The 288,358-nt window shown below is 35.4% G+C and overlaps 2 protein-coding genes, 1 long non-coding RNA gene and 1 pseudogene across 4 annotated transcripts; 2 read left to right on the forward strand and 2 right to left on the reverse strand.

Annotated features, from left to right (window-relative positions):
- Positions 1 to 35,097: 35,097 nt before the first annotated feature.
- Positions 35,098 to 229,608, reverse strand: WASF3 (WASP family member 3). 2 transcript variants are annotated; one of them, XM_074216172.1, is made up of 10 exons: positions 229,528 to 229,608; positions 130,513 to 130,607; positions 88,017 to 88,159; positions 58,199 to 58,333; positions 55,467 to 55,620; positions 51,585 to 51,702; positions 41,853 to 42,019; positions 40,723 to 40,989; positions 39,137 to 39,507; positions 35,098 to 36,819 (listed from the first exon to the last, which is right to left on the reverse strand). In XM_074216172.1, the coding sequence occupies exons 3-10, from the start codon at positions 88,147 to 88,149 to the stop codon at positions 36,662 to 36,664; spliced, it is 1,503 nt and encodes a 500-aa protein (XP_074072273.1). In that variant the 5' UTR covers positions 88,150 to 88,159; positions 130,513 to 130,607; positions 229,528 to 229,608; the 3' UTR covers positions 35,098 to 36,661. The 2 variants fall into 2 exon arrangements, with proteins under 2 accessions (XP_074072273.1, XP_074072272.1); XM_074216171.1 differs by lacking the exon at positions 41,853 to 42,019 and adding an exon at positions 47,513 to 47,688.
- LOC141507965 (phosphatidylinositol N-acetylglucosaminyltransferase subunit P-like) lies at positions 108,763 to 109,365 on the forward strand. The gene has a single exon (XM_074216170.1). It carries the CDS (start codon positions 108,779 to 108,781, stop codon positions 109,181 to 109,183), a length of 405 nt encoding a protein of 134 aa, XP_074072271.1. The 5' UTR covers positions 108,763 to 108,778; the 3' UTR covers positions 109,184 to 109,365.
- LOC141510579 (U6 spliceosomal RNA) lies at positions 151,056 to 151,154 on the forward strand (annotated as a pseudogene).
- LOC141507966 (uncharacterized) lies at positions 177,933 to 220,453 on the reverse strand. Its single transcript, XR_012474310.1, has 2 exons — positions 220,251 to 220,453; positions 177,933 to 216,010 (listed from the first exon to the last, which is right to left on the reverse strand). It is a non-coding gene; the product is annotated as an uncharacterized LOC141507966 (long non-coding RNA).
- Positions 229,609 to 288,358: the final 58,750 nt, after the last annotated feature.

Here is a 288,358-nt window from a genome sequence, read left to right on the forward strand (position 1 = left end):
ATGTATTTTTTTACTCAAGCATTTTATATTCCTGCCATTTACTGGGTAAGGACTTGAGTCCTTCTTCCTCCATTATTCCCCTTGAGAATGTTGCAAAGATAAAGAAATTGTACAGATCAGTCCTCAGCCTATTTTCAGAGAAAATTAACTAGAAATTTTCCCAGTGGTGGAAGTATTTTTCTGCCTATTACTCTTGTAATTATAAACAAAGACAAACCTTGGTGAGAACCTTCCTAGTGTCTAAGGATAGAAAGGCTACTGATGCACAGGGAGGCTTGAAGATAGATTAATGGGACTGCTTAGGAGCTATCAGTAGGGGCTGATGCTTTAGACAGCATTGTTCCTAGGACTCAGTCCTACCCACTGACAAAAGTTCCATATATAAATAAGTACACATAGGTAAAGCAATTTGGAAGCTTTAAAACACTACATAAGTCCTGGTTAATCATAACATTAATATAATAGCTACAACAATAGATAGAAAAGACTTGGTTCTAGCTATAATGAATGACTCTTGTAGAGGGAATAGTGAGAGATGAAAAATGTATGTGGGTCTAGGTTGTAGTGGGGCTGGATAGTGAAGCCAAAGAGTTAGGATTTTATAGTCACATATATAGTTATAGTTTCATGGAAGTTCAGGACTGGAAAGGCCTTCTGAGGACCACTAGACCCTGTAAGAGGCAATGAAGTGGTGCTATGGATGGAACTTGGCACTTGAGTTCAAATCCTATTCAGGCACGTAGAAGCTGAGTGACTTTGGAAAAGTCACTTAAACTCTTTCTATTTGTTTCTTCAATTTTGGATTGAGAATGATGATGATACCACCTAAATTATAGGGCTGTTGTGAGAATCAAATGAGTTGCTATGTGAAAAGTGCTTTTCAAGCCTTAAAACTGTTAAACCCTGAAAACTAAACTAAACTAAACAAAAAGCTCATAGAGATTTTAGACTAAATAAAAACTCTAATTCATTGGGAGAGGGAAACAAAACACACACATCCCAGGGTCTCCTCTTGGGGGAGACCCAAGACATCGAAGGTAAATCCTGATACATATAGTTTTGTATGTATATAGACAATCAAGTAGTGAGATGCAGCTAGGTTAATAAGGGTCACAGCAACAATGAGGTAAGTTTGGTTCACAGAAGCATGACTAGAACCTGTTTCCTGCAAGTGCTTGTCTGACCTCAGGGACCACATGGTGTTGGGGTGAACCAATTCTGTGTTTTAGTTATAGAAGTTGCTCATCCAGAGGAAGGACACAAAGGATTGTTGTGATGGCAAGCTCAGGAAATAGCTTGCTTGGTGTGTCTTAGCTCTGAAAAACAGGGTGTCTGCTAATAGTAAAAAGAAAGTAGTGAAAAGAGAGGGGTGGTCTCGTCGTGGTATCCTGGCAAAGCTCTATATGAATGTACCTATTATTACTATATATTATGACTGAAAAGAAATTGTATCTCTAATGACTTTTCCAAGTTGTCAAGCAGCTAGTGCTTAAAGTCCTCTGAGTTTTAAGTTGGACTGTGCTCATTGTTTAGAATTTTTTTCCCCTTTAGTTAGTCTGAAATCTGCCCTTTCTACCCATTATTTCTACTGTAGCTCTACTCTGTTCTCATAGAAACCTTGCAAGTTCCCTATACTTTTAACTCTCATTACTGCTGAAGGACCACCTCCCATTTTTCTATCCTTTCCTTCCTCCTCACTCTCCATTTCTACTGTCCCAGGAGAAAGTCATTGTCAAGGAATATTCACAGATAAGAAACAAAGTGTACAGGGGAAAAAAGCCTGGAATGCTCACTTCTCATTTTTATCTCTTAGATCCTTCAACTCCCTTAAGGCCTGGAGCTCCTCATTAGAGCTCCTAATTAGAGAACTTGCAACTGAAATTCCATGAGTTGTACCTGGGCCTGGGAAATTTTATCATGCATCTAGAGGACAAGTAGGAGAAAGAAGCCAACTTAGTTGGGGAAGCCATGGAGCACTGTTATGGGAGAGTCATGGCTTGTTTCTGAGCTGTCAAGGACAGAGAGTCAAACTAGAGAATCCAGATGTCTTCAGATACAGTATTCTGAGCAAAAATGACTGCTTTGCAAAAACACTTTTGAGAATGAACACAGTGAAAAGAAAGAAAAGGGGTGTAGTCTAAATGGGGGGGGGGGAATAAAATGGAGGAAAATGCATAGTGTTCATCATGGTGAAAAAAATTTACTAAGATATCATTCTCAAATATATAGAATCAAATTTATAGAAATAAGAACCAGTCCTCAATTGATCATTGGTTAAAATGTGAACAGTCAGTTTTCAGATAACCTTTAAACTTATCTATCATCATATTAAAAATGCTCTAAATAACAACTGAATAGAGAAATACAAATTAAAACAATTCTGAGTTACCACCTCATCTGTCAGGCTGGTTAATATGGCAGAAAAGAAAAATAATTAATTTCAAAGGAGATGTGGAAAATTAAAACACATGCACTGTTGGTGAAGTTGGTGAAGTTGCATACTGATTGAACCATTCTCGAGAACAATTTGGAACTATGCCCTAAGGGCTACAAAAGTGATAAGCAACAAAAAAGGAAAAGACCTATTTGTACAAAACTATTTAAAGAAGCTCTTTTAGTGATGGCAAAGAATTGGAAATTGAATGTCTATCTATTGAGGAATGGTTGAACAAGTTGTTATATATGATTGTGATGGTATACTATTGTGCTCTAAATAATGATAAGCAGGATGATCACAGGAAAAACCTAGAAAGACTCATGTGAACTGATCCAATGTTAAATGAGCAGAACCAGGAGAACAATAATATTGTATGATGATCTACTGTACATAACTTAGCTATTTTCAGGAAGCAATAGTTCAAAACAATTCTAAATGGTTTATGGTAAAAGATATTGTTCATCTCCATTGAAAGAACTGGTGGGACTTGAATGCAAATTCAAGATACATTTCTTTTACTTTATTTTTCTTAGGATGTTTTGGTCTGTATTTTCTTTCACAGCATAATTTATATGAAAATGTGTTTTGCATGACTTATCATGCATAACCTTTATCAAATTACTTGCCATCTCAATGAGGTGGGGGAGGAGGAAAAGAGGGAGAGAGTTTGGAAATCAAAATTGTTTAAAAAAGATACAAACATTATTTTTACATGTAATTGGGGGAAAATAAAAATATTTATTAAAAATAAAATAAAATATTGATGGGAAATAAAGGAAATGTCAACTTTGCAGACTACCCATCCACCTGTCCTCAGCATTTCAGAGACTAGAAAGGAAAGGAACCGCGGAGCCCCCTATACATAGAGGAAGCAAGTGGAGTCTATTTTTAATAGAGTAAAGTCCTTTTGTGCTGTAGTTTTCCTGCTGGCTACTAAAACCAAGCAGAGGAACAGAAAGGGATTGTTCCTTGCTGAAATGATATGGTGAAAAGTGGTGAATGCTTCATGATCAAAATTTTTCCAGTGTTCCACCCAACCTCATTTTGTGGCATCAATTGTCAGGGGTTCTTTTCCTTTTCCTGTTTGCTAGAAGATGAAACCCTAATCACACCAGTGTCCTGTGAAATTTCTTTGCTAATTGTATTCATCCAAATTAAATGCTTTGCTTTTAAAATGCATAGTCCAAGGGGCAACTAGGTGGTATAATGGATAGAGCATCAGCTCTGGAGTCAGGAGGATCTGAGTTTAAATCCAGTCTCAGACACTTAATAATTATATAGCTGTGTGACCTTGAGTAAGTCACTTAACCAATTGATGCAGAGAACCATGGGCATGGGAAATATTGAAATCAACTGGAAACAAATTTTGTAAATCTTTTGTTTGCATTGTAAAAAAAAAATCTTCCTTCTTCCTTTAGCCCTCTGTTAAAATATTTCCCTCCTGACCTTCAGTCTAATCTTGACTACATCCTCTTTTGGTAAGGGGCAGCTGGATTGCATCTGAGACCACCCATACCAGAATCCAGACCCTTTGACTCCTCCCCAAAAGGCAAATTCTCCAATGTTGGGCCACTCCCAGGTACCACCTCTTCCCATGGACCCTGAGGGGGAATTTAAGGAGATTTTGTGAGGGACTCTCTCTTTTTTTTCTGGACTTCTGCTGAACCTTGGCTTTTTAACTTTCCAATTACTTTTTGTGTTGTAACTTCTTTTATAAATCTCTATTTTCTTTTTACACCTGCATTCCCAGGTCAAAGAGTAATTTTTCACAGGTAGATAATAGAATGCAAGGCAACACCCTTGCCTTGCAAAAAAACAAAAATAAAAAATAAAAATAAAAAAAGCATAGAACCTGACAAGATCTACCAATAAGGTAGTAAGACTCAGTATACAAATGATCTTAGAAATTCCCAATATATCTGAAATAGAAACTTGAACCTGTTGAGGTTCATATTATCAACATTATCCTGCTGTTGAACCCAGTAATCCTTGGTAAATCCAGAATAGATAGAAAACAGATTTCATTCGTCCATGACTGGTCAGTGAGGCTAGCAACCAGGAGATGGTAGCGAGAACTTTTATGGTAGCCAAGTCATGTTACACAATAAAATTCTAGTTACATAATTTAGTCTACTGGAGTCATCATAAAAGTTAATTTGTTATAGTAGCAAGAATTGTTCCTTTAGCCTTAATAGGAGTCCCCGTTACATAAATTCTTTATTAAAATCTTCTCATCTATAATGATTACTAGACCAGAAACATTTTGGTATAGCTAAAACAAGGAGCAATAACAGGAGAGCACATGTAATGTAGCTCCTTCTGAAATATGGTAAGAGCAGTTCTTAGTAAACACCAGAATTATGAAATGAAGGTACAAGCTCAGTTGATTAAAGAGTGGGATATGGTTTGCAGATAATAGAGGAAAACTCAACAAGCAGCTTTGTGCTAAGGAATGTTCTTTAGGACAAAGAATCCCAAATTATAACTCCAATTCAGCTTTTGCTATACATCCCCATATGAACTATTGCTATGTGTCCTTGCAATTAAAAAATAACCAAAATCTATCTAATTCTTTATGGTTTGCAAAAATGTATTCTTTGCAATTGCCTGGTGAAGATGAGGGCAATGGAATAAGCATTTATATAGCACTGTGCTAAATGCTTTTTACAATTATTACCTCATTTAATCCTCAAAAAAATCCTGGGACATAGGTGCTTTTATAATCACCATTTTACAGATAAGGAAGTTGAGACAGAGCTTAAGTGACTTACCCAGGATCACAAAGTTAGCAAAAGTCTGAGATTAGATTTGAACTCCAGAGTTCTTGATTTAAGGAGTAACCAGATGGCTCAGTGACCCAGAGCACTGGGTCTAGAATCAGAAAGATCTAAGTTAAAATCTGGCCTCTTACTAGCTTACTTATTAGCTGTGAGTCCCTGGGCAAGTCTTCCATTTGCCTTAATCCACTGGAGAAGGAAATGGCAAACCACTCTAGTATCCTTGCCAAGAAAACCCCATGGGGTCATGAAGAGTTGGATAGGACTAAAAAATAACTTCTTGATTTCAGGCCTGTATGGTATCCCCTAAGTCACCCCTGTCATATTTATCTCAAATTGGATAACCAAGGCTCTGAAAGTTCACAAATAGCCAGGAAGTATCAAAGGCAGGGTTTGAACCCAGGACATTTTACCTAATCTGTAAAGCATGAATCATGATTCTGACTGATTTTACAATGCACTTGGGAGAAATCTTCCAATCCATGCTTCAAAAGACCGTGACTTCCTCAGTATTAGTACCAGTAGAAATTGAAGTCAGGGTGCAGCAGAGAGTGCCAGACTGAGAATCACAAAAGAGGCCCAGGTCAAATCTACACTCCAGTACTTACTGGCTGGGGGACCTATGGGAAGTGATTTCACCTCAGGACATGAGCTTCCTTTTGCGGCAAAATGAGGAGTTTGGACTAGAAATCCTCTGAGGCTCTTTTCAGTTCTCAGTCTAGGATCCTGGTATTCTTCCTTGTCTTATAAAACCATTTCACAAGAATAGCTTTAATTAAATCTGTTAAATCTTTCAGCAGGTTACCTTGGTCTACTTATTTCTTAACACATTAGAAGAGATTGTCCTTTACCTCTTTTTTTTTTTGTAGCCCCAGAACTTAGCACACTGCCTAGCATAAACTAGATACTTAAAAAATCGATTGACATAGCAGGTGCTTAATAAATGCTTGGTTGCTTTCTCATCTCTGTCTCCTGGCTTTTCTAGTTTCCTTCAAGTCCCAGCTGAAATTTTGTCTTCTGGTAAACATTTTCCACTCTCCCTTAATTCTAGTACCTTCCCTCTGCTGATCATTTCCAATTTATTTTGGATATAAAATATTTGTGCAAAGTTGTTTGCATGTCTTCCTCATTAGACTGTGAACTCCTTGAGGGCAACAACAATCTTTTACTTTGTACCACTAAAACTTAACATAGTGCTGGTACATAGTAGGTACTTAATAAATGTTTATTGACTGACTGGCTGTTTGAGTCAGTAAATAGCTGAATATCTGAATAGCCTAATTTTTACAGATTCCCTGAATGAAGAAAACCTGTTGTTAAGTTGAAGGTAGGTTAGCATTTTACTTTAAATAAAACTTCATAGTCAAAAAATATAAGACAACCCATCATTGCATTCGTTTTGCTTTTTGTCTAAAGGAGACATGATTGAGTCTTTTCTCTGATATTTTCTCTATGGGTCTCTTGCATTATTACTATCACCACCGTGACATTACTATCACTATCACGACTACTACCACAACTACTACCTCTACCACAACTACTATCACTATTACTTCTATGACTACTCCTGCTAGTACTCCTGCTACTCCTACTCCTACTCTTACTCCTCCTCCTCCTCCTCTTCCTACTTCTACTACTACTACTACTACTACTACTACTACTACTATTACTACTACTACTTACTACAACTTCCACTATTACCCCAGACCTGTCAATTCGTCAGCATTCAAAGAAACTCCCTGTGTGGAAAGGTGGAAAGTCTCTCACAGTTTGAGAGAGTTGCCCAGTGATCCATGACAATTTAGATGGCTTCATTAAAGAGAAATAATATGTTTCAAGAGTGTGACTCGAACCAGTTCTTTTTGACTCTGAGGCATTAATTCTTAATCCCCTTTGCCACGTTATGTTTCATTTCCTGGATTTTAACAGGTATTAAAAATCCTAAACTATCATATGTCTTCCTCTAAGATTTGGCAGTCAAGACTCCTATGGCATCTGGCCTCCTCTCTGAACAATGGTGTGTTAAGATCCTGTAGAGGTGATTGGTAAAATTTTGGAATAAGTAAGATTTGATTTCTTTTCTTGAAAACACAAGCCCAATGCTGGCCCCAGGGTAGGAGACTGGTTGAGCAGTGATTGATTAACTTTGCTTGCTTAAGCAGTTCTCTAGAAAATGGGAGGGGGAGGAGAAGGAAAGGGGGCAGCTTCTAATGATTGGTGTTTGAAGCAGCTTATTTGTCCACAATAGAGCCCAGAGCAGGGCCTTGGGGACCAGTGAATCACTGTATAGTACAACAAAAGGATAAAATTTGATTCTGGAGGCCGAAGACAAAGCCATTTTAATTTGCCGAGAAAGCATCTCTGGGACATAAGTCATTATGGATTTCCCAGGTTGTCTCAGGGTACGTGTAACCCTCCCAGGGTTTACTGTGTTATTTTTGTTCAATTATTTCGACTATATCTGACTCTTTGTGATCCCATTTGGGGTTTTCTTGGCAAAAATACTGGAATGGTTTGCTATTTCCTTCTCCAACTCATTTGACAGATGAGGCAAACAGGATGAAGTGACTTGCCCAGGGTCACTCAGCTAGTAAGGGTCTGAGACTGGATTTGAGCTCAGGAAGATGAGTCTTCCTGACTGCAGGCCCAGCACTCAATCCACTAGCTATTTAGGGTTCATTGAATTTGGTTCAAAAATAGGACTTTGTAAGACTATAGCTTTAGATCTGGAAAGGACCTCAGAGATCCTTCAATCCAACTTCCTCGTTTTAATACGTTAGGAAATCGATGCCCAGAGATATAGAATAACTTGCCCCAAATTACTCATTTAATAAGCAAAAAAATTAAATTCAGATTGTCTGACCTGGTGCCCATTCCCTACCATCATACTGCAATACTTTTGTCTAAACTAATCTTTCTCATAGCTATATCCCACTTTAATCTCACATGTGGTCAGTCAGGTGTTACAAACCACTGTTCTACTGTATAGGAGAAAGGGGAAGAGGAAATTGCACCCTGGGAGGTGAAGAGCCAAGACAAAAATGTAGATCTCTTGAGAACCCTTCTCATTCTACCATATTCTTTCTTCTGAGGGAAACATCTTTCCCTACAATCAAGTCAGACAAGTGGCATTGGCACTCTTCCTGGGAAAGGCCAACTGTGGCAGGTAGCAGTGTCAGCAGCATCTGTTATCAAGATGTATAATACATAACCTCAGTTATCTCTTAAGTGATCACTTTTGAAATGCTCATCTAAAACTTGACAACATTTAATAAAAAGATTTCTCAACTATCAATGTGATTAATATTATGAAAAATTCTTTAGAAATCCATAGATGATCAGAGTAATTCTAAAGTTTGACCAGGAGGAAAAAATTAAGATCATAGCTTTAGAAATGGAAAGGAAGGCTTTCAAATCCAACCCATTGTTTATGTTTGTTTGAGTTTTTTAGGTAACAGTATTCTGTTGATTCCATTATATGTAAAGATAATTTTAGTATTCATTTTTACAAGATTTTTGAATTATGTACTTTTCTCTCTTCCTCCCTTCCACCCTTCTTCCTAAAATGGTAAACAATTATATATATATATATATATATATATATATGTATATATATATATATATGCAAGCATATAGAACACATCTTGTGCCTTTTTAAAACTGTATTTTCTATCCAAAGAAGCCTCAGAAACCAATATTGATCCACTGCCCTCCACAGCAATCTATAGTTGGTTTTATTTCTATGCAAATGGAAGGTTTCCGTTCTACATATAGATTAGGTGTCATTCAGGTGCTCAGTTGTTATGGAAAGGCTAATCAATCCTCCTAGATTTGTTGGAATAAGTCTGATCAGTAGAGAGAGAAGAGACAATAATAATGATAATAATAACAATTGATGTTCATTTAGGATTGTAAGGCTTACAAAACATTTTCTTCACAACTTTCAGTATTAGGTGATAAAATTCTTATTATTTTCTCTATTTTAGGGATAAGAAGCTGAAGTTCAGAGAAGGTCAAGTGATTTGCCCAAGTCCATAAAAGTAATGACTCTCAGAGCTGAGATTAAAATTTATCAAGTCTTTGTACCATCCTGCCCTAAAAGGATTATGAATATTATTACAATGACTATAATTTCCAAAATGAAATAAAAATAAATAGTTCAATAAAATATGAATTTTGTAGAACTTTTGTAAAAAGTAAATAGATGGTTTAAAAGTTTTAAAGATGATTTTAACATGTAGTTGGGGAAAATTAAATATTATATATATATGTGTGTGTGTGTGTGTGTGTGTGTGTGTGTGTGTGTGTGTGTGTGTAAAGTAGCTAGATGATTCAGTGGATAAAAGTGTTGGACTTGAAGTTAGAGAGACTTCAAATCTCTCCTCAAACACTTATTAGATATAGGGACCTGGGCAAATTGCTTAATATCTCTGTCTCAATTTCATCATCTGTTAAATAGGGATAATAATATCATCTGCTTCCCAGGATTGTTGTGAGGATAAAATGAGATGATATTTGTAACATACTTTGTAAATCTTAAAATGATATATAAAGTCAGTTATTATTATTAAAGGCATACTTTCTTCTCTGGTAATTGGAATAGTCCCAGAGAGGTCCAGATTATTTCCTCCTAAATACATGAGAGCATCCAGAAGAAGGAATGAGAAAATTTGGCACAGGGAGCAATTTGGAGAAGGGTAGAGTTTAAAAGAGGTGGAGCAGTGGCAGAGTTTTAGTCAGCCAAGAGTGGTTCATGAAGATACTTGAGGAGCTACCAGGAAGGGGAGAAGAGGGTAGAAAAGGAAATGGGAGGCAACTAGATGGCGCAGTGCATAGAGCACTGCCCTGAGTTCAAATGCAGCCTCAGATCCTTAATAATTGCCCAGTTGTATAACCGTGGGCAAGTTACTTAACCCCATTGCTTTGCAAAAGCCAAAAAAAAAAAAAAAAAAAAACCCAAGAAAAGGAAATGGAATGGCATCTGTTAACTGAACTGAACTGGCCTATAACTTGTAGATGGACAAACAGACGGAATCAAACAAAAGTTTAATTTCAAAGTGAGGGAAAGACTTGCAATGAAGTCCTCATTTCTAAGAAGGAGAGTTCATTCACTTAGGGGTACCCCAACTCAGTTATTCTTGAGTCATGAGTAAATGGTCTTCAAGTCCACAGCTGGACTACAAGAAACAGTTTCCAACTTAAAGGCATTGAACCATGTGGTTGTTCAGTGGGGCACAAAACCAGGGTTCTTGGGGCACTTGGTTTGGTTCACTTGATGGTTTCAAGTGTGGTGGGGGTTGATGGCAGTTACTAATGTGGGGGGATTGTTGCTGAGCCAAGCTCAGGGCAACAGCTTGCGTGCTGGGACTTAGCTCTGGAAAATAGAGTTTCTCCTAATAGAGTCTTTAAACACCTAACTGTAATTTTACTAATTTTGTAGATTTTTAAATAAACTGAAAGCTCCTGAAGCACAGATTATTTACTTTATTTAAACTTTTTTGGTGAAGCAGAGAAGGTGCAGTAGCTAGAGAAAGGACTAGGCCTAAAGTCAGGAAGACTTGAGTTCAAATATGACCTCAGACACTTCCTAGTTGTGTGACCCTGGACAAGTCACTTAACCTATTTGCTTCAGTTTCCTCATTTGTAAAATGAGTTAGAGAAGGAAATGACAGAGCATTCCAGTATCTTAGCCAAAGGAAAAAAATCCCAAATGGAGTCATGAAGAGTTAGACATGATGAAATGACTGAATAACAACACATGAAGCAAATAGGTGGCACAATGGGTTGAAGGGTTGGGCTTGGAGCCAGGAAACCCCAAGTCACACAAACAGTTGTGTGACACAGAGCAAGTCACATAGCCCTCTCAGTCTCAATTTCTTCATCTATAACATGGAATAATAAATGAGATAGCAGATGTACAATGCTTTGCAAACTTTAAAGTGCTATATAAATGCAAGTTATTATTACTACTGTTGTTACTGTTTCTATCATTCTTATTAGTCTCCCCTAGAGTTTACTTAACAGTATTTTCTGTATATGGCAGACAATTAAATTACATGTATTTTCTGTGTATGATAGACAATTAAATATATATTTATTGAGTTGAATCATGGAGGGTCCTAATATTTAGCGACCACTCCTTAAGAATTCTGAAAATCATCTCATTTCCATTATGGCAGAATCTAGCCCTAAAACATTGTCTCTCTGAACAAGGATACTCGTAAAAGAAGAGAGAATTTGAGAACCAGAAGTCTTGGGTTTGAAACCCAACTCTGGCTAAGTAAATTGATTTCTCTGACCCTCAGTTTCCCCATATATAAAATGTGAGGGTTGGGACTAAATAATCTAAGGGCCCTTCCAGTTCTATATTCTAAGATCTTCCTGTGATTTATGACCTAAGGAGAATTTCCAAAACTCAAGTTATGATTAGGCCACAATAGAAATATCTAGGTTACTCAGAGGTATGTTGCTGCCACCCTGTGGAAGTCTAGCAACTTCCATTTTAATAAAGTTCTCAACAAATCATCTTAATAAAAATAACAAAAAGAATAATCATAATTAGCATTTATATAGAGCATTGAGGTTTACAAAGTTCTTTTCAAGAATGCACTCATTTTATCCTTACAATGACTTAAGAAGTAGATGATAATTGATAGTCTCAATTTTGTTGTTCTTGTGTTGTTCTGCTGTGTCTCCATCTGGGGGAATTTCTTTACAAAGATAGCTGAATCATTTGTCATTTCCTTCTCCAGTTTGTTTCACAGATGAGGAATTGAGACAAACAGGGTTAAGTGACTTAGCCAAGGTCACCCAGCTAGTAAGAATCTGAGGTCATTTTTGAACTCAGGTCTTACCTGGCTTCATGTCTAGTCTTCTATCCATCACACCAACTAGCTAACTCAATAGCATGAAACCCTAAGATGGAAAGCTTGGGGAGCAGACATCTTAGTTCTTACACTCACTATGATAGTTCTACAGACCATTAATCTGCTTTCTGTCTATTAGGGTCTTCTGAGATATATATATATATATATATATATATATATATATATATATATATGTATATATACGTATATATACATATATACATATATATGTATATATGTGTGTATATACATATATGTATATATATATATGGAAAAGAATAGAAAATACACACATATGGAAAAGAATAGAAAACACACACATGCACCTTCTTTCCATATAGGTTCTCAGTTGAACAGCATATCTTGAGAATATCGTGTCCTCTTCTCTCACAGTACCTGACTTCTCACTGCTACCATGGCCATTGGAATGAGGTAAAACACAAAGAGGATGGCAATTTTGTCAGTAAAAGGCAAATAGCTAGGATAATGAATGAGGAGAGATTGCTTCATGTTATAGTAGATTTGGAACTGGATAGACTTTGTTTAGAGCAGCTGGGAGGCCTGTAGTACATAAAACACCAGACCTGGAGTCAGAAAGATTCATTATTTTAAGTTCAAAACCTGCTGCAGACACTTCCTAGATGTGTGACCTTGGGAAGTCACATAACCCTGTTTGTCTCAGTTCCTCATCTATAAAATGAGCTGGAGAAGGAAATAGGAAACTTATCCAGAATCTTTGCCAAGAAAAACCTATTCATACAGAGGAGGACATGACTGAACAACAACAACAACAAAAGAATCTTAGAGATAATCTAGGATATCCTTCTCATTTTCTAAACGAGGACACTGAGACCCAGATATATTAAGGGACTTGTCCAGGGACACATAGGAAACATATGGCAGAATTGAGATTTGAAATAGATCCTCTGAGTCCAAAGATAGTGTTTGTTCTCCTGTAGCCAGCATTGCTTGCATATCTCTAAAAAGAAAGGAATTGAAATAATTCCTTTATAGAAGTTTACAAATGTAAAAAGTGGTTTTCCTCTTTGGTTAATTTAATTTTTTTAATTTAAGCCTAAAAAAAGAATATTTCCATATATACAAATGATTGAATATGGAATTCTTTTCATACCACTTTATTTTAATATGTGTATGTAATACATATATTTTAATGTCTCTTTTTCTGTTCTTTTTTGTTCTCTTCTGTGCATTAAAAATATTTTAATTGCCTTAATTTTTTGCATTACTACTGCTTAACTGCCTTGATTAGAAACCAAGAAGAAGAAAGGGAAGAAAAAAAGTGAAATAAAACTTGGCCATGTCCAAAATATCTCTCTTTCTGCACCTTGCATTCATCAGCTCTCTGTCATGGGGTGGGTAATGAGCATTGGTTGGTCATTGATCAGAGTTCCTAAATTCAAGAAACATTTGTTAAGTACCTACCATGTGCCAAGCACTAGAAATACAAAAAGGAGGGAAAAGCTAATCCTTACCTTCAGGGAGCTTGCAATCTAATGGGGAAAACACATCCAAAAAAATCCATATATACTAGCTAATTAGGAAATAATAAAGGGAAGGCACTGGAATTAAGAGCAGTTGGGGATAGCTTCCTGTAGAAGATGGGATTTTAGTTGGGAATTCAAAGAAGCTAGGGAGATGAGTAGGCAGATGAGGAGGCACAGAGAAAATGCCTAGAAGAGCCAGGAATGTGGAAGAGCCAGGAGGCCAGTATCACTGGATCAAAGACCATGAGTTAGAGAGTAAGTTGTAAGAAGCCTGGAAAGGTAGGAGGGGACTTGGTTATCAAAGACTTTGAATGCCAAACTGAGAATTTTCATTTTGATCCTATAGGCAATAGGCTACACCTGGAGTTTATTGAGTAGGTGTGTGTGTGTGTGTGTGTGTGTGTGTGTGTGTGTGTGTGTGTGTGTGACATGATCAGACTTGTGTTTTAGGAAAATCACTTTAAAGACTGAATGGAAGATAGATTGGAATAGGGAGATATGGGGACAGGTAGACTGGTGAGTAGACTATTAGAATAATCCAGGCTTGGGGTGATGAGTGCCTACACTAGCATGATGACAAGGACAGAGAAGAGAAGGGGATGCATTCAAGAGATATTGCAAAGGTAAAATCAATAGACCTTGGCAGGAACTTGGATATGGAGGTGGTGAGAGATAATGAAGGTTCCAGGATGACTCCTAGGTTTCCAACACAAAGGACAAGGAGGATGATGTTGCCTTTGACCATTATTACTTTTTTCAGTAATGGGGTAAGAAAAGTTTAGGTGGAGAAAGCTATTGGATATAGTTATATTAATTATATTAATTATATATTAATAATATTAATTTTAAGATGTCTACTGATCTCTACTCCAAGAAGTCTGAAAGGCAATAGGAGATGTGAGAATGGAGATTGGAGAATTATCAACATGGAGACAGGAATTAACTCTATGGGAACTGATAAGATTGCCAAATAAAGTAGTATAGAGGGAAAAGAGAAGGAAAGCCCAGGATAAAACCCTGAGACATTTATACTTGGAAGAGAATTCAGCAAAGCAAACAGAGAAGAAGTGGTCAAATAGGTAGGAAGAGAACCAGGAGAGAGTTGTGTCCTGAAAACCTAGAGAAAGGAGAGTATCAAGGAGAAGATCACAATCAATAGTGTAAAAGATTGAAGTGAGATCAAGAGAGATGAGGACTGAGAGAAATTCATTGAATTTGGCAACTACAAGATCATTAGAAACTTTGAAGAGAGTAGTTTCAATGGAATAATAAGACTGTAAGGGGTTGAAAAAAGAATGAGAGGGGCAAAAGTGGAGACAACTATTGTGGATGGCCTTTTTGAGATGTTTAGCTAAAAAAGAGAAGGAAAGAAAGATAATAGTAGCAATAAGAATAATCAAACGAATTTTTTTCAAGATGGGAGAGGCATGTGAAATGTTTGTAGACATTAAGCAATGAATTGACAGAGAGAATTTGAAAATAAATGAGACATGTATAGTTGATGTCCCACTTCTTGTCTTCTGTGTGAGTGGGGAGGGGCAGGAGGAAGAGAATTCAGAACTCAAAAATGTTTTTAGATGAATGTTAAAAATAAATAATAAAATTTTAAAGAGAAAATGAAAGAATGAAATGACTGAAAAATAAATCTTAAAAAGAAGACAGGATGAAATGGAATCACTTGAAAAGATAGAGGAGCTAGCTTTGAATAAGGGCACTAAATCTTGTGAAATAGAGGTAAAGGAGGAAAGAAGTAGAAGAAAGCATATGTGCGCTAGTAGATAGGGAAAGGGAGAAGAGGAAGCTCATCTCTCAATTTTTTTTTCCTGTAAAATAGAAGATAAGGTTCTCAGTTGAGAGAGAGAGGAGGTAGGGAGAGTCATGGGAGATTTGAGAAGGCATGATGATTCAGACAAGCCTTTATGGAGAATGAGTTAATGAATTGATAAGGGGAATATAATAGGATTGCCTAGCAGCTGGGAGGGCCAATTAAATTTATATAACATTAAATTGTAGTGCATTTAGTCAGAACAATCAAATTATTTTCTCTACCTTTGTTCAGAAGTTGTTTTTCTTTACAGTATTGTTGATCTTTTATATAAAAATTTCTCTTGGTTCTGTTCACTTCATTCTGTATCAATTCATACTACCCAGGATTTTCTGAAATCATCTCTAGATATTTCTTTCAAATTTACTTTCACTCATGTTTGAATTTCAAAGTTTCTACTCAACTGATCTTTTTTTGTCAGAAATGTCTAAAAATCCTGTATTTTATTAAATGTTACTTATGTTTCTTGTAGTATTATATTTAGCTTTATAGGATAAGCTATTCTTAATTGTAAAGACTTTGGTTACTTTTCCTGTATTGCAAGACCACTTGTTTCTTATGCTGACTTGTAATATATTTAATCTAAAATGGGGAAAATCAGTGTGGAAGTGATAGCTGTACTGGTTTTGTTGGTAGTCCTCTTATGTATTTTTCATAGGTTTCATATTTCAGTTCTGAGGTGGAAAAAATTCCTGAGTATAGTTTCTAATCAAAATTATTGATCACTAATTATTTGGGTAGGTGTTTCAAAATTTTACTTGAATGGGTGCATGGGCAGGGGGCAGCCTGCTTCCATTTGAGCAGCCAGCTTGGCCTGAAGTGTTTTTTTTTTCCTTTTTGAAAATCATGTTATTGATCTACCATTCTTTTGGTGGAAAATTTGCTTTGTCTAATAGTGGTGATGGATTTGTGCCCAAGCTCCCTCTACTTCATTTTGATACATAAATAAACCCACAGATAAGGTTCCAAACCTTTAAAATGACAAACTAAAGACTGAGTATTGGTACCATTATACTTAAAATAGTTGTATGATCCAGGCCAAGTCCCTTAACCTGTGAGGGCTCCAGACAACTCCTTAAGACTTTAAGCTTCAGAGAAGGTGCCAACTTGCATTAGTAAAGGGAGTTAGCTGACTTTAGAGCTGCCTATACCAATGAAATAATAGATCCAGACTCTATAGCTATCCCCACTGACATTAAAAAGGACAAGGAAGTGGGAGATTTCCCTATATTTTCCTTTCCCTATATTTTCTCCTGTGCCTAAATGTAGAATTCTGCCCAAAAGATATGCAAGAGGATTAAAGCATAGAAAATTTAGGGTGGGAAGGGATCTTACAAGACATCAAGACCCAATGAATTATTTTTGTAGAAGCATATATATATATATATATATATATATATATATATATATATATATATATATATAGAGAGAGAGAGATAGTGCTTTAAGATAGCAAAACATTTCATAGAACTTTCTCATTTAATCCTCATAAAAAATTCTTTGTGGTACTTACTATTATTATCCCCATTTTATAGATAAGGAAACTGAGACTAAGAGAGGTTGAGTTATTTGCTCAGGATCATATAGATAATAAACCTAAGGCTGATTTTTGGATTTAAGGTTTCTTGACAACAGGTTCTGTATTGGGAGGGAAAGCACTAGCAGCTAGTGATGATTAAATTGTCTTTAAGGAAATTAAGGCTTCTCTGAGAGGGAAGAAAGCATTGAAGAAATAGGGACCAGCTTGTACAAAGGTGTAGGGATGTGGTTAACGTGCTGTCTCTGACAGAATTTTGCAGGACCCTTGAGTACAACAAAGGAAGACTGGAAGGATAGATTGGGGCCAAGTTTTGAAGTGTAATAAAAATCAAACAGAAGCATTTACAGTATACCCTAGAGGCAATAAGAAGCTTATTGAGAATGATTTAATCTGCCCTTAGGGAATATCATTTTAGTAACTGAGTGGAGGATTGATTGGAAGAAAGAAATCTGAAGCAAAAAGACCAATGAGGTCGATGCAATAATCTAGGTGAGAGATGATGAGATTATAGGGGTCTTCACTAGGATGGTAGCTAAGTGGATTGAGGAAATGAAATAAATTTGAAAGCTATTATTGAAGCACAATTTACAAGATTTGATAGCTTTTTGGATATATGAGTTGAGGAATGTAAATAATCCAGAATCATGTCAATATTACAAACTTGGGAGTGGGAAGAATTGTGGAAAACACAGTAAAGATGGGGAAGACCCAGGAATGCTTGAAGGCATAAGAGAAGAAATAAGTCCATCTATGGAAGTTAAAGATTAAAAAGAGAGGAAATGACTGAAGAGGCAATCTATTGAAGAAGACAGGAAGACAACGGGGGGAGGGATTAAGGACATATGTAGAAGACTTAACCTTGGCAAGAAAGACCACCTCACTATCAGTAACTAGAGGAAAGGAAGAAAAAGCATGGGAATGATGATAAGGAGTTTGAAGATGAAGGGAAGAAAGAAGAAGAGCATGATAGCAAATGTTTTCAGTTTTGTTGGATTCCAGTGATGATTTGTGCTTAATAAGTCATAAAAAAAGACACCAAGGACATGTATGATGAGAAGACTATTCTGTGTGAGGATCAGAAAAGTCTCCTGGAAGTGAAGAATTAGAGATGGACAACTGTTTTCCACTAGTGTCCATGAGACATTCAAAGAGCCATTTATACTCATGGGTCTTGCATGGAGATTTGCAGAAAAATTAATTTAAGCATCACTCAGAATGAGAGAGTAAAAATGGATGGTATCTTAGGCCAGTAGAAGTAGGTTCTCAGAGTCAGAAGGATCTTTAGCATCCACTTGATCCAACTTGTACCTGAACGTCTGTAGTATCCTAGAGAAGTATTCATCAGCTTTTTTGTGAAGATCTACAGTGAAAACCCTCAAGACAGTCTATTCTACTTTAAGAGTTCTCTAACTGTTGGGCAGCTAGGGGATACAGTAGATAGTGTGCTGGGCTTGGAATTAAGAAAACTCATCTTCCTGAGTTCAAATCTGACCTCAGACATGTACTAGCTATGTGACACTGAGCAAGTCACTTATCCCTATTTACCTCCATTTCTTCATCTGTAAATGAGCTGGAGAATGAAGTGGCAAAGCACTGTGGTATCTTGGCCAAGAAAACCCCAGAAGGAGTAGTTTTCAACTGGCACATAAATGAACTGAAATGGGCAACAGTTATTAAGAAGTATTTCCTTATATCAACTATAAATCTGCCTCTTTGCAATTTGTACCCACTGCTCCTACTTCCATATTTTGTGACATATAGAATCAATCTATTTCTATTCTAATCTAAATCTAATCTGTTTTTTTTCCCACGTAACAGCCCATTGAAGGTTACTATAATGTTGCCCCTGAGTCTTTCTTCTCCAGGGTCCCTTCAATTGATAGTCACACAACAAGAAGGTCAGGCCCTGGTTCCTCTCCTTCGAATGCTCTGCAGCTCATCCATGTCCTTTCTCAAATGGAGCCCTCAGAACTGAACCGAAACACTCCAGACACACTCTCCACACCATCAACTAGAGTAAGGCTCAAAGTCACCGATTAGAAAACGCTAGACACGCTGACAACATTTATAAATCTAACCACTAGAGGCCAGTATTTTCCAAGAGAAAAACCGACATTTCAAGAATGTTAATATTTTATTTTTACCGCATTAACATTATGGTCAGATTCTCTCCACCCTTTAGACTTTTCTTAAAAATAATAGCCCTGAAAGGCTTTACAAGACTGCGAAATGTAATATTCCACTCTCCTTCCATTTTATCTTTTACTTTTTATCTTTTTAGCTTCTCTGTTCCTTTTATTTAGTGCATCTACCTCCATTCCTCTGATGTATACACAGATGCACACACACACACACACACACACACACACACACACACACACACACACACACACACCATTCTGAATCATTGCCCCAGAAGGTTTTGGGCAGAAGCTTTACTAAGGCAGCTTGTCCAGGCTATTGAATTTTTATGTTTATAAATGCTTGTCCTGGACACAGCCCCATCAGAATGCAAAATTTTGCCCTAGGGACAGAGCTGGAACCTCCTCCCAAAGCAGCCTGTTTTCCATGAGCTGCTCTTTGGATATTTCCATTCCAATATCACTGCCCTAATTCCTCTGTTCAGCCTCCCGGATTTCCTCTTCTTTTTATCCTTGGTTCATTTCCTAGGATTAGCTCTAAAGCAGCTTGCCTCTAGATTGCTTTGCTTTACAGTTCTCCCAAAAGTCCAGTGTACAAACGAGTTCCTTTATTCATCGTTAAGCCATCAAAACAGTCCCCCTTAGTAGCATCAGGCCCTGCAGCAAGAGTCAGTCATTCTGTCTTCTCCCAAGGGCTCTAGTCTAAACATTTCAAAATTCAAAAGAATTTGGACAACTGTGGTAGGGTTAACCTTACTAAGTGCCCTGAAGAGTTTTTTCCTTCTTATCTTTTGTTAGATAGCCCCCACCTCTCACTCTGCTTGTCCCTTGGGTGAACTTTGTTTCTAGAAGTCACCATCATGTACTCCCAGCTCCATAAAATGAAATTACTTTCTGTCCCTCAACCAACCTTGTACTCTCCCTCCTCTGTCTCTTGGCTTCCACCATTCCTTGGTGCCTGCAATGTCCTCTCTGCCCTATCTTTGGCTGGATTCCCATTCATTCTTTAAAACTCATCTCAAGTATTGAGGATCTTTTCCAGGAAACTTTCTTTGATCTTACTGATAATTTTTTTTCTTTCTAGACCTCCTATAGACCTTCAAATACATTTCTATATTCTTGTACAGTGGGTTCATTTGTGTAATTTCAATCAGTAAATTAATAAGCTTTTATTAGCAGCCTATTATGGGATCAGGAACTCTATGAAGCATCAGGATGCAAATGATGCTCTCTCGAGGAGCTCCCAATCTATTAAATCTAATAATGAATAATATTTGTAAAGCCCTTGCTTTTTGCTAGGCATTGTATTAAGTGCTTTGCAATAAACTCATTTGATTCTTTCAATAATACTGGAAGGTAGTTGCAATCGTTATTCTAATTTTACGACTGAGGAAATAAGTTCACCTAATTCGAAAATTTCTGAGGTCGTGTTTGAACTTGGGTCTTCCTGACTCTGAGCATTCTGTCCACTGTATCATCTATCTAACAATGTCCTATTTCCCTTCTAGTCCTTAAACTTACATAAGAGGAGGTAGCTGGATTATACTTTTTTATCTAAACTTTGTACCTTTTCCAAGGTCTAACATGGGTCTTTGCTCATAATATGCACTTAATAAATATTTGTGTATGAGTCAGACTAGATGGCTTCCAACTCTGAAATTCTCTGATAAATACTCTTAAATTGATTTAAATTTAATGTTCTAGATTAGTCTTGGATCAGTAGACTTGGAGAATGCCTATTTAACCTGTCTATAGTCTTCTTGATCACAAAACGTCCTCATTTCTCACCTGGCTGCACTCTCTCTAACTGACTCCAACATGCCCCAGGAAACTCATTACTGGTATAACCTCATCATCCTGTAAGATCTCATCACCTCCCTTTGCCCTTCAGAATGGAGGATGGGACCATGAACTTCAAACCTTCATCTAAAGAGAAAGCTCAGCTCAAACATTTCTTCATTTCTCATCTGGCCATGACTTCTCCATTAATACTCCTTTTTTTCCTGTCCCATCCCTCACCACTCTTTAACTTCCTTTTGTGTTCTGTCTTCCCCTATTAGATTTTTAAACTCATTGGGGAGTTTGAGGGTAGAGACTCTTTTTCTTAATAAATATATGTTGACTATTCTGGAATTATACATTAAAAGCAACTCAACTCTGGAAAATGTTCTCTCTCCCCTCTCTCTTCTCCTTAGCATGTCTATGGAATTATTAGATTCTAGAATACTAAACAGATTCAGGGAGAATCTTTTCCTGCCTTGTTGCATCTGGGCAGTGACAAGTCATAGAATTTAGAGTTGAAAGTGGTCTTGGAGATCACCTTGTCTTCATTTCACAGATGAGAAAACTGAAACCTAAAGCCACAAAGAGAATAAGAAACAGCCTCCCCAAATTCAAGACAATTACCCTCCCCCCCCCAAAAAAAGGAATTCAAGAAAGTAAGAAACAGAGTTGGGATCTGAATCCAGGTTTTCTGATTGAATCCTGTAATCTTTCTTTGCCACCAATCATTCCCCACTTATGACAAACCTGCCTCAGCCTGAATGTTTGTAATTCCGCCCATCGCTCTCAGTTCTACAGTTTCATTTTCAAATCCTTCAGAGAAGAGCAGCAAGTGAATGATAAATGAGCAGTCATTGCTCCACCAATTCCTGAGCTTTGTCCAGGGTGCTTCTATTTACACAAACCCACATCTACTCCTAGAAGAAAGGTTCAGAGAACAAGAATCAGCCAGTCCAGAGGTTAGATTTCAATCTGTGAAACTCCAACTTGGGCAATCACAGACATACTCTAATTCAGCCCATGCCATGGGGCCTATAGCCTCCATAAAGCAGAACCTAGTGAGTATACAGCTGTCCTAAGGCCAGTAGAGACTTGGTCACAAGAAGAATAATTCTCACTTAGATAGCACTTCTCAATTTATAAGCTCTGTGAAGTCAGTAGAGGAAGTTTTCAGCTTCTGCCTAAAGGACAAATGTATGCTGTAGATGGTGATTTGGAGTATGAAGGGGGCAGGGGAATAGTCGCAGCATCAGAGATCTAGGACTGGAGGCTCATTGAAGTTACATCAGGCAGTCAAAAACCATTTATTAATCATCTATTTACTATGTACCTATCTACTATGCTGAGCTGAGAATAGAAAGGGAGGCTGAAGGAGAGGGAATAAGCATTTTTATATTGAGTGCCTACTTGTAAAGCACTCTGGTAAATGCTTTACAAATATTATGTCATTCAAAAAGCAAAGAAAGGCAGTAGACAGTCCAGGCTTTCAAGAAACTCATGTAAGAACTATGTAAAAACAAGATATATAGGGGATAAATCAACAGAAAGAAGGCACTAGAATTCAGGGTGATTGAGAACGACTTTTATTGGAAGGGATTTGACCATGGTCATACAAGCAGAAGGTAGCAGAGCCTGGAACTGAACCAAAATCCTATTCCTCTGATTTTTAGCACAATGGTCTTTGAATAGTGCCAGGATGCCTCTTATAATCATAACCTAACAGGGTTAGGTGGCTCCTCTTCCCCTAGAGTCTATAAAACCTGACTTCAAATCTAACCTTAGATGCTTCCTAACTCTAGGACCTTGAGAAAGTTACTTGACTCCTGCTCAGTTTCCCTAGCCATAAAATGGGGATCAGAATAACACCTATCGGGCAGCTAGGTGGTGCAGTGGATAAAGCATCGGCCCTGGAGTCAGGAGTACCTGGGTTCAAATCTGGTCTCAGACACTTAATAATTACCTAGCCATGTGGCCTTGGGCAAGCCACTTAACCCCATTGCCTTGCAAAAACCTAAAAAAAAATAACACCTATCTTCCTGGGTTGTCATGAGGATCAATTGAGACAGTACTTGTATCACACTTAGCTTATGAGATGGAGCAGTGGAAAGAGAACTGGAGTTAGGAGGAACTGAGTACACATCCAGCCTCAGACACTTGACTAGCTGTGTGACTTTGGGCAAGTCACTTAACACAGGTTGTCTCACATCCAGGACCATCTCCAGTTGTCCAGATTCATATTTGGCTCCTGGATCCATATGGCTCTGGAGGAAAAGTCAGAGTGGTGACAGCACAGCACTACCTCACCCAAATTCAATTCATGTGCTTGTCATGGCATCACCTCCCTAAGGTCATGACCTTCAAGAATGAAAGACAAACATCATCATCATCATCATCACCATCATCATCACTGCCTAGCACCAAGTTAGTGCTATATGAATTTAGTTATTATTATCATCATCATTATTATTATCCTCATTATTGTAGTACCTAAAGATTGTTTTGGCAGTCTTATGAAAGACAGAAAGGAGTCAGGAAGACTGGTTAAGAGAGTTATTATAATAGTTGAAGCAGGTGGTGGTGGAAGTGCAAAGGAGAAAGAGAGAGATCAGCAATAACAGTAGATATGATAGGAAAGTCACAACCCAAAAGAATGTAATGGTGGCTTCTGAGGTTTGGGTAATTTTCAGACATTTTCATGTCCCTGAAAGCTACAGTGGCAATCACTGCACCTGCTGAAATTGCAGGGGGGCCTATTCACTGTACTGTAGTTAACATTTACAAAGAGCTTTGAATGAGGAATACTCTATAGATCTCACTCTCCCTATTACAAAAAAGACATTTATGCTAACCTACTTTCAAAATCTCTTTTTCCCAAGGACCTGCAAGAATAACCAGTGACTCCCGCCCTCCTTAAGAGAAGATTGACTATGGACTCATGGAGCATCTGGCTGGGGGATCAACAGGGTCTCAGCTCTCAGCCTGGCTCAGAAAGTCTCACTGGCTTATCCTGAGCACGTCTTTAACCTCCCTGTGCCTCCATGTGGAAAATAGAAACTGTGCTTTCTGTCAATCTTCAGGGAGATTCTGAGAACACACTAAGCCTTAAGTCAGACTCTCAGATCTGCTCTTTCAGAAAAAAAAAATTGAGAAAAAAAAACCTATTTCATTAATAGAAGACTGACCTAGGAGAGGTGGGATAAGGAAAAGACACAATGTTTTTATTTTATTCTACATTCTCACCCATGTAATTATTATATGAATTCAAGTGAGCTTCTTGTAAGCATTTCCCTGGAATGACCAGCTCTAAGCTGCCCCCACAAAGGGGATCACATTTACAAGTTTCCAAAGAAAAATTTGAATTTTTTTCTCTAACTCTTCAGATTTAGGCTTTATAAAAAGTGAGCATTTTATTTTCTATTCTCTTAATACACTAAATGTGAGAGAGATCATAGACTGAAAGCGTTTTAGAAATTGTTTAGAATTCTGGAACCAAATAAAAATATTTTTAGATGCCATTTTCTAAGCTGCATGTAGTAGGGAGAAATAGCAGTATTTCTACCATTGCTCAGGTTCCCTGATACCTTTCAATGGACCGAGGAAGGATTTAACAATACAAAGAAGCAGAAAGCTGGATAGAGAGCCAAGGCAAAGAAAAGGCAGGGTATCAGAGAAGATGGGGTAAAATGTGGAAAAATGAAAGAATTCAGGAAAGGAATTCTAGGGGGGATGATTTAAGGTTTAAATCAACAGTGAAAATTTAGTCTATATTATATATTCTGAAGACACTGGAGTCATAAAGGATAGATGGAAAAGTTTTGTTCTCAGGGAGCTTCCATTCTATTGTAATTTGAGAAGAAAAATAGGACTAATTCTAAATCTGGTATCAAAGTTAGAACTAAAAGGGGCAGTGGATCATCTAGTCAAACCCATTCTTTTCATAGATGAGGAAGCTGAGATCCAGTAGAGGATCTCTTTAACTTTAAGGAAATCTAAGGATTCTGAGAGACAAAAGCAATGAAATAGTGCACTTTGAATATGGTGGGAGAGCTATACAAAAACATGAAAGGTGGAGACTGAGTGTCAGGTTCAAGGAGCAATATTCCAGTTTGACAGAAATGAAGACTACATTGTGATATGTAAAAAGTTTAAGAGGTATAATTTCTTGGTAATTAATCATTTTATTAATAGTGCTTACCATTTTATTAATAAAACAGGTTAGAGGGGACAGCTAGGTGGCACAGTAAATAGAGTATTGGCCCTGGAGTCAGGAGGATCTGAGCCCAAATTGGACCTCACTTAAATTCTTACTTAGCTATGTGACCTTGGGCAAGTCACTTAACTCCATTGCTTTGCAAAAACCAAACAAAATTTTAAAAAAGAGGTTAGTGGCACTTTCAAATACCAAAGACAATCTTGGCAGTGCGCTATGGCTCATGTCTTCTTGGGTGGCAATTGTCCAAAGGGTGGCAATCAGTTCTGATTGGCTAACAGTTGATAAAAGAATGAATATTTCAAAGAGAAGTGACTCACTCCAGTGACGTTGATGTCACTCTTGGACAAAAAAAAAAAAAAAAAAACTATCTCTATAAGCAGGCCTCTATCCAACCTTGCTTGAATTAAGATTCCTGGTAAGGTTGAGTAACATCTGACCATGATTGAAAAGTTGGTTCAATCCTCAAAGAATGAACCTTTGAAATAAGGACTTTAGAAAACCAATCATTGGTTATTATATATAATTTCTCTCAACACTAAGGGAAGCAGGAACAAATCAGTCAGGAAAAGGAGTTTAGAGATTGTTCAGGGCTTTAAATAAAGCTAAACTGAAGAGTTGGCATTTTGTCCAGGAGTCAAAAGGGAGCCACTGAAGATCCCTGGACAAGAAATTAACATAAACCCATGCTTTTGGAGGTACAGGTGGCTCAATGGATATAACACTGGATCTGGAGTCAGGAAGAATTGGGTTCAAATTTGAACTCAGACACTTACTGGCATGCTCAGGAAACAACCTGGGCAAGTTGCTTGACCTCTGTTTGCTTTAATACACTGGAGAAGGGAAATGCAAACCACCAAGCTATGGTGCCAAGAAAGTGCCATGAACAATATTGGCAAGCTATGCTACATGGAGTCATGAAGAGTCAGGCACAACTCCACCACAGCATTGCCTTTGGAGGATTTTTTTTGACAGCAGAATAATATGAAAAATGAAATGGAGAAAATGGAGAATCAAGACTACTTCAATAGACTGACCAAGAGGTAATGAGGGCCTGATTTAGGATCTTTATAATTCACCTTAAGAGAATTAGAGAATATAGATGTGAGAGAAGTTGCTAACATTTGGCAACTGATTAGATACAGACAGTAAATGAGAGTGGAAAGTTAAGGATGACTAGGTCATAGATCTAGTCCTGGGGCGACTTCAGATTTCATCTAGTACAACTCCTCTCAATTGTTTATACTTGAGGAAACTTAAGCCCAGGGAGTTCTACTTGATCAAGGTAATATAGATTATTAGATATAAGAGGCAGAATTTGAAATCAGGTCCTCTGACTTGTAAGGTTGACTTACCAAGATTGCTTATGAGAAGTAACCAGGATACTGTCATAGTGGTCCCCTGATTAGAAATAAGAGGAAGGACAGGTTTAGGAAAGAAGATAATTAATTCCATTTGGGAATTTATTTAGCTTGAAATGTTAGTGGAACATCCTGGGGAAGTTGTTCAGAAGAAAGTTGGTAATACAGAACTGTAACTTGGGAGTGAGATAAGGATCAATGGACAAAGAAATCATAACCAGATCCATGGGACCTGATGAGATCACTGAGGGAGCATAGAAAAAGAAGGAGGTCAAGAACAAAGCTTTAAGGGATACCACAATCAAGAGCCAAAGGAGGAGGAGTCAGATAAAGAATCAAAAGAAAACAGCGTCACAAAAATCAGGGAGAAGATAGTATGAAGTAATGAATGATCACCTGTGTCAAAAGTTGAATGAAGAAGGTCAAGGAAATGAGAAGAGACCTTCATTACTAGTTGAAATTAAGAGATCCTTAGTAATTATTGCAATTCAAGATGCTAGTAGACTTCGGGCAAGCTTAGTTTACCCTCACTTCTATCTCTACCCTGTCAGAAAAGGTTATTGTGAGCCAGGACAGTAGGGGCATCTACTAGTATAGAATAATTTGCATTAACTTTACCCCTACGTGAACTGACCGCTCTGGATTCTTTGATCAAGGAGTACATAAAACCCAATAGCCACAGAGACTTCCCATGGACCCTTCTTGTGGATTCTTTTTAATCTCCTTGTGGACAGTTTTATCCAAAACTCACTCAGTGTATTTTTGCTAAATTAATTTCTTTTTCTTTTTTTATTTTATTTTATTTTTTTTAGGTTTTTGCAAGGCAAATGGGGTTAAGTGGCTTGCCCAAGGCCACACAGCTAGGTAATTATTAAGTGTCTGAGACCAGATTTGAACCCAGGTACTCCTGACTCCAAGGCCGGTGCTTTATCCACTATGCCACCTAGCCACCCCTAAATTAATTTCTTAACTGAACATTCAAACTCTGAATAATCTGTTGCACAAAATGTAGGAACTATAGCTGGGAGAGTAATTTTGGAGAGAGAGCAATGTTGGGGTTGGAAATCATACTACAGGTAACTAAATGGAAAGGTCAAGAATTAGAGAAATAATACATCTGAATGGTTTTTTAATAGTATAACTATAAATAGGAGGATAGATTTAACTTTTAAAGAGAGAGAAACAGTAAGGAGTATCCCATGTTTACTTTATTACCCATCACATCCACATAGGAGAAATGTGTCAGATATTTCAGAGAATAACAATTAAAGTGGGGACACCAAAACGAAAAGAGCATTGGACAAAGTAATTAAAGTTTCTGGTTCTATTCTCATCTTTTCTATTAACTAGTTGTATCATGTGACATTGGGCAAAGTCTTTTGATTCTCAAATACAGTGTTTTTTAAAACTTCTTACTTCTTTCATAACCATGCCATATGAATGAAAGTAGAGCATTCTTGGGATAAATGTGGTCATTTCTGTATTCATTTCCTGTGTACTTACGTGGCCTGGTGTTTGTTGATGTTGTCATTTCAATTAAATTTGTTATTGTGACTCCATCTGGGTTTTTTGTTTTTGTTTTGGCAAAGACACTGGAATGGTCTGCCATTTCCTTCTTCAACTAATTTTACAGATGAGGAAACTGAGTCAAATAGTATGAAGTGACTTGCCCAGGATCACACAGCTAGCAAGTGTTTGAGATAAGATTTGAACTCAAGAATAGTGTATTTTTTCTAATTTCTAATTCTAAATTAAATTTCTCATTTTCTAAATTTCTAAAGTCATGAGATGATTCTTTAAGTGAGAAAGAATAGTCTATAAGATTTATTCAATGGGCACTCACTCTGGCAAGGTAAATGCCAACTTGTGGGAGGTCATGGAAGATTGAGTAGATGTTTAGTGATTCCGTGTCAATCAGAGCATTTATTATTTTTCTTTTATTATTATTCTGGCTTTATGCCAGAGGAAAACAGTAAGTCATCGTGATATGATTTCACCCAGATGCCTTCTAAACATCTGCCAGTCATAGCTTCTACCCATTCTTATTTGTTTCCACTTTAGGTAACTGAGGGTAGAGACAAAAATGAATAGTTGGATTTTAAATAACTGATCTCCTACTTAAATTATTTCAATCATATGCTGTTTCTTATATCACATCCCTAAATCTAGCCTGTTGAAACTCATATACCTGAAAAAAATCAGATTCATTATTAAATCTTTGAAATATTTGAAATGACTTGAGTGTTGATCCAAGAACTTAAAGCTAAAAATCTTAAAGTCCTGATTTCAAAATACAGAAAGTACATTTCAAGTGAGCATCACACAGAAGGAAGCATCTTCTAAGACTAAATGTCAAGCTATACTTAGATTTTCAGGAAGTCTGGGGCTATAAAATTCTAATTTATTTGAATTCTATTTAAATTACTTTTTAGGATAGAAAAGTCAAATCATTGCTTAGAGTATGAAATGTTTTTTAGATGTCACTTACATGGCAAGTACCACCTAGTATGTTTTTTTTAAATTACTCTCCAAATCAGAATTTCCTTTTCTTCCCCCCCCCCCACCATGGTAATTTATTCAGCAATTCACCAACTCTCACTAATCATGATGATGTATTTGAAGCTAATTACCCAGTCATAAATGCAGTAGGTGAAGACAGATAAGGTTTTTTAGATATATCATATATGCAAATGTTTGACACAGATATCTATTGTATTTTTTGCAAACAGATGGCCAGGTGACAGCTCTGTGAAGAGGTGTACTTTGCAGACAAATTTCTTCATAATCTAATTATTCATCGAGTTCAGTCTACAGGCTACCCCACACTGTCAAATAGGTTTTCAAAATCTTTGGATACATTTCAACATTGCAATAACCAGACAAGCTCTGAACTTTTAATAAATAGTCAGGTTAGGATTGCTTGTTTTTAGAACATCATGCATGGGAAAGTCATCAGAGCCATAGCATGAAGGTCAGCTAGTCTCAGTTCTCCTGTTAACTTCCTCTTCATTCTCAGGCACATATCTCTAGTTAGAAAAATCCATGAGAGATTGGTCATTCTTTCAAACAGAATACATATAAAGATGCACAGATAAGGAGTTAGGTTAGCATTTAAACCCAGGTTAATGGGATTTAAAGTCAGAAGGGAACATGGAGATTATGTCATTCAATCTCCACAAGCTATACATGTGGAAAAGGAGGCCCAGGGAACTTAACCCACTTGCCTAGAGTCACAGAGTCAAGATTTGTATCCACCTTCTCATTCTAAATCATATTTGTTCCTTTAGAAGTTGCAGAATAAAGTAGTTTGCTTATCCGAAGGTCTCTGGACTTCCTAATGTCATTGTAAAAAAAAAAAAGGCTGACCTCAGTTCTCAATATTGTCTTGGAAACAGAACTGCCTACCACCAGCATTTCCTGATGACCATGACCAACATTGTTGTACTAAAGGAACTGGAAGAGCTTTGCAGCTATTCTAGTTCAGGGTTTTTTGTTTGTTTTGGTGTTTTTTGTTGTTGTTTTTTTTTTGGTAAGGCAATGAGGTTAAGTGGCTTGCCCAAGACCACATGGTTACATAATTATTAAGTGTCTGAGGCCGGATTTGAACTCAGCTACTCCTGGCTTCAGGGCCAGTGCTCTATCCACTGAGCCACCTAGCTGTCCCCCCAGTTCAGGTTTTAATAGTAGAGTGTGTGTGTGTGTGTGTGTGTGTGTGTGTGTGTGTGTGTGCCTTGAATTCTTTGCAAGTTCTTTTTGTCAACCTGATAAGACCCATGAGGGCAGACAGGTGGTACAGCAGCAGATAGAGCCCTGGACCTGGAGTCAGGAAGACCTGAGTTCAAATCCAGCCTCAGATATTTACTAACTATATTACCCTGGGCAAAATCACTTAACCTTGTTTGCTTCAGTTCCTTGTCTGTAAAATGAACTGGGGAAGGAAATGTCAAATCACTATACCACTTCTGCCAAGAAAATCCCAAATAAGGTCATGAAGAGTCAAACACAATTGAAAACAACTGAACAACAAAATCCTGGGACTAACCTTTGGAGGTGGATACATAGGATCTCCTTTCTGATTCTTCTCCATTTAACAATGGCACCCAGGGAAGTCTCCTCATCATTACCTTCCTCCCTTCTCCCCAAACTTCACACATACAAATTTTCTCACCTCCAGAAACTCATCCTTCTGCATAATTAAATCAATTCAGAGTCCATTTCCTCACATCATTTCCCATTCTGGTTTCAGAACTTTATCATGCTCCAGGTTGAGTGAACTTCCCACACTTCTCAGTTTCCTTTTGTGTGTGTCATCCATTAAATTGTAGTCACTTTGAGGGTTGGTATTCCTAGTTCTTAATATAGTGCCTGTCACATGGCAAGCACTTAATAAATGTTTATTGACTCAGACTAATTAACCAATAGATAGATTATAGAACAGACTTTATCAGAAAAGTAAAATTATCCCGAAATCCTTGAAATTCACTGTTTACAATTTTAAAGACTGTTCTATTCTAGACTGACAATTCTTAGATAAGAATTTGGGTAAAAGGTTTTCATTATATAACCTGACAATGTATTTGTGTGTGCACACATATACATATATACAATATCTGTGTATATTGATTTATGAAGACAAATTTGAATTGAGCAGAAAGGGTGTAGTCATTTGAATGATTACAGAATCCTCTTCCTAGTTGCCTTCTTTAATACTACTCTCTTATCTCTACATAATTTCCCAGAGAATCAATAAAATTATCTGTTATTCTCAGCTTCTATTTTCATTTCTCTGTGCCCTCCTTCCTGGGTTGTACTACTACCAACTTTACCTGCTAAAATACTTCCCTTCAAGACCCAACTTTTATGTAATCTCTTCTAGAAAGCCTTACCTAGTTTTCCTAGTTCAGAGTTTTCAGATATAGATATAGATGTAGATATTAGAGATAGATATTAGATATAAATATAGACATAGGTATAGGTATAGATAGATTAGATATAGATATAGATATAGATATAGATATAGATATAGATATAGATATAGATGATATAGATATAGATATAGATATAGATATAGATATAGATATAGATATAGATATAGATATAGATATAGATATAGATATAGATATAGATATAGATATATATACATATACCTGTTGCATTAATTTAAATTTCTTATGGACTTATACCTTTGTGCTTATCTTTTGGCTTATATGATAGTATTTGGTGTACCTGTCTTTTTTTCCATTTTTAGATTATATAAGTGTCTTGTGCATAGATAGGTTCCATAATATTATCTTTAAATTTTATTTACTTTATTCTGAATTTAAGAAATGGAACAAGTCCTTCATAATAGTGAATAGAAAAAAGATAATTGTACATGAAACTGCACATCTAAAATGTAAAACTTGCTATTCCTTTCAAATATATAATCGTGTAAAACCATTCTATACATATTACTATTTATGAAGTCTTTCTTTAAATGCAGATATGCAGAATATGACTCCTTTCATATGTCCTTTATAGTTAATTTGAGTAAATAATAAAAATGACTTAGTTGTTCAAAATTTCTGAAAAAACAATTTTGCTGTTACTATATACAATGTTCTCTTGGTTCTGTTTGTTTTGTCCACAGTATCTTCAGTGCCATTTTTTGTTGTTGCTGTTGTTCAGTCACTTAAATCATGTCCAACTCTTCATGCTCCCATTTGGAGTTCTCTTAGCAAAGATAGTGGAGTGAGTTGCTATTCCCTTCTTTAGCTTATTTGAAAGATGAAGAAACTAAAGTAGATGGGGTTAAATGAATTTGCTGGAGTTGCACAGCTATTAAGTGTCTGAGGCTGGATTTGAATTCATGAAGATTAGTTTTCCTGATTATACACTCTACCCATTGCTCTCCTGAGTTGTCCAACACAAAGTAGATACTTAATAAGTTTGTATTGAGTTTGAATATTTTTAGTTTTCCTATATCCTCCAGGATCTAATTGAAACTCTTTTCGACAGTTTTTAGGGATTCTATAATCTATAATCTTATAAAGGCTCTATAAAATTTATATTAACTTGATTTTTTTTCTTTTTTTCCCCTCAGCCCCCAAACAGGTCCTCTTCTGCATTAGGCAGGCTGGTTACCTCACTCCCTCTGTGAACATGATATGTTCACTTTTGTCTTCTGCACTTTTACTTAGACTTCTTCTCTTGCCTAAAATGTCCTTTCCTTTCTTCTCCTACCTCCCCTACTATAATATTGTTCACCTTTCTTTGAGGCTAAGTGTAAGTATTGTAGTAGAGTAAAAGTGGATTGGGAGTTAGATTCTGGATTTTATAGCCTGGCTCTGCTGCTTCCTACCCATGACCCTGGATCTTATCCTCTGTGAAGTTGGACAAGATGCCTTCTAAGATCTTTGCTAACTCTAAATCTTGGGACCTTGTGATGTGCCAGCTCTTCCATGAAGATTTTTGAACCTTGTTTGGATATTCTCATAATTTAAAGATATTCAAATTGATTCATGATGGAATCTCCTATTATCTAATAAAGCAAAATTTGAATTATATTTTTCTCCTTACTAGTCACTGTAAACATACAACTTTACTATGAAAAAAACAAAAACCTAAAGGGTCAAAAGTGGAATTTTATTTGGATTTTTTTGCTTATACATAATCTTTATTAAGATATACAAACAGATAAAAATGGTCTAATAAGAGTGTCTGTTTATACCACTTTAATTCAATTTACAATAATTGTGGCAAAATACTGAAAGGAGATGACAAAATACTCCAATTTTAAGGAAAAAAAGTCTTGGCTACTCTGGTTTACATCCCACTAGTCGTTAACGGGTTACAATATACCACTTATTTTCAGTTTATCATTAACAATGGATGCAAATAAGTACAAAACTTTCACAACACATCAGTGAGGTGCTCAAAAAAGTTTCTGGTATTATAAATTCCACTGAAATAAAAAGTAACTACTAGAATGTTTCACTTAAAAAGTATGGAATTTTCTAGCACGATCTTTTCTTAGAAAATGTTAATAACAATATGTGCCAAACCTTTCTATTCATGAATTGCCTTGGGATGATACTGCAAAGTCAGTCACTTTCTTACTACTTGACTTATTTAACTAAATATCTGTGGTGACTTTTCACACTATATTATAAAATAATTTCATCCCTTTTATCTAAAACTAATACTATCCAATATACAATTACTACAAGTTAATGACTTTATAACAACTTAAGTAATTAAGGGCAAATAAAAAGTTAATGATTTGAGATACTGATTAAAAACAATTTTTTGTCCAGTGATCTAAGTTACTAACCATTGATTAACTGTGATAAAGTTAAAATATTAGAAATGAAATTTACTTTTCATGAGCTCCTTCTCCATGTCCTCCCTCTTTTTATATTTAATTTGGATAAAAGAAATGAAAAAAAAATTTTAAACTTCCTTCTTCATGTATTAGCATAAAGTTGAGATTGCAATCTAGAATGAGATTTTAGAATAAACTTATTTGTGGAGAAAATACTCAACCTTGCTTATGGAATTAAAGCACCTAACAATATCCTTTTAAAGGCAGCATACATATATCAGAGAAAAACCTTTTTTTTAAATACTATAGTAACAAATCCAGGAGGATGAAAATAACTTTTGGCTTATACTATAAGTAGACAACTAATAATTAAGCATGTGGATAATTATGGGGGAACAATTTTAATTTTTTCTAGTGATAAGATATAAATAGAAAGAGGAGAAAAACCATGAATGGGCAAGGGAGAAGGGGAGGTATTTTAATGTGCTCTTTTTTTTTTTCTCTTGAGAACAGACAGTTCTTAGGAAACAAGGAAGATTCACCAGATATTAGGTCTAGAATTATGAAGATTTCTTCTGGTACAAAGATTATAATTTTAATCAGATAAGAAAGATTCCCTCTCCCACCCCCACCCCCACCCCTAAAATGCTCCAGGAAATAATATAGCTGAAGAGACTTCAACAAAAAGAGAATTTTAAAATTCATTAATAAACAACCAGGAGACCTGGGAAAGGAAATAATAAAAACTAAGACTCTGCACTATTTAAAATAAGCTCTAAGTATAGAAAGCCAGGGAGTTAACATCTAATTAAGTATTGTTAAGGAGACCCAAATGAACAGGTGTAAGGGTCCATTATAATCTTATAAAGGAGAGAGACACCAGAATGTTCAGTTTGAATGTTTGTGCTAATCAAAACCCAATGTAATGGAATTATGAGACTATGCCCATGACTCCAAAGTAACTGTTATTTTCCTATATTGCATACTTTAGGCCAGAGGGCTAATATCGCTAGACTGAAAAAGAATCAGATTCATTAATTAATGTTCCTGTTTTCAATTCTATTGTGAACTGTGTGTGTTTCTGAATTTCAAAGTCTCCTTCCATTCATTACAATTATCAGTAGTAGTCATATGACTCAAAAGTTCATTTTAAATGTTCTAAGTATTTTAGAGGCAGCATGAAATATTAGATTGAAAGATGGCCTTAGGTCAGGAAGACTTGGACTCAAGTCCCATTTCTGACACATATTGTATCTGGGACCTCAGGAAAGTCACTTAACTTCTAAGTGCCCCAAATAACTCTCTAAGCCACAAATTGCACAATAGTTGACTGATCTAAATTGATAGAGGTAATTTCCTTAGCAAAAAAAAAAATCCCCTATCCTACTAAAAACACAATTCTAGATCCAACAAAATATATATAGGATTAGTCTGGTATAAGATATTTTATAAATACATAAGTATGTATGTATGTATATATATATATATATATATATACATAGACTAACATGTATATATCTGGTTACAACTTAAAATGTTATACTCTTTTTTTTAATATGAGCAGAGTGTGAGCCAGTAGTCTCATTAAACTATAATCAGCACATGGGAAATTGACTTAGGTTAAATAAGTGGTTATTGTTCACCCAGAATTTAAAAAAAAGAACCAGAAGCTCTAATGTATGAATTTCCTAAGGAATATTCCAAGGTGAAATCTTGGTCTCTGTGGATCACCTAAACATATATGAACAATAGCCAGAAGGAGAGAAAAGTAAATGGGGTGCTGGGGTGCGAAGGTTGGTGAGATGCTCTCTATCTATGAATATGATCAAGAAAACAGTGAGGTACATTTCAGCTCTATGTGCCCAATTCTAATTGTATTAGTAATTGTGTGCTTCCAGGATACTAAAAGTGTGGTTTCTCTCTGCTTCTAGACAGAACCATTAAAAGTGGGAATATACTGATGGCAAGCTTTATATAAACTCTGGCTTCTTAGAGCTGTCTTTTTGTGGTTCATTCACTGAAAACTTAAGATTTCCAAATGATCTTAGACAATCTCTGAAAAGTTAATTAACCATTGTCAAAAATCAACAGACATCTATTGGCAACCCCTCCTGGCAGAAATACCCCCTCTTTCACAGTATTATCAGGATCAAGGACCTGGAGTCCTTTGTGCAGATTCTGGATTATATTTACTGAGTGCCCATAGGATAGGGGAAAAATCATTGTGAAATCCTTCCTAATGATGGACTTTTTGCAGTTTTACAGTCCCTGGTGAGTTCTGAGGATAGCCAAAGAGTAAGCAAAAGGAAATGAGAACACATTCAAGTTCACACACAAACTACCAAAACCAAGAAATAAAGCACACGAACAAGTTAAGATATTTTGTTTCTGTTCACTTGGTAATTTTTCACCACTTGTGCCAAATTCAGAAGCATATACTAAGAGCAAAGCAATAAATTGTCTTACTGATCTAAAGACAATCACACTGACACAAAGCTGTAAATTTTGCAATGATCTCACAATCAGGCAGCTTCACAAATAGAATTCAAGTCAACAGAGACATACTGAACAATGAATGTGAAATAAAACTCCTTCCCTGGCCAGGAGGGAAACAAAAGACTAGCTCCATAATAGTGCAACAACAATAGCACATTTTCTTGTGTGAAGCACATGATTTGCTATATTTAGTGGCACTTAAGTGTTACACAGTAAATATGAAAAAAAACCAAACCCAGAATTTTTGGATGTGCAGAAAGCATAATCACATTATTAATACAAAAGTTGCTAAGCTACGGTGTATCATCACATAAGTACTGAGGCTACTACAAATTTTCAACACAATGCCTTCCTAATTGGTCAACAGTGTCATCGATTTCAATGAGCTGCCCTCTATGGTGTGCTAATGAAGAAAACCTCAGTCTGACCAGTCATTATCATCAAACTCTGAGTCATCATCAGAATCACTGTACTCTACAGCTATGCGTCTGGAGAGGATTGTTGCCACATCATTTCCCACAGGCTCTCGTTTCGCTTCTTGTTCCCGTTGTTCTTGCACCTTTTTCAGTTGAATTCCTGTGGGCAAAACACGACCCAAATGAAAAAAATCAAAGTCATTATTAGAATAGTGATACCAGAACTGGGAAGGGAAAAGGGGATTTAAAAGAACTATTGTGTGAAAAATGTTAACATTTCTTTAAGTATAAAAAAATGAATGAAAACTTTATCCAGTAAACAATCAGAAGTTGTCTTTTTTCGTAAAAGAAATGAACTTAAACTAATAAGAACAAATTTCCTACATGGAATCCTACCTTATATCCTGAGTGGGAAAGTTGGGTAGATGGGATACCTAGAGTGCTGACCCTGGAGTCAGTTAAGACTACACTTCCTGAATTCAAATTGGCCCTCAGAACTAATTGTGACCCTGGACAAGTCACTATTTGCCTCAGTTTCTTCATCTGTAAAAAGTGCTAGAGAAGGAAATCATAAAATCATTCCAGCATCATTACCAAGAAAATCTCATGAAGAGTTGGACATACCTGAACAACAACAAAATACATGTCATTACATACTGCCCTTTTTAAAAGAGAAGCTCTAACTTCATTCTCCAATGAAGTGAAAATTTGATCAGAAAGTTCTGCCTATTTCACTCCTATTATTGGAAATACTTCTCAAATGTAATCTCCTTTTCTGCCTTAGTGAAGTATGGCACACATGAACATTTCAAGGGTTCAATGACATAGGTCTTTGCTCTGCCAGTCAAGACCACAACTACTCAAAAATCAATAAGTATTTATTATACCTAGATACTAGGCACAGTGCTAGTTACTGGGATATAAAGGGAAAACAAATACAGCCATCCCTGCCTTCAACTAGCCTACATTCTTTCAGGAAAGACAATATGTATGCACACACACTAACATGCAAACACACACACATTCTCTAAATAATATTATCAAGTAATTCAGAGAAGGAAGGGGAATCAGGAAAAAGGTTTCATGTAAGAGATAGTATCTGAGTTGATAAATTAAAGATTCTAGAGAATGAGGGAATGGGGATCTGGGAAAAAGCACGGGGATAATATTAAGAATGTCTGTATGAACTATAGAATGCTCAAGGAAATTAAAATGATGGGTCTTATAATGACAGACTGGAAACAGGTTATGAAGTGATTTAACTGCCAAACAAGGGAGTTGATACCAGAGGCAATTAGGAGTCATTGAAACTTACTGAGAATCTGAATGAAACAGTCATATCTTTGACAAAAATGTGATATTCCAATTCAATGTCAACTGGAAATGAAAAAAATAAGCTATTCCAAGTATAATAGTGATTAAGGAAGGAAGTAAATATGGAGGGAAGGAAGTATGGAAGGAAAGAAACAAGGAAGGAAGTATAGAGGAGAGAAAGGAAGGAAAGAAGGAAAAAGGGAAGGAGAGAGGGAAGGACAAAGGATGGAGAAAAGGAAGGGGAAAAAGGAAGGAAGGAGGAAAGGAAGGAAGGAGGAAAGGAAAGAAAGAAGAAAGGAAGGGAAGAAAGGAAGAAAAGAAGGAGGAAAGAAAAAAGAAAGAGAAAGAAGGAAAAAAGGAAGGGGAAAAGGAAGGAAGGAGGAAAGGAAAGAAGAAAGGAAAGGAAGAAAAGAAGGAGGAAAGAAAAAGAAAGGGAAAGAAGAAAAAAGGAAGGAGAGAAGGAAGGAAAAAGGAAGGAGAAAAGGAAGGGAGAGAACGGACTGAAGGAGGAAAGGAAAGAAAGAATGGAAGAAAGGAAGAAAGGCGCGAAGGAAGGAAGCGATGGAAGAAAGGATTATTAAACACTATGGCACTCTGATAAGTACTTAACAAATATTTCTCATTTAATTTTTCATTTAATCCAATAACAACCTGGGTGCTATTACAATATTCCTACTTTACAATTAAGAAAACTGAGACTGACAAAGGTTAAGCAATTTGTCCAGGGTCAGATAGCTAGGAAGAGTCAGGGTAAATTTGAATCGAGGAGTTCTGGACTACAGGTTCAATACTCTATCCATTGTATGTCCTAGTTAGTTATAAACCTAAAACCAATATAAAATTTGTGTGTTGAGACCACTGCCTTAGTAATATCTTATTTTACAGCTAAGTCTAAATTTGTGTTTTTCTTATTATTTATATCTTCCTCCTAAAAGTACAATGTGGGGGGAGGGGGAAGGGGTGGAGGAAGGGTTAGGGGAGAAAAGGAAGAAACCAGTTAACTAAGGGTTGACTAATTAAGGAATAACTGGACAATAGTCATTGCAAATAATCATTATTGACACTAATTATTCCCAAAAGGTAAAAATATAACTAGAACAAAGAATCAAAAATTCACTTTTTATATCTAAAAGGGAAATATCTTGCAGCATGCTTGTACTTACCCATCCGAATAGCAGCAAGAAGATCACTCCTAGCATCACTGATTGTTGGCTGAGCTGGTTCTTGTCTCTTTGCTTCAGCCCCTGGGGGGCCATGCATGGGGGAGGATGAAAGGGAAGGCCCTGCTACAGGGGGGCCAGGTGGGGGAGGTGGTGGGCCTGGAGGAGGAGGGGCTGTAACCACAAGCCCAGTAGAGGGTGGATGAGGAGTAGCAGTGTATGTGGAACTAGTTGCTAATGGAGGGTAGGAAGAAGGTGTAGGAATCTGAAGAGGGCTAACAAAAGCAGTTTGTGCTGAAGGGATCATGGGAGGCGGTGGAGGTGGTGGTGGTCCCGATGGGTTGTAATATTCAATTATTTGTGCTGGGAGCATCCTAAGAAAAAGAGGAAATACATCAAGACATCAAAATGCCAGCAGAAAATAAAATTTTCTGAGGCTCTGAAATCTATGTCAGGTTAGACACTCCTGGCCACATCATATATTGTGAGTCTAACTAGAACTATGGCATTCAAGTACATACATTTTCTGGGAATAGTTTCAAAGGTCTTGCTTAATTCATTACAACAGGATATCATATCATTGCTTAACTCATCTCAGACATAAAACTGTTCCCCAAAGTAAAAGAATATTTGTGGGAGAAAGGAATATCATTCCCCCACTGAAGAAATAATCTATGAAGGCAGGAAGACCGTTATTAATGCATACTCTATGGTAACAAGTAGCAGAGAAAGACATAGTTAATCAGAAGGAAAATTACTGTGAATACTGTAGGATAGAAGTGGGACAATTGAATTTGCTGAAAAATAAGTGTATTAAAGCAAGCAGAGATTGCCTTGCCCCTTATAGCACTTGTTATAAGGTAATGTTTTAGAGAATATTATTTAAGTCAAGAGAGGAATAATAATAAAAGCAGCATATTTGACCAAATGAGAGCATTCAAGAACTATGGAATTCATTTTAAAGAGAGGAAGAAGAACCTGAATGAGAGAAAATTAGGGGTCCTGGTGAGAAGGCATTATCATGCTACTAGATGATGTTAGGTCAAGTTATGCAAGGTCAAGGAGGGGAGATGACTGAGCACAGAAACAGTAAGGGTTTGGATGTCCCCGATTTTCTTCTGTCAAATATTTCACTTTGTGCACTCATTTTCTAATAAAATTTGTGAATTGGAGTTAAGTTCTATAATTACCTTAATAAACATCTACTAAAAATCCACTATGTAAAATGGATTTGAGCTAGGTGCTAAGAGAGATATAAAGATAAGGAGCTTATGATCTAATTAGATTTTTTTAAAAAATTGATTATCCTTGGTTAGCTTATGGGTTTAAAAATACCTCATGAAACAATTCATTCAAATTTCCTATAAAATGTGGCTGCTGTTGTTTTTAAACATAATGTAACTAAAAAAGAGGATCATACTAGTGTGCCACTATACCATTTTCTTTACCAGCAATTTGGCATTCATAATAGAATTATCAATCAGACAAGTTGAGTTTTCTCTGGAAGACATTTTAGTCCATGAATTATTAAAAACAAAATCAAACTACCAACTATACTTTCAAAGAGTTCATACATGAGGAATATTTACCCATAGTCAGAGGGAGCCAAAGGTGCAGAGGCCTGCGAGCCATCTGAGGCCTGTGGTGGAGGTGGGGGTGGCTGCTGGGGTCTGTTCAAAGTCATGTGTCTGACAGGGGCCGAAGGTGGTCTATTATATTCATGCTCCAGAGTTTGGTTTGCAGCCCCATACTGCTGTGCTTCCCCTGCTCCATAAGAAGGAGTCACTGGTTGCTGATGGAGAGAGTGATTTGGAGTGGCAGGATAAGAATAATCAGTCACATCAGATGCATGGGACCTATAATTAAAGGAGGAGAAATGGAAAGGAGTAAAATGACTTTGAATTTTTTTCCTTCTAATATGCATACAACATCTGCTTTTTTGGTTATCAATTCATAAATTACAAATTCCCTATTCCCTTTTCTATTTTGTCATGAAAACTACAGAGCAATAATTGGATTACTATCTCAGCCAGAAAATGCAAGTATTGTTGGAAATTAAATTCACAGCTTCAAAATGAATATATCAGATAGATCTGGCAAGCAGTAAGTAAATACCAATACCTCACTTTTTCAATACTTTAGGAATGTTTTTCTCAATCATAGGATAATATAGAACAAATTAAATTAACAAACAGTATTTAAAGCAGACATAGCATTCTAGTTACATTGAAATATCAACAGCATATAATTAGAAATTTATGTAACAGTAGGTGAATTGGATAAACATTAACAGTAAGAGAAGTAAAAGAAATTAAGAATGCAATGCAGTGAATAATTTTTTTGCATAAACAGAGGAAATGTATTTAACCAAAGCAGAGTATAATGATTTAATAAGTTTAATATTTAAAAGCTTTGTTTCCTTTGCATAAACAGCCAAGTATAACAAGCTAAAAGAAAGGCAAATATTTTATTAGTTGAGCAAAGAGTTCACAAAGATGCAGAGACTGTTGTGGTCCAGGGTCAGCTAAGCCCAAGGGAGGGGAGTGAGTAAAAGGATGTGTTTGTCCCACAGCTGCATTAGTAAGAGACAATCATGCCATTTTGGCACTCTGTTAAAGGACACTCTGAGTCAGTAAATTGAATGCATATCATCGTAGGAAGACTGAAGCAGGGCAGGCAACAAAAAGCCATGGCTCTGAATAAAGCAAAAAAGACCAACCCTCTGGGCACTCTGTTCTCTTTCACGCTCCCTGCCTGTTCCAGTTTCTTGGCGTCACTCATGAACTCAATACCCATTTTCCTTCGCTCCCACTCTTCTTTTCTTGTTCTGACTTTCCTCACATTTATTTGCTGGTTTCTGTTGGAATTCATCTTGTGTTTCTCCCTCTGAAGCAAAACAGGCAAAGAGATATTGGTGGAAAAGCCACAGGCTGGATATCAAGCTCTGGGATTTCATGCAGTGCAGTCCAGGAAGGCAACGAAGTGGCGTTTTTTTTGGAACACAGAGGAGCTGTTCTTGTCACAGAATCCTCCACAGTTGTCCTTGTCCCTAACTGTGTGGCACAAACTCCAGAAGGTGGTGCAAATATGCATGCAACGAGGTCATGGGTATGATGCTAGTTAAGGAGTAAAAATTTTAATGAAACAAAGTGTAGGGAGCACCTAGTCTGTCCTGAGACTTGGTGCGTTTTCTAGATGTGTCCGTATTTAGAAGTGAACACCATTATGGAGGGCAGTGGTCAAAGAAAACACCTTGAAGGCAAAGCAAAATGGGCAAGAGAGAAGAGAGCTACTGATTGCTTTTGAAAATAATAAGAAGAATTATTTAATAAAATTGTCTAAAAAAACCAAGAACTTGAGACTGGGCTGCTTTGGTAACCTTTTAAAATGGTATTGTGCTGTAGGGATAAAAAGGACTAGGCGAGACAAAATAAGAAGAGTGAACAGGGCAATAATGGTGAATGGATGAAGGTAGGAAATTGGTATTTCAGAGTTAGAATTATAAAGTGACAATATGGCAGTATAGGACACTGGACCTGAAGTCAGGAGCAAATGAATTCAAATTCAGCTGCAAACACTTTCTAAATGTGTGACTCTGGACAAGTCACTTAATCTCTACCTGACTCAGTTTCTTCATCTATAAAATGGAAATAATATCACCTACCTCCTAGAGCTGTTGAGAAGATAAAATGAGCTATTTGTAAAGTTTTAATATGATTATTATTTATTATTATAATTATTATGATTATTAGAATAATCATTATAATTCTTATAATTATGGCTGGTAAGAGGATAGGTTCTTAGGAAAGATGTGGGAAAGATCAGGTAGGAGCCACAGGACTAGGAAGTCAGAGTAGGTTAAATATCATACCATTATATCTCTATAATCTTTCAGTTACCCGGAAGCATAGGGTAGGTACATGGGGTATCTTTAGGGAGATAAAAGGCCACTGAAGAACAGAAAAAGATCAGAGGGCAGATGGGAACCAATAATAAAATGGATCATTCTAGAATAGGCATTAGGAAGTTCTCTTCCTATAGATGCAGGTAAAGAATCCCTGGACTCAGTTGAGACCTAACATGTTCAAAATGCCTCAGTAGCCAGAAAGAAACAGAAATAATTCTAGAGTTGTCCTAGTCAGTCTAACAATTCTATACCAGTATGCAATGTGAGACAGAGTTAAAGATAAGGATTTTGGAATTAGAAAACCATGGCTTACATCCTAACCATGACACTAACTACCTAGGTAATCCTGAGGAAGTGACTTCATGGCCTCTGAATTTCTTTATAGTTCTAAATCTATCAATAAATAAGCATTGTTTAGATTTCAAGTACTGTTACAGAAATACAAAAATTTCCCTATTTTCAAGGAGTTTATATAAACACAGAAAGACAAGAACATCTTATTAAAAATTAATAAATAACAAGTAATTAAAAATAAATTGGATAAAAATTAAAATAATTACAAATAAATTAACTAAGGAGGCAGCATACTAGCAATTTATGGGGACATCAGGAAAGGCTTCATGTGCAAGATGTTTTTAAACTGCATTTTGAATAAAATGTAATTCTATGAGGAGGTGAGGCAGGAGTACACAATTGGATTAGGAGGCATCCAGTACAAAATCACAAAGATGGTAGAAAGATCGTCATGTATAAGAAATAGAGGCAAAATATCCAGATCACAGCACAGATGAGGGGGAATAATGTCCAACAACATTAGAAAGATAGTTGTCCAGGGCTTGAAAAACTAAATAGAGAAGTTTTTATTTGATTTTAGAAGCAATGGGGAACATACTACAGTTTATTGAATAGAGATGTGATATGATTGGATCTGTGCTTAAGGAAGGTCATTTTGACAACAGTAGATCACATAGACTGTGAAGAGAGAACTTAAGAAAACAAACAAAAAACAATTAGGAATATATTGCAGTAATCTAGGTGAAAAGTGATGAGGGCTGACTAAGGTGTTCATTGCACGAGTAGAGAAAAGGAGACAGAGTAAGTAGAAATGGCAAGATCTGGCAACTGTCTAGATGTGTGAGGTGAGGGAAAGTCAAGTCAAGGAGCTAAGATTATTTGAGGGCTTCAAATCTAAGAAACTAATAGGATGGTGGTACTTAGAAGAGAAATAGGGAAGTTTAGAAAAAGGGAGGAGCTGAGGAGAAATATGAATACTTTTTTTTTCAGATGAGACATCTATCAGGGAATGATACTGAAGGAATGATGCACAGGGTAGAGAAGAGGACTGAAGGTTCTGTGTCTATGTGTGTTAGTCATTTTCATAATTTCATGGGAATTAATGAGGTAATCCAAAGAAAAATTGTGGAAATAAAGGAAAAGCAGGCCCATGACAGAACCTTGGAGAATACCCATAGTTGGGAGAATGAAATGAAATGATGGATTGTCAAAGGAAACTGAGGAGTGGTCAAACAAGAAGGACAAATACAAAAATAAAAGATAACTTATGAAAACCTAGGGAGAATATCTGGAAGGACAAGGTGGTCTTTAACCTAGCAATACCATTACTAACTCTGTTTCACAACATGGTTAGGGAAGATGGTAAAGAACCAATAATTTCTAAAATATTTATAGCAACTCTATCTTCAAGTAGCAAAGAATCGGCAATTCCAGGGATGTCCATCAATTGGAAAAAGTGATCAACAGTTTCAAATACAGGAGAGAGGTCATGACTAAACATGAGAACTGAGAAAAGAACATCAAATTTGCCAATTAATATTGCATTAATAACTTTAGATGCTTTAGTGAAGAAAGGGTGAAGATGGATTACAAAAATTTTTAGAGTAAGAGGTGAAGAAGTAGAGGTTGAAGGTATAGACAACTTGAAATCAAGGAATTTGGTTGAGAAAGGAAAAAGGAAAGAGTGATTAAAATGATAACTTAAGGAGATAGTATGGTCAAGAGGGGTGTGTGTGTGTGTGTGTGTGTGTGTGTGTGTGCGCGCTTGGGTATGTTTGAAGGCAGTAAGGAAGAAACCAGGAAATGGGAAAAGTTGGAAGTAAGAGAAGGACCAAAGAAGCAATTTTCTGGAGATCACTTTCAGGCATCAAATTTAAAATTCCAGTAGAAAGGGGTTGGCTATCAGACTGGGGAGGAGAGAGTAGCAGATGAAGACAAGGGGAGAAACAGGAGCTTAAACTGAATAACCCCCTATTGTTTTTCTTGCAAAATAAGAGTTAAGGTCTTCAGCTGAAAGGGGAGAGATAGGATTATGTGCAGAAAGTATAAGAAAGGAGGAGAGGGTTTTGGAACAGCTTCTTTAGGTAGTGAGAAGGGGGAACAATTGAAAATCAAAAAAAAAAATTGCCTTGTGGCAATGAGGGGACTATCAGTCTATGACCCTATGTTCCTAATTGTTACTTGATAATATGAAGGCTACATCACCTCCATGTGTGCATTTTAATTTACATGCAAGCTTAAGGTTTGATATCTGGCAAGTGAAAACCTGATAAAAGAAGACAATAATAATTACATTGTATACAGTTGTAGAAAATATTGTATGATGGATAGCTAAGTGTCATAGGAGCCAATCTTAGAAAAATGTAAATGCAAATAACAATACTGTTACTGCTGCTAATAATAATAGCAGTACTTACATAGTGTATACAATATGGCACCCATATTCACCATACCCTATGCTAAATGTTTTATAAATATTATAACATTTTAATCTAGTAATAACTCTGGGAGGTAGATACTATTATTATACCTATTTTATAGTTGAGGAAACTGATGCTGGGGGAATTTAAATGACTTGTCCCAAGGGTTAATTTTCTGAGTTCAGATTTAAACTGGGGTTTTCCTGACCTCAAGTCTACTGCTCAATCCACTATGCCACCTGACTGCCTACATGGAATTTATAAATTCAGAAAAAGTACAGCTTATACAACAAAACTAAGAAAGACAAATTAATATTTAAAACATAATTATATGTGTAAAAAGGTTGGCCAGCCTGAATCACCTATTTTGTGGTCATCTAGGATCAATTTGATTTTAAAATCCAGGATGCATGCAAAGACTTTTCACCACATAAAAAAGAATATTCATTTTCTTTCATTAGGGTTTCTGGAGAATATTACCTGAAATAAGGTGTTGGAATACAAAGTTCAGACCCATAATATTCATATTATTTTTATACAAGAAGATTAGTAATGAAATTAAATGATTAATTAATCCACTGATTCAAATGAGAAAGATAAAATGCTTCTGAGGAATTGACCTTTCATGATGTATTCTAATACCTGTTTTGCAGAAAAACTACATAGTCATTAAAATTCCAAAGTTAAAAGGTAAAATTAACTAGAAATTCTTGTATTGTAGATGAACAAAATTTAACTTAGTATTTTCTTCATATAATGTTAGTAATAATCAAAATTTTTTGAGGGGGAAATGGTGGTAATGGGATGGTAAAATTAACAAAATTAGAATGAATGTAAACCCAAGACTAAATGATATTTTATACTATTTGTTTTAAACCTACAAAACCCACCACCATGAGGAAATCTGGAAGAACAATCTTGAAAACTAAATAAGCCCTAAGATTTAAAGGAGACATCTTTTCTTATTTTATATGCTAATAAAAGATTTTGCATAAAGTCTCTTTTTTCCCTAATAAAAGGCCTTAAGTTAGAAAGCAGAAAAATAATATAAGCAAAATGAAACATGTTCAAGTTAGCTCCTCTGGACTCACTGTATACATTGAATTGAAATTGCCACCCAGTGATTTTGCCATTTAGACCTGTATGAAGGAACATTTTTATTGAGCAGCTAACAGTCTCTTAGTAATCTCCAATGATGATCTTTTCCTGCAAATTAGAGTACATGACTGGTTATTTGAAGGGCAGAGACAGACACACTTTTTCTTCTATCACTCTTAGGGAGAGTTTCAAGCAGAACAATGGAGTAGTTCTATTAATTATTCTATTTATAGTAGATACCAATCATTTTCACATATCAATGGCAATTCAGCATGCCAAGCAAAAATTGAAAGTATCACTATAGTTAATTAAATTGAATTTTTAAATACTTCTAAATTAACAGTGCTAAATTCAAAATCAGTTGCTCAATTATTAAATAATAAATTCAAGTCAGAGGGATTTTAAAGTATACAAAGAAAAACAAAAATTCTTGTGACATCCACAAAATACTTTCACTACATAGCTTAAGAAAGTTCTAAGAAACATTCCAGACTTTTTCAAGAACTAAAATTATTGCTTCATTTCCAAATAAAAATAATAAGAACAATGATAAGAAATGCCTAATATTGTCTAAATTGTTTTAAAAAAACACGCAAGCACCAAGAAATGCCTCATGCATAACCATTACATGAGAATAAGGGAGCTTTAATACACACAGACCTAGTATCTGGGGACAGGGATCCCTCGGAAGATGCTCCATGGTACACACTTTGAGACAACCTGTTGTCAGGTCTAAGCTCTTTGTCATATGCCATCATATTCCACTCCTGGCGCCTGTTCCTGGCTTTTCTAACCTTTTTCACCTCACGAGTTGTGCCATCTATACGCTTTTGCTCCTGATGTCCAAGAAAAGAAAGGAAGCATGCCAAGACAGAAGGGAAAGGGAAAACAGCAGGTTAAATGCAATTAAAATGCATAGAAATATAAACCTGATATGCAAATGGAAACCATACCCTAAATGTAAAGGAAATTCTAAAGAAATCTAACCATCATTCATGAACCCAAGAGAAAGCATCTATATTTTTCAACTCATGTTGTTATCTATTGATAAGGAAAGCTGCTCTTTAGCTGCTCTCCACTGCCTACATAAAAACATCTAACAAGGTAAGATCAGGACACAGTTTTCTGCTACTGTACATTTTTTTAAAGTATTGATTTAGAATATCTGCATAATAAAATATTTTTCTTCCAAAATGAAATTAAATAACCTTTATTTTCAGTTTTCAAGCAGTATTTCAGCCAGTGTTGTTAAAAGTTAAGTAGTAAAACAGAAAACTTACCTGCCCCATTAGTGAAGTGCTTATTTTTGCTCCAACCCTTTGGCCCATACAAAAATCAAGAATATGGTCCCACTACTGTCAGGCACAATAGTACAACCTCATCAATAAACACTTAGGACTTATATGGATTTCTCTAGAGAATAGTAGCTTTTTCTTTCTGTTACTTTCATATTCATACATAACCCATAAAATACTACATCCCTTCAAGGTAAGGCCTGAATTTTCTACTTCTGTGTGACTCAAATTTTCAACTGTATCATTTTGACTGTGTAGCATTCAACTTATTTTCAACTTATTTAAACTGATCAGCCATAGGGATAACATGTATAAGTACCTCAAGCAAAGCCAAGCAATAATAACAACTCTATTGAAAATTAAAGTAAGACTTATAAAGGACTTTCAGTCAGAAAGACAGGTAGATTATACAGGTATTCTATCTCCATTGTGCAAATGGGGAACATCAGGCTGGAGAGACAGGATTTGATCACAGGTTTTTTAAATCCAGCGATCTTTTCAATGTCATCTTATTCTCTCCTCAAAATTACTTTGAAGATGCAGAAAAAGCAGCATCCAAGACCAATGGTTCCCAAAACTGATTTGGAGACATTCCTGAATGTCTCCTATTATCTCAGATAGGACCATAATTTCTCCAAAAAGTTATAAGAAAATATCAACTTACTTGCATTTACCTTATTTTGGAACTAGCTGTGTCACGGTATACTTTCAGGTAGGATAAAGTACTAAAGAGCCAAGCTAATAGCAATTAAATGCTGTGTCAGCAGTAGAGTTGGAAATCACTATCCTAAAGATCCTGTGCTATGTCTACTTTTCCAGATGGCTGATAGTGAGTTATATGGTTAATTTAAGACATTGTGAAATTACTAAGCTAAAGAATAGAGGTATTAGCCAGCTAAGATAAGTGGATAGAGTACTGGACCTGGAGATAAGAACACAAGTTCAAATCTGGCCTCAGACAATTACTAACTATATGGCCCTGAGCAAGTCACTTATCCCTGTTTGTCTCAGTTTCCTCATATGTAAAGGGAAATGGAGAAGAAAATGGCAAACTACTCCAGTATCTTTGCCAAAAAAAGCATAAAGATTCAGACACCCCTGAAATAACTCAACAACAACAATAATAGAGGTATTAGGGCTTGAAGACTATTTCAATTATAAATCTAAATTTTTGGTTTTCTGTTCACATTTCTCTTAAGGTATTAAATGATATTATGGGCACTTTCTCCAACACAGACTACAGTATCTCTACAGTTTGATAGATTGTTTTTGAGAGTTGTATGCCTCCCTCAACTATAGTAAAGCTGGGCAGATGCAAATTCTACAATCAAAACTTTCTTAGCTTAGTAAGATCTGTTCAAATTTATGCTAACTTTTGGGAAATTAAGGTCTTCCCATGTCATAGTCATTGAAGGAGGACTTCAGTGGAGGCACTATTGTATCACAATGGAAAACACATGGCTTTTTTTATATTTTAATAAGTTGTTGAGGAAGAAAAAACAGGGATACATTAAGATCTACACAGATGGATTTTTATACAAAGGAAAAAAAACAGGTGAAAATAAAGTCATTCTGTGTGTGTGTGTGTGTGTGTGTGTGTGTGTGTGTGTGTGTTTAACATTGGATTGGGAATCACAAGACTCACATTCAAATCCTAGCTCCTGTCACATGCTATTTATGTGACCTTAGAGAAAAGTTACTTCACTGCTTAGGAAATGTAAATCTGTAAAATGAAGGGATAAAACTAGATAAACTCTAAGATCAGCTCTAATGACTAAGTTTTCCAAAGATAGGACAACTCTCAGAATCAAACAGTAACTATTGTGACTTTTTTTTTTTAAAAAAAAATCTCTATTTAACCTAAAGTCAGTGGGATAACAGCAACCACCACAATTACAAGTATTTGAGGAATTCAGAATGAAATCAAAGATCTAGAAGGAGCTACTAGTTTTGTAGACATGATAATCACAGATTAATACACTTTATGTGAAGGCATACAAAAATAATTATATATGTATTTATGCCAAAAGCATCATTTTTGGATCATCCCTAAGAGGCATTTGTTAGGTCATTGAAAGGTAAATTATATATTTAATGAAGAGCACTCATTTAAGTCTCAATGAGCTTTTATATTTCGTAAGAAATGTATAGGGAGGTATTACAAGCATGTCAATCAAATATTTCCTTGACTCTTTCTTTTCAAGAGAATAATATCCATCTTTCCTTCACACAGACAATGCCTACAGAATCGTATAACTCTCCCATGATATTCTGGATTTTAATAAATTCCCAAAATCCAGTCACACACACACACACACACACACACACACACACACACACACACACACGGAAATAATTTAAATTTTTATGTCCTTTTAAACTCCTTTCTCTTTGAGGTTCTTTGAGGTTCTTTGAGGTTTATATTATTTAAATTATAAAAATCACTGAAAAATCCTTTGGGCTTTCCAAAGTCAAACATTTCTCTAAGTTAGAGGTTCATAAACTTTTTGTGTCATATATAGCCCTTTGATAGTCTGGTAATGCTTGTGAACCCTTCTCAAAATGTTTTTAAATGCATAAAAAATACATAAAATCACAAAGGAAACTAAGTATCAGAGAAAATAAAGATATAACTTTTTTTCCCCATCCAAGTACACAGACCCTCTCCCCTCTGAAATCTGCTCATAGACAAGAACCTCTGCTCTAAGTCAAAACTTTTAGTTATTGCCATACAAAGTGAATTGTCCTTCCTGGGAAGTCTGCACAATAGACCATCTTCCAATGGAAAAAATAAATTTCTGGGATCGCAAGGAAAACTTTCAGGGAGTGTTCCTTAACTCTTCTTAATCATAAATATATCTCTAACAGAGGAGGCAACCCTCTGCAGATTGTCTAGGCCATATCTATTCCACCTATACTCTCTCCTTTCCCCTCCTCAATCCCCCTAAAAAAGAACAATTTATAATATATAATCACACCTAATTATAAATAAATCAAACTGACTTTTCATTATAATATATACAATATACCATTAAAAGGTAGAGGTAATGGGTAAATGTTCATATCACTAACAACATTAAAAAATTAAAATTGATCATCTTCCTCTGCAAAGGGGGTAACAGGAATTTTTCTTAGATGTAAGTAAAAGCATAGGCAAAGAATTTTAATCACAAACTTATAAACAAAACTTGAGTTATGAGCATCTTTTACTGTCAAAATGAAGCAGATTAATTGAAAATGAGAAGAAAATAAGATGAAAATATTTTTTTTGAAAAATTATGGTCACTTTGTGATTCTCAATTATCTCCATATTAAAAATATAACCTATAAAAAAATTTCAGCCCCATCTCTGACAAATTCATAATTTCAATAAAGGGAAAGATTCAGCAATTTAGCTTGGATATTATATCCAAATTAACTCAGGAATATGTATTTACCTTTTGTCTTCTTTTCTCTTTCCTCTTGTCTTCTGTATCCTGTAGCATTTTCTCTTTCCAGAGATCAAAGAAATAGGAAGGATCAGTATAGAACTTCAATCCATCTTTCTTATCATCTCTAGAAAAATGAAATGGAAATAAAGAAAAGGAAGATTAAGTACATTTCAAGCTTAAAGGTGCTAACTCTGACTCTAATTTGCTAAACCACAATATTTAGCAAATTGATAACCAGAAACATTATTGAATGTGTTATTTCAATAACAACCTCAATAAATCTGTGGAATTGTAACTTTTATATGTAATTTTAGCAACATATGCTAAAATTTGCTAACAAAGGCATTTCAAAACTCTCTTGGCACCACAATTACATGCAGAAAATTGTTGAAAATAAATAAAAAAAAATTTCTTCAAAACAAGGAAACTGGAAAATATTTTTAAATATTACTGGGGAAGGTTTATGTTGATATCTCCCATCCTCAGTTTCCCTGTTTTCTTCCTAAACCCTGCCAATTCCTCAAGCCTGGAATTGTGACTACTGTGTAGAATGTAAACACATGCCTACTTTTATGCTATAACTCCAACCCATCTAAAATTTCCAACAAAGAGTGATCCTCAGAATTTTTTTCTGACTTTTTCTAGCAGTACAAATTTAATTCAACAGGAACTTATTCAATGTCTGTTAGGCACTGGATTAACAAAGACAGAAAGAAGATTGTTTCTCCCCAAAAGGGGATAATATTCTAGTGGAAGGTGAGGAAAAAAGAATATGAACTCAGATAAGTATATATATATATATATACATATATATATGTATATATATATATACATATATATTCTAAATAAATAGAAGGTGATTATGACAGATGACTGAGAAGTGGGATACTAACAACTGAAGGCATCAGGAAAGACTTCATGTGGAAAGTAGCAACTGAGCTATGTTCTGAAACAAGGCAGGGTTTACACAAGGCAAAGTGAGTTAACAGTTCAAGCATGAGGATTGGTCTATGTAAAGACATGGGGAAAAAAGACAAAACTTTGAGTAAGGAGAACAGCAAATAGTCCATTTTGATTGTAATACAGTTTGTAGGAGAAGTGATTAGTCTAGGAAAGTAGTGGAGTAACACTCTAAAGGACGTTAAAGGTCAAATAGAGAATTTTGTCTCCTATCCTAATAACATGAGAAAGATAAGAAAATTCTTAAGAAGGGAGTGACTCAGACCTGTTTGAATTGTAGGAGTTGTCCATTTGTCAGCTATGTGGGAAATGTACAGCAGAGAGAAGAAACTGGAGTCAAGGAAACCAACTAATATGTGATCGCTGTAAGCTGGGCAAAATGTGATGAGGGTCTCAGGTCATTATGTATGTAGTGAAAAGGGTAAGAGAAATATGGCAATGGACTCAATAGGATTTAATAACTGATCCAATATAAGTAATGAAGGAGAATTAAAAAAATGGAGGATACTCTGAGATTATGAAATAATGAAGGTTAAGAGGAAGAAAGAATTGGAAGATTAAAATGGCATATTCTGGAAACAAATATTCAATGGGATAGCGAGTAAAAATTTCTGTTAGACAAGATGTGTATGTATGCGTGGTTAAAAGAGGTGGGAATAGTGGAAAGGTGGTAGAATGTGGGTGGAATGAGCTTTGAGAGCTGATGAGAGTGTATATCTAGTATTAGAAAAGAACCCTGACCTATAGTTACAAAACAGGGTGAGCCATGCATGAAAATCCAGGATTAGAGAGTGAAACCAGGAGAGTACAGTGTCACAACAATGCAGAGAGAATACCTAGGGGAGTGATGTGAAGATCAATGTTCAAAGCTACTGAGAAGATAAGAATGAAGACTAAGAAAAGACCATTCAAATTGTTAGGTTTAGTAATATTATTGGTAATAATGAAGAGTGGTGTTAGTTGAATGGTACGGTCAGAAGTCAGATTTCATGAAGGTTCAGAAGAGGAGACAACCAAAGTTTCCCTAGGATTTTGACTGTGAAAAGGAGAAGAGCCAAATGATAAGTTGAGAGAGTAAGAAATGAGAGTAAGAAGCCATAAATTTATTGAAATTTTCCTTTTGGAGTTTGGAAATGAAAGGGAAGAGATATATAGCATGATAACTTGAGGGGACAATAGGATGAACTGAAGATTTTAAGGTGGAGGAAATCTGTTCAGGTATCATGCCTGGTATAGATTAGAGAGAGCACTGGGTTTGAATCTTGGTTCTATTATTTATTACCTTGAATAAGCAATTTCACCTACTTCTTGGTGAATAAAATGGAGATAGACAAAGCATCCCCAATATCCCTTACAGTTTTAAATCCTATTAGTCTATATCAGACTTCTCCTTTCACTCATACTCCCTATTTACAAAGAATGAAGATTCAGTTGTTTCCGACCACTAACAGCAGTTCCAATAAACTAAGGAGGGGGGTTCAGAAGAATTAGGGGATAAAGGAGCAAAACAAAGGAAAGAAGCTGCAAAATGGTTTCTGACTAATTATGCTAACATAAGACAATGGTTATTTATAGGAAGCCTGATTGGTATTGAAATCCTTAAGTCCAAAGAACTAATGATGGGGGTCATATTGTTAAGAAGCTAGGGGAGGCTGGGATCGACCTCCAATTAGTATAAATTACCAGAAGATGCATCTCTACCAGATAGGTTTTCTTTTATACTTAACCACTTTCTTTTATTTAGGCTAGAAGGTTCCATCCATCTCCTAAGTTATTTCCCTTTCCAATATCTTCCCCTATTCATTTTGCCAGGGCTTCTCTTCTTCTCTGGACCTCTTAAAAATATAACACCATCTCCCAGAATTCCTCTGAGGCTCTATTTCTTCCCTCCTTGATTTTTCTATTTTGCCTAGATCTTTCTTTGCTCCAAAACCTTTCATTCATGCCCTTTCTACCTTTCATTATGTTCAATATGTATACATGTCATATTCCCCTTCCATAAAATGTACACTAGTTGGGGACATGAGCAATGCCACTGCTTATTTTTTTGGTCCCGCCACTTACTTATTTTGCATACAGCAGGCACTTAATAAATGCTCATGGCATTGGACTAATAGATTCTTATTTGAATTTTTGTGCCTAACTACTCTATGCACAGTAAGAATTAATTTCCCAGACTCACAAAATGCAGCCATGGTCAAGCTCAGTGAATATCTTATTTTACTGTCCCTCTTAACAATGAAGTGACCCTTATGGCAATTAAATTCAACAAATTCTAATAGATGAGTTAGATTAGCTGGCTGTATTATAGAAGGGAAAATGAGAAGAAAAAGGAAAAGTGTATTTCCAGTGGGTGGTTAGGCAGTATTATTTCTCTTGGGGTTCATTTTGCATTTGGCCTGAATTGTATGCTGCACTACTCTATAATAACAGTGAGTCAACTTGTTGATCAAATTGTTTCCCTATAACCTGTAACACTGTATAATATGCTTGCTGTCTGGAATGATAAATGCTTCTGCATTGAAATGTGGAGACAGATCAATTGTTTGCTGTATGGTAACTGAATCAAATAGTTGCCTTTATATAGTCTTGGAACAGAGTAAGCATAAAGCCCACACACCATCACTGACATATGAACCATTTCTATTTAAGAAACACAGGATTCACTCTTTTGAAAACAAGCATGCTGATTACTAGAAATAATGCGACAATAGGAATTCAAGGCTTTCCAATTCCATCATGTTTTGGTCTTTTTTGCAACAATTCAAGAATGTGGAATTATGTCAAATTGTCACCTAAAAGAATTTCTCCTCAAAGAAGAATTTCTACACAGTCAAATGAGTCTTTTCACAATACTTGTCCATTGCCTAAAACCAGATTTATAATGAAAAAAGTAAAATTAGACCCTATGATTTCATAAATCCATACCTGTAAGGTGTAAGTATATTTAGGGGAGGTGGCTTATCACTCTGATTGTAAATGTCAGAAACTGGATTAGGAATACTGTTCTTGGAAACAACCTGCTGATCTTGTATCGTGGAACTTTTAAATGCTTTCTTCATATTAATATCCTGAAGCGATACTGTTGAAAGACCCAAAAAAATCTAGTTAGCAAAAAATACATTTGTTTTCACTGTGAAGAATCTAAGTTGAGTTCAATTCTTAAACATTTAGACCAATCACAAGACTTTCCAGGACAACTTTCCAACAATTTTTGCAGCATTACTTCAGAGGCACATCTTCATCTTATATCTTCTTTCCTCAAGAATAGCATAACTCTCTTTGTTTGAAGTGCAAACTAACTCAGAGCTACAAAGCAGGCACTTTCACATCTTGTGAGGGAATCGCCTAGTAGACTTCAGGTATATTAAATACCTTTCTTAAAAAATGCATTTTCTCAAAAATGACACATAGGCTGCCATACCCTTGTAATTGTGTTGATAGATTCATCTTTATTGAATATATATGATTGTTTATGTGTATAAAACAGTTTTTAATTAAAAATGGCAATAGAATTCTTTGAATTAAATATTCCTACTAATAACAGCAGAGATTCTATCCAGCAACACACACAAATAGAATCAGTGTACAGCCTATAGATGAACAAGCACCAGATTCAGTTTCTCAGGGAATAAACCTGTTCAAATAGCAAATAATAATCAATATTTACTTAGATAATTGGACTATGGTCCTTCTAGTAACATGTATAGGATTTTTTGGGCTGCAAACACAAAGTAGAAAAGATGGCAGGAGGATGCATACATCAACTATATTAAAATATTAAAGGAAATTATTAGAATCACAAAATGATCAATAAAAGTACTATGATAAAAATACATCTATAAGCTGATTAAAATGAGATTTAAGGATAAGTTCAGTGTTTCATAAATTCCAATCTATATATTTATCTACATATAGTTGTAAGTCTATTACACCTGAAACATTTTAATTATAACAAAGAACTTGAGTCAATATATATGAAATAGCTTGATTTTCAACAATTTAAATAGTTAATTATTTAACTTAATGAGAAGGTCTTAACTCCATTGACATCTGGGGTTCCTTAGTTATTCAACAAATATTTATCTTCTAAAAGAAAATGTAGACATTTTAGAAGGAAAAAAGAAATTTATAACTTTCTAATGTTGAAAGTTACATTTTTCTTAAGGAGAAAAATTAAAACTTCAGTGTACTGACTGTTTTACATTTCTATCAAATTTCATTTTGGCCCACAAAAATAAATTGGATATTGAGAGGGAATTTGTTTTTAGAAAGTACCAATAAAACACATTTTTTCCTCTTTTGTATTCTTTGTAAGAGATGATGACTCTGAAAAAAAGGAATGGAGACATATGTATGGAAAGCAGGTGATATGAAAACAAAAAAACAATTTTTTAAAAATGAGTTCAAAAAATAAAATACAAAAGCTGGAACCCCATGAAAAATGATTTTTTAAAAGTTAAACTTTACTGAGTTTCTTGACAAAAGAGCCAAACAAATGTAATAACAAATAGAAGAGGCAATAGGATATTTTTTAAAGCAACAAGAGCAAGAGATTCCAAAAAGGCACATGTATCAAGAATTTACAAGGATTTCCCAAATTATATACCATTTTAAAAAGTTTTATTTTTAAAACAAAGTTTAGTTTTTTTAATTATATATTTTAGTTTCTTTAATAAAATAATGTCTTCTATAAATGAGTGTTCAATAGCTTAATGTAGACAGTTAAATTCAATCTTACATGAATGAAATGTGCTGTATACAGCACAATATAAAGGCAAAAATTAAATTAGGATAAAAAATTTTAATAAAATTAAATTTGAAGCAATAATACAATCCTTATCCTGATGCTGGGTTTTTTCAATATATTCTTTTATAGCAAATATTCTGATGATGCAATTTTATTTATAAAAAGATAAAAGACATGCTGATTGCTCTAAATTTTGTACCAAGTGCCCTAGTGAACAATTTCAGTAAATGGGGCCCCAACAGAAAAACATTACTAATGGCAGAGGTCTAGCAGGTATTAATATTATTTAAAAACATGAAGTCTAAAAGCTCCCAATATATGTCACTTTAAGAAATTTCAGGAACCCTAAATGACCAAAACACTTATCCCAAAACACTTAGAAGAATTAATGGTAAATGATGACTCAGTAGGAAGCCTTCAATGTGCTCTACTATAATGCACATAATTTTCCTCTCTCAATCTTGCTGTTATTCTTCTCAAAAGAATACTTACTGTCCCTACTGCTGAAGTAAGTAGATAATTTGGACAAGTTTTCAGATGCAACAGTATTTGAAGTTATTACTTATAGCATAAGTAAGATTTCTAGATGGAATGGGAGTTTTACATAAGCTCTTGTACTAAAGACCCTTTAAAAGAGAAATTTTTCATTTAATGAGAATTATTTTTTAAATTGAGTATGATGATGACATAGGTAAGATGCATAGGTGTACATACGTATGTATCTTTTTTCATGACTCCTTTCCTAATTAACTCAATACTGTACATTCCCTCTCTTATCAGAATGTCCTAAGAAAAGACAAAATGAATGATCAACTTACTACCCTGAGGAAAAGCTGTAATTGTGCTGTAATTAATTACTACCATCTTGTCAGCATCACTTCTGGCTCATTGCTTTCATGCAATTACCTACCTTCTTCCACTGTTGAATCCAGCTGGGTAACTTTGACAGCGAGGCGATCAATTCTGTCTTGAAGAGAATTTGCTCTGATGTAAAAGTTGTTGGCCTCATTAAACAACTCACCAAATATGTCTTCAGCATGTTTGCCTATAAGAAGAAAATGGATGGGGAAAGCCATCTGTTGAAGATCTACTGAAGCAACCTTCACATGTTTTCACCACTGCCATACTACTGTCAACACATTATATACATACACACACACACAAACATACACACACACATATGTATATATATATATATTTTCAAAGAACTTCAAAAATGTTTTATTCAAGGGCTTCCAAGATTCTCTAAAAATATATCTAGAACATTCAAATATATATGAAAGGAACCTAGAGATTTAATGTTTTAAAATACTTCAGAGATACTTTGTATTCCATTGCCTCATGTAATATAATTTAGGTATAACTTCCTTGAAATTTCAATCCTTTTTCTACTTATCATGTTATCAAACATGTTTAAAGCTAGAGACCAATTGGTAGTAGCCCACAGCAGAATGTTTAGTAATTGAAATGTTTTAGTGCATTCTCAGGAATTAATCTCTGCTATTTCTAATATTACCAGGTTTGCATACATTGTCTCTATAAAAATCTGGCAGGATAAACCTCAATTGTTTTACTTCTAAGGGAAATAAAAGGAAAAAGTGAGAAACAGCAAGTCACAAAAATCATAACTATCAATTTCTCTAATATTCAATCTAAATATATTTTTCAAATTATATTTTGTTAGGTAACTCATGTTATTTCACAGTATCTGAAATACTATTGTTTTCTCCATGAATTTTTTTACCTTTCAAATATTTAACATATGTCCTAAAATAATTTTCCAACTTTGATCTTCAACATTTCCTTATAACCATTTGTCTTCTTTTCTTTTCTTTTTTTGTAAAATTCTAACTTTGACCTCAGTATTCAAATCAATATTCGAATTAAACTTGCTGTATTGTGATGTGAGTAATAAATTAATATAGCAATAACACTATATTTTTGTATATAGCTTTGCTTTTATATATATATATATATATATATATTTACATATATATGTATATTATCTCACATAAGATTCTCAGCAGCCCTGTGGAGTAAAAAACTTCATAACCCTGTAGAGTAAAAGGGATGGATAAAAACTTCAGCTAGGATTTAATTGAAATGAAAAGCAGGGGAGATATTAATTCTCATTTTGAAGATAAAGAAATTGAGGGAAGCTATAACCCAAGGTCATACAACTAATAACTTGAATCAAAGGCATTTGATTTCTAATCCAAGTATTCTTTCAATGGTTTAGTGGCATTCATATTTCCTCCTGGATTATCATTTTAAATTTCTATCATAAAAATCATTAAGAATTCAGTTCTAATCTGCTAGATTCTAACAACTCCCAGCTTTTGCTCAAAATCCCTGCTTTGAATTATCTTTTGAGTCCAACTGTTTTCCTCCAGAATTCTCATTTTTTTAAGGCACACAACCTCCAAGTTCTTTTGAATACTAGAAGTAACTCCAACATAACAATTAATGAAGTATTAAATAAGGCAGGATGTCAAGTCTAGCTTCCTTTGTAGGATTCCCCCAGCCCCTGCCTTCCCAAAGAGAGACATCTTCATATGTGTCAGTGTGCATTTTCTCTCTATTTATTGATCCAGGACAGGGAAGCACAAAAGTAACTAATTACCAACATTAAGAGTTGGTAAATTCTATTAGATTAATGAAATGGACTGAAAATGTTAAATACTTAAGAGGACTAGAATTAAGTCATTATTGATATAGGAAACACCTATATAAGAAAATTCCCTAATGATGTTCAGTACCATGTCTGTTTCTGTTAGAGCGAGCTTAGTGGTACAGTAAATAGTATTGAGACTAGAATCAGGAACATCCAAATTCAAAGTCCACTTCAGGATCTTACTAGCTGTGTGACCTTGGGCTAGTCATTTAAACTCTGTTTGCTTCAGTTTCCTCTATTCTAAAATGGACATAATAAGAGCACCTACCTCCCAGAGTTGTTGTGAGGATAAAATGATATATATACAGTACCTGGGATATAATACACACTTAATAAATAATTGTTTCCTTCCTATCTACCTCCAATCTTAAGGCAGGAGTTGTTAAAACTGTTTTATATCATGAACCCCTTTGACAGACTGGTGAAACCAAGGTCTCCCTTGTCACAGTGCTTTCAAATGTATGATATAAAATATATGAGTACAAAGGAGACTAATTATATTGAAATATAATAAATGTTATGCATATAAATATAAAAAGGGGGAAGGGAAGAGAATAAGCAATTAAAAAGTACACTGTGCCAAGTGTTTTACAAATATTTTCATTTGATCCTCACAACAACTCTGGGAAATGGATACTATTATTACTTTCATTTTATCATAAAGGAAATTGAAGCAAATAATAGTTAAGTGATATGTCCGGGGTCACACAGCTAATAAAGATTTAAAACTAGTTTTAAACTAGGGTCTTCCTGCCTCCTCCTCCAGGTACAATGTTCTCATCAGTACACAATCAGCTGCCCTCTAAGAACACTTGTAGAATTCTAAAAGAATGTGTAATTTGTCCAAACAATATGTGTTAGAAGTGGGACTGAGACTCCAATCTTCCTGGCTCCAAGGTTAGAGGACACCTCTCTTAGGACATTATAAACTTTGTTATTGTTGTTTTATTTCAGTTATTTGACTCATCATGACCCCATTTTGACATTTTATTGGTAAAGTTCTTGGAATGGTTTGCTATTTCATTCTCAGCTCTTTTTATAGATGAAAAAACTGAGGAAGAGTGAAGTGACTTGCCCATGGTCACACAGCTTTTAAGTGTCTGAATTTGAACTCAGAAAGTTGAGTTTTCCTATCTCCAGGACCATCACTCATACTACTCTGTCATATAGCTGCTCATATTATATAATTAACACTTAAATCTTGGTTCTTTAAGGCTCTGAGTTGGACAAAAGAGCCTCATTGATGTTCTTGGATGGAAACATTTACTTGAAAGGTTGTCTGAAGCAGTGTCACTTCTTGAAATTCATGCATAGTCCAGAAACTATGATTATCTCAGTAAATACATAAACATTAAAACACTACCCTACTTTAATGAACAGATTTTTTCCTTAAAAACACCATATGCAAGCAAAATCTTTTATACTTAAGTGTGATTTGCTTAAATATGCTTTTTACATAAATGTGCTAAGGAAAATTCATGTACAAAGTCTCTACATAAATTAAATGAAGACTTTCCAGTACACATTTTAAATACAGGTAAATTGAGGACCAAGAAGGCTAATAAGTGCCAAAGATAAGATTCAAATATCTCTTAAATCCAAAAACATTCTCACCAAAACTACAAGTCTGTCATTATCAATGAACAAACCATCAGGAAGATTTTTAACATTTTGGAGGAAGACTGCAGAATGAGAAGGGTTCATAAGAAATTGTCTTCATTTTGGTTCATTTGTCAAACATCTGAAGTATGACTCAACCAGCCTCAAAGAATGATTCTTTCTCCAAACTTATCTGTACCCAAAAAAGATTATTAAAACAATGCACCTGAGGCTCCAAGTGGAAAGTAACTTGAAGACTATTCAACAGTCTCCAGAAGCCTGTGTCTGATAATGTTTCTTTCTAGGATGAGGGAACCTAAAACTCAGTGAAACATGGGAAGACCATATGTTCTGATTCAAAGTGTGTTTAACAGAACCAGGAAGCAATCTATATTATGTCTGCAAAAACATACATTGAAAGAACAATAAAAAAAACATTTTGCACTATGAAATTAGAATGATTCTCCGATTTCTGAGAAGAATTGGGAAAAAATATGTGCCTCTTCCTTTTCACTGGAAAGCATGATGGTCTCTGGGTGGCTGTTATTACTAAGTTATCTTTCTTTTTTTTTAAGATTTTTGCAAGGCAAATAGAGTTAAGTGGCTTGCCCAAGGCTACACAGCTAGGTAATTATTAAGTGTCTGAGGCTGGATTTGAACTCAAGTACTCCTGACACCAGGGCTGGTGCTCTAGTCACTGTTCCACCTAGCCTCCCCATCTTTTTTTTTCTTTAAAATCTTTGTTAAAAAAATTAAAAGGCTCACTGAGTAGGAGATGATACATTCAGAAACAATTTTAATAAATAAAGGAAATAAAACTAGGACATTAAGGAAAAGTTTTTAAAGAAAAAAAGAGAAAGGCAATTTGTTCATCTAGATTTTAAATTATACAAGGTCACTTCTATACTTTAGGAAGATCATTTTGGTAGCTGACTGGAAGATGAAGTGGAGGGAATAGTTTTGTGTTAGGAAGACCAATCAGCAAATGATTTCCAATACTCCAAGTATGAGGTGAAGAGGACCTGCACAAAAGAAACAGTGAGAGAGAAAGAGGCATCTTTAAAAGATATTATGAAGATAAAACAGACAGATGACATCAGATTGTATATAAGGGAGAAAGTGGGCATGGAGCTGAGGATGACATCTAGATTTTAAGATTGGGGAATTGAGAGGATTACCTTTGAGAGAAACAGGGAAGTTAGGAAGAGGTACAGGTTAGGGGAAAGAATGAGTTCAATTTTGGAAAAAAGTTAAAAGATATCAGTTTCAAATATCCCATATATGTCACTGTTGTTTCTAGAAGCAGCACCATTTTATGAATGGAGAGCTGGTTCTATATAAGGAAGACCTGGGTTCAAATCTTCCCTGTGACACATTCTGTACTAGGTTATATTACTTTAGATAAGTCACTTAATATCTCAGTGTCTACATCAGTGGGGTCAAATTCAAATAGAAAAAAGGTAAGGATGCCTCCTAATCCACAAATAGGGATCCTTTCAGGTCATGTGTTACACTAGGTTTTAAAAAATGTAATATAAGCTATATCTTGTTGTATTTTATTTATTTCCCAGTTAAAATTTAATCTAATTTGTACCTCCCTTGGAGGTACTTGGAAGGTACTTCCAGGACTTGGAAGTCTTGAGGGCCATGTTTTTGACACCTCTGCTCCAGGAAGTTCTTTAAGCCTATAAATTGCAGAGAAAGTGCTGACTTGTAGGAAGAAGCTTCCTTATCTGATAATTCCCTATATTTCTGAAATTGCAGGGTAAGTCACTATCCTAACAGCCAAGTAGAACTTAGAATAGGACACAGTTCTTTACTTTCTACAGAGGAGAACTAGGACTGTAATGGTGAATCAGATAAGATCCAAGACTTCAGTCAGAATCAGTCCCATTGTAGAGATCATCACTTGCTAAACTGTGATACTCATTTTCCAATTACATCCATCAATCAAAAAAAAAAAAGGGAGGGAAGGAGGGTAGCAAATTTCCAACTTTGCTGATGTTTGTGGGGTAAAGGTGAGGTATGATCTTTGAAGGCTGGGCCCAGGATGAGCAAATTGGCTGTTCTAGGTGGGAAGAAAGAGTCCAGTCAGTTCAGGGCAGATGGTTGAATAACTAGATGCACAGGAAGGTTTTGCTTTCCCGGTGGTAGCTATGTTTTCTCATGTGTTTGACAGAGAGAGGAAAGGGGGATATTGGGAACAGGCTATGGATCTGAGGGAGGTACTTGAGCCCTAACTCCACTGGTAGGAACAGAATCTGATCCTGTGGAAACTCTTTCCTGCAATTCCTCCTGAACCTGGCATCAGTCCCTTCCTTCTTCAAAGGGAGTGGGGAGAGAACAGCAGCAATGTGATACTACTCTCCTCATTCTAGAATTTTCTTGCTCCATTCCACTGAATTATCATGTATACTCCACTTTGGAGACCTCTATTCTAAGAAGAAGGTAGACTCAATAGTAATGCCTTCCTCTTTTATATTCTAATATTTAAAGAGAACTAGTCTTTCAACAAGAAAATTGTTGGATTGGTCAGGGATCTCAAGATTTAGTGTTATAGCATTCACAGTTGTATTTCAGATAAACTATTAGTTTACCAAAAGAATAAGTTTTGTTTATTTGATGTGAGATAGGGTCAACTAGAGTGACCAGGAGACATGTCATATAGATCAAATTCCTGATGTCACCATCAAAGTGGAAAACATTAACTATGAATTTAAACATGCCTGTTGCTATAACCTAGGTACCCTGAAGGCTGAGAATCTTTTGTTTATTAGATTCTCACAGATATCAATGATAGCATGATAAAACTGTTAATCCCTACCGTAACTCTTTATAACTAACTAAGGATTAACAAAGGCCATCTGGCTATCCCTGTGGATGTTGGCCCAGAGATAGGAAAAAATCAGAAATAGGGCAGGTCAACCAAGTTTTCCTGTTCTGAAGCACCAAAGCTTACAGAGTACAAAGAACCCACTTTTCATATTGCTACTATCATGAGGTATATATTTCAATTGAATTTCTCCCAACCTGTGAAAAAGGCAGCCATAACTCAGGGGGCATCTCCTCCTCACACTAAAATTAAGAGAGCTTAAGGGTCACACTGCTATTAAGTATCTAAGACTGAATTCCACTAACTCCAAATCTAACCCTGTATCTACTGTATCAACAAGCTAACCATCATTAACAGATGACATTTGAACAAACCTGAATTCACTTTGAGGTATTACTAGTCTAAAACCCAAACAAAATAAAGAAAAAATACTCAAAACCCTAGAGACTAGATGTTGCAAAAGATAAGGGCAATTTTTTTCTGTTTCAATGGTACTGACTTGGTTAAGTTTTACTGACATCTTATTATAATTTATCGTCTAAATTGTTGTTGGTCATGTTCAGTCATGTCCAACTCTTCATGACCCCATTTGGGGTTTCCATTGCAAAGATAATGGAGTGGCTTGCCGTCTCCTCTTGTACACTTTTTATAGATGAGGAAACTGAGAGAAACAAGATTAAGAGACTTTTCCAGAGTAACACAGCTGATAAATCTCTAAGGTCATATTTGAATTCAGGAAGAGGGTTTTCCTGATTCAAGATCCAGCCCTCTGTCCACTGTACCACCTATTTACTCCCATCATCTATATGAACAGCATGGTAATAAGTATGCCATCAAATATCTCCCACTGTAAAGATTCTATCCTTTCAACTGTGGCTTGAGAGGAAGATTGGTTGTTAAGGCAAAATGACTGTCTTACCCTAGAGTTTCACAACATAATAACTTTCTGGAGACCTTTCTATGGGACCATGTCACAAAAAAATAGGTCAAAAGATAGTTCTTCAAGCACTTCAATTATATACTCCCTTGGGTCCTTTTTTTTCAGGTGTACCTACATTGAATTGAAGACTATAATTGGTTAAAATATAGAATCTAGTCTATTTCCATTGTTTTCCCATCTCCTCCAAACTGTCAAGCTTTTTCAGTATCAATTTATTAATGACTGTCTTAGGGTCTACTGTGCTGTCTTATAAGCTAGTGACTAGAAAAATCACCAAAATAGGAAAAATATATTGCTTCATCACATGTCTAGATAAAATGGATAGAAAAGAAGAGAACTAATAGATCATTTATTCAAATGACCACAGAGTCTTACTTCAAGTGAAATCAGGCCTTAAAGAAGATAGACTCTAGAAAAATAATTTAAATTAAATTGGAATTAAGATATACAGCATTCATAATGCATCATTGATCACTAATGCTTGCGATCACCTTCACATTGCCTTTGTTATTTGTGAAGAGAGAAAGTAAAAGTTTAAGAGACCTTTAAAATTTTGAAAGCTGGAAGGTGTGTGGGTGTAGGCATTTTTAAAGCCTTTCATTGAAGCTTCATTTCTTAGCCCCCCCTATCCTTTTCATAACAGTGGACCTTTTAAAAAAATGGTTGAAAGAAAAGTCATAATAAATTCAAGTACTCTGCCATGAGATTGTGAATTCCTGTAAGAACTGAACTTTAGAAAAATGGCATTTAGTATCATACTAGAAACCCAAAAGATAATGAATATCTAATGAGAATGACAGTGATAAAGAAATAATCTCCATATGCTTTTCAAGGCAATATAATTTATGCAGAAGTTTTCACTATCCAATATACTGATAATACTGAATATTTACATAGATATGATAAAGCCAGATGTTCTTTTCCTTATTTCTACTATCTTAGAAATAATCAAGTATAGTTAGCATCTGTTCTTCATTGTACTTTTATTATAAAAATTCACATGGGGAAAAAGGCACCCAATTCACAAACTTACTTGGGTTTTGTATGTTTCATGTTTTGCCTTGATTCCATCTCAAATGAAAAAATGAGAGTGAGTTAGAGCTGGCAGCAACACCTCTTTGTAATGTTCACCCTCTCCCACTTGTCTCCAAAGTATTTTATTCCAAATCCCACTACTTATGAGATTTCCATCTTCCCTTACTCTAATTAAAAGTTCTGCTCCAATGTCATATTAAGGCATGGAGATCCCCTGAGGGTTCAAAGAGTATGGCAATAGTATAAAAGTTTTGGCAGATCCAACACCAAGCCTGAGGGGTTTCAAGCATAGCTCAGCAATGAAGTTTAATTTTTTTTTTATTCTGAGAACCAGAGACTGGTTTAAGGAGACTTTAAACTACAAAAGGCATGTAAGTCAGTTTAACCATGAGAATAATCATGTTTTTCTGCCAACAACAACTTACACAGACTATCAAATTCATGCAAATATTCAATATCATCAATATATCTAAATGCATAAATAAATAAATATATCTTCTGCATTAATTATATTGCCTTGACAAATATATAAACTTAGCAGGCTTTGGAGATTATTTCTTCACCACTGTTATTTTCATCAAATATTTACTGATTATCTTTTTGGTTCCTGGGAAGATAATAAAAGTTGTCACTTTCTAATGTCCAAGGGTGAAAGGTCAAACAATCTGTGTCAATAGAAGCATCATCCACACTAATGAATTATCACAACTCTTTGAAGAATTGTTCTAATTATACTTGTTGATTTCCCTCTCTAAGACTCTTTGTCATATATTCAGAGTTGAAAGAAAGGAAATGGAAGACATAATAGTTTCATCAACTCATGATTTCTTCAAGATTTCCAGCAATTCTAGTCCATCTACAAAGATACAATTCATCTTTTTGCTACTTCTAGCAATATCCTTCACCACACTAAAACACTTTGGATGAGTTTCTTTGTGCATTTTTTCAAACCTTTCCTTATATATCCTTTCAAAATAACCTTTGAAACTTCCATTTGAGGTAACACACAGAACTAATAAAACATTTAGAATTCTAGCACTTTTTAGATATAGTTAGCACAATGTCTCTAAGGACAATATTTTTGTGATCAGTCTTGCACCCAGCTAGAAGAGAAGTGCCTTGAAAATATATATTAGATTTTTTATAAGACAGATAGACATAAAGCCTAAAGACAGATAGATGATAGAGTGACAGATAAACATGCCAAATGTTGGTGGAGACTTAAAAATCTATAGAGTTTTTGCTGTATTTATTTTCAATTTATTTTAATAAATGAAGGGGAAAGAGATTCTTATGATTAATTTAAAAATTGTTAATAAGGGACTGAAGGAGGGCTTGAAAGACAAACTATAATGGGAAGCCACTCCATTGAAGCAGGAGGAAAAGGAATATGGATAGAATTAACAGTCAATAAAGATTCTCCAATTCAGTCCTTGTGTAATTTTTCACACAAATACCGTTCTTTACATTGTATTTAGTGTCTAAAAATACCTAAATACTCCAGTTTAGTATTGACTGGCATTTACAAGATCTAGAATCTAGTCTTGACCCCCCCCCCAGTAACTTGGTAACATTTGGGCAAATCACCTGAGTTCTCTGGGCTACAGTTATTCATCTATAAAAGGAGATTATATTAAGATGTTACTTTAACTCCATTGGACAGATGTAAAAAAAGCAAAAAGACAATCAAGCATGAAAAAGTATAAGAAGCATGATAAAAATGGTATAATTTACCATTTTAATTCCATTATTTGAAATCACATACTAAGAAACGATAAGGGATTCATGAGTGTCACACCTATTAATAAAAGAAAGCAAAAATGAACTTTAGTCCCTCAAAACTCCAGAATCTGATAGGAAGTATGAGCAGATAGGAGTGGAGAGACAGAGTATGATAAATAAAATATGTATGGCATTGCTTTAACTTACATTAAGATTCTATCTCAATGAAGCAATCTTTTCAAATAAGATTTTCTTTGCACAACTATTCATGATTCAAACTAGCTCCTTAACCTGTGAAATTTTCTCTATATGCCTGTAATTAAAAGTTGTTAGGTTATTTCTATTACAAGTTTCTCAACTTAATTCTAATGCTCAAGGTGTTTCTTACTGGAAAAATAATGATTCCAAAATCTAAGTCCAAAGCAGGAGATTTTCTTTGGAAAAACAAAGTGCATTGGAATTGCATTTAATAATCATCAAGATTTACACCCCATCTGTTTTATTGGTTCTTTTTGTGCTAAAAGAAGGATAGAGAGGAGAATATATAAATTAAAATTTTTATACAGAAATGGAACAAGAAAACAGGGAGAGTTTGATATAAAGAGATAGATAATTTGACTCTTTTATGTTCCAATAATCAGACCATTGGTTTTCAGTGATAAGATCCAGAATACTCCCTCCTACTTTCTGAACAAGTCTTCAATATTTAGGACCTTAAAAAAAGTAAGACTCAACATGTGGTTGGAAAGTAACAAATCTATCCACTGTAGTCCACCTAATGAACTAAAAATGGAGATATAATCAATATGGGAATTTGTTTTTTTTAAATTAGGAATAATTGTTTTTCTGTAGGGGTTTTGGGGGGCACTATAGTAGGAAAAGAGAAAATAAATGCTTATTAATTGAAAAAAAGTTAAATTTTAAAATGTTAGTTGTCATGTAGCCGATTTAAAACTATTTCATCTTCTATGAAGTCAAATCCCTCCATCAGTACACTGTATTGGTAAAATTGTAATCTTGTTCTGAGGTATCTCAAGGAAAAGCAATCAGTTGTAAATACCCCTTCTGAAATTCCTAAAAGTATATGAAGTTCTAAACTAGAAGAATAGAACATTTTGTAGTCCCTGCTCTTGAGGTAGGCAGAGGCAGATGTGAATGTATCTTATCATTTGGGCTCAGAACTCTGTGCTAAAGGAAGACAAAATTCAATCAGATGTCTGCACTAAATTTGGTACCAATATAGTGAGTTCTCAAAAGAGGGGACCTCCAGGTTGCCAACAAAGTACAAAACAACCAAGAGCAGATGGTACTGGGATCTAGCTCACGAGAGGCCCTTATACTTCCAGCTGCCTAAGTATGATGGAGGAAGTCCAGTCTCCCAAAAACCCCAAACATTATATAAGCATGCAAATAAACAAATAAAGAAAAGCAAAAGTGAGGTTCTACTATTTAAGGTTCATAAGACGGAGTTTGTTTTAGTCTCATATGTTTCTACTCAATTAAAAATTCCTCAAAAAATTAAGACCAATTCAATCTCTATTCAGGTATCATGGAAAGAATATAAGAGAGTGATGAGTTCCAGTCTCTACTCTGACAATGGAAGTTGTGTAATTATGGGCAAGTCACTTAATTTTTCTAAGCTGCAATATTCTTCATCAGTAAAAGTGAAAACAATGGAACCAGAAGAAAGGAAGGGAATGTCTATTAGGTGGTAGGTGACTGTGAGCCAGGCTTTATGTTAATCACTTAACAAATAGTATCTCTTTGGTCCTTACAACAACCCTGGAAGGTAGATGATGTTATTATCCTTATTTTACAGTTGGGGAAACTGAGGCGAACAAAGGATGAGTAACTTTTCCAGGGTCACACAGTCAGTAAATGCATGACAGTAGATTTGAATTTAGATCTTCCTAACATCAGACCATGCATTCTGTCTACTGCACCACCTAACTACTTTAACTCATGGGGTCGTGATGAAGATTGGAACTATATATGTAAAGTACTTTGCAAATCTTAAAAAGCTATATAAATGTCACATTATTCTAATTATTTTTGGGAAAATAACAAATATGATCAATACATGGGATGCCAAGAGGTACAAGAAGGACATTTTAAAAATGTTTTTAATTTGAAAAAATTAAGAATTTGTTCAGTCATAAAAATTGCATAGCATAGTATAGCTCTGAATAGATAGGCAACAGATATTTTTTTATTTTATGTAGATTATCACAGAGGACTATGTCAATTTCTACTATAGAAATACTACCTGTGATCAATAAATGACTTTTCCAATCCATTATCAAATCCTGTCATTTTTAACTTCATACCCTTTATATACATCTCCATCTTTCCATTTACTCAGACAACATCCTGATTCAGATATTCATCAATCACCTCTTGCTTAAAGTATTCCAATAACTTCCTTAGTCTACCTTTAGCTAGCTGGCACAGTGGATAGACTAATGGACCTTCAAGCAAGATAGTTGTGAGTTCAAATCTAGTCTCAAACATTTACTAGCTGTATGCTCTTGGGTAGACCACTTAAACTCTAACTCAGTTTTCTTATGCATAAAATAGTGATAATAAGCATCTCCCAATGTTGTTGTAAGGATAAAATGATATATTTGTAAAACATTCAGCATACCTGAACATACTAATATAAAAGCTAGCTATTACTAGTCTCCTTCCTCAGCATTCATCATTAAAAATTGCTTAATCTGATTCATCTACTTTTTCAAACTTATTTCACAATGTTCTGCTTAACACTCTATATTCTAGCCAAACTGCCCTATTCTCTGTTCTCCAAACTCAGTATTCTATCTCCCATGTATCCATTCTTTTCTACTGGTTATTCTTCCCAAGTTTGAAATATAACTAGCTTCACTTCAGGGCTCAGTTAGAAGGCCAGCATCTATGGAAAAGCTTTCTTAATTTCTCTACTTATTAGTATTCTCACTTTCCTCAAATTATTTTCTGTTTATTGAATGTAAACTCCTTGAGGTCAGGGACATTGCCCCTCCTCACCCACAAGTTGCTGTCACTGGCTAGGCAAAATATAAATTCATGTTATCTAATTTTCACTGAGTTTTCATTGCAGGAAAGAAATGTCTTTATTTCTCCCAAATTATCTCTCTCTCAATATCCACAAAAAATTATTTCAATCCTTCTCTTATCTCTTCAAATTTAATATCGCCCCTTCCCATAATTGCTTAGCTGTGGACTTCATCTCTAATTTCATGAGAAAGTTGAAGCTACTTGAGTCTCCCTTTTCTGCATCTCAAAACACTTTACTTCATCCTCTACTTTCTATCCCTTCCCATCTAGTCTCTGATGAGATAAACCTTTTACAAGACAAGGCCAATCATGTATACATGTGTGCTTAATCTTTTTCCCTTCCATCTTCTCCAGCAAATATTCAGTCCTCTTCCCTGTCTTGAACCTTCAACTCACTATTTCTACTAGTTCCCACCCTACTCCTTTCAAACATACCCAAGTCTCCCCAAACTTAAAGTAACTGTTCTATAGCTCTCTTCTCTTTTTCAACTCCTAGGGGGAAAAAATTTACACTTTTACTCCTCAGCCCTATAAAATCAGATGTTTTTTGGTTTTTTTATCAATCCTCATCTCAAGAAGAAACCTAACTATTGCATTTGACATCAGTCACCATCATCTCTCCTCAATGAGGTAGGTTTTCAAAACTCTATTCTTGTCTCTTTCAAGAAAAGGGATTTGACTACTCTATCAGAATCCTTTGTTGGCCCATTATTCATCTCATATTCCCTAACAATGTATGTTTCCCATTTCTTTGTCATGAATCTTTTTCTACTTTCTCTACACTTTCCTCCTTGGTGATGTCTACAACTCCCAGGAACTTATCATCTCTATACAAATGATTCCCAGGTTTAAATGCCCAGCACCAGTCACCAACTGACTATTGAATATCTTAAATTGGATGTCAATAGAGATATCTCACACTCAACAAGTCCAAAACACCTCTTATCCCATCCTCTTCCTCCCCTCAAAATTTCCTAGTCTCTTTCAAAGTTCTCTATTTCTGCCAAAGGCACCAATCCATCCTTCAAAGTCTTCTAGGTTCATAATCTTGGTGTTATTCTCAACTCCTTACTCTACCTCACAACAAATCTAATCCTTGTTCAATTTTGCCATTCTAATTCTATAGCCTCTCTTGTATACAATCCTTTCTCCCTACTCACCAATCACTTAGTTCATGTCCTTATCACCTCTAACCTAGATATTGCAGTAGCCTTTTGGGGGGTTTTCCTTTCTCAAATCTCTCCCTACTCAAATATATTCTTCACACACCTGCCAAAATGAGTTTCCTTAAGCTCAGGTCACGCCACTCCAGAAATTCAATAAACTCCAATAAGTGGCTCATTGCCTATAGGCTCAAATATAAACTTTTCTGTTCAACTTTTAAAATTCTTTACAATTTGGCCCCAACCTGTCTCTCCAGTCTCACTGAACATTACATTACCATTTCACATTCTGCACTCTGTGATCCAGCCAAAATGTCTTTCTTTTCTCCCCGCACACAATAATTGGTCTTCTATGTACATTCCAAGGTACTGTCCATTTCCTAAGCCTGGAATACACTTTCTTCTCACCTATACTTTTTAGAGTCCCTCTTTTTGTTCAAGATTCAACTCAAACACCACCTTCTCCACATAAGCTTTTCAGATGCCACTTCACGCTGGTGCTCCTCTTTATCTTGTACCTTTATACTTTGTACTTATTTTCATATATCCCATACTGAATCTACACAAATGCACTTCTCATCTCACCTATGACAATAAAGCTCCTTAAGAATAGAAATTGTTTTATTCTTTGTATTATATTGTTAGCACCAAGCACAATGCCTCAAACATGGTAGGTACTTAACAAATGCCTATGACTTGATTTATTTTTGTTTATTGTGAGCACAGCACAGTGTCTTGCTTGGAGGGGGGGACATTGTGGGAGTGAAATGAATTATGAATTTGTCATTACTACAACTTGCACTGCAAACATGTTGGACATCTCTAATTGCAACTAGATTCCAAAAACAATCTGTATACAAAAACCAAATAAAAATATTTTTAAGTAGTATCTAAGATTATTTTCTATAAACAAATGATCAGGGATAGTTATTAAGAAAACAAATCAATGAATCAGGTTGTAATGAGGACTGTGGGTATTTTTTTAAACCACCCACTAGACAAATAAAAGCACTTGAGTGTTCAAAGAGAGGAAGATTTCTTCATGCTTGAGGCTACCAGTATGTGTAATTCCATGGAGGATTTTCAACTTATTAAAGAGTTTCTGAAAACTTAACTGTGAAAACCTGTCACCCAAGATGCAATATAAACCATTTAAACTGAAAAGGAGTGGGTTGAAGTGAGAATGCAAAATCAGGGTACAAATATAAAAGTTAGAAAAATAAATCAACTTGAAATCTTTTAAGAAAAAGGCAGCAGAATTTACATTTATGCTTTACACTTCAAAAAAGTAATGTTCTTTTGGGCTTAAATTTAAAGTTGAGAATTCAAACAACAGAAGGGACTTCTCTCCTTCCTTATGCTTGGCTGTTATACAAATCTCTGTGTACATATTATATATAAGCAGAGTGCACATAGAGTACACAGGCACACATACAAACACCAATCTGTTTTTCTCAAATAGAGGCTCCCTGCAAATGGGCAGATGGGACTTACTCAAGTTCAAAGACCTATTTGGAGATATTTAAAACTAAACACTCCTCTGCCTGTCAGATCACTTTGAAGGAGTTCTACATAAAAGAATTCAAAATGAAGGAAGAGATAATCTACTCTTTCCTGGTCAGATGACTTCTAGAGTATTAGGGTCAGCTCTGGACACCACTTTTGTTGAAGGGCATTAACAAATGGGTATATAGAGAGGAAGAGAACAGAAAAGGATTTTGAGTAGATATAAACCCATACCCTATGAAGGGACTTGAAAGAACTGAAAGAAAAGAAGGCAAGAATTAATTAAGGATAAGAATGAAATAATATGATAATTATTATTATTTTAACAACTAGCATTTATATAACCCTTTAAAATTTATAAAACATTTTACAAGTATTATGTCATTTTATTCTCACAATACCTCTGGGAGGCAGGTGCCATCATTATTTCCACCAGTGACTTGCTCAGAGTCACTCTCCAAGCATGAGTCTGAGGTTGTATTTGAATTCTTATAGGTTTGAAGTCTTCAAATCGCTCAAGCATTTTCAAGTTGAAAAGGGATTGATTAATCTTATGTTCCAGTAGAATGTGAACTTCTAAAGGGCAGGAATTGGGTTTTTTTTTCTTTTTCTTTATGTCCCCAGTGATTATTACAGTCTGATGCTTAAGAAGTTAATAAATATTTGGTGACTGGCTAAGAGTTGGGCTCCAAAGATAGAAGCTGGAAAGAAGATATAATAACAAAAAAAAGACTTCCTAATAATTTTTGTTCAGTCATTCTTAGTTGTATCCAATTCTTCAAGAAGCAATTTTTGTTTTTCCTTGGAAAAGATCCTGAAGTGATTTGCTATTTTATTTTCCAACTCATTTTCATTTATGAGGAAACTGATGCAAACAGCATGTACTAAGTGACTCACCAGGGTCACACAGCTTTAATATAGTACCTGCCTGCCAGGTGCTATGAGACAATGCTACATGAGAAAATATTAATAAAATGATTTACAAATCCTCTGAATGCTAGTTGTTATCATCATCATCATCATCATCATCATCATCATCATCATTATCATCACATTATCTCTTGAGGCCAAATTTGAACTCAAGAAAATGAGTCTTCCTGATTCCAGACTGGTTACTCTATCCATTACACAACCTAGCTGCCTAAAATGAAAGGGCTGTCTGTCTCAAGCGGTGTTGAATTCCCTATTATTGGAAATCTTCAATGGAAAAACTAGATGATACCTATTAAGATGTTCTATTGGGGGAATCATTCTTCAAACTGGTGCTGGACAAAAAGACCTCTAAGGGTCCATTTTCCTCTAAGATTTTGTCATTCTAATAAAGATGTTACATTTATCTCTGAATGAGATAAACAGAATTAGCAAATTTTGATCCTATAAGAGCTAGGTTGTTTCTTAAAGGAAAAGTCAGTCTTTCAAGGATGCAACTCTAATAGGATTAATTATTTTTCTTCCACCTGTCTCCATTAAGAATTTGATCTGTGACTTCCGGCCAAGATGGCGGAGAGACGACAGGTACAGTTGTAAAGTCTCCTGATCTCTTCCTCATCTATCACAGGAAACAAACCTCTTAAAAGAAATCTGACCCACAAAACTCAGAAAGAAAAGCCAGGAGAAAGAACATCTACCTCAGGATTTGTCTCCTGCAGCAGCTTTGGCCGAGTACCAGCAGGTGAATCTGGGCTCAGAGGGAGGATCAGCCCCAGATCAGCCAGATTAACAGCTGAATTGGAACCGGGAGTCTGAGGGCCCAAAAGCCGGACCTGCTGGATCAGCAGTGGGGCTGGACGAAAGGGGCTTGGGTCCGAGGAGAAGCAGAGGCACTGGTGTTGGTGCTGTCCCCCTGGAGCTTTGGGACCAGGCTGGGGGGAGAGGTCTGATGCAGGAGAGCTGCGGACACCATCCCTAGGCTCCTGAGTCCACACCTCCATTGCACTGAGGCCTCTTCCCAAACAAATGCAAACTACTTCTGCCTCAGGCCCAGGTGTGTGAGCAAAAAAACCAGCCCAGCTGAGGAATGACCTCAGGCCAGGGTAAAGCCTACCATTGATTGAAGGCAAAAGAATTAAATAGCTCCAACTCCTCCCCTCAAGCAAAGGGAAAAGGCCTCTTAACCAAGGTCACAGACACTCCAGAGAAAGCAACCAACACCTCCTATTGGCCAGACAGAGAAACTTCACTCAGTGAGTAAAGGCTTTAGCGATCCCAAACCCAGGTGAACCATCCCCACCCCCCAACTCAAGGTCGCAGCATAATGAAGAAGGGTCAGCAGAGAGGTGGATCCACAGAAAAATTCTTGGAAGGGAAAGACCCCAACTCAGAGGGACCTGGAACTCTGAGGAGAATACAATCTGGTTTCCAGCACAGAAAGACTTCCTTGAAGAAATAAGGAAGGAGCTTAAAAATTTGGGAGAGACAATTAATACCTTGCAACAAGAAAACAAAACCTTAGAAAGTACAATTGGACAAACACAAAAGGAAAATAAATCTCTCAGATCATCAATTGGACAATTACAAAATGAGAATAATTCTCTCAGATCTTCAAATGAGCAAATGCAAAAAGAAATTAATTCTCTCAAAACCTCAATTGGTCAAGTGGAAAGCTCTTTCAAAATTAGAATTGACCAATTGGAAAAGGAGTTGCAAAAGGTTAATGAAGAAAACTCCTCCCCCCAAAAAAGAATGGAGTCCACAGAAACTAATGACTCCATGAGACACCAAGAGCCAGTTAAACAAAATCAAAAAATAGAAAAAATAGAAGCAAATGTAAAATACCTCATCAACAAAACCAATGACCTTAAGAATAGATCGAGAAGGGGCAACCTGAAAATTATAGGACTTCCTGAAAACATTGAAGAGAAAAAAAGCCTGGACTTAATATTAACAGGATCTAGTGATGGAAAACTGCCCTGATATCATGGAATCAGAGGGCAAAGTAGTAATTGAAAGAGTACATCGATCCCCACCAGAAAAAGATCCTAAAATGAAAACACCAAGGAATGTTGTGGCCAAACTCCAGAACTATCAGATAAAAGAGAAAATCCTGCAAGCAGCCAGAAAGAAACAATTTAAATATCAAGGAGCCACAGTAAGGATCATGCAGGACCTGGATGCATCAACATTAAGGGATCGAAGGGCCTGGAACGAGATATTTCGAAGAGCACGGGAGCTTGGAATGCAGCCAAGAATCTACTTTCCTGCAAAGCTGAGCCTTTTCTTCCAGGGAATGGACATTTAACGAAATGGAAGAACTCCAAAAATTTCTGATGAAAAGACCAGAGCTAAACAGAAAATTTGGACATCAAACAGGAGGTTCAAGAGACACATGAAAAGGTAAAAAAAATTGGGGGGAAGTAAAAGGAAAGAAAAATGCAATCCAGTAAGTTGAAACCTTGACAAATGTAATTCTAACAGAGAGAATACCCCTAGCCAGAAATGATGGACATTCATGACCTATCCATGAGACTGCTATCTAATGGATGTAACTGGCTTTAACCCCACCTGGGAGAAAGACTCAAATAACTCTCAGGAATTTTGACTCTATTCAATAGAATATACTGAACTAGAAGGGACAGACACTCAGAATTTTCTATGACTTAGATAGAATGATCTAAAAAAACACTACCTCCCTAAAAAGGGGGGACAGGAAAGAGATGGGAGGAGGGAGGGGACTGAATGGGGTAAATCTCATTACACTAAGAGGTACAAAAAACCTATTCTAATAGAGGGGAAGAAGGGAGCAGAGGAGAAACACCTGAATGTTTTTTTCCTCATCAGACTTGGCTTAAAGTCAACCTACACATACTCAGTTTCAAGTATTAAAAGGGGAAAAGGGGAGGGGGGACAGAGAAAGGGAAGGGGAATGGGGGAAATGAGAAATAACAAAAGGAAGGGAAGGGAAAAGGGGAAAAGGGAAAAAGGGAAAAAGGGAAAGGGGAAAGAAAGGGGAGGGTGTGATATAGGAGGGCAAACACACTGAAGGGGTGGTATTCAGAAACAATACTGGGGAATATGGATAAAAGGGGGGAAAGGGGGGAAAATACAAACAGAGGGAAGATAGCACAGAGGGCAATAAAGAATTAGTAATCATAACCTTGAATGTGAATAGGATGAATTCTCCCTTACAACATAAGCCAATAGCAGAGTGGATTAAAAACCAGAACCCTACAATATGCTGCTAACAAGAAACTCATTTGAAGCGAAGAGATACATATAGAGTAAAGGTAAAAGGTTGGAGCAAAATATATTTTGCTTCAGCTGAAGTAAAAAAAAACAGGGGTAGCAATCCTTATCTCAGACAAAGCAGCAGCAAAAAGAGATAGCGTTAAAAGAGATAAGGAAAGGTACTATAGACAATAAAGTCATTTCAATATTGAATATATATGCAGCCAGTGGGACAGCACCCAAATTCTTAGAGGAGAAGCTGAAAGAACTACAGGAAGACATAGACAGCAAAACTCTACTAGTGGGAGACCTCAACCTCCTGCTATCAGATCTAGATAAATCAAATCATAAAACAAACAAGAAAGAAATTAGGGAGGTAAATAGATTGTTAGAAAAATTAGATATGATAGACTTATGAAGGAAACTGAATGGGGATAGAAAGGAATGTACCTTTTTCTCTTCAGTACATGGAACGTATACAAAAATTGACCATGTACTCAGACATAAAAACCTAATGATCACCTGCAGAAATAGTGAATACATCTTTCTCAGATCATAATGCAATAAAAGTCATATGCAATACTGGACCAAGGAGATATAGACCCAGAACAAATTGGAAACTGAATAACCTCATTTTAAAAAATGAGTGGACCAAAAATCAAATTATAGAAAGAATTAACCATTTTATCCTAGATAATGATAATAATGAAACAACATACCAAAACCTATGGGATTCATTCAAAGCAACTCTCAGAGGATATATTATAGCTCTAAATGCTTATATGAATAAATTGGAGAAAGAGGAAATCAATGAACTAAACATGAAACTAAAAAAATTAGAGAAAGAACAAATCAAAAAATCCCCAATCAAATACCAAATTAGAAATTCTAAAAATTAAAGGAGAAATTAATAAAATCAAAAGCAAAAATCTATTGAATTAATAAATAAAACCAAAAGTTGGTATTATGAAAAAACCAATAAAATTGATAAACCTCTGGTCAATTTGATTAAAAAAAAAAAGAAAGAAGAAAACCAAATTGCTAGTATTATAAATGAAAAAGGTGAACTCACCACCAATGAGGAGGAAATTAAAGGAATAATTTGAAATTGTTTTGCCCAACTCTATGCCAATAAATTGGATAATCTAAGTGAAATGGATGAATATTTACAAAAATATAAGTTGCCCAGGTTACCTGAAGAAGAGATTAAATACCTAAACAGCCCTATCTCAGAAAAAGAAATTCAACAAGCCATTATTGAACTCCCTAAAAAAAAAATCTCCAGGGCCTGATGGATTCACAAGTGAATTCTACCAAACATTTAAGGAACAATTGGTTCCAATCCTATATAAACTCTTTGGAAAAATAGGGAAAGATGGAACTCTGCCTAACTCTTTCTATGAAACCAATATGGTACTGTTACCTAAACCAGGAAGAGTTAAAACAGAGAAATAAAATTATAGACCTATTTCCCTGATGAATATAGATACAAAAATCCTAAATAAAATCTTAGCAAAATGACTACAACAAGTCATCACTAGGATAATATGTTATGATCAAGTAGGATTTATTCCAGGAATGCAGGGATGGTTCAATATTAGAAAAACTGTTAGTATACTTAATTATATCAACAACAAACCTATCAGAAATCATATGATCATATCAATAGATGCTGAAAAAGCTTTTGACAAAATACAGCATCCATTCCTATTAAAAACACTAGAGAGTGTAGGAATAAATGGACTGTTCCTTAAAATAATTAGCAGTATCTATCTGAAACCATCAACAAGCATTATATTAAATGGGGATAGGCTAGAGACATTCCCAATAAGATCAGAGGTGAAACAAGGGTGCCCATTATCACCACTACTATTCAATATTGTATTAGAAATGTTAGCATCAGCAATTAGAGAAGAAAAAGCAATTGAAGGAATTAGAATTGGGAAGGAAGAGACAAAACTCTCACTCTTTGCAAATGACATGATGTTCTACCTAGAAAATCCCAAGAAATCACCTAAAAAACTACTGGAAAAATTAGCAATTTTAGCAAAGTTGCAGGTTATAAAATAAACCCTCAAATCCTCAACTTTTCTATATATGTCTAGCAAGAAACAGCAGGAAGAGCTAGAAAGAGAAATCCCATTCAAAGTAACCTCAGACAATGTAAAATATTTGGGAGTCTATTTGCTAAGACAGACTTAGAATCTTTTTGAAAACAATTATAAAACACTTCTCACACAAATTAAATTACATTTAAATAACTGGGCAAATATCAACTGCTCATGGATAGGGAGAGCTAATAAAATAAAAATGACAATTCTACCAAAACTAAACTATATGTTTAATGCCCTAGCAATCAAAATTCCAAAAAAATTACTTTAATGAGTTAGAAAAAATTGTAAGTAAATTCATATAGAGAAATAAAAAGTCAAGAATTGCCAGGAACTTAATGAAAAAAGTGCAAATGGAGGTGGCTTAGCCCTACCCGATCTAAAATTATATTATAAAGCATCAGTCATCAAAACTGTTTGGTATTGGCTAAGGAATAGAGTGGTGGAACAGTGGAATAGACTAGGTGTAAAAGCAGGAGATGATTATAGTAATCTGCTGTTTGATACACCCAAAGAATCCAGCCATTGGGATAAAAACTCCCTCTTTGATAAAAATTGCTGGGATAATTGGAAGTTAGTATGGAAGAAACTTAGATTAGACCAACACCTCACACCCTTTACCAAGATAAGATCCAAATGGTTACAGGACATAGACATAAAAATCAATACTATAAGCAAATTAGAAGATCAAGGACTAGTCTACCTGTCAGATCTATGGAAAGGGGAACAGTCTATGACTAAGGAAGAGTTGGAGAACATCACCAAAAACCAATTAGATGATTTCAATTACATTAAATTAAAAAGCTTTTGCACAGATAAAACCAATGTAATCAAGATCAAAAGAAATGTAGTAAATTGGGAAACAACCTTTATAACTAATGATTCTGACAAAAGACTCATTTCTAAAATATACAGAGAACTGAGCCATATTTTTAAAACAAAAAGCCATTCCCCAATTGACAAATGGTCTAAGGATATGCAAAGGCAATTTACAGATGAGGAGATCAAAGTAATCCATAGCCACATGAAAAAATGCTCTAAATCATTGATTATTAGAGAAATGTAAATTAAAGCTTCTCTGAGGTACCACCTCACACCTCTCAGATTGGCCAGTATGACCAGGAAGCATAATGATCATTGTTGGAAGGGCTGTAGGAAATCTGGGACACCATTACACTGTTGGTGGAGCTGTGAACTCATCCAACCCTTCTGGAGGGCTATTTGGAACTATGCCCAAAGGGCAACAAAAATGAGCATACCCTTTAACCCAGCAATACCACTACTGGGTCTATACCCTGAAGAGCTGAGGGAAAAGGGTAAAAACATTACTTGCACAAAAATATTTATAGCAGCCCTGTTTGTGGTGGCAAAGAATTGGAAATCCAGTAAATGTCCTTCAATTGGGGAATGGCTTAACAAACTGTGGTATATGTATGTCATGGAACACTATTGTTCTATTAGAAACCAGGAGGGATGGGATTTCAGGGAAACCTGGAGGGATCCTGAGTGAGATGAGCAGAACCAGAAAAACACTGTACACCCTAACAGCAACATGAGAGTTATATTCAACCTTGAAGGACTTGCTCATTCCATCAGTGCAACAATCGGGAACAATTTTGGGCTGTCTGCAAAGGACAGTACCATCTGTATCCAGATAAGGAGCTGTGGAGTTTGAACAAAGTGCAAGAACTATTCCCTTTAATTTAGAAAAAGACAGGTATCTTATTGTCTGATCTTGTTACCTCTTAGAATTCTCTTCTCTTTAAGGATATGATTTCTCTCTCTCATCACACCCAATTTGGATCAAGGTACAACATGGAAACAAAGTAAAGACTGACAGAGTGCTATCTGGGTGGGGGGAAGCAAGATTGGGGGAAAATTGTAAAATTCAAATAATATCTTTAATAAAAATAATTTTAAAAAAAAAAAGAATTTGATCTGTGTGGGGGTGGCTAGGTGGCATAGTGGATAAAGCACCAGCCTTGGAGTCAGGAGTACCTGGATTCAAATCTAGTCTCACACTTAATAATTACCTAGCTGTGTGGCCTTGGGCAAGGCACTTAACCCCATTTACCTTGCAAAAACCTAAAAAAAAAAAAGAATTTGATCTGTGGGGGCAGCTAGGTAGTGAAGTAGATAGAGCACCAGCCCTAGAGTCAGGAGTACCCGAGTTCAAATTTGACCTCAGACACTTTATAATTTCCCAGCTCTGTGACCTTGAGCAAGTCACTTGACCACATTGCCTTAAATAAATAAAAATTTAAAAACATAATATGATCTGTGATAAATGAGCATACCCTTCAATCCAGGAATACATATATTGGGTTTATATGCTGAAGAGATCATGAAAAAGGGTAAAAACATCACTTGTACCAATATATTCATTGCAGCCCTGTTTATGGTAGCAAAGAATTAGAATTTGAGTGAATGTCCATCAATTCAGAAATGGCTGAAAAAATTGTGGTATATGTATGTAATGGAACACTATTGTCCTATTTGAAACTATGAATGGGATTTCAGAGAAGATTGGAAGGATTTTCATGAACTGATGCTGAATGAGATGAACAGAACCAGAAGAACACTGTGCACCTGAACAACAACAAGGGGGATCAACATTAACCAATCAAGCCATTAAGGCTTTGCTCATTCCATCCAGTGCAACAATCAGGGACAATTTGGGGGTATCTGTGGTGGAGAATACCATCTATGTCCAGAGAAAGAACTGTGGAGTTTAAACAAAGACCAAAGACTATTACCTTCAATTAAAAAAAATGTCTTATGTACTACATAATTTTGCTATCTCTAATATTTTATTTTTTTCCTCAAGGATATGATTTTTCTTTCAACACATTCAATTATGATCAATGAATATAGCATGGAAACAATATAAAGATTATCAGACTGCCTTCTGTGGAGGGGTGGGGAGGGAAGGGAAGGTGGGGGAAATTATAAACTTCAAAACTTTACAGATAAATGATAGTTAGAAACTACTATTGTATGTAATTGGAAAACAAATATTTATTAAGAGAATAAAGAATTTGATCAGTGCACTTTAAATTTTTGTATTCTTATCAACTGAAGCAATATTTTAATAAACTCAATAGGATTTTAATTTAATTTTCCTCAAATTAAAAATTATTTTTAAACCTATGTAGCACTCTCCATATCAATAGGTATTTCCAAGAGCAAATTTCATTGTTTTTAAGCCTTGAATAAATAGAGAGAACAAGTTGATTCTGAAAGTAGGTCAGTTTTTTGCACATAATTTAATACATGTCTTTTCAGAAAAAAAAAGTCAGTAATTATAAGTACATTTCACAATTTATGTAGCAAACAAGTCCTTTGGCTTGCAGATAAGGTTGCTACTTAAACAATCACAAAATCACCAGCATGTTAGAGCTAGAAGAGATCCTAGAGATTATCTAATCCTTATTTTGCATATGAAGACCTTAATGTTACAAAGTGAATCTGTTGAGTCACTGAATAAAATTATCTCATTATAAATCCGACATTCTTTCAAAAAAACTACACCTCTTCCTCCCAGCCACCTCCCCAAGTATAAATGTTTGTCTAATACCTTTTCTCTAAATGAACACTATATAATAAAACCTGATACTTAGATATCATTTATATTTTGCAAAACTTTTATAGAGGATATCTTATTTGATCCTGTGAGGTAGGTGCCATTATTGATTCCCATTTCATAGAAAATGAGACTAAGGTTGAGATTAAATGACTTTCCTAGGGTCAGTTATTTTGCTGAGGCAAGATTCAAATTCAGGACTTCTTTACACTAAGTCCAGAGTTCTCTATCCATGACAATCCTGAATCTCTAATACTATAAATAATAACTAGGCAAAGATTTGATTAATACATTAAAGAATCAAAAGGTCAGAAGGAACTTCAAAATCCATTTGGTTTAATTTTATACCCGAACAAGAATCTATCCTTCAATATATTCCCCAAGTGACCAATAAATAGTCTTTGAAGAAGGGAGTTAACTACCTCCCTATGTGGCTCATTCTACTTTTGGAGAATTCTTCAAATTAGAAAATTTGAAATTGGGGCAGGGGGAGATCAAGGTTAATTGACTTGCTCATGGTCACAGAGCTAGTATCTGAGACCAGGTTTGAACCCAAGGTCAATACTCTATCCACTGCACTACTTAGTTGCCCCTAAATGGTTTCTTAATTGTCCAATTTAATAATCTTTTCTCAATTCTTATCCTTCCCAGCTTCTCTGTAGTCTTTAACACTGTTGATCATACTCTTCTCCTTGATAATCTCTTCTCTCTGTTTTTTCTGTCACCATTTTGTCTATCTGATTACTCCTCAGTCTCTTCTGCTAGATCTTCATCCAAGTCATCCACTTACAATGGGTGTCCCCTAAAGGATCTATTCTGAGTCCTCTTTTCTTCTCCCTCTACTATTTCACTTGGTGCTCTCATCAGTTCCCATAGATTCAATTATCATCTCTATGCTGATGTTTCTTAAATCAACTTATACAGCCCTAATCTTTATGCCCACTTTCAAACTTACACCTACAATTATTAATTATACATCTCAAACTAAATATTTTGAAGACATTTTAAGTTCAATGCATCTAAAAATGAAGTCATTATATTTCCACCAAAAAACATTTTCCTCTTCCTAATTTCTAATTGTAGAAAGTACCATCATCCACGCTCCCTTACCATTCCCCCCCTCCCCTCAACAGTGAACAGTCAGGTAACATTGTATATACATATTTGTGATAAACATGTTTAGAGATTAATCATTTCAGTATGGGGAATTAGAATTAAGGGAAAAGATACATAAGATCCATTTTTCATAAAGTGTTCAACAGATTATGAAGGGCTTTTTGTTTTCTTGAAATTTTTAAAATTTTGTTTTGTTTCATTTTGTTTTTCTTCCTCTGGATGGGGATAGCATTGTCCATAGCTGGTCTAATACAGTTGTCCTAGCTCTCTGAACTTCTGAGAGGAGCCACTTCCATCAAGGTTGAAGGAAACTGTCCTTATTCCCTTATCCTTGGACTCCTACACCAGCCTGCACTGGTCTACCTGTGTCAAGTCTTTCTCCACTCTAGTCCATTCTTTACTCAGCTATCAAAATGATCTCATTGATCATGACACCTCTACTTCCTTTTCCTGCAGTAAGTTATATTATTTCCTTATCACTTCCAGGATCCTCTCTTTATCATTCAAAGCCCATCATAATCTGGCACCCCTGGACAAATACCAATCTTGTTGTTTACCCTTTAAAATTCCTCCCGATCTCCCTCTCCCTCAGTTTCCACTAGCAAATACTTGCTTTTTTCTTATCCTCAAATTTCCAGGCCATAGAACAGAGCCTGGAACATAATAGATGCTTTATAATAAATATTTGACTGATTGATTGATTAATGACTCATTAGAATCTCATGATCATTTAACTATCCCCTTATTGTTGAATATTTAGGATATTTTCTTTCTTTTTGTTTTATAAGTATTTGTTTTGGAAGGGATTTTTGACAATTACATACAATGTTACTATGAAAATTTTGAACATAAAGGACTTTCTTGTTAGAGGGAATATCAAATCCTTGTGTATAACTAAAAACTTTATTCTCTGAATAATTTTAAAGTAAAGATTATAAACACAATCTTTTTATATTTCCAATAAGGAAATTATTGGGTAAAAAAGTATGATTATCTTAGTAACTTTTACTGCATTTTACACTGCTTTATGCTTAACAGATATTATTGCATATTGCCAAAAACCTTGAAACAAGCAAATAATTAAAAAAGAGATATGAGTAGTTGGTTTTTACCCCATAGATGATGTCTTGTCCATATTTTATATAAAGATTAATAATGCAATTTAAATTTAAATCAAGGACTTTGAAAAGCATTTCATGAAATATTCTTTGTGTTTTCTTCTTAAGCCCTCTTGCAGATGCTTTTACTTAACTTAGACTTCACTTCTTATGCCTTCAGCCTTAATACTTGTAGTTGATGATCTTTAAGTCACTTTTTTGGTATTAATAAGTTTTGAAATTTTTCTCTCATGTCTTCTTTATATACTTTGTGAATCAATCTCTCAATAGTGCCACAAATGTGAAGTTCTAGCAAGGATGCTGGAACAACATACACAACACATATAACAATATGAGATTTGCTATGATGACTGGCAGGAAATATGTGGAACCTAGTCTGCAGTGAACTTGTGGTGAATTGGGTGGCAAAAGACAAATAGCTAAACTCTGCACACAGCCTAATCAGGTTAATTCCCCATCTTTTATTCTTTAGTGTCATTTCTACCTTCCATAAACCCAACCATTACAAAGTCCAAGTGTGTTGGTTATCCTATCTTTGATGGTGAAAAATTTGTTATAAAAATGTTTACAAATATTTTACATTTTTATTCTATTTGTTATCCTGTTTTTGTCCTTGGATTCCTGTTCAGTAGAGACTCTCACCAAGTTTTCCTTATGTTGGTTTTACTGCCTCTATTTCACTCTGTTTTAAGGTACTTTAGAAAGGATATTCATGGATCTTATTTTTGATTAAATATTAGTTTAGATGCAACACTGATTATGTAAAATCTTGATCTACATTTTCAATTTCAGGTCAACAAAGAAAAATTTTAGAGAGTAAGAGAATATTTAACTTATAATTATAAAACCACTTAATTATAATAAACTGAATTGCTTTCAGGAAGTTAGTGAATATTTTACTTCCAACCACTTCTCAATAATGTCTTTTTTATAATCCTTTACTCAAAGTATGTAAAATTATATAATGATGTTTGTTTTACTTGTTTGAAAAGAAGGAAAATCTTAAAAACAAGACCCCAAAGAAATTGAAGATCATAAATCTTGTGCTTTTCTAGGTAGGTAGTATAAATGTGATTTCAAATAGGTTCAAAGATTACATATAAGTATTTAGCATCTCAAGAATTTCCACTGAGTTCTTATTAAAAGTAGAAAAGACAGAATTCAGTGTATTTGAAATTTCTGAAAGAAATTAAGAGCATTTATATATTACCCCTTGAAAAGTCAGTTTAAAGTGGCTCAGCCAACATAGCTAAAATCTTTTTAAAAATATTGTCAATCATAAAGAATTCATATTTATTTCATTTACAAGTATTAATGATGAAGGCATAAGAAGCGAAGTCTAAGTTAAGTAAAAGCATCTGCAAGTGAGCTTAAGGAGAGTTTAAAAAACTAACAATATTTCATGAACTTCTTTGCAAAGTCCATGATTTAAATTTAAGTTGCATTATTAATCTTTATATATAATATGGACCAATCATCTAAGGGCTAAAAAAATCAAAACAGCTCATGTCTCTTTTTAATTATTTGCTGCAGAAGTATCTTATCTATTTAAAAAATTAATAAAATTCTAAACATACCTTTTCAAATACTCAGAATTACAGACTGTTACATCTAAAAAAGTGACTCAGAAATTGGCTGACTCAACTAATTCATCTTACAGGTGTTGAAACAGAAAACTTGAGAAGTGAAATAATTTTTTCACATTCCCAGCCAATTAGAGGCAAAATCAAGATTTTACTTATTTCACTTGACTATAATCAAAAAATGACCCCCCCAAAAGATATAAATATTAACATTAATGGGAGTCCTTGATGCATTCATCTGAAGCACTGGTTTTATTTAAACAACTTAATAGAATTCCATGTTCAGAATGATTTACTACTATTTCTGCCTGATGCTAGGGAGATGGAATTTTTAAAATGGCAGAGGGTCATGTCTTTATCTAAACTAAGTAAACTAATGCACTCTCACGGATTTCAAGTAGTTTCACTAATACCAGAGGACGCTCCTCTATCAGAATACATCTTCACATTTTCAAAATACTTTACTAACATCAAAATGAATAGATTATCACTGATCATCAAAAAACCTTTTCAGGAAGGAAACTTACTTAGACTGCTTAACTGTCGTATGATAGCTGCAAGGGTACTATTGGTTACACATTCCAATTCACTGGAAATCCCTTCTGGTAGTGCTCCTCGGCAGAGATGCCTGGGTTCAATGTTCCTCTTGACTAAAGGCATGGTTTACAGTCTGCAATTTAAAAAAAACCATTTATGAATAACATAAACATTCACATCTTAACAATCTAAGAATTATGGTAACACAAGGAAATGATAAACCTTCTAGTACTAGGTGTTATTATATCTTGCCCATAGTGCTAAACCTATATCAATAATCTGATGGTGAGATCCACACCCAGAATAGATTTTAAATAAATACTTATGTAGTACATTATATTATCAAGTAGCACAAATTTAAAAAATTTGATCCTTACAATAACTCTGTGAAGAAATTAGTTACAATAAATATCTTTGCAAGATAGTGGGGTTAAGTGACATGCCCAAGGTCATACAGCTAGGTAATTAGTGTCTGAGGCGGGATTTGAATTCAGGTCCTCTTGACTCCAAGGCCAACACTCTTTCCACTGCACCACCTAGCTGCCCCCACAACAAATATTAATAAATATTCTGTTCAATTCTCTATCTCATGTTTCTGATTACTTCCTGTTGGCTCACTATCTGTTTCTTCTGCACCTAATACCTAAACAGGTGGGAATAATTAATGAAGTTATTGAATACTTGTGGTTCTAACTACTCTTCTAACCCCAGATGAGACAAGTAGTTACAAGAAGATAAAAGGAAATGTCTCATCCATTACTAAGGAATGATGAAGACATTTCATAATTAATGTATATGAAAAGATGATGAAAACAAAAGGGAACAAAAAATTAAAGAAACAGTAAAATATATCATTAAAAATGCTAATGAAAAGGTTTACAGAACAACAAGCTAACATTTTTTTCTTGAAGAGAGTCTACATGGAAAAAATATACTTATAAGATAGATCAGAATTCTACAATTGAAAGTAGAGAAAACAAGCCACTGTTAAATTCTATTGCAAACTGGGAAATACAGGTGAGAAATATACTAAAAGTCCAGAAGGACCAATTCCATGACAACTAGAAAAAGTGTTAAGTGGGATTTAAAAAACTTGAGAACAACAAATGAGAATGATTGCAGAGAAGGACATAAAGTAAATACTAAACATTTATGAGCAGAGGGGGAAAATAGAGCAAAAGATTTCGATGGTTAATGTACACACACACACACACACACATACACACACACACACACACACACACACACACACACACACATATATATATATATATATATATATATATATATATATATATAGTATTTATAATAAATACCATTATAGTATAAACAAAAGGATAGCTAATTGTCTAGAGCTCTGAGCCTGAGGTCAAGAAGACCTGAGTTTAGATCCAGTCACAAATACTAGCTATGCAACCCTGGGCAAGTTCTTTAACCACTGTCTGCTTCAGTTTCCTCATCTGTAAAATGGGAATAATAACAAAGTCTACTTTTCAGGGTAGTTTTGAGGATCAAATGAGAATAATTGTAAAGCACATAACATATTACCTATAGATACATGGTTGGTTACTTGTCCTTCATTCTCAAAGAGGACCAAAATGACATCACTATGTTAGAGTCAAGTTCCAGTGTGTCCAATTGCAGCTGACCAGACATGTGCTGCTACCACAGGTTGGAAATAAATAGTCCATATGAAATGGGTGAGTTCTTTAAATTTTAACATTCAAGTTTCTTTTAAGCTACTATAATTCTACTTTGCTCATCCAGCACTTTCTCTGATGAGGATCCACCATGCTGGCTGATCCCATGCTGTACAATTAATTCTAAAGTTCTTAAGGGGAACCTTGAGAGTGTTCTTGTATCACTTCTCCTGACTCCCTTGTGAGCACTTGTTTTGTGTGAGTTCTCCATAAAATATTCCTTTCAGCAAGCATATGCCTGGTGTTCTATTAACATGACTAGCCCATCTAAGTTGCACTCTCTGTAGTAACATTTGAATACTGGGAAGTATAGCTTGAGAAATGACCACAGGGTCTGGTATCTTCTCCTGCCTGGTGATCTTCAGAATCTTCCCAAGACAATTCAAATAAAAGGGATTCAGTTTCCTGGCATGGTGCTGGTAGGCTGTCCAGGTTTCATAGGCATATGGCAATAAGTTTAGCACAATAACTTTGTAGACCTTGAGTCTGATACCCAGTCTAATGCCTCCTCTCTCCCACACAGTAGGCACTATATAAAAGCTAGCTATTATTGCAAAGAATGAATGGCTGCATTCATCAGCAATCAATGTCATGGTAGTCTTTCAAAATGTGTTTCCCATGAAATATCTTTTATTTTAGAGTTTCTCAAGTGAGATAATATATGGAAAGCACTTTGCAAATCTGTAAGCATAATATGATATAAATCTCAACTGTTAACATTAGAGTCAAAGACTAGATCTGTTATATCATTGTAATAAGGAAGTCCTAGGTGAGAAAGCCCCTTCTGCTAATTCACATAGTCATCTTCTCTGCAACTTATAATTTGAGAAAGTTGCCTACAATACTGAGAGGTCAACTAACATTATCATATTTAGCATTGATTTTCTGTTTCACAAAATATTTGTAAACTTAACAGAACCCACCTTCCTCATTCTACTCTATAAGTCATCTGTCAGTCCTATAAACAATCCATTCAACAAGGATAACTATATTCAATATAAAGTTGTCTCCTGACCAACTGTTCCTTGGCAATATGTAGCTGCCCACTCTTGTTCATTATGACCCTCTTCATTATACTTTTAATAACCTGCAAATTCAGTGTTTAATAAACAGTAGTAAAGTATTATCTAGAGTCTTAAAAATGCTGTTGGAAGACTTATGAGGTTACGAAGATGGGCCATGAACGTGTGTGTGTGTGTGTGTGTTTGTATGTATATGTGTTTATGTAGACTTTGTGTGTGTTTATATAGACAGTCAGAAAAGTGATATAAAAGATATCAGAAAAATGAATGACTGGAAAAGGAAAAGGATTTCTCATGCAGTTATAGCAAAAGATAACTGATGGATGCACCAAATGCTCCATTAGTACTCATGTAACATCAAAAGATGTAAAGATAGATATCTAGCATATTGATGGGAATGAATATGATGGGATGTCTATGGACACAGCCAAGAAACATAGGAAATGAAGACAAGGTTGGGTTATAATCTTCACTAATGAAGCTAGCATGAACATCAATGAACTCTTAGTTTCATACAAGTAACTGGCATATAATGGGAGTCTCATTTAGATGCCTTTACCTGTCACAGAGGTATCTTGAATATACTCAAAGTTATATGGATATAGCACCAGTTCTCCAGGCTCCAGCAATCAGGAAAGTCTCTGAATTGAGGCTATTGATAGACTATTGTAGGTAATATTACCTCCTCTTTCAAAGGTTAGTCTCTGTGTTAAATTTCTCTTTGTTTTCTTTTAAGAGTACAACTGTTGAAAACCATTTACAAAATACTTAATAAGGCAATTGGGTATAAGTTTCATTGATGGGTTGGGGGATCATTACAATAATAAAATCATGGATCCTTGAAGTATGACTCTACTATAGCTCTTCTCTCCTCCTTTATCAGGAGCTAATGCCCAGAATTTTGCCATCTTCTCTATTCCTTGAAATGTTCCTGACAATTTCCAAGCACAAGGAAGTTAAAAGTGTTTATCAATCAAGATATTTTTGACTCTCTTTTCCAATTCTATGAAAGAGGTTTCTAAATTCCTTCTTAAAAGTCTGTAATTAACCTGAATTGTTTTCTCAGCTTTCCAATTGTGTTAAATGCTCTGTTATTTATTGTTTCCCAGTGGACAAAATTTTTTCTGATATTAAGCAGAATTTTGAATTAACTCTGGAAAAAGTTAGAGCCATGCTGGATTAGTCTTTTTTTTCTTTTGAAAAATGCTTCTCTCTGGGAAAAATATAGCATAATTATTAACAAAATACCCACAAGGGTTTCACAGTCAAAATGCCTGTGCTAACTAAAGTAGAGCAAAAAGAAGACATCACCTCAAATTTGATTTTATGAGATGTGAACAATTCAAATTATATATAAAAAGCTTTTAAAATTCTAAAAGAAAGAACAATGCTCTTATAAAATAATTTTAATTAACTTTATTATGCTATGGTTTACTATAGTAGACATTGGTTAATTTATTCTATTCTACTATATGTAATGCTAATTTTTTAAAAAGTAATTCCTGACCTCAATAAACTTGAATTGTACTAAAGCTAAGGGGACAATTTTTATTTATACAAATAAATGCTGGGTATATCATGATAATCTTATCTGGAAGATAGCACCAAACATGAGTTTTGAAACATTTTAATAAAAAGGAGCCAAGTGAGAAGGGAATATATAACAGCAATGGGAGATAGATTGTTTAAAACATGACAAATTTCAATAATAGCAAACAAGTCAGTTTTGCAAGCATATAGAATATATGAAAGGAGGCTGTATGGAATAATTCTGAAGTGGTAAACTAGAGACAAATTGATAAAGTTCTCTAATGAAAAGATGGAAAGTGTGCAATTTATCCTAGATGCAACAATAAACTTCTGTAGATTATTGAACATTTTAATACTATGTTGAATATGATTTAGAAATATCATTTTGACAGTCAAGTGAGGGATTGTTTTGCAAATGTACAGGTAAGAAACTAAGGAGAGCAATTAGTAAACTCATAAAATAGTCCAAGAAAGAGGCTATGAAGAACTGAACTAGGTAGTATACACTTTATATGTAAAGAGAAAGGAATAGTGTGGAGGGAGAAATGATTGAATTGGATAAGGGTTAATGATTGGACAAGGAGAGTGGGGGAAAGTGAAAAGTAAAGGCTGACTCCAAGGCTATAAGGCTGATTGTATGGAGAAATGGTGATGCAGTAGGGTAACAGGATCACAGATTTAAAGTTGGAAGGGACCTCAGAGGTCATCTAATATACATGCACCCTTCAAAGAAGAGAATGAGTAAATGATATCACCAGGAAAACGTATGCCAGGAAGAGAAGATAGCAAGGTCAAGGAATGATAAGGGGAAAATCAGAGAAAGAAGGGAAGATTTAGCAGCATGTTGAGTAGCTTCCAGGTTGTGAACTAATGGGAGTCCATAGACAGTAAATGAAGTATGGACAAACATAAATAAGTTTGTAATCTGCATCAGTGGAAGAAATATTCAAATTGATGAGATGACAGATACATTTGAGTAACATCAAGTTTTTCACAGAAATTTCTCTACCTCTTTATCCTTACAACTGATGAAAGTACATTACTTCTATCTATCTTCATGCTGGTATTTTTGAAAATGTTTCTCATGAGCACTGAAATATCATCATGTCCCATTAAGTGATGGTTTTTATTATCTTTGAAAGAAGCCTAAAACCTACTCCACCAACTCTTTTATTTACTTGCCTTCCTGAGTGAGTTTATGAGCCATCCTTGCATCTAGTAACAATTATCTCTTGTTTTCTGATTTCACTTTCAGAGAGAATGTCAAGATTCATAGAATTCAGCTCCTCTGGCAAGATAGAATTGATATTCAGAGTCTCAGAGAGTCATCACAGACTGTCTAAATTCTGAAATTTTTAATGCCCTCTGCCTCCTTTTTGCTACTCTCCCACCATAACTGTAGAAGTAAGAGACAGACCTAGAGTGAGGGCCATTTTATATCTTTGTTTTATGAGATGCCAGGACTATTAACTTTTAGTCAGATGATGAACAACTCCAAACTTAGCAAGGCTAATTCTCAGGAAGCTGACCTAAATTGACTGTCATTGGGGCTCTGTACTTAAAAGAACAAACTGCCTAATTTGTTATATCTGATGAGATAGTACAGGTAAAGCACTCAGCAGGTAGGTGATGAGAAGGTGGTGCTGGGGTCATTAGGATCTAAATTCAAATGTGATCTTAGGCACTTACGTCCAAGCAAATCATTTAACTCTATTTGCCTCTCAATTGTAAAATGAAGTGGAGATGACAATCTACTCCAGTGTCTTTGCCTAGAAAACACCAAAAGGAATCACAGTAGTTTGGACATGACTAAAAATGGCTATCAAGAACAAAAGCTTAGTATCTGCCTGGCACATGAAAGATGTTAAATAAATGCTTATTCCCTTCCCATTAGTTGCATGCTTAATGCACCGCATAAGAATAACATACAAAAAGGTACTTAAATGTTTATTTACTGATTTGTAAATTAAATAAAATATTATTTGGAAAAATAAAACTGCTAAAACCTATATATTATCTATAAATTTTAGATTATCCTGTAGCATTTTTAATCCATGAAGCCCTGGGGCAAATCATCGACCTGACTTCTCCCTCCAAATTGGGCAGAAAATTTGGAATTAACCACATAATTAATAATAAACATGATTATTATGAACCCCTTTGAGTTTTTCAAAGCATCCTTATGTTCAAGTTCTTTCATTCCCCTCCACAGTCACAGTATTTAGTGTATCCAGGTTGATGTTATAATCATTTTAGACCTGGGGAGATTGAGGCAAAAAGGAGTAAAAGAAATAGCTGAAGGTCAAGAAAATTGTTAGCTGTGGCTCTAGAACTTGAAATATAATTCGATTAAGATAGCACTGTGAGGGGTAGCTAGCCAATCTTTCAGGATCTTGAATCTACTTAGTATGCAGCTTTTGTCTACATTTTATTTGCCCTAGATATAAAAAGCCCCAAGACTAATCTCCATGGTAAAAATTCACTAAGTTTTCCCAGGGGTTAGCACTGCATCTGATCCAATATAACCTTCAAGGTGGCTGTACAATGTCGTATAAACTATAGCTTCAGGGACAGCTAGGTGGTGCAGTGGATAGAGCACTAGCCCTGGAGTCAGGAAGACCAGAGTTCAAATCTGATCTCAGACATTTAATAATTACCTAGCTGTGTGACCTTAGGTAAGTCACTTAATCCCCATTGCCTTAAATAAATAAAATTTTTAAAAAAATAAACTATATCTCCCTAAATTAGTGTTGAGAATGTCATGTAAAGAAAAAAACATTAATAAAATACAGATAGATTATGGTCACTGCATTCACATGGTCTATCTATTATAATCAAAATATTAGTCTGAGTCATTTGTTCTTCAAGAGGGAAGTATTTTTTACTTTAACATTATTTAATGGGGCAGTTAAGTGGAGTCAGGAGGACCTGAGTTCAAATCCAGATTCAGACACTTAGTCATTATCTAGCTGTGTGACAGATCACTTAACCCCATTGCCTTTCAAAAATAAAAAAAAACTAAAATAAACTATTTAATCAACTCATAATTGTTTTCCTTATGCAGGGTCCAATATTTTATCTACTGTGCCATCCACTCGGATGACCAAAGCAATAGTGATACAAAAAAAGGCAACAAAATCATAACTATCTTCAATTAAATAATATTCTAATGACAAGACAAATATGAAAGTAACTAGGCATGTACAGGACATAAGCAGAATAGTTGGAAGATAATCTCAGCAGGGAAGACACTGGCAGCTTGTGGAGAAAGGAAGTACAGGAATAGTCCTGTACAAAGTGAGATTTTAGCTAAGTATTGAAAGATGCTGGGAGACATTCCTTAATATATACAAGGATATGATCAGGTAGCTTACAAAGGAAGAAATACAAACTATCAACAATCTGATGGAAAATATTCTAAATAGCTAGTAATTAATGACAAACATTAAAGCAACTTTGAGAATCCACCTCAGATCTATAAGCCTGACTGAGAAAAAAAAAAGAAAATGATAAATTTTAGAAAGGCTGGGGGAAATTAAGTATACTACTACATTGTTGGGGGAGTTGTGAATTGGTCCAGTCATTCTGGAAAGCAAAATAAAAGTATGCCTTTTGTACATCACTTTTGACCTATCTAGATCAATAATAAGTCTATACTCCAAAGAAATAAAACATGGGAGGGAATCTATATGCAAAACATTATAGCAACTTTTTCTGTGGTAGCCAAAAATTGGAAAATAAAGAGTATACTATTAATGAATAGTTAAATAAAGTTTGATATGTGGATATGATAGAATGTTATTATCATAAAATGATGAAAAGAAACTGAGTGAACTGATACAGAATGAAATAAGCAGAAGAAAACACTTTATACAATAACATTGTACATTAAAAAAGCCAACTTTGAAAGAAGAAATTTGATCACTTCAGTGATAAATCTCATATCTGAAAGAATGAAGGTAAAACATGACACTGACTTATCAGACAAAGGTAATGAACTTAGAGAATAAAAAGTGATACATATTTTCAGACATATCTAATAATGGAGATTTGTTTGCTGACCTATGCAACTCAATATTAAAGGACTTTGTGTGTAGGGAGGTGTGTTTACTGAACTCAGTGGTGGTAAGGGAAGTGAGAGACTAATAAAAACTAAATAAAAATGATATTAATTGAAAAAGGAAAGGAATGTACATGAGAGATGTTGTAAAACTAACAACAAGATTCTACCACAGGTTGGATATGTGAGTTGAGTTGAAGGTGATACCAAGGTTGTAAGTCTAGGAGGATCATAATGTCCTCAATAGTTGATTGATTGAATAACAGAAGTTTCAGAAAATGTAAGGATTTAGAAAGAAAGACAATGAGTCCTGATTTGTACATGTGTTTGCACTACCTTCACCATGAAAATATAAGCTCCTTGAGGGCAAAGATTGTTTCCACCATTTTTTTCTGCTCTTTTTTTCCCTAGAGACTTAGATCACTACCCTACTACATATTAAGCACTTAATAAATGCTTTTGACTGAATTACTGAGGTCTTCATTCAGATATCCTAACCCTTGATTCCCCATGGTTCTTCCAATCAATCACCTCTATTCTGGCTTCACTTAACATCCTTCATAGGTTGACCCTATGGCCCAAGTGCATAGTAAATAAGTACTTAGCCTTGACCCTATGACCCTAAGTAAGGACTTAATAAAACCTTTTGACTGAATTATTGAGGTCTTCCTTCATTAAGATCCCCTAACCCTTGATTCCTCCTAGTTCTCCCAATCAATTACCTCCATTCTAGCTTCATTTCCCATCTTTCATAGTCTCAACCCTGTATTTTAACTAGTTTCAAAGGTCTCATTCACCCTTGAGCCCTTTGTTCCCCTGACCTTTAAGGTTACCACCCTGAGTATCCTCAATCCTGGAAAATTCCTATAAGACATTTATTACTGCCTTTGTTGTTTCTACTCCCCAGCATTAAAGTGCTCCTGGTGGAAGTCTGGAAATTATTCACTATAGTAAACATGTTTCCTAACCTTAACTCAATTCACAAGACTGTAGAACACTCCTTATTAATCAACCAATTCACTATCAAATCTTCCTTAAAATCTTGTCAAAACCTCTCAAGCTTCATCCTACCAATCCCTCAACAGATGACCTTGCTTCTGATTTGGCTAAAGAAACAGGTCAATAAAGGTGAGAATTTACACTTCTTCTAATCTGTAGCTTCAAAAGACTGTCATTAGCCACACTTTGTCCTTTCTTTTCATGTCAGATGAAGTAACATAACTCTTTGCTGACCTTAATCATTCAATCCATGTCCCTAACCCCATCACTTTCAGAGACTATATATAATAACAATAATTGCATTCATGTAATGCATTAAGGTTTGTACAATGTTTTACAAACACAATCTCATTTTATGTTCTTCATAACAACCCTCAGAAGAAGGTGCTATTATCATTCCTAATCTACAGATAAGGAAAATGAAGTAAATAGAATTTAAGTGACTGGCCCAGGATCACACAGCTAATATCTAAGGCTAAAATCAAGGCTTCCTGACTTTAGCTAAAGCACATTCATATACATATATATATATATATATATATATATATATATATATATATATATACATATATATGTGTGTGTGTGTGTGTGTGTGTGTGTGTGTGTGTGTATAACCTTTCCCTCTTCACTGGTTTCTTCTTCTCTGCCTAAAAAATATATACATATTTCACTTCTCAAAAATATCCCTTGAACCTGCCAGGTTCACATCCTTTCTCTCTTCCCTTCATTGCTAACCTACAAGTCTATTTTATGTGTGTGTGTGTGTGCGCACATGTGCATGTGTATGTGTGTACAAATATACATATATACATCTATATTATATATGTATGTATATAGGCACTTCTACTCTCTCATTATTTAATCACTCTCAGAAACATCTCATCTGGCACCTACCATTTTATTCAAATTGTTTCCTCCTAATTGTAGTGACTTCCTAATTGTAAAATCTAATGTAAAATCTAATAGCTTCTTCTCAGTCCCTATTTTACTTGATCTTTTTGAAATATTTGGCATTAACCCCTCTGCTTTTCCTAAATATTCTCCCCCCCCCCCCCCCCTTGCCTTTTGTGGCACTGTTCTGTTCCTCCCACATCTCTGACCATTCTTTGTGAGTTTCCTTATCTGGCTTCCTTGAGTGCAGTCATTATCCAAACCTCTTTCCTTGACCTTCTTTCCCCAGCATTTTCTCCTTAGCAATCTCATCTACTCCCACACTTTCAATTATCAACTAGGCAGATGACTCACAGATCTCTATCTGTAGCTCTGACCTCTTGTCCCACATATTCAACTGCCTCCCTGATACCTCTACTTGGATAACACATCTGATTGATTGAATCAACTCAATCAACTCAAACTCAGTTTTCAAAAGAGAATTGGTCATTATCAAACCTCCAATATCTTCCCCTCCCTCTAATTTCTTTTGTGATGAATTTCACTGTTCCATAGGTCCTTCAAGTTCAAAATCACAGTCTTAATTTGAGCCTCTCACCTCAGTATCTCATTGATTATTAAGTCCTTGAGTCTTTCTCCAAAATATCTTTCAAATCAGTTTTCTTCATAATCTCTTTTTTGGGCTTTATAATTGTTTGATGACTTATTTCCTTATCTCTTGGCTCCTCTCTCTTTGCCAACATAACTTTATGATGGCTCCTAACCTTCATCTCTTGGAATTTCTAATAAGGAAGACAATTAATAAAGTACTTTAAAGTTTACAAAGCACTTTACATATTCTATCTCCTTTGAGATTTGCCTTGCAAAGAAGTTGTAATTGGTTTGATTTTTCAAGACCTTTCAAATCTTGTTTCCCACTGGTCCCCTTTGTATACTCTAAACTCTAGCCAAACTGTTCTAACCGTTATTTCTCAATCTCATGCCATGCTCTTCTCCTGCCTCCATAACTTTGCAAAGTCCATTATTCAGCCTGGAACAGATTTCTCCATTCTTCCACTCCCACCCTCTAACATTCTTCTCTTGCTTTCAGGTCAGATGGGGCCTCCTCCAAGAAACCTAACTTGATCATCCTAGCCAGCAATGATTCTCTCTCTCTCTCTCTCTCTCTCTCTCTCTCTCTCTCTCTCTCTCTCTCTCTCTCTCTCTCTCTCTCTCTCTCTCTCTCTCTGTCTCTCTCTCTCTCTGTCTCTCTCTCTCTCTCTGGATCTTTCAGGTTACTTGGTTTGATCTCTCCTTCACACTACAGTGTTTTCTGATTTGTATTATAGTTATCTGTGCATGTGTCTCCTCTCTACTCCTTGAAAGAAGGGACTAGGTAATTATTTTTTCATCTTTGTATTTCCAGCATTTAGCATATAGCAGGTGCTTGACAAACATTACATCTCATTAGCTGTTCAATTGTAAACATTTGTGCCAGTGTCTTTTCAGAACTTTGCCCATTTGGTTTTGCAGTTATTCTATTTCAGTTCATCATACAGCAGCTGCTTGGGCAGATTGCTTTTAGTCATTCAGTGTTGTTTTCTTCCAGAGTCAGAAAAGGCTGGAATTGATCATTTCAACTATATAAAATCTTGGAAATGTTTAAGACACCTTTTCTAGACCCTTCTCCATGTGGAGTTGGCAATACAGCCCTAAACCACAGACATAAGGTTGTTAGGTGAGATCACCAATCTATTGAGTGTCAGGTTTCTGATTTTAATCAAATGATCCTGCCTCTAAATCTAAAATAATTTCCATTTCATTTTTATGTCTCTCAAATACAAGCATTCTGTACAATGGTAAAATACTTTTAGAACTACTTTTTTCCTTGTTGAAAAAAAGATGAACTGCATTGCTACATCTAGCTAATCTCACACAAGACCTCTATAGAATGATTGACTGGATATAAGGATATAGTAGAAGCCATAGAAGTCTTTCCTCAACAGCAATAACACTATACCTTTTTGATCCCTATATCTGCTGGACAAAGCCCTCAGATCCATCATACAACCACTGTGTTTTTTTTCTGCTCAAACAGTAGCTGAGGCTATGATCCAATTCAAGGGTGATATTGAACATTAATGTCCAACACATGTGTGGCTTATAGTATTAGACCATGAACACTGTCAGTGCCCTAGATATCAAAAGTAACTGAATTTGAGAAAGATTAAAACTATCAGGTCTAATCTCATCAAATATGGCATTCTTACCCAATTAATCAAGCATTTAATTTATTCATTCCATCTCAAGTATTCTTTGAGTTTTTTAAAAAATATTATTTATTTTTATTTTATTTTCAGTTCCAAATTCTCTTCCTACCTTCCTTCCCCTCCCCACCCATTGAGAAAATAAGAAATACAATATTCGTGTACATAATGTACTTTGTAAACTTGGAACAGTTATTATTATTGTTGTTGTTTTCATATCAGCAAACACTATGCTTTTTTTTTGCATTTAGGAAAAATATCACATGAATTCTGATAAAATCTTCCAGTGGTAGAAAGGTTTTTCAAGCTCATTGGTGGATAGACTCATCCCTTTATTTACTAAAGGATAGTAGAAACAGCACTAGAATTAGTAAAGGGCAGCATTGTCAAGACTTTGGCTTAAGCAGCAACATCTGAACAAAGTGAATGAATGATTCCTCTCTTCTCTCCTCCTAAGCAAAGTCATAAAGGCAAGCCCTAGAGACCTGTGGCTTGAGCCTCTCAATGACTGCCCTAGCCAAGTCCTGGCCCTATGGCCAAATCTCTCTTTCTCTCTCTCTCTCTCTCTCTCTCTCTCTCTCTCTCTCTCTCTCTCTCTCTCTCTCTCTCTCTCTCTCTCTCTCCTGCCTTTCCTATAATGGGGGTCTAAATCCTTGCAAGGGATGAGGAGAAAAAATTTCAGAGGTTGATCACTCCTGTGAATGATGGAGGTGGACAGAAAACAAGTCATGAAAATTAAGGGGAATGTTATTTGGGGGAAGAGAGAGAAAATTAGTGATTGGGATGGAAAAATATGTGGCAACTCCTGCATTTATTCAAAAGACATGAAGAATGATCTAGAGACCATAAAAGATAGCAGTAAAAATCTGGAAAGGATGGAGTTATAGTTTCTGAGTGATGGTGGCAGATCTGAAAGTAGCTGCAAGGTACAAGGACTATACCAATAGTTCTACCTGGTACTGGATGTGAGAGAAAGATATGGGAGAAGGCAGCAGACTTGGAATGGGAGTCAAGAGACTCTGAAATCATGAGAATATCAGATTACAAGAGGTGATGGTGGTAGAATAAGCTCATTCATCATTAAACTTGAAATCCTTTTGCCAATGAATTTTTATCAGACTTCACTTGAGTCTTCTCCTACATTCCAAAAAGTAGTGTGAGGAATATGGGGGTATTTGGTTTCCACAAGAATGTGAAGGAAGATCATTAGTTTATATTACAAAGATTGGGGTCTGCCTATATTGGTACCTATGGGTAGGTATGTGAGCGAAAGACAAAAGACTTAGCCTTAACCTGATCAAAATCTGAGATTAGATCAGGTCTTCCCCATCTGGTTCTGTGTCTTTCTCCTTTGTGCCTGCTCAAGGTTATTGTTCATTCCCCTGTGAGGGAAAATATATCAAGGCAAATGTATCAATTAGATTGTGACCCTGGCCAATTATTGGCAGAGAGCAGGGAGGAGCAGGCCTTTAAAACTGCATATAACACCCAGCCTTGCCATGATTTGGGGCCCCTTTCCTTAAAAGAGATGGTCCTTTTATTAAGATGTCTTAATAAAAGCCATTGAACTCACTCTGGAGTGAGTATCTATAATGATGAGCCATTTATAATAGTATTATTTATTGCTTTAACAATAACAGTAAATAAGCAATAAAATTAATTTGTCTTATGCTAAAATTCCTAGTTATGTTCCCTATTTATATTAATGAATTGAACTTTTGAAAGTAAATTCTCATAACATGAAATTCCTCTTATTGCAAGATACCACTCAGGCACCATCCTATCTGTGAAACTGCCTCTGATACTCACAACTGAAAGGTTTTCAGAGATCTAAATATTTTAATTACCTCATTCATGCAAAAAAGAATGTTCACCTTTGGTAGAAATTTTTGATCTGAAATTAAAATTATTTTCCATTTTTACTTGGTGATTTAGCCAAGTGCAAAATGTTTATTCCTCTGCAATATTTGTCTCTGAATGCTCTACTTGGCTAAAGTAATGGCAGAGGAGCTTAATGGCAGAATTGTTTCTATCTCACTACTTCCCACTAGTGAAATATTCAATCCCTCTGAATATTTTTATGGCATTCTGTTTGTGCACAAAGTTTAATGAGTTCATTAGTTACTCCAACCACACCCCACAGGCAAAACAAACCCAACTAAATGCTAATCAAGGGAGGGAGTCAAAGCCAAATTCATTAGACTTTCCATTCCTAAGGGTATCAAGAATCAATTTGATTTGTGAGAGGCTGAATAAAAACAATGGCATCTCTATCAAATGAATATTAACATTTTTCTGGAACAAATTATAATGTAAAGAGAATTGTTGAAGATGGTGTTTTGATAAATTTGCTTAAAGAAATACACTTCTCTATAAAGTTAATCAAAAAGATAAATTCAAAGGCCATAGATTAGGTGTTAATGGAAGACAATGCAGTACAATGAAAAAAGTGTTGCATCTGGGGCATCTAGGTGGCCAGTGAATAGAGCACGGGCCTTGGAGTCAGGAGTACCTGGGTTCAAATCTGACCTCAGACACTTAATAATTACCTAGCCATGTGGCCTTGGGCAAGTCACTTAACCCCATTGCCTTGAAAAATCTAAAAAAAAAAAAAAAGTGTTGAATCTGGCACCAAAGAACTTGGATTCAAATTCTGCCTATCAATTTGCTTTTTATGTGACTTTGGCAAATCACTTAATCTCTCTTGCCTTTAGTTTCTTTAACTATAAAGTGAAAACATTGGATTCGGATTCCAGTTAGTTGTCAATCTAATTCAAAGTGTCTATCTCAAACACTATCAATATTAACAATAATTAGAGTATCCATTGGTATATCAACTTAAGTTTCACAAATTCAATAACTCAGAAGTTCATAGGATCAGAGATTTAGATTTGAAAGGGACCTTAGAAGCCTGGCTGCCCTCCTTATTTCTTTGTTTGGCAGCAAGTGGGGCTAAATGACTACATAACGAGTAAATGGGGCTGGATTTGAACTCAGGGCTCAATCCACTGAGTTACCTAGTTGTCCCTCTCTTCTTCGTTTTACAGATAAGACAACTGAGGTCCACATTAGTTAAGGGACTTACCCAAGGTCATAGAGGTCATAAGGGCAGGGTTAGAATTTGACTCCAGGTCACTCTGACTCCAAATCCAAAGTTCTTTCTATTGTATTTCTACCTCATAATGGCAGCAACATTGGGGTACTCAAATTCAACCCCCTTCCTCAGTCTACATTTCCACTTGTCCATTTTTATTGCTCATATTCTATTCATTCAATCAGCAATAAATAAAAATTAATTAAATACCTGCTATGTGAGGCATTCTGTTAGGTGCTAAAGGCAAAAAACAGCACCTATTTTCTAGAAGTTCACAATCTTCTAAGAGATATAACATGCCAATGACTAGGTATGTCAAAGATATAGACAGGAAAAATTGGAGATGATAATAGTAAATTTTGTGATTCTTACTTCTGTTCAATTGTTTTTTTTAATTTAAAATGTACAATGAAATCTGTATTTTATTTCTATTCTGACTATGAACTTAGAATAGGAAAATGTCATTAGGATCTAAAAAATGATGAAGAACTCATTCTTTTGAGCTAGCCTTCTCTATTAGCATACTTTTAATGTTAAGGGTAATTCACAGAAAGCATCTAAATATATCAATTTATCATCACATAATATGAGAATGTCTAGGAGATCAAGCAAATGTGAGAACTTTTAAGACACTATATACTTTGATCATAACCTTAAACATGATAAAGCCATCTTTCACATCAGATCATTCTAACAAATATGATGTATAACTACCAGCAGCAGAGACTATAGAAAAATGTGGGATAGATAAGACATTGCTCCAAATATTTCAATCAAATGATATTGACATGTTGGAGTGTATGGCGTATTCAAGGACTAGCACCTCTGGATATGATGAGCCCTTTTCAGGGCTGCTCAATCACCTTTGGTGTCTACTAGCTATCCAATTCTCACCTGTGACTCTGAGAAGCTCTAGCATGCACAGGGGTCATACCCTGGTAAAACCATCTCAGCAGACTGGTTAAACCAGGGACACATTACAGGTCTTAAACTCATTGGTGAGTTGGGAAAATGTCTATGCCAAGCATGTAAAGACCTCCCCTAGCAGAATGAGTAAATGAAAACAATTTGTTCCAAAGGCCATGAAGACAGGCGAAGCAGGCATTATAGAACCATTAGAGCTTAATCAGACATCAAAGCATCAAAGATAACACTGCATCCCAGCCATTGTCAGTCTTGGTGTTTTTGTCTTACCACTGGTCTTCAATGGTTCTGGGAGAGAGAGAGAGAGAGAGAGAGAGAGAGAGAGAGAGAGAGAGACTGATGACTTTGTGCAGCTCTGCTTTACTTAAATCTAATTCATGCTCAAGTCAAGATATCACCCTGTAATGTCATGTCCTCTTGGAAAATGAAAGATGAGCACCACTAACTGACATGTTAGCATCAAATATAGCAGACATCAGATAAACAACTATTTTTAATCCTCCATATTAAGATGTTATTTTTATGCAGAAAAAAGGTCCTTGCTAGTTTACAAATCCCGATTATAAGAAAAGTGTCATCTTAATTAACATTAAGAATTACCAAGCACCAAAATGTGCCAAGTATGGAATAGAATAGTCAATGAGCCAGAAGGCCAATTCCTGTCCAAAAAAAGAAGCTTTTACTCACCTAGCCAATGGTCTGTCCTTCTTATCACCCCAAGACCATATTTCTGCTTTTGTTTATTCTTCTATGCCTATAGAAGAGCATTTTTCTATTCATCAAAGGAACATTTCAACAAAGGGAAACATATGTTCCTTTTGTACAGTGAGTGATTCCAACATTAGCTATCTAAGCAAATGTCAACTCAAATAGCAATACCTGGGTCATAACAGTAGTGGGTCATTTAGAATCATGGATTCAGGAAACACAAGAAAATGTCAGAGTCAGAGCAGAGACTGAGAAGCTAGCAAAAATGTAACATATTCAAATACCTTAATAAAGTCTTTAGATAGGAGCGAAGATGGTCATATGGTCAGAGAGTTATAGCTATAGAAACTAATGAGTAATCTAATCTAAACCCAACATTTTAACCAAGAGGAAACTAAAACTCAGAAAAGTTAAATAATTATACAACTTACAGATAGTGAGTGGTAATTGGCAAAAATTTAGAAAATTAAAACTCAATTTTTGAAATAGCTTCCCATTCCAAGATTTTATAGTTCAACTAGAAATACTCTGCTATGAGATACTTCAATATAATTACAATATCAATGGCAGGGGTGCAAGTTCCCAAATTTCACCTAACACTTAAATTACTCATTTTTAAATAAAATTGTATGTGAAAATGTTCCATATATCCATATTGCATTTTTGCCCCTTAGAGATAGTCTCTTCTATCCAGATCCTGCAAACACAACATGAATAAACCATAGTGCACAGAACATTCACACCCAGGGGATTTCAGTTTACTTTGAATTCTCTAGGGCAAATAGTTATCAGATTAAAGTATTAAATAACAAAAGAAGATGCTGACATATTAATCCTGTTTTTTAACTGTGATGGTTATTCATACCAAACACAGGACCTTCTGGATGATTTTGGGCAAATGAGACTGGAAATGGAAAAAAGAGGGTTCTGAGTTTTTTACACTATTTTAAAATCTGTTTGGGAATTCTTGTATAAATTTTTAAAAATAAAACTTATTTTTATTAAAATATGGTACAATAAATCTTTTTTTGAAAATTTTCAAGGTGAAGCATTTGGAATAGAGGGAGAGGAGGGTGGGAAAAAGGAAAGAAAGAAAGAGAGAAAGGGGTAGACTCAGAAAAACTCCACAATTTTGTGATTTTTTTTTATCATAAATTACCATATGGCTTCAATTAAAAACATATTTCCTAAAACAGGGACAAGGTCCTGTTGTATTTACTTTATTCTCACAAACATTTTTTTCCTAAGAAAATGTGACATTTTCTAATTTAAGAAGTACAAAATTCTTTACCCTAACAAAATGAGTTTCACTACAGGATCTCAGAGGTGACATAGGACAAATCAGTAATATACCTTTCCCTAGAATGGGGCATCTAAGTGGTGCAGCAGATAAAGTGCCAGGCCTGGAGTTAGAAAGACTCAGCTTTCTGAATTCAGATCTGGTCTTGGACAGATTTGTGACCATGGGCAAATTATTTCACTCTGCCTCAGTTTCCTCATCTGTAAAATGAGTTGGAGAAGTTTCACACCAGTATCTTTGCCAAGAAAACCCCATAAGAAATCATGAAGAGTCAGACAGGACTGATGACAACTGAAAAACAACAAAAGAATATCCCAGTTTTCAGGCAGGTCTATGGTATTTCTTCAGCGACAGTTCTTCTCTACCTTATGGAAGGGTTCTTCAAGTCATACATTGATATTGCCTCAAAAAATCTAACTCCTTCATTTCTCAATTCCTTCAGTTTCCATACTACTACTGCAATATTTCATCAGTGACAGCTCTTCTCTACCCTTATAGAAGGGTTTTTCAGGTTATATATTGATATTGCTTCAAAAAGTCTAACTCCCTCATTCCTCAATTCCTTCAGCAACCAAACTACTCCTGCAATTCACTCAGTTGTGCAAAGAGATAATCATACCCTTGATCTTGCCAACACCCACAAATATTTCACTTCCATATAAAAATTTATGAAACTCCCTTATATGTTCATAATTTCCTATCTTTCTGTCTCTATGTATTATCACTGCCACACCTATTCTTCCTCCTCACCAGTACTTCCAATTTCCAACAACCCTGAGTTGTTTCTCAGAATTCACCTGTGCTCCTACTGCATTCTCCTCCTTTCCCAATCTCAATCATTAACCAGTTTAGTTCTACACTATCCTCTACTCTCAAACCCCTGGCCTCAGTATCAAATTTCCCCTCATGATTTGCAAAATCCCAACCCTAAATTACTGCCATCATCTGCCTCTTCCACTCCAATTCACATGCAGTTGAATGAAGTTGGAAGAAATGACCCATCTTGATAGATTGACTGCAGACTTACAACTTTTAATTTCAACTAGACCTTCACAGGATCAAACAATCTTTTTCCACCTCCTTAATTTAATCTATTTCAATCATCAGAGCCTGTTTCAAACCTCTTATAAAACTTCAAAACTCTCTTATCAAACCTCCATAACCTATTCTACCACCCCCCCAACAACTTAGTTAGGCATGGTCCTTCATATAAGAAAATATGGGGGGGGAGCAGCTAGGTAGTGCAGTGGATAGAGCACCAGCCCTGGAGTCAGGTGGACCTGAGTCAATCTGACCTCAGACACTTAATAATTATCTAGCTGTGTGGCCTTGGGCAAGTCACTTAACCCCATCGCCTTAAATAAATATTTTTTTTAAAAAAGAGAAAATACAGGCCATTTACATGAGCTCTCTTCTATAACTCTCAAATCAAGAGATAATATTTGTAAAGTGCTTACCACAGTGCTCGTTGTGTAGGTGCTCTATTGAAAGCTTTATTTACTTCCCTTCTCTTCCCTCTCAAAAACCTTGTCAACCTATTCACTCCAACTTTATTTCACTCACTGAGGGCAGCTAGATGATACAGTGAATAGATAGAGCACTGGCCTTGAAGTCAGGAAGATGGGAGTTGGAATCCAACTTCAGACACGGGGTATTCACTAGTTCTGTGACCTTGGGCAAGTCACTTAATCCTGACTGCCTCACATCCAGGATCATCTCCAGTTGTCCTGATTCATATCTGGTCACTGGACTAGATGGCTCTGGAGGAGAAAGTGAGTCTGGAGATCTAGTACAGCATCCCCCTCACTATAAATCCAAATCACTTGCATCACCTCCATGGTGTCATAGTCTTCGAGATTGAAAAATAAACCTCATCATCCTTGAATTGACTGCTTCCAACAATCATCTTTCCCCTCTAATCTTTAACCTCTTCCTTGTTATCCTCAAAGGCACACTATCCTTATATCCTCCCTAGATTTACCATGCTCTTTTTATCCTATATATTATCTTCCATTCATAGCCATGTTCTTTAAAAAGAAAAAGCTATTTCCTCTACATTCACTCACTTCCAAATACTCTGCAATCTGATGTCAAATCTTAGCATTTAACTACATCTGCCCTTTCCAACATTATCACCTGCCAAATAGGACAGTCTTTTTTTTTTTCAGTCCCCATCTTTCTTGATTTCTCTATAGCATTTTCCTCTTAAAAAGTCTCTCTCGGAGCGCCCACCGGGCGCTGCCTGGTGCCCTCCCACACGCGGGTGCCCCGAGCCACCATGGTGGAGAACTCGCCATCGCCGCTGCAGGAAAGAGCCATCTATGCCTTCGTGCTCTTCCTGAGCTCCCAGTGCAGCTTCATACTCTATCTTGTGTGGGCATTTATTCCCAAGACCTGGTTAAACTCCATAGGACTAACATACTGGCCTCAAAAGTACTGGGCAGTGGCTTTGCCAGTCTACCTCTTGATTACCTTAGTAATTACTTACATATTGATATTTGGAATTAATATGGTGAATACTTCTCCACTGGATTCTATTCATACAGTCACAGATAACTATGCCAAAAATCAGCCACAGAAGAAATCTCAAGAAAAAGCTGTCCCAGCCTTAAAGGACATACCTATTAGTGAAGTAAACCAAATGTTCTTTATTGCTGCCAGAGGACTATATACTAAAAGCTGAATCCTAGAGAGAACATCGTAATCACAAACATTCATTTAAAAATTTTTAAAATAGGATTATTTTTAACTAATGATTTTTCTATCTCCCCCAAATACCTTGTGTTCATTGAGAAGGGAAAAGATTCATATTGATTACATGGAGACCTGACCTTGGAGCCAGCAAAACATTGATTCAAGTCTCCCTTCTGAAACCCTAAATTGTAAGATGTTGGGCAAACCACTTCTCAATGTTCTTTTTAACTCTCTAAAACTCTATGTCACAGAGAAGATGTAGAGACAGGGACTTCCCTATATTAGTTTAATAATGGATCTAGTCCCTATCTTGATCAGATTTTTTAGGAAAAAATTCCAAATATCAGTTGATGAATGGAAGAAATAAAATATTATGTGTCATATGTACTAGCAAAGAAGTTCTTATTAAAAATCTGTCTAATTAAACACTATACTTAATGAACAAGAAAAAAAAAGTCTCTCTCCAGAATCCCAGCCAAGCTGACAGAGAGAAATCAAGCCCTGTGCTAAGGTCTCCTGATCTTCCCTCATTGTAAGGGATTGTTGTATGTGGGAGTACTGTAAACTTTCATCACCTGGTGTCCTCGAGCACAAGAGCCTTGTTTTAGTGGTTGATTGTAGAATGCCATGGGAATGGGAGTGGACCAGGGACTGGGGAGGATATTTAAGCACTTATATTTGGTTTAATAAATGGAGATCATGGGGGCGGCTAGGTGGCACAGTGGATAAAGCACTGGCCTTGGAGTCAGGAGTACTTGGATTCAAATCCAGTCTCAGACACTTAATAATTACCTAGCTTTGTGGCCTTGGGCAAGCCACTTAACCCCATTTGCCTTGCAAAAAAAACCCTAAAAAAATAAAAATAAATGGAGATCATGGAGAACTTGGGGAACTAGGAGATCTTAGAGTATTAGGAGAACTAGGAGAACTTGCCATCCTTGTCTCCCACCCCTTCAACATTCACCTGGGTAAGGATAAGCTAGACAGCAGGAACCTAACACTTCCTGAGCACCTAGTCAAACTGGAATATAACAAATGGTGCCTGGACAGGGACACAAAGGCAGAGCTATCTGAGTTGAGTCTGGTATAAGGACCAGCAGATACAAGTAAGAGAAACCAGGAGACATCCCCAGAGCAGAGAACCTTGGAGTGGTAACAGATTGTTACCAGGGGGGTGATTTTAAGGAAGTTGGAACAAGGAGGTGTAAAGGAAAGCAAAAGTAAGAAGAAACAAATAAGTATTCAGCATTGAGGAGTCAGTGAGAAGTAGAGTCTCCAAGGCAGCACCACAGGGGACAGAGATTCTTCCTCAGCAGCAGTCTGTACTAGCACTATGAATGGGATGTGGGGAACCTGCTTGCTGTTCCTTTTGATTGCTGCTGCCTGTCTGGCTGCACTAACTTCGATCCAAATCCCTAAAGTATGACCAACTGCAGAGACTTCTCATCGGTGCCGCAGACCCAGTGCCATAGACCTGGACACCAACCGTGACACCTACAACGAATTCCACTCCCAAAGGAATTTTACTTTCCAGCCTACAACCAAGCATGCCACAATTCTTGCTCTGGCACCAGAAAGCCGTGAAGTACACACTAACTGCACTTCCTCTGTTGAGAGCAAAAATATCACATGCTCTTAGACAGTCTGTAATGGTATTGACTACTGTTCAGAAAATGCAACAACTCCAAATTGTACTGTTGTTAACAACTCGAGTAATTTCAATTGCTCTCTATCATTCTCTGCCACTCTAATCTTCTGCAGAGGGCGGGGGAGGGAGAAGGGAAATCTTCCTTTTTGGAACTTTGAAACTCAAGCCTATGTCTTAAAAAGCTTACTGTAGAAATCAAGGGACCCCCATTCTTTCTTCCTGGTTAGGGAAGGAAGGGGGAGTTGGGCAATGACTACATTTTTCTTAAGCTATTGATTGGGAAGTTTCATGGTCAATTAGTTAAGAAAAAAGGGGAAGAAGACTTTTTTCTTGGACTGGAAAATTCAGATTTCATTTTATGAATGAAGCCTGTGCTTATGGCTAATATTTTGGTATGTTATATATGTGTATCTAATCATAAATAGGACATTTTACACATCTCTTCTGGCCTAGAAAGGTGGGAAAATGTTTCTATATTTTGAGATCTGGTACTAACCAGGGTATCAATCACAACATGGTAAAAGTGATACAAGAGAATTGCTTCTGTGTTTGTATTTGTGTCTAAACTCCTGTGTGTGTGTGTGTGTGTGTGTGTTATTCAGATCTGAAATAGTTACAGTTGCCTGAGTTAAATGTTATTCCTTTGAGTTTGGGCTTTGAATTTGATTGCTTTGAAAGGATTTTTGGTTGGGCAAAAAAAAAATTTGTAATCTTTATCTCATCTCTCATCACACAGTTATGGTAAGGGGAAATATCACAAATTGTGACCCCCTTATGGGATAAAACTGTGGATTCATGCATAATATAATAATGTAAATATTATTTTGTGAAATTTAATAACTCATGTTAATTGACCTGGATGCTTAGTTGCTTTTACTATTGTTTAATTGACATTTGTTCATATTATTTTTAACTTTTGTTTACAACTTATTTGGCATTCATTATGTAATTGAATTAAGGAATTTTGCTTCAAAAAATGGGGGGGGGGATATGTAAAGGACTGTTGTTTGTGGGAGTACTGTAAACTTTCATCATCTGGTGTCCTCAAGCACCAGAACCTTATTTTACTGGTTGATTGTAAAGGAGTTGGAGTGGGAGTGGATCATGGACTGGGGAGGATATTTAAGCACTTATATTTGGGTTAATAAATGGAGATCTAGGAAATATTGGAGTATTTGGAGAACTAGAAAAAATTTCCATCCTTGTCTCCACCCCCTCCAATGTTTGCCTGCATAAGGATAAGCTAGCCAGCAGGAACCTAAGACTCTCTGAGCAGCTAGTCAAATAAGAATGTAACACCTCATATATGATATGAAACAAACCTCATAACAGAAATGATCAACAAAATCCAGAAAAAAGAAACTAGGAGAAGAAAATCTACCAACAAGTTCTGTCTCCAGTGGTGGATGAGCCAGGGGCAGAGAACAGAGAGCCAGTGCAGAGGTGGAATGAGACTCGGAATAACCCAAGGTCATTGGGAAGGCTTTGACTGAGAGCTGAAGTCTGAGAACCAACTAAGCTACGGAGGCTTTGGCTGTGACAGCAGCAGTCTAGAGAGCTCCAGCAAGACTGGAGGGTGAGTTCCAGCACAGAGTGTGGCTGGACATCAATCCACTGGGCTTGGCTGGTCAGGAGGACCATGGACTCCTTATTTTGATTTCAGCAGAGTCCTATTCCCAGAACAAAGGTAGTAACAGTACCCCCCTCCCCCCCCCCCCCCAGGCTCAGGCTTGGGCAGCAGAGCTCCCTTTGCTGAATAGGGAGATTAACATTATCGTCCCCTGGGTCCAGCCCACTTTGTTCAAGGATGAAAGTATCCAGCAGTGCCACCCATCCTTCTAGGCCAAGGAAAAGGGCCTCAAAGCAAGGATGCAAACTCTCCAGGGAAAGCAACCAGAACCCCTTATTGGTGAGCCCACTCAGAGTTACTAAACTCAATGAGGAAAACCTCTAGCATCCCCTACTGGCCAGCCCACATGGAGCAAAGCCTCTGTGAACTTCTGTGAACCAGGCCCTCCCACAACACAAAATATTAGGAAAATGATGAAAGGCCAGTGAAAATAGAGGTCCAAAGAAATCTACCTAGAAAGTAAAGACCCTAACTCAGAGAGATCTAGAACTTCTGAGGAGAACAGGATTTGGTTTCCAGTCCAGAAAATCTTCCTTAAAGAAATCAAGAAGGAATTTAAAAATCAATTGGAAAATTTGGGGGAAAAAACCCAAGAGAAAATTAACAGCTTGCAGCAAGAAAACAAATCTTTGGAAATACAATTGGACCAATGTAAAAAGAAAATAATCCTCTCAAATCCTCAATTGGGGGCAAATGGAAAACTCCTTCAAAAATAGAATTGACAAATTGGAAAAAGAGTTGCAAAAAGGTAAATGAAGAAAATTCTTCTCTAAAAAAAAGAATGAGGGGAGGCTAGGTGGCGTAGTGGATAAAGCACCAGCCCTGGAGTCAGGAGTACCTGGGTTCAAATCCGGTCTCAGACACTTAATAATTACCTAGCTGTGTAGCCTTGGGCAAGCCACTTAACCCCGTTTGTCTTGCAAGAACCTAAAAAAAAGAATGGAGTCTGTGGAAGCAAATGACTTCATGAAACAAGAAGAATCTGTCAAACAAAACTGAAAAAAATGAAAAAATAGAAGAAAATGTAAAAAAAAAAACCCATCAGGAAAATCACTGACTTCAAGAATAGATCCAGGAGAGACAAGTTAATAAGCCTTGGGTTCATTGAAAATATTGGAGAGAAAAAAAGAAGCCTGGACTAATATTATAGGATTTAGGGATGGAAAATTTCCATGATATCATGGAACCAGAGGGCAAAATAGTTATTGAAAGAATATATCAATCCCCTCTAGAAAGGGGATCCCAAAAGTAAAACACCAAGGAATATTGTGGCCAAATCCAGAACTATCAGATAAAAGATAAAATCCTGCAAGCAGCCAGAAATAAACAATTTAGATACCAAGGAGCCACAGTAAGGATTACACTTGACCTATCCACATCAACAATAAGGGATAGAAGGACCTGGAATGAAATATTCCAAAGAGCAAAGGAGCTTGGAATGAAGCCAATAATTCACTATCCAGAAAAACTGAGCCTTCTCTTCCAGGGAAAAAGATGGACATTTAATGAAATAGAAGACTTCCAACTTTTTCTGATGAAAAGACCTGAGCTAAAGAGTAATTTGGACTTCAAAGAGGAGTCACAAGAGATACAAGAAAAGGTAAATAAAAAGGGTAAAGGCGGGGGGGGGGCGGGGAACTGCTATCCAATAAGATGAAACTGGCTATATCCCCACCTGGGAGAAAGATTCTCATAAGTCTCAAGAATTATAACTCTATTAAAGAGTTATACTTAGCCAAAAATAATGGTCACTAGTGACATAACTATAACTCTGACAGAATGATTTAAAATAGCATCTCCTTAAAAAGAGGGACAGTAAAGAGATGGGAGGATGGAGGAGATTGGATGGGGTAAATCGCATTACATAAAGAGATACAAAGGACCTATTGCAATAGAGGGGGGAAATGGAGGAGATGAGAACCACCTGAATCTTACTCTTATCAGATTTGGCTTAAACTGAACATACACTCAGTTAAGTTAGAATACTTCTCTTACCTTTCAAATATTAAAAGGGCAAAGGGGGAGGGGGAGGAAAAGAGGAAATAACAAAAGAAAGGGAAGGAAGAAGGGGCAAAGGGAAAGGGGAAAGAAAAGGGAGGGGGGTATAAGGGGACAAACACACTGAAGGTGGTGGTATTCAGAAACAAAATATTGAAGAAATACAGATAAAGCAAAAAAAAGGGTGAAAAATACAAACAGAGGGATGATAGCATGGAGGGCAATAAAGAGTTACTAATTTTAACTTTGAATGTGAATGGAATGACCTCTCCCATGAAATATAAGTGAATAGCACAGTGGATTAAAATAGTTATTGAGGGTGGATAGGTGGCGCAGTGGATAAGAGCACCAGCCCTGGAGTCAGGAGTACCTGAGTTCAAATCTGGCCTCAGACACTTAATAATTACCTAGCTGTGTGGCCTTGGGCAAGCTACTTAACCCCACTGCCTTGCAATAAAATAAATAAAATAAAATAAATAACATAAAATAAAATAAAATAGTTATTGAAAGAATAGTTATACAGAATCCTATAATATGCTGCTTACAAGAAACTCATTTGAAACAGAGAGATACATATGGAGTAAAAGTAAAAGGAAGCAAAATATATTTTGCTTCAGCTGAAGTGAAAAAAGCAGAGGTAGCAATCCTTATCTCAGAAAAAGAAGCTGCAAAAATAGAACTCATTAAAAGAGAAGATAAGGAAGGAAACTATAACCTCCTGAAAGGTACCAGAGACAATGAAGCAATTTCAATACTATATATATGCACCAAGTGGTATGGCATCCAAATTCTTAGAGAAGTTAAATGAGTTACAGGAAGACACAGCAAAACTCTACTGGTAGGAGACTTCAAATTCCCGCTCTCAGGTTTAGATAAATCTAACTATAAAATAAATAAGGGAGTTAAGGAGGTAAATAGATTGCTAGAAAACCTAGGCATGATAGACCTTTGGAGAAAACTGAATGGGTTTAGAAAGGAATATACTTTTTTTCTGCAGTACATGGCACAAACACAAAAATTGACCACGTACTAGAGCATTAAAATCTAATGATCAACTGCAGAAAGGCAGAAATAGTGAATATATCCTTCTCAGATCATAATGCAATAAAAATCATGTGCAAATTGGGCCAGGGAGATATAGACCCAGAACTAATTGGAAACTAAATAACCTCATTTAAAGAATGAATGGATCAAGCAACAAATTGAAGAAAGAATTAATGATTTCATCTGAGATAATGACAATAACAAAACAACATACCAAAATTTAGGGATACAGCCAAGGTAGTTGTCAGGGGATATATTATATCTTTAAATGCTTACATGAATAAATTAGATAAAGAGGAAATCAACAAACTAAAACTGCAACTTAAAAATTAGTGAAATAACAAATTAAACCCCTCCAATTAAATACCAAATTAGAAATTCTAAAAATTAAAGGAGAAATTAATAAAATCAAAAGAAAACTATTGAATCAATAAATAAAATCAAGTGTTAGTTTTATGAAAAAAAGCCAATAAAATTGATAAACCTCTGATTAATTTGATTTTAAAAAAAGAAAAAACCAAATTTCTAGTGTCGTAACTGAAAAAGATGAACTCATCACTAAATGAGGGGGAAATTAAAATAATAATTCAGAATTATTCTGCCCAACTCTATGCCAATAAATTTGATAATCTAAGTGAAATGTATGAATATTTATACAAATATAAGTTTCCCAGGTTAAATGAAGATAACCCTATCTCAGAAAAAGAAATTCAACAAGCCATTATTGGACTCCCTAAGAAAAAAATCTCCAGGGCCAGATGAATTCACAAATGAATTCTATCAAACATTTAAGGAACAGTTGGCTCCAATTCTATATAAACTCTTTGGGAAAATAGGTGAAGATGGAACCCTGCCTAACTCTTTCTTAGACACCAATATGGTAATGATACCTAAACCAGGAAGAGTCAAAACAGAGAAAGAAAATTATAGACCATGATGAATATAGAGGCAAAAAACCTTAAATAAAATCTTAGCAAAATGATCACAGCGAGTTATCACTAGAGTAATATACCATGACCAAGTAGGATTTATCCCAGGAATGTAGGGTTGGTTCAATATTGGGGAAAGTTAGTATAATTATTTATATCAATATCAAACCTATCATCTGATTAAATAAATAGATGCTGAAAAAGCCTTTGAAAAAATACAGTACCCATTCCTACTAAAAACACTAGAGAGTGAAGGAATATATGGATTTTTTTTCTTAAAATAATAAACAGTATCTTTCTAAAGTCATCAACAATCATTATATGCAATGGTGATAAGCTAGAGGCATTCCCAAGAAGATCAGGGATGAAACAAGGATGCCCACTATCACCACTACTACTTAGCATTGTGTTGGAAATGTTAGCTTCAGCAATAAGAGAAGAAAAAGAAACTGAAGGAATTAGAATTGGGAAGGAAGAGACAAAACTCTCACTCTTTGCAGATGACATTATGATATACTTAAAAAAATCCAAAAAAAATTCATCTACAACCCACTATGAAGAATTAGCAACCTTAGCAAAGTCACAGGAAATAAAATGAAACCTCATAAATCCTCAGCATTTTTATTTATGACTAGCAAGATACGGCAGAAAGAGCTAGAAAGAGAAATCCCACTCAAAGTAACTTAAGACAATATAAAATACTTGGGAGTCTTCCTGCCAAGGCAGACTGAAAAAGTTTATGAAAACAATTATAAAACACTTCTCACAGAAATAAAATAAGATTTAAATAACTGGGCAAATATCAAATGCTCATGGATAGGCTGTGATAATATAATAAAAATGACAATTCTATCTAAATTAAACTACTTATTTAGTGCCTAAGCAACCAAAATTCCAAAAAATTACTTTAATGAGTTAGAGCATGTGGATAAATAAAAAGGTCAAGAATTTCCAGAGATTTTATGAAAAAAAGTGCAAAAGGAGGTGGCTTGGCCCTACCAGATCTAAAATTATATTATAAACCATCGGTCGTCAAAACTGTCTGGTGCTGGCTAAGAGATAGACTGGTGGATCAGTGAAACAGACTAGATATAAAAGAGATAGCAGGAAATGAATATAGTAATTTGCTATTTGATAAACCCAGAAGAGTCCAGTTCTGGGGATAAAAACTCTCTCTTTGATTAAAAACTATTGGGAAAATTGGAAATTAGTATGGCAGAAACTTGGATTAGACCAACATCTCACACCCAATATCAAGATTAGATCAAAATGGGTACAGGATTTAGACACAAAAGACCATATTATAAGCAAACTAGGAGATCAAGGTGTAGTATACCTGTCAGATCTATGGAAAGGGAAGCAGTTTATGACCAAGGAAGAGATGGAGAACAACATTAAAAACAAACTAGATAATTTTGATTACATTAGAAATGTAGTAAATTGGGAAACAATTTTTACAACTAATATTTCTAACAAAGGACTCATTTCTAAAATATAGAGAATTGAGTTATATTTATTTTAAAAAAAAGCCACTCCACAATTGACAAATAGTCAAAGCATGTGCCAAGACAATTTGCAGATGAGGAAATCAAAGCAATCCATAGTCATATGAAAAATTGGTCTAAATCATTACTTTTTAGAGAAAGGCAAATTAAGGCATCTCTGAGGAACAACCTCACACCTCACACTTCTCAGACTGGCCAATATGACGAGAAAGGACAATGATCAATGTTGGAAGGGATGTGGGAAATCTGGGACACTAATGCATTGTTGGCAGAGCTGTGAACTCATCCAGACTTTCTGTAGAGCAATTTGGAATTAAGCCCAAAAGGCAATAAAAATGTGCATACCCTTTGATCTAGCAATACCACTACTGGGTCTACCCTGAAGAGATCATAAAAAGGGTAAAAACATCACTTGTACAAAAATATTCCTAGCAGTCCTGTTTGTGGTGGAAAAATATTGAAAATTGAGTGAATGTCCATCAATTTGGGAATGGCTGAACAAATTGTGGTATATTTATGTTATGGAAAACTACTGTTCTATTAGAAATCAGGATGGATGGGAATTCAGAGAAGCCTGGAAGTATTTGCATGAACTGATACTGAGCGAGATGAGTAGAACCAGAACATTGTACCCCCCACAGCTACATGGGGGTGATGATCAACCTTTATGGACTTGCTCATTTCATCAGTGTAACTATTAGGGACAATTTTAGGGTATCTGTGATGGAGAATACCATCTATATCCAAAGAAATAATTATGGAGTTTAAACAAAAAACAAAGACTATTACTTTTTTATTTTGTTTTTTTTTTTAGGTTTTTGCAAGACAATGGGGTTAAGTGACTTGTCCAAGGCCACACAGATAAGTAATTATTGTCTGAGGCTGGATTTGAACTTAGGTACTCCTGACTCCAGGGCTGGTGCTCTATCTACTGTGCCACCTAGCCTCCTGACTATTACTTTTTATTTAAATTTTAATAAAAGGTATCTTATGTAATTATGCTATCTCATATATTTTTCCCTTAAGGATATGATCTGTCTCTCAATACATTCAATTTTGATCAATGTATAGCATGGAAACAATGTAAAGACTACCAGACTACCTTCTTTGGGGGTTGAGGAAGGGAAGTGAGATTAGGGGGAAAATTGTTAAATTCAAAAACAAATAAATAAATAATTTTTTTTTACTACAAAAAAACCCCAAGGAAATAAATGGTAATTCCACTAAAAAGAGTCTCTCTCCTCTGGGTTTCCATAACAATCCATTTTTTGATTTTCATCTTCCATAACTATCAGCCCTTTCTTTGTCTCCTTTACTGATTCATCATCCATCTAATACCCATACCTATGGGCATTCTCCAAGGATCTCTCCTGGCCCCTATTCTCTACTCTCAATTGGTGATCTCAACAACTTGGAGAGGTTCAATTAGCATCATTTTGTAGATGACTCACAGATTTATATAGCTGGTCATAGTCTCATCCCTGTGCTTCAGCACTACTCCAAGTACATATTGAACAATTCAAACCAGATGTCCCCTAGCCATCTTAAATTCAGCATGTTCAAAACAAATCTCTAGATTTTCCAAAAAAAATGCATCACTCTTCTGAATTTCCCCTCTTCCTACCTTCCATTTAGGTTTATAATCTCAGCCATATCAATTATTCCTCAGTACTACCTTGCCCCACATATCTATTCAATTGAAAAAACCTTTTTCTTCTTTCAAAGTACCTCTGGCATCTTTATCCTTCTCTCCATTCATTCTGGGTCAGACCCTCATCATGTCTGCTCTAAAGCATTTTTGTTTGCCCTTTGTTTTAAAAAAGACCAAAGATATCACAGAGTGATGACTTGCAAGTGGTTTGGATTGAAGTGAGTCAGAGCTACACAAAATCCCTAGCTTTCTCTTCTAGAATCACTAGAGTCCAGAAGCAAGACAAAAGTTAAGAAGACTGGCATGAAGTGGATGATCTTGTATTCTTCAGTGTTTCACCAAGCTATAAACACTCCACAGCACCTGCTTTCTGCTACTTTCATGGTCATTTATTTCACCTGGGTTCACATACTTGGAATAGGCAATCCCTTATCTGTAGATTCCCCTCAATCTGAATTATCAATCCACTGAGAAGGCTTTGTCCAGGTGTAGCTTGCCTCTTGGGCTACTGATTCTTGGAGTCAAAGGTGAGAATTGAGTGACAGGCAGATACCAAAGGTAAATAAGAGCTCCACAAGCCCTCGAACTAGAGGGGCTATTCCTACCTGAACATTCATTCACTCCACCCAAAACATTATAATCCCAAAGACATCTTCCTCCCTTCCTCAAGTCTCTCATTCCAATCAGTTGTTCAAGAGGTTTTTCTGAAGGCAATAATCTGTCATTTTTATTAAAAACCAGGAAATGCAATGAGTGATAAGAGGCAAGAGTCCTGTCCTCAAGAAGTTAACAATCTAATGGGGGAGACAACAAGCAAACAAATATGTGCAATGAGCTCTCTATAGGAAAGATAGGGAATAATTAAAAGAGATAAGGCACTAGAATTAAGGACTGAGAAAGGTTTCTTATAGAAGAAGAGATTTTAATTAGAATTTAAAGGAAATCAGGAAAGTCAGCATGGAGAGGGGAGAAAAAAATGCACGAAAGGCATGGCAGGAAGACAGCACACTGACCTAACCATGTCATTCCCCTACTTAACAAGTTACTGTGTTGCACAAGCTTAAACTCTTCTCTTTGACATAGAAAGCCCATTATAACTTGATTTCAGTGATTGTTATACTTCACCACCATCACTACCACTCTTCAGACCAGTCCAATTGGTATTCTTGCTGTTTCCCCAGCCAGCACACTTCATCTTAACTTTCCATGTCTATAGATATCATTGACTATGCCTCCTCTTTACCCCTACCTTTTAGAATCCTGCTTTCTTCAGCAATCAAACAACCTGAGCATCACCTTCAATACCAAACTGTGTCTAACTGGGAAAGACCCAAGGAAAGGAGAAAGATGACAATGGGATTATAATGCTTTAGGCTAACAAGCAACTTTTAGTGCCTACTTCAACAAAATTACCTTATATTTATTTTGCATATATTCTGTATGTATATATGTATGTATGTACATATATATATATATATATATATATATATATATATGTGTGTGTGTGTGTAGTTACATCTCCCAGAACAAGATTGGAAATTCCTTAAAGAAAAGGACTATGATTTGTTTCTTTGAATTCTCAGTGTCTTCTATAATGCCTAGCATATGGTCAGCATTAGGTATATCCTGATTAATTAATTGCTTTTATGCAACATTTCTCAAATTATGTGTGTATAGATCACTGGATAAGGACTCAGAAACCATAGTATGTAAATCTTGTCCTACTCTCATTTCACGTCCCCCAACCCCACTTTTTGGACACAGAGAATCATGAAAGCCTTCACAGCATAGGATCCTACACCTACAATTTGATTCCATTTCTGATTTAAATCTCTCAGCAACAGCAGGATATAGCAGAGCAGAAGATCACAGAATAGTGCCTCCTATTTAAAATTATCTTCACCACTGTCTATTACAAAATCTGAAATCCTTCCATTAGGGATTCATTCCCTCTCATACTGAAGATTTTTGAACCCTTTAAAAATCTCCTAATAAATGAAAATAACCCTACAATTATTCCACCTGATATTATCATTCTAGACCACACAGAAAGACAAATGAGGAATGTGAGAAGTTAGGAAACTATTTCAGATAAGGGTTGTTTTAAGGAAATATGTATTCTAGCCAGGTAAAGGGAAGTCTTGGGGACAAAGTTAGGTCTTTATGAAAAACAAGATAAATTATTGAAACAAGATAAATTATTGTGTGGAAGAAGTATAGTAATAATTCTATATGTATAGTGGAGCTTTGAAGCAATGGGTAGGAGCTTTGAATGATCAAGGTACCATCATGGTAATATATTTAAGAAGTCAAGTTCAAATCCCACTTACTGGGTGACTTCATTTACCCTTCCTGAGCCTCAGATTCTACATTATAAAATAGCAATTCTACAAGAAGATAAAGCTGCAAAACAGAAGACAATTAGACAGAAAATGTAATTAATTTAGCTTCTTATAAAATATACCATGTTAGATTCCACAAGGTCAAATTATATAATACAAAAAAAATGAGAATGAAAGGTCATATATTTCATTCAGAAATAAGAAAAGAATCTATAACCAGATATAAGATAGAGGAGATTAGAAAAAGTCAAAATAGACTATTTCAATCAAATTATCAAATAAAAATTTAGAAGATCTTGCATTAAATAAAATTAATGTAGAAGGTTAAAAGAAAATAAGTGCACTGAGGAAAAGTCATTTCATAAAATATCTCTGATAAAAATCTGACACAAAAATCTACAGTGAGTTGTGAATTTTAAGTGATTTCATCGAGGATTCAAGCAATGTAAAGATATGAAGAATTAGTTTTCAGGGAAAAAATAAGATATCAACAATTTCCTGAAAGACTGTTCAAAATTACTAGTAATCAGAGAGACAATTAAAATGATGCTGAAGTATCATCTTGCATCTATCAAATTGACTAAGGTGATAAAAGACAAAAAAAAAATTCAATATTGGAAAGACTGTGAGAGAACAAGCTAATAGGATGAATTGGTCCAACCACAGCAGGAACTAATTTTGAATCTTGCAAGAAAAATTACTGCTGTCCATTCTTCTTAATCCAGTGATGTCAATGTCAGAAATAAAAAAGGTCAATATGAGCAACATATAATACACTCTAGTAAAAAGCCAGAAGAAAGTATGTGCTCAAACTCTGGGGAAGGACTACAAAATTGTGGTATAAGAATGTAATGGAATATCATTATGCCATACTGAATAATAAACCAAGATACTAAAAAAATATGGAAAACTTGCAAAAAATGTTACATAGTACAGAACATAGAACCAAAAAATATACACAATGACTATAAAATATAAATGAAGACAATACCAAAAGCTAAAAAAGTTCAAGTCAAATACAATAGTCAGTATTTTCCATAGTAGTAAAGTTGATGTATATTTGTCTACTACCAACCCAGAAACTGCATATAGTTAATCTTACTTACTACTAAGGTATTGGACTTTTTATGGAAATCTCCTTTGTAGTGAGGTGAAGAAGGACAAGAGTAAATGAGGAATGAATAATGAGGCAAAACAATATGTAGATATTTTGTAAAAATAATTTAAAAAACTAATTGGTTCTGATTAAATTATTTCTCAGGTAGTTTTTTATTCTAAGTCTATGAATCTTAGTTGTAATATAGCTGATTTCAGTTCAACAAAAGGAAAAAACTTCCTAATAATTAGCACTATCTAAAAATGGCATTCTCTTGCTACAGAAGGAACTCATTAAAGTTCCTTGTCAAAGAAATTGTTCAAGTAGAGCTGAAACACTTGTCTAGGATATAGGATTCATGCTTTAGGTTAAAGTTGGATTAGATGTATTCTAAATTTTTTCAAATTCTATGATTCCTGCTAATATGTAACCAAAGATTAGCACATATCTAGCTGAAAATAAATCCATGTAGAAAAGGAGGGGAAATGACACCAAAAAAGAAAATAGGGCAGGTAGCAGAAATCCAGAATCTACTGGGGCAGACCTAAGAGACAAAGTCCAAGTTAATATCAACCTAATTTAAAGTTTCATTCTCCAAATGTATGAAGGACAGTAGCTCAAGAATGGATGGCTTTGAAAGGTAAAAGGAGAAGGTGACTTAACTTATCCTAACAGCTAGATGCTTCTTTTATATTCCCTGGTAATTTAGCAATACATGATTAAATCAGAAATTGCTTACCTGACAAACTGTTAGAATATTGATTACTCTCCTTTTTAACTTTAATTGGACTGGAGATGGAGGGAAAAAGTCTGAGTTATAACAATGTTGAAATCATTTTATGTGACAAACATATAAATTCCTTAAGCTGTTTACTACAAGTTTATTACTGTTTATAATCTATACTACACATTTGTTAAATTGATGTCCTTGTAAATCACAAATTTTCTTTAAAAACTTCTTATTTATAATGCAATAAAGAACACGACATACAATTTTTAAGCACATCTTTAAATTCCTCTAAAGCTGAATACTTTTCAACATAAAAATCAGCAATAAACACTTCAGAATCTAAACCTGTCAGTCTGCTTTAATAGATGAATTCTACAGAGATACGCCTTGCTGACTAATATTGATCCCACTTAACAAGTGTTTATTGGATTTTAAGAGGCTCAGAGTATCTATCTAGGTCATACAGAATGGTAAAGCTCCCATGTTCTGCCTTGTAAAAATATGCTATTTAAATTCTCAGATGTTTTTAATCTAATCATCGGGCTATAAGATTTATATTTATCAACAACAATTAAAATATGCTTAAAAGTCTGAAGAAAAACAAATATTTGACATACATAATAATTTTATATTTTCCCTTTCATTGAATTTTATTTTGTTTTTAGTTCTGAATCTTCTCTCTTCCCATCCCCTGAGAAGGCAAGAAAAAATATAATCTAGATAATAACTTTAAATTGGCAAATTAAGCTCCAAAATCAGTCTAAGAATTTTACAGCTTGAAGGGACTTAAAAGATTATCTCTGCTAGCATCTTAGTTTTACAGATGAGGTAAGAGAAGCCCAGAATGGTAATTTGCCCAGTGACATACCCAGTAAAAGGCCAAGCTGGAGCTCTCAGGCTATACTATATAAATACACTGATTTATGCATTATTTAAAGAACCCTAAGAAATGACTGTATTTTTGAACATTTTAAACTAGAGCTGGGATTTTATAAGGAACTCCCCAATGAAGAAATGTACACTACCAATTTAATTCTTTATATACCCTGAGATTTATGGTTGGAGAAAGCTTTCTTTGGCACTGAAACATTAATGACTTGCGCAAAGTCAAATATTGGACCTCCTGTGTCTTCCTGATTCCAGAGGCAACTTTAATCACTATGCCACAATGTTTTTCATAAAATGTGTATAGTATATAAAAAATGTAACTCCAACATACTACAACTGCAATCTTAACCTATCTTCAACTATTTTACTTGCTATCATTACTAAATAATATTGCATATTCAATTAACAATTTGTTTGGCACATTAGAATTTAGAGCAAATTTTGGGGGAAGGGGATTGAGAACATTCAGATTCCTTTTTAAAACTTTCTAAAGATGTTTGAAATTAAACCTTTTCCTCTTTATATAAATTTCCCCAAAGCAAACAAAGGCATTAAAAATCATTCTGCAATCTATTTTAAAAAAAAACGCCATTCAAATCTGCAAAAATTGTATCAGGTACTATGTTAACCATGCACTAAAGATCGGAATGAAAAAATGAGAGAAAGAAACTTAAGGAGCTCACATTCAAATAAAAGTATACAGGGTAGTTTGGGGAGGGGAGACACTAGCTGGTGGAATACACTCCCTACTCACTTTTGATTCTTAGAAACACCTGTTAGAGAGTATTCTTGAATTCCCTTTTCTTTATTTCTTTTTTTTTAATATGAATTTAACAATCAATAAAAATCACAAATATTACAAGTCACAAAGAACAGGAAAAAGGCTGTGTGAGAAACTCTCAACTCCTGCCAATTTTTTTTTTGAGGATATATAGGCAGCTATGTAGCACAATGAAGAGAACAAGATACTTGGGGACAAGAAGACCCGAGTTCAAATTCTTTCTAATACATACTAGCTATGTGATCTTGGCCAAATCTTAAATTCATTCAGCCTCAGTTTTCTTATTTGTGAATGGAGATAACAATAGAACTGATTTATCAGGGTTATGAAGGTCAAATTTCTACAGAGGAGGCTATCACAGAAGAAAGATGATGAAGGCGTAAACTGGGATAGTGGCTGAGTGAGTGAAGAGGAGAGGACATGGGACACAGATTTTGTGGAGACAGAAATGACAAGATTTAGCACCTGAATAGATATCTGGACTGGGGGAGGGAGGAGAAGAGAATGACACCAAGGTTGAAACTTGAGATATCAGCAGTGCCCTCCATAATAAGAAAGAAATTTAGAAAGGGGGGGAGGGGAGCAGGAATAGAAGATAATTAATCCCGGTTTGGAAATGCTGAGTTTGAGATTGCTATTGGACATCCAATTTGAAATATCTAATAATTAACTGGTACTGTGGGGCTAGAGAGGAAACTAGGACTGCATAGACAGATAAGTGAATCATTTACATAAAGACAATTAAATCCATGGGAGCTAAAAAAGGTCATGACAGACAGAATAAAGAAAAGAGAATCTAGAAAAAGCCTGAATGGACCCACTTAATATAGTTGTCATTGGTGATGAATCAACAAAGGAGACTTAAAGATCAGTAAGACAGGTAAGGAAAGCAGGAAAATAGTGACCCAAGAGGAAAGAGTATTCAGGAAAAAGGGATCAACAGTGCCAAATATGGTAGTGGTCAATGAAGAAGATCACCAGATTTTGCAGTTAAGATATGATGCAATAACAATAATAATAATATATATATATATATAATATACATAATAATCATTAATAATACTACTTATTATGTGCCACAAATATCATCTCATTGGATGCTCACCATAACCCTGGAAGATAGGTGCTGTTATTATCCTCATTTTATGACAAGGAAACTTGGGCAAACCGGAGTTACAAAACTATTTAGTAATCTGAAATTAGATGTGAACTCAGGTCTTTCTGAGTCCAAAGTCCCAATGCTCCATCACCAATAATTTTGGGAGATCAGTTGCAATCCAGTGATGAGATCAGAAGTCAGATTTCAAAGGATGAAGATGTGAGTAAATGGAGAGGAAAATAGATATGCAGCATTTTATTTTGGCAATTTCAAAAGCCAAAGGAAGAAAAAAATAGGATGACTTTTTACCAATTTGTTTGGGTCTAATGATGGCTTTTAAGAGTGGAGAGTGGGAAATTTGAATACGCTTGTGGGTAGCACCAGTTCCATAGATAAGAATAGCACTGGGAGATAGTATCCAAGAGAGTAAGGTTGGTCAGTGGTATCAAGGGCAACAGAGAAGTCAAGAGGAATAGAGTGAGAAAAAGTCATTTTATTTGGTGGTCAGGAAATCTTTGGAAAACTTTACAATGAGAGGTTTTATTTGAATGATGAAGTCAGAAATCAGATTGCAAGAAATAAAAGTGGAGTACATGTGGAGGGCTCAAATTCAAATGACTTTTTAAAAGAAGTTTGGACAAGAAGGGGAGGAGAGATAGAGAACAATAGTTAGGGTTAATGATCTAGAAAGAAGATGGTTTAGACTTGGATAAAGTTCAAAGACAACAGGGAAGAATAGGGCGGGATCAAAGATCAGAGATACCAGGAAATGGTAGTCAGGACAATCTCTTGTGACTATGGAAGGGGAATAGGATTAAAGGAGTACATAGAAGAACTGTCCTTGGGAAAGGGCCTTTTATCAGAGAAAAAAGTAAAGCATTATTAGACAATGCTGTCAAGGAGTTGTGGAAAGAGGAGGAGAAAAGAGATAACTTTATGTTGACAGTGTCAATTTTTCCACCAAAGTATGAGGTGACGGCTTAGAAGAGGACAGTCAGGAGATAGGATAGTTGGAGGCATGAAAAAGAGAAGAAAAAAAGACTAGAATACCCATTATGGAGAGAGAGGTAGAGAATATTTAAAAATGTGAAGACATTATTAAGGAATTTGGCTGTAAAGGTTTCAAAAGTAGAAATATTGTCCTGAATCTGTTTCTCTTGTTCATCTTGTTTTTGTCTTCTATTTCTTTCCTACCCATAGCAACAGCAAAAAAGAAAAGAAAATGGGGGAAAAAGAAAGTCATAAAACATGTATTTTCCTTAATAATGACAGATATTTATGGATTAAATAGATATGACCCTATCTTCCCAAACATTCATCTTGGTTTTGTTTTGCTTTTTTTTCTTTAAAAAATTCACAAATTGACAGTACTTAGGCACTTAACAGTGCCTAGCATCTAGTAAGTGCTAAATAAATTCTTGTTTATTAAATGGTAGACAGAAGCCAGCTTCTTGTACTTTTTCCCTACACCCTGAATAATTGCTACAGCTACAACTCTCAAAGTACTGCCCTTAGTATTCAAGCTCTTTGGCACATAGTGAATTAATGAGGAAATTATTCCATCCTAATGATGAGTTTTTTATAAAAGTATGGGCTAGAGACCTTCTACTGCAATAAAAAAAAATTGGAAAATTTTCATCAACTGCACTTAATGTAATCCTAATTATCAGAAAAGTTATTCCTCACATTTATCTGAAATCCACCTCCTTACAATTCTGAATCATGATTTTTAGAGCTCTTATATATGTTTAGTACAGGAGATTAGGCCTAATGAGACTGATTTGGTAGAAAAGAAGAGAGAAAGAAATCCAGAAATAGTAGCTTTCAGAATACCAGTAATAAAACTTTGGCATTAAAGTCATCAGAAAACAGATGGCACAATCTATATTAATATATGTAAAAACAAACAGTCATTCCCTAGTTCATATAACTACTTTCCCCCCAATAACTGTAGGTAGTCCTTGAAAAACTCTAAAGCAATTCACTGCAATAAAAGACATTCCAATAAAAATCTTATTACTTTAACTCTCATAAAAAGAAGAGTCATCCACCATTACCACATTCCAGGCATTTTTCTTAGTCAAAAAAAGAAACCTATTATACGCAGCTGTCCTGATTTCAGTTGAAGTATTAATAAGTACCTATATAGGAACAGTAAAGAAGAAAGAAGGAATGAAAGGGGATGGGAATAAAAAGGTCAGTTTGAGATATCCAGTTATAAATGCTCTCATTTCTCCCATAATGATCATGATCATTAGCATGTATAAATACATTCTTCTATGACACTACTGAATATAAGTTCTCATTAATGAAGCCAATGAGAAAAAAGTATTTAATTTTTAAAATTTCCACTTAAATAATTTTCCAAGACTCAATCAACATGCATTTTTAAGGCACTATTTTGTGGAGGGCAATTTGTAAATCACATATACTAAGTAGTAAAACAGGATGAGAACAGATTGTGAGGAGTTTTAAATATCAAATAGAAAAGTTTGCTTAGGATTTTGAAGGTGGCAGGAAGCCACTGGATTTATTAAGTATAAAAAATACAAAAATGAAATTTGTACTATAGGAAAATCAGTTTGGTAGCTACGTGAAGGATAGATTGGAAGGGGAAGGTTTGAGACAGAAAAGCCAAATAGGAGATTAAAATATTCAAGGTAAGAAATGATGAGGGCCTGCATTGAGGTGGTGTTTATATGAGTGGATAAGATAATCATGGATATGAATTATAGAGCAGTGATGTCAATCCCAAATAGAAATGTATCTCTATGGGATCACTTACTGACTTAGAAAACCACAAATAAACACTATGTTGTATGGCAATTTTCTTTGTTTTGTTAAACATTTATCAATAATATCTTTTTTCATTTTGCTGAAAATTTTTATTGAATTTTTCCAATTACATACAAAGATAATTTTCAACATTCATCCATTGTAAGTTTATGAGTTCCACATTTTCCTGCTACCTTCCTTCCCCTCCCTTTTCCCCATGACCGTGAATAATCTGGCAAAAGATCAATAATATTTTAATCTGGTTCTACATACCAGGAGTTTAAAGCTTTTATAGAGGAAAAAAATTACAAGACTGGCAATTGACCTGATTTGAGGGATGAAGGAAACCATGAAATCAAGGATGACATTTCAGTTGATGCATAAAAGATGATTAATTTATTATTGCTGTATACCACCACCTTATATTTGTCCAGGACTCAAGTGTAAATTTTAACTTTTGACTTTTGCAACAATCACAAAGTAGACAAGAAAGATGTAGTACCATTTTATATATGAAAAAACATGAGTCAGAGAGGTAAAAGTGATTTGTCTAAGGTCACATGACTAAAATTCAGCTCTTCTGCCTCCAAATTCAATGCTACATGTATTAAAACATTCTGCATCTCTATTTCAAGATATATCTATAGATCTTAGGGTTAATGTGGATAATTTAAATCCTAAAGTAATCAAATCATCATTTCATTTATTCATCTTCAGTTCAAGTGATCAACTCCAAATTTTCAAAATAACAATAGTAGAATTTACCAGTTAGCATATCATAAGCGGTTGCTGGGTTGTTGTTTTTTTCTTCTACTCATACACAAAGTAAAGATGTGGATGAAAAATAAAAATCTAGAGTAATGAAAATTAAAAGATGGGGATGGGAGAGGGGGGCAGCAAACATTCCCAGATAGGAAAGGAAAAAAGAAAGAAGAGAAAGCTTAGGACTTAAGAACTAGATAGTTATCTCCTGAATATGAAGAGTAAATAACATTTAGTTCTTTAAAAAGGGATTTGGATAAAATGAATATTAAAATAAATGCCTATCATTTAAATTCTTAATTTTGAGATTAAGATTTATGCTCTAAGATATCAACATTTCTAACAGTATGGGCCTTGCTGAGGTGTCAGAAATTAAACTACAGAATTATAAGGTCAACAGGATTGAAATGGTTGAAGAAAAAAAGGCAAAAAAATCTTACTGTTCAAGCTATGTGTGGTCTGTAGAAATTTTCTTCAGTTAGCATCAACACTGCCTTTTCTCAGATCTTAGCAGTGATAGTAATTAATGTAAAATCTACAAAAAAAAAAAGACAAAATTAAACATTGGTAAAGAAAAATCCAATTAAACCATTTTAAGGAGCTAAGGTTTAGATTATACATTTGAACAATTTGGCAGAGGCAGATCTAATCCTGAAACTAGTTCCCCTTAGTGTTAATGAATGCTTGAGGTATGCAGAAGGTTATTAGAAACCTGGAAATATTATAATTCTTACTCACAATCCCAGAAGAGCTAGAATACTATTCTTAAATGCCTATAGTGAATGAGAAGAGAAAAAACAGGCAGAAGTAAAGAAATGTGAGTCAAATTATAGGCAAGCAGCTGAAATACTCAAAATATTTTGTGTTCAGCATTCATTTATAAATGCAACATGCATAACAGGAAATATATGAATAAGAAGACAATGAAATCCTTTGGTCACCACCTCTGGGCAGACAGTTGCATAGGGAGAGAATGGACCAGAAGATATAAAGCTATGTGTATTCATTCCTGCTACATCCCATACAGTGCTAATTTCTGTTTTTTAAATTTAAATTTATTCATTTATTATTCTACCTACATGCAAAGAGTTTCCAACATTCACCTTTTTGTAAGATTTTAAGTTTCACATTTTTGTCCCTCCCTCCTTTTTCTCCCCCCCCACCTTGTCAGCAAGCAATTAATCTAATATAGGTTATACATGCATAACTATGTTAAACATATTTCTATATTAGTCATATTGTGAAAGATAAATCACAACTAAAAGGAGAAAAATACCATGAGAGGGTTAAAAGACACACATAAAGCATAAAACAAATATTTTAAAATGGAAAATAGTATGCCTTGGTCTGCATTCAGACTTCATAATTCTTTCGATGTGGATTGTATTGTCCATCACAAGTTCTTTAGAATTGTCTTTGAGTATTGTACTGTATTGAAAGTCCAACATATTTGAACATCACCAGTGCCAACTTTTGAGGACAGGACAAGAACACATGTATAACTCCACAGTCAAGCCTACAGAAGTCTATGCAGCTAATCTGAAACTTCCCAAAAGATCACTAAAATATGTTTATCCTTTGACTCAGAAATATCACCTCTGATGTGTCTATATTCCTAAAGAGAACAAGAAAGAAAAAAAGATGCAGATGTGTAAAAATTATTTGTAGCACTTGTTTTTGTTGTGGCAAATAATTAGAAACTATTGTGGGTGTTCATTAACTGGTGGTGTGGTTGAATTGATTGCAGTTTATTAAGTAATTAAGTAAGTACAGTAAGAAAAAATGAAAAGGTCAGTTTCAGAGAAACTTAGGAAGACTCACAGGAACTGGTTCAAAGTGAAATGAGTAAAACCAGAAGAACAATGCAGGGTAAAGGCAAACAAATGTAAAAGACTTATTCATTCTGATCAATAAAATGACCAACTGATTTCAAAATACCATCGATGAACCAAGTATTGATCTCTTCCCAGACAGATGATAGACTCAAGATGCAGAGACATGCATTTTTAACATGGTCAAAGAGACATGGGAATCTGTTTTGCTTGACTATGCAATTTTGTTACAAGGGTTTTTCCCCCTTTAAATGGAGATGGTACATAGTAGGGAGAGGCATAGAGTCTTCCCCTTCCTCCAAAAAATAGAAGGAAAGTCAGAAGTGAGTAGAGAATCACTGGTTCTACAATTTATAGTTCATTACTGGTTCTGCTCCTAATGGTATCTGATTGTGGTAGTTCCACCTGTCTGTGATCCATAAAGCTACCTTCTTTCAGGGTCACCTCTGCCCTAGCCTCAGCTCATCCTTTCCTTATTAGATATTTCTAGAGTAGAAAATTCACTGGCTCAAATACTTGACATTTCCCTACCTGTGAAGTCAGAGATGTGAAACCAGATATGTCTGAAAAGTAGTTTCCACTCCCTAAAAAAAAAAAATTAATGGCCCTGCAATGTAGGGCATATAAATACTATGTTGAATTGTTTAGTGGGAAAGGTCAGGGTATACCACTCATAGAAAATAAGAATTACTAGAGACAGTATGACCTACATGTGCCAGGCCTGGAGGACAGCCTCTCATAGAACCATGGATAATCCTTCATAACAATTGGCCTAACAATCAACTTACCAAAGGTTCTAGTGACCTCTCGTTCCATTCTTGATTGCCCTTTCCCATCCTCAGTCCCATCCTCTACTGCCTTTACCCTTGATAGTCTCTTCCATTTTAAAACTTGGGTCTTCCTTTTGTGAACTAAAACATGTACATAATGAAGATTCACTGCTTTTAGCATCACTGTCTATTAGGACTGGGATGGAGACTTAAAACAATAACTTAATCTTCCAGGTCTCAGTTTGCTCATATGTAAAATGAGGGGACTGAATGAAGAGGTCTCTTAGAATTCAACTACATATACAGTAATAGGCACTAAAATTTTTTTTTGAATTGAACTGAATCTATTGAATAGTGAAACTGACTCTGAGAAAACAAAAAAAAAAGTTAGATCAGCTTTTACTTCTTAAAAAATGCTTCGACGTAGGAAAAACACCCTGCATTAACATCTACAAATTGAACACCCCAAATTTTAAGCAAACCTTGAGGTCAATGGATGTTTTTGAAAGGTTTTGGTTCCTACATTGAAATTTAACAAGATAAAAATAAAGGAGCAGCTTAAACCTCTAAAAAGAGCCTTGTTTTTAAATAATAAAATTTTAGAACCATCAATAAAAATTCCTTCTAAATTCTAAGAAAATCAACAGTTAAATATTTCATGTTTACTAATAAGTATATATGTACTAATATATTTTAATAAATAATAATAAACTAATAAATATATGAAAACATATGTGTATATATTCATACACATACATGTATACATATATGTGTAGTTATATATATTATCTATATAGATTTTGGAAGTAGGCTGGGGACTGTGATTTCAATGTTGTAATGAATTTCAGTGAAGAACTTTCTCACAGCTAGCTGTGAGAACCAATGGGGAGAAAATACATTTTGCATCCTGTCTCTACCATATGCAACACTGATTGAATGACTAGACAAGTTCCACAATGGTGCCCTAGTGATCTCTCCTAAACCATAAGCAGTCATGAAGGTGCCAATTTACATTCAAAGAGAAAAATGCTTCACTGGGAGCTCATTACACCAATGAATTCACAATGCCCAACCAATTCCCCAAATACAGGAAAAAGAAGTGTAAACAGATGAACAGAGACAAACAGATATAGAGTACGTTAGTTAGAAGTTATATTTTTCAGAAAAAGAATTATATTTTTCCATTGTAGTAAATTAGAACCACTCTTAAAAACAACATATAAAGCACATTTATGCTCACGATATCATATTGAGATTTACATATTTCTTAATTTTACAATTTCCCCCCCCAATATCACTTCCCTCCCCTCAATCCCTACAAAAGGCAGTCTGATAGTCTACATTTTTTCCATGCTATACATTGATCCAAATTGAAGGAATTAAAAGAAAAATCATATCCTTAAGGAAAAAATGAAGTATAAGAGATTGTAAAATTACATAATAAGATAATGCTTTTTTCAAATTAAAGATCATAGTCTTTGGTCTTTGTTCAAAGACCACAAATCTTTCTCTGGATGCAGATGGTATTCTTCTTCACAAATACCCCCAAATGGTACCTGATTGTTGCACTGATGAAATGAGAAAGTCCATTAAGATTGATCATCAACCCCATGGTGCTGTTACATTGTACAGTGTTCTTCTGGTTCTACTCATCTCACTCAGCAACAGTTCATGTAAATCCTTCCAATCTTGTCTGAATTCCCATCCCTCCTGGTTTCTAATAGAACAATAGTGTTCCATAATGTACATATACCACAGTTTGTTCAGCCATTCCCCAACTGATGGACATCCATTCAATTTCCAATTCTTTGCCACCACAAACAGGGCTGCTATGAATATTTTTGTACAAGTGATGTTTTTACCCTTTTTCATGATCTCTTCAGTATAGACCCAGTAGTGGTATTGATGGATGAAAGGGAATGCACATCTTTATTGCACTTTGACCTAATTCCAAATTGCTCTCCAGAAAGTTTGGATGAGTTCACAGCTCCACCAACAATGTATTAGTGTCCCACATCCCTCCAACACTGATCATTGTCCTTTCAGGGCATATTGGCCAGTCTGAGACGTGTGAGGTGGTACCTCAGAGAAGATTTAATTGGCATTTCTCTAATAAGTAATTATTTAGAGCAATTTTTCATATAACTATGGATTGCTTTGATCTCCTCATCTGTAAATTGCCTCTGCATGTCCTTGGATCATTTGTCAATTGGGAAATGGCTTGTTTTTTTATAAATCTGACTGAGTTCTCGATATAATTTTAGAAATGAGTCCTTTGTCAGAAATACTAGTTGTAAAAATTGTTTCCCAATTTACTACATTTCTTTTGACCTTGGTTACAGTGGTTTTTGTTTGTGCAAAAGGTTTTTAATTTAATGTAATCAAAATTATCTAGTTTGTTTTTAATGATGTTCTCCTTCTCTTCCTTGGTCATAACTGCTTCCCCTCCCATAGATCTGACAGGTAAACTATTCCTTCTTCTAGCTTGCTTATAATACTGTGTTTTATGTCTAAATCCTGTATCCATTTTGATCTTATCTTGGTATAGGGTTTGAGATATTGGTCTAATCCAAGTTTCTGGCATATTAACTTCCAAATTACCCAACAGTTGCTATCGAAAAGAGAGTTTTTATCCCCAAAGCTGGATTCTTTGGGCTTATCAAACAGCAGATTACTATCATTTCCTGCTATCTCATCTATACTTATTCTTTTCCACTGATCTACCACTCTATTTTTTGGCCAATACCAGACAGTTTTTGTGACTGATGGTTTATAATATGATTTTAGACCTGGTAGGACTAAGCCACCTTCTTTTACACTTTTTTTCATAAAATCCCTGGAAATTCTTGACCTTTTTATTTCTCCACATACTCTAACTCATTAAAGTGATTTTTTGGAATTTTGATTGGTCAGGCACTAAAATAAGTAGTTTAATTTAGGTAGAATTGTCATGTTTATTATATTATCACAGCCTATCCATGAGCATTTGATATTTGCCCAGTTATTTAAATCTTATTTTATTTGTGTGAGAAGTGTTTGTCATTTTTATTATATTATCACAACCTACCCATGAGCATTTGATATTTGCCCAGATATTTAACTCTGATTTTATTTGTGTGGGAAGTGTTTTGTAATTGTTTTCATAAAGTTTCTCAGTCTGCAATGGCAGGAAGGCTCCCAAGTATTTTATATTGTCTGAAGCTACTTGGAATGGGATTTCTCTTTCTAGCACATTCTGCTGTATCTTGCTAGTCATATATAGAAATGTTGAGGATTTTTGAGGGGTTATTTTATATCCTGAGACTTTGCTAAAGTTTCTAATTGTTTCTAGTAGTTTTTTAGATGACTTTTTAGGATTTTCTAGGAATAGCATCATGTCATCTACAAAGAGTGAGAGTTTTGTCTCTTCCTTCCCAATTCTAATTCCTTTAATTTCTTTTTCTTCTCTTATTGCTGAAACTAGCATTGCTAACACAATATTGAATAGCAGTGGTGATAATAGGCATCCTTGTTTCACCCCTGATCTTATTGAGAAGGCCTCTAGCTTATACCCATTGCATATAACGCTTGTTGATGGTTTCCAGATAGATACTGCTTATTATTCTAAAAGAACAATTAATTTATTCCTATGCTCTCTCATGTTTTTAGTAGGAATGGGTGCTGTATTTTTTTAGCATCTATTGATATAATCAGATGATTTCTGATAGGTTTGGTATTGATATAGTTAATTATATTAACAGTTTTCCTAATATTGGCTAAATCCTGCTTGATCATAGTGTATTATTGTAGGTGATACCTAGCTGTAATTGTTTTGCTAAGATTTTATTCAAGATTTTTGCATCTACATTGATTAGAGAGATAGGTCTGTAATTTTCTTTCTCTGCTTTGACTCTTCCTGGTTTAGGTATCAGCAATATATTGGTGTTGTAGAAAGAGTTAGACAGAGTCCTGTCTTTACATATTTTCCCAAAGAGTTTATATAGAATTGGAACTAATTGTTCCTTAAATGTTTGATAGAACTCATTTGTGAACCCATCTGGCCCTGAAGATTTTTTCTTAGGGAATTCAATAATGGCTTGTTGAATTTCTTTTTCTCAGATAGGGTTGCTTAGGTATTTAATTTACTCTTCAATTAACCTGGGCAACTTATATTTGTGTAAATATTCATTCACTTCACTTAGATTATCAAATTTATTGGCATACAGTTGGGCAAAATAATTCCAAATTATTACTTTAACTTCCTCCTCATTGGTGGTGAGTTCACCTTTTTTATTTATGACACTAGCAATTTGGTTTTCTTCTTTCTTTTTTTAATAAAATTAACCAGAGGTTTATCAATTTTATTGGTTTTTTCATAAAACTAACTCTTAGCTTTATTTATTAGTTTAATAGTTTTCTTGCTTTTGATTTTATTAATTTCTCCTTTACTTTTTGGAATTTCTAAGTTTATATTTAATTGGGGGTTTTTAATTTATTCTTTCTCTAATTTTTTTAGTTGCATATTTAGTTCACTGATTTCCTCTTTCTCTAATTTATTCATGTAAGCATTTAAAGATATAATATATATCCCCTGAAACTGGCTTGGCTGTATCCCATAAATTTTGGTATGTTGTCTCATTATTGTCATTATCTAGCTTGAAATGATTAATTCTATCTTTATTTTGTTGTTTGATCCATGCATTCTTTAAAATGAGGTTATTTAGTTTCCAATTAGTTTTTAGATCTATCTTTGGCATATGATTTTTATTGCATTATGATCTGACAAGGATGTATTCACTATTTCTGCCTTTCTGCATTTGGTTATTAAGTTTTTATACCCTAGTACATGGTCAATTTTTGTGTAAGTACCATGTACTGCAGAAAAATGTATATTCCTTTCTATCGCCATTCAGTTTTCTCCAAAGGTCTATCATGTCTAAGTTTCTAACAATCTACTTACCTCCTTAACTTCCTTCCTGTTTATTTAATGGTTAGACTTATCTACATCTGAGAGGTTGAGGTCTGCCACTAGCAGAGCTTTGCTATCTATGTCTTCCTGTAACTCATTCAACTTCTCCTCTAAGAATTTGGATGCCATACTACTTGGTGCATACATATTTAGTATTGAAATTGCTTTATTATCCATGGTTTCTTTTAGGAGGTTATAGTTTCCTTCCTTATCTCTTTTAACTAGATCTATTTTTGCAGCTGCCTTTTCTGAGATAAGGATTGCTACCCCTGCTTTTTTTTCACTTCAGCTGAAGCAAAATATATTTTGCTCCAGCCTTTTACCTTTACTCTATATGTATCTCTCTCTGCTTCAGATGAGTTTCATGTGAGCAGAATATGGCAGGATTCTGATTTTTAATCCACTCTGATATTTGCTTATGTTTTATGGGAGAATTCATCCCATTCACATTCAAACTTATAATTACTGACTCTTTATTACTCTACATGCTATCTTCCCTCTGTTTACATTTTTCCCTTATTTTCATTTTATCCATATTCCCCAGTACTTTGTTTCTGAAAAATATCGCCTATAGTGTGTTTTCCCCCTTTTACCAAGCCCCTCCCCTTTGTTTCCCCTTTCCCTTTGTCTCTTCTTCCTTCCTTTTCTTCTGTTAGTTCCTCTTTTCCTTCCCTCTCCCTTTCCCCTTTTAATACTTGAAAGGTAAGAGGAGGTAGCTCCAAGTTGACCAGTCAGTAGGGGATGCTGGTTGCTTCCTCTTGAGTGTCTGTGCCCTCTCCCTAGGCCTGGAAGGGGTGGGTAGTACTGCTGGATGCTATTTACCCTTGAACAATGTGGGCTGTGCCCTGGGGTGAGAAGGTTAATCTCCCTATGCAGTTGAGGGAGCTCTGGGAGACCTGAAGAGGGTAGGGTGCAAAAGGGCTGTTATTGTGTTTGTTCTGGAAGAAGACTCAGCTGAAATGAAAGTATGGAGACTGAGGTTCTCCCAACCAGCCAAGCTGAGTGAACAGATTTCCAGCTGCACTCTGCAGTGATCTGTGCTGGAACTTGCCCTTTAGCCCTGCTGGAGCTCCCCAGACCAACACTCCCACAGCCAAAGCCTCTATGGATTAGTTGGCTCCTTCAGTCAAAGCCATTATGACTGATCTTAGGTTAGTCTGGCTCTCACCCCACCCCTGCTGGCTCTCTGTTTTCTGCCCCTGGCTCACCCATGATCCCCAGAGACAGACCTTGTTGGTAAATATTCTCCTAGCTTCCTTTTCTGGGCTTTGTTGATTGAATTTCTGTTAACAGGTTTATTTTGTATTATTTCTGAGGGAAAACTAGGAGACCTTAGCACAGTGCCTGGCTTCTCTCTGCCATCTTGTCTGGAAGTCTGAGAATAATTTCCTATTTTGAATGACTATCCTTTTTTACTTATTTTTTCATGACAGAATGATACCTATTATTTGAAAATCATGAAGGTCTGCCAAAAAGATGTATTTTCAATATGACTGAGAAGTAAAACAAGGTATCATCATACCTGTAGAAAGCAGTTTAGAAGTCTATTTTTGCTGCAAAGATTTAGTTCCTTTCACCTAAAATTCTCTTGTATATAGAAATTAAGTTCACATTGATCTTTTCATCAGTTTTAGACTATGTAATTTTCCAAGACATACCAGCTGTTGGCTTTTGATTTACTTAATTTACATAGAACAAAATTCTGTTAAACTGAATAAGTAACTACAGCAATATTAATTTTATTTAAATAGACTGGTGAATCACAGTGTAAGGAGTCCTCAGTGAATCACTGGGAATGGAGGAGGAAGCTGCTGTTGTTACAATTGTTATGGAGTCATGTCTGACTCTTCATGGCTCCATTTGGGGCTTTCTTGGCAAAGAGATTGAAGTGGTTTACCACTTCCTTCTCCAAGTCATTTGACAGATGACAAAACTGAGGCAAAGAGAAGTTACTTACCCAGTTACATAAGTACTAAGGCCAGACATGAACTCAGGAAGAGGAGGTGCTCTATTTATAGGATTATTTATCTTTATGCCACAGTAAGACACTAAAATAGGATGTTTTTATTCTTAAATATGTAATCATAAAATTAGACAGAAGACAGTGAATTTCTTACTTTGGTATTTGCATCCAGTAGTTAGCAAAATTCCTGGCACATGAGATACAATAAACATTTTTTGACTGGTTGATAAAAATGAAGTGTACTAAATTCCTACAAGTTCTTATCTCCCATATAAAAGTAACCATACCAGTTGTATCCATGACAAGTGAGCATGGGTTGAAGGAATTGGGTGTGAGAAGGTTAATTTGGACAGGAAAAGACTCAAGGGGTCAAGTGGTACTTGGTCTTCAAGTATTTGATGATATCCTATGGAAGAAGATCTAGATTTTTACTAAAGAATGAGGAGCAATAAGTGGAATTAATAAAGAAGTCAATATGGGCTTGACATCAGGGGAAAATTTCTAATTCTTATAAGATCATTCAAAAGTAAAATGTAGGTGGTGGGTTCCCCTTCAATATATTTCTGGCAGAGAACAGATGAATACTTTTGAGTTATATTACTATGAGGATTCCAGTTAGGGCTGGGCTCAACTAGATAGCCATTGAGATTTTTGAGGTCCTGTGACTTTAAACTGAAATCTAGGGAAAATTAGAATCTGCAGTACCTAAATGTTTGCCAGAAGGCAGAGTAGAAAACCAGGCTATCACATATCATAGCTCTATTTGCCTCTAGGGAAAACTAGTGCTGTATTTCATTTGGTGCTCCTGCTCAAGATTTCCCAAGCCACATCCAGGTAATAAAAGTCACTAACTCTTATCTACTATTCTTATCCATCCAGTCAACACTGTGGGCTGCAGAAGAATAGACAAGGCAGAGGAGAAGAGTAGAAAGAAAGAGCTATAAGGGAACAATAACCAATAAAGACAATACCTCAGGGAGCGGCTAGGTGGCAGTGAATAGAGCACTAGCCTTGGAGTCAGGAGTACCTGGGTTCAAATCCTACCTCAGACACTTAATAATTACCTAGCCATGTTGCCTTGGGCAAGCCACTTAACCCCATTCATTGCCTTGAAAAAATAAAAAAAAAAGATAATACCTCATATAGAGCTATAAGGATTACAAAGCACTTGCTTTATAACTACCTTGTGAGGTAGGTAGAATCAATTTTATCTCCATAACTGAGAATCACAGAAGATAAATTGTTCACAAATGATCAAAAGTTTACTTTCAGAGCTAGGACTGGAACCTCACTTTCCTGACTTCAAAGTCAGCACCTTTTCCACTAAACTTTCAAGTGCACATATCTCAACATTTCCTTACATATATTTCCCTCACTTTAAAGTGGTTCTATGCCACAAAAAAAATTTCTTAAAATGCAGATGCTACTTATAGAATCTAACCTTATTATATATTATAAAACTGTCTGTATGAATTCTAACATTGCACAAATGTGTTTAGTTATCCTTGTCAAGATGTCATCTATTAATAGAGTTTCATGTCCTTAACCTTTAGATTCAAATTCTAGTAGTTTAAGATATTAATGTACATTAACCTGTAAAGTTAGGCTATAAACAAAAATTTTATAACCTCAACTCTTCATTACTCATCCAAATTGCTAATGTATATAGACTACCATTTAGAATAAATACATATGTTTAAATGTTGTATAAAAGGGGGAAATTTTTCAGTACCATTCCAAGAACATGATTCCCATACAATTATAGTAAAAACATGGCTGATAATGAGTAATGTAATAAGCTTCATTAGTAGCATGACACAACTGCTAAGGAGGACTATGTCAATACAAATAGTGCTAATAATTCATATACTGTTTGGTGTAGTCTCTCTGTCAAGGCTGCCTTAGGAGAACTGGTTTCAAAATCTTGTTTCTTAACTTACTAGATATGTTACAGTGGACAACATATTTAATCTCTAAGAAACACTGTCTACTACATATCAAGAGAGGAGATATATATGTGTGTATATATATATATATATATACACACACACACACAAAAAACACTTTACAAATCTTAAAGAATCATAAATATGCTGATATCATGGATTAATGAGGCAGCATGGCATAGTCAAAAGAAATGGGGGGCAGCTAGGTGGCATAGTGGATAAAGCACCGGCCTTGGAGTCAGGAGCACCTGGGTTCAAATCTGGTCTCAGACACTTAATAATTACCTAGCTGTGTGGTCTTGGGCAAGCCACTTAACCCCATTTGCCTTGCCAAAAACATTATATATATATATATATATATATGTATATATACATATATACATATATATATATATATGTATATATATCCTTGTCAAGATGTCATCTATTAATAGAGTTTCATGTCCTTAACCTTTAGATTCAAATTCTAGTAGTTTAAGATATTAATGTACATTAACCTGTAAAGTTAGGCTATAAACAAAAATTTTATAACCTCCTTAAAAGAAATAGGGCGGTTGGAGAGAGAGGTGACCTCAAAACCAAAACAGATCTGAATCTCATCTCTGACATAGGGGTCATGGGACCCTGGGTAACTGCTATGGATAATCCTTCTGAAGATTTAATTTCTCCCTCCTCCATTGCTTGGCTTTATTTTATGAAAAAGTTACTACTCCCAGTCTTCCACTATCTACTTCCATAAGGTTTTACAAGTGAGTTAATATTCTAAAATAATGTCTTGGTTGCCATCTCTTCATGTGACAAGAAGATAGCCATTACTGGTTATACCAAGTAGTGAGTTCTTGTGGTCTTCTCACCATTACACACCACTTAAACTTCTATAGTATGAGTCAGTATGTATTCTTTATTCCAACTGCCATCTTTGAGCATTACCACCTTATCTGAATTCATCAGATTGGATCTCTTGTAGTGGTATGACATACGTTCTCATCCATTTTTCTATTTTGGTCTTGCTTTTTAAAATTGATTTCTTTATTTTTAGTTCATTTACTTGTTTTTTTGCAAGGCAATGGGGTTAAGTGACTTGCCCAAGGTCACACAGTTAGGTAATTATTAAGTGTCTGAGGCCGGATTTGAACTTAGGTCCTCCTGACTCCAAAGTCAGTGCCCTATCTACTACACCACCTAGCTGCCCCTTGGTCTTGATTTTTATCTTTACTCTAATGGCTCAAAAGTTTGACCATATAAACATCTGATTCTTATATAACTCCCACATCAGTTTCATGTACAATAAAGAGGTTAAGACTGCTATTATTTAGTTCTTCCCATAATATACAGTCTATGGATTAAGATTTCATGTTTAGAGTACTAATAGTAAATATAATATTTATAGATAGTTTTCTGACATTCTATTCTCCTTTTTACACTGCCACATAAATATGGATGCAAAAGTGAGCTAGATAGAACTTAATTTTTATTATTTGTTTCATGGGTTGCATAAATGAATAGTTCAACACTTTGAAACCATTCTACTAAGTGGTGATAGGCTTCTCCATTCTTTCTAGGGCAAATCCTCTAACATATTAAATATGAAAATGTTTGTATAAAAACTTATTGCCAAAATAACTTATCATTTATGGAAATTTTATGGATGAAAAATTGATCTAATTTTTCTCCAAAATCCCACTTACACATAATTTATTCCAGGAGTTTTTCAATATTTTTATCTCATGCTCCTAATTTAGCATTGTATTATTTCAATATATTTGAAACATAAAGGTATCTTTTGGACCAATTAATTTTAGAAATATGGATAAGGTCCAATATCTTCATTTCAAAAAAAGAGAGGGAAAATAAATAAGAACTTAGAAAAAGACCAAATAATTATTTGTGACTACAGAAATAACAAACTTTTCAAGCCTGGGCATCTTATCAGATCACCACCATACATCTGGATAGGAGATTTCATAAGAAACTCACAAATCCTATTCCAGGTTTTATACCGTTTCTCAAAATCTGTAGGCAACAAAATCCACTTAAAGATTAAGCTGGAAAACCTTGGGCTAGCTTAGCAGTTCAAAAGAACAGCATTGCTAAATTAAATCCTTTACCTCAACAAATTCTCCTGCCTTCCAGTAAAAAGGAGAAATAATCACATCATGAAAACATAACAGTCTACAACTTGGGGAAATCATCATAGGACTGGGCTGACCAAGAAAGCTGTCTTCATAAAAAAAAAAGAAATGATTGCTTAGTAAAATATGCCCACTATAAAAGTAAGTCCCAGAGAGCTTTATGACACAAGAGCCCAGCTATACTCATCAAGAAAGGTTTGCCTTAAAAAATACTGCTCTAGACACACAATCACTCCCTAGACTTTCAAGTAGGGGTTAATTTGTATTCTGCAAAAGATTTCTGAGCTTATGTTGTATATCATTTTTGTCACATATTTGTGCTAGAGATAGCTAAGCCTGTGTTCCAGTGAGGGACACTTTTCTAGTCAAAACCAAGAGAGGGTTATTGACTTGCACCACTTTCATGTCATATTTATTTCCACAATAATAAGCATTTCCATAATGTAAATTTATCATTATCAGATTTTACAACATTTAATTATGGTTGACATTCAATTATAATTTCAAATAAGAGGGTTATTCTACTCTCATTTAGTCCCCTTACTTTCAAAAAAATCCATCCAGAGCATTGTTGTTGTTGTTGTTGTTATTCAGTCATTTTAGCCATATCTGATTCTTTGTGACCCTGCCAGATTTGAACCAGAAAGATACCATTCTGGATCCCAATCTAGGGCATGCAGATTCCTAATATAAAATTTGCAAATGCTGCCATATCAAAGTCTTTCAATAAGAAAGAACATAATATTACATAACAGGGTTCAAAGGACCCCTTCAAAGAAATCCATTGTTCAACCTCCAGCCTCTACTTGAATATATCTTATGACAGAATTTCTTACCTCACAGAGCTTTTTAGATTTCTCTTTTATGAAGCTCCTCATCTACCTTTTCTTCCTGCAGCCTCTACCCAATCATTCCCAGCTATTCATCACAAACTCCTGCCTCTTCTTATAATTACCTCCCTTTTCCTCCTCTATACCAACGGGTCAAACTCAAGTACAAATAGGGAACACTAAACCACACAGAGACACATATGACTTTAAAAGTCACCTATTATGGACATATATTAAACATGATTGTACATGAATAACCTATATCAGATATCTCACAGTCATAGGGAGGGAGGTAAAAAATGTAGAACTTAAATGTTTACAAAAAGATAAATTTTGAAAACTATATTTGCATGTAAGTGAAAAAAATAAAGTATTTAAAACCCACATATTAATATCATCTATGTCTTATAGTCTTTTATTTATTTTGTTAAATATTTCCCAATTACATTTTAATCTAGTTTGGTCAGCATTCAAGACCACTGTGCACGATAAGCCATGTGTTTGATGATTCTGTTATACAGTGTTATTTGTATTACTTTTTTGGTGCTTACTATAGACTGCTTTGTATTGTTCTATATCTTACTTATTATATTGTCATGTGAAAGGGCTTTTAAAATTGCAAATTTCTCTGCAAATAATAGTCAAAATCCCATTCTACTATTTCAATTCAGGATTAGGATGACCCTGAAGATTTTGGCAATAGGATAAAAGAAGATGATGTAATTGGATTTGAGGGCCAATCTGGTGATAGACACAAAAAAACAGGCAAAAACAGGTTTTTAAAAGATCAATATCCAAAAATATCTATAAATTCATTAAACTCTATGCATGATGGTACGGAAGAATTGAAATACTTTTTTCAAATACTGAAGAATTATTACATTATTATATTTTCAATAATATAAAGATTTTTAAATGCCTTATCAATCCTTTAAAAAAAAGAAAAGACTTGATCAAAGTACAGACCAGATGCATAGTATAACAAAGTACAACTCAGTCACTGATAGAGCAATTTTTAAAAAATCTTCCTGAATATATTAAAATGTAAGTGATAGAAAGGTTTTTGCTTTTTATATTCAACTTTATTGGTCCTTTTCCTGTTTGTAATTGTGGTGACCTTTATCACCATAATTACACCTCTGTCACAGTCTTGCATTCATATATATAAAATGAATGAGTTTAATGATAGGTATGGAATAGATTTGCTCTTCACTATATGTGGCAAATTGCCATGTAATGTCCCACCCTTTCTACTCTACTCTATAATTGTTATTGCAATTATTATTTTATAAAATTTTATTATAATTTCACATATATACAAATATCTATGAAAAAACAACATACTAGGTAGTATATGCAAAATCCCAAGTATGGGGTAGATAATTAATGCTATAGTCATTCAAAGGAAAGAGCAATCCATGACCATTGGAGAACTCTAGGAAAGATTTAGGGAAAATCTAAGGCTAGATTAGTATTAGAGAGATGGAATAATAATGATAATGCAATAACTGCTTGCCAACCACAGCTATTTCACCTTAATCTCAAATCATTATTATGAGTATTTTGATCTTTGTATGATCTATCACCTAAAGAATAGTTTTTAAGACTAAAACAATAGTCTGTTTTTGTTGTATATCTCACATTCAAATAAAACTCAACCAATTGCTTTGTCTCTCACTTCAAATTGCAAAAGGACCACCTTTCTTCAGAACATAATTCTGAATAGTTGTCTTTCTAGAAACTCATGGAATTTATTTTCTTAAGTATATTACTGGCAAGGTATAATTGCAAGAATCTCAAATGCTTTAGCATTTTTAACGATACTCAAATTTTACAAAAAATATAAAAAATGTAAAATTAGAAGTGAGGCATCTTATATCTCAATAAATTAGATATATTGCATTTCTCTTTCCTTGCTCTCTTAAATTCTGGCATTACTTTTATATTTATATTACTTTCCATTTCTATATTTTTGACATTGTTTTCCAAATGACCTGACCAATTTTTTCAAATATTTGAAGATAGATGTTTATGTCTCTCTCAAAGATCTTTTCTTTATCAGTTTCTAAGTTTATCCAACCTTTTCAATTATTTCTCAGGACATGATTTATAGATGTCACCATTCCAGTCTTTCTCTTCAAGAGAAGAAAAAGTCTGGCTAATGCACAAAGTAACATTAATCTATGATCTCCTTTGATCTAGGCATTACTTTCTTAATTGATATAGTTAAATTTCTGCCATCTTTGTACAATTGTCATTTTTATTTTTTTTTAGGGGTTTTTTTGGCAAGGCAATGGGGTTAAGTGGCTTGCCTAAGGTCACACAGATAGGTAATTATTAAGTGTTTGAGGCCAAATTTGAACTCAGGTATTCCTTACTCCTGGAGCAGTGCTCTATCCACTGCATCACCTAGCTGCCCCACTTGTCTTTTTTAATGTAAATATAAGACGTTCCATGGATCCACATTAAATCTATTGTTGTTAATATTTTTTTTCTTTGACAATCTAAGTGAAATAGATGAATATTTACAAAAATGTTACCCAGGTTAAATGAAAAGGGAGATTAAATACTTACCTCCTATCTAAGAAAAATAAATTCAACAAGCCATCGTTGAACTCCCTAAGATAAAATTTCCAGGACCTGATGGCTTCACAAATGAATTCTATCAAACATTTAAGGAACAATTGGTTCTAATTCTATATAAATTCTTTGGAAAAATAGGGGAATATGCAACTCTGCCTCTTTCTATGACACCAATATGATGCTGATACCTAAACCAGGAAGAGTTAAAACAGAGAAAGAAAATTATAGACCTATCTCCCTGATGAATATAGATGCAAAAATATTAAATAAAATATTAGCAAAATGATTATAACAAGTTATCGCTAGGATAATACATTATGACCAAGTAGGATTTAGCCCAGAAATGCAGGGTTGGTTCAATATTAGGAAAACTGTTAGTATAATTAATCATATCAACAACAAACCTATCAGAAGTTATATGATTATATCAATAGATGCTGAAAAGGCTTTTGAAAAAATACAGCACCCATTCCTAATAAAAACACTAGAGATTGTAGGAATAAATGGACTGTTCCTTAGAATAATAAGCAGTATCTATCTGAAACCATCAACAAGCATTATATTCAATGGGAAGAGGCTAGAGGCCTTCCCAATAAGATCAGGAGTGAAACAAGGATGTCCATTATCACCACTACTATTCAATATCATACTAGAAATGTTATCTTCAGCAATAAGAGAAGAAAAGGAAATTGAAGGAATTCAAATTGAAAAAGAAAAGACAAAACTCCACTCTTTGCAGATAACATGATGGTATACCTAGAGAATACCAAGAAATCATCCAAAAAACTACTGGAAACAATTAGCAATTTTAGCAAAGTTGCAGGATATAAAATAAACCCTCATAAATCCTCAACTTTTCTATATATGATTAGCAAGATACAGCTGGAAGAGCTAGAAAGAGAAATCCCAAAGTAACCTCAGACAATATAAAATACCTAGGAGTCTATTTGCCAAGGTAGACTCAGAAACTTCTTGAAAACAATTACAAAACATGTCTCACACAAATAAAATCAGATTTAAATAACTGGGCAAACATCAACTGCTCATGGACATGCCAAGGTAATATAATAACAATGTCAATTCCACCAAAACTAAACTACCTGTTTAGTGCCCTACCAATCATAATTCTAAAAAATTACTTTAATGAGTTAGAAAAAGTTGTAAATAAATTCATATGGAGAAATAAAAAGTCAAGAATTTCTAGAGATTCAATGAAAAAAAGTGCAAAAGGAGGTAGCTTAGCCCTACCTGATCTAAAATTATATTATAAAGCATCAGTCATCAAAACTGTCTGGTATTGGCTAAGAAACAGAGTGGTGGACCAGTGGATTAGACTAGATGCAATAGCAGGAAACAAATCAGAGTAATCTGCTATTTGGGAAATTCAAAGAGTCCAGCTATTGGGATAAAAACTCTCTCTTTGATAAAAATTGCTGGGAAAATTGGTAGTATGGAAGAAACTTAGATTAGACCAACACCTCACACCTTATACCAAGATAAGATCCAAATGGATACAGGATTTAGACATAAAAAACAATATTATAAGCAAACTAGAATCAAGGAATAGTTTACCTATCAGATCTATGGAAAGGGAAGCAGTTTATGGCTAAGGAAGAGATGGAGAACATCACTAAAAACAAACTAGATCGTGTTGATTACATTAAATTAACAATGTTTTGCACAGACAAAACTACTGTAACCAAGATCAAAAGAAATGTAGTAAACTGGGACAACGTTACAACTAATGTTTCTGAAAAAGGACTCATTTCTAAAATATACAGAAAACTGAGTCAAATTTTTTTAAAAAGCCATTCCTCAATTGTCAAATGGTCAAAGGATATGCAAAGACAATTTATAGATGAGGAGATCAAAGCAATCCATAGTCATATGAAAAATTACTCTAAATCATTACTTATTAGAGAAATGCAAATTAAAGGTACCACCTCACACCTCTCAGACTGGCCAATATGACCAGAAAGGACAATGATCATTGTTGGAATATCTGGGAAACTAATATGTTGTTGGTGGAGTTGTGAACTCATCCAACTTTTCTGGAGAGCAATTTGGAACTACATCCAAAGGGCAAGAAAAAAATGTACATACCCTTTGATCCAGCAATACCACTACTGGGTCTATACCCTGAAGAGATTATGAAAAAGGGTAAAAACATCACTTTAACAAAAATATTCATAGCAGCCCTGTAAGTAAATGTCCTTCAATTGGGGAATGGCTTAGCAAACTGTGGTATATGTACATCATGGAACACTATTGTTCTACTAGAAACCAGGAGGGATGGGAATTCAGGGAAGCCTGAAGGGATCTGCATGAACTGATGCTGAGTGAGATGAGCAGAACCAGAAAAACATTGCATACCCTAACAGCCACATAGGGAGTGATGATCAACCTTGAAGGACTCGCTCATTCCATCAGTGCAACAATCAGGGACAATTTGGGCTGTCTGAAATGGAGAATACCATCACCATCTGCATCTAGAGAAAGAACTGTGGAGTCTGAACAAAAACCAAGGACTATTACCTTTAATTTAGGAAAAAAGCCTGATATCTTATTGTCTGATCTTGCTATCTCTTATACTTTATGTTTCTTCTTTAAGGATACGATTTCTCTCTCATCACATTTAATTTGGATCAATGTACACCATGGAAGCATTGTAAAGATTGGCAAACTGCCTTCTGTGGGGGGTGGGGGGGAGGGAAGAAAGATTAGGGGGAAAATTGTAAAACACAAAATAAATAAAATCTTCATAATTAAAAAAATAATATTTTTTTCAAAGTTTGAATCTTATCTAACATATTACTGAGTTATCAGCACATGTTTTGTGACATCTTATCTAGTATTGAATACAACAGAACGAATATAAGGAAACTATCAAATAAAAGAGTTCATAGTACTGAAATATCCAAAGAAGAAAACCAAATTTACAAGAAAATTAGTACCCATATGACAAAAATTATTCTCAAAATTAAGAAAGAAGCAAACTAAAAAATTTATTTTATAAGATAAATGTAGTTCTAATATTGAATTAACTGAAATACAAAGCACAAAATGAGAACTCTAGAACAATAAATATAATCACTGTTTTTTTAAAAAATATGCAAGAAACTATTCTTGCATATAGGAAATCATTCATGACCAAGACTAGACTTTTTTTTTACCAAGTATACAAATAGGTTCAACACTAGAGAATCAAGCAACATAATTAACATATTAAAAATAAATTTATTATAAAACTTTATTTTAATTTGATAAAATTGATAATTTCATAAAACTTCATTATAAAAATTGGGCCAGCAATACCACTGCTAGGTAAATATCCCAAAGTATTGAAAAATGTGGGGAAGGAACTATTTGTACAAAAAAATATTTATACTAGCTCTTTTTTCTGAAGTAGTTAAGAATGGAAAGTCAAAAAATACCCGTAAATTGGGGAATGGCTAAATGAGTTGTGATATGTAATTATAATGGAATATTATTACACTGTAAGCCATGAAAAGAGGATGATTTCAGAAGAAAAAACTGGAAAAACTTCCAAGGACTCATGCAAAGAGAAGTGAGCAGAACCAGAACACTGTAACAGCAATGTTATATACAATGAAGAATTGTGAATGACTTAGCTATTCTCAGCAGTACAATGATCCCAAATCAAGCCCAAAGGATAAATGATGAAGCATACTATCCACCTCCAAAAAGGGAACTAATATTGTCTGAATATGGACTGAAGAATGCTATTTTTTACTTTTTCATTATTTTTTATTTGAATCTTCTTATACAAAATGATTAATATGAAAATGTTTTACAAAATTGAATGTGTTGATTATTTATTGTCTTGGGGGAGGGGAGAAACAGAGAGATAAGAAAGGGAGGGATATAATTTGGAACTCCAAACAAAAAAAAAGTAAATTTTTTAACATGAAATTGGAGAAAATAAAATATTATATACATTTTGAGATAAAGTTAACTTGTGCTCACTTTAGCAGCACATATACTAAAAATGGAATGACACAGAGAAGATTAGTATGGCAAGGATGACAAAGAAATTTGTGAAGACACAAAAGTATCTTCAAATTTAAAAAAAATCATCCCAAATCCTGTGTTTATCTCAAAGGATGCAAAATGCTTTGATCCATTTATGCAGAAAACCTACAAACCATAAACATGGAGGGAAATAATTTAAAGTCATACAAAATGTGAAAAGTAAGCATCCTATGCAATCAGGATACACTAGAATCTCTGCCAATAAATATACAAATAAAGCTTCTATTCACTAAAATCTGAAATAGTTTTGGAAATATAAACAAGAGGAATAAGACAAAAGAAAGAAATTAAAAGCATGAAGAAAGGTAAAGAGGGGATATAATTATTCCTATTTGCTGATAATATGATATAAAATCTTAGGGAATCTCAAAGATTCAAGATGTTCAAAGACAAATGGTACAAACAAACTCTCAGAAATAAATAACATTATGAACAAAGCTGTGTAATGTGAACAGAACTAGAACATTGTATTCTAGCAACATTGTGTGATAATCAACTATGATGTACTTAGTCCCTCTCAGCAGTTCAGTGATCAAGGATAATTCTAAAAGATTTGTGATGCACAATACCACCCCACCCAAAGAAAAACCTATGGAATCTGAATGCAGACCAAAGCATAATATTTTCCCTTTTAAAAACCTGTTCTTTTTTCACGTGTTTCTCATGTTTTTCCCTTTAAGTTCTGATTTTTCTTTCACAACATGCCTAATATGCAAATAACAAGTTAATACATGTATAACATATCAGATTTCTTGCTGACATGGGAAGGAGAGAGGGAAGTAAAGAGGGTAGAAAAATGTGGAACTCAAAGGCTTACAAAGAGATGAATGTTGAAAACTATCTTTGAATATAATTGGAAAAAATAAAATAAAAACATTTCCAAAAAAATTTACAGCATTTCAATATTTTCTATATTTCTTCATATCCCTCCACTTTTTCCCAGAACCTCCATTATAACGAGGACACCAAAGGTCCCTTTTTATTTACATTCTTCTCCAGGCTACACAACTGACTCTTCTAGTCTTTCTCTAAAAAATTCCTGAACAAGTTCTGAGTTCCCTAATTTCCCTTTAGCTTTCTTTATGTGCTATTTTCATTCTATATAATGAACACTGGGCATTGAGCTAAGAAACTATCTTTCTTTTTTCTTAATATTTGTATTCTAGAACTTAGGATAGTGCCTAGAATATAATAAATACTTAATAAATGTTTGTTGAAGACCTATTAACATATAATAAATCTCAGAGGTGATAACAGAAATAGAAATTCCATTCCCTATAACTACAAGATATATAAAATATCTGGGGTTTAGTACATATCCAATTAGAAAGTGGTCCTTAAAGACATAAGGATCATTTTAATAGCTGAAAAAATATTTAGTGAATATGTTTGGGATTCTGCCAAAATAAGGAAAATAACATTTCTGCAGGAGTTAATTCATGGTTTTAATGTATACCAATCCAATTACAAAGGTTATTTTATAGAACCTGATAAAATAATAAATTTTATGGAAAAAAATAAAATATCTAGAATATCAAGGGAAGAACATAAAAAGAGAAAGAAACTTCTAGCCCTTAAAGTATATTATACATTAACAATGATCAAAAACACTTATTCTTGGTTTAAAAAAACAGAGATGTAGATCATTGGTTACTGTTGTTGTTTGTCCTTTGGTCTTGAAGAGGACCAATGATGCAGGGAAAAGATGTAGAAAACTGTGAACTAGCAGAAACAAAATTTGTAATCTTAAAGGATGTTAAATCTTGTTAAACTGGGTGGAGATCCTCTACTCTTGAGATAAAAATTGACTACCATGGGAAAGCTGTAGAGAATTATGAATGTAGCAGAAAGAAAATTTGTAAACTTAAAGGCTGTTAAAATCTTGTTAAATTGGGTGGAGGTTCCCCATTCTTGAGATGTAAATCGACTACCACTGTTTCATTGTTTAATGTAAAATTTGTATACTGATCTCCTCAGGCTTCAACCCTCTACCTAATTCCAGGTCCAGTAATGGGGAAGGGAATTTACCTTTTGCCCTCTGGATAAGGAGCAAGACCATAAAAATCTGGGTTGGACCTCTGTTCAGGGCCAGTCATCTCTAACTTGCTGGACCAGTCAACTACGCTTGACTATTCTTTCATTTCTCTCATTACCTATCACTTTTTTATGTGTTGTAACTTCTTTTAATAAATCTTTATTTTTCTTTCCACACTTGCTTACCCAAGTCTGAGTCCTGATTCATTGCATGGCAGTAATCGAACCTAAGTAGCCAGTGGCTACATATTTGGCAAGCCAGCTGGGATAAATTTCTGCTGAGACCTAGGAAACTGGATTGAGCTCCATAGGTGAGAGGCACACCCTTTATTTAGACTGTAGATTTTTATAAAGGTAGGAAGATTGTTGGACCTCTAGCCCTCCTTCTGTGTGTTCCCTGCTTATCTTCCCAGGATAGGGATAGTAAGTTGTTGAGAGATTAGCAGAGGCCTGGCTCATACATGACCCAGGAGCTAATCTTGTTTGGTTTCAGCCTCCCCTATGTGGGCCTGCCCTGTGTTTTGTTCAGGCTGACTGGCAAAGACAGTCCTGAGGTGCTTGGACCCCCACTGAGAAGTGGTGGGTTGTTAAGGAAGGGCATTTGGTGTATGTCCAATTGATATGTTTGCTTATCTAGAATTTTAGGAGTATTAAAACATGGGAGAAAACTTGGTACTCTCCCCCTCAGTTGTGTGCTATCTCCTTAGAAGGGATTAGATTTGATTAGCAAAACATCTGAGCTCCTGGAAATTATCTTTCGGTGAAACTCTTTCACTTTGAAATTTTCTCTATCATTCTCTGTGGCTCCCACCCTCTGCAGAGGGAGGTGGGAGGGAGAAGAAAAAAATCTTCCTTTTTTAGAACTTAGAAACTCAAACCTATGTCTCAGATGGAATGCATGCTTTACTGCAAGAAGGGTAAGATTCCCCCAAAACTTGCTTTGGCCCCATTGTTTAAAATAGGGGATCCCCATGCCTTCTTCCTGGTCTGGGGAGAAGGGGGGGCCTGGGCAAACCACCACATTTTCCTGAGACTACGCTTGTTTATCAATTCCAAACCTCATTCCCAAAAGACATTAGTTGGGCTGAAAAAGTTCCACCCTTGGGAGGGGGAAGGGGAAATGGGCAGATTGATCGAAAAACCTCATGGTCAATTAGTTAAGGAAAAAAAAAGGGGAAAGGGGGACAATTACTTTTTCTGGGATTAGGAAATTCAGATTTCATTTTTTAATTAAGCCTGTGCTAATAACTAATATCTCTGTAATAGAGTAACTGGATTTGAACTTTATAAAGTTACTTAAGAATACATTCAATATTAACTATTGATTGGCTATTTCAAAATCTTAATGAATAGATATATATATATATATATATATCATTTGTACATTTGAAAGTTTGTAAGTTGCAAAGTTTGTGAAATGATCTCAGCTGTGAGCTAAGTTTTTATTAACCTAATATTGATTGACAGCTGTATTCAGCTTAATGTTAATTAAGACTTTAAGGTTTAGGAAATGTAGACTTTCTACTCTCAAGAGGCTTTGAAAAAGAGGGCAGGAAGGCCTTTCATAGGAAAAGGTCACCACCTTGTGTTTAAAAAAAATAAACTATTTGAGAACTAAATGAGAGTAATTTAGTCACCTCTGAAAGTTCTGTAACAAGTCCTGAGAATTTATATGTGTTATTAAGAAGGAAAATATAAGTGGAACAAATTATATTTCAAGGAATTTGGGAATATTGAAATATATAATTATATTTACTGATTTCTTTTGGGAAAGAGAAACATTATACTAAATTTTGTAATCTGATTTGTTTTGATATTAAATTGACATTGATAATATGTTGTCAACAATCTCACAATGTCTTTTGTTGGAAAAGAAAGAAAGTTTGTAATAATTTTGTCTCGTCTCATCACATGTTTATGGAAAGGAACATTATATATATATATATATATATATATATATATATATATATATAACCAAAAGTAAAATCTACTTAATATCTGTTATTTGAAAATAAGAAAATATATTAACATTGTCTACCATTTATAGCATTTTACTTTTGTTCTAAGGGGAATGAGATGTTTTAAAAAAAGAATCTTATGTTCAACATAAATTAATAATGTATGCTTAATTTTAAAGAAGTCAAGAATATAAACTTTCCCACTGTAACTGTAGGCAGCTCTGACTAATGAACAAATAGCAATTGTATGGTCCTCTGCAAGGTAACTTATTGATGCATAAGATGTATTTATCAATTATGTGATATTCTTTTGTAACTTCAAAGAAATTATATTTATAGTGTTTGGTTCTCTTGTGAACATGTAAGCTATGGAATACTATGATGTTAAAGCTTGGAATTAACATGTAATTTGCTTTGAAGGGATGGTAAAGGAAATATCACAAATTATGACCCTTTCTGGGATAAATCTGTGGATTTATGATGGAAATATTATTTTGTAAAATTTGACTTCAATGACTTGAATGCCTGGTTGTTTTTACTATTATTTTATTACATTTGAATCAATAACACATATTAGAAATTTAAAGTTACCTAAGATGTTCTATTGGTTTTTAAAGAATTCTAAAAGTAATAATTTTAATTTTGAAGATAACTAGTAGTTAAAAATTTATGTATATAAATTTCTAGCTATGTATGTAAATTGGACTAAACTCTGGTTATTTGCCTTGAGGGAAAAGCACCTATGTAACATGAGGAAGATAAAAATAATGATGATAATTTGAGAGTTCTCTATGTCAATCTCTAATCAATTATTATGTGAGAAGGATGGAGATGATGGGCAACCTCCTAGCCAGAAGGAGATGTTTAGTTACTTTAAACATAGTTAATAGCTAAATGGGTTCATTGCAAAAAGTTGATTTTATAAAAATATGAATTAGGTTATTGTGTTTTTACATCTCAAAATCTGTTTATTGCAATTTACTTATATCACTGACCATAGGTACATGAGCAATAATTGAATTATAATATTTTCCCTAGATCTCTTATAACAAATTACAGCCAGGCACACTCTTGGTTCTCCTTAGTGCTCAAGCCACTTGAAGTTCTGATTATGGGTAATTGCTATATTACAATGTATTGATAATTGATTTGTCTGACATCATATATGTTAAAATAGAAAGATAATATGCCAATGAAGCCATTAGCCCTATTAGATTTGGTATTAAATACTGTAGATGGAATGAGGGGCCTTTGAAAGAACAACCCTAGCCTCAACTGGGGTAGGATTCTCTCCTGGCAGGTCTGGAGCCTGGCTCATTTAAAAGGATTGTCTGTATGATTTCTGCCTGCAAATGACATTTAATTCATAAAGGAATATGTCCTCATGTCCTTCTCTTCTCTATAATAGTAAATTGCCATGATTATTCTAGGTGCATCATAATTAAGTTGGAGAGTGAACCACTGGAATGTGATCTTCTAAATTTTAAATAATTGTCAAGCATTTTGTCTTGGTTTTTTAACATAGCAGTTGGATTTTTATCACAACAAGTTTCCTTAAGGAAAAGAAATATCAGTATGGCTGCTTATATCAGGATAATGTCTATTGGTCTATTTTTAACTATTTTAAAAGAGAGATTCATTCTTCACCTGGAATTTTTATTCATTCTAAACATGGCCAAAGCAAAATAGAAGATTTTGTTGCAAATTACCTTTTGGACACGTGCAGTCTTAAAATGCTTTATCAGTATATTTGTTTATATTATTTTTGAGTTTTTGTTTACAACTTACGTGGCATCCATTAATGAACCTGTTATATTGGAACCCATGTTCTTATAAAAGGTTTAGGATCATAAAGGATCATAAAGTACTGGCTTAGGATAATAAAATATAATTCTTGTCTTTATACACCTTCTAGTTTTTTCCTACTTATTGAACCTCTGTTAAATAGCCTTCTCTGTTATAATATCTCTGGTTTTTGCTTACTCAATGTTTTTCACTTGAGTTTTGTTTCTCTTAGCTGTATAGCTCCAAGACTAACCTCTGCAAGATGCCAATCAACTTTGCCAGCCAACCATTCTGTGAACCCTGCCTCAATAAATTCCTCACTGTAATGCATTCATCTCCAAATGGACTCTGAAAGGTCCAGAAAAATCTGGGTCTCAAATAATTTTGAGGGGGGAATGATGCAGAGAAAAGATGTAGAGAACTGTGAACTGGCAGAAATAAAATATGTAATCTTAAAGGCTGTTAAATCTTGTTAAATTGGGTGGAGATCTCCTATTTTTATAAATCGACTACCATTGTTTCATTGTTTAATGTAAAATTTGTATCCTGATCTCCTCAGGCTTCAACCCTCCACCTAATTCCAAGTCCAGTAAGGGGGAAGGGAATTCATCTTTTTGCCCTCTGGATAAGGGACAATGTCATAAAAATCTGGGTTGGACCTCTTCTCAAAGCCAGTCATCTCTGACCCAATCAACTCTGTTTCACTATTCTTTTTTCTCCCTCTTTACCTATTTTCTTTATGTGTTGTAACTTCTTTTAATAAATCTTTATTTTTATTTTCCCAGGTTTGAGTCCTGATTCATCGTGTGACAGTAATCAAACCCAAGTAGCCAGTGGCTACACCAGGACATCAGGAAGATAAAGTAATAACTTACAAGTGAATTCGATCTAAGTGAGATAAAGTTTTGCAGAGTCAACAACCTCACTCTCTCATCTTGAGTTATTTGGATCTAGTGGCAAAATATACATCAGGACAACTGGAGATAGCCTTTTAAGCTAAGATCTTTCTCAGGTTCCAGTTTGGCTGAGGCAATGCCCATTTAGCAATTGAGAGTAGGTAAGAAATGAGGCAAAGAATGGGCTCTTAATGAAAAAAAAAATCAGTCTGGGAAGGGAAGACTCAGGATTTCTGGCCAAAATAGAAACAATTGCTATTTACCTTCACTCTGAGTCATCAATAGAAGATATTAGTTGAGGGAGAACAAGAAGCAATAAACCTCAATAATCCAATATTTGATAAACCAGAAACCATAAATTATTTAAGAACTCCCATTTCAAAAAATCCTTCTGGTAAAACTAGAATGCAGTTTGACAGAAATTAGAAATAAACTGGGGCGGCTAGGTGGCACAGTGGATAAAGCACCAGCCCTGGAGTCAGGAGTACCTGGGTTCAAATCCAGTCTCAGACACTTAATAATTACCTAGCTGTGTGGCCTTGGGCAAGCCACTTAACCCCATTTGCCTCGCAAAAAAAAAAGAAATAAACTAACAGCTTACAATATATTCCATAATTCATTCCAAATGAATATATAATTTTGATAGTAAAGATTGTCTTATTTTAAAAATTATGAGAAGACCATATGCTTTTCATAGCTACAGGAAGGAGATATATTCTTAACCAAACAAGGCTATAAAGGAAATTGCAGAAGTTAGGATAACTTTGATAATATGAAACTGAAAACTTCTAAAAATATAACATCCATACACAGGATAAAAAGGAAAGCAATTGAATGGGGGTGAAGAAATTGAGAAGGAAAACAAAACTCCATATCAAATTTCTCTGATAAAGGTTTGGTACTCAAACATTTAAACAATTAACATGTGCTCCAAATCACTAATTATAAGAGAAATTCTCAATAAATAATGCTTAGGATTCACCTCACACCCTGCAAATTAACAAAAATGTCAAAATTCTTGAATTATCAATATTGGAATGGTTGTGGAAAGATAAGAACACTAATAGCTGTGGTAGAACTGTGAATCACTACAATCATTTTGGAAAGCAATTTAGAATAATGCAAACAAAGTGATTAAAATGTCCAATACCATTTGACTCAAAGCTTCTGTGTTCAAAGCTCAAAGGGGTTGGTTATAAGAAGAAAATTCTCATAATCACCAAAATATTTATGTCAAAACTTTTTGTGATATCTAAGAACTGAAAATTAACTATTCATTGGGAAATGGATCAACAGATTGTAGGATCTGAATCTAGTAGAACATACAAGAAATAACAAATGTCATGAATACAGAGAATCATGGAAAGATCTAGATGTAGTAATAGAGTGAAGCAAGTATAGTCAAGAAAATGACTAAACAAATGCATATAGAATAAACCTCCACTAAATTTTACTTAAAAATTGAATGTTTCAAAATGAAAAACAGCAAACATGACTCAAAAAAGGGAGAGAGAGAGAGAGAGAGAGAGAGAGAGAGAGAGAGAGATTAGAAGACACACCTGATATCACCCCTTTAAAGAAGTGGGAAGTTTATAAATATGGTACATTACACTTAGTTTCAAATTTTTTCAGTCTATTGATGGATGACTTTTCCTTTTTCCCCCCCTTAAAATACTATTTTCTATATGAGATATTGGGGGAAATTTTAGTGATATTAAAAAGATCTCAATAAAATTTTATTTATTAAATTAAATAAAAAGTAATGGTTCTACTTTGAATTCCATCTGGAAGATTGAGACCAATTTGCAACTTTTCAACTACTCAGACTGTCTTTATTTATGCACATTATCTTTCACATTTTACATTGAAGCTGCCCTTGCAATTATGGCTAGCAAATATGCTCAGTATTCTACAAGCACTATTTATCTCAAAAAATACCATGATCCTGAAGAAAAAAAAATCAAGATTATAAAACTATATTAAAGAAGGCAATTGCTAACTTTCCTATCATCCTCTGGTGATTGAGGAGATACTTCTTGAAGAATAATGATCCCAGTCCCAGCCTTGGGATAGTGTCAAAAATCTGTTCTCTCCAGGGCATCAATGTAATTGTATTGTATGCTAGAATGGAAATTCTTTTGTTGCTTTAAGTGAATCAGATAATCTAACTTTCAAATTCTGGAATTCTGTGAAGGGGATACTGTGAAGGTGCAAAACATCTTGTCAGTATTTTTAACATCATCCTATTGCTGTTCAATATTTTGAAAATGAATGGATTCTGTGACTAAAAAAAGCAATGAAATTCAGTATTGAGCTGTTTCCAATTCACCTGCAGAGAAATAAAGAATATCATGTTAGAACCTTTGTCAGGATCAAGGTTACTGATGTAAATGCTAGGTAAAGGAGGGTTGCTGTATGATTCTTTCAGGTCTAAAAAAAATCTGCAAGAAGGCAAACCCATGTTACAAAGTTATCCTTTCTTCATACTGTCAGCATATCCAATTCACCCATATGCCATTGTATCATGGTCCCCAGTGTTAAGAACAAAGGACAAACAGCCACAACATATGAAAAATGTTATGTTATGTTATATTGCTATTTTGCCCTTTAAATATTTTAAAATTCAGTAAAAATGCAGAATTGAATTCAAAAATTAATACTGAATTTATATTTACTACTTACATTTCACCATGAAAGTGATTAGCAGCCTAGTGAGAAATGAGTAATCACTACCTACCCTGTACAGCATTCTCATATCAACTTCCAAATTAGACAAATGTCTAAGAATTTTCAAGATAGAATTTTTTTTAGGTTTTTGCAAGGCAAATGGGGTTAAGTGGCTTGCCCAAGGCCACACAGCTAGATAATTATTGTCTGAGACCAGATTTGAACCCAGGTACTCCTGACTCCAGAGCCGGTGCTATATCCACTGCCACCTAGTGGCCCCTTCAAAAATAGAATCTTAAGTCAAAAAGTATCTCTACTGAAAACTTATCCTTTATTACTTAGGATACAAAGTAATTCTAGGGCTTTTTTTTCAGAAATGCACTTCTAGGCAACAGAATGTACCACTGCATCAGAAGATACTCAAAAGGATCCTAAGTCTAAGAGTTAAGAATATCCTAAGACTTGAGACTCGTTTTGCAGTTAAGAAAGCTGAATTTTAGAATTAAACTAATTTTGAATTAGGAGACAATTGAAATGTTTCTTAAATATCAAATTATGGACATACATACAAAGAAAAAATCAAAGTTAACCTAGAAGAATTGTGTTGGTCATCTATACTCTCAAACATAGCAGAATACCTGGGTTTCAAGTTATACTGTGTCACATTGGTCAAATCATGTAAACCCACTAAGCTTCAGTTTCTTAATCTGCAAAGTGAAATTCATAAGATAGATCATTAGTTTAACTTCATTTTACATAATAAAAAATTGAAATATATAGGGGTCTAAATTTCATATCTTAGATCTATTCCAACTCTAAATCTATAATTCCAAATAGAAGAGCTGGAAATTTTAGTCTGTATTTCCTCTGACTCATTACAATGCTCTTTCCACCATACCATCATGCCTTGCTTAATTAATATTACATATATATGACAAGTCAATAAAAATAATCTCACATTTTTATTATGCTATAAAGTTTACACATCATTTCTCTTAAAATAATCCTAAGAATTAGATAATGTACATATGATTCCCATTTTACAGATGAAGAAATTGAGAATCCAAGAAGCATTACATGATTTCCCCATATTCACATAGTAAGTATCAGGGACAACATTGTTAAATCTTGGGGGTCTTCTAACTTAGAATCTAGTGTTCTCTGTCTCATACATACACATACACAGTTACATATGCACAACATTTAAAAGGTATTCCAAAAGTCTTCATGTAGCTTTAACCTTTATTAACTTTTAAAGTATAAATGCTTCATATTTATCAAAAGATTGAAAGGGTAACAACTTAAATTTTAATAATGGTATATTTTTATTAAAATTCGGTATAACCATTGTTTTATGCTATATCATACTTGTGCTGTAGGCAGTTTTCAAACTGTGTTAAAACTTTCATTAGCTGCTGCTCTTTAAATGAAAGGATTGCATTTGTAATCCTAGGTTTAGGATTATGCAAAGAATAAAGTTTTAATGCATACATTATGGTTTTGAAAAAAATTTAATGAACACAGATCAGGTGACTGAGGTGTTTCAAACAAGAAGATACAGATCCACCAGGGTGAAAAAGTGTTTTCCAAAATTGTCTCACACACGATGCATAATTATAGGATGCCCTGTCTAGTTAAAATTGAAATTTTAAATTTTTATTCAAAATTCAAAAAAATAATTAAATGTAGAATAAATTTAAATAATTAGACTTTCAAATTATGTTTTTGTAAGTATGTGTCATTTATACTTCCAAAGTTATTAGAGTTTAAATGTAATACACCATATATTTGTTCACATGGTAATAAATGCACTTAGCCCCTCTACAAGAAAGAAACTTTCAGTTTTGAAAACTGTTTATCCTACAAATAGCAGGAATACTCAGGTTTTCAGGAAATGTCTTTTAGTTATGTGTATATGTGTGTATTTTACATGCGTATTTCAAATCCAGCAAGGACAACACAAAGTTAGGCAAAAGTTCAAAAGAATAAAACTAAAAGAAAATCAAAGACTTCAACTTTTTGTTCCCTTTCTTAGATCTTGTTTTAGAAGAAGAAAGAAAAGTGCCAAAATGAAAAACATTACACAAGGAAGAGTAAATAATTATTTCTGGCCTCACAATCTGCCCTCAGAAGTATGGAAAAGTGAACAGGTTAGTATGTCTCCTAAAAAAAAAAGTGGTGGCATCAGAAGTTATACCATTTTCTCTCAGACAGTGATTAAGCAGGAATCTACAAACTTCTCTTCATATGTCCCAGAGAGGAAATTAAAACAAAGATAATCAAAGAAGACAAATCTAAAAGTAACGGGTCCTTGACAATGTCTGACAAACTACTGGGATTAAAAAGGATGGGGAAGACAGTGGGGTAAAGTGTATATGCATTTTCAGTGACAGCTTTCCCAATTAACTATCTCCAAAAACAGTGAAAAAGCAGGCTACTTACAGAGCATGTGGATCTTTCTTTCATTCCAGATAAAAGCCAAAAGACTGAAGTGGTTGTAGAATGAGCCTTTACCCAGGAAGAAAAGGATGTCAAATGAATTGATCCAAACAAATATGAAATACCTTTGGGAAATTTACAAGTATCAACTTGACCTAAAGTTCAATGTAAAACCCTTGCTATGAACCCTTGTTCTACATTCTATAGAGACATCTATCCAAACTGAATATACTCAACAGTGGGGATAGTGATGATGACAATCAACAAGTATTTATTCAAAGTCTATCATGTAACAGCTATGGGTCTCAAGTCAGAAAAACTCCTCTTCTTAAGTTCAGATCCAGACTCAGACTATGTGACCCTGAGCAAATCACTTAGCCCTGTTTTCCTCAGTTTCTTCATCTGTAAAATGAACTGCAGAAGGCAATGGTCAACCTCTTCAGTATCTTTACAAAGAGTTGAATATGACTGAAAAATTATGTGCCAGTTACTTTTCTAAGGTCTGAGGATACAAATTAAAAGAAGGACCCTACTCTCAAGGATCTTTCTTACATTCTGTTACATAAGACAAGAAGTATTTCTACATACAAAGAATGTATCAAGAATAATTATGAAGAGAATAAATGCAAGGCAGAAGGAAGAAGTTTAGAGAGGAAATATAATGAACAATACTTTCGAATTCTTGAATTTGAGATATCTCTGGGACATTCAGTATGAAGAATCCAATTGGCAATTGGTAATGCAGGAGTATAGCTCAGGGGTGACCCTGGGTACAGAGAGACAGACAGACAGACAGATAGGGGCAGATTGATTCCCAGTCTCACCCAAGCTGTATATAAAATTTAGCATTTGTATAGTGATTATATTATGTATGTGTGTGTGTTTATGTATATCTACTCATAGATGTGTCTATATCTAAATTGATGTATATGCACACATTCATATATGTTGTTGTATTGTTTCTCAATCGTGTCTGATTTTTAGTGACCCTATTTGAGAGACAGAGAAAGAGACAGAAAGACTGAGACAAAAAAAGATACAAAGTCAAAGAGACAGAGATAGAAACAAAGAGAACTAAGTGGTACAGGAACTGGAGTCTGAAAGACCTGAGTTCAAATCCAACCTCAGGCAATGGCTGTGAAACTAAGCAAGTCATTTAACCCTGTTTGCCTTAATTTTCTCATCTGTAAAAATAAAGCTGGAGAAGGAACAGTAAACTGTTCCAGAACTGTTGACAAGATAACCCTAAATAGGGTAACAAAGAGCTGAACTGGATTAAAAAGATAAAAAGACTGAACAACAATACTATATGTCTAATTACTTACCTCTATAAATATATGAGGTAGGTAGGTGGAGCAGTGGATAGAGCATTGGACCTGATATCAAGAAAACCTGAATTCAAATTTCACCTCAGATCATAAAAATGGAGCAAAGACCTACATGTTCAAAAATTAATTTAGCAGTTCTTTATAGAATGGTAAAGAATTGTAAAATGAGTGGATGCCCATCATTTAGGGAATAGCTGAACAAGTTATGGTATATGAATGCTATGGAGTGCTATTGTTCTGTAAGAAATCTTGAGTAGTTGGACTGCTGAATTCAGTGAGAAAAACAGGAGAACACCGTACATATTAACGGCAACACTGTGAGGTGATCATTTATGATGGACTTAGCTCCTCTCTGAGGTTCAGGGATCAAAGACAATCCTGAAACCCCTATTATGGAAAACACCATCTATATTCAGAGGATAAAACCATGGAATCTGAATATAGAGCAAAGCATAATATGTTCACTTTTTTTTTGCAAGACAGTGGGGTTAAGTGGCTTGCCCAAGGTCACACAGCTAGGTAATTATCAAATGTCTGAGGCCGAATTTGAACTCAAGTACTCCTGACTCCAGGGCAGTGCTCTATCCACTGTGCCACCTAGCTGCCCTTATGTTCACTTTTAAGAACTTCTTTTAGATTTTTCATTTCTCTTTCATGACTGTTTTTCCCCTTAGTCATAATTTTTCTTTCACATCATGACTAATGCAGAAATATGTTAGACATGAGTGCACATGTACAACCTCTATCAGATTGTACACTACCATTAGGGAGGCAAAAGGAAGGGAAGGTGGTAGAAAAATGTGGAACTCAAAAGTTTACAAAAGGATGATTATTGAAAACTAGCTTTACATGTAATTGGAAAAAAAATAAAATTTAAATGAAAAAAACAAGCAAACCAAAAAACCCCAACAAATTTCAGGTATTTACTATGGGCAAGACATTTAGCCTTTGTCTATTTCAGGTTCCTCAGGTAAAAAATGATGATAACACTTCTTACCTCATAGGATTGTTATAATAAAATAAGATATTTGTAAGGCACTTTACAAGCCTTAAAGCACTATACAGGGGCAGCTAGGTGGCACAGTAGATAGAGCACCTCCCTGAAGTCAGGAATACCTGAGTTCAAATCTGACCTCAGACACTTAATAATAATTACCTAGCTGTGTGGCCTTGGGCAAGCCACTTAACCCTATTTGCCTTGCAAAAACTAAAAAAAAAAACAAAAACAGAAAAAAAAGCAAAATAAAAAAACGCTATACAAACTACTAGCTATATAGAATGATTAACTAAGGAGGAAAATAAAGCATATAATTTATAAATTCTAAAAATATCCCTAGCACATTGGACTAGATGGTTCTTAACATTCAATAAATGTTAAAACAGCAAGTCTACTTCTGTAAATGTGTTTTCTGGCAATGCCGCACCAGGCTAAAATCTCTCTGCTTTAGCAAAATGTAGCAGCTTGCTGACATAAGTAACCTTTCTGAACTCTTGTCATTCATTTCCTGCTGAGCTAAGTTTATAGTAATGGTTTGCAGTCCCCTCATTACAAGTCCCCACCATAACAACCAGGACAGAGAGAATCTCAAAGGGAGCTTTTTACGCCCTCTTTGATACTTCTTAGGTTCCTAGGTTCCTACTACTCTTCCTAGTTCAAGTCCTAAGTTAAATCACTTTCTAGTGACAAATTTGAAAGTAATACTTTCACAAAACAGGAAATTCACTCTAGCCAACTAGTATGACTGAGTGAAAGCAGCAGGAACCAAGAACTCCCACCTAGTGATTATTAGCAAAGTGGACAATGCTGCAGATAATGCTGAACTTTGACAAGACCTAATTGTACCATTGACTATTTCTTTGCCACTACAATACAATTTATTTTCACAAAATACCAGATAACCTGCTTATGACTCATTATAGAATCAAACATGACTAAAGTTTGAGAATCTTTTCCTTTTATCTTTGAGAGATTAAAAGGAATATATTTATTTCATATTTTCCAGTTTCTTAATTTCTCATGTTAAATTAGTCATCAAAAGTAAAACTCTTATTTAGTGCTCTGTCAACCACAGGCAGCATATTTAGCATAATTTTGGCCAGTTTTTGGTTTTGGTTTGCTTATTGAATTATAAACCAGATTAGGGCCAATCCCATATTGACCTATTTCCTTTGTATATCTTTGAACACACAAGAGAACAGCACCCCTAGCTGGACTGCTCAATATTCACAGAAACTCTGCCACTCCTTGGAACTTTTCTTTCCTTTACCACCCCAAATCAGTCTAGGATACTGTCCCAAGGACACTACAAGGGATGGAGAAGTGAGGGGGGATAGAGCAAGTCTTACAGCTTCTATTCTAGTGAAGGTCTCTCTATTTTCTCACCCCAGGTTTAACAATACTGATGATAACTGACTTTTTTTTTTATAGCATTTTAAATCAATAAAGGGTAGCTAGTTGGTAGAATTCTGGGTCTGGAGTCCAGAAGACCTGAGTTCAAATTTGTGCTTAGACACTAGCTTTGTGACTCCTGTTTCCTGCTTTCTCATCTATAAAATGAGCTGGAGAAGGAAATAGCAAGAGAAACCTTTGCCAAGAGAAACTCAAACAAAATTGCCAGACAAAATTAAGATGACTAAACAATGACAACAAAAAGTTATTACAAAAAGTAATAAATGGGAAAAGGTTAGCAAAAACTAATTTAATATTTGGAATGCAATTTGTATTTATGTTTGAATATAGGACCTATTAATATTCAGATAATTTAAAAAATGTGCAAGTTAGATTCCTTTCAGCTGGGAATTTCTATGATGTATAATTTTTTCTTGTGCTTTTAAGCTACAGCACATACTTTGGGTTCATTCTACCAACCCCCCTTGCATTTGTCAAGGTGCCCCAGAATGTAGCTGACTACTTTGTCCCTTAGGGTTCTAGGGGTAACCCTGAGGAGTTGAGGTTTCTAATCTTCAGTAGGACTCACTGGTATGTCTCCTAATATCATCTAACCAGTAAACATCTCTCCAATATAAACTGATCAGTTAATATTGATTAGCTTTTACAAAGGGGTATTTAAAAAGAAGGCATACTTAGAAACTGAAATACAATAGCATTTCATCAGAGAGGTTCAATCTCCCTTTGACAGTCCCACTAAATCTCTGGGGAGAGTGGCCTCAAATTTAAAGTGAATGCTACAAAATATTCATCCTTCTTCCAAAGGGGTTTCTTGACCCTGGGAGATCTTTTCTCTTACTCAGGGTCCCTATCAAATTTACTTCTATGTGTAGAATAGCCCAGAGATGATCTATTCTGAAAATCAGCTGGGCTGAATCCTTAGAACAGACTTTGATGCATAAGCTACAACTGTTTTCATGAATTTTTTTTATAACACTTAATCAGAAGCACTCAATATTAGATAATAAAAGTTTTAAGAAATGATGCCTTTTTAAACCTTTGGAACATGATAAAGCCAATACCACCAATTCCTTAGTCTTTCCAAAGACAATCTTGAGCCAATACTTCTATTCGACTACAATTTCCATCTATCTTCTGGTTTCATTTAAAGATAGACTATCAGGACTGATATAATTTCCTCTCCAAAAGAAATTATTTTTAACCCTTTTTTTCAAAGACTGCAAACAGAGAAAGTTGGTTGGGGTGGCATAGAGCTAGGAGACAAAATAATTAAAGGCACAAAATAAAATAAACCAATTAAGGTCTACCAAACTCCTTCTTTGAACCTGACTAGGGAGCACTACAGATTTGTATATGATATGAGGAAGAATGAGAGGGATCTCTCTACCACCCTCTCTTGGTTTCTAAGAGCTTCCCTCCAATTGACATTTGAGAATCTTCAGCTGCTTATCAAGGAACTTTTATACACATCCCTACTCACCATTATACTCAGCAGGTCCTCTGTGACCTCTCAGTCTTTAGCTAAAATCACCTTTATTTTGTTGTTCTTGGTAGGAGTGAGGGGTTCAAGGTATTTACTAGAAATACTAACTACCTTCTCACTATCTTTCAAATGAAGCACATTATCTCCAGTGACAGCTTGGATGTTGATTTTCTGTCGAATCACTTTGTTGCCAGTAGATGTCTTGTACCCTCCCTTGGATGGCTGTGGTCGCCCATTTATTGGAGTTATGCTCCATACCAGAGCTTAGTATGTAAGAATTGTATTTTCAAGGGGATAGTAATCCAGGGGTCATTGAACTAAGGTTAAGACTAACCTAGTAAGCCATAGGCAAAAGGTTGTAGGGTGGCAGCTGGTGGGTATTCTGGTAGTCCACAGAACTGGCACCACCTGGTAGTGGCTCTAGGAGATGGACTACTAGAGAGCCTTATGGCAAGGAGGCTGGATAGCACAAAACTGGTCCATGTTGAACATGGCAGGGCTTCCAGGAGTCTGTAAACTGTATTGATCGTTAACCTGTGAGAATGAAGGGTCAGGATAGGCTGGTATCTAGGAGTTCATAGTCCTGTAGGGATAAGGTAGAACCATCATCATCACTCATGTTTGGAGTTATTTGGATCCAAGGTATCACACTGAGATGAGCAGCTGTCTTCATGAAGGGGTGTCTGGGAACCATAATGTGGTGTATAGTTGCCATGTGAATTGCATATGGTACAAGAGTCATGGACAGACATGGGTGTTAAAGTCATTCTTCCTGGTTACCTAAAGCCAATTGTGGTTCTCTGACCATTCACAGACATGGTCTGGCAGGTTGAATAAAGTTCTCCATGGGCTGTGGATTCAATGGTATCTTTCCCTATCCTAATATAGCCTTTACAGGAATCATGAAAAATGTACACAGTCTGTCCAATAAAGTTGTTATCTCTCCAGTCATGAGAGGCTTATCCCATCACCCCCTGTATGTATAAATCCTCCCCCATTGCCCTCTAGCATTAAGGTGAATGGGACTGTTGATTTGAGGACTCATGGGGAAAAGTCACCCATGGTGAAGTATGTAACATTGGTCAATGACCAAGTATTTTATATCAAGTAACAAAACCTGCCTACAACTGCTGTCTATGTAATTCTTGATTCCCCTCCTCTTTTTTGCCATTCTGTCACCACTACATATGAAGTAGAAGAGAAAGGAGTCTCATGGAACTAAGACTATTTTGTTATTTTTTTTTTGTTTTAAGGGTAACTATTGCTTTTTTTAAGTCACCAAACATGTAGTCTTTCTGTAATTAGCTAGGTGGAGGTCCTCAGAGAGAAAAGAATTAAGTCTGTTACCAGAACCAGACTTTGATGCCTGTCTTAGCAAGGTAACACTGGGCAGAACTTGAACACTGAGGGGTGAATTGTTAAAACCCAAGCATGCTGCCATGCCATGATGGAGCATAGGAATGCAATTTTGTATTTTGCATAATTATATTTTATTTAATCATATAATCATAGAACTAGAAAGGATAGAAGGAGTAACCTAGCCAATTCTATAAGTGATACATAAATCCTTGATCTCCTCTCTAGAGGAGATATAGGCATGCATGTATATACATTATGTGTGTGTGTGTGTGTGTGTGTGTGTGTGTGTGTGTGTATATATATATATATATATATATATATGACTTATTTCTATCACGAGGCCTCTCCTTAAAAATCACCAATGACATGAAGCAGCCCATTCCTTTTTTTAGGTAATTCTCATTATTATTAGGAAGTTCTTCCTGAAATAAATAGTTTGTCCCCCTGTCACTGGAGTCAGGAGGACAGGAGTTCAAATTTGGCCTCAGACACTTTTTCATACTAGCTGTGTGAGACCTTGGGCAAGTCACCTAATCCTGACTGCCTTGCATCCTGGATAATCTCCAATCATACTGATTCATATTTATCCACTGAATCCAGATGACTCTGGAAGAGAAAGTGAGTCTGATGATTTTGCACAGCACCCCCTCACTCAAATCCAGTTCATGGACTTGCAATGGAATCACCTCCCTGTGATCTTCTTCAAAATTTAATTTAATTATCTTTGTATATTATCATAATTTATATATTTGAAAGTAACTACCATGTCCCCTCCTAAGTTTCCTGTTCCACAGGCTAAATATTCCCCAAATATTTCTCATATTTTATGGCTTCAAGTGTCCTCAGCATCCATGCAGATGTACTACAGTCTGTCAATATCATTATTATAAAATGTGGCATATAGTCATATGATGGAATAAGGCAGATCAAACCAATTTCCATCATAACTCCTTGAACCTACAACCTCAAATCAACAAGTAATACCCAAGATAAGTCAATACTAAAATTACAGAAAGAAAATTTAATGATGAGAAACAACTTCAAATAATATAAGGTCTTTTGACCTGAAACAGCAATACAGGGCTGGGTTGAGAATGTACTCCTCCTTGGGGTTGGCTAGGTAGCTCAGTGAATAGAGTGCCAGCCTTGGAGTCAGGAGTACCTGAGTTCAAATCCAACATCAGACATTTAATAATTACCTAGCTATATGGCCTTGGGCAAGCCACTTAACCCCATTGCCTTGCAAAAAAAAAAACACCTTAAAAAAAAAGAGTCAGAGAGTGTACTCCTCCTGTAAGACCATCCAATTTTTCCCACTAGCCTTTGAGTCTTTGGAAATCACTTCCATTTCATTGATCTTTAAACAGTCTTAAACATGGAAGCTAGTGTAAACATTAAGGCTAGTTGGAGTAGGTAAGCAATGATTGAGGGACAAGATCTATGTGAAACAAAGACGGAAGTTTTCAAACCCAGCTTCAACAGATTCCTTAGAATGGATCAAGCTAGTAGGCAGATGCACCCTGCTCTACCACTCCCTACTCTACCCCTCTCCATTCACCAACTCAAGGAAAACTCTAAAAACACTCAGGTCTGACAGACTTGTCAAGGGAAATGCCAGTGACAGTGACCAGGGAAAGGGACATATCTTTGTAATGAAGAGTCTATATAACTTACTGCCCTCCCTTCTTCCGTTTTTCTACATTTTCCCTGACTGAAGAATAGATCAGAAAAATTCAGCAGACCTGGGTTTGGGGAGTAGTGTTATAATTAGGGATCATTAATGCTAACTTTGAGACAGAAGCATAAATTAGCTACCTGTGATCACCCACAGTTTTCTGAACATGAATCAGAGACCAGAGACTTCCATGGACTTTCCAAGACCAAGAATGACAACTTCTGAATCAGAGGTAGCATATCAAGAAAGTGTTCCTGCCTAAAATCATTAAAAACTGTAGACATTCTTTCCCTTGTGGCCATGGACAGTGTTCCTGAACTTCCTATGTATATGTGTGCAGAGGAAAGGGATCAGGAGCAGGAATCTTAATCTAGGCATCCAGTATTGCAGAATTTGCAATGTCTGATACTACAGCAACCTTATCAGAATGCTGATAAAGCAAGCAAGGTCAAAGACAGGAAGGACAACAGAAGGTTAAGGAAAAGTTGAGCTCCCAGACTAAAACAAAAACCTAGCAAGAACCTTCATCAAGATGCAGGATCATCAGAAAAAGACCCTTCATTTAAAAATAAAAACCCTCAACTAAACTAAACAACAAATGAGGAGAAAAGGAAATAGTGAGCATAATTTGTGCCTGAGCTAACAGACAAAGGAATTGTCAGGGAACAGAACTTTTGTCTTTCAGAAGCTTCACCTTGGATAAACTATATAGATAAAACAAATATAAGAGGATATAGTCCATGAATGGTAAGCTAGATTTCAGAGAAGACAAGTAGGAGAAAGAAATGAGAGGGAGAAAAAACAAATTAATATATCTTATTAAAGAGTAACATAAATGAAAGTTATTCAAATTAAAAGAAGGGGGAAGATGAGCAAAATTCTTATCTGAAGTGAGACAGAAAAGAATAAAAATAAATTTTCTTCAATAAAAAAGAAGAGAAAATAATAATTTAAGTAAAATTTTAAAACTTGGAATAGAACAGGGAAATGACAGAATTAAAGAGAGTGGATTAAAATCAAATTAATATAAGAAAAGTTTAAGTGGAGGAACAATAAGAGACTTTATTTAAATAGATGAGAATATCAATAAACAAGGACATAAGCAAACCTCAATCTAAGTTAAATGTGACTAATAAGCTCCTCAATAAATGGAAAGAGAATGAAAGTGTTTGTAAGAAAAAAAATCTAACACCTGTTTTATGTAAGAAATTTATTTTAAAGAATAAAGACACCAAGAATGAAAAACGAATGACTAACCACTTTTTATAGTTGCAAAGAAACGGGCAGAAGGGGAAAGGTAGATGTCCATCAAATAGAGAATGGATAAACAAACTGTGATGTGTGAATGTAATGAATATGCAAGAAAAAATATGAATATGAAACAAGAAAAGATTTATACATACTGATACACAGTGAAATCAAGCAAAGCCAAGGGTACATAAGAACTACTAGAAGTTAAAAATCACAAAATAAGCAAAAGGGAATTTTGAAAAATTAGAAGAGTATGCTCTCCAAGAAGATAAAAGAAAAGACACCTCCCCCTCCATGCTATTCCAGGCCCATTGGTGGAGAACATGGTATATTTCAGATTTTTTTAAATGTACTTTTTGCTGATTGTTTTTTCTCTTGTTCCTCTTTTTTTTTAAATTTTCTTTAAAAAAATATTCCATAGGGCGGCGCAGTGGATAGAGGACTAGCCCTGAAGTCAGGAGTACCTGAGTTCAAATCAGACCTCAGACACTTAATAATTACCTAGCTGTGTGGCCTTGGGCAAGCCACTTAACCCCACTGCCTTGCAAAAAAAAAAAAATTCTATACATAAAATGGTTCTCTGGGAGCAGAAAATCTAGGTAATATAAAAATAAAGGATTACAAAAACTTATTTTAAAAGAAAAAAGAAAGGAAAATGAAAGTTTAGATTAAAACTTACAATGTAACAAGTCATAGACAGTACACTTGAGCACCAACCTGATATATGTGGGGAGGGAGGGAACTAAATATCTTAAGAGAGATAAGAGTGAAATACATTATAAAAAGCACAACAGACAGTGAAAAAACATAATTACTAAATACATATGCATGAAATGTTGTAGAATTTGAATTCAAAAATAAAAACCAAAAAAATTTTTTAAAAACTGACAAAAAGTGAAGTCAGCAAGTAACTATTAAGTGCTCGCTATAATCTAATACTTGACATAGTTCTAGAAATATTAGGTATTATAATAAAATAATTCATTAAATGAATTATTTAATGAAAATATGTAATATTAATATATAATAATATAAACTATATATTAAATGAAAATACATAAAACAAATTTCAAAATAATTTAGGAAGCAGAATCCAACAATATGTTGTTTACAAGTAGTACATTTGAAACATAAAGACTGGAAATAAGGGGCTAGATCAGAATTTATTATGTTGGTACAGTCATTTTTCAGTTATGTCAAACTCTTTGTGATCCCATTTGGGGTCTTTTTTTTGGCAGAGGTACTGGAATAGTTTGCCTTTTCCTTCTCCAGCTTATTTTAGTGATTTTTTCCAAGGTCTCATAGCTATGAGTATCTAAAGCCAGTTTTGAACTTTAAAAACTGAATCTTTCTATGACTAAGCTGCATTCTTTCCACCCATTGCTCTGAAGAGGGAATTCAAAAATATGAGTACTAATTAACCATGACTACAGACAAAATAAGGATAAAAATAGACATGATAAAAAGAGAACTATATTATTCTTAAAGGCACTATAGACAAAAAACTCCTATCAATACTTAATATATGAACCAAGGGATACAGTCTCTAAATATTTTATGGGAACTTTAATCAATTTGTAAGAAGAAAAAAATAGTTAAATTATAAGTGAGGTACTTTAAGCCATATCTTTCAGAATTACAAAGATCCAAGAACAGCAAAAGAAAAAACAAAAAAAGAAAAAATAGAGACATGGGCAGACTTTTAGAAAACTGAGATATGCTAAATTTCTGGCAATTACCATATGAGAAAGAAAATTTATTTGCATATTTATAAGAAATGCATTGTATCATTACAAAAAAATACTACTTTTATTAGAATATAAAACTCTCAAAACCAAAATGCAGAATCATAAAACTATTAATTTACTAAACAAATTAAATATCATTTACTAAACAAATTAATAAAAATATAGTTAATAGTTTCTGAGAAAAGTATTAAAAATTATTTGATGATAATTTAGTATGAAAGAATTGGTGATGAAAGATCAAACCACAGAAACAATACAAAATTTCATCAAAGTAAACAGCCAACAATAAGACAACATACTAAAATTTTAGGGACATGACCAAAGAATTAATTAGGTGAAAATTACTATTCCTAAACAACTTCATCAACAAAGGGGAAAAAATCAGCTGATTGGTCAGACAACCAAATTCAACTAAACACTAAAACAAATTTTGAAAAAAAATTAAAAGATTTAAAATATAGACAACAAAAAACCCACAGGTAAATTAATAAATAAAAGCAGGAGCTTTAAAAAAAGCAAATGGACAATCAGGGAATCTTAATTTTAATGAAAAGAATATCTAAAGCTAAAATAATCCAACAAATGAAAATAGTCAGAAAAATTAATATGCAGAGTAACATACTAAGAGAATTTAAATAACCCAATTATCAGAAAAAAATTGAATGAGATGATAAATGAACTTAAGAAAATAGTCCCAGAAAATATTTTGACAAATTAATTCTAACATACAACTAAAGAACAAATAATTCCAACATTAAAATATTTACAAAAATAATAAAAGAAAACATATTACTAAACTTATTGTATGATACAAATATTATCTTCATTCTTAAACCTAGAACAAATAATATTGATGTAAAACTGGAAAACAAAATACAAGCTTTGAGGTTACGATATTTTTAAAAAATCTTACATTATGAATATCTTGAATTTATACTAATAATGTAGGACTCATTCAATCTAAAAATACAAAAATAATAAATCATGTTAATGATAATATGAAAATAGCAATAGTTGCTGAAAAACTTGACAAAATACAATACTCCTTCTAAAAATACTAAGAAGCATTGAAATTAATTATCTTTCCTTAACTTGGTAAACTTTTGGTGTTTTTCATCCATTTTAGTCATATCCAATTATTCACAACCCCATTTGGGATTTTCTTGGCAAAGATACTGGAGTGATTTGCCTTTTCTTTCTGCAATTCAATTTGCAGATGAGGAAACCAAGGCAAAAAGGGTTGTGACTTGCCCAAGTCACATAGTGTCTAAGGATAAGACTGCTCTGAGACCATACAATTGCAATGAGTACACTTTGAATCCTTTAACGAGGATTCATCAGAGGGCAAATCTGGTACCAGCAGCTGCAGTAATTTCATCTCCAATAGCATATATTAAAGTTGCTCCAGTTATAAAACTTGTAGTTGCATCTTGGGATAGAGCTGGTGGAAAATACATCCAGAAGGTCAAAGATTCCTGCAGCATTCAGACATTATCAATAGTCCTATTCCGTATCAAATCAGGTCAAGAGGTAATACAGTTCTGGAAAAGGCAGTATTGATGTCTTTGTACAACATTCCCTTCACCATAATTAATATAATAATTTATGTCATCATAACTTTTTTCAGTTATGAAGGACAACATCTCATCATAATGTCAAATAATATCTATCTGAAAATTAAAAGGTGATATTATGGGTAATGGGAAAGGCCTGTCTAATAATAACCAGGGTAAAGCAAGGATATCTATTATTTGATATAGTTAGGCATGCTAACTATTGCAATAAGATAAGAACAATAAATTGAGAGAAAAAAACTATCTTTTTGAAGATGATAGTTTACTTAGAGAAACCCAAAGATGCAATTAAAAATTTATTTAAATAACTTCTTCAAAGTAATAAGATATAAAATCAATTTACAGAAATTATTAGCATTTTTCTGTACACTACTAATAAAACTCAACAAAAAAGACAGAAAGATAAATTTTATTGAAAATAACTACAGAAATTACAAAACATTTAAAGTTCACAAAACAAACATGGGAACTATATGAAAACAATTACAAACCATCTTAACAGAAATAACAAATGGAAAATTGTTACTTGCTCATGGTTAGACCAAATGAATATTATAAAAATTACAAAGCTAACAGATTGGTTTATTTGTTCAATGCCACACTAAACTATCAAAGGATTATAAACTGTGCCTATTCATTAAGCTTTTGTTTTTAAATTGTAATTACAAGTGGCAGCTAGGTGGTGCAGTAGATAGAGCACTGGCCCTGGAGTCAGAAGGACCTGAATTCAAATCCAGTCTCAGGCACTTAATAATTGCCTAGCTGTGTGACCTTGGGCAAGTCACTCAAACCCCATTGCTTTAAATAATTTTTTTTAAAAATTACAAAGGAAATCAATTACATTGAAATACATTCATCAAGATTTTTTTGTTTAGTTCACAAACCCTAGGTTAATAACCCCTAAATTAGAGCAACTACGTGGTCAAGAGAAAGAAAGTCACCGAAATATTTTTTAATTGCAAAGAAGTAAATATAGTATGGGAAAGGTGGCACACGTAAAGCACATTCCACAGTGTCACTAAATGGTATTGTAACTCTAACCCTGTACAGTTATGCTATTTCTCCTTTTTTTATCTTTGTTCTCTAACAGTCACAAATAGTTAAATTCACATTAGTTAAAGGTCCTTATGATATCTTTATAAATATAATATTATACCAACTAAGTTTTCAATGGGGTTACTTTATAGAACTGGAATCTCCATAGAAATAATGGAAAAAATAAAGTAGGAATGAAGAGACATGGAATTAACAAATCTAGAGTTAGATTATAAAAGCAGTAATCCTCAAAACTAATATTGTTCTTAAAAAAAATCAGTGGAACAGACTGGGTAAACAACATCTGAAAGTAAATTAATAAAATATTATTGTACTTGATAAACACAAGAACACCAATCAACTATGGGAAGACCCTCTGTTTGGTAAGAAATGATCAGAAAACAGAAATATAATTTGAAAGAAATTAAGTTTAGGCAGGCACCTCGCAACTACACACCAAAATAAACTTAATAAGGATTGTGCTCTGAATATTAAAGATCAAGTCATACCCAAATCAAATGAGAATGGAAGACATTATCATTCAAAACTAGGAATAAAGATAGAATTATTAATCCCACTGTCTAAAGGTGATCATAAAAAAGCAAATGAACAATTTAGATCAAATAAAATCAAAATTTTTGAACAAATAAAATCAATGCAGCCAGAAGAGAAAAACAAGAGGAGGAAAATTTCATATTAATATTTCTGATAAAAGTCTGATATCATAGAAATAAATGGAATTGAAACCAAAGTACAAAACCAGGAGTTAGTCCTCAAAATATATGTAGTAAAATAAAATTAAATTTCCTTCAGAAGAAAGTAAAAAGCAAATGATCAGCAATCATATGAAATACCTACCATTACCAGTCATTACTAAGAAAAAGGCATATTAGAGTAACTCTAAGGTTTTACTTTATACCCATCAAAACTGGCAAAATTGTGTAATATAAATGAAGAAATTTAGGAAGTGAAAAATAACAATTATCAATAAAAATCTATTTCTTTCAATTGGCAAAGAAGATTTAAAAAGAAGAGAATCAGAAAGGTTGAAAGAAAATGGCATATTAATATATTGTTTATGGTGCTATGAAATTGTGTAATAATTCTGACATCAACTAACTCTTAGAGCCAATAATCTCATTGCTTGCTTGATACACACACACACACACACACACACAAACACACACACACACACACACACACACACACACACACACACACACACAAACACACATCCTGAGGAGTTCAGTGATTGAAAGAAAATCCTGTAAGTTTCCTATATAACATTATCATTCTATAGGAAAGAAAATCAATATGGAGACTTAAGAGAAGTGCAGAAAAAATTTTGTAATGTAAAATGAAAAAATAGAGCCAAAAATAATATATACAATACATATAAGAACAATAAAGTCTAACTTTATTAAATTATATTAAACAATTTCAAAACTGATAAGTAGCAAAAACTTACAATCATCAGACAAGTAAAAGCTATACATGTGCAAAAATACACTATATATATAGTCACATGTAAACATGGCTGCTATGCTGACTGACTTTGCTTACTATTTCCCTTGTTACAAGGAAGGGTTCAACGTTGGGTCTGGGGGAATTAAGAAAAGATGACTATGAAAGGGCAGCTAAATAGTGCAGTGGATAGAGAGAGCCCCAGGCCTGTAATCAGGAAGATCTGAGTTCAAATCTGATCTCAGACACTTGAAAACTATGTGACCCTAGATAAGTCATTTAACTTTGTTGACCTCAGTTTCCTGATCTATAAAATGAGCTGAAAAAGGAAATAGAAAACCATTCCATTTTCTTTACCAAGAAAATCCCACTGGGGTCGTCACATAAGAGTTGGACAAAACTGAAAAATAATCACTTCAAAATAGAAAGCAAAAGGCAAAAAGGACAATTTCAGGTGTTTTATGGTAGCATCTTCAACCGAACAAAATGATATAGACACAGTCCTACCAGCACAGGGTAGCATTAGCACCTACTTCATTCAGTACATTGCACTTTTATTTGGCTAGAGACCACATTAGTTTTTCTTGACTACTATATCATACTATTTTAATATGTAATTTGCAGTAAATTACAATCCCTAAATGTGTTCAATTAACTATTACATAACCATAACCCTAGGATCTTATAACCTGAGTGTGTGTGTGTGTGTGTGTGTATATTTATCCCTATTAAAATTTATTTTTTTAAATTAAGTGAATAATTTAATGCCTTTTTGGAATCCAATTCCATGGTCAACATCATTTTTCATTTCCAACTACATTGATCCCCTTAAGTATGCTACCTAAGACACATAAAATGAAAATAGAAAATAAAAACAATTAACACAATTCTAAATTGGCATTGATCAATCCATCAACCTTCCTTGGGAATTTTTTAAACCAGTCAGGAAATCACTCAAGTAGAGTATTATCAAACTAATATTTCTCCATCTTTTTCATAAAAATCCTATAACCCTGCCATCCCAAAAAATTTAGACAGCAAGGCAACAAATACTTACAAAAAATACTTACAAATACTTATTTCTTCCATATTAGGACTGTGCTAAACACTGAAGAAAAGAATAAAAGTTAAAAAATAGTCTTTGCTCTCAAGAAGCTCATAGTTTAGTGGGAAAGACAATATACAAACAGCTATGTGCAAAAGAAGATATATTCATATTTGCCTACATTAAACTGCAGATAAATTCAGAGGGAAGGAACAAGCATTAAGGAGAACTGAGTGGGGTTGTGCTCTCTGTAGTAAAGTTTGAATGCTTGACAGTTTTGTTCAAGAAAGGATCTCAGTATTTGGTACTTATCTTTCCAGAAATCTTCAGAATCTAAGACAATTCAAATGGAAGAAATTCAGTTTCTTGGCATGGCACTGATAAGACTGTTAAGATTTCATAGGTATACAACACTGAAGTCAGCACAATGACTCTGTAAGATCTTCAGTTTGATAAGTAATCTAATACATTTTTCTCTCTCACACTTTCCTTTTAAGCCTCCCAAACACTGAGCTAGCTCTGGCAATGTATGTATCAACTTTATTAACAATGTATATATACCTGGAAAGTATTCTGCCAAGATAAATGAACTTATTCACAGTTTTCAAACTTCTCCATTTGCTATATGCAATGGTTCCACATATGGGTGGTGTGGGGCTGGCTGATGGAGCACCTGTGGTTTTTTGGGGTGCTAATTGCTGGTCCAAAATTAACAGAAGGAGCAGGGAATCGATCCATATCTCATTGCATCTCAGCTTCAGAGACTGCATTGAGATCACAATCATCTACAAACAGAGAAGATCATGCACCAACATTCCCTCCACTTCGGTCTTGACTTGTAGCCTTTTCAAGTTGAAGAATTTGACATCAGGCAGTAGTTGACCTTAATGCTGGGTTCATCCTCAGTGAAGGCATTTGATAACATGACAGAAAATATGCTGAAAAACATGGGAGTAAGCCCACAGTCAAGGGCTTCTCTGAGTGAACAACTTGTTTGTTGCTACATATTACAAAGGTAGAATTAAAAAAGACTTCATAACACATTGGATACAGAGGGAAAGAAAAAGAGTAAAAAATCAAATATGACACCAAGGTTGAGTTACAGGCAGTTATTCTTGGTGAACCAACATTACTTCCAAGTGATTATTTCCTTTCTAAATGATCGTATACCATCAGTTTAACAATTTGTCCTATAATTTTACTTGTGATGGCTATCAAAATTAATGAGGTGATTTCCAAAAAAATCTTCTTTTAATTGAAAATTAGAATCTCTGCCTTTGAGTATTTCAGTACCACATCTATTTTCCCTAGTTCCTTTCTACATACACATAATACTTTTGAGTATCATTTCATCAAATCAAGACTTACTTTTTCCCTAATCTCCCTACTTATTTTGGGCCTTAAATTTCCTCTTTGTCATACTGGTTCTACACTTTCAAATCTAAAGACAATTAACTTTGAGAAAACAAAACAAAATGGAACCCTAAGAGTTCTGACTTCTCTTTGTGATTTCTATCATGGTACATCTGGTCTAAGCAGCTGGGGTTGCCCCATCTTTCTTCTTGCTTTAATAGTCCTTTTGTGGTCTTTAATATTTATCTCAGTCCTCAGTTCATTCTGAGCTTTGGCCTTCCTGACACTATTCTTCCAAGTCCAGATTCACTTGTTTGTATTCTTTCTTCATCACATATCTCTATTTCCAACTTTTTTTACATGGTCTTTCAAAATCTGTGTGTATCAGAAATCTACTTCACTTCATAAATTAAATAATGTATATTATCACATTTCTTAAAAAATATATTTGACTGAGAATGATGTAATCTCAATTAGTACAAAGTCTGGTTGGATCTCTTGAGCTCAAGAGTTCTAAGATGCAGTGGCTATGCTAATCTGGCAGACATATTCAATTTGGTATTAATATGGTAAGATTGTAGGAGTATGATTCTATCTCTTCTCCTTTCCCTGGATCAGGGTCTGCCCGAGTTCAATATTGCTGCTCATCCATGGCTTGGATACAGAGACTGGAGTTGGAGAAAAGAGGGAGTAGAGGGCTGGATTGGGTTGGTCCATTAAGGGTAGGCAGTTTCTGACTCACCTGCAGGGTTCTAATATGGTATCATCTATTGACAACAGTAGTAGAAACAACTCAGATACCAGTTTGGTTTTAATTTTATTTGTGGAGACATGGGCTGAATCTGAGGAGTTCCAGACCAAGAAACATCTAATTTAATACCACTCCAGGGTTTAAGGAGAACAAAAAAAAATAGAAAGTTCCGTATTTTGTGTCCTTTTCATGAGATATCATCTTTTTTTTAGGTTTTTGCAAGGGGTTAAGTGACTTTCCCAAGGCCACACAGCTAGGTCATTATCATGTGTCTGAGACTGGATTTGAACCCAGGTACTCCTGACTCCAGGGCCAGTGCTTTATCCACTGCACCACCTAGCCGCCCCCATCAGATATCATCTTAATCATGATAGTGGTTTGGTGGTTTTTTAAAGAGTGATATTTTATTTCTGTTGTACTTTATTGTTTGCCAACATATCCCATGAAGCTAGGTTTCCTGAATCAATGGGTTTTGCTATGTCTCTAAGCTGTAAGATTAGATTCTAGATTCTGGTCCTGGTCATTCTTCATAATACCCCATAAGTCTCTCCACCCAGGAAGTTTCCAATGGCCCTGAATTTCACACACTAAATGTATCCACCACTGTAGCTTCTCCCTATATTTGGTTGGCTACTCCAAGAAACTTTTTTAAGCAGAATGCCCAAGTCTCTGGTGACAATTCATTTCCAGGTGGCACTCAACTCTCCCTCTGGAAATGTAGGGGACCCTCACAGTCCTACTCACTGTCCCTAACTTCCTTTTCTATGTTGTCTTTCCTCTGTAGATAGTAAATTCCTTGAAGGTATGGATATTTTTTCCCCTTCTTGTATTAGTATTCCCAGCACTTAGCATAGTGCCTGACACAAAGTTAACGATTAATAAATGCTTGTTGACTCAACCAGATTGCCTAAGGAGGAGCAAAATGGTCCAGGTTAGAAATAGAACAGGTCAAAGCTCCCATGCTGATTGATCAAGTAAAATAAGAAAACCCAATTTTAAGGACAAATTCAAGGTAATTCTCTATCCCCTATTTGTTATATTTTTAAATGACTTAGTTATTCCTCATGTCATATGTTTTCCCTCATATTTCTCTGTAATGACAAATGTTATTTGATTCAAGGTTCATTATCTTAGCAATTTAATTATCATTCTAGTTGGCATAAAAGAAATATTCTATAATGCCAGGTTGAAAAATGAATTTAATAAGTTATTCAAATTATCAAAGCTAAATCCCCCTGAACACCTAAAATGATTTCCTGTGGTTTATATGGTCAAATCATAAACTCAAGGTTTATGGGTACATTGGTCAAAATTTCATCCAGTATGACTATTAAACAGCAATACAGAGAAAAGTAAATGAAATAAATTTTACATATTTACATCTATTTCATAAAACCAGGATCAATGTATTTCCCTCTTGTCATATGATATTAGTATAATGGGGCTCTGGCACTTGCCATCAGCTCATTTGGATGATGTAACCAACCTAGGTGAAGGATTCTGGGGAGCAGCAATGCTATGTAATAGCAATGATATGTACTAGAAATGCTCTGGAAACTATGGAGGATCCATAAATATTCAGTAACTGGTTCCAGTGACTAAGCTGAAGGTAAAGTCTTTTGAATGGATAGCTTAGCTTTCTCTATTACCTTCCTGTCTCAGTCCTCTTGAATGCTCTGATCTTAGTGGTATGAATCCTTTACCTCTGGCATCTGGTGAGATTCAACTATCCTCTAAAAGGAGAAGCTCTAGAGTCTTCTCCCCCCCCTTAAACTGCTATGTCTTTCCAAAAAAATGGGTCCTAGTCTTTGGATGTTGCATTTGTTCTTTATTCCTTCTGGATGAAGGGTGTGGAGCTTGATGACTCTCCTCAACATCCCATCATCCCAAATGGGAAGCTTACAGCCAAGCCCAAAACTGATGTCCCAAGGTGCAAGGAATGAACTTCAGGATACTAGAAAAGCAGAAGCTAAGGCAAATAACTCATCCAGCAGTCATGAAATATTTGGATGTGAACATGGCAGCATCACTGTTATGTAATAAATGAGCCAAGTTTTGAGCCTACTGTCCCGGATGCCTTAGAGGTGTTTGAGAGGGAGAGAGGTGGTGAGAGCAAAATTGTCTGCACATTTGTTCTTGTTACTTCTTCAAAGTAAATGTCCCTTTGTAAAAAGTGGTACTAGGTGGCTAAATGGAACCGAGGCTCTAGTCACAAATTCCTAATAAGATCCTAACACAGTCAATGAGGTTTCAAGTGAGTGGAATTAGAGAGTAACTTCTCAAGGTGTCCATCAAGGGTCAATGCAGCAGACCTGGCTCTGATAGAGCTAAAATACTAGTAATATCTTTTCCCCAATCAGAAAAAGAAGGTATTTGTTAATTTTTATCAGGGAACCAATGGAATGATTTCTGATGATACATATCTCTTCAGTCAAATAGTATTGATGGTTTTAGTTTCATTCTAGAATTTCCCTTTTCCATCCATTCTGGCCAAGTCTTACTTCATTCTCTTCTTTCATTCTCTCTGGGTCAATTATGAAAAAGAAGAAAAAATCATCTAAAGATGAATCATTACAATCAACAAAAATAACACAATGGGGAGAAAACAAGTTTTTTTTAATCTCACATTTTTCATCATATTTGAATAGCAGAGTCAGTTGGCAGACTAGCTGAGTTACAAAATATTACTTTGGGAAATGTCTATAGCTAGATAAAGGTATAAAAATCAAGAGTAGAGATTCAGATTCTACATTTTTAGAATATAATTACTTGAACATTTCTGCTTTTTGTACATTATTTAAATTTATAGGGTTATTATGGGTTAAAATGATTTCTAATTCAATCTTTAAGTGGTTTGTATTTAAGTAATTGAAAGGCAATTGACTTCCTATTTTGCATTTCATCCATTAAGCATCTCATCAGAAAGGTTTCATCTTTGAGAGATAGATCTTTGGACATTATATTTGCAAGCATCACTGTGATAAAATGGAAAGAGAAATTGATTGAAAATAAGAAAAAATACCATCACCTAGCTGTGAACCCACAACTAAGTCATATTACCTTTCTATGTAATATCTTGGGCAGCAGGTTGGTGAACTGGATAGAGTGGCAGTCCTTGAGTCAAGAAGACCTGAGTTCAAATATAGCCTGAAAAATTTACTAGCTATGTGACCCTTGGCAAGTCACTTAACCCTGTTTGCTTTAGTTCCCTCATCTGTAAAATGAGCTGGAGAAGGAAATAGTAAACCACTCCAGTATCTTTGCCAAGTATATCCTAAATGAAGTCATGAAGAGTTGGGGGTGACTAAAACAACTGAACAATTAAAAATGACTAAATACCCTCCTCTTCAAAAAAGAGGAAATAATGTAAATGACCACTGTCACAAGAGTTGTTGAGTGGAAGACACTTTTAAAAATTTAAAGTATTGTAGAAAGGTGAATCTAGAAAGGGATTTTAGAGCAAGAAACTAAAATAAATCATTCAAATGACATTTATACCCACTAAACTTTATCTTTTCCCATTAGGGTCCTACCCTGACCCTTCAAGGTGATCTAGAAAGGACCCTGATTTTCCAAAATTTTACTGGCATTGAATAGGCCCTAGCACATATTACTGGAAAGTCTTCAAATTTCTGTCAAAGTGGAATTAAGTAGGTCCTCCAATAACAAAGTCCGAAAATGCTCATAAGCTGGTTGGTCACTGAGTGACAAGTTGTTTGACTCCAGCAAATTATCTGCTAAGACATGAGGGCAGCAGCAGCAGTATTAGTAGAGGTAATAAGAGCTAGCACTTATATGGTGCTTTAATGTTTGCAAAACACTTTTAAAATATTATCCCATTTTATTTATCCTCACAACAACCCTGGGGGGGGGGCATACTGTTGTTATCTTCACTTTACAGATAAAGAAGTTAATGCAGGCAGCTAGGTGGCACAGTGGATAGAGCACTGTCCCTGGAGTCAGAAGAACTTGAGTTCATATTCGGTCTCTCACACACAATAAATGCCTAACTGTTTGACTTAGCGTAAGTCACTTAATCCCATTACCTTAAATAAATAAAAAAAAATTTTAAAAAGAAATTATTGCAGAAAGAAGTTAAATGATTTTTTCAGGATCACACAACTAGCTATTAAGTGACTAACACTGGATTTGGACGCAAGTCTTCTTGACTCAAGATCCACCACTTTACTGGGCCATCTATCTAGTTGTAGAACTCTAATCTGCTTGAGTAAAGGACATAATCAAATGAAGAGTATTGTGGTTCTGAGAAGTAATCAAACTAGAAAGTTTATCTTGTTTATTTTAGCCCTATAATAATGTTTTTGAAAATAAATTCTGAATTAAATTCACTCATTTATGACACTAGCTATTCCTCCTGAGTTTGTGTCATCTATAATCATGGGCCTATTACATCTTTACCTGAAGCATTGCTTTTTTAAGTAGTTTTTTTTTATTTTTAAATAATTTAAAACCAGGAAAAAAAGTGGGGGTTTTTTGGTAAGACATTGGGGGTTAAATGACTTGCTCAAGGTCACACAGCTAGCAAGTATTAAGTATCTGAGACTGGATTTGAACTGTCATCTTCCTGACTCCAGACCAGTACTCTATTCACTATGCCACCTAGCTGCCCCCAGAAATAAAAGTTTTTAAATAGGACTAAAAATTACTGTATCACAATATTATATTGTTTCTAAGATTAAATACTCCTATACATGTCCAAAAGTCATAAAAAAAGAAAGTTTTGCAAAATTATTATAAAAATTTTCAAAAAATAAATAGAAATTATAGCAGAGGACATTCCAGGAACAGATATCAGAAATTCATATTATAAATAAACAACTTTTTTCCCTAACTTCACATGACCTCTTCCACAAATGGTTGAATGGTTGTTGTTATTCTTTATTTTCCAAGAGAACCAAAATTTCATCAGTACATTGGAGTCAAGGAGTGTGTTCAGCTATGGTTGATCAGACTCTACCACAGGTCAGGCACAAAAGCAGTACACATGAACATTTAGAATGAAGATGTCTTTAAATCTGTAGAGCACACTGCAAATTGTATGAACAGAAAACTTTCTCAAGAGGGTCAAATTACACCCAGTTTTTAGCCCCTGAAAATAATTTTTCAAACACTACAAATGAATTATGGAACTGTTTTGTTTTGGTTTTTAAGTAAATAAGGTCCCTAAGTAAACTTTTGACAAAATTTTGTCAAGTTCTAATAGAAATACCTTTTCCCTAATTTTCCAATCTCTAATAATAACTGAAAAATTAAATCATAAAGTCGACATCCTAGAATGACTCACCAATAGAAAGAGATATCAATAGAGAACTGGTTATGAGAAAATATGTAAACAAAAAAGTAAAAATGGCAAACTGCACAGAATTCAATTAAATATGTATTATGTACCTACTATATGCTAAATACCATATTAGGTATTGAAAATACCAAAACAAAAATAAGTGGGACCCCTCAGAAGATTATTTTCTACTAGGGAAAATAACACAGAGATATAGCCAATGTAGTTCTGTGGATCATTATAGCAACTCCAACTCTCAAAGATGAATCTCAGGTATAACCCAAAGTTAGTCAAAAAAAAAAATAAGACAAATCTATGAGAAACAAACTATGCAAAAAATTATTCCAAACTATAAAAACCAAAGGCCAATCTGAAAAGCTATTGTAACTGATTTAAGCCAGACAATCCCTATGTAGCCTAGGAATGATAAGGTACTATCTTTACACAAATCAAAAAAAAAAAAAACACTCAGAAGAAATTTCAAAATTATGTCTCATCACTGTTCCCTCCTTTAAATGATAAAATGCTGCCAGTCTAAATTTTATCACTTTCTAGTTTCAAGGCTCAACAAGCAACCCCAGGATCTTACCTGCTGAACACAGAGTTCAGTAAATAACAGCAACTCATATTTTTACAATGCTTTAAAGCTTACAAAGCATTTTCCTCACAGCAATCCAATGATGTGAGTGAAATAAGTATGGTCATCCCCATTATAAAGATAAATATATTGAGGCTTTAAAAAGTTGAGATTTGGGGCGGCTAGGTGGCAGTGGATAGAGCACCAGCCCTGGAGTTGAGAGTATCTGAGTTCAAATCCGGCCTCAGACACTTAATAATTACCTAGACATGTGGCCTTGGCCAAGCCATTTAACCCTATTGCCTTGCAAAAAAAAAAAAAAAAAAAAGAAAATGTTAAAAAAAAAAAAGTTGAAATTTGCCAATGGAAACTAGGGAGATGGCAAGGTACAAATCACTAAATTTAAATTCTGTCTCTATCTTTTACTACCAATGTGATCTTGAGAAAGTAACCTAACTTCCCTGTCTCAGTCTCCTTAACTGTAAAGAAGAGGGGTGAGCTAGATGACCTCTATAATTCCTTCCAGCTCTAAACTTAAATCACAGTTCTATTACATTATCCAAGAGAACTTTTCTAGGCAACATGGCTCCCTGAATAGAAAGTAAATCATCCAGCTCCCATATATCTACTCCAGCAAAGCCCTAAAAACCCGACACCATTCTGAATAATGATCAAGAAATCCAATAAGAAGTTACAATTCTATGAGGCTCCCCCCAGACAAGATGAGAGAAACACTAATATCACCTTACTCAGTAAGGGCAGTAATTCTGACCAAATTTCTGGCTCCTTCTTAGTCCCTATCTGGAAGGTGCGTGGCGACGGCATACAACACCTGAGTATTTTCTGGCGAAATCGATGCTGAACATGTGACTTGGTATCTCAGTCCTTCTCCAGCAGTTCTGATGTCCTGATACGACCTGGTAGGTGTCTGCCCATGCTAGTGCATGGCACTGCTGTCCCAGGAGACAGGTTGTTCCTGGAAGTCAAGTCTGGGGAGACATCTTGGGAACGGGAAGATCTCCAACTTCTCTACCTTTCTCATCTTTCCTTTCTGAGGTACAATGTTTTTCTCCCTTTATCTAACCTTCATAAAATACATAACTGGCCTCTATTAACACAGTCTCTTTCTTTGAATCAGGATATCTATTGAATTTTTGGAGACAAGTAGCCACGATATTTTCTAAACCCAAAATAACAGGACACAGGGTCTGGCAATAGCCTTTTACAAAAAAAAATTCTACTTTCTTCTACTAAACACAGGACTTTCTAGGAACATCCAGTATATATGAGCTATATAGTCATCTTTAATATAATGTTTCTTCCTTCATCCCCTCCCTCTCACTCCTTAGAAACAAATAGAAAGCCTTAAAGGAACCAATTTGTGGAGCAAGGGGACCAAAACAATCAAAATTATTGGGTCATTATAAGAATGTACTACCAAACAGGTAAAACGAAAAATAAATAAATAAAAATAAAAACCTAAATTAACTGAGTCCCAGATAGATCAATTATATTAATAAGTCAACATGAAAAGGGTACCAGAAGTAGAAGGACAGAGTCTTTCATACCTACTTTCAAAAAACAAATAATTCCTATATGACCTAGATTCTTTATAAACAAAAAGATAGCATGCTTCCCTGTATTTATAGGTTTATAGGTAAAGATAAGACAAAAAATGAAATCTACAAGATTTAGGCCAATATAATTCTTCAAGATGCAAAGGATTTTCAATGAAATATTAGTAAATATAAATGTGAGCTAGTAGTACAATTATCATTATCCATTTTACAAAGGAGAATACTTGGAATCACAAAGCTATAAAAAATATGGTACCCAAGTCTCTCCTAATATGCTCTTTTCATCATACCACACTTTACCCCTTTGACATTTATGTAGAGGTATGCAAAATTCTTTATAAGCATTCTCTCAGTTAATACTGATAACCCTATGATGTAAGAACCGTATAGTACTGATAATGTAATTTGAGTTCCAAAGATGAGAAAACCAAGGCAGAAAGGGGTACCTAACAAATTCAATGCCAGACAAACTAAATAAGTGGTGTAGCCAGGATTTGAAGAGATTGTCTATGCCCCCCTACACTATGGGATGAGAATTTCACTATATATATACATATATATATATATATGTGTGTGTATATATATATATATATACATATTTGCATATATACAAATATATACATATATGTGTATAATATAATATGTATAAACTATTATTTCAAGATATTTCAAAAGAAAAATTGATAAATTCAATTCAATACATACTTATTAGGCAAAAGCTATGTGCAAAGGACCATACTAGGTGATGAATATAACATTTTTAATGACAGTGTCCTTGCCCTTAAGAAGTTTATATTTTACTAGGGTGAATTTGTCAAAAATAACAGGCTACCAGGTAGAATACAAAGGGAGCAAAAAGAAGAGAATAGATCAAAGATCCTTAGAAAATTCTGAGAGATCTAGGCAGAACCAAGGTAGAAGCAGGAGAACAGCCTTTCTTAGGAGCTCTCTCCAAAATATTTCAAAAAGCTTAAAATTATGATTGACTAAATTTTCAAGAGACAGAACCCACAGAAAGATCCAGTGAGGCAACTCTCCAGCCCAATGTAACCTGGAAAATTTGGGAAGGCTCTGTTCCACATAGTTGGAGGAGATGGCAGTATGCAAGAGTAAGAAGCTCCAGCCTTCTGGGAATAGCCTGCAGGGATCCTGGGTCCCTGGGAGCCCTGACTCCTGGCAGAAGCAGTTTCCTGACTTGCCAACGCAGACCAAGCACAACTTGGAAGATCAGCAGGGAAATCTCTGGTAGAGCAAATATGAAACCCAGGCCAGCATGACCCTCACGGTCCACAGCACAGCCCAGATTCCAGGAAACAGAAGTGGGCCCACAGAGCCACCCAGCAAGAGCCACCCAACAGCTGCTCCCTGAGCACTCAGACCACAGAAGGTAAGGGAGTGGGGGGGGGGGGAGACTGTCGGAGTCTCTCCTCTATCCCTAGGACAGGACTCTGGGACTTGGTCCATATCCAGACTCTGATCACAGTCTGGGGCTCCCCATTGCTATAGTGCAGGGACCCTCCTCATAGCCCCAGGGCAGAGGGGAGGACTTGTGGTCATACACAGACCAGAGCACAGGCAGGAGAGCAGTCAGAGCCTCCCATAAGACCTTGAAGGAACTAAGGTCCTTGTAGGGTTGCCCCAATAATACTCAAAAGTTCAAAAAGCATCCCAAAACCAGGTCACAGGCTAGGGAAATGAGTAAACAGAAAAAAAAAGGAACCTAACCATAGACAATTACTTGGGACCCATAGAAGATCAAAATACACACTCAGAAAATGACAAAGTCCAGGCTTCTGCATCTAAAGACTCCAAGAAATATAGCAGTTGGGCTCAGGCTCAAACAAGATTTTGAAACTCAAGTAAGGGAGGTAGTGGAAAAATTGGGAAGAGAAATGAGAAAGATGCAGGAAAAACATGAAAACCAAGTCAGCAGATTAGTCAAGGCTATCCAAAAAAAAAAAAATGCTGAAGAAAACAACACATTAAAAACCAGTTTAGGGGGCGGCTAGGTGGCGCAGTGGATAAAGCCTTGGAGTCAGGAGTACCTGAGTTCAAATCCGACCTCAGACACTTAATAATTACCTAGTCATGTGGCCTTGGGCAAGCCACTTAACCCCATTGCCTTGCAAAATCTAAAAAAAAAACAGTTTAGGGGCAGCTCGGTGGCACAGTGGATATTTTAATAATATGTACATAAATTTTTAATTTTTTTAAAAAGAAAAAAGAAACTTCTGAGAAAGAAGAGCACACTTTCAGATATCAGGGAGTGAGTGGGAAAGGCTTTGGGCAAAAAGTGGCATCTGAACAAAGACTTGAAGAAACAAGACTGAATTCAAAGGTAACAAGGCATATTTGAGATATGAGGTATACCCTAAGGTAAATGCAGAGAGGTGGGAGATGGTATGTCCAAATAGGAAAACAGATAATCATCCATTTTATAATGTGCATAAAAGAGCTGAATGTGATATGAGGCTGGAAAGGTAGGCTGCAGCAAGATTGTGAAGTGTCTTAAATGTCAGGCTAAGAAAATTGTGCTTTATCATCTACAACAGAACCACTAAAGTTTTTTTTAAGCAAGGGAGATCCTTTCATCAGACCTCTGCACTAAGATTACTTTGTCAGCTGTGAAAAGGATGAACTGAAAAGGGAAGAGATTGGATGTGGGCAAACCAGTTAGGGATGCTAATTACAGTTATCCGGTCAAGAGATGGAGAGGACCTGAACTAAGATGGTAGCAGTTTAAGAACCACTTGGTACCAAACTATTTCTAAGGACCTGTGATTTCATCCTTCCACTGACACAGAACATGTCCCCTGTGCATTTTATCATACCTGGGCAAATCTTATTTATATCTTCATGTGAAACTCCAAAGAAGATCCACCCAACAAAGGAAAATATTCTTCTCTTATTTCACTTCTCAAAGGCATCAAACATTATACTTGAGCTATCTGTTGTTCCCATTCTTACTATACAACTTAGCTCCCTTATTTTCCAGTTCTTTGATATAATCATTTTAGTAAAAATTTAGTAAAATGTACAGGTTAGATGAATATATATATATATATATATATATATATATATATATATGCTATAGTTGACTTACAACTACCATTCATCTCTCTATTGTGCTTTGGGCTACTTTTAATTTGGTTGCTCTAAGATCATGGTATTCCAGCATTAACAACTACATGGTATTATTGGGAAATAATGTAGGTGTTAATGAGATAGGGATTTGCAGTAAGCAAGTAGTTTGGAATTGTCTATCTGCATCTTGAGTTATTTATGAGTGTACACACATTTGTATATGTAGATATGCATGTGTATGGACGTATAGATAGAGTATGAATGCTTTGTGCTACAGACAGACAATGCACTCACATTTCCTAGAAGTGAATAAGAAGTGATTATATCTGAAATATAGTTGAGAATTTGCATAGTGCTTTAAATAATTTTCATATATGATATGGACCAATCTCTTCCTCCTATTCAATTAACTAACAACATTTGTCTATTCGGTCACATGTGATGATATCAAAGGACCTTGGAGGTAGAACAATCTTTGAGTCATCTAGTCCAATTCATTCATCCAACTCATGAGTCAATGAGTGATTTTTTTACCTGTTTCAGTTCTTTCCTCAAGTAAGCATTGTTATACTGATTTCTTTCAAATGATTAGTGATTGTTTTGCACTGTTCTGGAGCTGTATCACCCTCAACCAAGAACATTTTGAAAAATACTGAAGTGACAGGGAAATCCTATTTGAACTTTGGGCAGATATCTTCTATGACAAAAGTGGGATCCTTCACTTGCATGTATGTCTTCCTGTCTTATGTCTTATTTTATGTGGTTATTCAGCAGATTATCAAATTAAATTATGCCCATAGTCCCATCTGTCAGAGGTGCTAAACATGAATTGTAGCCACTTTAAGAATAATTTCTAAAAGATTCCATTTTGTTCTATGGAATCAAATGTTTTTTTAAGCCCATGACAATAAAGATTTTCAAGTCTAAGGGGAAAATTTTAATCATAAACAGTTATGAAGTTTCTGAGTAGTGTAGCAAATCTTTAGTCTTGCACATATTGATCCAGAATTGTATTTTCCAACATATATTTTCTGCAAATCTTCATAATGAAGTCTCCAAGCAACAAAGCATTATAGATTTAGTTTGAAGGTTCTCCTTGTTGAACTCTTAATAGAATTTCTCCACTTTTTTATCTTCTTTAATAGGATATTAATTGACTATGAGAAGGGATCTTAAAATTCAACATTCCAACACTTTCTTTTTACAGTTGAGGAAATTGGTGCTCAAAGAGATTAATCAAGTTGTCTGAGGTTCCAAAGGCAGTAAGTAGCAAAGTCAAGGTTTGAACTCTGACCAAGTGATGCCAAGTTCAGCATTCTAAGTTGAGCTCTTTCTACTATATCATGTTTATTGTTGACAAGAAGCAACAATTAATTTCATGAGTGTCTTTCTTGCTATCTCTGGATGCATAATGAAATGACCTCTGCCCAACTCCTTTGCTACTCCTCTGAGAAGTTGATGAGCTTCATTATATTAGGAGTTCATTAATACAGCGATGGCATTATGCATATGACTCAGTTTTTCTAGAAACATCTTAAAGCATTAGTCATTGAACAAAGATTGCACATTAAGAATATCTTTCTCAGTTAGAGACAAAAGTTGGTCCCATCCCCTATCCTTGAGAAAGTAATGCCCAAATTCATCTGAGAGATGTCATCTCCCTGAGGTTAGAGGAGATGTCAAGAGGAAGGACTTAACTTTTTCTGACTAAACTCTTTATTTGATATCATTAAATTTTTTAGCTCTAAAACCCTGTATAAGCAAATTGCTTCAGAAGAAGTTCCATTCATAGGCTTCCCATTCTCCAAGCAGTTTTGTTCCTCTTCTCTCCTCTCTCATTCCCTGTCCCCCATTTCATTCTCTGTTATACAAATAAAATGAAAATCTTATAGTTCGGAAGAAAACAGGTTACATAGTCCACACTTGAACAGGAACACCATGTTATATCTTCAGTTTGTCATCTAACCTTATCCTGAAGATGTCCATTGATAAGAAATCTAGTACTTTCCCTCCTGAACCCCACTTCCCCACCACAAAACAACTCTTCCCTTTTAGTGGAATTATAAGATTTTTCTTAATGCTGAACCAAAACAAACCTCTCTCTGCATCATCTGCTCATCACTCCTTATTCTATTCTGTGTGATCCAGAAGATAAAGACTAATCCTTGCTTCAAATGGCAACCATTCCAAGTCTTAAAAACTTCTATCATTTTCTCTCATCTTTCCTAAGTTAATAAACATCTATCATTCTTTTCTTCCAGCAACTTAAATTGAATTCTCTAGATATACCCTGATATGCAAAAAGTACAAGAGAATTTCCATGTCCCTAGCTCTAGACATTAATCCACAATTAACACAACCTGAGATCATGACATTTCAAGATAGCACAATGGTATGATATGGCACTTGATAAAATAAATTTCTTCAATCTCTTGATTTTATTTAAAAAAATTAATTTGTTTATGCCTAATTGGCAACCTGTGCTTATGCAACTGATTTTTTTAAATAGAGTTTATAACTCTACATTTATTCCTCTTCAATTTTATTTTATTGGATTCAGTCCATCTTTCTGGCCCTTCAAGATGCTGATTATCCTCCAGAGTGTTGCTGTTCTTCCTAGATCTTTGCCATTTACAAATCTGAGCCTTCATTCAAATCACAAATAAAAACTACTGCACCACAAAAAGCTATGCAAAAAAACTCTTGATCACCCTGTTAGATAATTTACTCTACAAAGGACATCTATGAATGCTTACTTTGGGGGACTCAAATTCAAAGAATTTTACTATTATGTATTCGATTCAATAAACCTTTATTAAGTGTTTACTGTGTACCAAACATCTTGCTAGGTTGTAGAGATATGAAACAAACCATCATCATCTCTGCCCTAAAATTCTGCTGGATGTATCTAGCTCAAATTTCTCCACTTTATTCATAAAAATACTAAGAATTGTCAAATGCTTTCTCCAACTCCAAACTTCAGGGTGCCCTCTGATGACTTTGGACTTCCAGTTTCCATACTTTGGATATATTTACATACTTAAGTAGTGCTATTCAGCCCAGCCACCTACAAGGACCAATTTTAAGATTTTAGACTGTTTTAGCCTCCCAGAAATTTATTTCTCATACATAATATTGTTGCTATGGAAATAATTGCCTCCTTTAACATACCATTTCATCTCAAGTTGTTTTTACACAGAAACTGTACTTTTACTTTCTTAGTTAATAATGATGTTTTTGAATGAGGAACCCTTTTATAGAGAAAGTTTTGCTGTTTTATCTTATAAGAAATGTATGCAACTCCATCTGGAATTTGAAGAAATGCTATTATCAGGTTCAATTTTTTTTCTTATCAATTCCAATGGTCCAAGTACCTTCTTTTTCTGATTAATACAGTATAAGCACTCTTTAAGTGGTTGATAAATGCTAATTAAGTTGTGTGAATCTTTCTGATTACACTCTAAGGTTATTTTTTGCTTATGCTCCAATCTCTTGCAAATTCCCTTCCATGATCTTTCTCCTTTCAATAATGTTCACGACATAGCAGCTACTATTTATATCAGCTAATTCAACTGTTCAACTGTTTGTTCCTCTTCAGAGCACTAATCAAAGTTTAAATTTAGACAGAGAATGCCACTATTTACAAGTGTACTAAACCCACCTACTAAAATTTGGTCCAATGTTTCATTATCTTTTAGGTTTTTTAAAAATCCTATCAAAAGTTTAAACATAGTATCTTTACACTATCACTACATGAATATTCATCCCTCTCCCTCACTTGATATATTTGATATCAATTACCAAATACTGTCAATTATACCTCCATGACATCTTTCCCTTGTCTCTATTTCCCATATTCCTTTGTCTCTATTTCCATTACCAACACTATGTCTGAGTATACACTACCACCCAATTGGTCTGCTGCAGTAGCCTTCTAATATATCTTCTTCCAATCTCCTCATCTCTCTAATCCAACTCCCATAATCAAGTTTGCTTAATGGTATCAGAATAATCCTTCTATAAATAAACTTTTATGAAATGAGCTATTTTCTTATTACTTCTCCACTTAAAAATCTCCTGAATGCCTACCAAATTAAGGTTCAAACTCCTCTGTCTGTCATTCAAGACCCTTCACAATCAGGTACCAGTCAGCATATCTATTATTCCCTTCTACACTCTATAGTCTGGCCAGACTAAACTACTTTCTTTTCCCCAAACATTCACTATACTCTACTCTTTATTACCACCATGTTTTTGCTTTTGTGTTGCTTGCTATTTTTGGAATGTCTTTAGCTGATAAAGTCAGTTTGTCATCTCCAAAAAGTCCTTGGATCAGTGACAATCGTTTCCCTCTCAGTGCACATAAGCCTAAATTATACTTACTCTGTACTTTTATGTATAGAGGTGAATGCACTTGTTTCTTAATGTCTTTCCATACTATATAATCCTTGAGGGCAGAGACTGGATCTGCCACACCCTCTGTGCTCTGCACACAGAAGACACTTAATATTGAATGAATGCTTGAATGAACAGAAAGAGAAAGATTTGTGTTTGAGAAAACAATGTTTTACTCTTATGATACTACTCACCTACAGATGATTAGCAATTTTTTCTCATCATTTCCTTCATTATCTCAAAGGTTAGTATCTTTATGATATGCTTTCCAATCAGTAACACAATTCCAATTATAATATTATGCAAACTGAGGTTTGATTTAGACTGACCTTCAAAATTTTAAATTCATCTTTGCAATTACTACAAAGTACAGAACCAATAGAACATTTTGTATAGTAATAGTGTTCAACGAACAACTGTGAACAACTAAGTTATTTCTAATAATAAAAATATTCAAATCAACTACAAAGGACATACGGGAAAAGATGCTATATACCTTCAGATGAACTGATAAATAGAAGCACATATTTTAAATGTACATATTTTTATACATATGTATGCATACATACATATATACATATCTGTGTCTAGTGGTGCTCATCTGTAAAAATAGGAAAGAGAGGCAGAAAAAATAAAAAGTGCACAACAAAGAAAAAATGCAGAAAAGTAGAGTTGCTTAGAAAATAATATGCAGTACTTATTACATAGTTTCTCAAAATAGTAAATAAGGTGAAATGGAAATTCATGTTTTCATATTGAATTCTCTTTTTGACTGGTGCTGTGCAAATGAAAATTTTTTTGTCTTTTTGTATTTATGTTCAAAATGAAAAAAAGAAATTATTACAAAGTGATTATGCCTTAACTCCAGGAACCAGTAATTTTTTCCAAGTACAATAAAGATGTAGAAAGTATTAATACATATATATGTGTGTATGTGTGTATATACATCATACATATATATATATATATATATACATTTATAATATCATAATCAATTCTGACAGTAAATTCAGGTTTTCTAAACAATGAACTCTGCTGAAGGCATATGTTTCAAAAATAAAGCACTCCCCCTTCCATTTTTTTGGCAGTACTTTGAAAATCTGGACAATATGTTTCCTTTCAAAACACCAAATGTTTATAAGAGAAAAGAAAAAACACACAGATGATGTTGCCAAGAATCATTTTCAGCAGTTTCTTTTACAGAGATGACCTTTGAATAACTGACATCAGCAATAATTTACATAGTCAAATCCTGAGAATCTACTACATCTAAGTTATTTAGATGCAACAGAATCAATTATCAAAAAAAAAAAAAAATCAAAGCTTCAATTTTTCTAAAGTATTTCCCAATCCTGTCTCTGAAAAGAAAAGGTCAAGAAACTATAGGCTGTATTCATATTTCAGCAAAATATCTGGATTATAGGTAGGACTATTTAATCCAACTCCCACTTTTTGCACATAAATCCTATAGCAGTTACATGATTTTCCTGAGTTCACAAAGACAAATGGACTGCAAACTCAATGATTTTCCAGAGTGATAATCAAACAGTAAAGAAACTAATGTAATCTTTCACTGATTTAACAGAAGCATAGCATATAGATTGAAGGAAGTGATAGTGGAACTGTACTCTGCTTTGATTAAATCATATTTGAAATACACATTTGGTTAATTCTGGGAAAAATTTGGTTTAGTAAAGGTAATGATAAGCAGAGTATAACTGTCTTGGTTGCCTTCATCTGGATCTCAAAAGTATGGATCAACTGAAGAAACTAGAGACATTTAACCTAGAAAATAAAGGACTTTAGAGATTTATCATCAGAACTAGGAACCATAGCCAAGTTATAGAGGAACAAATTACATCTCAAGACAAGTTTTTTCAGCAATTAAAGCCAACCCAAAATAGAATTATCTTCTTTCTCCATCAGATTACTTTCTCCATCAACTGGAAATCAAATTAGAAGACTACTTTCAGGAATGTCCTAGAATGAACTTCTATTGAGGTGGATCCAAAATGGCAGAGTAAAGGCAGACATGACCAAGCTCTCCCCAAAACCATTTCAAATACATTTAAATAATGACTTTCACCAAATTCTAAGGTGGCAGAACCCACAAAAAGACTGAGTGAAACAATTTTCCAGTCCAAGACAACTTGGAAGATCTGAGGGAAGGGTTTGTTACATAGAGTTAGAAAGGGCCCTTGGGGTTAGAAAGGACCTGCAGCACAGCAAGCAAACCCATGCCAGAGGGAAACCCACTCTAGTCATACAGGAACAGCCCTCAAGGCACCTGGGTCCATGGCAGTGGTGGTGGTGCCCTCTCAGTCCAGGGATTGCCAAGGACAATTGGGGAAGGTCAGCAGGAAACTCCACTGCACCATAGTAAGAGGGGAGCCCCATCCAATGCAAGCCTCAGTGCAAATCTGGTCCCAGGGGACCAGGAGCAAGCATGGGGAGTCACCCAACAACTGCTTCAGAACTCTCAGCCAACAGACAGTAAATGGGTTGGGGGAGATTGCAGAGGTCCTTTTGTGTTACCAAAGGATGGACTCTGTGGCTTTGCCCAAATAGAAGTCTGGAGCCCCAGTCTCAGGAGGAGAAGCTGAAGCACAACAGAGTTTACTGCAGCAGAGCAGGGACTCTTCTCATGGTTCCAGGACAGAAAGAAATGCTTATGATCATCCACAGACCATAGCATAGACTAGGAGAGCAGTCAGTGCTTCTCATAATATCTTGGAGAAATTGAGAATTTGCAGGTCCCTGAAGGGTATTGTTGAAAACAGTTTCAAAAACCCTCAAAAACTTGGGAAAGTATGTCCTCCACCTTCGAAACAGAACCCCACCTTGACAAAGAATTAAAATCAAGTTGTAAGCTAGGGAAATGAGCAAACAACAAGAAAAAAATCTGACCATAAGATAATTACTTTGGTCCTATGGGGGAATCTAAATACACACTCAGAACATAACAAAATCAAAACTTCTGAATTCAAAGCCTCCAAAAATAAATATGAATTGATCTTAGGCAATGGAAGAGCTGAAAAAAAAAGTTTTTTTAAAATCAAGTAAGGAAGGTAGAGGAAAAATAGGGAGGGAAAGGAGAGTGACAAGGGAAAATCATGAAAACCAAGTCAGTTTAGTGAGGGAGGTACAAAAAAAATTAAAGAATATAGCATCTTAAAAACCAGCTTGAGTGAATTGGAAAAAAAAAAACAGTTCAAAAGGACAACAAGAAGAAGAATGTTTTAAAAAAGTATAATTGACCAGATGGTCAACAATTCCTTAAAATTTTAAATGGAGCTAAGGAAAGTGCATGACATTGTGAGAAATCAAGAAACAATAAAGCAAACCCAAAAGAATAAAAAACTAGAAGAAAAATTTAAAATATCTCATTGGAAAAACAAATGACCCGGAAAACAGGTCCAGAAAAGATAATTTAAAAATTATGAAGATCATGATGAAAGAGTCTAGACTTCATTTTTCAAGAAATTCTCTAGTAAAACTGCCCTGATATCCTAGAAGCAGAGGGTATAATAGAAATTGAGGGAATTCCACCAATCATCTCCTGAAAGAGATCCCAAAATGAAAATTGTCAGGAATATTATAGTCAAATTTCAGAATTTCCAAGTCAAGGAGAAAACAATACAAGCAACCAGAAAGAAACAATTCAAATATCGTAGAACTACAGTCAGGACAGCACAAAATTTAGCAGTTTCTTAAGGGCTTGTAGGACTTAGAATATAATATTCCAGAAGGCAAATGAGCTTGGATTACACCTGGGTATCAACTACCTAACAAAAACTGAACAATACTCTTTTAGGGAAAAATATGGATATTCAATGAAATAGAAGAATTTCAAACTTTCCTGATGAAATGACCACAGCATCACTTAACCCTGATTGTTTCACATCTAGGACTATCTCTAGTCATCCTAATTCATATCTGACCACTGAACTCAGATGACTCTGGAAGAGAAATTGAGAGTAGTGCCCTCCTCACTCAAATTCAATTCACAAGCATGGCATGGGCTTCACTTCCCTGTTGTCATGGTCTTTTTCAAGAATGAAAGACAAATATCATCATCAAGGAATGGGGAGGAAAAGAATAGAAAGAAAGAAGAGTTGGTAAGTAGCAATGTGAGGCAGAAAAAGAAGAAAAGAAATAAAAGAGCATCAATAAATTATTTAAAGTGAGAGAGCAGAAGGAAGTTCAGGACAATTTTTACTAGCACATTAAATTTAATATACCCCAAAATAATAAAAATTTTCAGTTTCAAAAATAATCCTCAGTTCTTTCTGTATATTTAAATGCTCTTATTTGTTGATGATTAATTTTTTACAAAGGGGGGAAAATAATATGTTGATCAGTCACTAAGGTTAACCATTGTTACACAGTTTGTAGAAACAGAAAACATACTTATCAAATTTAAAAATAGAACAAAGCTGGGGGGAGCTAGTGATAATATGCTGAATGCTACAATCAGGATTCAAAAATATATCTTAATAAGCTAGGAGATGGGTTGAAATTAGCAAGGGATGCTTATATGGGATGTATATAAATTCCTTCACTTAGGTTCAAACAAATTAACTACACAATTACAAGCCAGGGGAGCTGTGGCTTAATATCACTTCATATGAAAAAGACCTAAGGGATTAAGTTGATTGCAAGCTCAATAAAAACCAACAGCATTGTGTGGTTGCCACAAAAGCTTATTCAATACTAGATTTGCATTAAAAGAAGTACGTTGTCTAAGGAAAGAGATGCTATAGTCTCATCACACTTTCTACTGACCATATCATATCTAGAGGGTCCAGCTCTGGGTTTCACTTTTTAAGAGGGTTGTTGTTCCTCATATAATGAAGGATAAAAGAAACTGGTAAAGTAACAAAACCTATGGGGAGAAGATATGAGCGCAATCAAAAATATTTGACAGCCTGCTATTAGGCAGATAGAACAGGTTAGTAGAACAGACTAATCTGCGTAGCTTCAAAAGGTAAACCTAGAGTCAATGGGTACAAATGACTCTGAAGCAGATTGTGTCTCAATATAAAGATGATAGCAACACCCTGAAGGCTCAATAAGACAGATAAACAGGTCTACAGTTAATGCTGTAGGATGGAAGATTCAAGATTCAAGAATATATTATTCATATGGGAGTGTGTGTGCATTATATTTATATATATGCATGCATATCCACATAAACCAATATCTGCTGATAGATGTAGTTTATGTGATATATATATATATATATATATATAGAGAGAGAGAGAGAGAGAGAGAGAGAGAGAGAGAGAGAGAGAGGCGGGGGGACTTGAAAAGACATTAGAAACCATTTAGTCCAACTCATTTTCTACATGAAGTAACCAAGGTATAGAGGGGAGAAATGACTACTTAGGTTATGGGTACAATGAGTTCAGCATTCTTGTTACTGTTTCACACAGGACCAAGAGAAAAACTCCTGGAGTCTAGTTTCAGCTTTGTCACAGTTAGCTCTTTGCGGCTTATTTTTCTCCTTCATAAAAAAGATAATGACTTTACATTATTTTCTAACTCACAACGTTTGAAAAGAAAACACTGCAGCATAATGCTTTTCTAATTGAGTTGCTCTGGGCTACCAATGCTATCCCAAAGAAGAGCAGCAAGTACCAGCCCCACACAGTGATGTTGTACAAGAAAAGGGTAAAGGACTTCCTGGATGCAGAATGGGAAAGGCATTCTGGCAGTCAAACAAAGACAACTTCCCCACATATAACCAAAATCACAGCAAAGATTGTAGTGATGCTTGAAGGTGCTAAGATCAGCTACAGATCTAAGAGGATGTTTCCATTGAGAAATATACTTATTTGAAATTACGGTAGACAAGAAAGGGACAAGAGATCTTTTTCTGAGTATCATCTTTAGGGAAAGGGGCAATAAAAATATTAACATGCTGAAACTATGATATTTACACTTCTGGGCATCAAATTTATTGTTTGGGGAGAGAAGAGGGTAGAGCTAAACAAGTTATACTAAATAAAGCTTTTCTCAAGTAGGAAACTTGAGATTGACACTTGAAGTTTACTGAGTATGGTATTCTGATCAGATACCAAATTAGATTTAATGTGGTTCACACATGTGTTTTTAACAACTCCACTCAAAATCTTTTTGTCATTCAAAATAGCTACTAGTACTATTATTCAAATCAGTCAACTATTTACTACCTATACAAAGTAACAAAGAAAAGAGATAGTTTATCTTCTAGTCTAATATAGAGAGTTTAGCCATCCCTATAATACAGAAAATCTCAAGTTCATTACTTTCAGAGATTGTCTACTTCAAAATATTATCTTAATTGAGTGGTTACTTTCCATAGATACCTGCATCAAAGTAATCTTTAACTATTTTTTAGTCGTGGAAATACCTGGTAGTGGATCATTAAAAAGATAGCCTGTTAATTAAGAGAACTGCTAATGGTGTTGATTATGTGATCAAGGGATATGGGAATAAAAGATATTTTTTAAAATAGCTAATAGAAAAAATATGTATAGTACATGATATTACTGTACTTTTATGTAGTAGATATTTGTACTGCAACACTCATACTAAGCTGTAAGCACCATGAGAGCAGGGCCTAATATAAAGTTTGTCTTTTTCCCCTATGCTTAGCACAGTTCTATTCAAAAAGGAGCTTCTTAATAATTATTTGAGATGAGCTTTTTAAAAATCGGACCAATATTCAGAAAGTCTGATTTCTCCTTCCCACTTTACTCTTCTAAAAATGCTATTAAAATAGAATCAATAAGAATTAACAACTGATTGGATATAAAGTCAGAAGAGTAAATAATTGAAGTTAAGTCCAAGATTACAAATTTGGATCCCTGGGAAATAGTGATGTTCAGGGGATGGGGGTGGGGAGAGAAGGGGAGTCAGTGAAGGAAGTCATGGGGCATGAATAAGAGGCAAATTTAGGGGAAAAGACAAATAATTTTCTTTCAGATCTATTGAGTTTCAGATGCCAACTGGATGTCCAGGAAGAGACAAATGATAAAAAGTTAAAGATGCAAGTCCAAAATTCAAGTCAGAAATTAAACCTGGTTATATAGATTTAGGAATCATCTGCAGAAATGATAAAACAGAGTATAGGGAGAGAAGGGGAAAAAACCCAGGACAAAACCTTTAAGAATGCCTGTAGTGGCAAAAACTACCAATAGGATCAAAGAGGATGAAAAATGAGAATGGGTCACTAAATTTATTTTTTTTTAGAATTTTTTTTTGGCAAGGCAAATGGGGTTAAGTGGCTTGCCCAAGGCCACGCAGCTAGGTCATTATTAAGTGTCTGAGGTCGGATTTGAACTCAGGTACTCCTGACTCCAGGGCTGGTGCTCTATCCACTGCACCACCTAGCCACCCTGGGTCACTGAATTTAAAGGTTAGGAGATCACAACATGTTCAGAGAAGTTTGTGTAGGATGTATCCCAAAATACAGAAGGTTGAGAAGTGAAAGACAAGGAAGTTGAGATAACCAGTGTAAATGACATTTTGTAGGAGTATGACTATGAAAGGAAGAAGAGTTGAAAAATGATAGCTTTAAGAGATGGTGTCTTTGGATCATTCTTACTTTGTAGGGATTAGGAGGTAGTTGAACTTCAAGGTTAGAGTGTTCAAATGGATGAATACAGAAGCTCCCAGATAAACATCAATTCAACAGTATAACCTCTTATGGAGGCATAATAAAACCTCTCTTTTGGGTCAACTGAAAATATTAAGAAATAATATTTCTTTTATCTAATAACCCAAAAGAAAAAAAGGCAAAGGTCCCAGGAATGGAAACCAAACTTATTACCTAAACTATATGTCACTGAAGTAATTGATGCTTTGACCTACCTAAGATCAAAGTCCTCTTTTCCATCCAAAAAATAATCTACTGATGACAGGAAGTCAAAATCCAGTACTTCAAAGTAGTTTTAGCAGAATGCATATTTAACAGATTAATTATTAGATTAACTATTGTTTTGAAACATTATTTGAAATTTGTATTTTAGCATATTATGACCTTTTTCCTTTTTCAAGAATCCTAAAAATGTCACTTCAAACTATTTTGGAGTATAACCAAGTCTGCTTGGATCTAAAACACTATATTAAATAAAAAAGTTTTTCTGGTAGATTTGTGCCTTAGCACAAAGTATAGCATAAATATTTTTCTTCACAACTCTAAAATATAGTATCTGGAATTGCAGACAGTCCTCCAGAAGAAGCCTGATCATGACAAAATGCCGAGGGATAGATGATCATCTCTCTTGGGTTCCACATCACATTATTCAGTCATTGATCAAATTTGCAACTAGAATTCCTCAATTTTTTGTACATGAATGCTTTCTAGCTAGAGCTTTTCAATCACAAGTTCAAGACTTTTATATTTATCCTTCTCAGTAATTAGATTGTGAAACTAAATTAATAAGATTATTGACTAGCTAATTTTCTAATATTTGAATGATAGTTTCTGATATGTTTTAAGTATTTTAAACATTTTGGTGGGGTTTTGATAAAAAACTACCTTACTAGTGACCTAGGATTTGTGCTTTGCCATAAAGACACCCTGTGATGTCTCTTGACTCATTCTAAAACTAACCCTAACTTCCTGACACCTTAAAATCTAGAATTCTATGTAATTAGCTTCTTAGTAATTAGAATTTGCACACTGTTATCTTCCTTACTCGCTGATAATGAGCCCCAGGAATATTTCCATGTTGACATAGGTTCAATCTTAATATTAAAAAATATATCCTTGTAAATAGAGGAAAATAAAATGTTAATTTTTAAAAAAATATTCTTGCTAAATAGTAAAATTGTTCTTGATGAATGAGGGTATCAGCAAGGAATTTCTCCTATATTTGTCACTTTGCCAGAATGAGCTAAATTTGGACTATGAGATAGATATATGCATGTTATGTGTATGTACATGTGTAGTTATTTCTGAATTCACACTCAATCCCAAACTAAGAAAATACTGAAATGTTTCCCTCTTTTGATCAATTAATCCATAAGTACTTAACTAATTACCTTCTATCTATGAGGCACTATTCTAGGCACTTTGGATGAAAATATCAAAGTGAAATAATTCCTGTCCACCTAGATATTATATTCTATTCTTTGGTTGAGTTCAACTAAGTTCAGCAAAGTTAAATGGCATATTAACCAGGTCCAACACTATCCCCATCATATTTCATCTCAACCTCGCCCAAACCTTGAACTCTGTCCAAGGAACCCTAGGCTCTCAACCAGGACTGTCTTATCCAAAACCACATCTCCATACCACCTCCTGTCCATCTCCACACCATGCTAGCTATACTTCAGTCATCATCTCCTTACCTTCACTATAACCTAAAACTGAGCTCCTGGGCACTAGAATTCTTATAGGTAAGTTTTAGTTTTCTTCTCCTCTTCTTCTCCCTCCTCCTCCTCCTCATCTTCATCATATTTATATAGCAGTTAAAGATTATACAACCATGGGAGATAATATTATTATATTATGAGAAAAATAAGGTAGCAATGCTTAAGTGAATTGTCCAGGGTCACATAGCTAGTAAGTCTGAGGCAAGATCTGAACTCAGGTTTTCCTGACTCTGGTTGCAGGTTTCTTTACCTGGAACAAAGTTTCCCTGCTGCTTTCTGGCCATCTCTATGTCATACTATTTTCCTTCCCTCCTAACCCTCCCCGAACACTTTTCTAGGTCCCCTTTATAATGTAAGTTCCTTGAAGGCAGGGCTATCTTGTTTGACTTCATCTGACAGTGTCATGACATTGTCTTGACAATGAATGCACTTAGCAGTGCCTAGAACATAATATCTTTCTTTCATCTCCTGGAGGAAATAATAAGTTAACAGAAAAGTAAATAAAGGATATGTATGGAATAAATAAGTATCCAGTTATTGAGAAGAAAGGCAGAAGATAGTAGAAGAAACCAGCAATGACAGTTGGAGATCTGTGAGAGGATTGTCAGAGACAGAAAAGAGAAAGTGCATTTTAGGTCTGAGAGGACAGTCTGAGAAAAAAGTATAGGAAGGCAGATGATGAAGCAACCTATATGAAAAAACTGCTGGTAGACCAGTTTAGCTAAGACACAGAATATGTGATGGGGGAGTAATCTTTAATCAACTGGAAAACTAGATTGAAACCAGACTGAATGACTTTAAATGCCAAAAAGAAGCATCTAAATTTTATCCTTGAAGCAAGAAGTCATTCAAGCTTCTACAGCAGAAAAGTGGCTGTGTTTTAGGCAGTTTGGAAGCTATGCGGAGGAATGATTGGAGAGGGAAAAAAATCTGGGTGCAAGAACACACCCATTAGGAAGCAAAACCTCATTAGAATAGTATTCTTTAATTTGGGGTGCCGAATGGGGAATGATGACTCAAGAATGAGGGAGTAGAAGATTAAAGGAGTAAGATAAAAAAAGAATAGCCAAGGGTTTTTTTTTACTAGTTTATAATTTTTAAGCAATAATAAAGTTTGGTAGTAATAGCTTTACTTATTTTTTTTTTAGATTTTTCAAGGCAATGGGGTTAAGTTGCTTGCCCAAGGCCACACAGCTAGGCAATTATTAAGTGTCTGAGGCCGGATTTGAACCCAGGTACTCCTGACTCCAAGGCCGGTGCTCTATCCACTGTGCCACCTAGCCGCCCTAGTAACAGCTTTACTAATAGTCAAAATTTACTTTTAAAAAACCCTAAAGTTAAGAAACAATGATGTGATAAGGAATAGCATCAAGGAATCTCTTCTTAAAGTTAAATGAATCTTAAAAAATGGGGTAACTAAGTAAAGTGGATAGACCAGTGGGTCTGGAGTCAAGAAGACCTGAGTTCAAATGTGATCTCAAACATTAGCACTGTGATCCTGGGCAAGTCACTTGATTTTGTTGACCTCAATTTCCTGAATTATAAAATGAAGTATAGAAGGAAATGGCAAATCACTCTAGTATTTTTGCCAAGAAAACCCCAGCAGTCATGAAGAGTTAAATATAAGTAAAATGACTGGATAACATCATTTTTAACAACAAGATCTTTAAAAGCAGTAATTGCAATAAAAGGCCACAGAAAACTTGTGATGGAAATGTATTGGACTGGGACTTGGGATCTCCTCCAGGTTATCAATGACTAAATGTGTGACCTTTAGGTCCCCAATTTTCTAATAAACAGGAATAGATTTTTAAAAGGACCCTTCAACTAGAGAATTCTGATCCTCTGTGCAAGTATATAGTACCTAAGGTTATTAGCCTTCCCCAAAAAAGTGGTGGTAGATAGAAATGATCTCCATGGATACAGCTAAGAAGGTTTTTCTAAGGCAGGAAGTGCTGAAGCTGCATAACTGGAATCTAAGATGCTCTCATGATGGACAGCAGCTATGAGCTCAACTACTTCCTAACTCAAGCAACCTTCCCTTCCCCCTACAAAGGCCAAAGTAAAGTTTTTTGCCATCAAGGATCATTATAAAAAATAGGGAAGAAATGTGCAAAATAAATACAGTATAAAGTAATTTGTAGAAATATGTAGAATCATGTAGAAGGTAGCTCTTTAACTGTCTTCACAAAAACAAAAGGTAAGTTGGAAATACAGAAAGGGACCAAGATGCATGTAATAGGAAACCAAAGGAATTTATTAAGAGATTGACATGGTTAAGTAAACCTGATCTTAAAGAAATTCATATTTTGTCATTCAAATACTTCTAATACACAGCTTCTTCAGGATCCTAGGCTTCAAATTCTGTTAGATTTCAGGTTTTTCATTTTGGCATCCACTGAGGCTCCTTACCATCATCTTTCCTAATTCCTACATATTTGCTAATTGATAGATGTTGATACTTCCTGCTAACTCTCAGTTACATGCTAAGGGCTTAGCTTTAAGAAATCAAACCATAGCTATATAGGTTGTATGATGGTTATAGTTTATGGATTCAGAAATAGTTGAGTACCAACCAGAGTAAACCTGGACATATCTTCTAAGAATTCTAACCCACTGTCTAACATTTTCTCCAAGATTCCCATTCTTCAATAAACTAAGAGTCCTTCCAAGTTTTGTAAGTCACCAGGGCTGAGTTTACATCCAATTGTTCTCAAGGAGAGATCTTCCAGTATGCAATTAAAATAAACACCTACAAATACCCCTGGCTTATGATCATTTCCAATCAAAAATAATGTGCCTCCATAAACCACTGAGACTATTTCAGGCCCTCTGCTTTCCTCCCTCTAGTATCTTCTTATGGAAGATTTCATCTACTTTTATGATGTGAACTTTAAGCAGGTGATTTCCAATTACATCTCTACACTTAATCTCTCTCCTTTAATCTCCCTCTGTCTAATAAAACTGGCAAGTAAGAAGTTTTAGAATCATCTCTAATTATTTACTCTCCTGGTTTCTATAATTCACATATTCCTTAAACCATTGCTTTCTCTACAATATGCACTTTATAAAGGCCACCCCTTTGGTGCTAGGGAAGGGGGGGGGGTTAGTCGAAAGAACACTGGCATTGAAATTGGAAGGGTTTGGTTTTATTTACTTATGTTCCCTGGGCCTGTTCCTCAGTTTTTTTAAAATTTAACCAGATTTTCTTTAGAGTCCTTTCTAGCTCTAAATTTCTATGATTATTCTTCATTTATAACATAGAAAGCAGAAGTTTCAGTTAAGGTAAAAAGGCTATTAGATAAGAGGAGGGGAAATCACTAAAATAGTAAGCTTTTCAGAAAGAAATAGTACAAAATTAAAATAATGAATTTAAGTAAAAATTAATGTACATTACATAGTTGAAAAAATATTAGTGGTTAGGAGATAGAAGATTCAATCATATGAAATTGATTTCAATAATATGAATTGCCTATAACTACAAGAAAGCAAATTAAAGCTCAGATGTCAAATAATGAAATCTAAAGTGTAGATCCCTTCCAGAGATGGCTCTTGCTTGTGATTTCAATGGTACATGAAACATGTAGGTAAACAAATTCTCTATTTTTTTCTGATGAGTGGAAGAGAGGGAGCTCTCCAGGATACTAGGTGATGTGGCAAAGGCAGTCCTCCCAGATCACTGGAAATGAGGTAACATAGTTCATGCAAGAGAATATCCTAGATCTTATCCAAAGGAAAATTTTCTGAAGTCTCTGGTGTAGCAAGCTGTGAGAGGGACATAGTAGAATCTGCTAGATCTTCACAAGTCATCTTTTTCCAGAATCTTTTTTCTCCAGCAATCTGAAATGGGGTTGACTATCTTCCCTCTTGAAACTGAAAGCCAGAAGCCAAAAGTACCTGAAGCCACAAGGCTTAGTCAAAGAAAAGATTAGAAAAACTGAAATGAAAGAATCCAGAATAACGATTAATTGTAACATGACAAAGGAAAGTCATTTGACTCTTCAAGTATCAATCAATAATAGCACTATTTACAAACTCATCTAAATAACCAGAATCAAGACCTAACATGTAAAATTTCAATACAACTATATTGATTCTTGGGAATCTATTTACTTAGCTTGTTAGAAATTAAGAGAAAAACCACACAAAAAAAGTGTTCTGAATTTAATAAAAATTAAATTCAAAATGTTTGAAAGTAGACTTCACATTCAATCAAGAAGAAACACTCCCAGCATCAAAAATGACCTCCATGACTGTCCACATGTTTTCCCTTTAAAAATAAGCAACTATTTTGAATGTTATCAGAGACACAGAAAAAAAATCTCCAATACTAAATCTAATCCTTTTAAAGAGACTATTTATGTTGCAGTAGAGTCTAAAAGAGAAGATGAAGCTTATCTATGGGCAATTGTACACAATATTCACTGAAAATGAAGTCTAATTTGTTTTAGTTCTTTCAGATGATTCTGAAGGAACTAAACATTTTTAAAGTTCAAAAAAATTGGATCTATTTATAAGCAATATTTTTTTTTGCCACAATCATCAATTCTAAAAAAGATTTTTTTTAAAAATAAATGAAAGCCAACTTTATGGGTAGAGTTATAGGGTTGAAAAGGAGAAAAATGTTTTTCATGTGAATATTCTAAAATCAATAGTTATCTTAAATTAATGAATGCTGAAGTTTTGTTAGTGCATGTTTGCAAGGTTGTTTTCAATGTTGTTTACCCTTTGTGTGTGTGTGGGTGTGGGTGTGGGTGTGGGGGGGTGTATAAGTATGTGTGTGCATTACCTGTCCCATATCTGATTCATATTGCACAGCAAACTTTCTAATATGGTATAATTAAAATTGCCCCAAGTCCCCAGTCAACCCTATTGATCCAATAAGTGTGAGAACAAGGAGCCTAAAGGCTCTATTGGAAGCAGGCACCCACAGAACTGAATTCCATCCCAAAATTTGATGTCTGGGGACAAAATAAGGAGTGGAACAATACCCTAACTCCCCATGGACCAGTAGTATTTCCTTGGAACTATACTGAAAACATGGAAGGGTCTTGATTTTGACAAAAGAGAGGAAAATAGAGTATTCAATTTCTGGAAATTTTTTTTAGAAAGAATAGCCACTACAGGTTTCCTCATCACTAAAACAGGAAGTTGTACTTTAAGACTTCAAAGGATCTTTCCTACACTAAAATTATGTGGAAAGTCTTACTATTTCTATGTAAATAGTATATTTGCTAAGAAGAGCAAAACAAATCAGTGACTTGAGAAACACAGAAAGTTCTGAGGACCTGAGGGAAAAGCAATTCTTTAGATAAAAGTACTGAAAGGCATTAGAGAAAACAACCTTTCAGACAAAAATATTGAAGGGGCAAGAGAGACAGCAACTATTCTCTGAACAAAATTACTGACTATGGCTGTATGCATTGTTTTCTCAGAAACTGATTGACATAATATACTATATCATTTAATATACTTGGTAGTATTTAGTTCCTGAGATTTTATTACTAGGAAACTCTGAATCAAGGAAATGTTTTAAAATAATGAAACTACTGTACCATTCATATCTATGAGCATTACATCTGATTTCTAGACATAAGGCATTTTTGTTTTGGTTCAGTTTGGTTTGGTTTCCCAACCTAAGTTAGAGACATGTTAATGTATGAGGAGGTTAATTGAAGGCATTAGAAGTCACATCAGAACTTTAATAGCTTGAGAAGATAGAGAAAAATCAACAAGAAAAGCTCTTTTCAGAAAGTAAGATCCAGAAATCAGTGGACCTGAAAAGGGTCAAGTTTTGAAGCTGATGAAGGGTACTGTTCTATTAGAAGAAAGTTGTGATGCTGGGAGCTGATTGGGAAAGAAACATCCTATGATATTTTCCATGCCAATTGCCTTAATTCAGGGATTATAGACTTTTTTATTTGTTTTAATTCATTTAAGGGGCAATTGGGTTAAGCAATCTGCCAAGCTCACACAGCTAGGTAATTATTAAGTGTCTGAGGCCGGATTGAACTCAGGTCCTCCTGACTCCAGGGTAGGTGCTCTATCCTAGCTGCCCCAATTATAGACTTTCAAAAAAATATTGGTAACTGTGTATTAATATATTTCCTTCACAATCTTATGAATATTATTTTATATATTTAAAAACATTATTCTAAAAAGGGGGTTAAAAGGCTTCACTAGATTTCCAAAGGGGTATAAAACACATGCAAAAAAAGATTTAGAACCCCTGCTTAAGAGCCATCTGGATCTTGAGAAAAGGGACCCCCCCAAAAAAATCTATAAAGAATGTACTTGTATAACTTTAAAGATCTCAGGACTAAAAGGAACTGCTTTAAAAAAGTGTCAAGATGTCTCACTTCTTAGCCACGGAATCAATCCTGAGAAATTTTAAAGAAAGTTGTTTTCACCTAAAAGAGTTTAACACTGTTTCAAAAGTCCAAGGGTAGCAGAAAAATGACTCTTTCTAGCAGAAATAGAAAGACTCACATGAACAACAGATGACATCATTCTTAAAGAAATCACAGACAGCTAGGCCATCCATCCAGAAATATGAAGTTTCCCAGTTCCTGTATCTCACTGCTGGGTTTCTTCAAATTTGTTTCTATTTGCAACTGTCCCCCCCAAAGTATACATTGGTGGGAGAGCATGAACCAGCTTTATGAACTAGTAATTATGCTTTGTTTATTCTGCTTTTGCACTCTTGGTTAGTAAATATTTCGTTATTAAGAGTTAATGATAAGGGGGCAGCTAGGTGGCGCAGTGGATAGAGCACCAGCCCTGGAGTCAGGAGTACCTGAGTTCAAATACAGCCTCAGATACCTAGTAATTACCTAGCTGTGTATGACCTTGGGCAAGCCACTTGATCCCATTGCCTTGCAAAAATCTAAAAAAAAAAAGAGTTAATGTTATCATTGTGACTTATTTGTACAAATGAAAAGCATGCTAGTTAGAGCTCAGAAGCTACAATCATTTATATATATATGTGTGTGTATATATATATATATATATATATACATATATTTATTTATTTAAATAGGCATATTTCAGTAAAATAAATGGTGCCAGACTAGCCTTTTTAAACAGGATTACTAGATTGGTAAATCTAGGAAATGATATATACATGGTATACCCCATCTTTTACTAAAACATTTGACAAATTATCTGTTGTCTTTTGCAGACAGTATGTGAGCTAAATGATTAGACTGAAAGAGTAATCATTAATGGTTCAATATTAAACAGGCACTTGGTGGAGTGATCCAAGAATCCATTTTTGGCCATCTTGAACATTTTAGCATGACTCAGATAAAGGTATACATGTCATATTTATCAGATTTTTCAGATGATATAAAGCCAAGAGGAATATCTATCATTTTGACTGAAAAAATCAAGGTTCAAATAGATCCCCAAAGTCATTACCAATGAGCCAAATCCAAGTCTATTATATTTCAAATTTTATAATTGGATTCCAAACAATCAATGGCACAAGAAGAGGAGTACAAAGATATGGCTAAGGAACAGCACAAGAAGGAAAAAATGGGGTATTTTACGGAATATAAGTGTAATATGAGTCAACAATCTGACATAGTAGCCAAAAAAAACTAACATTTTAGGCTATAGTCATAGAAGCAGAGTGTCTAGAATGATAAGGCATGCTATAATCTGCCCTAGTGACACAAAATATAGATAACTGTACTCCAACCTAGACATGTTCTAATAGGCATGTTCAAAATATAATATTAACAAATAAGCACAGAAGAAGAAAAAGGAGATAGCAAAGAGAAGCCAGAGAGGGAACTAGAAATGGCCCACAGGAGAACTGACTGAAGAAATTGAGGATAAGAAAAGAGAAGACTTGGAATGAATATGTTTTTAGTATCTGAAAGGCTATCATGAGGAGGGAATGTCCTACTATTACAACGTGAGAATTCCACAGTGAGTAGAGTAGAAGTAGAAGTAGAAGTAGAAGTAGAAGTAGAAGTAGAAGTAGAAGTAGAAGTAGAAGTAGAAGTAGAAGTAGAAGCAATAGGTAGAAGCAGCAGAGAATAGCTCCACTTAAGAAAGAACTTCTTACTCAGTGGAGATGTCCAAAAGGAAATGGATATCCTCCCTAAGTAGAGAGTTCTAAATTAGTAGAAATCTTTTTGAGTGGATTCTTATTCAGGTTTAAGCACAGAGTAACATACCTTTTGCACTGGAAGCTCTCTAGTTCAACATGTTCTTACCAGAAGAGGAATCTAAGGTCATGGGATTTGCCCAAGATAATAGAAATAATATGTAACAGAGCTGGTTTTCAATCTCAGGTCCTCTGGCTCCAAATTATTCTTTTCATTGTGCCATGAAGCTAATCAATGAACTCAAATTTTGCAGATCTGTTTATTCCTCATTTTGCCTTAAAAGCATCTATTTTTAGTAGATTCACTCTGCTAGTTCAATCAATTTTAACTGTTAATTTAGACCCAACTGCCCCCAGTCCCTCATAAACTTTTATCACCATTTCTACTTACTCACACAGGGTACAATATAGTGGCACAAAACTATAATTGTAGGAGATACAGTGGTTATAAAGTATACAGAAAGATATAAAGAACATAAGAAAAATTGTTTCTCGTCACCTTCCATTTGCAACTGTTTAGTTTTAACACCAAGTAACATGATGTCCCTGTGTTAGGGCAGTCTGACAGAGTAGTCTCCCAAAAGCTTACATCATCTTAGGCTACACTCAGAATCAGAGTGTCCAGAATGTCACACTACATCTAGATAATTATGTCCTATCCTAGGCATATTCTAAAAATAATATTAACAAAATGGAGCAGCTCTGGTTCAGCTTTTCAAACTTCCTTTTGTTTGTTGTCTTCCCCTCTCCCCCATTAAAATTGTAAACTTTTTTAGGCAGGAACTGTCTTTTTTTTATCTTATTTGTATTCCCAGTGTTTACTATGTAATAGGCACTTAATAACTGTTTGGTTTATTTCATTGTACCTTTCTGAGAAAACTTTTAACGATATAATATATCGTTATAATATATAAATTATTATATAAATTATTATAAATAATAAAACCATAAATCTAAAAGAACTTGATGATTTTCAAGAACCAACTGTTGCTCAAATACTCAGTTGTGTCAAACTCTTTATAATTCCATTTGGGGTCTTCTTCGCAAAAATACTTACATGATTTGTCTTTTTCTTCTCTAGTTTATGTTATAGATGAGGAAACTGAGGCAAAGAGGGTTAAATGTCCAAGGCACAAAAATAGCAAGTTTTTGAGGTCAGAGTTGAATCCTTAAGTCTTCCTGACTTCAAGTCTAGTACTCTATCATTTAAGCACCCTAGCTGGAGTCAACTACATGTGCACAAAACAAACCAAAATAGCAGAAATATTAGGGAAGATAGGTTTAATTTTATTCCCTGGGACAGGGCTAGTCAAGATGGTGTCTAACCCTGACTTTTTTGTTATCCTGATTGGCCTTTATGTACCCTTTCTATACAAAGATAAATTGAGTTATGTTTAATAATATAGTGACTAGACCTTACCAATGAGTAAAAGTTTCTTTCTTATTTATCTCCATAGTTAGGATAATTAAACAAGGTTCAAAAAACTGCTCCACACTTTTTAAGTCCATCAAGTCCTGATGAAAATAGGCATTTTCACCAACCATTTGACCAAACATTCCTCAAAGACAGCTAACTGCTCACTTGAAAGGCCAAATGAAGCAGAACACAATAGTATCAAAGTAAAACACCAAGTGTTTACTTCAAAATCAGAAAATGCCAATAAGTCATTAAAATGTGCACTTAAAATTTTTTTTAAATTTATGAGGGAATGAATTACTCTTTATATCATTTTTGATACAAAATATTATGGAGAAAATCTTTTCCATTTATAGTTAATTAACAACTATCCCAAAGAGTCATAAATATAATCATTACCCTAAAATTAAATAATGTTTTTGATTTCTTCTTTGCCATTTTCTCTTACTTTCTTTAAAAAAAAAAAAGAGGGAGCGGTGGTTAAAAAAGAAAGAAAAACATTAACAGAACAAGAAGACAAAACACATATTTGAGCAATGTTTTAATTTTTACAAGGTACTCTTCCTCACAAGAAACTGTGAGGGAGAAATATAAGCAATAGTATTAACATTTTACAAATATGGAAAACTGAGGCTCAAAAGGGAGCAGGGCTAAGATTAAAATTAAAAAAGAGCTATTAAAAAAACAAGGCTTCTTTCCACTTCATCAAGTTACCAGTATTTCTTCAGGGAATTAGCAAGGCAGTCAATTTCACAGTCTGTATTTTCAGGCTCTTCTGGTACAGCAAACAGTTATCTAAAAACAATTATCATTATTTAAAACCCTTGAAGTTAAATACCTAGCATTCAGAAAGTACTGAGAGTAGTAATCCAAAAAAGCCCAGACAACTATGGGACTGAACGATGGCTATCCCACTAAACCCTTCCAATTCTCCTTAAGAGAAACTTTGCATTACAATTCAGATACAAGAAAAGGGCAGACATTCATTTGGAAGAAATAATAATATATAACATTTTATTGTTATATAACAAAGCACTTTCTATCATAAAGCTCATTCATATAATCATCAACTATTTCCAAAAAAATTTATTTGGTACCTACTCTGTTCTTAACCTGATATTAAAGACACTAGGGAGATGCAAAGTTTAAACCTAATGAAACCTATAATCTAAGTAGGATGGTTCACAAATGCAGGTAATCAAAAAATGCATTACATTTTAAATGCCTAAGAGAATTGCAAATGAAATGCTATGCAATTTTCCAGGGAAAAAAAGATTTTTACAATGTGAATGACTTCATGGATGATGCCCCATCTGAGCTGAACTTTGAAGAATGAGTAGGAACTCAACAACCTAGGGGTATGGAGGTGGGAAGGGGATTATAACCAAAGCAAATAGTTTGTGAGCACTTCCTGTGTCTGAGAGAAAAAGAAGACCATAGAGTGTGGAAAGAGTAAAAAATAAAATTAAGGTTGGAAAAAGGGAGTGGGACTAGATCATAGAGAGTTTCAAACTCTAAACAAAGAAATCTAAACTTTACACAGAAAGCAATGAGTAGTCAATGAAGATTTCTTAAGAGAAGTGATATGACAAGCCATTGGTGTAAAAAAAGATTATCCAGACAATGATAATAGGAAGAAAGTAATGAAATGGTGAGAACTTTTAGGAAATCAATTTATTTATATAGGGCCAGTATTAGCATGTGATGGTGAAAACAAAGGAAGGGATATATATGAGAGATATAGATGTGGAATTGGTTACCAGTAGAAATAGGAAGAATTAAACTGCCAAGATAAGGAATAACTGTGGAAAGGAAAGTCAACCAAATATAGATCCCTAAGGAATAACCATATTGAAAAGTCAGAAAGAAGACCTAGAATTAACCAAAGAGGTTATCAAGTTACAGAGAAGTAGGAGGAAGTATGGTTATCTCTGGAGTCAAGGGAATAAAGAGTATGTAGGAGGGGACTCCTGACAGAACAACACTGCCAAAAGAAAGATCAAGGAGGATATACTGAGGGAAAGTGGGGGATAGGAAAGAAAAAAGCCATTAGACCTGGAAATTAGAAGATGATCGATGACCTTTGATAAAACAGTTTCAGTTAAGAGGCAAGGACAGAAATTAGATTACAAGACTTCAAGAAGTTGTATATGAGGAAGAAATAAATACAAAACCAAGGTCACAAAGTCATTGACATAAATAAAGCATCAGCTTTACCATAAGACCTTCCTATTATTTCTAGGAAAATAAACTTGGGAATAACAAAAGACCATCTCCAGCAGGAAAGGCTTATAAATTTAGATAGTCTATATCAATCACATGAACCAAAATTAAAATTTGATATTTACCCTGTCAGGAGATATAGAATGATTGACAAGATCACTAAATAAAACAATAGAGGACTGATGAATTTTCTTAGCATATCTGGCTAAAGCAAAGCCCTTGTGATTCTGAAAAGGCATGATAATATAAGGTCATTACTATTTGGAGCACATTCTATGACCAGTTCTGACCTGCTGCCCATGTAGAAAAGAAGGACTTTTTGACAAGCTTTTGAGCTTGAGCAGAGCATGTTTTCAAAAGGCACTAATTTGTAAAAGCAGAATTACTTTTCCTTTTTTTTTCTTTTTTTCTTTCCTCCTAGAAAATGATACCCAAAGTCTCTGAGTGTGCCTTTATGTTCCCACCCAAGAGCAGTATGAATCCAAGAGTATATGATTCTGCTCTTGCTTCTGCCTCTACCCAGTCCACTTTTTCTTGCTTTTAGGTAAAAGAATACTGGAGATGACAATCTTGTGTGCCTCAAAAGGTCATTAGAGCAAGTCACCAGAAGTTGGAGAACTGAACTCCATGCAGAGATTTGCTAGATGCCAGATGGTAAGGAGCAAAGCTCCAGTTTAACCTAATAGAGATCAAAGGTAGTTAAGAGAGAGCTCCAGTTATTCATGTCATGCCATGCATAAATTGCTTTTGAACTAGAGCCCATTCTCACCAAGAACCAAGGTAGAGGGGTGGCTAGGTTGTGCAGTGGATAAAGCACCAGCCCTGGAGTCAGGAGTACCTGGGTTCAAATCCGGTCTCAGACACTTAATAATTACCTAGCTGTATGGCCTTGGGCAAGCCACTTAACCCCATTTGCCTTGCAAAAACCTAAAAAAAATTTTTTTTAAAAAAAGAACCAAGGTAGTATAGAGGGGAGAGTGTTTAGGAAAAACATTTGTATTTCTGTTTCTATTATAACTTCACAATTAATGAATCTTTGTAAGGATTAATTGAGTTTAGTGAGTTAAAGGAAACTGGGGTGCTAATCATTGATGGTCACCAGTGGGAAAAATACCCTGAAAAAGATGCTCAAGCTAATTGTATTAAAAAAAAACCCACTGTCCTTCAGGGGTACCCCTTGAATCCTAGGGGAGGGAAGAATGTAGCCTTATTTTGGTGAAGCTAACCTGGAAGTACACATGTAGGTTGGGAGAATAAGTCCAGTATCACCACAATAATCAATAAGTACCTGCTATTGCACTGGATGCTTTACAAAACACAGACACAAAATGATCCAAATCACTATGAAGCTTACTTTCTAATAAAGTCATCAAAGCCAATCAGATTTCAATAAGCCCTTAGAGCAATACCAATATGCACTGCAGATGGGAAAACAAGACTAACAAATTTTAGTGGCTAAGGTCAAGTCACTTAATCTCTTTATCCATGTTTCCTCACCAGTAAAATGGGGACAATAGTAGCAATAATGAGTATTAGATTAGATAATGTATGCAAAGTATATTGTAAACTTTAAAGTATTATATTAAGGCTAGATGTTATTATTGTAGTTGTTATGAAATGACAGTCAAATGAATCCTGGTTAAACCCCTCATTACCTCATATCTATACTACTGCAATAGCCTTCCCTTGTTTTTCCTGCTTCAAATTTCCCTCACTCCAATCTATTTGCCATTTTGCTGCCAAAGTGATTGTCCTAAAGTTAAGTTCTGATCATGTAAATTCCAATAAGCTTCATCCCCCACTCAACAGACTCCATTGGGTCCTTATTGCCTCTAGATTCAATTCCTCTGTTTGTTACTGAAGTCTTCTTAAAGCTTATTTCTCTCCACATACTCTACGATGCAGCTTCTGCAGTCTGTCTGCTATTTCTCTTTCTCTTTCTCTTTCTGCTGGCTGTCCCCAACCTTCAACTCTGCTTCTTAGTTTTCCTAACTTCCTTCAAAACTCAGATCAAATTTTAACTGGGTTCTGCTCAGCAATTGGTTTCTTCTTTCTAATATTACCTTTTATTTCATTTGAATGTATTTTATTTATTTATTTATGTACTTAGCTATTTTCAAGTTTTTCTCTTCCATTAGACTATGAGCTCCTTGAAGGTAGGAAGGAAATAAGCATTTATTAATGATTATTATTATGTACCAGGCACTTTACAAATGTACTCATTTGTTCCACACAACAGCCCTGAGATGTAGGTGCTAATATTATCTTTATTCTTCAGTGAGGAAACTGAGGGAGAAAGAGGTTAAATGATCTGCCCAGAGTCATACAGCCACTGCTACCTAGCTGCATCTAGTGCAGGTCTAAAAGTTGTACCTCCAGCACAGTACAGTGCCTGGTACATTTGTTGTTTAGCCATTTCAGTCATGACTGACTCTTCATTGGGGGTTTTCTAGGCAAAGACACTGGAGTGATTTGTCATGTCCTTCAGCTCATTTTACAAATGAGAAACAGAGACTTGAGTAAGTGACTTACCCAAGGTCATATTAAATGTCTGAGACAAGATTTGAAGATGTCTTCTTGACTCCAGAACCAGCACTCTATCCACTGTATCTCTTAGCTATTCCACTTGTAATCACTTATTTAATTGTAATCACTTGTCATTTGATTGACATTATCTGATTGAATAAAGCACTATATTATATATAGCCTGACAGAGTTAGAAGAGAAGTTAGTTAGAGAAACATTAAAGAAGATTGTTAGGGGTGGCTAGGTGGCGTAGTAGATAAAGCACCGGCCCTGAAGTCAGGAGTACCTGGGTTCAACTCCAGTCTCAGACACTTAATAATTACCTAGCTGTGTGGCCTTGGGCAAGCCACTTAACTCCATTTGCCTTGCAAAAACCTAAAAAAAAAAAAAAAAAGATTGTTAGGAGAAATTTCATGGAATAGTTGGTACTTTATCTGGACCTTGGAGTAATTATTATTTTCCCACCAAAATCATTAAAAATGTATCTTATTTGTGAATTGGAAAGAGAAAGATATATATATATATATATATATATATATATATATATATATATATATATAACTTGAAGGAGACATTCTACTTTAAAACCATTAAGTTCCTACAAGGCTTTTCCAAAAGTCATTTTAAAATTTCTCATGGGTATAAAAAAAAATGTGATTTTAAAAAAATCTTTCTGGGGGGCAGCTAGATGGCACAAAAACTAAAAAAAAAAACACCTTTCTGGGAACAAAATATGAGAAAAGAAATTTTTTTTAGTTTTTTTTTTTTGCAAGGCAATGGGTTTGAGTGGCTTACCCAAGGTCACACAGATAGGTAATTATTAAGTGTCTGAAGCCGGATTTGAACTCAGGTACTTCTGACTCCAGGGCCGGTGCTCTATCCACTGTGCCATCTAGCTGCCCCAAGAGAATGAAACTAAAAAAAACTCTCTGGGACAGACATTAGGTGGTTCAGTGGGGTAAAAATAAATTTTGATCTTAGTTCTGCAAGCAACTTCATTGCTGATGAAAAATTACTTATACTCTGAATACTGTAGTATTCTCTTGGAAAGTAGAGATAATTATTTAAAACAATTTTCCTCACAGGTCCATTAAAAAGAATGATTGAACGATGTATAAAAGTGTTTCTTATAATTTATAACTAAAATTCTCTCCAGTGAATTTAGTAGATGGTTTTGGTTATTTTGAGGAAAGACTGTTTCCCCCCCCCCAATCAAATAAAGTTGAACCTTGATAATATGTTAAAAGAAATAATATGGGTTATCCAAAATAGCATTTTTAAAAAGTTATTTATTATAGGTTTTAAATTTATGCATCTTTTAAAATATATATGTAAGGTTTATAATACCTTTACAAGATAAAAAGGTTCTGACCAGCAGTGATATCTCTCACACTAACACATAACATTAGCATAAGTAAAACTTCCCTCTTTCTGTCTGTTTTTTGAAGCTCATCTCTTCCTCTATATAGAAAAGATAACTGAATCAAAAGACCTGCCATTCAAAGCTATGACTTGTACCATAAAATAAGACTATACTAAAATGGTAATGATGTCAAATGAATTTACTGTTTAGAGAAAGTAAATACCTCTTCAGGGCATTTTCTCTGACTGTCCCCCATGCCTGGAACGCTCTCCCTCCTCATCTCCACCTTCGGACTTCCCTATCTTCCTTCAAATCCCAACTAAAATCCCACCTTCTGGAGAAAACCTTTCCCAATACCTTATATCTGGTGCCTTTCTTCTAATCTATCTGATTATTTCCTATTTATCTTGTATGTACAGGCATTCATTGTTTCCCCATTAGACTATGTGCTCCTCTAGGGCAGGGACTATCTTTAGTTGTTTGATGATGATGTTTGATAATCATTCTCAAAGAAGACTGTGACATGGGGGGGTGGGGTTGGATGCCATGACAAGCACATAAATTGGATTTGAGTAGGGGGGAGTTATGCTAAGTAACCAGCCTCACCATCTGGGTCCAGTGGCCAGATGTGAATCAGGATGACTGGAAATGACCCTGGATGTGATGCAGTCAGGGTTAAGTGACTTGCCCAAGGTGATATAGCTAGTGTCAAGTGTCTGAGACTGAATTTGAACTCAGGTCCTCCTGACTCCAAGGCTGGCTCTATATCCATTGTCCTATCCAGTTGCATCCTATGCACAGTACCTGTCATATAATAAATCTTATTATTTGACTGACTAATAATATCCATAAAAAGCTGAAAGTGAAGTTTGATATAGAAAAGTTTTTATAAGAAGTTTACCATATACTTTAAGAATAAAACTATCTTGGGACAGCTAGGTGGCACAATGGATATAAACTGGTGCTAAAAGTTAGAAGGACCTGAGTTCAAATCCAGCCTCAGATACTTGATGCTTACTACCTGTGTGATCCTGGGTAAGTCAACTGACCCCAAAGCATAAGGGGGAAAAAAGATTGAAGCCATCTTGATGGCTTGAGACCTTTTATGTGGAAGTCATATGGTTGTGATATAAAGATATTAAACATGAATAGAGTTATTTAGATATCTAAAAATAATTACACAAAAATTGATACATAAATGAATGAAGATCCCTGGAGATATATTTGCCTGAGTATTTGATCTCTGGAAATGTATAGTCAGTAGATATTCAAAGGAGTAAACAATGAAATGCTACAAAATGTCACAATCTTATAAATCTTGAAAGGTTTTAGGTAGAATTATTAGCAATCTTGCCCCACTGGTAACAAAGATATTTGTAGATAGTTATTATTCATCTTGTCCTATTGGACAAAATGAAATTAGACTGTCTGATCCTTAAAAGTGGAGACTTAGTGTGGCCAGGGTGGGCAGGAAGGGCAGAGAGGAAATTTATAGTTGTCTTTCTTTGTATTCCCAAAATTTGGCAAGAATCCCTGGTGCATAGTAAGGGCTTTATAAATGATTGCTGACTAGCTGACTGAATCAAAGGATCTTTAATCCAATCAAAGTATAAAAATTTGCTCTATGCTGTTAGATCATCAAAAATGAAGGGATCCTATCCAATATTAGGAATCAAAATGTCTAGTAGATTGGTCAGCACCTTGCAGTTGCTCAAACACTTGTTAAATGCCTAATAGACTTTTCAAAAACCCTCCTATTCAAGGCTCAAGGAGTCTGCTCTGGAGCTCAGTGACATCATGTGCCTGCTATGAGAAATTCTATGCCTCCCAGAAAACAAATCTGGCACAATGAGCCTCTGATGAATATTAAACCCAAATTTATTTGGAAAGAAAAAGGCACTGGCAAGATCTACAGCTCCAGTACAACTCCAAGGTCTGCTACCTCAGAAGTGCCTTCTTTCATGCTGCACTAATTGAGAAAGAAGAAAAACAAAGCAAATGCATACTTTGAGAGGTTTAAAAATATGTGCTTCATCAACCACTAGAATAAGTTAAAAGGTGGTGGTAGTGTCCAACTTTATAGAAGAATACAAGGCAAGTTAATCAGTGAAAAAATATTTATTGAGCATCTAGTACCTAGAACAAACATTCATTTCCATCAACTGAAGCTGAAACATATTTGTGAGATGGCAAGATAAGTTTCTCCACCTCAGCCAGTCAGTCAGCATAGAAGCCTATTGCTTGTAACACAATTCAGCTGGGCTCTGTTTAAGTTGTAAAGGGCTACTCTAAGATGAAGTGAAACAGAATAAAAGCAAGGAAAAAAGCAACAGCTACCAGGAAGTAATACTTGAAACACACAATAAGGGCATAATTTTTTAAGATACAACAGTAAGGAAACAACAGAATCAGTAAAGCTCTCACTACCCTCAAGAACCAGGTGGATCTTAAGGACTCAAATCCATGAACCTCTGGTCAGCCTCTGAAATACTTTCCTCCTCAAATCACCCTGGAAGAAAAGCACCAAAGCTAATGCTCAAAGAAATAGCTTAATTACCTCAACCAGGACATTAACCCAGGTCATCTGACTCTAAGTTGACTGGTTTTTCATGTGCCATGCCACAATTCAAGTAAAAACTTTGGAGGAAATGATGAGTCTGACAGGCACCTGACGGCCAATAGTGGCAGCACAATCTAAATAAACACTTTTCTGTAAAAGTGTGCACAGTAGATAGGAAGAATTGTTGGTGGAAGTGGAATAATAGAAAAACAGACAAAGGCGCGGGGGGGGGGGCAGAAGAACAAAAAATTAAGAATGAGAAGATTAGGGTGCAATGGATAGAGCACCAGCCCTGGAGTCAAGAGGACCTGAGTTCAAATGTAGCCACAGAAGCTTAATAATTACCTAATTGTGTGACTTTAGGTAAGTCACTTAACCCCACTGCCTTGCAAACCTTTCTGCCTTGCAAAAAAATAAAAAAATGAGAAGACTAGGTTACAAGTCTTGATTCTGGATTTATTAGCCATGACTTGGAGTAAACTATTTAAATTAAATGAGCTTCAGTTTCTCTATGTATAAAATAAGGAAATGATACTTTACAGGAATAGATGAGATCTGTATTCTGACTTAAAGTGAGAATCTCATCTTTCAAAGGAAGCTTTTCTAGATTCCTGTTCATTCCAGGGTCTTTCTTCCATTGCTTATCTCCAATTTAAACTGTACTGGGCTTGTTTGTACATGCTCATTTGTAAGTTATCTCTCACATTAGACTGTGAACTCCTTGAGAACAGGGACTGTCTAATGTCTTTCTTTGTATCCAGATGTCTGAGGTCAGCTTTGAACTCATATCCTCCTGACTCCAAGACCAGTGCTCTATCCACTGTGACACCTAGATAGCTCTTTGAGGTACCTTGGAGTCAGGAAGATGAGAGTTAAAATCTTGTGGCAGACACTTGACACTTACTAACTGTGTTATCTTGGGCTAGTCACTTAACCCTGATTGACTCTCATCCAGAGTCATCAGTAGTCATCCTGATTCATATCTGGTCATTGGACCCGGATGTCTCTGGAGGAGAAAGTGAAGTTGGTGATTTAGCACAGATTTAGCACTCCCTTCCTCAAATCCATTTCACTGGCTTGTCATGGCATCACCTCCTGATTTCATGGTCTTCTTCAAGAAGAAAAGAGAAACCATCATCATCATCATCATCATCATCATCATCTTTGAATTCCCAGTGCTTAGCACATTACCTTGCACTTGCTTTAAAAAAAGTTATTGTGGAGTTATTGTTATGTGAGAAAATTAAACATATTTAAGGCCTACTCCAGTGCTAAAAGATTTGCAGACTATAACACAGGAATCTTACCCAAAAAAATTCACAATCTACTTAGGGTTCTGAAATATAAACACATGCAAACAGCAATAAGATTTAAAGATCTGCTCAAGAGAAAAGCAAGACTGACCAAGGCAGCAAATGATGAACTGCCAGATGAATCTTTCAGACTGTAATTGCCATAGGAGCTCAGATGAGAGAGAAGTTTTGAAAGGCATGAATAGGACTCTAAGAGCAGAACAACAGGTATAAAGTCAAGGCCCTGGGAAAGAAGTCTAAGATTCCCACCCTTTTAAAAAGCAAGGAAGAAATAAAAGACACTAAGAAAAAAAGGGTTGAAACATGAGAAAGGAGTCCAAATCCAAGATAGGGGGAAAACTCTCCAAAGAGGAAAATAGGTTATAAAAGAATAAAAGTAGAAGCTCTAAAAAAAAGAAAGAAAGAAAAGATGCCAAGAGCAGACCTGCCTATGAATAAGGGAAAAACTGCTCTTCTCTCAAGACATTTTTTTTCCTTTTTCTTCACAGAGAATAGAGGCCCCTGAGACCAAATCCTAAGAAAAGGACTAGGTCATAAGACAGCAGAGCCAAGCATTAAGAGAATATAACACTGGGGAAAGAGAACTGAACCTAAGAGAGAACACACTGAGAATAAAATTATCATTCTCCCAGGGGGAATCTATCCTGGAGAGGAATAGGTTCTGGAACAAAGGTCAGACTCTGAAGAAGGATTTTGAGAAACATGAACAAAACCTTAGAGAGGAAAGTACTTCCAGGAGAGGAAAACTTGGGAGAGGAGAAACTCAGAATTGAATTAAATGTAGACCAGGAGAGAAGAAAAATAGAATCTCTTGGACATTGGGTCTTGAGAAAGGAAGACAGGTCTTGGTTGTTGTCAACCTTGGGGAAAGCAGCAGAGTAGTTGAAGAAGTGAACAATATGGTTTAAAAAGTGGGGCTCTAACAACACAAGTCAGGTATTTTTGAACCTCATTTACACTGCAAACATCTACGAAAATGAAGGTTGTGATTAAAAGAAGTAAGATTTTTAATTATTGCCCTATTTTGTAACTGTACTTTAAATAAAAATAAAGCCCTCTTAAACTTGGAAACTGGGGCAAATCTGTAAAAAGGACCACCATATAATTAGCATATCACTTTGTCATAAATTCTTTTCAAACTCATTATGTTTGATGTTCCTATAACTTCTAATAAGACTTATTTGCCACAAATAAGTTCATTTAAATGTTTCAGGAACACTAAACATGGAAATATAAAAATGTCACTGATGATAGATTTTTATGTTGACATGATCATCTTTCCAAGCCATGTTTTTATAAACTATTTTTGGCATTTAAAAAAATAACTGCACTTTATGGCAAATCATTTATTTTTTTGAAGTGAATATTTACTTCAAGAAAATAAATGGAAGAATGCTAAAACTTTCGAAATTCTCAATGGCAAGCTAAGGACATTTTTTAATATCTATAGAGCAAGTCTCTTTTCCACCAGCATATGTCAACAATATTTTAAGTTGATATAAAACAAGCCAGAGCATAAGAACACTAAGCTGGAAATAAATTATCAACCAAATTACTCTTATTTGAGCAAACATAAACACAAAGTTTTACACATATAAATGCTACACATCTATTTTTCAAGAATATCACTACTTGCTTAACAAGGTCTTAAAAAGTAGAGTAAAATTCCATAGTGATGTTCAAGCTATTAAAATAGGGGGAGGAGTTGGGGAGATAGAATAAAGCAAACTGAAAGATCATTCTATGGGAAAGGCCAGGGACAGCTTTCTTTTTGTCTAACCTCTCAAGAAGAGAAAAGAATTGGTTTGGAAGAATTACTATATTGTTATACTGCTAAAGAGGCAAAGTTGAATAATTTGTATGTACCAAAAACAAGAAACAAATATTCAGTACAAATTGGCTTAGAGACATACTGAAAAAATAACTAATTTGTCTGATACCTAAAAGCTGTATGTTATAAGGACCAACTATAAAATAACAGAAACTTTAAAAAAGCATATTTTAGTCAAGGAAATCACAAAACTTGACACTTAAGTGTATGCTCCTCTTCATAACAAATGTGAATTCTGTATGAGTTATGTATCAATGCCCTTTGAAATATATTTTGCTCATCACTTCTATTCAAATAAGCTGATTCTTTACTTTGCAGCTTGAAAAAATGGATAAAGATAAAGCAATATTTTCACATAAAGCCTAAAAACGACCATGATCCATCCCAGAACAACATAATGGGTTACTCGAAAAGCAATCAACCCAACCCCAATCCGATCTACTACTCCTGGGTGATAATGAATAACTTTGTTCTTTTGACAGCTTTGAAACTAACCCTAGCGCAGCTTCTGAACCTAGGAAGAAATCGCCATAGCCGACAACTAGGCGAGTTGGGGAGGGAAAGTCCTCCTGGCAGAATAAGAGATTTTTTCCACTCGCTGAAGCTTCAATGCAGTGGCGGACGAGTCAGGCTCCCCACCCCCATCCCGGGCCCCCGCAGAGAAAGTCTCCTGGGGATTATCAATCAAGGCAACACTGCTCCTAGACTAGCCTGGCTCTCCTTCACCCCCTTCAATTCGAGGCTTGCAGGCTTTCCCCAAAAGCCTTCCCACTGTGACTGAGAACTGAGCATTGTTACTAAGACAGAGTTACTTGGCGGCCCAGGCCAGGGCTCTCTCGGGGGTTGGGGGAGGGGGTGAGGTGAGGGGGGCCACAGGCGACCGGGCACTAGGGTTAGCGCCAGCAGTGGGCACAAGGGGGTAGAATGAAGCAAAGTGACCCGGCTCCATGAACCGAGCAGGGGAGCCAAGAAAGAGAGCAGCGATCTGAAGAGGACAAGAAAGGGGACAGTAGGCAGGGTGATAGGGGCCGGGGCTGGGGAGAGAGCTGGGGAAGCAGGAGACACCCCTTAGCAGATCATAGGGAGTTGGAGGAGGCGGAGGCAGGGATTTGTGCAGATGGCTGGCAGGCAGGGGATGGAAATCAAGCACCTGAAGGGGAGAGCCGGACAGTCCGAAGGGAAGGGGAAGGTGGGAGGTGAGGAGGGAGGTGCGCAGGGGGCCGAGTGACCGCTCTAGAGGCGGAAGAACGAGAACTGGCCAAGTGCCGAGCCAGGGAAACTAGGCGAGGAAAGCCTGGGGTAAAAGATTCAAGTAGAAAGCAGGCGCCTGGCTGCTAGGGAGGAGATGGGAGGAGAGGACTGGGGTCGGGGTGGACGCGCCTCAGAGCCAAGAAAGGTAGAGGAACGGATTCCTTTGGAACGGAGCGGGGGACCCTGGTTGCTGAAAAGGTGGTGGGAGACGAGTAGGTCCAGTGTTAGGGGGCAGAAGCTTGGGGGCACTGGACGGAGAGGAGCGGATCCCACTGGAAGAGAGGACAAGTCTGGCTGCAGAGAATGTGATGAGAGTAGAGCAATGGGTCCGGGGAGGAGTGCAGGAGCCTAGCTAAGGAATGGAGGTTGGAGAAGAAGAGTGGGGCCAGTGTAGAGAGAAAGAACCCGAGGCGAGGAATAGAGTGGGTCCAGGGGAACAGATCCAGAGCCTTGGGGCAAGGGTCGAAGGGGACTGGAGGTTGGAAGGAAAGGACTTGGAAGAGAGCAGAAGCCTGGGGGCTGGGGATGCAAACAGGAGTCTGGCTGCAGGGTGAGGAGGGGGAGATGGGGGGGGGGGGCACAGAGGGGAGCACTAGATCCAGTGTGAAGAGAAGGAGCCCAGGACCAGGGATAGAGGGGAGTGGGTCAGGGGAAGAGTGCAGGAGCCTCGAGGCAGGGGTCGAGGGGGTGGGGAGGCTGGAGGAGAAGAGTGGGCCGAAAAGAGATCTGGATCCTGGACGCAAGGGATGGAGAGGAATGGGTCCGGGGGAAGGAGCCTGGCTGCAGGGGGGACGATGATGGGAGAGAGCCGGTGGAGGAGGAGGAGGGAGCTGGGCTGCTGGCAGGGGTGTGGGCTCCCCTCCAGGCAGGCGGTCAGAGGAGCGGGAAGCCCGGCCCTGGCCCGGGCAGAGCATCCGCAGGAGCCCAGGGAGGGACGGGGCAGAGGATGCGGCTGCGGGGCTTCGGGGAGCGGGGGGCACCAAGGTCCCTCGGGGGGCTGCGGACAGACAGTCGGCGCCGAGGCCCGAGCTAGACTCCCCTGCCAGCCCGGGCCCCGGAGCATGGCCGACCGCGGCGACCGGAGTGGGCCGCGAGGAGGAGGAGGAGGAGGAGGAGGAAGGCGCCAGGGTCCGAGGGCCCAGCTCCGGCCCCGGCTCTGGCCCCGTCCCCATCCCGGAGGAGCCGCCAGACTGCAGAAGGAAGGGAAGGCAGACAAGACGCCCGAGGGCTCCAGCCCGCACTCACCGGCCCCGCCACGGCGCCTTCATCGCCTCCGAGCCCGCGGCCGCCGCGAGCCCGCCGCATCCACACCGCACGCAGCAGCAGCCGCCACCAACCCCGCCACCGGCCTGGCCACAGCCGCGGCCACGCCCCCTCCTGTCCCTCCCGGGAGGAGGGGGCTCCGGGCCGGGGGAGGAGGCGGGGAAAGTGGGGGGTGAAGGGGACAGCGACGCCCCCTCTGCCAAGCCAAGCCCGCTCGCTGGTCTACCCCGCTCTGATTGGCGATGTGCTTGGCCAATCTCCGACTTGAGTGAAGCAGGACGAGAGCCGCAGCGGGGGTGTAGGTCACAGACCTCTCTCCTCCCCCATCTGTGGGTCCAGCTAGCTTGTAGCTTGCTCTTGCCAAGAGGGAAGGTGACGGTCAACTGGTCCTGGGCACTGCCAAAGGGCAAAGAGAGAGAGCTCGTGGACTGGTTAATGTGTACCCTGCTACCCTTGAATGGCTACCTCATCGCTTCCCTTTATTGGGGTGGGGGTGGTTTCTGGATACTTACACTCACCTACCTGTAGTTTTAAGGTGAAGGCATCCCTGAATTGCAAATGTAGGATTCTGGGGACTTTTTGTTTCCGTATTATCTTCAAAATCATTTTAAATTCTTCCAAGGAAAAAAATGTTTTCAGCTTCAATCAAGACTGATTAATTCCCTTTTTTAATCATTAACACTTATCTACTTCCACCTCAAATTCAGTGGTTCAGTTATGCTCAAACCATACGTTACCATACTAAACGTGAGATAATTCATAAATTATCCAGCCCATATTTTATTGCAATCAGACACGCTGAATGTTTGATAAATCCAGTTTCCACAAACAACTGAAAAGGTCATAAAAGCCCCTAGGGATGCTGTTAGTATAAAAGCCAAACTAGCCTATCTACATTTTTTATTTCTTTATCATTTTTATTTTTGGTTTTTACTATTCAAGCAAATCATTGAGTTACTGCTTGTCCTCTTAAAGAACTGATAAAAAAAATCCTTCTGAGTAAAAAATCTGGAGGTATTGAACTTTAAGCCCTTTTGTAATACTTTAAGCCCTTTTCAAAAAAATCACTGAAAATATTAAATAATTACTGAAAACTGGCGCAAACTAGTATCTCCTCAACCATATACTTAGATAATATAAATTGAAAGGGTTAAATTATCAAGACAGCTCAGTATCAGAAACCTACACTATTTTTAGTGTTTTGTTAAATCTGGGAAGAATTTTTTCCCTCTGTAAAATTAATTACAGTCTTATTGAATGGAACACTGCCATTACTTGTTTTCAGTTCAACAAACATTTATTCAATGAAAGTCACAGTGTTAAGGCACTCAGTGTCCAAAGAAGAGAAGCGGCCCAACTTCCAAGCAATACAATTAAGCTATGAAAAATGCTTAGCAGATGTCAAAGTGGTATAAAAAAAAAGGTTGAAGAAAAGGAATCGTGCCCTGGTCAAGAGAGGAAATCCAAAAATCCATTCAAGGCACAGCAAACATTTTAGGAAAATGCAAGGAGTTTAGGATGGGATTTTTAATTTGTTTTGTTCTGTTTAGGGGAAGAGTAGGAAATAAAAGAGGAGAAAATAAGGGGGTTTGGGGGACATGTTGACTTTGTTGTTGTTTGAAGGTCCATCCAGGTGTCATTCATACCTGAATATATCACAGCTCTAACAAAGAAGACATTACCAGTTGAATGGTGTTATTAACTCTCATTTATCTTAGCTATCTTTACCCTAGGCTAAACACTGTCATGTTATAAATCCCTTAATCCAGTTTTGTGGGATAGAGACCCAGAAAAGTTAATGGAATATCCTGAAAACAATGCCTTCCAGACCATTATCAAATCTTTACCTAGCCCACAAACTCAGTAAAAGACTTTAAATTTATTCAAAGAAATGTTTTAACCTAGTTTTTTTTTTCATTTTTTCTTTTTTTTCTGATTAAACCTTTTCTTCAACTACTATCAACAGAATTATTTAGATCTTTCTATTTGGGATAAATTATTTTGATGTTTAAAGACAATCTTGTAACAAGGTGTATTTCATTTTGGAGAAATTTGAGTTCACAGGACACATATTAAACATGTTTAATTTCATATTAGTTTTGTGAGGCAGCAGGGTACTATGAATAGACTCCTGTGTTTGGAATCAGGAAGAATTATTGGGTTCAAAATCTACCCCTGAAAATAAATGTGTAACTTCTAAGTAAATTATTCTCAGTTGGCTTCACAGATCCTAGGACCTAATTCTCTACAACATCACAGATAGGTAGTTATCTCTATAAATTGAGGGAGTTTCACAATTAAAAGACTCCCTACCTAGATGAAATTACAGGTGCTTCAAGTACTTTTTAACATATTTTCTTGATCTTTTGGTTTGAAAAGTACCTTCCTTTCCCATTAATGTCGCTCTAACTTCTCCTCTAGAGAACAATCTCCTATATCAAAGAATAAAATAAACTCCTTAGTTCAGTAAAACTAAACAAGATATAGAAAAAGGTTGACATTATTTTTAGTATTCCAAACTCATAATTCCCCATCTCTATAAAGGAGAGGGGAAAAAGTGATTTCATAGGAGAACAAGGAACTTGTCAGATCTTCCCATGTCAGGGGAAGAGTTTATGACCTAAGAAGAGATAGGGAACATTATAAAATGCAAAATGGATTATTTTGTTTAAATTGAATTGTTTTTACACAAAACCAATGCAACCAAGATTAAAATAAAGGTAATAAGTTGGGAAACAATTTTTACAGCTAGTGTTTCCGACAAAGGACTCATTTCTAAAGTATATAGAGGACTGAGTCAAATTTATAAGAATAGAAGTGATTCCCCAATTGATAAATGATCAAAGTATATGAAAAGGGGGCAGCTAGGGGTGCAGTGGATAGAGCACCAGCCCTGGAATCAGGAGGACCCGAGTTCAAATCTGATCTCAGACACTTAATAACTGACTAGCTGTGTGACCTTGGGCAAGTCACTCAATCCCATTGCCTTAAAATAATTTTTTAAAGTATATGAAAAGATGAAGAAATTTCTTTTTACAGTCAAATTAAAAAATGCTCAAAATCTTATTGATTAAAGAAATGCAAATTAAAACAACTCTGAGGTACCACCTCACAAATATCAGATTGGCCAATATAAGTAAAAAGGAAAATGATCAATGTTGGAGAGGATGAGGTAAAACTGAGACATTAATGCATTGGTGAAGAAGTTGTGAACTGTTCTTTCTGGATAACAATTTGGAATTATGCCCAAAGAGCAATAAAACTGTGCATACCCTTTGATCCAGAAATACAACTATTAGATCTATATCTATATATAAAAACTAAATTTACAAAAGTACTTAAAACAACTCTTTGTAGTGGCAAAGAATTAGAAATTGAGGGAATGCCCCTCAATTGGGGAATGACTAATCAAATTATGTTATATGAATGTGATGAAACCCTATTGTTTTATATGAAATCATGAAGGATGGAATTTCAGAATAACCTGGGAAAACTTGTATGAACTGATGCAGAGAAAAGCAAGCATAATAAGGAAGAACATTAATCATACTAAACAGCAACATTGGGTGATGATCACCTTTGATGGACTTGTTCATTTTTAGCAATACAATAATAAAAAACAATTCTAAAAAACTTGTGATAGGAAAAAATATCCATATCCAGAGAAGGACATATGGAGTTTAAATGCAGACCAAAGCTTACTGTCTTAATTCTTAAAAGATACCTAATATACTGTTTTTCTCTATATATTTTTCCATTTTGATTTTATTCTTCACAACTTGATTAATATAGATTCATGTTTAGTTAGTTAGTTACAGCTATGCATGTATGGCCTATATTAGATTGCTTTCTTTTGGGAGAGGGGGAAGGGAAGGGAAAGAGGGAAACAAAAAAAACCAAAAAATGATTGTTGAAAACTATCATCGCATGTAGTTGGAAAAATAAATAAATAAAATATTTTTTTAAGTGAGGGATGTCTTAACCAACTGTGACATATGTATGTCATGGAACACTATTGTTCTATTAGAAACCAGGAGGAAGGGGAATTCAGGGAAGCCTGGAGGGATTTGCATGAATTGTTGCTGAGCAAGATGAGCAGAGCCAGAAAAACATTGTACACCCTAACAGCAACATGGGGGCGATGATCAACCTTGAAGGACTTGCTCATCTCATCAGCTCAACAATTAGGGACAATTTTGGGCTGTCTGCAATGGAGAATATCATCTGTATCCAGAGAAAGATATGTGTAGTTTGATCTAAAAAAAAAAGATAATTTATTATGCTATCTCTTATACTTTATCTCTTATACTTTATTTTTCCCTTAAGGATATGATTTCTCTCGCATCACATTCAACTTAGATCATTGTATACCATGGAAACAATGTAAAGACTAACAGACTGTCTTCTGTGGGGGGTTGGGGGAAGGAAGCAAGATTGGGGGAAAAATTGTAAAACACAAAATAAAATCTTTCTTAAAATAAGTGAGGAAAATAACTTCTCATATCTCTTGGTTGCTATAATTTTTCAGTATTTTATTTTGGTGGGGTTTTAATATTGTTATTCTTTCCATTTATATTGCTTTTGTCATAGAATATATTGTTTTACAGGTACTGCATACCTCATTTTCTTTGTATCAGTTCCTATTAGGTTTCACATGTGTCTGTTTTTATCTTCTTGACTATCTCTTACAGCTCAGCACTCTTATTACTTTTATGTATTATAACCTGTTTAACCATTCCCCTATTGAAAATCATCTTCTTTACTTCCTTCTTTTCTATGATAAAAAAAATGCCATTATAATTATTTTGTTTTGTATATGACTTTTTTAAAAATAAGATCCTTTAGGTAAATACCTAACAGGGTCAAAGCATACTGATATTTTTGTCATTTACTTCACATAATTCTTTTATAGTATGTTTTAAGCATAAGTGTACTGCAGAATTCATAGTAATTGATAACAGAAGTAGTATGGTATCACTGAGAATGAAAAGGGGAAGGAAATGATTCAAATATAGAAGAACAATAGCCATTCCCCAATAGATAAAAGAAAAGAAGTATCTGGGCAGAACCAGTACAAGCTATCAATAACTATTGGGAAAAAATATCTAAATTACTAACAATAAGAGAAGTGCAAAATGTTCATTTTTCATTACCTGGGCACTTTATTTTTTTTAACATTGGAAAAATCTGAAAACATAAACAATTGTCCCCACTCATGGAATTCCTTTGCAAAGGAGAAGTGTCTTCTCATAACTCTTTATTGGGGTCATAATTGGTCTTTGAAATTTTACCCCCCCTCACTCAAATATAATTCACTTTTTGTCATGGTATCACCCCCCTGATGGCATGGTCTTCTTCAAGAACAAAGGCCAAAACAATTTTTAGATAAATAGATAATGGGAAATATTGAAACAGTAGAATCAATCAGTTTTGTGAAATATATGAAAAATATTCATTGATAGCAAAAAAAAGTACAGAGTGATTCTCTAATCTTCCACTTTGGGAAACAATTTACAAATTTCACAATATAGTAATAAGGATAATTAACTGGGGAAGGATAATTGACCTTGTTTTCATAGTGTAACAGGTACCATCTGAAATGCATGCAAACTGCATAACAATCTGGGATCAGGCTTCCTCAGCTTGGCACTGTACCCCAAATACGGGGGGAGACATTTTTATGCATTAAAAGAAAATAATTACCTAGATATAATTCAGAATCCAAGATTAGATAATCTGATTTCTAGTTGAAAGAAAAATGATGGATTTTTCAAGGTAGAAGTGGGAAAGAGTGAGTTTCAGTTGAGTTGAGAGGAGGGTAAGTGAGGTTCGAGGTATTTTCTTTCTCAGAATTGGGAGATTTGATTAATTATATCCACCTGCATTTTATGAAACACTACATGTTTCATACCGTGGCTTATATCTTCTATTTTCCTAGGAATGATTTGTGGAGAAACAAGATGGAGGATAATAAATGTGGTAGCTCAAAATGGAGTCAGTGTTCATTAGATAAAATCTGATTGGTTTTATTGATTCCCACACCAAACCAACTCCATTTTATAACTGGCTTTCACTTCATATTGTCAATAAGTATTTTACAAATACTAGCGCATCCGACATTTTCAAAACTACTACTAGGAAAATAGATGTAACAATACAAAAGCAAAAAAATGGGCAAAATTTAGTTTTATTTTGTGTAGCACCATTTTGATACACAAACACACACACACACACACACACACACACACACACACACACACATCACAAAATATCCAGAAGGGATGGGAGAGAATATGTTATGTAGCCCTCAGTGTATAATTTGTAACACTATATACTTTGGAAAAGTAGCATTTCATATGCCTTACTATTTAATGTCAAATACTCAATTTCCATATTTGTCAACATAAACCATTCTGAGAAATGATAAGTGAACACAAAATTTTAATAAATGATTTATGTCCTAATCTCTAGACTACTGGTGGCAGAATGATTTCTTCTGTTTGCAAAATTGAAAAAAGTTTCCAGAATAAAATTATTTTCCTTTAGTCCTGACTTCACTCACATTGGGGAATAATTTCCGTTTCTACATATAGGTCATTGATTTAGGGGAACTTAAGCATATATAGGCAGAGGATACTAAAAGTATATTTCCAAATGGAGGAGATTAATTTCTAAAGTTGCTTATCACATCCCGCTGTGTTCTACTGGGGAAATTTGCTTTTATCTTTTTGTTTAGTCTCAGAATTCATTCCATTGCAATATGTTGTATCTTTCATATTCTCCTTTGACCTCACAAAGAAAACCCCATTTGGGGTTTTCTTAAAACAAACTAGTTCTATTTCCTTCTCCAGTTCATTTTAGAGATGAGCAAACCAAGGCAAACAGGGCTATTGGTTGAACTCAAAGAGTATCAAAATAACATCACTATAAAGGATATGGATGATGTCTTTTAATTCATACATAAATTGGATTTAAGTGAGGCAGAGTTACACAAAGTTGACAGTCTCATAGTCTCTTCCAGTCATTAAAGTTCAATGGCAAGACAAAAGTCAAGACATCTGGTAATGGTTTGGGATGCACTTGGGTTGCACTGGATGACTTTGGCATCTTTGATGTTGATAATCAAGGCTCTTGTCTAAACACTCCACAGAGCCTGCTTCCACCATCTTCATGACCCTTTGGAACACATTGTTCACATCCACCTATTCTGCTGGGGGAAGTCTTCATGTGCTTGGGGTAGACACCCCCAAACTCACCAGTGGGTTTGAGGTCTGTCAGTTAGTCTTAACCTGGTTTAGCCTGTCTACCAAAAAGGTTTTACTGGAGAGTGGCCACTGTGCATGCTATAGCTTCTTGGAGCTATAGATGAGAAATTAGTAGCAAAAAAAAAAACACCAAAAGGGGAAAGCAACACTGAAAATGGCTCAACAGCCCCCATCCAGAGATACTAGACCCCCTGAAAACTGCATACATCTCAAACAGGGTGAAGTGATTTGTCTGGGGTCATACTGTTAGAAAACATCTGAGGCTAGATTTGAACTCAGGAAAATGAGTCTTCCTGACTTTAGACCTGGCACTGTATCCACTATGTCACCTATCTACCCTGCTCTTATTTAGAAATGTAAAAATTTAGTCCTATAGCCAGAAAGGGAAGAATTGTTTTGGCCTTTCTCTGAATCCCCCAAGGTTCTGTACAGTGCCTGAAATACAAATACTTGTTGTGTTGACTTGGTAGAGAGGAACAAAGTGGTTTATGAGCAAGAGAACTAGAGGGAGTCAGTGGATATGAGTTCAAATCTCTACTCTTTTTCACAACTCATGAGAATTAAGAGAAAGTTATTTATCCTTTCTTGTCTCAATTAATCTGTAAAATGAGAAGTTTAGACAAAGACCCTCTTCCACTTCTAAATCTGGGGTCCAGTTTTTATTTGTCCTTCCTCTGAACTCCTTCATCATTCATAGTGTGTACCACACAATTAAGGTCTTAAATTCCATTTTATATTACCTGATATTGCTTTCTGCATGTTAGTCTTATCTTACAGATCAACTGGGAGTCTCTTGTGGACAAGGAGCTATGTCATACATCTCTCCAATACCCACAGGACTGAAAACAATATAGAACTATGGAAATTGGTCAAAAGCACTTGTTAACTAAATATAACTCTGTCCTTGCAGTCTAGCTGTAATATAATTTGATTTTTTTCCAGGAATTTTTAGCAGAGTCCAAGATGGCCTCTCATTAGGCTTAATATAAACCTTGTTGAAGTGAGATTCATGGATAGACTTACTTTAAAAAATTCACCAGATAAGCTCATCTAGGTAACCCAGAACAAATATAGCTGCTATTCACTTTTCCTTTTATTTAAGAAGATTACCATATGTAAAAAAATTGCAGGGGAATATAGAAACTTCTGAAGATGCCTAAGGATGATCTTATATCCTGGAACCCTTAAGTCTTCCTTATGGGATGTAACTTTTAAATAACATATATTTGAAAAAGATTTATTTTCTTATTTTTTTAATTCATGCAAGTTCTTTACCAAACCAAATACTCATTTCTTCCTGAGGACTAGGTTGATATGGCAACATGCAAAGAGAAAGCTAGAGCTAGTGACTTTTAGTAACTGCCTCATTTGTAGTTATGTGAAGACAGCTGAGCAGTCTCTCACATAAAAAGAAGTCCCACTTTTCCAAATGCAAGCATCCTTGTGATATATTAAAAGGTTTTCAAAAATAATTTTTAAGCTTGTAAATGTACCAACATTTGCTCCTTTTAATTCTAACTGGTCACACATAGTTTTCAAAAGGTTTCCAAATATGAAATGGGGAAGTTTTATCTTTACTCTTCATGTAGATCCTCAAAAGGAGATAATGTTAACAAAAAGAATTTTTTTCAAAAGAGATAAAAGGTTTGGCTATTTTCTAATGAGTTTATTTATAGACTAATAGGATGCTAGATTTAGAAAGAAAAGGGATAATATAGATTATCCTAATTTAACAGAGAAGCAACTTGCTCACAGTCAAACAGGCATTAAAATTGGAGTCAGGATTCAAGCTCAGATCCTCTCATACCAAACCTAGAATCCATTCCATTGCAATATGTTGTATCTTTCATATTCTCCTTTGACCTCACAAAGTTTTGCACACAAAAACAAATGCTAACTTTTTAATAGCATGTCATCTTAAAAATTATAAAGCATTTTACATTAGGAACCAAGTTTCGCCTCATTTGAGGAAAACTAAGGAACAAAGAGAGGTTACTAATTAAAAGAATATAATTAGAGTATAGAGGAAATCAAATTATAAAAGTATCAAAATTGTCATTTTTCTTGACATGTTCATTTGTACTTGTTTTCAATATAAAGTGAAACAATAACTATAAATTTCTCAGTACCCATGAACTAATTTAGCTTCAGAGATAAATCTTCATAAACACACATCATCTACTCCTGGATTCTTCTGAAGGAGAGGTTCTATTTTTATCACAGAGAGGAATTTTCTTTGGCATTCAAGAATCATAGGTTTACACAAATACATATATATCCAGAGGAATAAAGAAGTAATCAATTTAGCCATAGGAGGTACTAAATATACTATGTGAATTTCAACATACACACCCCAGAAGGGAATAAATTCAAGATAACTAAAGAAATCTTTTCTCGATCTAAAAAAAATTTGCTCTGTTCTATATCCTAGAGACATGTATGCAAAAAAAAACTTAGTCTTGCCATACTATTGCTTCTCTAATATTCAGAAAATCATAGCCTTGAGCAATAGTTTATATAAATCCATATGCAAGAATGTCCAAGAGGTAAGGGGAAGATTCAAAATTTAGCAGAATAGAGTGGACTTAACACATACATGAAGAAACGAAGATACAGCCTAAGACTGCATGAGAAATAGATTACAAACCAAGTATATACAGATCAAGTTCTCAAAACAGGTAATCAGTTAACAAGCATTTATTAAACACTGTGCAAAGCACTAGTAATAGAAATTTTATTTTGCAAGTAAAAAAAAAAAGAAAGACTGTCCCTGACCTCAAACAGCTTAGATTCCAAAGGAGGAAGATAACACAAAACGAAGGAATCTGAAAGGGGGAAGGGGGTGGATCATAGCCTAGCTTAAAAATGAAGAGATGCCTGGCCCATCTTAAATGGAAGTTCTGGAAGGAGTCTTCCAAATTATTTGTGTTGGTTTGTTGTTGTTGTTGTTGTTGTTGTTGGTGGTGGTGGTGGTGGTGGTGGTGGTGGTGGTAATTTGGCATTTTTTTTGGTGGGGGGGAGTGCACTGGTGATATCTAAATTCCAAGACTGAACTTACCTTACAAGATGAAGTATTTGAGGTAGAGGTGGAGTAGGGGGGCATGATAGAGAAATCCAGATTGAAGTCCAATGAGAAATAGAGGTGTCTCAATTCCTGGCTATTCTTGACTACACAAGCTATAAAAAGTATTAAGGAATACTCAGAAAAATAAGTACATCCATGGTTTACAATAGATAAATGACCAAACAATTGGAATAATTTTCAAACAGGGAAGTACAAGTTGATAATACTCAAAAGATATTCCACTTTACTAATTAACTAATTAACAAACCAACTAATCAGAGATGTAAATTAAAATAACTATGGCAATTAAAACATCCATCAAATTGGCAAAAAATAAATAAAAGCTTAGAAATTCAACATTGGCAGTTTCAGAGAAACTGTATACTCATTCATTGTCACTACATTTGCAAAGTAATAAAATATTTTTGGAAATCAGTAAGACAATATTCTGTTAAAGATACAAAAAGTCATTCTTTTTACTCAGTTCTACTAATGTTCTACCAATAAGAGAATGACTAAATAAAATGTGATACAGAAATACAATGGAATGTAATAATATAATTTCAACAAGTACATTGGATATGAAGAAACTCAAAAAGACTTTTGTGAAAATAATGATAAATAAACAAAAAAAAATCAGAATCAGAAGGAAAGAACACCAACAAAAGGTAAATGAGGAAAAAAGGACAAATAAAGAAATCTGACAGAGGAAGACTAAAGTGACTATGTCTATGAGTTACTATGACATTTTATGTTTTGAAACATTCCTCAGTTGTTTCAGTTATGTCTAATTTTTCATGACCCTGAGTGGAGTTTTCTTGGCAAAGATATCATTAGAACAGCTTGTCCTTTCCGTGTTTAATTCATTTTATAGGTGAGGAAACTGAGGCAGCCAGCATTAAGTGACTGAAGCAAACAGCATTAAGGGTCACATAGTCAGCAAATGTCTCAAGATGATTTGATTCTTCCTAACTTCAGGTTTGGCACTATCCACTGTGTTACCCAGTTGACTCATTAAAACCCATCACCAGATTATAGATAGACAATGGAAAAGACCTCTAAGAGCATCTAGTTCAGCCATCTCATCTTCCAAATCAGAAAACTAAGATCCAGAAAGGTTAAATAACTTAAATAAATAAAATCAAAAGCAATTACTATCAGAGATAAGATTTGAATCTAAGTTCTCTCTTTCTAGAAGTAGTGATTATAATCATTGTACAACACTGCCTCCTTTCAGTTGCAAAAAAAATTAATTGGTTGTATTGATATTTGATGCTTTTATAATAAATTATTAAAATAAGGGGATAATAAATAGAATAATGAATAATTTTGCATAGCTTTTTATAGCTTGCAAAATGCTTTTTTGCAAAGCATGTACATACACACAGCCACTACACAAACAGTATATACATAAAAGACTCACAGATGTACATTAATAGAACAGGTCCTAGTAATGAAAACAGATAAAATCTACTGGGTGTTGATAAACTGCATCAGGATATAAAGCAGGTTGCAGGACTACTAACTAGGCATTTATATTTCACATCAGTTTAGCATTGTCCAAATAACTCCTGGTACATTTACAATGGTAAAATGGACATTTTGAGCCAACTTTCTTATGGTGACTCTTCCCTCAGAGTCTGCTCCTATTAACTGCCACAAACAAATATTTTTCTCCCTGGACCCAAGACCTCTCAAACTCACAAGCAACCTAAAATCAGGAAAGAGTGTCCACAAAATGGTAGCCCATACCCAAGTTCAGACTTGCCCAGGCAAGACATATTTAGATACCTTGTACTCAAAGATGCATAGAGACCCTAATGGGAGAATTTAATTTGAAACAGTTAGATACATTTTAAGTCAAAAACAAAAGAGAAGAATGAGCTGGGATGGCTAGGTGGCATAGTGGATAGAGCACTGGCCCTGGAGTCAGGAGTACCTGGGTTCAAATACGGCCTCAGACACTTAATAATTACCTAGCTGTGTGGCACTGGGCAAGCCACTTAAAAACCTTGCAAAAACCTAAAAAAAAATGAGCAGCAGGCTGCTTCCTTTTCTACATACACTGTCATTAGTGCTGCAGCCAATAAGAGAATTCTTCAACATCTCATAGTACAAGTCCTTCAAAGAGTCACACAAATCTGAAGTTTCCATGTAGTCATCCATACTAGATATGGAGACTGAGCATACTTGTTGGAGTAGGGAGCCAGGAGGCAGAGAGGAACTCTCTACATATAAGATAAATACACAATAACTGAAGGGGACCGTAATACTGAAGAAAATTAGGAAAAACTTCCTGTGGAAGGTAATATATCTTCAGAGTTGAGCTCTGGAGGAAGTTAGGAATTCTAAGAGGTAAGGATGAAGAGAGAGGGCATTCCAATCATAGGATTTGTGCAAATGTGTGGAGGAAAAGATCAGAATGTGAAGCACAGACAATGCAGGGAGGTCAGCTTAGCATGCAAATATAACAAAGACTAATATGCATCCAACCTGGGAATAAAGGCTAGAGCTAGATTGTGAGAGCTCCTTAAGCAAATGAGTGAGGGGCAAAAGCTCTTTAGGAATTTTCGGTTAGCAGTCCTGTGAGATGATAGACTATTCTAGGCATTCAAATGAGAGGTGATATCTCTTTAGCATGGGTGTGTGATTGAGTTAAAAGAAGCAGACTGATTCAAAAGATGCTAAAGATGTGGAATCAATAAGATTTGTCAACTCACTGAAAACAGAGGGGTTGAGTTAGAGTGAAAAACTATGGCCGAGTACTATCAAACCTGAATGACAAGGGTGGTATCCTAGATAGAAGGAAGCTAAGAGGAGGTAATAGATATAGAAAGAAAAATAATGAACTTTATTTCAAGCATGTTGAGTTTTCCAGCTAAAAATGTTGAGCAGACAGGTAGAAATGTGGAAACAGTACTCTGGAGAAAGATCAGACCTGAATATAAAGATTTGGGAGTCTTCTGCATGGAGATGACTGTTGAATTTATGGGAGCTAATGAGATCATTCAGAGAATATAGAATGAGGAAAAAAAGAGCCAAGGACTGAGCTCTGGGCTACATCTACCAATGTGGGGTACAGGCCAGAATCCCTCTTACAGGTAGGAAGAGAACCATGAGAAAATAGAAAAGAAAAAAAGGGAAAAAAATCTTTCAAGACACAAATTGATACAATGAAGTTCATTTTCTAAAACACAAGTTTTAGTATCATAATGTTATCTCCTGATAGTAAATAACTTATGTTGCTAATTAGCTTTTATAGCTCTGATTTACTAGACTGTATTATAGACATTTGTGTACATATGTGCACAAACAAATAGATGTGCATTCTTCCAAATGGGCCTTCTTTGGTTTCTATTAATTATTATTCACACTGAAGTTGGTCTTCTTAGCCTTGGTGAATATCTGTCAAGCACTTTACTTGTTTATGATGACAATATTAGTCTTGGGAATACTTATTTGCAACCAAATTATTTCAGGTGGCAAAAAAACCTTTATTTATACATGGAGCTATTCTAGGATGCACTTTTTTCTGGGTTTGCAGTGAACAGATATAAACTAAGGAACTTGATTTCATCATAGTTCATCCAGAGCTGATTAAGCATGGAGGGTTTGGAAGGGTGGAGCCAAGATGGCGACATGAAGGGATCGAGTCTTAGGAGCACTCTGATAAAAACTCATAAACTAAGGACTCTAACTAAACTTTCGAGAGACAGAACCCACAAAGGGACCCAGTGAGGCAGCTCTCCTACTCAAGGTAACCTGGAAAAGAGCAGAAAGGCTCTGCTCCCCGGGGTCAGAGGGGGGTGGCCTGCCAGAGGGGTGGCCCACCAGAGCCAAAGAACTTCAGCCTCCTGGAAGCAGCCCCAGGGCACTGGGAGCCGAGGCTCACAGCAGTGGGGGAGTCTCCTGAGCTGCACCCTGGGGAGCACCGGCACAAAGTAGGGGAAGAGCGGAGGACCTCTGCCAGAGCAAGCACATGGAGCCCAGCCCTCAGGGCACACAGCCAGCAGCTTGGTCTTTCCGCAGCCTAGACCCGGAAACAGAAGCAGGCAGAGCCTGTAAGCAGGAGCCCCCAGGGCATGAGCCCATTGAGCTGAGGGAGGGGAGTGAAGAGAGAGAGACTGCAGAGCTCTGTCTTCTGCCTCTGGAACAGGACTCTGGGGCTCTGACCACATTCAGATCCTGATCCCAGTCTGGGCCCCCCCACCTCAGCCCCGTGGCAGAGGGGGGCGCTTATGTTCATTCACAGACCAGGAGGGAGGACAGAACCTCACACACTGAGACCCTTGTGGGAGGGTCCCAAAAGCTCAGGAAGCACCCCAAAAAAATAGGCTTAGGCTGGGAAAATGAACAAGCAAAGAAATAAGAGGAAGACCATTGAGAAATATTTTGCAAATGAGCCCAAGAAGGATCAAAATATGCAGTCTGAAGATGAAGAAGCACAAGCTCCTGCATCTAAAGACTCCAAGAAAAACAGAAATTGGGCTCAGGCTATGACAGAGCTCAAAAAAGACTTTGAAAATCAAATGAGGGAGTTGGAAGAAAAACTGGGAAAAGAAAGGAGAGATGCAGGAAAAACATGAAAATCAAGTCAGCAGCTTAGTCAAGGAAATCCAAAAAAATGCTGAAGAAAATAGCATGTTAAAAACTAGCTTAGGTCAAATGGATAAAACAGTTCAAAAAGTTATTGAGGAGAAGAATGCCTTAAAAAGCAAAATTGTCCAGATGGAAAAAGAGATAAGAAAACTCTCTGAGGAGAACAAATCCTTCAGACAAAGAATAGAATTCAGGGAGATTGATGAATTTACCAGAAATCAGGAATCAATACTTCAAAACCAAAAAAATGAAAAATTAGAAGAAAATGTGAAATATCTCATTGAAAAAACAACTGATATGGAAAACAGACTTAGGAAAGATAATTTAAAAATTATTGGAATACCTGAAAGTCATGATCAGGAAAAGAGCCTTGACATCATTTTCAAAGAATTACTACAGGAAAATTGCCCTGATATTCTAGAAGCAGAGGGCAAAATAGAAATGGAGAGAATCCACCGATCCCCCCGAGAAAGAGATCCCAAAAAACCAATCCCTAGGAATATTATAGCCAAGTTCCAGAACTCCCAAGTCAAAGAGAAAATATTACAAGCAGCCAGAAGGAAATAGTTCAAATATCATGGAGCTGCAGTCAGGATCACACAGGACTTAGCAGCAACTACATTGGAAGCTCATAGGGCTTGGAATATAATATACCGGAAGGCAAAAGAGCTTAGAATGCAGGCAAGAATGAACTACCCAGCAAGGCTGAATGTCCTCTTCCAGGGAAAAAGATGGACTTTCAATGAACCAGGGGAATTTCAAAGGTTCCTTTTGGAATGGCCAGAGCTGAACAGAAGGTTTGATCTTCAGATACAGGACTCAGGTGAAGCATGGAGATTAGAGGAGAGGGGGGAAATATGAGGGACTTAATGAGGATGAACTGCATGTATAGAAAAATGATACTGATAATATTTATATGAACCATCTCAGTTAATAGAGCAGGTAGAGGGAGCTTTTATAGTTGAAGCACAGGAGAAAGCTGAATTCGAAGATAAAATATGGTGTAAAAATGGAGTCAATAGGAAAAAAAGGGAAATGGAAAGGGAGAAAGAAAAAGGAGAGGGGGAATAGTCCAAGATATTTCACATAATAAGATTTTTTTTATTACAATGAGCTATTCCAATGATATAGAAGGGGGGGAGGCAAGGGGGAATGAGGGAACCTTTGCTCTCATCAGAGATGGCTAGGAGAGGAAACATCAAATATACTCAATGGGGTATAGACATCTGGAGTAAGAAGGAGGGGGGAGCAGGGGGAAGGGGTGGGGATGTGAATAAAGGAGGAGAGGATGGACCATGGGGGGACAGTGTTCAGATATAACACATTTTCTTTTTTACTTCTTGCAAGGGGCTGGGATTGGATGGCCTGCCCAGGACCATAGGGCCAGGTGGGTTCTGGGCCTAAGGGGTGGTATGGGGGCTCAAGGGCTTCTTGGCCCCAGGACCAGGGATCTGTCTGCTGCGCCACTCAGTGACCCTACAGCAGAGTCAGAGTGAAAGGAGAGAGAAAATATAGTACATGGTAGTGGAGAAATAAGAAAGGAGGGAGTTGCGATCAGCAATGGCAAAGGTGGAAAAACATGTAAGTCACTTTTGTGATGGACTTATCATAAAGAATGTGATCCACTCACGACAGAGTTGATGGTGTTGGAACAAAGACTGAAGCACATTTTTTGTTATTATTATTATTTGGGGGAGGGTGCAGGGCAAGTGGGGCTGGGCGGCCTGCCTGGAGCCGCATAGCAGAATGATCTTTGGGTGCCTGAGGCCAGATTTGGACCCAGGTGCTCCTGGCTCAAGGGCCAATGCTCTGTCTGCCACCCAGCCACCCCTACTATTATTACTATTTCATTTTATTTTGGGTCTTTTTTTTCTTTCTTCTTTTTGGTTTTTGCAGGGCAGTGGGGATCGGGTGGCTTGCATGTCACATGGCTGGGTGATTATTGGGTTTACGAGGCTGGATATGGACTCGGGTGCTCGTGGCTCCAGGGCTGGTGCTTCGTCCATTGTGTCACCTGGCCATACCTACAATTATTACTATTATTTTTTTTAATTTTAATTTTTTTCTCTCCCCTTTACTTTTTCGCCCAAGCAAGTCTATCTATATTCATGGGGGGAGGGGTATTTTTTTACTTGTAAACAAGTATATTTTATTAATGTAAAAAAAAACATTTGTATGAAATGAGAATAAAAAAATTAGAACTGAAAAAAAAAGCATGGAGGGTTTGAATGACCAACTAAACTCATTAGAGACTAATTAAAGTGATCATTTTAAATAATGTATTGTTAAAGTATAACTGAAAAATATATCATTCATTTAACTGATCAATACACTATCCCCCTTGTAGAAAGATATATTGGGGAAAATAAAGGAAAGGCTGGTGGGTGATTCAGAATAAAGAGTTAACTTGCATTTATACAGTGTTTTAAGGTTTGCAAAGCACTTTACAAATTTTATTTCATTTATCCTCTCAACAATCCTGTAGGATAAATGCTACTGTTCAGTCATTGCTGTTGTCTGATTCTTTGTAATCCCATTTAGGGTTTTTTTTGGCAAAGATACTGGAATGATTTGTCATGTCCCTCTCCAGTTCATTTTACAGATGAGGAAGTTGAGACAAACACTTAAGTGACTTGCTCAGAATCACACAACTAATAAGTATCTGAGGCAAACTAATTTTAAAAAAATCTCAGAGTTGGAAGAGACCTTTGAAATTAGTTTAACCTATAAAACATGAAGTATTGTGGCTCAACTCTAAATTTGGTTTAATTCAACAGGTTCAAAGTTTAAAATGTGATGAGCACTGGTATGGACTATGATTTGCAATTAAAAACACTTTTCTATTTAAATATGAAAGTACACATCTTAAAATAATATTTAAATAAAATAAAGTACTACTCAGTTCCTACTGTAGAGTCAACTTAGCAGACAGGCAATGAGCATTTCTGAACTCTTTTCCCCTAGGACTAAATCTCTTTATACTCCAAGCAGCAGAATGGTTGCCCCCAAACTCCAATCTTCCCAAGGGCCCAAACTATTTCACCTTTCTCTAGAGGGAACAAGTAGAAAGAAGGGAAATGAAGGAGTAAGAATAGAAGGGAAAAGTGGAGAAAGGAACGCCATCTAAAACTCAGCTGCAACACAAACACAAGACCTCAAAGACTGGAGGGCATTAGCTGTTCTTCCCCAATCACCACCAGGACCAGATCTACTCTCTACATGAAATCAATACTATTCCCACCACTTCACACTGAGAATTTTATCTTTTGTATCCCCAACGATCACCATTTAACATACTTTTAAGGAGTGATAATGAAGAGGTACCAACTCCATCCCATAGTAAAGTCCCTTCTGGTTTTGGACAACTCTTGAAAAATATGAAATTGTTTCCTTACACAGAGTGTCAAATATATCTTTGTAACTTCCACCTATTGTTCATCTTCAGCACACAGTCCTTCAAATAAAGATCTTCAACACAGTTAAAGTTTTTTCCCCACAAGTTTTTGCTTTTCTAAGCTAAGCATGCTTCCTTTCTTCAAATAGTTATTATATAGCATGGTCAATGCCCCTCCAAATTTTCAATGACCTTTTTAATACTAGACATCAGGAATTGAACATCAGGGTCAGCTATGTGGCACAGCGGATAGAGCACCAGCCCTGAAGTCAGGGTTCAAAACTGGCCTCAGACACTTAACAATTCCCTAGCTATGTGACCTTGGGCAAGCTACTTAACCCTGTTGCCTTGCAAAAAACCTAAAAAAAAAAAAGAATTGAACATCATACCCCAGATGTGAACTGACCAGAATAGATTAAAGGAGGAAAATCACCTTTCCTTTTGTGGATCCTCTGCCTCTCAATGCATCCTAAAATCACATTAGGTTTTTTCAGTCATATTAAACTTTTCAGGGGCAGCTAGGTGGTGCCATGGATAGAACACTGGCCTTGGAGTCAGGAGTACCTGGGTTCAAATCCGACCTCAGACACTTAATAATTACCTAGCCGTGTGGCCTTGGGCAAGCCTTACAAAATCTAAAAAACAAAAAACAAAAAACAAAAAAAAAAAAAAAAACCGTTTCAATAGTGTTAAGTTTGTAGACTATGCTTATCACAGTTTAATGACTTGGAGGGATACTATCACCAAACTTAATGAACCTTTCCCCTACTATACATATATATACCAGCCAAGCAACCTGTAATACCCTTTTGCCCAGCTGGGACACACAGTTTTAGATAACTGCACAATTTACTCTTAAGATCTGTTTTTTTTCCCCTAGAATTCATATAAAATATCCTTTTGTGATTTAAAAATTGCTTCAGTCCTATGACAAGTAATTAGATAACAACTTAACTTAAACTAGTTGCGTATTACACACATATTTTTACCTGATGAAATGTCAAAGAATCTCTAGCTGTCTTTCTGGGGCTTAGGAGTAGAGTGACATGTTGCTAAATGTTTAACTACCAACTCTCTGGTAAGGAAAATGTAGCAAAATATATTTTAGTCGAATCTGCCTTATTAACATTTTCTCCATCTCTTTACTAATGTAGACAAGTAGCAAAACAATAACTCAAGCCCTGATTTGGAACACTTGCCAATTTCCAAGGTGTAAATGAACATACTGATATATTAACAATCAGCTCTCTGAGTCTGGAAAGGCTGGCCCCAACACTTCCCTGATTAGGAACTACCCCAGTTAATAGACCTTTAGAAGCACATTTTATGTTTTTTACCTTGTTCTCAAATTCTGGGCTTGAACTATATTGCTGCTGTGAAAACATAATCTAATTTTAAGAAATTGTGTTATTATGAGACATTGGGTAGTTTTCATGAAACAAAAAAGGATAACATAAATGAAGAATAAAAGGAAGCAATAAAAACTTTTACCTTAGCATTTATTTTTTTAATTTTAATGATATATGTTTTGAAAAACTCATATTTTAATTTATCCCTCCATACTCTAGGGCTGGAATCAGGAGGACCTGAATTCAAATCTAGTCTCCCAATTACTATCCATACAACACTGAACAAGTACTTAACTTCTGTCTACGTCAATTTCCTCAACTGGAAAATGGGGATAATAACAGTAATTCCCAGGGTTGTTGCAAGGATCAAATGAAATGATATTTTTAAAGTGCTGAGCATGGTGCTTCACATACAATAGACATACAATAAATGCTTATCTCCTTCCTTCCCTAAATAGAACCCCCCCACCCTGTCTTTCTCTTCTCTCCCTTTTCTCTTTCTTTTCCCCTTCATTGAGCCTTGACCATAGCAACCAATTCTCAAATCCCTCTACAGGGGGTGAAGTAACATTCTGTGAGTCTGTAGGAGGAGAAGAGGAGCCAGACTGTAAACAGAAGCCAGCAGCCAGGACACCAGAAGGTAATTAAGAATGAATGAAATTCAGGCAGGCATGAGAAAGAAAAGCTGCCCAGTGACAAAAGACCACCTATCCATGACTCCCTTTTGTGGGGAATAACAAGCAGAGTTTTCATACAATCCCTGTTTTTCTTTGCATCAGGGAGGAACTGCTCCCAAGGGTATCCAGAAACTCATATTAACATCAATCCCAAACAGTTTCTATAAGATGATGCCATCAAACTAACAATACCCCAACTAAACTATCTTGATTTGAGGTTCACCAAAAATGCCTCTGAAAGCAGAATGAGATTATAGGTCACTGAGAAAGAGCTGAGTCTAAAGAACACAGCTTTCTCTAATAGGAGTCCTTGTCTACAATTTATCTTTTACTGACTCCATCCCTTCCTCCCTTTTATCTCTTCTTTTTTTTATATAACCCTTTTTTCTTATCTCTATGCTAGTCTTTAAATCACCTCACTAATTCTGCTATTTTCTAGCACAGGCAAATTTTTTAATCCTCTTGGTTTTAGGTTTCTCATCTGTTAAGATTGTGATCAAAAATACTAACTAGCTGTGTGACCCTGGGTGAGTCATTTATCCCTATTTGTCTCACTTCCTTATGAATTGGAGAAGGAAATGGCAAATCATTCTAGTATCTTTGCTAAGAAAACCCCAATCGGGATCACAACAAGTCAGACACAATTGAAAAACAACTGAACAACAAAAAATATTTATACTGTGCCTTTCATAGATTTGTTATGAGAAAAGAGTCTTGAAACTTGATAGGGTTGGGGCCAACTGAACTTTTGGTTTCACTGATGAACTACCAGATGAACTACCAAACCAGATTAGAAGCTTCTCTGCCATTAATAGCCTTAGTCACTTATAGACAATTGAGACAGGGGTGCCAAACTTGAATAAAAATGGGGTCACATCTCTGTACATAAGGATCTCTGTAGGCTACATATTGTCTTAGTTTTAAAATGCAATGCTACCTATTTTATTTATTTTTGTTAAATAAATATTTGAATTTTATTAATTCTTTCTCAATTTTATTCTGATTCAGCTATACAAGAATGTATGTTTAATATCTCTATACAGAGACATTAATCAACTGGTCAAGAGTAACATACCAGCACATCTCAAAGTAAGGTCTTGAAGTCCTTGCCTATAATTTTATCTTATACTGACTCCATCTCTTCCTCCTCTATCATCACTTCTTTTTTCCTGATATAACCCTTTCTTCTTTTCTCTATGCTAATCTTTAGCTCACCTCACTAATTCTTCAATTTTCTAACTTGGGCAAATCCTTTAATCCTTTTGACCTTAGGTGCTTCATCTGTTAAGATTGTGGCCTCAGATACTAACTAGCTGTGTGACTATGAGCTAGTCACTTTAGCCTATTTGTCTCACTTTTCTCATCTGTAAAAGGAGCTGAAGAAAGAAATGACAAACCATTCTAGTTCTTGACCTCAAGTTCAACTCTCTATCCACTGACTATGCCATGTTCCTTTTCTTTTGCAAACCTTAAATCATTATGCAATTATGAAGAATGAATATCATCATAGCTATTATTATTATTATGCACCATTACTTCTCCAGGCATATTTCCTTCTCCTTCCTATCCTGTCTTTCTCTCCATGACTTATAGGTTTAATGGATGAGAACATAAGAACAACAGGTTGCCATGCAGAGATAGACTAGCTTCACGTATATCTGAACTAGAATGAGAGAAAGAAACAAAAACTGCAGAACAAAAATATGTAGGCAAAAATATCCAAGAGGCAGCAATGTGATGTATGAGATAACCTCCCAGGCCTAGAATCAGGTAGACATCTTCCTAAATTCAAATCTGACCTTAGACACTTACTGGCTGTGTGACCCTGGGCAAGTCATACAACTCTGTTTGCTTCACTTTCTTCATCTGTAAAATGAGTTGGAAAAGGAAATGACAAGCCACTGCAGTATCCTTGCTAAGAAAACTCCAAACAGGGTCCCAAATGGTTGGACACAACTGAACAACAGCAACAAGAATGTCCAAGGAGGAAGGAATCTAAGGCTAGAGAAACTGAGAGAAAATTAAAGATAAAAGAAGGAAAGAAAATAAAAGTGGGGAGAGAAAAAAAGTAAGATAGGAAAGGGGATGAAGAGAATGGCAGGTAGGAATCATATTGTGTGTTAGATGTGTTCTACCATTTTGAAAGGCCAAACTAGGTCAAATAAGAGAGGGTACAACCAAAGCCTTTATTGAAGCAAATCAGAAATGTCACTTTCCTAATTGCACAGAACTTTTACATAAGGCAGTATTCTTGGGGAAGAGATGAGAAATAAGATGCTAAAGGAACTCACTCCAAACACTAGACCCTCTGTTTTCCATGTACACTCCCTTCTGGTTTTGCCTCTTGATTTCTCTAGCTTCCTTCAAGACTCAGTACAAATTCCATTTTCTTCAAGAGGTCTTTTCCTAGTCTCTTCTTTACCTCCTTTCCTGGTGACTCTCCTCTAAAATTACATACTTTTTACATATTGTTGTCTCCATGTTATCTCCCCTATTAGAATTCAAACTCCTTGAGGGCAGGATCTGTTTGGTTTTGTTTTTCTGTTTTTACTATTCACTTTGAAAACAGAGTATATATTTTAAAGCAAAATGCTCATTTATTATGGTTAAAATTTTATCAATTTAAATATAACATATTTGATTAAAGCAGCACTTTTCTCTCTATAAGTTAGATGAATTTTGGAGGAAAAAATAAAACCCTAAATAATCTCAGTTGAAGGTTTCCACAGTCATTTGTGCAATTAAATTGGATAAAGGATTCCTGCTCCAACATGAGTTAGAATAGGTTAGTGGTATGGTTCAGTAGAAAGACCAATGAATGAATTTGGAGTCAGAAAAATTTGGGCCCTATTCCAGTTTTGTTACCTTGCACTCATCTTAAAATAAAAGATTTGGTCTAGCTGATTTCGGTTGTCCCTTCCATCTTTTAATCTCTGATCCTAGGATTTCTGAGGTAATTTATAACTCCAGGTTCTATGAATGGTAAATATTTATTTTAAAGTCAACCAGACTACAAACACATGAGAGGATTTAGGGTTTAAGCAGATCCTCTACACATACAAAGCAAGTACCAAGAAGAGAAGCAAGGGGAGGTCCTGATAATCATAGAGCTTCAGGTCAGCAAAGTTAATCTCGAACCTTCTACCTATCTTCACCATCCATAGACATGCCACAATTCAGAAAATCCTAGAAGAATATCACAAGCTTCTTTTGATTACACAATACATGTTGCATGGAAAGTTGCCCAGAAGTTCTATCTGGCTTATTTTAACTTTCTTATCATTTCCAGATCCCCTTACCTACAAGAATTTTACATTTCATTCTCATTGCTCATAAACATAAATACTTTTTAATCTCAAACCTTGTGAAAGCAAAACTTACTTCTGCCAGTTCTTTTCATTGTCTTTCATGAGAGTAGAGTTAAATAAATGAAATGACACAAAATATTGTATGTATTGTGAAACTCTAGTTGTACTGTACTGTTGGTTATACTGTAAAATGATATAATCATTTTCAAAAGTAATTTGGAATTATGCAAAAAAATTACTGTTTGACAAATGGATGTCATTACTGAGTAGTTTATACTTGAAAGAAACCATCGATAAGAAATAAGTTCCAATATACGCCAAAATACTAAAAAACAGCACTTTTGTGATAGCTAGAAATTGGGAACAAAGTATCTGTCAAATAAGGAATGGCTGAACCAATTATGGTACATAAATTTAATGAAATATTACTGTGCTATAAGAAATGATGTGTATGATGAGAAGCATGCAAAGATTTATATGATCTGATGCCAATAAAGTAGGCACATCAGTGACTACAGCAATGTAAACTGAAAGAATGATACTTCCAACAAATAAATAAATAAATAAAAGTAACCCAAAACATTCCAGAAGATTATAAATTGTAGAGAAGGTGGAAACCTACACTGACAAAAGAAGTTTCCTTACCCAGGAAGTTCCCTATATCAGTGAAAATCACAGGTCTAGTCCCCATTCTTATTTGTCTCTACATATAGGAAATATACAACAACATTGAAGTAAATTTAACAATTTTCTTCTCTAAAAAAAATATTATCCTGCAGGCAGTTGACCATCTGGCCAATCCTGGACAACTCTTCACTTTAAAATTAGCAATGAAGGAGATGCCATCACAATCTTGGCTTTGAAAAATAAATATTAGATGAAAATATTTTCTAACTGGCAGCCAGATAGGTTTAAGTATCTAACCTACATGCAATCTTATTAATAACACACTTTGTAAATAGCAAATGGGGGTATTCTTTACCACATTAGGTCTTTTCATTTGACAGAAAATCATAATTGCAAGGAGGTAATTTATCTCTTGAGCATGTGAAATGACTTAAGTATAATTCTGTTTAAGCAGTAAATCAGCTCCAACACTTTGCTGGAGCTCAGACCGTATTTTAGGTTGGCAAATTTGTTAGGTAAATGGGTCATCCACTAAACATTGCTTGATAATGATGGAGGGTTGAGGAAATAATAGATGCTATTGACTAAACACAATATCTTCTCATTTGTTAACATTTTTCTGAAAGAAAATGTATAATATTTGCTAGGAAAAATGTTTTCAGGATTTGTACATTTTTAGCTGCAGGATTTGTGTTTTAGGTAATAGCATAATTGTGACTCTTGTCAGCTCTGAAAAAAAGAATGAACTGACAGGTGTAGCAAAGCAAAGCAAAAATTTGTCATAGGAAAAGATATAAAGATTAGTGAGCCTATACAAAAGAAGATTAAGATGTCCTGCAATACAGTGTTTTTGAAATGCAGATTGGGGGTGAGATACAAAATGAAAACAGCTCATCTTGAGTTGGTTTCTGAGTTGAATGGGGGATAGTTCCAAGGCATTGAAAATAAGTCCTCCAATCCAGGAATCAAATGATAAAAAAAAAAAATCAGAATGTGTTTGCAATGACATTTCCTTTGTACATTTATGTTGTGTATAGCCTGAATTTGGTCCAAATGACTAAGATAAAGTAAACTAAGGGAAGCAGGAACTCATCCATAGATAACCCAGGTAATGAGCTATCCACATGGGATAATGAGGCAGGAAAACAGGAGAATCCTAGAGTCCAAAAGGAATCTCCCCTACTACCATGAATAGATCAAATTCCCTAATATTGTATTTTAAGACTCACATACTTCTAGACTGAGGGAAACACCTTCAACAAATTAATCCTAAATTGTTAGTGATTTTATAAAAGGAAGAAGAGAATGGTTACTAAGAAGGGGTCTAAAGTCACATTTTTACTTAACTCATTATTTTTTCTAAGATGGACCTTTCTGTGGAGGTAAAGGGAAGAGGAAATTCATCATTCTAAGATTGCTATGTATAATTCCCACTATTCTGCAATGTCAAGATCTCTTTAATCATGTTTCTAGCGAGTAATTTTTTCACCTCAAACTGATTTAAAGGTTTATTTTTTTAATGAATGGATGAAAAAAATAATAATTAAGCATGTCCTATGTTCAATGTATTGGTGATTCAAATAGAATAAGAAGACAATCCTACTCTCAAGCTCACATTCTACTATGAGAGAATAACATACATGGGTTTTAGTTCTACACAGTATGGAAATATCCCATGATTCTTCAAATACAGCAGCAAAGTAGATAGTAATGCATTGTCCTTAATGTTAATGAAATTCTATCAGTTTCTGCTACTGAAACAATTGATGAGTTCAAGGACTTTGGTAACAAGAACTTTCTTTTCTGGGTCTTCAATCAGTGGCAGTTGCTCTCCTCTGCAGTTTCAGGCTTGAGCTAGAAACAGGACCAGTGGTCTAGTAAACAGTGCAATTCCAAAGCCTCTTGGGCTTTGGGTCTGAAAGGAACTGGTGGTTTCATTTCCCTAGCATTTTCTGCTTCATCTTGCATCTTTCTCAGAGTGCCTTATTGTTCTAGCTAGACTGGCTTGCTTAGCTCAAAGGTGGCAATTGAAGGGCAGTTCATGAGAATGGTTGACCTCTTTTTCTGCAGAAGTTGCTTCTCAGAATATTGTCTGGAGGGGTGGGGGGGAGTTGTCTTGGAAGCAGGATTGATGATCGAGTAGGAAGAGGGAGGTCTATCTATCCCAGGATTTATAGTCTTATTTGCTAGTTGGTGGCAATTGAGGGACAGTTGGTATTAAGTGAGGAAAAAGGCAGGCCCCTTCAGGTCCAGAGTATAGATTGGAACTACATTGTGAAGTGCTTCTATCCATTTTGTTTTTCTTACTTCATTATTTCCTCAAATTGTTTGAGACATTTTGTAAACCTAAAAAGGACAGAAAAATTCAATTGTAGAATCCAATTGTGATGCAGAATTATTATTTCTCCGAAAATATACATTGGAATTGTCCTATTCAACTTTGTGTCTTCTACTAGATATCTTCCAGAAGTCTCAAAATTAAAGTCCCCCTTTCATCCTTTGTTAATGGTTTTTCTTGAATAATCTTGGCTTTTTTTGCTGTAGCAAAATTATTCAAAAAGAATATGCATTGAGGACTTTCCAAGTTGATTCATTGAATAAAGTCCTTTTGCTTTTGTTGACCATTGTAGTCCACAACTGAGCATTACTGTTCAGTCATTTTAATAATGTTTAATTCTTCATGGGATTCTTTGGAATTCTCTTGACAAAGATACTTGAGTCATCTAGGTCATTTTATAGATGAGGAAACTGAGGCAGAGAGTAGAAAATATGATTGCTCTAGGAAGCAGAATGGTTTCTAGTCAAGGAAGCCCAATTTTTCTTGTCTGGTAGCCCTTGTCATTTCTTTATACTAGCCACTCAGTTTCAATACTACTACCTACATCTTTATCACCCAGACTGAAGAAGCATACTCATTAGTCTAGGCAACAAACCCCTTTCAAGAATATGGGCCTCATAATTCACCCATATGCTACTATGACTAGCTCTAGGGAAAGCAACTTCCATCACCTGTTATTATTCTTTCTGTCCCTGTATTACCAACTGCTTTGCATCAAGTTATCCCAAATTACCACTTCCCTCCTCTTCAACCCTACCCCCACCTATATCCTGCCTACCCTTTTACTCTATGGAATTCTTGTTTTATAGTAAAATTCCTTTCTTTCTGGGTCTCTTGCTCTGATACTTTACATATATTTACTCTCACAGGAATCTTTGTTCTGCCTAGATGATACTATTCTCTAAAGTATTTGAATGCCTTCTTTCTCTGCTGCTTCCCCCTTAAAGACCCAATAGATCCTAGAAAGTACTGAAATGAAACTTGGTCCCCACCATGAATCTCAGCCTGACCCTTTGTCATATGGCTCTCTGTCTATGAAATTCTAAGGATGAAAAATTTTTGCCTAATTCAGATTATCATGGCTTTGGCATAACAACCCCCAAATCATCCTTCTTCCTTTGTTAGGGAATTCAGTATCTTGTTCACCGTGTTCTTCTTCCCTCCATCTGTTAGCATTATACTAGGGGATTTGGGCTTTCCTGTTAATACTCTTTCAAATTACTGCCCCCCGAATTCCTCAGTCTTCTTAAATTCAATGATCTGATCCAATTTAGCCATAAACTGTGATAGACCTTACACCATGGATCTCACCTTTACCCACAAGTGAAGTTATACTTCCTTGATAAAAACTCTAACATTGCACTTTTTGATTATATTCTGTCATCATTCAATCTATCTCTATACTTTACTCACAATAATATTCTTTACCTTCATCATGACCACACATTCTTCTACTCCTTGGTAATATCTTAAACCACTGGCTCATTACCCTATTCTAATCTCACTTTACTTCACATTCAATTTCAACTTCCAACTCTACACTGTACTTTTTTTACTCTATAATCTCTCTTCCCTGTGAATTATTGCTACTCATCCCCTACCAAACTCTAGCCTTGAATTACTCCCACCAATAACCTGCTTACTCTTACTCACATGTTCCTGAAATACAATTATAGTGGGGCAACTAGGTGGTGCAGTGGATAGAGCACTGACCCTAGAGTCAGGAGTACCTGAGTTCAAATCTGGCCTCAGACATCTAATAATTACCTAGCTGTGTGGCCTTGGGCAAGTCACTTAACTCCATTGCCTTGCCAAAAAAAAAGAAATTCAATCATAGTGATAGGAGTGCAGTATAAATTCATGTTGTCCAATTTCAGTTGAGCCCTCATTATAATGAGATAGTAATCAGATCTTCCCTAATTGGTTTTTCTGTCTCTATTCACACAAACTATTCTAAACCATTTTTTTCTCTACTACAACTTCTCACACTCACTCAACTAAAAACCATATCAAGAAAATTGAGGTCATCTGTTTTGAATTCCCTCTTTTTTCCCCCCCTTCTCTTCATCTAAAAAAATCTCTTGAAAATATCTTCTACCCTCTACTCCTTTGAACTATATTTCTGACAATGGTGTGGTTCTTCTTTTTGTCAATTCCTCAATGAGTTCCCTTGATCCCATCCTCTCCCATCTTCTCTAGCAGATTGCAAATCAATCTTCTTCCTCATTTAAATCTTCAATCTTGCCCTTCATTCAGATACATTCTTATCTCCCTCATTCTTTTTTATTGATATTTTACACAATCATTACATGCTATGAAAGTTTTTAACATTCATCCACTTACATATTAATAAATTACATATTTTTCTATTATCCTCTCTTCCTACCTTCCTCCCTTCAATGGCAAACAGTCTGGTAAAAATTGTACACATATATTTGTGTTTGTCATGTTTAAATTAGTCATTTTGTGTATGAAGAAAACCAAGGAATATGTAAGAAAAGTTTTTAAAAAGTGAACATAATATCCATTCAGATTCTATGATTTTTTGCTTTAATTTGGTTGTTTGTTTTTCCTCTGGATGTGGATGGTGTTGTCCATAACAGGTCTCTCAGAGTTGTCCTAAATCTCTGAATTGCTGAGAGTTGCTGCATCCATCATAGTTGATCAACTCACAAAGCTATTGTTAATGTTGACAAAGTTCTCTTGGTTCTGCTCCCTTTGCTCAGCATCAGTTTGTATAATTCTTTCCATGCTTCTTTAAAGTCCACCATTCATGTTTTCTTACAACATTCATATACCATAACTTGCTCAGTGATTTGCCAATTCAGGGGCATTCCCTCCATTTCTAATTTTTTGCTACAACAAAAAGAATAAATAGATAGAAAGATAGATACATGATAGGAAGATAGATAGATAGATAGATAGATAGATAGATAGACAGATGAAAATTATTGTATATGTGGAATTTCCCCCAATTTTTATGATTTCTTTTGGATATAGACCTAGTATTGATATTAATGGGTCAAAGGGTATGATCAATTTTATTGTTCTTTGGTTATAGTACCATATTGCTCTCAAGAATGGTTGCAATAGAGACTTCTGGTCAAGATGGAAGAGAGAAGACAAGCACTGTGTTAAGCATTTCTCTTTCCATGCAGAAGCAACATGAAAGAAATCTCTTAACAAAAATTTGATCAACAAAATCCAGAAAGAGAACATATATCAAGAAGGTCTATCTCAGGGGACTGTGGGTGAACCAGGAGATGAGAGCAGAGGGTCAGCACAGGAACAGCAGCTGGGGGAAGCAAGAGGGCCAACTTCAGCTATAGAGACTTTGGTGAATGTCAGGTGTGGATCCAACTTTAGCTGCAGAGGCTTTGGGGGGGGGGGGGTAGGAGCTACGGGAGACTGAGTTCCAGCACAGAGTTTCAGAGCATTCCTGGAGAACAACCAGCTAGGCAGGGGACCTTAGCTCCATACTTTCAGTGGAGCCCTTTGCCGAGAACAAACAGCAAACAATCCCCCACCCCTTCAAGCTAAAGTGTGGTCAACAGAGTTCACTCAACAGAAACAGATTAACACTTTACCCCAGGGCCCAGCCCAGTGTTTAAGGTCAACTCAGACCCTGCTGTAGAGGGCCACAAACACTCCAGAGAAAGCAACCAGGCTACCTACTGGTGGGCCCTTGGAACTACTAAGTCAAGTGAACAAAGCTCTAGGACCTTCAAAAGCAAACCTCTAAAAGCCAGGCCCCCAACACAAGATCCTAGAAAGATGAAGAAAAGCCCAAGAAAAGAGGGGCCCATGGAAAAATACTTAGAAAAAAAAATTCTAACCCAGAGAGATATAGCAGCACTGAGGACAATATGAATTAGTCTCCAGCCCAGAAATGCTTCCTTGAAGTAATCAGGAAGGAGTTTAAAAATCAATTGGAAAAATTAGGAAAAGAAACCCAAGAGAAAATTAACACATTGCAAGAGAAAATTAATATCTTGCAACAAAAAAAACAAATCCTTGGAAAATACAATTGGAAAAATACAAAATGAGAATAATTCTCTCAGATCTTCAATTGGACAAATGCAAAAAGAAAATGATTCTCTCAAAATTACTTGGGCAAATGGAAAACTCCTTCAAAAACAGAATTGACCAACTGGAAAAGGAGTTGCAAAAGATAAATGAAGAAAAATCTTCTCTAAAAAAAAAGAACGGAATCAGCAGAAACTAATCACTTCATGAGACAACAAGATTGTGTTAAACAAAACCAAAAGATCAAAAAAATAGAAGAAAATGTAAAACACCTCATCAGCAAAACCACTGAACTAGAGAACAGTTCAAGAAGGGAGAACCTGAGAATTATAGGCCTTCCTGAAAACATTGAAGAGAAAAAAAGCCTGTACTTAATATTATAAGATTTTAGTGATGAAAAATTGCTCTGATATCATGGAACCAGAGGTCAAAATAGTTATTGAAAGAATGCATTGATCCCCTCCAGAAAGAGATCCTAAAATGAAAATACCAAGGAATGTTGTGGCCAAATTCCAGAACTATCAGATAAAAATAAAAATCTTTCAAGAAGCCAGAAAGAAAAAAATTTAAATACCAAAGAGCCACAGTAAGGATTATTCAGGACCTGGTTGCAGCAACATTAAGGGCTAGAAGGGTCTGGAATGAGATATTCCTAAGAGCAGGAGAGATGCCATGCAGTCAAGAATCTACTACCCAGCAAAGCTGAGCCTTCTCTACTGGGGAAAAGATGGACATTTAATGAATGGGAGACTGCCAGAATTTTATGATGAAAAGACCAGAGCTAAATAAAAAATATGGACATCAAAGAGGAAGCTCAAGAGACACATGAAAAGGAAAAAAATGGTAAAAAAAACTGTTACTCAATAAGATGAAACTGGTTATATACCCACTTGGGAGAAAGAGTCTCATAACTCTTGAGAATTGTAACTCTATTATAGAGAATATACTTAGCCAGAAGTGATGGACACTCATAACTTTTCTGTGACTCAGATAGAATGATTTAAAGACAATACCTCCTTAAAAAGGGGGACAGTATGGAGATGGGAGGATGGAAGAGACTGAATGGGGCAAATCTCATTACATCAAGAGGCACAAAAGATCCATCGTAACTGAGGGGAAGAAGGGGAGAGATGGGAACCACTTGAATCTTCATCTCATCAGACTTGGATTAAAGTTAACTTAGACACACTCAGTTAAGTTAAGAAATTTACCTTATCTTTCAAGCACTAAAAGGGGAAAAGGGTAAGGGGAGGAGGGGGGAGGAAAAGGAGAGCTAACAGAAGGAAAGGAAGAAGGGGAAAAGGGAAAGGGAAAAGAAAGAGGAGGGGGGTTGATTAAGAAGGCAAATACACTGAAGGTGGCAGTATTCAGAAACAAAACACTGGGGAATATGGATAAAGGGGGAAAATACAAACAGAAGGAAGATAGCATGGAGGGCAATAAAAAGTTAGTAATTGTAACTTTGAATGTGAATGGGATGAACACTCCCTTAAATCATAAGTGAATAGCAGAGTGGATTAAAAACCAAAATCCTACAATATGCTGCTTTCAAGAAACTCATTTGAAGCAGAGATACATATAGAATAAAGGTAACAGATTGGAGCAATATATATTTTTCTCCAGCTGTAATGAAAAAAGCACAGATAGCAATACCTATTTCAGACAAAGCAACTGCAAAAATAGATAGCGTTAAAAGAGAGAAGGAAGGAAACTATACCCTCCTATAAGGTAGCATAGACAATAAAATAATTTCAGTACTAAATATGCATGCACCCAATGGGACAGCATCCAAATTCTTAGAGGAGTTGAAAGACCTACAGGAAGACATAGACAGCAAAACTCTACCATTGGGAGACTTCAACTTCCCACTCTCAGATTTAGATAAATCAAATCATAAAATAAGCAAGAAGGAAGTTAAGGAGGTAAATACATTGTTAGAAAAACCTAGATATGATAGAAATATGGAGGAAATTGACTGGAGATAGAAAGGAATATATGTTTTTTTCCTGCAGTACATGGCACTTACACAAAAATTGACCATGTATTAGGACATAAAAACCTAATGATCAATTTTAGAAAGGCAGAAATAGTGAATATATCTTTCTCAGATCACAATGCAATAAAAATCACATGCAATACTGGGCCAAGGAGATATAGATGCAGAACTAATTGGAAACTAAATAACCTCATTTTAAATAATGAGTGGATCAAGCAACAATGTGTAGAAAGAATTAATTATTTTATCCTCGATAATGACAATAATAAAACAACATACCAAAACTTATGGGATACACTCAAGGCCTGTTAGGGTACATATTATGTCTTTAAATGCTTGCATGAATAAATTAGAGAAAGAAGAAATCAATGAACTTTAGTTCATTATGCAACTAAAAAAATAGTGAAATAACAAATTAAAAATCCCCAATTAAATACAAATTAGAAATTATAAAAATTAAAGGAGAGATTAATAAAATTGAAAGCAAGAAAACTAATGAACTAATAAATAAAACCAAGAGGTGGTTTTATGAAAAAACCAATAACATTAATAAACCTCTGGTCAATTTGATTAATAAAAAGAAAAAAATTCAATTGTTAGTATCATAAATGAAAAAGTTGAACCCACCACTAATGAGGAGGAAATTAAAGTAATAATTCAGAATTATTTTGTACAACTCTATGCCAATAAATTTCACAATCTAAATGAAATGGACAAAATAGTTGCAAAAATATAAATTGCCCAGATTAAATGAAGAGGAAATTAAAAACCTAAGCAATCCTATGTCAGAAAAAGAAATTGAACAAGCCATTATTGAACTCCCTAAGGAAAAATCTCCAGGCACAGATGGATTCACAAGTGAATTATATCAAACATTTAAGGAAAAATTGGTTCCAATTCTATATAGACTCTTTGGAAAAATGGGTGAAGATGGAAAAATGGGTGAAGACGGAACTCTGCCTAACTCTTTCTATGACACCAATATGGTGCTGATACCTAAACCAGGAAGAGTTAAAACAGAGAAAGAAAATTATAGACCTATCTCCCTTGATGAATATAGATGCAAAAAATCTTAAATAAAATCTTAGCAAAATGATTACAAATTATCACCAGGATAATACATTATGACCAAGTAGGATATTTCCCAGGAATGCAGGGTGGGTTCATTATAAGGAAAACTGTTAGTATAATTAATTATGTCAATAAAATACCTATCAGAAATCATGATCATATCAATAGATGCTGAAAAAGCTTTTGAAAAAATATAGCACCCATTCCTACTAAAAATACTAGAGAGTGTAAGAATAAATGGATTGTTCCTCAGAATAATAAGCAGTATCTATCTGAAACCATCCACATATGGGGGCAGAGCCAAGATGGCAGCATGAAGGCATCATTTCCTGGGAACTCCTTCCCCCCAAAACCCCCAAAGCCAACAAATCATGACTCTAGACAAAATTTGGAGGGGCAGAAACCCACAGAAAGATTGAGTGATACATTGTCCCTTAAAAGTTCCACAGGAAAGGTGTGTTTCACCAGGAACGGGAGTCAGAAAAAGCCCCAGTAGCAGCACAGCCAGTAACAGCTTGAAGGGGTAGGGAGAGAATTCTTCTACACCAGTCTGAGTGTGGAGTGAGGGAACATAGGCCACAAGTCCAACAAGAATCTGGAGAAAGCTGCCTCCACCCCCAGAGCAAAGTCCACACACAGTAAGGTGGTCAAGGAAGACTGCAGAAATTTCTCTGCTCTCTCTTGGGGTATGACTCTGCTGTTTGCCTACACTCAGATCTAGGTTACAATATGGGCTTCCATACTTAGATAGCCAAGCAGGACTCTGCCTTACAGCTCCAGGGCAGAGGGAAGTGAAGTGGTCCTCTATATTTGATATGTAGGCACAGGCAAGAGAGCCTAAGAACTTGAGGAATAAAGGTCCCAGGGGGTGTCCACCCACAAAAAAAAAAAAAACCAAAGCCTCGGAAGTGCTACAAATTAGTCTTGGGCAGAGGAAATGAGTACCAACAGAAAAAGAAGAATCTGATCATAGAGAATTACTTTATATCCATGGAAGAGCAAAACACATACTCAGATGATGACAAAATCGAAGCTTCCATATCCAAAACCTCCAAGAGAAATAGAAAATGGACTCAGACTATGAATGAGCTCAAAAAAGACTTTGAAAAGCAATTAAGGGAGGGGGAGGAAAAATTGGGAGGAGCTTGGTGAAAGAAATACAAAAATATACTGAAGAAAACAGTATGTTACAAACCAGTTTAGGCCTAATGGAAAAAAGCAAAACAAAAAAAGCAAATGAGAAGAAAAATACCTTAAAAAGCAGACTTGGTCAGCAGGAAAAGGAGATAAAAAAGGTCTCTGAAGAAAATAACTCCTTCAAATGCAGAATGGAAGTAAAGGAAGCTGATGACTTTGAGAGAAATCTCAAAGAAAAAAAACTCTTCCATAAAAGCCAAAAATTAGAAGAAAATATTAACTATCTCATTGGGAAAATAACCAACCTCGAAAACAGATCCAGAAGAAATAATTTAAAAATTATTGAGTTATCTGAAAGCCATGATCAGAAAAGAGCTTCAACTTCATTTTTCAAGAAATAATACAGAAAATTTGCCCTGAGATTCTAGAAGCTGAGGGTAAAATAGAAATTGAGAGAATTCACCAGTCACCCCCTGAAAGTGATCCCAAAAGAAAAACTTCCAGGAATATTATAACCAAATTCTGAAACTCCCAAATCAAAGAGAAAATTCTTAAAACTATCAGAAACAAACAATTCAACTACCGAAGCTCCATAGTCAGGATTACACAGGATCTAGCAACATTAAGGGCTCCTAGGGATTGGAATATGATATTCCAGAAGGCAAAAGATCTTGGTTTACACCCAAAAATCAACTACCCAGCAAAACTGAATATCCTCTTTCAGAGGAAAAGATGGACTTTCAATGAACCAGGGGACTTACAAACTTTCCTATTGAAACAACCAGAGCTGAACAGAAAGTTTGATCTCCAAGTACAGGACTCAGGTGAACCATAGAGGAGGTGGATGAGAAGGACTAACTATGAGAAACTTAATAATATTGAACTGTTTGTGTTCCTGCATGGAAAGAAAATATTGATAACTCATATGAACTTTCTCATTTTTAAGAGCTCTTAGAAGGAGCATATATATAGACAGGACATAGGAAGGAGAGGAATATAATGGTATAATATAGTAAAAAGATGGAGACAATGGGTGATAAAGGAAAGTACTGGGAGGAAGGGAAAGGAGATGAAGAAGAAGCTAAGAAATTTCACATAAGAGTCAAAAAAAAACCTTTTCAATGGAGTGGAAAGGGGGAAGACAAGGGGAATGAATGTGCCTTCATTCTCATCAGAAATAGCACAGAGAGGAAATAACATACACACTTAATAGAGTGAGGAAATCTATCTTACCCTTGAGAAAAATGAGAAGAAAGGGATGGGATAAGGGGGAATGGGGGGGAAGGGGGGGAAAGGGGGAATAGGGGATGCAAGAGAGGGAAGATCAATGGAGAGGGTACTCAGATACAATGCACTTTTGGACAGGGCCAGGATGAAAGGAGGAAGAGAATAGAATGAATGAGAGTGGGGAGGAATAGAGTGGAGGTACACCTAGTAATAGACACTGTGGGTAAAATAATGAAGCAACTTTTCTGGTGGACTTATGATAAAGAAAGCAACTCATCCCAGAGACAGAGCCATTGGAATCTGAACACAGACTGAAATACATTTTTTTTGCTCTCTCTCTCTCTCTCTGTCTCACTATTCTTGGGGTTACTCATCTCCTTGGGAGGGGGAGGGGGTTTATGTTTACTCTTACAACACATTCAATTTTGATTGATGTATACCATGAAAACAATGTAAAGACTATCAGACTGCCTTCTATGGGGGGGGGGGGGTGGGGAGGGAAGGGAAGGTGGGAGAAAAATTGTAAAATTCAAAACCTTACAGAAAATTATAGGTAGAACCATTGTATTTAATTGGAAAACAAATAAAATGCTAATTTAAAAAAGCATTATATGCAACAGGGATAGGCTAGAGACATTCCCAATAAGATCAGGGGTGAAACAAAGATGCCCATTATCACCACTACCCAATATTGTATTATAAATGTTAGCTTCAGCAATAAGAGAAGAAAAAGAAATTGAAGGAATTAGAACTGGGAAGGAAGAGACAAAACTCTCACTCTTTGCAGATGACATGATGGTATACCTAGAGAATCCCAAAATATCATCTAAAAAACTGCTAGAAATAATTAGCAACTTTGGCAAAGTAGCAGGATATAAAATAAACTCTCATAAATCCTCAGCATTTCCATATATGACTAGCAAGATACAGCAGAAAGAGCAAGAAAGAGAAATACCATTCAAAGTAACCTCAGACAATATAAAATCCCTGGGAGTCTACCTGCCCAGGCAGAATCAATAACTTTTTGAAAACAATTACAAAACACTTCTCACACAAACAAAAACATATTTAAATAACTGGGCAAACATCAACTGCTCATGGATAGGTAGAGCTAATATAATCAAAATGACAATTCTACCAAAACTAAACTACTTGTTTAGTGCCCTACTAATCAAAATTCCAAAAATTACTTTAATGAGTTAGAAAAAGTAAATACATTTATATGGAGAAATAAAAACTCAAGAATTTCCAGGGATTCGATGAAAAAAAGTGTAAAAGAAGGTGGCTTAGCCTTACCAGATCTAAAATTATATTATAAAGCACCATTCATCAAAACTGTCTGGTATTGGCTAAGAAATAGAGTGGTGGACTAGTGGAGCAGACTAGGTGCAATAGCAGTAAATGATTATAGTAATCTGCTGTTGGATAAACCCAAAGAGTCCAGCTATTGGGATAAAAACTCTCTCTTCGATAAAAACTGTTGGGAAAATTGGAAGTTAGTATGGAAGAAACTTAGATTAGACCAACACCTCACACCCTATTCCAAGATAAGATCAAAATGGATACAGACATAAAGAACAGTATTATAAGCAAACTAGAAGATCAAGGAGTAGCTTACCTGTCAGATCTATGGAAAGGGGAGCAGTTTATGACCAAGGAAGAGATGGAGAACATCATTCAAAACAAATTAGATAATTTTGAGACAAAACCACTGTAGCCAAGATCAAAAACAAATGTAGAAAATTGAGAAAGAATTTTTACTATTATTTCTGACAAAGGACTATTTTCTAAAATATGCAGAAAAATGAGTCAAATTTTTAAAAAAAGCAAGCCATTCCACAATTGACAAATGGTCAAAGGATATGCAAAGGCAATTTGTAGCTGAGGAAATCAAAGTGATCCATATTCATATAAAAATTTCTCTAAATCATCACTTATTGGAGAAATGCATATTAAAACATCTCTGAGATACCATCTCACACCTCTCAGACTGGACAGCATGACCAGAAAAGACAGTGATCAATGTTTGAAGGAACCTGGGAAGTCTGGGACACTAATACATTGTTGGTGGATCTGTGAACTCATCCAACCTTTCTGGAAAGCAATTTGGAATTATTCCCAAAGGGCAACAAAAATGTGCATACCCTTTGATCCAGCAATACCACTACTGGGTCTATACCCTAAAGAAATTATGAAAAAGGATAAAAACATCACTTGTACAAAAATATTCATAGCAGCCCTGTTTGTGGTGACAAAGAATTGGAAATCAAATAAATGTCCTTCAATTGGGGAATGGCTTAATAAACTGTGGTATGTGTATGTCATGGAACACTATTGTTCTATTAGAAACCAGGAGGGATGGGAATTCAGGGAAGCCTGGAAGGATTTGCATGAACTGATGTTGAGCGAGATGAGCAGAACCAGAAAAACATTGTATACCCTAACAGTAACATGGAGGTGATGATCAACCTTGATGGACTTTCTCATTCCATCAGTGCAACAACAGGGGACAATTTGGGGCTATCTGCAATGAGAATACCATCTGTATCCAGAGAAAGACTTGTGGGGTTTGAACAAAGATCAAAGACCTTCAAATTAGGGAAAAAAAACCCTTCACCTTATTATGTAAGTTGACTACCTCATACTTTATTTTTCTTCCTTAAGGATATGATTTCTCAAGTATACCATGGAAACAATGTAAAGACTAACAGAATGCCTTCTGTTGGGGTTGGGGGGAGGGAATCAACAATGGGAGGAAAATGGCAAAACTCAAAATAAATAAAATCTTTCTTAAAAAAAAAAGAATGGTTAGATTAGTTCACAACTCCACTCACAACGCATTAGTATCACAATCTTCCCACAACCTCTGTAACATTGATCATTTTCCCTTTCTCTCATCTTAGTCAATCTGATAGATGTGAGGTGGTACTTCAAAGTTGTTCTAATTTGCATTTCTCTAATCAATAATGATTTGGAGAATTTATTTTTTTAAGGTTTTTTGCAAGGCAAATGGGGGTTAAGTGGCTTGCCCAAGGCCACACAGCTAGGTAATTATTAAGTGTCTGAGATCGGATTTGAACCCAGGTACTCCTGACTCCAAGGCCGGTGCTTCATCCACTACACCACCTAGCCGCCCCTTAGAACATTTATTTTTCATATGATTATATGTAGTTTTAATTTCTTCATTTGAAAGGAGCTTGTTCATAATCCTTTGACCATTTGTCAATTTGGGAATGACTTGTAACCTTATATATTTGATTCAATTCTCTATATATTTTAGAAATTAGACCTTTATCAGAATCCCGAGCTGTGAAAATTGTTTCCCAGTTTTATATTTTCCTTCTAATCTTGGAAATATTGATTTTCTTAGTGGAAACCCTTTTTTAAATTTAATATAGTTAAAATCAACCATTTTTAAATTTATAATGTACACTATTTCTTGTTTAATCATAAATGTCTTCCCTTGCATAGATCTAACAAGTATTTCTTGATCTGTAAATTGATATATGGTACTATTCTTCATGTTTAAATCTCATATCCATTTTGATGTTATTTTGTATAGAAGTAGGTATGACTAGTTTCTGTCATACTATTTTCCAGTTTTCCCAGCAGTTTTTGTCTAATGGTGAGTTCTTATCCCAGAAATTAATGTGGGTTTGTCAAACAATAGATTGTTATAATCATTTACTATAGTTTCTTTTGAACCTTTTCTAATCCACTGGTTCATTACTCTATTTCTTACACAGTTTTGATGACTGAATCTTTAAAGTATTGTTTTAGATCTAGTACAGCTAGATATCTTCCTTTGCAATTTTTCATCAATTCCCTTGTTATTCTTGGCCTTTTGTTGCTCTAGATGAATTTTGTTACTATATTTTTAACTCTGTAAAATAATTTTTGGTAGTGTAATTGGTATGACACTGAATAAGTAATTTAATTTGGATAGAATTGTCATTTTTATTATATTAGCCCAATCTAATCATGAGCAATTGGCATTTTTCCAATTTTTATTTGCGTGAAAAATATTTTATAATTGTGTCCAAACAGTTTCTGAGTTTGTCTTGGGAGGTAGATTCCCAAGTATTTTATTTAGTTCATAGTTATTTTAAATACAATTTCTCTTTCTATCTCTTGCCCTTGAGCTTTGTGTTCATATATAGAAATACTGATGATTTATATGGTTTATTTTATATCCTGCTATTTTGCTGAAGTCAATTGTTTCAAGAACTTTTCTAGTTGATTTTCTAGGGTTCTCCAAGTATACCATCATACCATCTGCAAAGAAAGTTTTGCTTCCTAATTGCCAATCCTAATTCCTTCAATTTTTTTTTCTTCTTAGTGAATATTTCTAAAATTATATTGAGTAGTAATGGTGATAATGGGCATCCTTGTTTCACCTCTGATCTTATTTTAAATGCTTCTAGTTTATCCCCATTATTTTTTGAGGTCACAAGGTCACACAGCTAGGTAATTCTTAAGTGTCTGAGGTCACATTTGCATTCAGGTCCTCCTGACTCCAGGGCCAGTGCTGCCTCCTATTGTTTATTATTTTAAGGAAAACTCCATTTATTCCTATATTCTCTAATGTTTTTAATAGAAATGTATTTTATCAAAGGCTCTTTCAGTCTGTATTAATCATATGATTTCTGTTAGTTTCATTGTTTTCCTAATATTGAATCATCCCTGCCTACCTGGGATAAATCCTACCTGGTCATGGTGTATTATTCTAGTAATTACTTCTTGTAATTTCTTTGCTAAAAAGTTTATTTAAGATAGATTTTTACAAAAGTGTTCATTAGGAAAATTCATCTACAATTTTCCTTGTCTATTCTAGATTTTCCTGGTTTAAGTATCAGCACAATATTGGTATCATAAAAGGAATTTAGCAGAATTCATTCTCCTCCTATTTTTTAAAAATAGTTCATGTAGAATTGGAATTAATTGTTCCTTAAATGTTTGGTAGCATTCACTTCTAAATCCATCTCAACCTGGAGACTTTTTTTTAGGTTTTTTTTTTGATAATTTCTCCAATTTAAGTATTTTGTTTCTTTTATTTCTTCTTCTGTTAATTTGATAGTTTATATTTTTGTAAATATTTCTCCATTTCACTCTGTATACCAAATTTATTGGCATACAGTTGAGCAAAATAGCTCCAAATTATCTCTTTCATTTTCTTCTCATTGGTGGTGAGTTCACCCTTTTCATGTTTTTATACCAGTAACTTGATATTCTTTCTTTTTTTAAATCAGATTAAACAAAGGGGATTATTTATTTAATTTCATGAAATCAACTCTTAATTTTATTTATTAGATCAATGGTTTTCTTGATTTCAATTATTAATAATCTCCCCTTTGATTTTCAGAATTTCTAACTTGTATTGAATTGGGGGATCTTTAATTTGTTCTTTTTAATAGCTTTTTTAAGTTGCATGCCTAATTCATTTGTCTCTTCTTTCTCTACTTTATCATATAAGCATTAAAGATATGAAATATCCCCTAAAAACTGCTTTGGCTGCATCTCATAAATTTTGGTATAATGTCTCATTGCTGTCATTTTCTTGGATGAAATTGTAGATTATTTCTATGATTTGTTGCTTTATCCATTCATTCTTTGAAAATAGGTTATTTAGTTTCCAATTAATTTTTGGTTTATCTTTCCATCACCCTTAATTATACATAATTTTTATTGCATCATAATCTGAAAAGCATGCATTTATTTTTTCTGCCATTCTGCATTTGATTGTAAGTTTTTTTATGCCCTAAGACATAATCAATTTTGGTATGGGTACCACGCACTGCAGAAAAAAAAAGGATATTCTTTTCTATCCTCATTCAGTTTTCTCCAGAGATTTATCATATCTAAGTTTTCTAAGATTTTATTCACCTTCTTAACTTCCTTCTTGTTTATTTTTGTGGTAACATTTATCTAATTCTGAAAAGGGGAGATTAAGGTCTCCCATTATTAGAGTTTTGCTGTCTAAGTCTCCTTGTAATTTGTTCAGCTTCTCCTCTAAAAATTTGGATGCTGTACTACTTGGTGCTTATATGTTTAATAATGATATAAATTTATTGCCTATGATGCCTTTTAAGAAGATGCAGTTTCCTTCCTTATCCCCTTTTTTAAGGTTTTTGCAAGGCAAATGGGGTTAAGTGGCTTGCCCAAGGTCACACAGCTAGGAAGGGTGTGAACACTGAGTAAATACTACTCTCAATAGATTTGGCTCAGAGAGAGAATAATGTCCATTCCTAATTGGATTTAAAATCTATCCTACTCTATAGAGAAGTCTGAGACCAGATTTGAACCCAGGTACTCCTGACTCCAGGGCCTGTGCTTTATCCACTGCACCACCTAGCCACCCCTCCTTATCCCTTTTAATGAGATCCATTTGGGCTTTTACTTTGTCTGAGATTAGGAGTGTTCTAGTCTTTTACCTTTACCCTTTATCTATCTGCTTTAAATGTGTTTCTTGTAAACAACATATTGTAGTATCATTTTTTTAATTCATTGAGCTTCTGTTTTATGGGAGAGTTCATTACATTCATATTTACAGTTAAAATGACCAATTCTGTATTTCCCTTCAAGCTAATATTGCCCATTTTTACTTTTCTCTTTCCTTTTCTCTTATTTCTCCTCACCAATATTTTGCTCTCTTTCCCCTTTAACTTTTCTTTTAAAGTTTAACTTTTACTTTCATCTTCCCTTTTTATCAGTTCCTTCTTCCCCTTCTTCCCCCTCCCCCAGTTCTCTATAGAGTAGGATAGATTTTAAATCCAATTAGGAATGGACATTATTCTCTCTCTGAGCCAAATCTATTGAGAGTAGTATTTACTCAGTGTTCACACCCTTCCTTCTTTCCCCTCTATTTTAAAAGGTCTTTGTGCCTCTTCACATGGTCTTATTTATCCACTAACGCCTTACTTTCTCCTAGTATAGTCCTTCTTTTTATCTGAATTGTTTTAACCTAGTCTTGTCCCCACAACCCCTTTGTTATATTAAACTCCTTTTATCTGTCCTGATAGGAATACTATTCTCAAAGGTGGTTTGCTTGATTGCTTAATTGAATGATATGCAGCATTGCCTCATAATCACTAAGTATACTCCCTTCTTCTGTCCCACTAGAAGGACACTTCTCAAGAGTCATAAATCACATCAAATTATAATTGATTTATCCTGCCTCTTCTTTTGAAGTACCCTCCATGGATTCATAATCCTCATGAACTAAAGCATCAGGCAAAGTCAAATTATTTCATGAACCATTTATATCCCCCCCCCCCCACTCAATCCCTCCAACTGTAATCAAAACATCAAGCAAAGTAAAATCACTTCAGGATCTTCACACCTCCAGTCCTTCTAAGTGCACTCCTACTCTCTATTCTATTGTACTACAACTCTCCTTAATTAAAGTATCCAGTAAAGTAAGGTCACTTCATGATTTAATTATGTACAGAGTTTCCCTCTGTCTCTATAGGAAACACCACCCTTATAATTAACTTCATTTCATGTCTCATTTATATCCCTATCCTCTAAGTACAATCCCTTCAATTATATTCAACCCTTTAACTATCCTAAGAGATAGACAATTCTCAAAAGTTACAAATGTTATCTTCCCTTGTCAGAATGTATACAGTTTAATTTTCTTGACTAGTGTTTTTTTTTTACCCCTTTCCATTTACCTTTTCATGCATCTCTTGAGCCTTGTATTTGGAGATCAAATTTTCTGTTCAATTACGGTCTTTTTATCAGAAAAATTTTGGAAATCCTTAGTTTCATGAAGCCTATCATTTCCCTTGACAGAATATGCGGAATTTTATAGGGTAGTTAATTCTTGGTTAGGATACAAGTTCTTTTGCCCTCTGAAAAATAAAATTCTAGGACCTCCAATTCTTTAATGCTGAAGTTCATAAGCCTTTTGTAATTCTGATTATCCTTCCTGTGTATTTAAATTTCTTACTTTTGACTGCTTGCAGTATTTTCTCCTTTAGTGAAGAATTCTGAAATTTGACTATAATATTCCTTGGAGTTTTTATACTGGTGTCTCTTTCTGGAATTCTATGTATTCTTTCAAGGACTATTTTGTTTTCCATGATAATTTCTTGAAAGATAATTTCCAGGCTCTTCTTTTGATCTAGACTTTCTTGGTAGACCAATAATTCTAAATTATCTCTTCTGGATTTATTTTACAGGTCATTTGTTTTTCCTAAAAAGTATTTTCCATTTTCTTCAGTTCTTTCAGTCTTTTGATTTTGTTTGATGGAATCTGGGTTTCTTATAGAATAGTTCGTTTCTATTTGTTCAATTCTAATTTTTAGAATTTTATTTTCTTCAGTTAGTTTTTGTGTTTCCCTTTCCAGTCGGGTAATTTTACTTTTTGATGAATTTATTCCCTTTCCAATTGGTTGATTTTTCTTTTTTGATGAGTTATATTTTTTCCAGTTGGTCATTTTTCCTTTTAAAGAAGTTGATTTCTTTGATCAATTTTTCATAATTCTTCTGCATGGCTCTCATTTTTTTCTATTTTTTCTTCCTCCTTTTTCTTCCTCTCTTCTTTGATTTCTAAAATCTTTTTAAAACTCTTCCATGAAGTTTTGGATTTGAATCCAATTCATAAACTCCTTTGAGACTTTCCATGGAGGTAATTTGTCACTGTTGCCTTCTTCTTGGATGACATTTTTATCATCTCTCTCTCTCTCTCTCTCTCTCTCTCTCTCTCTCTCTCTCTCTGAATAGTACCTTTCTACGGTTAGTTCTGTTTTTTTGGGGGGGTGCTCATTTTAATAGTTGAGGTCTGCTCCTTTGGTATAGGGAGTATAATCTGGAGCTTCTTTTGCTGGGTCTGAGGTCTAATCCCTATTTTATAACTTGCCCAGGTGCTGCCTATGCAGCGGTTTATATATATATATATATATATATATGTATATATATATATATATATGTATATATATATACATATATATATATCAGAATTCATTATCTTTCCCTTTCAAAGTCTTTCTTCTTCTTCTAAATTTCCTTATTTTTGTCAATTCCTTTCTTCCAAACTCATAATTTCTGTATTATGCTCAACTCCTCCTACTCCTTTTCTTCCCTTTTATCCAAACAAGTACCAAATCTTACCATTTCTACCTTAGCCTCTTTTTCATAAATCCCTTTTTTCCTGCTCAGTTTAAACCCTAGTCACCAGTCAGATAACACTGTGTCAAAATCTTCCTAATTAGTTTCCTGGCCTCAAATCTCTTCCCATTCCATTCCATTGCCAAAATCAGTTTTCTTAAGTACAAATCTGACTGTCACTCCACTACTTAATCAACTTCTTTGGCTCCCTATTATCTATAGGACAAAATAAAACATCCTCTGTTAACCATTTTTTTTGTTTTTTTTCTCTGTTAACCATTTAAAGACCTTCACAAATGTTTTCAATTTATCTTTCTAGATTCATTCTAAATTACTCCCTTTCTGATGGACTGTGATAGTGTCAAACTGACCTTCACCTTATTTGTCACACACAACATTCCATCTCTCATCAATTTGAATTGGTGCTTGTCATCTCACATGACTGGAAATGAATTCCCATCTCATCATTGCCTCAAAGAATTATATTTTTTTTGACATTTTAACATTTTATTTGCTTTCCAATTATATAAAATAGTAACATGTATCCATCATTTTTTGCAAGGCCCTGAATTCTACAATTTCCCCTCCTTCCCTCCCTCCCAAGGCTGTCTGATAGTCTCTACATTGTTTCCATGCCATACATTGATGTAAATTGAATGTGTAATAAGAGTAAACATAAACCCCCTCCCCCCCAGAAGATGAGAAACCTCAAGAATAGAGAGAGAAAATTGCACTTCAGTCTGTGTTCAGATTTCAATGGCTCTCTCTGGGTTGAGTTACTTTCTTTATCATAAGTCCACCAGAGAAGTTGCTTCAATATTTTTCCTACAATTGCGATAACTAGTTGCACCTCCACTTTATTTCTCCCCACTCTCATTTATTCTATTCTCTCTCTCCTTTCATCCTGGCTTTGTCCAAAAGTATGTTGAATCTGAGTACCCTCTCCCTCAATCTTCCCTCTCTTCTATCACCTATTCCCCCCTTCCCTTCCCCCATTCCCCATTATCCTATCTCTTTGTGTATGTCATTTCCTCCCTGAGCCATTTCCAATGAGAATGAAAGCTCACTCATTCTCCCTTGCCTTTCCCCCCACCCCCATCAACTCCATTTCTTGACTCTTTGGTGAAATCTCTCAGCTTCTTCTTCATCCTTTTCCTTCCGCCCAGTACTTTCCCCCATCACCCATTGACTCTATCCATTTACCACATTATACCATTATATTCCACTCCTTCCTATGTCCTGCCTATATATGCTCTTTCTAACAGCTCTTACAAATGAGAAAGTTCATATGAGGTATCAATATCTTCTTCCCATGCAGGAATACAAACAGTCTAATATCATTAAGTTCCTATAGTTAATCCTTCTCTTCCACTCCATCTATGGTTCACTAGAGTCCTGTACTTGGAGATCAAACTTTCTGTTCAGCTCTGGTCATCTCAATAGGAAAGTTTGAAAGTCCCATGGTTCATTGAAAGTCCATCTTTTCCCTTGAAAGAGGGTATCCAGTTTTGCTAGGTAGTTGATTCTCAATTGGAAACCAAGATCTTTTGCCTTCTAGAATATCATATTCCAATCCCTAGGAGCCCTTAATGTAGATGCTGCCAGATCCTGTGTAATCCTGACTATAGAGCCTTGGTAGTTGAATTTTTTGTTTCTGACAGCTTTTAGAATTTTCTCTTTGATTTGGGAGTTTTGGAATTTGGCTATAATAATCCTGGAAGTTTTTCTTTTGGGATCTCTTTCAGGGGGTGACTGGTGAATTCTCTTGATTTCTATTTTACCCTCAGCTTCTAGAATCTCAGGGCAATTTTTCTGTATTATTTCTTGAAAAATGAAGTTGAAGCTCTTCTCCTGGTCATGGCTTTCAGATAGTCCAATATTTTTTAAATTATTTCTTCTGGATCTGTTTTCGAGGTCGATTGTTTTTCCAATGAGATATTTTACATTTTCTTCTAATTTTTGGCTTTTTTGGAAGAATTTTATTTCTTCCTGATTTCTTACAAAGTCATCATCTTCCTTTAGTTCCATTCTGCATTTGAAGGAGTTATTTTCTTCAGAGACCTTTTTTATCTCCTTTTCCTGCTGGCCAATTCTGCTTTTTAAGGCATTCTTCTCTTCATTTGCCTTTTTTTGTTGTTGTTTTTTTCCCATTAGGCCTAAACTGGTTTTTAACATATTATTTTCTTCAGCATTTTTTGGTATATCTTTCTTTCACCAAGCTTTTGATTTGGTTTTCATGATTTTTCTGCATCGCTCTCATTTCTCCTCCTCATTTTTCCTCTACCTCCCTTAATTGCTTTTCAAAGTCTTTTTTTGAGCTCATCCATAGTCTGAGACCATTTTCTATTTCTTTTGGAGGTTTTGGATATGAAAGTTTCAATTTTGTCATCATCTGAGTATGTGTTTTGATCTTCCATGGGACTAAAGTAATTCTCTATGGTCAGATTCTTCTTTCTCTGTTGTTTAAACATTTCCTTAGTCCAAGACTAATTTATAACACTTCCAAGGCTTTGGGGTTATTTTTGTGGGGGGACACCCCACTAGAACCTTTATTCCTCTAAGGTCTTATGCTCTCCAGCCTGTGCTTTGATATGTAGATAGTCCCCATACTTCCCTCTGCCCTGGGGCTATAAGGAGGGATCCAGCTTGGTTATTTAGTATACAAGCCCAAACTGCAAAATCTGAGTGTAGGCAAACAGCGAAGTCCTACCCCAGGGAGAGCAGAAAAATTTCTGCAGACTTCCCTTACCATCTCAGGGGGTACAGACTGCTTTCTCCAGATTCTGGCTGCAGATTCTATGGCCGGTATTCCTCACTCCACACTCATTCTATTGGAGCAGAGTTCTCTCACTGCCCCTTCAAGCTGTTGCCAGTGATCTCTGCACTGGGCTGGGCTGGACTGTGCTGTGCTATGGCCACAGCTTTTTTCCCCTGGTCCTGATGAAACACACCTTTCCTGTGGAACTTCTAAGTTATCTTGAACTGGGAAAATGTATCACTCTGTCTTTCTGTGGGTTCTGCCCCTCTAAATTTTGTCTAGAGCCCTCATTTGTTTGGTTTTTTGGGAGTCTGAGGAGTAGGAGTTCCCAGGAAATGCTGCCTTCATGCTGCCATCTTGGCTCCTCTCCCTAAGAATCCTATTTTTCCTTCAAAATTCAGCTCAAATATCATTTTTCCCTAATCATCCTAATTACTGTTGTCTTCTCTTCCAAGCCTCCTCATGCTTATATATACTTGGCATTTATTTACTTTTATTCCCTTCATATCTATTTTATATGCTGTTGTTGTTGTTATTGTTCAGTCATTCAATTCAGCTCTTCTTTTGTGTAATGTACGTCCACTTTAGGCAATCTGATGTAACCCATGGCCCCTTTTTCAGAATAATGTTTTTAAAATGCATAAAACAGAATATATAGCAATATGTTTTTGAGGGTTTTATTGTCAAAGATACTAGAGTGATTTGTCCATTTCCTCCTCTAGCTCATTTTACAGATCAGGAAAGTGAGACAAAGTTAAGTAACTTGTCCAGGGTCACACAGCTGGTAAGTTTCTAAGGTCAAATTTGAACTAAGGTTTTCTTGACTCCAGATCTAGCACTCTATCCATTGTATTACCTAGTTCCCTAATTTTATACACACACACACACACACACACACACACACACACACACACACACAGATACACATACACACACTCGCACACATATAAACACATATACTTTCACAAATTTTCATATGTATACATAGAATTCTACATAGATATAGATTTGGCTTCCTTATTAGAATATAAGGTTCTTGATTGTTTTCTTTTTTGTATTTGTATCTCCAGTGTCGAGCACAGTGAGTGCTCTACCTTAGATTCTAGAACAGACAACATGGGAGTTTGAATATGTATGTATTTATGTGTGTGTTTATGTGTATATGTATATAACTGAATTTCAATTTAATTGATTTCCCTTTATAAAGCTATGTATTCTATGATATACATTTTAAAACATTATTCTGAAAAAGGGGCCATGGGTTAAACCAGATTGCCTAAAGTGGAGGTATATCACACACACACACACACAAAAAGATTAAGAACTTCAATCTAGAGGTCTTCTGTTGCTTTTTGTTTGTTTGTTTGTTTAGGTTTTTGCAAGGCAAATGGGGTTAAGTGGCTTGCCCAAGGCCACACAGCTAGGTAATTATTAAGTGTCTGAGACCGGATTTGAACCCAGGTACTCCTGACTCCAGGGCCAGTGCTTTATCCACTGTGCCACCTAGCCATGCCCTTCTGTTGTTTTTCAATGCATTCCTCTCCATCTAGAAATGTTCCCTGCTCTATCTTCTCAAAACTTTGGAACACTAACTAGCTTCAAGTTATGGCACAGAATAAAACAAAAGTAGCATAGCCGCTGGCTTGTTTGAGATCGATTCTGCCAAGTGAGGAATCACCACTCAGACCCAGGGTAACAAGTGTGGAAAGTCACATGGATTCGGCAGGTCAGCTGGTAGAGAGAAGGACAGGCAGTCATGAGGCTTGGGTTAACCAGGCCACATGGTGAAGCCCATGGAACTCCATGTGGTTTAATGAGGAGCCAGAGGAAAGTCCATCCTTCTGGATGAGAGGCTGGAAAAAACAAAAGAACACAAAGGGGTGGCTTGTCCTGTTAAATGCCCTCTCCGTTATAGGCTGGACAGGGTGGTGTTTGGGGTTTGGTCATTTCACCTCTCGAGGTACTTAAAGTCCACTTTTAGGCAAAATTTCAAGAACAGAGACCTCCACCTACTTGAAAGATTTTGTTTCTGCTAATTCACAATTCTCTACATCATTTCCCTGCATCAGTAAAAGTATAGTTCCATGGAAATATGAAAGAAAACAGTGAATAAATAATTGATTAAACTCTTATAATGCATTGAGCAGCTAGGTGTCACAGTGGATACAGGTCCATACTTGGAATCAGGAAAACCTGAGTTCAAATGTGACCTCAGACTCTTAGTTGTGTGACTCTAGTCAAGTCACTTAACCCTGTTTTTCCTCATCTGGAAAATGAGCTGGCAAAGGAAATGGCAAAGCACTCTAGTATCTTTCCCCAAAAGGGGTCACAAAGAGTCAGATATTACTGAAAAACAACTGAACAACAATGTACCTACTGCCCCTCTTCTATCTGTCAGAATTCCCAGTTTCTTTCTCAACTCGAGAACTTTTGGCTACATGAGTCATTTCCTGATGCCCCAACTGCTAGTGCTGTGCTCTAATCATCATGCATATTGATATTATATTTACATATATGTGTACCATTGTTCCCCCAGCTCCTAAGTTACTTCTGCATAGGAGATGTTTTTACTTTTGCTTTTATCACAATTATTTTCTTTTTGTATTTGCAGTCCTAAAGTCCAGCACAGTGCCTGGTGTTTAAGAAAGTGTTTAATAAATGCCTAATTATTGATTTATCATAGTTAAGAAGCATTTATTATGTGATTATATGTACTAGTAACTGTGCTATGCACTAAATATTCCAAAGAAAGGCAAAAATTGTTCCTTTCCTCAAGAAGCTTAAGTAATAATGGGTGGGGGGATAATATGTAAATAACTAGATATGCACAAAATAAATTTGGAATAGATGGAAGATCATGGAGTTGATATGGAATAGTGGATGGAGAGTTTCAGAGACAAGAAAACCTATGTTTAAATCCCACTTCAAACATCTAATGATTGGTTGACACTAGGGACTTCATCCTTGGGCCTCAATCTATTCATTTGTAAAATAAAGTGGTGAACTTTTATAGCTCCAGAGATCTCTACAGCTCTAGACCAGGATCCTAAGATAAGTGAGGAAAAACATTTGAAGCACAACAAAATTGAACTTTTTTTTAGGTTTTTGCAAGGCAAATGGGGTTAAGTGGCTTGCCCAAGGCCACACAGCCAGGTAATTATTAAGTGTCTGAGACCGGATTTGAACCCAGGTACTCCTGACTCCAGGGCCGGTGCTTTATCCACTACGCCACCTAGCCACCCCACAATTGAACTTTTTAATAGAGATTAGATTTCTTTCCAAATTCCAATCTACCCTTCCCCATTCCCATGCCCACCCCACTTCCCCAAACTGCAATTCTTTAGACTTCCCTTTACATAGTCAATCTATGACCTTTCTCTTTAACCAGACTGACACAAAGAAGAAATACTACTTAAAAGCAATTCTTTTGTATTACTTTAAGCAAAAAGAAAGTTATAGAATTAGATAGCCGGAAAGTGAGAGAATGAAATATCAAATTGTGTTAAATCTGCCTGGTAGTAGGGAATCACTCTTGATGACATAGTCAACTCCTTTCTTTCCATTTTTATTCTACACTTTCAAAATAAGCATAAATCTGAATACCTCTTGAATGAATAAAATTAATGCTTCTAGGTTAATAAAGGAACTGTTTATGGAGGGAGGGAATCTTTGACTTCAAATATTTCTGATAAGGGTGTAAGATATACAAGAAACAAGGGGCAGCTAGGTGGCGTAGTGGATAAAGCACAGGCCCAGGAGTCAGGAGTACCTGGGTTCAAATCCGGTCTCAGACACTTAATAATTACCTGGCTGTGTGGCCTTGGGCAAGCCACTTAACCCTATTTGCCTTGCAAAAAACAAAAAAAAAAGATATACAAGAAACAAACAGAAGGATGTAATGACCAAGGGAGATGAATAAACACTTCACAAAATTTTTTATTATTACCAACTACAGGAAAGATTGCTCCAAATCACTATGATTAAAAAAAATCCTTCCTTCTCTCTTCCTATCATAAATGACTCATGGATACTTAGTCCAGAGTGATTAAAATGATTTTTTATTAAGACATCTTAATAAATGGCATACTCTCTCATGGAGAGAGGGGTGAGGAATCCCAGAAATGTAAGGTCTTATATGCAATTTGAAAGGTTTTGTTCCTGCCCCCTTTGTGCCAGTCATTGGCTAGGGTTACAAATTTAATTGTTATATTCATCCCCATACATTTTCCCCTCCCTGCTCATGAGCAAGAACAGCTACCTCCTTAAGCATGCTTAAGCATGCACATAGGAGAAAGTATACAGACCTTAGGTTAATTTAGAACTAACTGGGGCAGACCTGGACTAATCTAAGGCTTTTGATGATCATATTGAGGCTAAATCTTTTGTCTTAACTCTTAACTGCCCATAGGCACCAATACAGGCAGACCCCAATCTTTCTAATGTAAACTAACAATTTTCCCTTCACATTCTTGTGAAGCACTCCTATATTCCTCACACTTCCCTCCCTCCTTCCTTCCTCCCCCCTTCCTTCCCTCATTCCTTCTTTCCCTTTCTCTCCCTCCCTCCTTCATTCTCTCCTTCCTTCCTTCCTTTCTTTGTTCTTTTCTTCCTTTCTCATTTCTTCTCTTCCTTCCTTCTTTCTTTCTTCTATGTATCTAGCTAGCCAAATATTGATTCCCAAGATTATATAAGGAATTTAATGATCACTATCCCTTGTTGCATGTTCAATCACAACAAGAGGTTGAGGAAACTGGCCAGACTGACAAAAGCAAAAGAGGCAAAAGGTGGTCATTATTTTGCCACCACTCCAAAGGAGAGGTAGCAGAGCAATGATTCAACATCAGTCATGGCACAAACCTTTTTGATCCCTCTGCAATTATATTCCCTAGCCAGCTATAGGAGAGAATATAAAACAGAGGGAAATTTATAACCTGAAGTAAATTTTTTTTAAATTTTATTTATTAAGGCAATGGGGTTAAGTGATGTGCCCAAGGTCACACATCTAGGTAAATATTAAGTGTTTAAGGGGACAGCTAGGTGGTACAGTGGATAGAGAACTGATCCTGGAGTCAGGAGGACCTGAGTTCAAATCCAGCCTCAGATGCTTATAATTACCTAACTGTGTTAAGTAGTAAGTCACTTAACCCCACTGCCTTTCAAAAAAAAATATTAAATGTCTAAAGTCAGATTTGAACTCAGGTTCCCTTAGATTTGGTAAGACCCTTGGGAACAAATTTGAACAGCCCAGAGAAGAGAGAATGCCTCCCATAAGCACTACCTGGGACTCCCCCTATTTCCTCTTCTAGCAGTTTACCAGTAGGTAAAGAGATTTCAAAGGATTCCCCCTGAATCCTACACACATCGTCATGTTCCTAATACTTCTATACTAGTTTCTTTTTACATAAGCATATATTACATGTGAAAACTACCTACCATAGAGTTATTATTTCTCTGACCCATGGTTACCTGTTTAATTATTTTTAAATGGTGAGAGAGGCAAACCTCATTTCTTATATTATGTTTCTTCTGTTTTATTTTTTTTTAGGTTTTTTGCAAGGCAAATGGGATTAAGTGGCTTGCCCAAGTCCACACAGCTAGGTAATTATTAAGTGTCTGAGACCAGATTTGAACCCAGGTACTCCTGACTCCAGGGCCAGTGCTTTATCCACTGCGCCACCTAGCTGCCCCCTGTTTTATTTTTTTAAAAGGAAATGTGAAAATGACATAAAAACAAATTCTCTAGGCTACAGGTAACACAATGCACCCAGGGAAAAATAATCTCTCTCTTTTTTACAGAGAGGAGGAGAATTTCTTCACTTTATGCTGTTTACAGTTATGTCGGTTCATGAAAATATTATTCAGGAGTACAGACCCCAATCTTATGGGGTCAATGGGGTGAGGTAAGGACAAAGTTAACAACTCTTCCAGGGACATTATTCTTAGAGATGTGCCACTACCATATTCCCAAACAGTATAGTTTCCTTTTAGAAGTATTTAGAAAATTGTGTGAGCTGCTGGCTATTTAGATAAGACAGATAAATAGATAGATGTATGTTTATGTATAATATACATGTGTTGCATATATATTTATTTAAATTGATTAATAACAGCTGAAGAATTCTTTGATGAAACCAGTCATAAACTTCTTTTAAGCTGAAAATCAAGGAGAAACATGGAGTGAGAATTTTTTTCTCTTTGGGGCTCTGAAAAATATATTATTTGGAAGAAAAAAGATTTAAATTTAGCTGCCAAAGGAAGTGTGATAGACATGGCAGCAAAGCAATTTTAGTTAAAGAAATTATAACCATTTGGGAGTTATCTAAGAATTGGTGTCTAAACTTCCTAGCTGCCTACTATGGCCATGCCCAACAAAGGCAGCAATGTCAAGAACCTTCCAGTTGAAGGGGACATAAAAGAATTGGGTCAGCTATACAGTCAGTCCTAAGAACCTGTATATACTTCAGAATATTTAACTGAACCTATTGACAAAGATTGTTTTTCAAGCTTGACCCCTGATTTTCAAACTCCACACATCATTTCTGCAGCCCAATCTCTGACCTTGATAGAGATCTGCAGACCTGATCTCTATTCAATTCAGGTATTGTTGTGATCTTCATTTTTGTCTCTAATTTTGCTTCACACACTGATTATCACCTCTGGTTTGTTAGTTTCACAATTTTTGTTCTCAGTTACTTGTTGATCTGGCTTTTGGGGAAGATCTTTTCCCTATCTATACAAGAACTATAACTATAGGGGCAGTGAGGTGGCGCAGTAGATAGGACACTGACCTTAGAGTCAGGAGGACCTGAGTTCAAATCCAATCTCAGACACTTAATTACCTAGCATGGTAATTATCTATCCACTTGACCTTGGGCAAGTCATTTAACCCTATTACCTATAACTGAAACAAATGTATTTTAAATTTGTGATGCACATATTACAAGAGGTAATTAAAACAAATTTAGTTGAGCAACAGGAGGAATTAGTGCCTATAGTGACTTCTACATTCCTAGAGAAGTGCATATGTTAAATTTTTCACTCTAAATTTTAGTATTTTGTGGCATTCTGTTGCCCTGTCCTAGTTATGCCTTTGTCAAGAGCTTCTTTAAATTTCTTCCCCACCAAACTTATGTCAGTGTCAACCCTTGGTGTACTATAACCTACCAATCTGACTTCTTTCTTAGTCTCCTTTTCTGAATAATCATCTATATAACCCAACTGTGAGTATATCCCAAGCCTTTGCCCCAGCCTTTTTTCCTTTTTCTTCTCTCTCTAAAATACTTTTCCAAAAACAAAGTTCTATCACATATAGATTGTCAGTAGGCTGTACATGACTAGAGTCTATTTTGCTTTAAGGATAAAAAAAAACTTTCTAAACCTCTAGACCTAGACAAAAAAATATGGAAAAAAAGAAAAATATATTTTGGTCCACTTATGGAACTATGGCTATCAAATGCTTTCTTTGTGCTGACATAACCTAAAAGACTTTTTCCCCCTCCATTTCACACTAAAACTAATATAACTGCACCATTTCTGTTTTTAGAAATTAAAGACAATTTTTTGCTTAATTTTTCTCTTTGTGTGTATATATTGTCTATTTTCATGGAGCTTGAGAAGATCCTAAAGAAAACATAGAAAGAACCAAGTAATTGATAGTCATCCAGGAGAGTTTTTTTTTCCTGGAAAACTTTTTTTCAAGATGACAGAAAGGAGTCATTAGGAAAGAAACTAGGATAAAGATGAAGGAAAAAAGATAAAAATATTATAGAGGTTAAGGCACAGCCTGCTACAACCACATGTAAATTTATGCATCTCCCATTTCCTAGTTAACATCTGTGAAATGCATTACATGGCATTGTTATACTCTTCATAAGATTTTTAAAGGTTCTTTATTTCTGTTTTCTATATATTTAAACTCTCTAACTTAGTACTTGTTTATGTGTAATGTATTCATTCTGGAACCTGAACTTTGTATAGAGAGTTTATAGTGCACATGTGTAGCACATGAACTGAGCCTTGAAGAAACTTAAGGATTTATAGAGTTGAAGGTGAGGTAGGGGTATACTCTGCTCATGCAACACAATCAAGCTTTAAATACCAAACAGATAAGTTTATACTTTATCCTAGAGGGCAAAGGGACATTGGAGTTTTGTTAAGAGGAGTGACATGGTCACTTTAGGAAAATTACTCTAGCTTTTTAGAGAATCAATTGAACTGGGGAGAGAGACAGGTCAGAGCAAATAATTAAGAGGCTCTTATGATTGTCCAAATTAGAGGTAATAGAAGGACTGGAATGTGTTGGTTAGTGAGAATAGGGAGAAATGGACAGGTGCAAAAGAGGTTATGGAGGTAGAGATCATGAAATTCAGCAACAAGTTGAATGCATGGAATAAAAAGAGTGAGGAGCTGGGTATGACTCTGAGGTAATAACCTAAACTGACTAGAGGATGATGATGCCCTTCTCAGGTTCAGAAGAGGAGCTGGTTTGGGGAGGAGATAATGGCCTCTGTTTTGTATAGAGTTTGGGATACCTATGGGATATGCAGTTTGAAATGTCTAATAGTAAGCTCAGGAGAGAAACTACTGCTAAAGAAGTTGTAAAACTGTGACTTGCAGTATAATGGTGCTTTTAATAGTCACAGAGAAGTTTGGAAGAAGGGTGAGTTGGGGGGGGGGGGAGTAATGGGATGATCTTGAATCCATAGAAGTTGATGAGGTAACCAAAAGAAGAGTTTACAGACAGAAGAAAAAAGAGGCTGGGACAGAAGCTTGGAATATGCTCACACTTAGATTATATAGATTATTATCCAGAAAAGGAGAAAGAACAATCAGATTGGGTAGATAGAGAAGTAAAAGAATGGTGTTATACCTGTTAGTTTTTCATATTTCAATATTTCCTTTGATTTTTCCCTCCAAGGGAATGATTGAGAAAAGTATGGCCAAAAAGATCAAATGCTGGAGTGAATTAAAAAATGGTGAGAGCTGAAAAAAAAAGACCATTAGATGACAATTCTGACATCTTTGGTAACTCTGGAGAGGTTGGTGGCTGGCTTGTAAAGGATTGTAAAATGAGTTAAAGGAGAGGATGTAGAGGCAGTGAGTGAGTATGATAATAGCTAGCACTTATATAGTGTTTTTTTCTTTACAAAGAGTTTTAACCATGTTACTTCATTTAATCTCCATAACAAACCTTAGGTAGCTTCTAATATTATCCCTGCTTTATAAAGAAGGAAAATGAGAAAGAAGGGAAATGATTTGTGGATGCTCGCACAGTTCTAGGAAGAAGTATTCAAGGAAGTATTAGATATCAGATCTTTCTGACTCTAAGTCCTATACTTTATTACACCACCTAATTTCCCTGTTGTATAGAAATCTTTTCCTAGGAGTTTTAAACTGTGGAAAAAAGGCCTGAGAATATTGTCTTTAAATGGTAGGGTTTAGGGGAGGTTTTATGGAATTAGGAAGATTTGGGCATTTTTGTAGGAAAGAAGAAGGAGTCAGTAAGTAGATATTGAAGAGTAGGGATAAAGGGAATGAATATAGAAGGAATCTGCTGAAGGATAAGGAAGAGAGTTAGATGAAGGACACATAGAGAATAGAATTGTCAAATACAAGGCCAGTTGACCACAAGGCAGCCAACAATTCTCCTAAGAATAATTGGAAATATTTAACCAAAAAAATGCAATAGAGCATAGCCAATGCTAAAAAATGGTTTTCTATGTCAATATGTGACCCTCAGGTATCCTTATATAAGTTTAATAGCACTGTTTCTATTTGAGTTTAGCACTACTGATATAGAAGATTTGGTCTCAGTAAAGAGAAGAGACACTTTTCCTTCAGAGACCTGAGTAAAGGAAGTGAAAATGAGAAAGAGGAGTTATATCAAGAAGTTATATGAAGTGATGAGAAAATAAAAAGGCATTTACTGCAAATAATCTCTACTTTCTCTGTCATGTAGGAGGCAAGATTGTCATCCATAAATGAAGGGTTGGAGAGGGAGAATAAGGGAGAGGGTAGGGATGGTTTGGGAGGCTTTAAGAGAGAAGAAAATAATTTGAAAAAGTCACTATAGGAAGTGGAATAGGGCAGTGATCTCTAGACTATTTTATTGCATACATTTGGAAATAAAATATTTTAGGATCATACTTATTTATACATGATCTGTACTACTATACTATTATTTTATACATTATAAAACTTACTCATAATAGATATTTTGAAAGAATGAGGTCAAGTTTAAAATACATAGAGTAAACAGAGAACTACAGAAACTTATTGAATAGGGTAGCGACATGGGTAGGGTTGCCAGGTGGCTTAGTGGATAGAACACTTGGACCTGGAGTCAGAAAGACCTGAGTTCAAATCAAGCCTCAGATACTGTGTGACCTTAAGGAAGTCACTTAACCCTATTTAGCTTAGTTTCTTTGTTTATGAAATGAGTTGAAGAAGGGAATGGCAAATTACTCTAGTACCTTTCTCAAAAAAAAATCAAAATGGGATCATGAAGAGTCAGACATGACTAAAACAACTGAACAACAAGTGACATGGTTAGAATTAATCTTTAGGAAAATCACTTTGGAAGTTATGTGGAAGAAGATTTACAGAGGGAAGAGATCTCAGGCAGGGAAGTCAATTTGATATTGCAATATTCTGAATGGAAGGTGACAAAGATATGACGTAAGGAGAGTAACAAGGAGACAGATGTTGTGGGAGGAAAAATTACAAAGCATGACAATTGGCTAGATATGTGTGGAGTAAGTGAGAATGAGAAGTTGAAGATGGCATTTTAGGTTGTGAAATTATGACTGGCAGGATGATTGTACCCTCAATAGCTTTAGGGAAATTTGGCAAGGAAAAAAATTGGGG

This window comes from Macrotis lagotis, chromosome 1 (assembly GCF_037893015.1).
Source record: "Macrotis lagotis isolate mMagLag1 chromosome 1, bilby.v1.9.chrom.fasta, whole genome shotgun sequence".
Classification (NCBI taxonomy): Eukaryota; Metazoa; Chordata; class Mammalia; order Peramelemorphia; family Peramelidae; genus Macrotis; species Macrotis lagotis.

Excerpts from the sequence above, each read along its gene's own strand:
- WASF3 (XM_074216171.1), bottom strand. The coding sequence starts at position 88,149 with ATGCCTTTAGTCAAGAGGAACATTGAACCCAGGCATCTCTGCCGAGGA. Across the intron at positions 40,990-47,512 it reads TCCCTGTCCCCAGATACTAG|GTCCCATGCATCTGATGTGA; the intron begins GTCTGTGTGTAT and ends CTTTAATTATAG. Across the intron at positions 39,508-40,722 it reads TTGGCTCCCTCTGACTATGG|GATGCTCCCAGCACAAATAA; the intron begins GTAAATATTCCT and ends TCTTTTTCTTAG.
- LOC141507965 (XM_074216170.1), top strand. The coding sequence starts at position 108,779 with ATGGTGGAGAACTCGCCATCGCCGCTGCAGGAAAGAGCCATCTATGCC.